Source organism: Pinus tabuliformis, chromosome 8 (genome assembly GCF_031772625.1).
Source record: "Pinus tabuliformis cultivar Carrire ecotype Pingquan chromosome 8, CPIR1, whole genome shotgun sequence".
NCBI classification, from domain to species: Eukaryota; Viridiplantae; Streptophyta; class Pinopsida; order Pinales; family Pinaceae; genus Pinus; species Pinus tabuliformis.
This window is the reverse complement of record NC_142294.1, coordinates 1,845,364,332-1,845,652,689: the sequence shown is the minus strand read 5'-3', so window position 1 is coordinate 1,845,652,689 and position 288,358 is coordinate 1,845,364,332. Positions and strand designations below refer to the sequence as shown.

General features: G+C 40.0%; 1 protein-coding gene across 3 annotated transcripts; it reads right to left on the bottom strand.

Moving 5' to 3' along the window:
* Positions 1-130,454: 130,454 nt before the first annotated feature.
* Positions 130,455-258,532, bottom strand: LOC149243640 (protein CLT2, chloroplastic-like). Of its 3 annotated transcripts, XM_089374595.1 has the most exons (11): positions 258,154-258,260; positions 257,494-257,679; positions 234,356-234,501; positions 233,841-233,878; positions 196,866-196,981; positions 133,109-133,208; positions 132,990-133,025; positions 132,722-132,772; positions 132,369-132,489; positions 130,995-131,120; positions 130,455-130,808 (listed from the first exon to the last, which is right to left on the bottom strand). In XM_089374595.1, exons 2-11 carry the CDS (start codon positions 257,592-257,594, stop codon positions 130,651-130,653), a joined length of 993 nt encoding a protein of 330 aa, XP_089230721.1. In that variant the 5' UTR covers positions 257,595-257,679; positions 258,154-258,260; the 3' UTR covers positions 130,455-130,650. The 3 variants fall into 3 exon arrangements, with proteins under 3 accessions (XP_089230721.1, XP_089230720.1, XP_089230719.1); XM_089374594.1 differs by lacking the exon at positions 257,494-257,679 and having other exon boundaries at positions 234,325-234,389; positions 258,154-258,532; XM_089374593.1 differs by lacking the exon at positions 257,494-257,679 and having other exon boundaries at positions 130,522-130,808; positions 258,154-258,532.
* Positions 258,533-288,358: the final 29,826 nt, after the last annotated feature.

The window sequence follows — 288,358 nt, the reverse complement described above, 5'->3', positions numbered from 1 at the left end:
GAGGATCCTTACTTGCTTCTATGAATGTTTTTGGTTCTATCATAATAAGAGGGCAATGGCTTTTCTCTTGGGTGAGGTTGTTATCCTTCTTCTGGTCTGCACACCTTCATCTTTATCGCCAATGATCTGTTCTTCTGGATGATATCTTTCTACATACTTCATCTTTGAAGGGGTATGAGGTGGTTCTCTTTCATCTTCTTCTTCTTCATCATCTATCTCTTCTTCTTTAGATTCTTCTTCTTCAATGAGAAAGTCATCTTCTTGTTCTTAAATTTCATTTTCTGGAAGATCTTCATCAACCTTTACATCGATGCTTTCCACTATTTTCTTCAGTCGAAAATTGTAGCACTTGTAAGCCTTGCTCCGTGGAGAATATCCAAGAAATATCCCCTCATCAACCCGAGAATCAAATTTTCCAGGTGAACCATCATTTATTTTTATGAAGCACTTGCTTCCAAATATTTTGAAATACTTCACTGAAGCAGGTCTCCCTTTCCATAGCTCATAAGGATTTTTGTCACAATTTGGTCTCAATTGAGTCTGATTCAATGTATAGACAGCTGTCCCTACTGCTTCCCTCCAGAATTTAGGTTGTAGGTTTGCTGCTAACAGCATGGTTCTTGCCATTTCTTGGACAGTTCGGTTTCGTCTTTCAACTACCCCATTTTGTTGAGTTGTTCTGGCAACCGAGTATTCTCTTCTAATTCCATGAATATTGCAGAACTCTCTGAACTCGTTTGATGTGAATTATCCTCCTCGATCTGTTCTGAGACACTTAATTTTTGAATCTTTTTCATTTTCTACAAGGACTTTTAGATTCTTAAAACACTCAAAAGTTTTAGATTTATACTTTATGAAATATATCCACATCATTCTAGTATAATCATCAACAAATAATACAAAGTACCTTTCTCCTTGGAGTGCTTGATTTCTAGTTGGCCCACACACATCAGCATGTATGATCTCCAAGGGCTTTGATGTATATTGTTCCTTTGTCTTGTGGCTGGTTCTGGTCTGTTTTCCATGTTGACATGGACCACACACTGCTTGATTTGGTTTGGACAACCTTGGGATGTCTTGTACAGCTTTGATCTTGCTGATATTGACCAGAGTTTTGAAGCTGGTATGTCCAAGTCTCTTGTGCCACAACCAACTCTCATCTGCCTGACTCAAGTAGCATTTGTTTTCCTAAATCTTGTTCAGAACGTAAATGTTGTCTGGTGTTCTCACTCCTTTTGCCACAAGTTCCCCAGAGGCAGAGTTCCTTATTTCACAGTCTTTGGTGCTGAAAACAACCTTATGTCCTTGATCACAAATTTGGCTGACACTCAGAAGGTTGTGTTTGAGTCCGTCAACCAGCAGAGCATTTTGAGCTTTTCCTTTTCCATTGATCAGAGTAATTGTTCCTCTTCCTGCAATTTTGCCAGTTCCGCTTCCAAAGGACACATTCCCTTCCTTTTTGCTCAGTGAGATAAATTTCCTTCTGTCTCTTGTCATGTGTCTGGAGCACCCACTATCCACAAACCACTGGTTTCCATTATTTTGTGCAAATAGAGCCAGGCCGCATATGTCCATTGCAAAGTTCTTGCTACTCGTCTTTCTTCCTTTGAGTGGGCAATCTTGTTCATAGTGTCCATTATTGTAGCAAAAAGAGCAAGTCAGATCAAATTTAGTCAAGGGATCGAATGAATTGAAGGTTTTGATTTGTCCCTGTCTTTTGGGAGCATATGAGTTGATTACTTTGTCCTTTTGCGTTGTCTTTTCTCTTCTGCGAGCCATACAGTGTCTAGCTTGGTGACCAAATTTTTTACAGTGAAAACAGTGTCCAAGAAATATGGTTTTGAAGTAACCACGGTTTAATTTGCTTTCCTTTCTGAGAATTACTCCTCCCTCGTCCTTTGGATTTTTGATGGCCCTTGGTGGGGTACAGATTTGTATTTGCTATAGTGTCCATGATTCGACTCCACATTCTTCTTTGGAGTAACTCTTCCTTTATTCTTGGAATCTGGGATGCACTTTCGATAAGATACTTTTTCATCTTTTGGGTTGCAGGAAAGTGCATCGGCATAGCTTTTCGCACCATTCTTAGTGCTTGAGGATTCTCCCTTGAAACCTATTCCAGACTTATCATGTTGAGGTTTTTGATTTTTCAGAATAGTATCAAGTATTTGAGAGCTTTTACAGCCCTTTTTAATTTTCTCCAACTCCTTTCTCAGAGATACTACTTCGGCCTCACGTTCTTCACAAGTCTCTTCTTTTTCCTTAAGCTTTGTTTCCAAGAGATCTTCTCTCCTTCTTATTTCCTCGTTTTCCACTTTGAGAGAGATAATTTTGTTCCGTAGTTTCTCGTTCTCTTCAATGGCACTTATTAATAGTTCATCCACATTTCCTTCTGGCCCCGAGTCATCATCATCTGTGAGTGCCATGAATAATGCTTCTTGGCTTTCATCATGATCACTTTCCTCATCTGATTTCTTTTTGATGACCATAAACTCATCCTCATCAGACTCACCTTGCTTGGAGAGAAGGTTTTTCTTATTGAACCCTTTCTTTTTATATGTCATTCTTTTAGAATTTCTTTCATCATCACTGTCTTGTTTATGAGGACATTTTGCTGCATAATGACCTATTTTACCACATTTAAAACAGATAAGAGGATACTTGCCTTTAAGCTTAGATCCTCTCTTCAGCTTTTGTACATATTGAGCCAATTCAGATTCCACATCTGACTCATCACTACAGTCATTCCTTTCTTTCCCTTTCTTTGACTTTGAGGCCTTGAATGCTGCATCTTTGGAGCTAGGTCCACCTTTCCTCATTTCATAGGCAGTGGGAATTCCATGGAGTTCATCCATTTTGAGGGTGTCAAGATCCTTTGATTCTTCTATAGCACTTATTTTGGAGTCAAATCTATCTGGAAGGGACCTTAATACCTTTTGTACAATAGTACTTTCTTCAACCTTTTCGTCCAATCCTTTCAGGGAATTTACCACTTCAGCTACTCGGAGGAGGTATGCTGCAATAGCTTCTTCCTCTTCCATCTTCAAACTTTCAAATTGTCTTTTGTGAGTTTGAAGCTTTGCCTTTTTGACTTTTGAGTCTCCATCGTACAAGCTAACTAGCTTCTCCCACATTTCTCTGGTAGAGTTACAGTGCATGATTTTTGTAAACTCGGAATCAGTGATTCCACTAGTGATAGAGTTCATAGCTTTTGCATTTGCAATGTAGGCTTTCCTCTCGTCTTGGTCTGTTGAAAGAGTGGAAGTCGCTCGGTATTCAGTTTGACAAAAATGCCAGACTTCAGGTCCAAGGGACATTAAATAGTAAGTCACTATTTTCTTCCAAATCCCAAAGTTAGTGCCATCAAACAGAGGAGGTTTTCCTGATGCTTCATGATTTCTCATCATGGTTTCTGATCCTTCTTCAAGCTGTTAGGCTAGGATGAAGAAGCCTGCTCTGATACCAATTGTTGGAAATACTGAGAGGGGGGTGAATCAGTATTTCTTTTTCTCACTATTGTTTTACTAGTTAAAACATATATGTTCAGAACACAAAATGAACAGCAGGAATAAATGCTTTTATTAATATAACTGTGCAGTAAAATAAATACAATAAATAGATTGTCACAATTGGTTGCCAAGCTCCAACTTGGACTTTGGTGAGGCTCCAACCTCCTGAGCACCAACTCTATTTTGCCAAGACACCAATCTTGGACTTAGGAGCACCAACTCCCAAGGACTTCAATCCTGTTCAATTCAGAGGCTCCAACCTCTTTGGTATACACTGGTGTGCTGCTGCACTCTTTTCAGCTTCCACTGCTTATGCTGCCCCCTTTTCTTCTGCTGCTTTCACTATCTCATGCTCAGGTTATACCGTTCACGAACAACCACAACAGTTCTCTGTTTTTGCTGCTTTTATATGCTCCATGCCCCTGTCCATTCGTTTCCTCTTACATGCTGGCTCTTTGGCTTCCTCCTCACTTGATCGCTTGACACTTCAGCTTCCATTTCTTTGCTTCTTCTGTCTTACAGGCTTTATCGGAAGCGTTCTTTAGGCCGAAAGCCTTTTATAACCATGGACTTACTAGGAATCGAAGCCACCTTTTATCGGTGCTTTATAATCAACCATCGGAAGCCACCAGCCGAGCCTTTAATCAACCATCACCGAGCACTTTAATCAACCCGCCACACTTATAGACATATATGGAATTACCATAAAACCCCTCATGGCCATATGTAAGCATATAATATCAATACACAGAACTAGCATAAAAACCGCTTAACTCAATGTACGCGGATCTCAAGGATTATATGGCTGCTCTCATAACTTCGGCGGGTCTGGATTTCGCAACCATAACAAAACTCTTAAGGCCTGACCTCCGATGAGAAGCGGACCCGATGCTCTTTTAGACTCCCTTCTATACTGGTTTTGGGTCCGATGTATATTGGCACTCGCTTGTAAACAATAGCTCTGTCTCCGACAAGGAACGCGGACCCGATACCTCCTTATACTCCTTCCTAACTTAATTCTTTATCGGACCCGATCTCCCTTTAGGCTGCTTTCTAATATGACTTCGGCTCCGGATATCGGGGCTCTCCACTTCGCAGTCCCGAAAGGCTCCACTCCTCCGATCTCCTGATCGCCGATTAGATCGGGACCGTCGATCCGGATTAGTGATCTGACGGTTCACAGCTCATCGTACTATTCCCATGTCTCCTGGACTGTTGATCTGGAAGGTCAAATGGCTCCTGTGTATGCTCTCGTCGTTCTGATGGAAAGTCTGGGCATGTATATATTAGTAGTTCATTTGATCGCCATCAAATGAATTCCTATATGCTCCGATAGCTCCTCCGATGGCTCCTCTTGCTCTGGCACTCCTCCGATATGGCTCCTCTTGCTCTGATATATGTGGCTCCTCCGATATGGTCTGCTCCTCTTGGCTCCTTTTGCTCCTCTTGGCTCCGATATGCTCTGTCTCGTCCTCTTGAATATTGCCATATTGACATCAATGACAATCTGTGTCCAACACATGAACCATTCTTCTTGACATTAACCTTTAATGACCTTCTCCTCCCTAATTGCATGTTGGATTTTGGGACTTCTACAAATATTATTCCACTAAAGGTCATGAATTAGCTCAATATGAGCATTAATCGCAAGTATAAGAATGTTTGTGGTTTTGATTCTAGATCTATCATTGTTGAAGGCATCATCAAAGATCTCAAGGTATCACTAACCAATAATAAGCACATATCATTACTTATGGATGTTGTAGTTATCAATATACTTGATGTGTGGTGGATGTTATTGTCTACGAAATGTGGTGCTACTATGGGAGGTCAACTCCAAATGGATTTATCATATGCCAATATCCCACAATTCGATGGAACCCCATTCATTCTTAACAAGGAGCCTTTATATCCAACTCATGCGTTAAAGCCTGGTCCTATTTCATATCATAATAAACTACCCAAGACTAAGGTTCCTACTCCCATCCTTCCTTCCCAAGAAATATGCATCCTTAAAAGGCCTCATCCAAACAACCGTAAGCAAAATAAGAAGTGGGTGTAGAAGGCTAGTAAGGAATTCAAAATTGGGGATGTAGTGTTGGTAGACAAAAATTGAGTGCTCGTCAAGATTCATGGTAAGGTTGGTGAGGGATATTACTATATTACTAGACTTGATGACAAACTCTGGCCAGACACGATCAAAGTTAACTGCATCACCCCTTTCCTTAATACTTGACCTTGTTTATTATATGCATGGTAGAGTAGGATGCATTCCATATTGATTTTGCATAGCTAACATCATCATAGTATTTTCTCATGCTAGATTAGATGTATTTATATTATATTTGTATTTAGAGTAAATTTTATTTCCTATTTGGTTTTATTATTAGATGAAAACATGGGTGATCAAAGTACATTGAGGACACATGCTTCCTTTATTTTCTTATCTGTGAAGTGTAGGTAACATGTCTGCGGTCCCAGAGGATTGTTGGTGCTCTCATGACCTCCTTGTTCGAGTATATGGTTCTTGCACTCTATTGAGATCTCATGTCCCAGTTGGAGCCAGATGTTATCCAACACGAGTGGGTGATCCCATAGGAGAAATTTTCTCCTAGATTGTCTTAATTCGACATCCAGCATCCCCTTGTCAACCACCTAATAGCTTTTATGTGTTACTTTTCTCTGCCACCTAAGCCAGCCATTTTGTACCCTTGCTCATCTATCATGATCATATGTTTGAAGGTGGGCCATCTAATACCAAAGGAATGATTTTTCATTATGTAATTGGGTGTTTATGTGTGTTTTTCTTGGGCACACTTGCGCATGTATTACTAGGAGACTTGTTGGAAGGAGGGGCTTTGACTATACTCTTGTTCCCTTACCTTACCTGAGGGGGTTAATCATGAATCCTAGTCTCATGGAATCTCCTTTATTGGCTATTATCTTTATGAATGGCACTACTTGGGAAACCCTAATTTTGGTTACATCGTCCCCCTTCCTCATACCATATATCTCATTCCCCTTCGCTCATTACAAGCCATTTTTCACAGTTTCCTATGTGGGTCCACAAGATGCTAGCTAATCCAAAATGGATCCTAAAAACCTCTAATTCTTCACATACATAACTATTGGAAACACTATCACATGGGAAAAACATTAAGAAATGGCAAAAAACAGAGTAAAGCGAAGGTTCAAACAGGATGCACAGGAGTCGTCGGACCGGACCAATCAACGATCCATATCAAATCGGGATATCGCAATCGGGAGAAGTCAACGGAGTACATCGGAGGCATCCCTATGGAAATCACGATAGCAATCGGCACGATTTAATAAGGACCGTTGATCGAGCGCACAGATCAACGGTTTATATTAACTTGCAATATCGCATCGCTAAAACACAAGGGAAGACTTACAGGAGGCCCGAAGACCATGCAATATGCGATTGCGATATATCACTTTCGTAGCGATACAAAGGAGCAGGGCTGATACAAACATGCGATTTGTGATAACCGGACCCGACGGGATTTATAAATGCGGCTTGATAAATTTTGAGTTTTGATAAAAAGGGATTTGTCAGGTTTTTCTATGTATTTATGCATTTTTGTTAAAAAACCGAAATAGAAAGGAAATGTGCCTGAAGCAATAAAACCGAACTCGAAAGGTTTATGAATGCAACTTTATATTATTTGAGTTCTGTGGTAAGCAGGATTTCGGGTGGGACTTAGGCAGTAAGTGGTATTGGACAGGCTCCCCCCGAACCCATCCACTGGCTGACACGTGGCTTGGTGTAGGAGAGAGAAAACTACCTTTTCAGGCAGGTAATCTCCATGCACATAAGCCACCCAAAATGGATATCAACCGTTGGATCGGAGATCACGCAGATCAACGGCGGGCTTGCAATAGTGACCAAAGGCGGACCCGATAGTATTATAGGGCGGATTCGATATTATTTGAAGTCTGATAGAATGCGTTTGTCGGATTTTTTAGTGTTTTAGTGTATTTCTCTGTGTAAACAGAGAAACATATTCCCAGGGATTTCAACCACGCCAGTGGTCCTTTCCATTTAAAAATAGGTGACCACCATACCTGAGGGCGTTCTACAATGATTGTTTAACACTCAAAAAGGGATTTGAACGGATAGCAGCCGGAAGCCAGAGAGCCCAAAAGGGGAGACGAAAAAACAAGCACTGATAGGCTTAAAAGCCATTCACTAGTAGAGATAGGGAGGGCAATTGCTGAGACAAAGAAAAATCAGAAGACAAAGAGAAAAGGGGAGATTCTGTGTACTCTTGTAGACTTGAGGATTTCAAGTAAATCCCTATTGTTTTGTCACTGTTGTGTTGAGACTCAGTTTTGAGCTCACACTTGTAATAATCTGCTCTTGAATACATAATATAGAGGTCAACACTGAAAGCTAGACCAGGAGACTTAGCCAGGAAGTCTGGTGAACTCCTTGATTATTTTGTTGTGTTAATGTGTGTGACTGTCATGTTTTCTAACTGCTCATTGTCTATATTATTCGCAATATTTTCGATCCATTGCACTAAGTAATATAGACATTCCTGCACATGAGTTTGTAATACCTTTATATTGATTTAAGATCTCATTTTCAGATCAAGTGGTATCAGAGCTTTAACTTTTGTTAAGGTTAGACAAGCTTGTGTTGGATTTGAATGCTAACTAGATTAAAGCTCAGATTAGGAGAAAAAGAACTTGTTGAGGCTAACCCAGAGATTGGAAGAGTCTATTCTCAGAGGAGAATGGTAGAAGAAACTCCATTGGGATCAGAATCTCAATTTATGGAAGGGTTTAAGGCACTCCAAGCCATGGTGGAAGAGATGTGTCTGGAATTTAAGAAGGGTAGAGGCGAAATCCCCTCAACACCTAAACCAGACAAAGGAGCAGAGAAACCTTTCCTACTGGCCTCTCTAGAAGACAAAGGAAAAGGAGAAATGCCTCCTCCACCATCACCTTCATCATCCTCATCATCTTCTTTGCATAAAACTAGCCCTGGAAAGAAAAAGAAGAAAACTTCTTTGATTAAATTAGATGTGAAGTTTGATTTGCCAATTTATGATGGAGAACTAAATGCAAAGAAGCTAGATAATTGGATAAGATAGATTGATGTATATTGCAGGGTGAAAAACATTGATTCGGAAAGGAGAAAGATTCAGCTGGCAAGCCTTCGACTTGGAGGAACTGCACTAGTATGGTGGGAAGGCAAGACACAAGTTGATATGAAAAAACATGGTAAAATCCTTTCTACCTAGAAAGACTTTATTTTTGCTATCAAAAAGAAATTCTATCCTCTAGCTTACATGCAGCAGGTAATGATGAGTTGGCAAACTCTTCGCCATTTGAAGGGTCAGAGTGTACAAAGTTATACTCAGGAATTCAGGAAAAGAGATTTAACTCTAGGAATATCATTAGACTCACCTGAGACTTTATTGAAGTATATAGGTGATCTTCATAGTTATTTAAGGCATACTATTCTCATGTTTAATCCCACTAGCTTAGATGATGTATCAGTTCAAGCAACACATCTAGAAGCTAGAGGTAAAAATGTAAACCCAGAGGTTAGGGGAACATCTAAATCTTCTATAAGCAAGAACAAGGAAAAGAAGAAACTGAAATGGAAGGAGAGGAAAGAAAACATTGTAAATAAGGATAAACCTTCATGCACTCATTGCAAGAAATAAGGACACGATGAGGCACACTGATGTTCTTTGCATCCAGAACTGAAACCCAAGAAGTTCAGTGGTAAGGAGAGAAAGAATGATGCAGATATTCAGCAGGACCTGGGATCAGATTCAGGGGATGAAACAACAGTTACAGCCACAGGTATTATAGGTAAAGATTCTGAAGCATCCACCAGTAATTTTGCACAATCTGTTAATAATGAAAGTAATGAGAGAGAAAGAAATTATATTTTTTCGTATTAGAGTAATTTCCAAGCATAATAAGATTGATACTTTATTTGATAGTGGATCACAAGTAAACTTGATTTCTGAAACAATTGTAAAGAAGTTGGGATTACAAAAAAAACCTCATGAGAAGCCATATCCATTAGGTTGAGTGTGTGATAAAACAAAGCTACAAGTAACGAGACAATATAAACTTAGGTTTGCTATTGGATCAACATTTGTAGATGAGGTTGAGTTAGATATAGTTCCATTGGATATATGTGGTATTGTTTTAGGAAGTCCATACTTGTATGATAGGAAAGCTATTTTGTATAGAGTTGAAAATAAGGATCAACTCACTAAAGATGGAATTGAATATATTGTAAGAGCTCATAAACTCAAAAATAACTATTCTCTCATAAACTCGAGACAGATGAAAAGAATTGTGAATTCAAGCAAGCAGTTTTTACTAATGGTTGTAAAGGCAAAGGATCCTGAAAAATCCAATGCATTTGAAGGTTGTGATTCTAAACAGAAAGCTGATTTAGTTAAAGTTGTTTTAGAGTATGATTTTCTATTCCAAAAACCAAAAGGTCTTGTTGGAAATAATACCAATAGGGGGGTGAATCAGTATTATCAAGTCAATAATTTTTCATTTCCATAATCAAATTTATATACGCTACTTTAGTTAGTGGAACACGTGTGTCTATGCAACTGTGATTAGAGAAACTAGCGTATATACTGCAAACTTAAGATTCAGTTAATTCATCATATGTTGATCTTTAATCAGTGCATAAGAACCATATAAACAGTAACCAAGTGCAATAAAACAAAACAGACAATCACACACAATAACACAAGATATAAGGTGGAAACCCATTGTGGGTGAAAACCACCTGGTGCAATCGTCTCTATCTTCTTTTTAATAATAAGAAACTTCTTTTTACAATTTTTGTACTGGTGCAGACTTATACTAGTACGCAGGCTTCTGCCTGCAGAAGGCTACAACCTTCTCTCGTTCTCCAGCTTCTCCTGGAAGGGAGCTACAACCCCCTTATCTCTTGTACTAGCTAATATGTTTACCAGTATGTAGGTGTCGGCCTACAGAAGGCTAAACCTTATCTTTTCTTCCAGTGACCACGTTTCATAAATTTTCAGACTGGATCCATCAATAACATCATTCAAACTTCAAATATATCTGCATCAACCAATCTCCTTTGCACCAACCACAACTAAATCAATCAATCACTTTTCATAACGTTGTAACTAGAACCCAGAATACTGCAACAACAAACAAAAGTAGCTAAAGCATATTTTATGAGGTATACGCTACTTCAATGTGTCGAACCTACATGCATACGTACTTTTCTCAATGCGAACCTGCATACAGATCTGCAAATCAAATTTAAGATGTATACGTCGTTTTGATATGCAGAAACAGCGTGTATACACGCCTTTTCTAAAGTGAACCTACATATAGATCTGTAAATGATGATTTAATCTTTACAACAATTCCATACTTCAGTTATACCTAGATCATCATATTTACAAACTAAAACATGCGCTAGTTAGTCAGATAAAAGATCAAAACCACACAAAGATACTTCACTTCAAGCCTTAAGATCTTGACCCATCATTAGATCTTATCCTTCATCAAGCGCTAAGGTTCGTCCTTGATTCAGATCCAGCTATGCACTATAACCCAATAACCTATATTCTAGATCTTGCTCTTCATTAGATATTCAATACTTGAGTGCCTTTGCCTAATGATCTTCCCCTTCTTTTATAATCTTAGGCCTTACTCAATACCATGGACCAAAACCACTTAGGACTAATACCTTGGACCAAATACCTGGGATCAATACTTCGGACCAGATACTTAGGAACAATACCATGGATGAAAATACCATGGACCAAATACCACGGACCAAATCTTAGATTTCCAACATGTACGTGCCTTTCCTTCTGTGAAACTGCATGTGCACGTTATACGCACCTTTTGATCTATTAACCCGCGTGTATATGTTACTTTGTCAAGGTGAACCTGCATATACTTCTCTTTCCTCATTCTGTGAAGTCTGATCTATAACTCTGAGCTGTTAACCTGCTGAACTGTGATCTGTCATTTGAGTGAGTTGCCATCAAGGACAACACATGTGTCAAATCTTAGTCATAATGCCAACAGGTCTACCACCCAAGCGAGAAATAGTACATGATATTTGTTTGCAGCAAGATGCTCAATTACCTAACATTGGAATGTACATGTTGTCAACTTTAGATAATGCAAAGATAAAGAAGCAGGTACATGAGTTTCTTGAAAAAGGGTTTGTACGACCAAGCACATCACCATGTGGATCTCCAATCGTGCTGGTGAGAAAGAAAGATGGATCATGGAGAAAGTTCATTGATTATAGAGCACTGAATAAAATAATGATCAAGAATCATTATCATCTTCCTCGTATTGATGATATATTGGATCAATTGAAAGAAGCGGCATGGAAGACTACTTTCAAGACAAAGCAAGGACTGTATGAATGGTTGGTTATGCCTTTTGGCTTAACTAATGCTCTTGCTATGTTTATAAGAGTCATGAATGATGTACTCATACCTTTTATTGATGATTTTGTAATTGTTTATTTAGATGACATTCTTGTGTTTAGTAAGACATGGGAATACCATGTAAAGCATGTAAACTAGACTTTAGATGTTTTGAAAAGAGAAAATCTCTATGTAAAATTGTCAAAATGTGAGTTTGGCAAAACATCTTTAAATTATTTGGGTCTTATTGTAGGGGATGGTGAATTGAAGATAGATCCCTCTAAGGTTGAAGTCATTGTGAACTGGCCTAAACCCAAATCTGCTACAGAGGTTAGAAGTTTCCTATGGGTAGCACAATACTGGAGGAAGTTTATTGCTAACTTTTCATTGATTGCAGCTCCATTACATGCTTTAACAGGATTAAACAGGTGTTTAAATGGGGAGGCAAACAACAGAAAGTATTCGACACCTTAAAAGAAAAAATTAGTACAACACTAGTACTAGCACTGCCAGATCTTCAACATCCATTTGAGATTGAGACAGATGCCAGTGACTATGCCATGGGAGCAGTGTTGATGCAACACGGTAAACCCATATGTTATCATTCTGAGACATTTACTTATGCAGTAGTCAATTATACCACATATGATAAAGAATTGTATGCATTAGTACAAAGTGTGAAAAAATGGAAACATTACCTAATGGGTAGGGAAACAATCATACATACAGATCATCAACCACTTCAATACTTGCACTCACAAACTAAATTGCAGCAATCAAGACATTATAGGTGGATGGGTTTTCTACAGAAATTTCATCTTGTCATTAGATATAAGAAGGGCATACACAATAAGTGTTGTTTGGAAAAGTATCCAATTCGGAATGCCCCTATCCCACTCTAAGGTGTGATAGTGCCTTAGCAACAAACAAGGTAAACTAATTGAGTATTCTCCTTTATGAAATGTAAATGAGGAGAAAGGATGTAACTAACCTGTGTCTTCCGCTAGTTTGTCGATCCAAATCACTCCTCTCTTCAGTAGCTCCCAGCTTCTTGCTCCTTCGCCGGCCCAGCTTCACCGAATTCCTGCAAGATCACAAGAGAGAGAAACTACACAAAGATACAGATATACATTCATAAAAAGCTCAAGATCAGATTAAGCTAAACATGTAAGCATAACAAAACATCATTGGTACACAGCATGTAGGAGAAACTCAAGTAGTTTATTGAGAGAATAAGGAAGTCCAATAGGAGATACAACCAAGTGAGTTCCGATCCAACATCTACCTCCCAGCAAAGGAATCCCTTCCTCTCCTCCAACAAAGCATAAATCACCCAATGTACTAATCTCAATCTCAAACCAACAATAATTCTCTGCAAAGTACAAAATTCCAACCTCCTGAACCTCTGGGTGGGAGATCCATATATAGATGTAAGCAGAGAGGATGATTCAACTTATGTTTTGACTTGTTTCTTCTCTCTGTCAGTTCTTGCTTCCACTTGGAGGTTGAGAGCCTCTTACTCATCACTAGTCGAATTCATTGAGGCAAGTGTTATTGGAGAAGATTCTGGAAGCTTCCAGGGTCTTTCCACCTCGTTGAATGAGATTGCCATTTGTCATTTCCCACTCAGCGCACCCTGGTAGTGCTTCCACCTGCGTTGCAGTGCACCTAGCCAGTGTAGTCTCTGCATTTCAACGCAGGCAGCTAGTGGAGCCTCTGAATTGATCTTGAATTGACTATTTCTGAGTGGTTTTTGGTGGAGAACTTCTGGGAGAAGCTGTCATTGGTTGACCTTATTCCTTTAGGAGCTGTAACAACATCTTTAGGGACTTTGGATCCCTTGAATTATGGACATTTCATGCTTATAGCTGTAAGGCACAAAAATGTCTATAACAGTTGCCCCCTAAAGTATGAGGCCGTTTATCGGGTGAAATGCTTTATTAGGAGGATCCGAAGTTCATTCGATGCTGGGAGGAGACTTGTAATAAGATACAATACAATACATTATTTTTCATACTGTTTTCATGATCTAGCTAAGGCGGGCATTCCCATGCTCAGCTTTATAAATTCATTTTTATGTACATAGGACAGACAATTGTCTGATGATAGACTGATGATCCTGCTGAAATCATCATCCTTTGGTAGGATGATTGTCTGTGCTGCAATGCTGTACATGTCAATGTCTTTATTTTTCCTGAATATATATCGCAGCCCGGATGGATGAAACTAGATCTGGGGTCTTCAAACTCGTTCGATCTTCACTCTAAGTACAAGTCGATCCATGTGAGAAATGTTCTGAAGTCGAACATGGAAAGACATCGCTTGATTACCAGTCAATGATGTAAACCGTTAACAAGCGCGAGAGGAATCACCGATAATGATAATGACCCTCAAGGTACTGCAAGACAATTCACGTGGTGTGAATAAAGGACTTGGCGTCGAACACCATGCAAAATCTTTCGGTCGAAGGTCATTGATGTATACCTGTCGCCGGAAGTGAGAAACTTGCCATTGAGGCATGCAAGCTTCAAAGTACTGAAGGGGGTGTCCCTAGATCAACTTCTTGGATAATGAGCTGATGTCGACAAGAAGCGATCCATCAAAGGAGGGCCTTAATGTATCCCACATCAGTGACACGGAACGGGGCAAATGATTTTGATGGAGGTGAAAACAATCTGACGATATATGGTTCAGGGTGGCGGTCATGAAAGAATGAAGGATAATGTATGGTAGTGGATGGGACACGGTTGACTTCTCTGGATGACTTCTCTTGAATATATTGGCGACACTGGTGTGATGGATTGGTAGCATTTACCCTAAAGGTGGATGGTATGGCGAGACCATGGTGATGTGACCAGTGAATGAAACAACCCAACCCGACTCAGGCACGGAGCGGAAGTGTCCTGTTCAAGAGCGACTTGCTACCAATAAAGTTCTTTGAGTTTCTTCCCAATTTTTCCCCAGTCATTGCTGACCAGTACCTCTTTATTTTTGTCAAGCTTGAGGAGGATAACATATGCTTGTTCTATAATTTGCCCTTCGGGCAAACCCATCGCTATGTTTTAACGAGACTAGCGATAGTGAAACTCGTTCTCGTCTAAAGACAAGTTTGTCGCTATTAATGTTTTTTAACGAGTTTAACGACAAAGATAACTCGGTCCCTTTCCATTTTTAGAGAGTTTAAAAAGGTACGTAAAGATAACTCCAAAGTTCCTTTTTCGTCATCTAATCCCTTAAGTCCGAAAAAGTATAAAACAATACAAAAGGGATGAGTTTTCGATAGTTTTAATGAGCCGAACAAAACAAGCGCTCGATCTTTTTGTGCAATAATCCCTCAGGTCCAAAAAGATTAAAATCTAGAGGAGGGATAGCACTTTCGGTCGCTTTAACGAGCTGGAAGGCCAAAACTCGGCAATCTTTTCATATTTTACGAGTCAGATGAAAAGAGCTTAAAGAAGACTCGTCTTTTGAGGAACGAGTGATAAAACGGGTTAGCAGCTGATTCCAGGTAAGGGTTGGAATTTTCCAATCACGGCAGTGTCACAAGGATGGCTAGTGAAATCACTCTTCGCAGCTATTCCTCAAAATGGGTAAACAATCAAATGGAGGTGAATGATCGGCCAATGGAAAAGTGGAGGTGACGGTGCAAACACGACCAAGGCTTTAATGGCTGATAATGTTACATTCACGATGGTTATTTACTGGAGGATAGTTCATTTTTTAACGAGCTTAAATGCGGGTTGAAACACTTGCTCGATCTTATGTTTATTTTTTAACAAGCATGAACTATGTGCTAAAACTGCTCGATGCGGGTTTATTTTTTAATGAGCTTGAACCCTGCAGTAACACTGCTCGTGATAAGTTTGCATGCCCCTAGCATAATAACGCAAATCGAGGTGCATGCCCCCCAAGCTTCATTTCATTCAACTTGGTGGTTGGAATGAAGGTTTACCTTTGAGATTTGGAAAGGGGATTGTTTCATTTTTTAATGAGGTTGACACAGTAAAAGAACTATCCTCATGACTCCTTGTTTCATTTTTTAACGAGGTTGACACGAGATAAGAACCTTCCTCGGGGCCCACTGTATTTACAGTATTTGATAGAAAATCGGAAACTGAAGGATGATAAAGGTCATCTTGAGTATCTTCTCCACAATCCAGGAGAAGGGAACGATGGTGGGAATCATTCCATGGCACCCTGTCAATTACCATTGATTGAATGATTCCTTCGTTTGTAGAATGTACAAGTGACGAAGGATTTGAAGAGGTGACATATTCCTTAGACCTATCTATCCAAACACTCGATGAGTGTTGATTTTGGTTTTCCCCCCAGGCCAAGAAAATTGATTGCTACAATATTTCTATTAGGGCGATGATCCATGCTGACAAAATGTTCAGGAATCTTTGGAATCCATTAGATATAGAAGATTTCATATTGTAGGTTTCCATTGTGGCCACTTCCGCCAGATTACTCGCAGGCGGTAGGGCAAAAGTACCCATTAGGGCAGGGTCTTTTAGGAGACCTACTCCAATATTTTGAAGCGAATGATTGCTTCCATGGATCATTGGAATGCTTCCCGTAACTTGTGAACTGTCGGGGAGGAAAGTTTGTTGGTCGACGACTGTAATTCCTCCTTGAAAGGGAAATGCAATCTTCCTAAAGTAGGTCGACACAATTGCGGCCATGACATATATCCAGGGCCTTCCCAGTAGGATGTTGTAATCGAGGTTTCCATCAATTACTTCAACATCAATTCCTATTGTTTTGACCCCTAGTTCAACTTGCAAGTTACTTAAAATCCCGTATGGAGTGTATGATTGTCCATCAAATGCTTTTAACGTCGTTGACGATCTCGACAAGGGTGGTGAGCCTAAATTTTTCCAGCAACTCATCGACATAATACACGTAGATGCCCCCTCATCAATAATTGTTTGATGAACAGTTTTGTTGAGGGCTTTCACTTGAATAAGGAAAGCTAGTTGAGCTGGTAACTAAGGGTCATATCCTTTATGATCAAAGGCCACAAGATTGGAATCCATTAGGCCAATCCCACCTATTGCTGATAATAAAGCTTGCTCTTGGGAGGGGCAATTTTGCGGTACCTCAAGTGTCAACATAGCGGACGACGATTAGGTCAGGTCCTCTATTATATTATAATTCTGTGCTATCTTTGCACGAGGATTAAATGTCGATTTGTGTACTATTCCCTTTGGCGACTTTATCATTTGTTCAGGAATGATGGGTGGTACAACTTCTGTCGAAGTTGTTGTCGAACTACTCGGTTGATCTTTACCTTTGTCGTTCGACAGCTGCGGATTCCCGTAATCTTTGTTCCTTGTTGAAATCAAAGCATCATTTTGTTGCTTCGAAATCGACAACATTAGCACTTGCGACGGGGAAGCATTTCCATTTTCAACCAGATTTTGTCCTGGATTTGGGAACGGATCAGTTAACACGGCTGAGGTTTTCGAACTCTTAAAGAATCTTTTAAGCTCAGCTCTGTACGGACATTCTGCAGTCCAATGATCCTCATCGCATATATAACATGGATTTTTTGGTTTCCTATTTCCAGGAGGGTTCGAAGAAGTTTTTTCAGGAGATGACTCATCCTGTTTCTTCTTCTTCCCTTTGCTTTGCTTCTTCTTACTTCCTGGTTGTTTGGTTTCTTTGCCCTTATCTGCTGATACGGCATTTACTTCCGAAGCAAGAATTTCGTCTTTTGCATTTTGATCTGAAATCTTACGGGCCTTCTTGGAGTTGGCCTTTGTCGATTTCGCGTTTGTCGTGCCAATCACGCCATCACCGGCATGAGAGTCATTGTTTGATTTAGGAGGAGGAGGAATTGAGAATTCCGGTCTAGGGGCGTCAGGTATTTTGTCGTAGAGCATGCCAGACTGAGTATAGACCAAGTCTAGATATTGCGCACGAGCGATAACTTGCTCTTCCGTTACGACTCCCCCCTTCGCCACATCTTCCGTTATGGCAGGAAGTAACGACTTGATAAACCATTCAGCTAATAGCTGATCGGGAACGTACGTTTTTACCATCCTACGACGACGTCGCCACTCATGTATATGATCAGATATGTGAGTGGCCGTTGTCTGTTTGAAGTTGGTTAAGATTTCCGTTCCTGTTTCATACCTTATAGGTAATTGAAAATAGGTTAAGAAAGTCGTGGCTAAGGTGTTGAAATTGTCGAACGAAGCTCTAGGCAATTCGATATACCATTTTGCCGCTGGACTCGTTAACGTCCTCTGAAAAAGGCGAAGCCTTATCGAATTATCGTTTAGGGTGTTTGATGAACACCATAGATGAAATGTCATCACGTGATTCGATGGGTCCTCACCTGGATTTCCATTAAATTTAGGAATATCTGAAGGAAGTTTGTGAGGAATCGTTGGCCACCAAGGGGCGTAAGCAATTGGATCGTTTGTTAACCGGTGTAAATCGGGTAACTCTAAAGTTGCCACGAATGGCAACTGTTGATTCAGGTTAGGTGAAGCATACCCAGGATACGATGGAATTGCCTGAGCAGTTGGCCTTTGCATACCAGCATAATGTAATTGATGCTGGTATGACTGATACGGTTGGTGGACATGACCACCGTAAAGTGGTTGATTTTGACCGTTTTGAATGTACGGTTGTCCACTGTTCGCAAAGATCTACTGCTCAGAACCTTGGTATACTTGTTGGAATTGTGGTTGTTGATATTGCACCAGCCACGGTTTCGAAGCCATGTTCTGTCGCACTATACTAACCGTTGGACCAAGGTGCGGGGTAATTGTACCCGTTTGGACCTGTGTCACCCCACCAGTAGGCGATTGTGGTTGAGTCACAGGGTCAAGGGGCTGTTGCATTACAACCTGAGAAATCTGAGGTTGACATACAACAGGCAATGTTTGAACTTGTGACACGGTCACAATAGCTGGTGTAGTCGGGATGTTTGACATAGGTACACATTATTGCATAGAATACACAACCCTTGGTTGTTGGGGTAGTATAGGTACCCAACCACTTGATGTAACTCCAGTATAACCTGAATACTGTTGTGAACTCCCGTATGGATATCCTCTCGGAGGGGGTAGTGAAAGGGCATACTGCCCCCCATACGGTGGCAATCCGGAACTCAAGGGGATTGTCTGCCCTTGGGGACTGGATTGCCCAAATTGACCTCCAAATGGATCAATTTGGCGAGTCTCAACATAAGAGTTGCCGGATATTATTCCGGAGGAACAAACAAGAACGGACCATACTGTCGAAATAGTCCCTGGATGGACTCCTTCTAGCGGTTGTGAGCTAGTCGGGACAGATGGTATGCCGGCAAACATTGTTGGAGTGACGGCAGGGAGTTCTGCTATCGTTGTGTCAGTCGACACAGTCCTAGATGTTGACGGTTGTTCAGACATTTTGAGTCTATCCAAAAGATTACCTAGCGATTCTACAGGAACTTCCACTGGTGGTAGACTAACTTCTGATGTCGAAGGAAATAGAGTGACCCCGACCCCAAAATGTGTTGGAGTACTTGCTTGCGGATCTTCTACAATTTCCTCTATCGCAATCAAACCAGGTGGAAGGGGAAGACCGTCAGGTCCGTAAAATATTTCTGGTGCCGAAGAAGGGGTTGAATCAACAGCGACAGATGTTTGAGGAACAAGACTCTCTGAACCGGTTACAGATGGAACTAGTTCAGTAACACAAGTGTTTGCTCTCAGACTAGGATCAGTATCACTGTCCCCTTGTGGCTGTTGAACTTCTTCTGCAGAGGCAGGGTTTCTAGAAATGTTTGGAGTAACCAGAATCTCGAATGTTGTTGGAACACTTGTTCTAACTTTAATGGGAGATTTCGAACCGGTTAAACGAGTTTGCTTTGTCCGTACTGTTTTCGATTCCGGAGACAAAGACGGTTGACTCGTAAGCCTCCGCGAACGACGGGGTTTCAATTGACTTTCTTCCACGATTGCGGATTACTCGAGCAACCAAAATACAAAAAGGGGAAAGTGTGTTTCCGAATTAAATGAATTTTTAGACGCTTTAGACACAACTTGCTTTTTCAATTTTAAAGAGTCGAGAAAAAGCTAAAGATGACTCTAGTCTCCTTCGATGTTTTAACGAGCCCGAAGTGACAAATGCTCGGATAGACATTTTCCATTATAGAGTCTGAAAAAGGCCAAAAGGAACTGCTCTGGATTTCTAGGTAGAGGGTGTGCCAAACTTTTCGCAAAACCGTAGAATACTTTTTAAGGTACGGGCGGTCAATCTTCCCGAATGTTGTGTTCAGTGCATTGCGATCAGTAGGGCGGCCGACACGGCTTCCTAAGGATAAAGGTTTTATGCCTATAGGGGTCTCCCAATATATACTCGATGGTACGTGGGAGCACAATCCGTACTGGCGCTATCGTCTCTCAGGAGGAATCACCCAACCATCAGCGAGATCGACAGTCACCAGGTTTTACGACGCCGGAACACGTCTCTAGCCTAGACCTCTATGTTGTGCGTTAAGTTACAATGCGTTGTTAAGTTCGTTCAATTTATTTTAGGTTGATCTTTCTTAGAAGTTTTCCTTTTTGGATCACCACGAGATGTATGATATAATTCCTAAATGCAGTCTAAAGATGATAAGCAAGCTTTTATATCTTTTCAACAATGAAAATCCTAGCTACAAGGGGAAAAGGAAGACACAAACTTTTCTCAAAGAGCATAGAGCACACTGTAATGCACTTTTCCCTAAATCAAAGCATGCAAACTATCAAAATGCAAATGCACATATGCATTTATTTGTTTTCGCTTTCTTAATATTGATGCCTAAAAAGAAAGCTGTTGTACAAATTTGAATTCGATTTCAAGTGAAAACATAAACAAGTTCCTTTTTCAAAATCAAAAAGACGATTACGACACTTTATGATTTACTTGTTTCGACACTAGAAATGAATAAATTCAAACCAAACGACAAAAGTAAAAGCTCAATCAACTGTGAACAGCAAACAAACTCACTCCTAAGATCAAAACGACACTTACGACAGGTCTAGATCTAAGGGCGACAGTACGACTAGTTTACTTTTGTAACGAGAAACTGCAAATGATGTAACAAATACACAAAGAACAAATACAGTTTCTTTATACAACTGAGGCGGAATTGAGGCAAAGAAAAGGGGTTTCAGATAGGTACACTGACTGATAATAGGCTGCAAAAAACAGAGATAAAACTGAGCAAAAGGAAGCAGGGAACCACAGCTGCACAAGGCAAGGGCTGATCAGCGCACCCTCAGCACAGAGAAACTGAACTTCAGCGCAGGTAGCCTTCACGGGACCTGCGTTGAAATGCAGAACCTCTTCACAGAGTCTGCGCTGAAGCAGAAACGAGAATTGTCTCTGGGTTTTGGGTCACGGTTTGCAGTTTAACCTACAGTTTTTGGCCGGATAAAAGCTATCAATTAGGTACAATTAGGAGGATGATTTAAAGGAGGACTAAGATCTATCACAAAGGGCTGTTAGAGCACTTGTGGATCAGTTTGTTCAGATCATAAAAACAGGCCCAGTGAGTGGACTAGAGTGGTAGATCTCTACTTTGCATTTGAAAATGGCAAATGCATTTCGATTCGGCACTCCTGAGTTTATGAGAAGAACAACAATAGAAACACAAATAAACTAACAAGATACTCTCCCCAGCAGAGTCGCCAATTTGTTGTTGGGAAAAGTATCCAATTCGGAATGCCCCTATCCCACTCTAAGGTGTGATAGTTCCTTAGCAACAAACAAGGTAAACTAATTGAGTATTCTTCTTTATGAAATGTAAATGAGGAGAAAGGATGTAACTAACCTGTGTCTTCCGCTAGTTTGTCGATCCAAATCACTCCTCTCTTCAGTAGCTCCCAGCTTCTTGCTCCTTCACCGGCCCAGCTTCACCGAATTCCTGCAAGATCACAAGAGAGAGAAACTACACAAAGATACAGATATACATTCATAAAAAGCTCAAGATCAGATTAAGCTAAACATGTAAGCATAACAAAACATCATTGGTACACAGCATGTAGGAGAAACTCAAGTAGTTTATTGATAGAATAAGAAAGTCCAAGAGGAGATACAACCAAGTGAGTTCTGATCCAGCATCTACCTCCCAGCAAAGGAATCCCTTCCTCTCCTCCAACAAAGCATAAATCACCCAATGTACTAATCTCAATCTCAAACCAACAGCAATTCTCTGCAAAGTACAAAATTCCAGCCTCCTGAACCTCTGGGTGAGAGATCCATATATAGATGTAAGCAGAGAGGATGAGTCAGCTTATGTTTTGACTTGTGGCTTCTCTCTGTCAGTTCTTGCTTCCACTTGGAGGTTGAGAGCCTCTTACTCATCACTAGTCGAATTCATTGAGGCAAGTGTCATTGGAGAAGATTCTGGAAGCTTCCAGGGTCTTTCCACCTCGTTGAATGAGATTGCCATTTGTCATTTCCCGCTCAGCGCACCCTGGTAGTGCTTCCACCTGCGTTGCAGTGCACCTAGCCAGTGTAGTCTCTGCATTTCAACGCAGGCAGCTAGTGGAGCCTCTGAATTGATCCTGAATTGACTATTTCTGAGTGGTTTTTGGTGGAGAACTTCTGGGAGAAGCTGTCATTGGTTGACCTTGTTCCTTTAGGAGCTGTAACAACATCTTTAGGGACTTTGGATCCCTTGAATTATTATAGCTGTAAGGCACAAAAATGTCTATAACAATAAGGTTGCAGATAGGTTGTCAAGACCAATCATAAATGCATCTACTACACTTAAGCATAACTCAGTAATGCATGAAAGTTACATTGAACAATATGCTCAAGATGTAGATTTTAAAGATGTATATGCAACTTTAAGTCATGGCAAACAAGTAGAAGAATTGGATTATTATGTAAAGGACCAAATCTTATATCATTTGGGAAAGTTATGCATTCCACAAACTGAAAGAGTTAACATGATTCGAGAAGCACATACTTCTCTAACATCGGGTCGTTTTGGTGTAAGTAAAATAGTTGCACAATTGCAAAGGTTCTGTTATTGGCTAAGAATGCATGAGACGATTTCTAGATATATGAAAGGGTGTACTATGTGTGCTACAAGCAAACCAAGTAATAGAAAATTAGGCTTGTACACTCCACTTCCAATTCCTTCTCGTCCTTGGGAAAGTGTTTCCATGGACTTTGTTGGGGGATTGCCAAAATCTAGAAAAGGTCATGATTATTTGTATGTTGTTGTGGATAGGTTCAGTAAAATGTGTATTTTGATACCTTCTAACAAGTATGTTACAACTAAACAAACAACAAAGTTGTTCTTTCAGAATGTATGGGTTCATTTTGGGTTATCCACTTCTATTGTATCTGATTGAGATTCTCGATTTCTTGGGAAGTTTTGATCAAATCTATGGGAGTTGATGGACACCAGGTTGAAGAAGAGCATAACATTTCATCCACAAATAGATGGTCAGATAGAGGTGGTCAACAGGACAGTGATCCAGTTGCTCAGAGGCTATTGCAGCAAGCATCCCAAGCTTTGGGATGAGCATTTGTGCTATGTGCAGCATGCTTACAACCGTTCCAAGCACTCTTCTACTTAGAGATCTCCTTTTGAGACTTGTTTTGGTTTTATACCAAAGTCTCCCTTGGATTTTGTCTTTGGTAAAGACATAGTAGTTGATGGACACAGTGATGTGGACAAAGCAACCAAGTTCATTGAACAAATCCAGGAAATTCACCAGGCAGTACAGGAACAGCTAGAAAGAAGTCAAGCCAAGTACAAGGCAAGACATGACAAGCATTGGGTTGAGCATAGTTTCCAAGTTGGTGATCAAGTCTGGCTGTACATCAGCAAAGACAGAATTCAAGGTGAAGATAAGAAGCTAAAACCAATAAGGTATGGACATTTCAAGATACTTAATAAAATTGGTGAAAATTATTTTCGCCTTGATTTTTTAGCTTATATGTAGATCTATTCAGTCGTTAATGCATAAAACTTGAGATTGTATGAACCTTCATTGATTGAAGATCCTGAAGAGCAAAGTCAGTTGCCTTCTATTGAGGATATGTTGCCCGAATATCTCAATGAGTTACAGGAAGATACAGTTCTGGACAAAAGGTGAGAACTATGGGTGGAGGGGATGTTGAGTATCTGAGAATAGGGCTCAAAGGTTCAAAACCAAGCAAAGCATGATGGATATAAGTTAAACAAGTGAGTGAGCTATATCCTCACTTGATCGATGCCTAAAAACCAACTTTTGGTGGTCCAAAAGCTTTTCAGTGAGAAGGCGTGATCCAAAATGGATCCTAAAAACCTCTAAGTCTTCACATACATAACTATCGAAAACATTATTGCATGGGAAAAACATTAAGAAATGGCGAAAAACAGAGTAGAGAAAAGGTTCAAACAGGATGCATAGGAGCTTTCAGATCGAACCGATCAACGATCCAAATCAAATCGGGATATCACAATTGGGATAAGTCAACGGAGTACATCGGAGGCATCCTTATGGAAATCGCGATAGCGATCGGCGCGATTTAACAAGGACCGTTGATCGAGCACGCAGATCAATGGCCCAGATTAACTTGCAATATTTCATCGCTAAAACATAAGGGAAGACTTACCGGAGGACTGAATACCATGCGATATATCGCATTGCAGCGATACAAAGGAGCAGGGCCGATACAAACATGCGATTTGTGATAACCGGACCCGACAGTATTTATAAATGCGGCTTGATAAATTTTGAGTTCCGATAAAAAGGGATTTGTCGGGTTTTTCTATGTATTTACGCATTTCCGTTAAAAAACCGAAATACAAAGGAAATGTGCCCAAAGCAATAAAACTGGACCCGAAAGGTTTATGAATGCAGCTTTATATTATTTGAGTTTCGTGGTAAGCGAGATTTCGAGCAGGCCTCAGGCGGTAAGTGGTATTAGACAGGCTTCACTGGAACCCATCCACTGGCCGACACGTGGCTTGGTGCAGGAGAGAGAAAACCACATTTTTGAGCGGGTAATATTTTGTGCACATAAGCCACCCAAAATGGATATCAACCGTTGGATCGGAGATCACACAGATCAACGGTGGGCTTGCAATAGCAACCAAAGGTGGACCCGATAGGATTATAGGGCGGATTCAATATTATTTGAAGTCTGATAGAACGTGTTTTGTCATATTTTTCAGTGTTTTAGTGTATTTCTCTGGGTAAACAAAGAAACATATTCATGGGGATTTCAATCGTGCCAGTGGTCCTTTCCGTTTAAAAATAGGTGTCCACCATACCTAAGGGCGTTCTACAATGATTGTTTAAATGCTCAGAAAGGGATTTGAATGAACAGTGGCCAAAAGCCAGAGAGCCCAAAAGGGGAGATGAACAGACAAGCACTGATAGGCTTAAAAGCCATTCACTGGCAGAGACAGGGAGGGTAGTTTCTGAGACAGAGAAAAAGCAGAAGACAGAGAGCAAAGGGGAGAGTCTGTGTACTCTTGTAGACTTGAGGATTTCAAGTAAATCCCTATTGTTTTGTCACTATTGTGTTGAGACTCATTTTTGAGCTTACACTTGTAATAATATGCTCTTGAAGACATAATATAGAGGTCAACACTAAAAGCTGGACCAGGATACGTAGCCAGGAAGTCTAGTGAACTTCTTGATTATTTTTCTGTATTAATGTGTGTGACTGTTATGTTTTCTAACTGCTCATTGTCTATATTGTTCGCAATCTTTTCGATCCATTGCACTAAGTAATATAGGCATTGACTGTTATGTTTTCTAACTACTCATTGTCTATATTGTTCGCAATCTTTTCGATCCATTACACTAAGTAATATAGGCATTCCTGAACATGAGTATGTAATACCTTTATATTGATTTAAGATCTCATTTTCAGATCACTAGCATCACTTTCCCCTTTTCCATACCTTGGGCCGAACCTTGAACGATGCCCCAGAGGTTGATGCAACTAAAAAATGGGATAAAAGCATAATATGGCCACATACAATAGGACATGTACCACAAAATGCAAAATATGGCCAAGACAATAAAATTTAGCACGTGGGCAAAATCCAAACATGAGCTCTACCCCCTATCATTATGGCCATCACCTTGGTTGCTAAGGCCCCTATGAGTGTCCATTTAAGGAACCCATGAATGTCCCAACCCCTTATGGGTGATAAACTGCCCCACCTTAAGGGGGTAGTCATTGTTATATCTTACACATCATGTGAAAATTTATGAATCTAACAATACGTTGTAGCCTACACCATTATACAAATCAAGTACTGAAAAATAAATAAGACAACCACACAAAGGACACACTTATTTTTGGACTAAACGTCCCCATAAAAAACCCAATGTAGGAAAACCGGTGCAGCAGATATGAAGGTTTTATTATTAAGCATATTTTTTAATACAACTTGGGTACCAAATCCGGCTCACCCAACAAATAATAAACTTGGCAGAAGTACCTCTATCCGGAGATAGATATTTTGGCAGATCCAACAACTGGATGAACAAACCCCATAGGTGACTGCGTTGTCCCCAGTGTTGTGCAGTAATGGATGCTCCTAGCTCTACGCTACAACTGGAATCACCTCCTCTAGGAGCTGCATCACCCTCCCAATGAGCCTTCCTGGCTCAGAAATCGATCTGCTGAATTAATGCCCGATCTATCTCACAGAAACCCCAACACTACCTCTAACTGATTGCATCATCCCTCCAACCTCTGCGTCACCCTCCTAGAGCTATGTTGTCTCTCCCTGGTGTTGTGATACCTCTCTGCTATGTATTCTTGGCCTTGGATGAAAGTCCCACTACTGAACTTCCCCTCTCTGCACTAGAAGCTCACTCTGAAATTCTCAGGAAACCACGCCCTAGAATTTTTATTTAGCTCAAGTGTTTCTCTCACTGTGTGTCTTCTCCAACTAACCCCAAGCCTTCCTTTATACTTTTCTTGTTGAGAAATCAACAGTCGTGATCTAATCTCTAATCAACGGCTAAGATTAAATTAGACTTGATCCTTGTCTCTTCGAAGCTTCTCACCCATATTTTCATTAATACCCATTAATATTTGGAACCCCATTAAAATTATTAATTATTTTTATAAAATACAATCTGGGTGGGATTTCACCAAACATTTGTTGGGTCTTGGAGATCTCATGTGTTCTAGCCCCTCCACAAAATTTTGGAGCTAGATCACATCCGAGGAGGCTACCCAAGAATCAATACTCCCTCTTAGCGAGGAATGTGCTCTAGTAATACTTCCCAACAGAAGTATCACACTGATCCACGCCATCGGTCCTCTGCATTGCTGATGCTCGGCTCGTTGCCCCTCATCCACTACGTTGCGACAATATGTATTGTTGCCCATGACAATGCCACTGCCACTGTTGCATTTGTACTACAGTTCCCTCTCAATATGGTGCATCATGCTTCCCATAGCACTGCCACTGCTAACTGTTGCACTGCAACTCAGTTACTGAGAAGTGAGCAACTGAAAAGCCACCCAAAAGCTGACATGTTGGTTAGTATGGATGCCCCTTGATGCTGAAGCTACCTCTACTGCTAATATGTGGTGACCCTCTAATGTTACTGTGATGGTGTTGCATCTGCTATGTGTCTGTCGCAGTGCTGCAACACTCCACTATGTTGCTTCAGACTTTGGCACTCTAGCTCTGCCATTGTTTCTCCATCGTCCCTCGCATCAATTAACTTTCATCATTCTATTACAGTCATTAAGGGCTCTCATAGCCGTATGTGATCCAAGAGTTTGGGCACCTCAAGGATCTTGCCCTTATATGTAGTCTTCCTGACTACAGCTCAATATTGTCCCACCTCTTCTCTAGACGTTCATGAGCACTCATGGCACAATCATCATCATCCTCTTTTTCAGCTTGCACTGGAGCAGCCTTTGAGTCTGACTTCTCTTCTTTTCCCTTCTTTCGAGGGAATTGTGTGGTGAAATGACCAATTTCTCCACATCTGAAGCATCTGACTTTGGATATATTCTTCTTCTTTCATTTTTGTTTCCCTTGTTGTCCCTCTGATGCAAGAGTCGCATCCTCCTCTTCCTCCTTCTTGATTCTGACCCCTTTGTTGTTGTTTCCCGCCTTGTTCAACCGTCTGATTGATAGAAAATTATATATTACAGAGCAATGGAACACATAAAATATTGCAGAAATATAAACACAGAAAATACATAAAACAAGAGAGACAAAGATATACGTGGTTCACCCAGTTTGGGCTACGTCCACGGAGAAACAACCGGTCCTTCTTTTTATATTATCCAGCAAACTGAAGAGATACAACCTACAATAGATCCATTGTAATTCCCTCTTCACTCCCAATCTCCTCTCTCTTCCTCATTCAAAATACAAATCTACATAGACGCAATACAATTCCCTCATATATAGTGAGGGGTTGCCTTCTAGGGCAAAAAACCCTAAATTAAACATAACTTCTACCGTTGTATCTCCCACTAATGAATGCCCCAAATTGACTACGAAATTACAACATTTTACAAGGAAATTTTACATCTATGTTTAGCTTTGGGGGCACTGCCCCCGATCTCACCGCTAGGGGGGGCTCCCAAAGGTCGCAACCGCCCCCCCTGGACCCCCCCCTACAGCGAATATTTTATGGGCGGTGTTTCCATCCTATTACGAACTGGGGTCCAATGTGGCGATACCTTTGAATACAGAAGATAATCAAGCTTCATACCTAACAATCTCCCACTTGGAGACTGATTATAGCAACAAAATTCTCAGCAAACCACACCCCAGAATTTTGATTTATCTCAAGTGTTGCTCTCACTGTGTGTGTTCGCCAATTGACCCCAAGCCTTCCTTTATACTTTTCCTGTTGAGAAATCAACGGTTGTGATCTAATCTCTAATCAATGGCTAAGATTAAATTAGACTTGATCATTGTCTCTTAGAAACTTCTCACCCATATTTTCTTTTAATACTCATTAATATTTTAATTTTCTTAAGTTTAGACTTAGGAACCCCATTAAAAATATTAATTATTTTAATAAAATACAATCTGGGTGTTGTTTCACCAAATGTTTTATGGGTTTTTGAGATCTCATGTGTTCTATCCCCTCCACAAAATTTTGGAGCTAGAGCACATCCAATGCTACGTAAAACTCAACACATCATAGTACTCTCATCCCCTTTAGCCCCAAGCAATAAAATGAAGGAAATTCAATAAAAGGACAAATGAAAATGAAGAAAGATGGAAACACAAGGGTTGGGGTAACTTATGTACCATGATTTCTCCCTCCTACATTCATATACCAAAGGTGTGGTCCTTCCTCATTATAGCTACCCTTGGACCATGACATGTGTCTTGGAGCTTTCCATTTATCCCCACTCCATTCCATCATTATTTCACATGACACTTGCCACTTGAAGGATGTACCATGTGCATGTCATTCCCTTAGAAATTGAAACCACCTAGTAAGGTTCTTCATTAACCACTCCTACCCAGGAAGGTAACACTAATACATGTTCAAAATACCAAATTTGGAAGGGAAACCCACTATGAAGTGTTTGTTTTTTCCCTTGATTAGCAAGCTTACTCACTCAATTGCATTAATGAATCATTGTATTTGAAGGTGAGGAGACACATCGTATCTTATATAGGATTGCAAGTGGGTTCTCATCTTGGACTTGGCCTCCCTATACGTGACCCAAGACCTCTAGAGGATCACAATGGAATTTGTAGGGTGAGCTTTGAGAGTCATGGGCCTTCATTCAAGTATAAAATTGATTACCGCTCCATGGGCTTCTTTAGCACCACCATTTGCTTGCTTATGCCCCAGTTATTCAAAGATGATAATGCACTTGGGCCAAGTTGCCCCAGCAAGCTACACATTGTACCCAGCACTTGGTAGTCGATCTAAGGCCCAGAGAAGGTTATGTCTCTCTTAGGGAGACATGGGAAGGCGTGTGTCATCGTCTAGCCCTCATTAATGGAGCATCGACTTAATTTTGAGCCACTTGGAGACCCATGAGACCCATTTGGAGCCCACAAAGCCCAAATAGAGGTTTAGAGATGTTTTGTAGCATAAGGAGGGTATCACCCTCTTCGTCATGATTTTTTAGGCCCTCTCCCACATTTCAAGCACAAGAGGCCTCAATGCTTACCCTATAGACCTCGATGCATGCATGACATCATCCTTGCATGGGCTTCAGAAGGAAATTTATTTTAATTTTGAAGCTATCATGGTTGGCTTATAACCATGAGTGGGTTACTTAGCATATTAGGAATATGGAGGGGCTTTGTCACTCAAAATTTTGAACTCATAACATTTGTATAAATAGATGAGAGTTACTCTCATCTCAATTCATCAACTCTTGGATTTTTTACTTTATTGGCAAATTCAAACCTACAATTTGTTGGATCTTGAAAATGTCATTCATTTCCATTACACTTGCACTATTATGTCCATTATATCACCTCCATTTCACTACTATGTCACCACATTCATCCCACTTTCATTATCATTGGGTCACATTTATGTTTTTCCAAACTTTATTAATTCTAAGCCTTTTTAAGTGAATTTTTTATTAAAAAATAGAAAATAATGTGCATATGCTTATACCTAACAAGTGGGTTGAGATTGTTGACATGTGTAGGTCAAAAAGAGGTTTCTAGAAGACCTTTATGTGGCACTCTAAGGCCAAATTGGAATTTGAGTGGAAAGAATCATGGAATCATGAGAATATGTGTCACATCTCCTAATTGTATTGAAACTCTAAGAAGACATGTGTCTCATCAGTTCCTATTTTGATTAGGACTCTAGAGGTAGAGGGAGAGATTCATGGACTCTCATTAATGAAATGGCTTCTCATCTTTTTGCATAAATAGGAGATCTCTCTCCTTCATTTATTATCTTGTTAGTCTAGCTTAGTTTGGAGTTTATAGTTCTTCCTTGATGGCTTTTGAAAGCTTTGGAAAGCTTTGTTGTACTTTGTAATTTTGAAGAATTTGAATAAAGCTTTGATGTTCTCAACATGGAAGGAGATGTGAAGTAGAAGTCATGGAGCATATTAGAATGTAAGGTAGAGTAGATTTTATTTTGTAATTTTGCTTTGATTTCGTTCATGTATGTCATTCTATTGCTTTCAAGTTTGATAGTTTAGATTTTTCATTCATGCAATTTTAATTCATGCAAGTGTGTTCAACCAGTTGATTGTAGATTAGTTTTTCTTTACATGTTTTTGCATCAAATAGTGGCATGAGATTTGCCTCTCTACTGAACTTTTTCTTAAGATTTTTAATTTCAGTTATGCTTTGATTTCAGTCTTATTTATTTGTTGTTGTTAGTTAATTTAGATATCAAATTCTTCATGTCATTTGACGTTATCTCCAGAGCCATGGCTTAACCCCGAAAAGCTATTTGGCAAGCTATCAGATTATGAGTGAAGTGATTTGATTTTACTTTCATCTCTGCAATTAGATATCAGGTTCTTCATGTTATTGACGTTATTTCCAGAGCCATGGCTTAACCCCAAAAAGCTACTTGGCAAGCTATCAAATTATAAGTGAAGTGACTTGATTTTACTTTCATTTGCAAGTAGGTAATTTAGATATCAGGTTCTTCATGTTATTGACATTATCTCTAGAGCCATGGCTTAACCCCGAAAAGCTACATGGCGAACTATCGGATTATAAGTGAAGTGACTTGATTTTACTTTCATTTGCAAGTAGGTAATTTAGATATCAATTCTTCATGTTATTGACGTTATCTCCGGAGCCATGGCTTAACCCGGAAAAGCTACTTGACGAGCTATCGGATTATAAGTGAAGTAAATTGATCTTGCTTTTGTTAGTCTGCAATTTTTTGTTTGTTTGAGTGCAATAGTGTAGATTTTATTTCTGTAATTAGATGGGCAGCAGAGACAGTGATTTCATGATCAGTATTTCATATTTTGTTTGATTTAAGTAGCTTCATATTTACATTCTTGTTCAAGTATTAATTCTATCAATATCATGTTTTGAGATCTTTTGAAGTGCTAAGTTTTGGAAGTTACCATAAGGGACATAAACTTTGTTTTGAAATCTACATCCATACTTGACCTTTAAAAGTATTCTTAAGACCTTAGAATAGGATTTCCATTTGCATTAAACACTTTAGGAAACCAACAAGAACAAAACCCCAAAAACAACATAAATTATAAAACAACGAAGTAAGAAAAAAAATGTTAACTAAGCACATATGGTGCACCACACTTCATCAGTTTACGATACTCGGATTGATAATTTATGTAGAGCAATTTAAGACGTTAAATTGACTAGACATTTTTGGCGCCGTTGTCGGGGAAGTGTAATTAGGAGACCTTATTTATTACATCTAAAAAAATTTAATAATTCTTGAGTATACTCTCCTCCTGCACTTTGTGTGATCTAGAGGATCAAAAAAATGATTGTTATGTGTAAAAAAAAAAAAGGAGAGTAAAAGGGAACAAAATAAACTTCATCATTTCATTTGATTCAGTAAAAAAAAAATGAAATCCAACTACTTTGATAGGTTCAGCTATCCAAGATTGACTGGTTATGGTTTGTAGTGGTCCTCAAAACACTGTGTCCTGTTTTAATAAGATTCTGCAAATTAGCTGCAGAATGCAGCCTGATTCCGCAGCTAACTGAGAATTCCGCAACTAATTTCAAGGTTTAATAGGTTACAGGCATCCAATGAAGAAACTAACCACATGGGCATCTCTGGAATTGTCCTGACATGGATCCTATCCTAGTCACCCAGCCTAGATTGATAAAAAATCAGCTTAATACCTCAGTCAAAGTCCTCTTTTCAATACATTTACCTTGAAGCCTTTGCTGCTTTCCAAAATGGACTTAAGCTCATCCTTCGTTTCCTAGGCTTCACTGGATAAGCTTGAGCATCTCCTAAATAAAGCATCTAGTTGGTTCTTTCAAAAAAAAAAAAAAATTGTTACAAATACAATGAATTCTCCCAGCCTTCGCGTTTTCTTTGAAAGACTTGACTAAAATACCCTCCTGATTGACAACTTTCCAGATTGTGTTCAGATTCATTCAATACGTAGCAAACTTGTGAAAATATCTTGTATTGCTGTCAGCTTTAACGATCCAGATTTAAGCGCTACATCACCTCTTCCTTTGTCAACAATTCTTGCCTTTGAACCATCAGAGACTTCAGAGTAACAGTGTCTTGCACAAAGAATATGCAAAGGACATTCTACTTGTATTCAGATCTGATTTTAAACTCCATTTCCTTGAGAATAGCTTGGGACGTTTGGTTGAATCACTATCATAAGAAAAATGGGTCTAGGCTGAAGAAACCAAGGATCTATAGTTTTCCTTCAACAATTTTTGTTCTCGTAGGATGCTCGGTGCTTTACTCGCTAAAATATGAGCGGCACAAGAATTGGCACAACCTGCCCAATCCATGGAGGCTATATCACCGAAATTCACTGGGTCGTATGCTATGATTACATCTGAAAACAATTTTTTCCCCCTCTGAGATCGATCTTATAGCCGAATTCAACAATTCATAAAAATGCAGAACAGTAAAAACGTTAATTCACAAAAACGTAAAATAGTAAAAACGTCAAACTTTGAATGCATGATTTGGCCAAATGGAGGCTAATTTGGAAAAAATAAAATATGGGTTTTTTCGGGAATAGGGTCAATTAGATAACCCAGAAACCTTTTTAACGAATTTGAAGCGGTTTGGAAGATCTACTTGGTTCTTTGAAGTCCATTTTTGCAGGCCGCGAGAGAGAAAAACAAAAATTGAAACATGAAAAAGCTGATTGATTTAATTCCACTGCTTGGAAAGGGGAATTCTAATTTGATTATGTGCTGGAATTTACTCCACCGCATCTCCTGCCTTTTATTGCCACTCGTCTATAACTCATTAACACCTGTTAACAGCAATCCCAATTGAATACGGCTCTGTTTAGTGATTAACTCCATTACATGAACCGGTTGGATACGACTCCTCGCAGCCGATTGATAGACGTGGCATGGAGCTTCTTGGAATTCAATCGTACTTCAGTTACGACTGATTATATGTATCCAAAAATCACACGACTCTTCTCTTTATTTCCACGTTGCAGAGTTTTAGATTTGGTGTGATCTTATGGGAGTTGGCTACTTTACGTATGCCACAGAGCGGAATGAATCCCATGCAGGTAGTTGGTGTTGTAGTTTTCAGAATCATCACCTTAATATTCCTGGGAGTTGTCTTAAACATGAGTTATGGCTCATTATATGCATGCCTGAACCAAAAACAGCTAAACTTTATTAAAGGAAATGTAGAAGACCATGGCTATCTCATTCAACAACTATGAAATTTTGGGAAATGGTTTCTTGAGAATTGTCAAATCCAAAACAAGTTCGAGTGTTGCAGTAGTTGGTCTGCAGAATAATCCTCTGTACATACAAAAAAAAAATCAAAACTGATGGTTGACTGTCTTTTAGCTATGGAATGCAGCCTGATTCTACAGCTAACTGGCAATTCCGCAGCCATTTTATTACTTCTATAGGTTATAGGTGTCAAGAGACGAAACAAACCATATGGGTAGCTGGGAAAATGTCAGTACATGGATGGTGTCTTATTCATTTGATCCAAGTCAATGAAAAAGATCCCAGTCAAAGGGAAGTCAAGGTGTGTGTTATCACTAAGTCGCCACACTAAGTCGCTGCATGTCAAAAAAAAATAATAATAATAATAATAATAATAATTTTGAATCAATGAAATGAATAAGTTATTTGCTCACTTTTCTAAAGGTATTGATTAATTTTGGACTGATGATGAAAGATGAATGGCTAACTTTTTATTCAAGATTTTTAGCTACAGAAATTGTGCACATTCCACAGCTAAAGTCCAATTCTGCAGCTATTCTCCAATTCCGCAGCTGAAAAAACCTCATTGTTCAAATCAGCCTAACTTTCTCATAGGAAATCAAATTTTGATGATTCAAGTATTGTTGGAAAGATCTCAACAAGATCTACACAATGAAAAATCCATCATTAGAGTTTTAAATGGTAAATAATGAAATAAATTGCTGAAAAGAAGCAACATTCAACTTGAGGCACTAATTCCAAAACAGGTATTAATTCTTTTGATTTTTACTTTGAGAACTTGTTTCATTAATAAAAATTCTTAGTTTTGCATGTAAATATCATAACTAGAGAGATTGATCACCTCTCTCCTTTGATAATCTTACATTCCATTGCAGAAGAAGTATTAGTTTTTTTTTGCAGGTTCCAGGAGGAAGGACAAATGACTACAAGAGAATGGTGTCTCTCTAAGAGACCAATTTGTTTCATAAGAGTATGATCAGCAACAAAGAGGAAATATGCTGATGTAAAATTAGATCCAAACACTTGAAAAACTTTCAGATACTATTGTCTCCATCACATCCATACTTCATAATAAACCACTCACCTCATTTCACTCCATATTTTCTATTTACATTCACATACACTTTCCATCTCTTTTTGTCCATTCATAACCCACAAATAAAAGCAAGAGGCTCATTCACATGCTTATTGCCCATTGCCATTTCTGCTTTCCATTGCCATCTTCCATTTTCATCTTTCATTTCCTGTCATTTTCATTTCGCAAATAAGCCATGCTTCAATGCAAATTATTGAGTCCATAGTCCTTTGAGTCTAAGTTCTTTGTATAAACACCTTGAGGCTTACATGCCTTAATGGCAAGTCCTCATGCTGACAAACAATGGGAATACATTAATGTCCCTTGTTCATCAGATCTTCTAGGTGACTCGACATCGGCAAATTCATTCGTACCTAGCAAGATGTGTTTGGGCATCTTGACTCTCATTGTCATCAATGGTGAGAGTTCTCGTGCTAACTAGTGGCATCCATTAATAGCCACTAAGTCAACAATTTCTTGCTATGTTCGACATCAGAAAAAAAATTTCACATAGTAGGAATTGTGCCAATGAGTTTTGAAGACATGAAGACTATTATTTTCAGCATTTTGGAGCAGATTCAGCAAGTTTTAGTAGAAGCAATAAAAATTCATCTTAACTCTTTATCCATGACTCCTCTTGTTCAGCCACTTGAAAAATAATATGATCATAATTTAGCAGTCACCACACATACAACTCATCCATTCCAAAGGGTGAGTTAAGGTACGTCATTTTCTAACTTTTGACCATAGAATTCCATAAAAAGCTAGAATGATAATTGTTGGAAAAACTTTTCTCTTCCTCATTTCATAAAATTGCCAATACCATCTGTTGGGGGGGGAAATACATTTATCTTCATATCTTTCCATGTTCATATCATACTCAGGAGCCCACATACTTCCAACATATATTAACTATTACATTGTTATTATGAGCATATAATGGCTTTTCAAAAAAAGTGCTTAAAGGATAAATTGGATACAAACAAAATCATGGTTGTCACACAAGAACCAACCATCATGCAATCCAATAAAGATATACTTTGCAACAATAATCAAAATATCATTATGCAAATTTCAAAGATCAAAATAGAATGCAACAACAAAAAAAATTGGTTGTAACACAAGAACCAACCATGTTGCAATTCAAGTAAAACACTTTGCAAAAATATGAAGTTATCAAATGATATTGTGCAAAGTTAAGTCAAAGCTCAAGGATCAAAAGAGTTAATGTAATATATATTGCATGAGGACATGCAATAACATCAGTTGAGGGGTATGTTGGGTCTTGAAAATGTCATTCATTTCCATTACACTTTCACTATTATGTCCATTATATCACCTCCATTTCACCTCTATTTCACTACTATGTCACCACATTCATCCCACTTTCATTATCATTGGGCCACATTTATGTTTTTCCAAAATTTATTAATTATAAGCCTTTTTAAATGAATTTGTGGTTAAAAATTAGAAAATAATGTGCATATGCTTATACCTAACAAGTGGGTTGAGATTGGTGACATGTGTAGGTCAAAAGGAGGCTTCTAGAAGACCTTTATGTGGCACTCTAAGACCAAATTCGAATTTGAGTGGAAAGAATCATGGGATCATGAGGATATGTGTCACATCTCCTAATTGTATTGAAACTCTAAGAAGACATGTGTCTCATCAGTTCCTATTTTGATTAGGACTCTAGAGGTAGAGGGAGAGATTCATGGACTCTTATTAATGAGATGGCTTCTCATCTTTTTGTATAAATAGGAGATCTCTCTCCTTCATTTGTTAGCTTGTTAACTTGTTAGTCTTAGCTTAGCTTAGAGTTTATAGTTCTTCCTTGATGGCTTTTGAAAGCTTTCGAAAGCTTTGTTGTACTTTGTAACTTTGAAAATTTTGAATAAAATTTTGATGTTCTCAACATGGAAGGAGATGTGAAGTAAATGTCATGGAGCATATTAGAATGTAAAGTAGAGTAGATTTTATTTTGTAATTTTTCTTTGATTTCATTCATATATGTCATTTTATTGCTTTCAAGTTTGATAGTTTAGATTTTTCATTCATGCAATTTTAATTCATGCAAGTGTGTCAACTGGTTGATTGTAGATTAGTTTTTCTTTACATGTTTTTGCATCAAATAGTGACATGAGATTTGCCTCTCTGCTGAACTTTCTCTTAAGCTTTTCAATTTCAGTTATGCTTTGATTTCAGTCTTATTTATTTGTTATTGTTAGTTAGTTTAGATATCAAATTCTTCATGTCATTTAACGTTATTTCCATAGCCATGGCTTAACCCTAAAAAGCTACTTGGCGAGCTATCGGATTATGAGTGAAGTGTTTGATTTTACTTTCATCTCTACAATTAGATATTAGGTTCTTCATGTTATTGATGTTATCTCCAGAGCTATGGCTTAACCCCAAAAAGCTACTTGGCGAGCTATCAGATTATAAGTGAAGTGACTTGATTTTACTTTCATTTGCAAGTAGGTAATTTAGATATCAGGTTCTTCATGTTATTGACGTGATCACCAGAGCCATGGCTTAACCCCGAAAAGCTATTTGGCGAGTTATCGGATTATAAGTGAAGTGACTTGATTTTACTTTCATTTGCAAGTAGGTAATTTAGATATCAGTTCTTCATGTTATTGACGTTATCTCCAGAGCCATGGCTTAACCCGGAAAAGCTACTTGGCGAGCTATCGGATTATAAGTGAAGTAAATTGATCTTGCTTTCGTTAGTCTGCAATTTTTGGTTTGTTTGAGTGCAATAGTTTAGATTTTATTTCTGTAATTAGATGGGCAGCAGAGACAGTGATTTCATGATCAGTATTTGAGCTTTTGTTTGATTTAAGTAGCTGCATATTTACATTCCTATTCAAGTATTAATTTTATCAATAGCATGTTTTGAGATCTTTTGAAGTGCTAAGTTTTGGAATTTACCATAAGGGACATAAACTTTGTTTTGAAATCTACATCCATACTTAACCTTTAAAAGTATTCTTAAGGCCTTAGAATAGGATTTCCATTTGCATTAAACACTTTAGGAAACCAACAAGAACAAAACCCCAAAAACAACATAAACTATAAAACAACGAAGTAATAAAAAAAGGTTAACTAAGCACATATGGTGCACCACACTTCATTAGTTTACGATACCTGGATTGATAATTTATGTAGAGCAATTTAAAACGTTAAATTGACTAGACACAATTTATGGGGAGTTTTGGTAATTCATGGATGAATTTTCATATTTGTATAATCCTGTCTCATTTTTGAAGCTTCTAATTGGTATTATTATGGATGGATATACTCGTCACTGTCTTGTAACTTCTCTTTATTGATGAATATTTTGAATTTCGCTAATGTCTAATGCATGGAATAATGTCTCATGGTTTTTAATGTGCTCCAGTTGTTGAATATTTGCTTGAATTTTTAACTATTGGGAATATTTGCATGTATTACTCATTTGATAGTGAATGAATGAATGTTCCTAGAGGATTATTGCATTTTATCCTTGAAACTCCATTAGCAAGTGTCAAATAAGTATAAATACCTCAAGGGGTGGCGGATTTTCTTCCATTAGTTCTCCTTTAAAGAGTGATTTGCCCATATCAAGACCATCCTTAACTCCAAACCTCCCAATAGTTAGGCATTCATCTTAAATCCTTGGTGATCTCTTACAACTTAAATTTATCTCTCTTTTCACCTTTATTTTTTGTCCCTTTAAGGATAGGGAGGCTCCCCTAGGGATTTGTGTGAAATATTTTGGAGGAAGGCATTTCTAATTTCGATTGGATAGAATTCTTCTTTGGTGTCTCCTCTAAGGATCCTCAAGTTTTGGTGGAATTCCCATGGTGGATTCTGCGTAAATTTGATGCCCTAGTTGTCACATCAAAAGGGAACCCTATAAGCTAATCCTTCAACTTGGGAAGTATTTGAAGGCATTTGCTTTAGTACTTATCTTTTCTTTGTCCTACCTTGATCTTGGATGTGCATATATATCATGTCAAAATTCAACCCTAGGTCTCAAGTATGTTATTTTCCAAGGGATTTTTCGTAGAAAGTCTTAATAGCTTCTCCCAAACCATGCACTTTCATTTAACATTTCCATTTAATGAGCTACCTTGCCTCATTTCAAAACCTATAAAAAAAACACCTCTGTCACAAGTGAGTAATGTTGGGACTCCTTCCATCGATGAAAATCTGAGAAGAGTAGGGACTTGGGTTGTGGTGACAATGGGCCTTTGTCCCTAGTGTTGTTGTGCCCTCTAGCTTTTGCTTATTTGCATTTCCTACTAATTTGTGTAGTAACAAGGCCCCCTAAGGAATATGAAATTTATTTCAAGTCACTTAAAGCCAATTTCAAGTGAAATATTTTACCTTTCATGCAAATAAACCTCCCTTTATGTTTGGTGTGACTTTCTTTATTGAGGATTTTATGACCCATATTAGAACCTGGAAAATCATTCCAATGCTTCATGGAAGTGTGTTAACTTGTGGTGTGGGCATGGGCCTTCATTTGAAGCATATTGTGAAGGTCAATAAGCAATTCTTTAAGTTTTATTGGATTTGTTTCGAAGATATCACCCCCTTTGGAATATTTTATCACCTCCTGAGGTTTTTCAAAAATGTAATCAAATTTTTTATGTAACGACTCTATCTCTAAGCCTTTTTTTGCATGACAATTCAATTTGTTTTGACGTTCCTTAGACATTTCTATGAAGCAAAAGGAGGAGAGATGTTGAGAGCCTCATTTATAAATTGGGAGCCCCTTCTCCTCCCAAATCATTGTGAATTGTTGAGACCATTATGCCACAATGTAATATTTTGATGAAGCTTTGGTGTCAACTATTGAAGTCTCTCTTTCATGATTACTCTACGTATTTTTTTGAAGGCATTATTGTGGTGATTCAAAATTATTACAAGGCTACATAGATTTATCCATTGAAGGGAAACTTTGTCACTTGGAAGGAAACATCAATGGTTTGTTCTCACTTATTTATTGGTGTTAGATAAGCATTAAATCTCCTTGTTAGGCCATACTCTCAAGGGTTTCTTAATAGGGGTTTTAATTTTATTTCATTCCATAGTTGATCTTGTGGTTGAAGGATAACAGCTAGAGGGATCTCTTTACGTAGGGCTTCGGTTTCATAACTTGTCTTGATTAGACAAGGGGCTAATTTAACTTCTAAGGTTCTAGCCTCTTTCCCTAATCCACGAGCATTAAACATCCAACTTGAAGAGGGAATTCATCTTAACCCTAATTTCACTAGTGGAGGTAGGGCACTTAATCCCTAATCTAACAAACAACCACTTATTTTAAAAAGACCAAAAGTTGTCTTATATTTTCTATAAATTCAAAAATACAAAAACAAAAAACAAAAAAATATAAAAACATAACCATCAAAAATAAAATATGAATTGTTGAAAAACAATTATTTATCTTCTACAATAAAACCCATGGATTGTACTTTTGAACTAGATGTTTTTTCTTAGAATTTATGTCACATTCCTTATCTAACAGTTGAAATGCAAAGTGACCGTCCTATTTTGTGTTTTCAACGTATGTTTAACATCATTTTGATGGTTTGAAGGTGTCCTTAGAATTTTGTAATTTTTTTGCAGCGATATCTTGCCAAAAATTGGTAAGACTCTATGCCTAGGGCTTAGTGAAAAGGATTATTTCTAACTCTCTTATACCCTAGTTCATTTATAAAGTATTTCAGTTGAATATTATTAACATTTAGAAGTGATTTAAGTTATCGTAAGTCCAGCGAAATGATCCAGATTGGATCATTATATTGTTTGTCATCCATCTTGATGCTTTCAGAGTGGAAAAAGTGGAGGAATCAACTCACAGGACCATTTTTACCAATGAGACCCAGTTTGGCAACTTAGGGTCTAAAACCTTCTGGGAGCATTTTTGAGGCATCAGATGGCATTTTTGGGGGTAAAAATCTATCTCTTTAGCATTGCACATTTTGTCCCTATCCTACACACAGAGACATTTCCAAGGGCACAAGAATCGCCTCAATTGGAGTTCGTATGCAGAAGTTATGTCACTTAAAACTTGACCTTCTTGTTTTTTCCACCATAATTCGAGACGATGCCATGTCAACCCAATTACTCATCAAAAAGGGTTTATCCATGTGATCATTGATGAGCCCCAAATTTGGTAACATTTTGAGCTCATTTGGCCTAATTATCCTTGTTTAATCCTTCATTTTTCATAACTTATGCATTATTTTTCAGTATGTTTATGTCATTTGTACGAATAAGGGTAGCCACTCTTACTAGGTGGCTAACACATGCTCATTTCAGATTTTCTGACACATGTTGGAGCAAAACCGAGCAGTCATGGGCTAGGAGACAGCCAAGCTTGGGTTGAGGATTAGTAGGGGGGTTGTCTATGGCATTAAATAGCCTCCCTCAGGATCTTCACCCCCAACTCCAAGCTCCAAAGGCCACCAAAACCAAATCTAGAAGGCAGCCAAACAGATTTTTGGAAGGAGCTATTCACTCACAGTTTGGGCAGCCCCATAGATTTAGGAGGCCAGCTAGGGCCTCGTGGTGTATAAATGTTAAGGCCTCAGCCTTCGTGAGGGACTTTTTGGAAACTCTTGCATACTTTGCACTACAGTGCTTCTAGCTCCATTTTGTTCTCTTGTAGCCATTTTTGGCATAACTCTTGACTTCTGATTATTTTTTGATAATGAGAAGCAGTCATATTTGATATCAGCTCTGAGTTTTCTATAGGAGCCATAGCTCTCGGGGTTGGGCCCAACCTGAGAGCCTAGGGCCTCCTTCTTTGTATTGTTATCTTTTCTTTATGCATTGTGATTTTCCTTTTATGCATTTGAAACGTGGTTTTGTTGAGCAAGATTTAGTTGTGTTGGTTAAATAGGTCACTGTTGAGGAATAGAATTGCTTCAGATGTGTAGAATAGAATGGTAGGATAATAATCGATAAAGCTCCAGGAAATGGGGTTGTCCACACTCTCAGTTTCACCTCTCCCTTATTGGATCAGGGGCTGGAATTGCAGAAATAGTGCTGCCCAACAAAAACACTAGTTTGCTTGACCATGCAATCTTTGGTGTAAAGTCTTCATTTGTAGAAGTTAGTAATGCGTTCAAACCTTTTGAGATGTTTCTTTTCTTAAGTGTTGTACATGGTTCTCTTTATAAATAAAGCTATTGTTCATTTTTTTCGTTGACAGTTAGGATAGATTAGCTAAGATTTCGATTATGTGCAGGACTTGGTTGATTCGGTTAAGTGTACACCGTGCAGGGCATCTCCATCACTCTCTCATCCACCTAAGCTTCTTCCAGGCCAGCTGCTCCATCTCCTAGTTAGGTTCCTCGTCTCACAATTGTTCTTCTACCCACGTAACCCTACCTTCTTGCTCTTCCATTGTCTTAGCCTTCTTTAAGTCAAGTCAGCTTCCCACACCCTCTCATCACTCCATCCATCAATCCCTGGGTCATTTCAGGCCCCTACCCTACCTCCCTATCCATTCATGCATCTTCTCTCACTCACCCATCCTCCAAAATCCAATTTTAAAACATCCTGTAGAAATTTCTGAACATCCTGTAGAAATCCCTGAAACATCATGTAGAACCCCTGCAGACTTCCTGTAGAAGCTCACAAATGAGGTTGCTGGATAGCCAAACTTTGTGAAACTCTCCAGAAGGGTGTTAGGGACTCCTTAGACCCTCTCTGAACCTTCCCAACCTTTTCCAAGCATTTCTCTTCCTTGATCCACCCCTGCACAGTAAAAATCCAGTTAAAACACATGCATGATAATTCTGATAACTTATTTGAAAATACAAAAAGATGTTTCCTTCAGATAGAGGTAGCCTAGACATGTGCATTTTACCTTCATAGAAGTAATGGCATCTCTTTTAATAGTTTGCATTCTCTCCTATGCATCAGTAGGACTAGCTGGTAGAATTAGGGTTTGCTAGGGTTTATGTTACTTTTTGGCTTTCAGATTCTTTCTTCAAGTAGATCAGCTTCCTTTCAGTTAGCTTCCATCCATCAATTAAAAAGCTTCTTCTAAGAGCTCATAGAAGTTGGCTTAAGCCCCTAGTGGACTTGTGCCAGCTGACCAAGTGACAGTTGCGGCAAGAGCTAGTACTTGTGCATACAGCACCGTCGCTTCCAAGTTTGTTACGAACTACCGGGTTGATAAAAGTAAAGAAGGGAGTCCCAGGAGTTGCAGCATTATTTCTGCAATACTGGAGCCCACCATCTTTTTAGCGCCGTTGCCGGGGAAGCGTCAAAGTATTGCTGATTGTTGCTTTTCTTCTATTTTCCTACACTCGCCTTCTGCTAAATAGTTTATTTCATTTCCATTCTGCAATTTCAATTCTGTAAGCGTAGCTTAGCATTTCAATTCTCCAATTTCAATTCTGCAAGCGTAGATTAGCATTTCAATTCTGCAAGCGTAGACTAGCATTTCATTCCTGCAATTTCATTTGAGCAACATAGCTTAGTCCTTTCCTGCTTTCATTTCAATTCCGCGTTTTCATTTCAGCAAGATAGCTAGTTGTAGTTCAATCTATTTCAGTTTTGCAGGTGCCAGAAACAAAGCAAAAAGCAATCAAAATCCTTTCCATTTCATGCCTCGTAGGAACAGAGATAAAACCAGCAAATTCTCACCCAACACCCCCACCACTTCACTGAGTCACCCTTCTCTCTTCTTTGGTGACAGTGATCCAGAAGAACCTATAGGTGAGCCTCCTAAGATATACGAAGATCCTATAACAGAAGAAGAGTTAGAGAACACTCCACCTGAAGCCATGGTTGAAAACCGAAACGGTAGAAGAGAAGATGAGAGAATAGAAGGTGCCTTTCCCATCCGAGAGACCAATGGAGACATGAAAATGAAAAACATAAGCCCCTCCGCTTTACCTCACTTCCATGGATTAACTACTGAAGACCCTGATACCTTCTTGTTTGAGTTTGTTGTCCTTTGTCGAACCTATGACTATACAGAAGATGAGCAAAAATTGAAACTCTTTCCCTCTACACTCAAGGATGCAGCATTACGTTGGTTCATGGGCTTACCTGGAAACAGTCTCACCACTTGGGCTCAGATGCAGCAAGCTTTCAATACCAAATACCGGGACTACTGTAGGTCCAAGGAAGCCAAGGGAGAAATCTTTCAGATGACCATGGGAAATGATGAGTCTTTAGAAGATTATGAGAAAAGGTTCCAACTTAGCTATAAACGGGCCAGGTGCACACTTGACCCTGAATCTCTCAAGTTGGTCCTGCTCCGAGGAGTCCCTGAAGACCTTCTAGATACCCTTCACATGCTAGCTGGAGGAGATATTTACCAACTACCTTATGAGGATATAAAGACTGTGTTTAGAAACCACTCTAGGGCAGCTCGGAAAAGAGGCAGGGGAAACCCCCTTTCAGCTAGTACTACTTTCTCAAGCATGAGTTTGTTAATCAGCTGGAGGACCTCAAAAATGAGGTGAGACAGACCATTGCCATGCAACTTGATACATTCTGAATCCAGCAAAAGAAAGAGGAATCTGAGAGGGCTTTGGCCATCTTCTATCCTAGGTGTACAAGGAAGCACCCTAAGAACGAGTGTCCATTACACTCGGTAGAGGTATGTTTCGTTTGTGAGGAGGACCACCCTACAAACCAATGCCCAACCTTACCTGGGTTTAAGGCCATATACCAAGGAACTGAGGCACCCACTGAACCTCTCTACTTCCTCAATCAAAGGAGGCTGCATGGACCTAGACCTTACCAGCAGGGGATGCAAGGGGCATCCCAAGCTTATTATAGCCCCAACCATCTGCTGCTATGCTTTCTTGGGGTCCCCCTGCTCATCCTTCCTGGTCTGTGCCTCCTCCATGGTCTTACCCACCTCAATACCATACTCAGCCCACTACTCATTCGTTTCACTCACATGTCCAGCCACGGCCTCAGTGGAATGCACCTCAACCGGGGTGGAGGCCCTAGTACAACACTCCTCCCGCCATTTTGCCTCCACCACCATCTCAACCACAACCATTACCTCCTACTCCTCCAAGACAACCCCAAATGCCTGCTCAACCGAACCTGAATCCCAACAACCGACAGGCCCAGCAGGTATATACTGGGGAAACAACATGCCCTACCTATGTTGTGGAGATCCAGGAGATCAACCTGGGATCCGAGAAGACTCTTCCGGATCACCAACCTCCTCCCCCAGAGGACGAGGAAGATAAACAGGAAAGTGAAGCCAAGGCCACTCCACCCTTTCCTAAGAGACTAACAGTAACCACACAACCCGACCCAGAGGAGAATGAGCTTCTGGGAGAACTCAAACAATTGTGTGTGAGAATACCACTTCTCCAAGCCATCAAAGATGTACCGATATACAATAAATTGGTTAAGGAAAAGTGTTTCAGGCACCCAGGCAGGCGAAAAAGAGATGCCTCAACCATCAATGTCATGGGACAATTGTCTGATCTTATGTTGGGGCAAGTAATCTGTCCAAAGTATTTGGATCCTGGGAGTCCTGTAGTTGATGTCCACATCAATGGCACCATCATACCCCACACTTTGATTGATTTATGGGCTACCATTAATGTGATGATCAGGGATACCATGCTCAAACTCAACCTTTAGGGTTCCTTAAGGAAGACCTCGACGGTCTTGCAGTTGGCAGATCGCTCCATCATGACTCCCGAAGGGATTGTGGAGGATGTCTTGGTCTCTGTTGACTCTCGGGAGTATCCTGCAGACTTCTTGGTTCTTCAACCAAAGGAAAAGCTTACTGGATACCCCCTTATTTTGGGAAGACCTTGGTTAGCCACTGTAGATGCTTACATAAGCTGCCAAGCAAGAAACATGACCATAAAAATGGTCCTATGTCCAAGTACCTAGTCCTATACCCTCCTGCCCAACCTCTATTAGAGCATGACTTACCACTTTGGTTGGAAGAAGGAGAAGAGGATGAGGTGTACTCTGCACCCTTGTGCACCTTAGAAACCACCAGGGGAGGTCCTCAAACCGAGGATGTTTTGATTGAAACCTTGATTCAGAATCTGCCTCCCAGTGCATTTTCCTTAGAGAAATTGGTGGAGGATACTCAAGCCAGCACCTTAGTGGACCTTTGTGTGACTAATCCAATCTCTCCCAGAGTTAAAAATGTGGAGTTTGGCCCTGAGAGAACGTTAACGATCAGCTCCTCCCTATCTCCTTCCCAGGAAAAGGAGTTGTATAGTCTGCTGGCCAGTCATCTAGATGCTTTTTCTTGGAGCTATAAGGAGATGAAAGGAGTCCATCCTTCAGTCTGTACCCATCACATCTACATTAAAGAAGATTGTAAACTGGTCAGGCAACCCCAGAGGAGAATGAATCCAACCCTTAAGGACATTGTCAAAGAAGAATTGCAAAAATTGTTGGATGCAGGATTCATCTACCCCATCTCGAATAGCGAGTGGGTGTCCCCTCTGGTGTTGGTACCCAAGAAAAATGGAAAGTGGAGAATCTGTGTGGACTACCGAGAACTGAACAAAGCCACCAAGAAAGATCACTTCCATCTGCCTTTCATAGATCAAGTGTTGGATGGACTGGCGGGAAAGAATTTTTTCTCTTTCCTAGATGGGTTCAGTGGGTATAACCAAATCCAAATCAGCCCAGAAGACCAAGATAAGACCACCTTCACTTGTCCTTTGGGTACCTTTGCTTACCGAGTCCTTCCCTTTGGGCTATGCAATGCTCCTGCCACTTTCCAAAGAGCACTATTGAGCATCTTTTCTGAGCTGGTCCATGATTCGATGGAAATCTATATGGATGACTTCACTCCTTATGGGTCCAACTTCCAGGAAGCATTGTCCAATCTGGGAAAAGTTCTAACCAAGTGCATTGAGATGAACCTATCCCTTAGTCCTGAAAAATGTGAATTCTTGATGACTGAAGGGACCGTGCTAGGACATACCATTTCTTGCCAAGGATTGTAGGTGGATCCTAATAAAATTGCTCTCATCAAAAAGGTTCCACCTCCTCAGAAGGTAAGAGATGTTCGGAGTTTCTTAGGTTTAGCAGGATATTATAGAAGATTTATTAAAGACTTCAGTAAGCTAGCCTCGCCACTGTTTGGCCTCTTAGCAAAAGATGTTGAGTTCAAATGGATGGGCGACTGTCAAAGGGCTCTGAATGAATTAAAGGATAATTTGGTGTCCGCCCCGATATTGAGAGGTCCAAACTGGGCCCTACCTTTCCACATCCACACTGATGCCTCGAACAAAGCCATAGGGGCAGCCTTAGGATAGGTTGAACAAAAACTCCCAAATGCCATATACTTTGTCAGCAAAAACTTATCCAAGGCATAAATGAATTATACTGTAACTGAGAAAGAATTCTTGGCCGTGGTCCATGCCCTGAACAAGTTCCGACACTACATCACTGGCTATCAAACATTTGTACATACTGATCATGCTGCAATTAGATATTTAATGAATAAACCAGATGTGAATGCTCGTATTATTAGGTGGTTACTTTTGTTGCAGCAGTTTGATTTGACTATCGTTGACAAACCAAGTAAAGAAAACGTTGTTGTTGACTTCTTGTCTAGATTGGATTTACCTACAGGTGAAGATGGAACAGTGGATGACCATATGCCAGATGAACATCTATTTGCTATCTCAGTACTCTCTCCATGGTTTTCTGATATAGCAAACTATCTAGTCTCAGCACAGTTCCCTCTGCATCTATCTTCAAAAGAGAAAAGCAGAATTGTGAGGAAAAGTGCCTCATTCACTTGGATCGGGGGAAACCTGTTCAAACTTGGCCCCGATCAGATCTTAAGGCGTTGTGTAAGGGAGGAGGAAGTCTTTGACATCCTCCTAACCTGTCATGATGGGCCTTGTGGAGGACATTTTGCAGCCAAGAGGAATGCCTTCAAAATTTTACAGGCGGGCTATTATTGGCCCACGCTTCATCAAGATGTCAAGAGATATATCAGCCAATGTGACCGATGCCAAAGGATGGGGAAGCCGACTCCAAGGGACGAAATGCCTCTCCAACCTCAAGTGACTTTTGAACCATTTGAGAAGTGGGGTATGGATTTTGTGGGTCCTATCAATCTTCCTTCAAGGCAAAGGTCTTACATCATTGTGTGCACAGACTATCTGACAAAGTGGGCGGAAACCAAGGCAATCAAAGCAGCGATAGAAGAAAAGGTGGCTAAGTTTTTAAGAGAAAACATCTTCTACAAATTTGGCTACCCAAGAGAGTTAGTCACCGATCAAGGAAGCCAGTTCACCTCCAACTTAATTGAATACTTGCTCGCTCATCACAAGATCAAGCATAGAACTTCCACCCCCTATCATCCTCAAGCAAATGGGCAGGTGGAAGTCACCAATAGAGCATTAGAAGGGATTTTGACTAAGGTGGTGAGCAGCAGCAGAAAGGATTGGGCAGATCGCCTGGTTGAGGCCACTTGGGCTTACAACACCACTTGGAAGACCACAACCAGCTTCACACCTTATGAGCTGGTCTATGGGAAGAGAGCTTTGCTGTCAATTGAGTTCGAGTACAACACATTGAGGATGGCAGCTCAGCTGGACCTAGATCTTAGCCATGCCCAACAAGAAAGGTTATTGCAGCTGAATGGGATAGATGAACACCGAATGCAGGCCCTTCTCCACGCAGAAGTGGTTCAACTTCAGAGGAAGATATGGCATGACCGGCACCTCAATGACAAACAATTCCAGCGGGAGATTAGGTGCTGCTGTATGATTCCAGACATAAGGATTTCAAGGGGAAGCTGAGGACAAGATGGCTAGGACCATATGCAGTGGAGAAGTGTAATGACAATGGTTCTGTTCTTATTCGGACCATTGATGAGGAAGCCATCCCCATGCTCGTCAATGGGCATCGATTAAAGATCTACAGGAAACCTCTTTCGAGGCAAGAGTTCATCAAAACTGTGGAAAAATCAGTGCTGGTCATAGAGAAGGGTTCTGCCTTTGTTTTGGGCATACCCTGAGCATCATAAATATATATATATATATATATATATATATAATAAAAAAGATCCTTGGGTGAAAACCTTTCTGAGGCACCCAACGCAGATGGTAGGGGTGAAAACCTCATTGAGGTGCCCAAGGCAGATAGTAGGGGTGAAAACCTCATTGAGGCACCCCTGTTGTCTCTTAAAAAAAAAAAAACAAAAAAAAAGAGAAAAAGAAGAAGAGAAAAAAGAAAAGAAAAAAGAAGGAGGCAGAAACAGAAAAACAGGCTTAATCTTTGGAAATTGATGCAGGTTGCAGGTATTCCATGCAAAAAGGAGGCCTCTCAACTCAAGGAAAAGGGCCCCTACCATGCTACCAGGCGACCTCACCAGCACTCCCTCCATAAACACTCATCTCTTCCAAGGTTTGGGCGCAATCTGGTCATAGTTTAGCCTTCTACAGGAAGCTACAGGACTTTCTACAGGAAGTTTTGTATTTCTACAGGAAACATCCTGTAGAATCTTTGGACGGGCCAGGACCGACTATGTAGAAGAATTTGAAGCTCGAAGTCCAATGAGGAGGCATGCAACCAATTTTTTTCTCCATCCCCCACTGCTGTCGCCTCCTTTCACCACCATTGCTGCCATATGATTGAAATACCTGCACAGTCATACCAGAACGTTGGACTCTCAGAAAAATATTTTTAAGTGGGAAATAAAGCATGCAGAGGCTCAACGCTTTACCTGTCAAGGCAATCTAAGGACCCTGCACCTGTGAATGTGACTCCACTATTTCGGCATGCACCCCAGGAGGAGAAACGGCTACAGGATGTCCTACAGGAATCCTGTAGCAGTTGATCCGGCTAGAGCACACACCATGAAGGAACCTGCAACTCATGAAGTCTGGCACATGCACCATCCACAGCCAGGAAACCGGTCTCGCAACCAGCAGCAGTCAATGAAGAGGAGCTCCCGTGCCTGTGCACGAAGCAGCAGCAAGCGGATCCATCATCCCTCGTCCTGAAGCATGAGAAAAATCACGTCCACGGCCGCACAGGTAAGTGCCTCACCCTGTTTCTTCAAATTACATAAGCTATACTCTAAAATGTGCATAACCATGGAAATGAATGTATTGAACAAGTCGGGTAGCCATTCAACTGGCCACCACAACCAGTTCGACGGCCTCGTCAGATCCGAAAGGCTTTGGTTATGTCGACAAGACAGGAAATGGACACGTGGGAAGCGTCCAGTCGGAGAGAAGCGGCGATCTAACAGGAATGGCAGCGGTAGATATACAGGGAAGGATTCAGCGGTCAAGCATACATGCAGCGGAATGATAGCAGGTGACGTCGGCCAACGGGCCGACGGGGACAGCTCACCCCCGCGCCACGAATTCCGCAGAAATTCAAATCCGTCGGCTGAATCACTTATGGTGCACTGCAGTCATTTATTCTCAACCGTTTTGCAGCCGAGTACGCATCCTAAATCCTCTGAAGGATATTAACCTGAGTTCTCGGCCTGTTCCAACGTCATGTTGCTGCACAGAAGGTCCAGAACCACTGAAGCGCTCCCCAGAATCCGTGCACGACTTCTACAGGAAGCCCAAAATTATGGAGGAATTCGGACTGTTCACGTCGAAGGTGGCAATTCTGGAATGAGGTAAGCCTGAACATAGTTCTCCCATGCAATTGGTTCGAAAGGTGGTGAAGTCGACGTGTTGAAGGGGTAGGAAAACGTGAATTAAAGTATGTGCATGAATTTACAAGCGTTTTCTTATCGCTGCATGAGAATTGTCGTCGTAGTATGTATGCGGGATTTTCTCTAGGGTTTGATTTATAATTGAGCCACTGTTAAGGCTCACTCATATAAAGTTGTGAATTTTATAAACTGTGTGCATAACAGAGACATAGCTCTGCGCTCTGTCTAAGAAAATCCCGAAGATCCACTTCTGTATACGAGTAGGCAAGCTCAGGACAACAAAGCAAGTTTTTACCATGTCGAGAGGGTTCATTAGAAAAGAGCCTACAGACTCAAAGAAGTTACGGGAAACCCCTGAGGTGGTGGACTTGTTTTCTTGTGCACAATGGATGTCATTCTGTGATAAGCTTCAAGGTCACGATGACGAGGTTGCAGAAGAATTCCTGCGATCCTTGAAGCCAAAGTCAAAGACATTGGCTATTGTCAACTTCAGAGGATTGACCCTCAGACTCACCCCACAGTTCATTAGCAGAGTAACTGATCTACCGATGGGGGTACCTTGGGATAAGGAGGAGAGAAAACTGGGTCAGAAAGCTAAGAAGGAGTTCTTCTTGCCAGAGGAACAATTCTCAGAGGACAAGAATGGAGTTCGAAAAACCAGCCTACAACCGTTCTGGAGTGAGGTCAGCCTCCAGATTATGAAATATATTACGTGCGAAGGGCGATTTAGCATCGTGTATGGATATCATTTCCGGTTTCTCACAAAACTCAGGCACCAAATGGACCTACCCTCAGAGAAAAAGTTGAGCATTCCTTACTTCCTCCTACAATCCATGACTGAGTGTGCCACCAAACTGAGAGAGGGAACGCCAGACCAGATAGCCCATCATGGGCTCATCAAGCTCCTAGTGGAAGATGCACTCCACACGTACACTGTCCCTCTCTCCTGTGAAACTTTTCGAAATTTAACTAAGGATGATGACATCCGAATTTTGGCTGAGGAGCTCACCTCCTCCAGCAGCGAGGAGAAGGAACACACTCAAGTAGAGAAGAAAGGTAAAGGCCAAGAAACCCTGGCCAAAACACCAAAGAAAGAATAGAAGGGAAAACAAGAGAAAAACCAAGCTGCCAAAACAGAGGGTGACAAAACCACACCAACACCCAGGGAGAAAAGACTACAGAGCAGGGTGGAAAGGACTAAAAAAGTCCACGTCAGTGAGGGCACCTCTAAGGCAGCCTCAGCAAAGTTAAAAGAAAAAGCACCCTCAACCAAGCAGGCTAAAACGGTGCCGTTTGTTTCTACAGGAAGGTTAAAAACGGCTTCTACAGGAAGCCAGAAATTAGCCACTACAGGGCTTTCTACAGGAAATCCTGAGAAAGGAAAACAGAAGGAGAAAACGGCCGAAATTATTTCTAGGGAGGCAGCAGCTGTGCTGACCACCCTAAGTACCTCTCCCAAGCCAAAGGAAAAATGAAAGAGGGAGACTCCTCTGTATTTCAAAGCAAGGAGGAGTGTAAGAATTAAAACCGGTAGGCCCCAACCTCCATCCAAAGACCCAATTACCATTGAAGACACCCCTACCTCGCCAAAGGAGAAGTCCCCCTCCAAAGTATCAGTCACTTATGAGCGGGGGAGCCTGAAGACAACTACCTAGAGGGAGAGAATGGAAAGGTTAGCTTCAAAAACCCCTCTATAGGATGCTGAAGCCGTTCTACAGGAAACATTGGCCAGGCTCAAGGAGACCGAAAGAATGGAGGGGGAGGCAGCCAAATCACCACAAAGGGAAGAAGAGGTAGAGCACATTATGGAACCTAGCCCCCAGCCCAGCTTGAGCTCTTATTTTTAACTTTTTGGAGGCCGAGAAAATCATTCCACAGAAATTCACAGTTCCGCTTTTCTTTGCACTGGAGGAAGAAAGAGTGAGGACCCACACATGGATGAGGATAGCTAAGTCCAAAGGAGTAGCAGATATAGGCCCCTTGGAGGAACAACTCAAGGAGGCAAGAAGAGAATTGGCTATGGCAAAACATGTGGGAAACTGCCAGCGAGTATTTCTACAGGAAGAGAATTAGAAGCTCAAACTGCAACTACAAGGACAGAGAAAAGAAAGGGGCACAGCATTAGAGGACACTACAGCAGAACCTCAAGACAAAGAAGGAATGCAAGTTGATCTTGAGGAACTAAACCAGCAACTACAGGAAAGAGAATTACAAGCAAACATAGAGATACAAGCTCTCAAACAGCAGGTGCAAGAAAAAGAGGCACAACTGGCCTGCATGGCCAGTTGGGCTATGGATGCTTTGCAATGTAGGCAGTCGGACAAATCTTATGGCCTATAGCTACGGGACCAGTGGCTACACTTCCAAATTAATGCATTGGCACAGAGGGGTATCTCCCAAATCCAAAACCCCCAGCAGTTCACATATTTATGCAACAACAGCTCAACAGAGGACAAGGCTAAGCTATCAGAGTTCTACCTCCATAATTAGGCCCTTCCAAATGTAACTTCATGGGACCCCAACACAGTCGTGGGAGATATGCAGCTGATTGATCCGGATTTAGACAGGAATGCAACAAATTACAGAGATAACCATAAACACAAAGATGCAGCGGAAATAATACTTCATTTCATTACTGTAAAATACTGAAATATGCTTACAATCAGAAATGGAAATAAACCAGCTAGGGCGATGGTAGCTTATCTCTGAGAAGAGATGTGTGGCTACATGCCTCTAAACTGTTCTAAAACTGTGTTACAATGAGGCTCGAAGGCCTATTTATTGTTGAGAAACAATGGAAAACCCTTAACATTCCGAAATCTAACCCCAGAAGATGAAACGCCAAATTGTGGGCCTCGTTTGGGTAAATTGGTACATCAATTTCCCGGGGTCGTAACTTTGGCATACGATATCCGTTTGACGCGTACAATAGCTCGTTAGAAAGATCTATCCCGAATTCCCAAAAAAATGTCGTTTAGGGCCTCAAAACGGCTCTGGAAGTTCAGGACCCGAAAAACTGCTAAAAATAGTAAACTGTGCTACAATTTAGGAAACTGAAAAGACTGAAAGAGACAGTTGTGGGGGTCCAAATGGGATAGGTGGGTGGCCACCAAAATCCACCTGGATCACTGATGGCACTAACCTCATGGTTAAACCACGAAGAAAAGAGAGCGACAGAGGTCAAAGATGTTATGAACCGAGAGTTACATGAACCACTGCTGATTAGAGCAGAGCCAGGGGACCCCACCGCATTGATATCAACCCACCAGCACCTAGCAACCAACTCTTAGGATTTATTAAAATACATGGATCAGTAGGCTCAAGCTATAGCACACTTTGAGGATATGGAGCGATTATTAGGGGACAATTGTGTTCATTCTTGCACCCGTAGGTGGAACACATTGTCCCACAGCCTCAAAATCAGGGAATATCACACTCCAACTAGAATGAGGGAGGCCCTAGCATGGGTGCCTCTCTACAAGAAGTCCATGCAGAACCTCCAGGCCAGCTGGATCGGCCTCAAGCTAAGCCCACCTTTGCTTTTGGGATTGGTAGAAGGAAGCACAGAAAAAGAAAAGCATAAGCAGTGGGAAGAGGTGGAAAAGAAGGCCAGGTTCCATGACAGTGAGGAGGATACTACTTCAGAAGCCTGGGATGTGAGAGTAGCGATTAAAGCAATGAAAGACGAGGAGCTGGACTAGTTGCTCAGGGATGAGCAATCATTTTAGCAGGGGGGTGATGATGAGCCCCAAATTTGGTAACATTTTGGGCTCATTTGGCCTAATTATCCTTGTTCAATCCTTCATTTTCATAACTTATGCATTATTTTTCAATATGTTTATGTCATTGTACGATTAAGAGTAGTCACTCTTCCTAGGTGGCTAACATGTGCTCATTTCAGGTTTTTTGACACATGTTGGAGCAAAACCGAGCAGTCATGGGCTAGGAGACAGCCAAGCTTGGGTTGAGGATTCGTAGGGGGGTTTTCTATGGCATTAAATAGCCTCCCTCAGGATCTTCACCCCCTACTCCGAGCTCCAAAGGCCACCAAAACCGGATCTGGAAGGCAGCCAAACAGATTTTTGGAAGGAGTTGTTCACTCACAGTTTGGGCAGCCAAGTCCCATAGATTTAGGAGGCCAGCTAGGGCCTCGTGGTGTATAAATGTTAAGGCCTCAGCCTTCGTGAGGGACTTTTTGGAAACTCTTGCATACTTTGCACTACAGTGTTGCTAGCTCCATTTTTTTCTCTTGTAGACATTGTTGGCATAACTCTTGACTTATGATCATTTTTGATAATGAGAAGCAGTCAGATTTGATATCAGCTCTGAGTTTTCTATAGGAGCCATAGCTCTCGGGGTTGGGCCCAACCTGAGAACCTAGGGCCTCCTTCTTTGTATTGTTATCTTTTCTTTATGCATTGTGATTTTCCTTTTATGCATTTGAAACATGGTTCTGTTGAGCAAGATTTAGTTGTGTTGGTTAAATAGGTCATTGTTGAGGAATAGAATTGCTTCAGATGTGTAGAATAGATTGGTAGGATAATAATCGATAAAGCTCCAGGAAAAGGGGTTGTCCACACTCTCAGTTTCACCTCTCCCTTATTGGATCAGTGGCTGGAATTGCAGAAACAGTGCTGCCCAACAAAAACACTAGTTTGCTTGACCATGGAATCTTTGGTGTAATGTCTTCACTTGTAGAAGTTAGTCATGCGTTCAGACCTTTTGAGATGTTTCTTTGCTTAAGTTTTGTACATGGTTCTCTTTATAAATAAAGGTGTTGTTCATTTGTTTCGTTGGCAGTTAGGATAGATTAGCTAAGATTTCGATTGTGTGCAGGACTTGGTTGATTCGGTTAAGTGTACATCGTGCAGGGCATCTCCATCATTCTCTCATCCACCTAAGCTTCATCCAGGCCAGCTGCTCCATCTCCTAGTTAGGTTCCTCATCTCACAACTATTCTTCTGCCCACGTAACCCTACCTTCTTGCTCTTCCATTGTCTTAGCCTTCTTTAAGCCAAGTCAGCTTCCCACATCCTCTCATCACTCCATCCATTAGTCCCTGGGTCATTTCAGGCCCCTACCCTACCTCCCTATCCATTCATGCATCTTCTCTCACTCACCGATCCTCCAAAATCCAATTTAAAAACATCTTGTAGAAATTTCTGAACATCCTGTAGAAATCCCTGAAACATCCTGTAGAACCCCTGCAGACTTCCTGTAGAAGCTCACAAATGAGGTTGCTGGATAGCCAAACTTTGCGAAACTCTCCGGAAGGGTGTTAGGGACTCCTTAGACCCTCTCTGAACCTTCCCAACCTTTTCCAAGCATTTCTCTTCCTTAATCCACCCCTGCACAGTAAAAAGCCAGTTAAAACACATGCATGATAATTCTGATAACTTATTTGAAAATACAAAAAGATATTTCCTTCAGATAGAGGTAGCCTAGACATGTGCATTTTACCTTTATAGAAGTAATGGCATCTCTTTTAATAGTTTGCATTCTCTCCTCTGCATTAGTAGGACTAGCTGGTAGAATTAGGGTTTGCTAGGGTTTATGTTACTTTTTGGCTTTCAGTTTCTTTCTACAAGTAGATCAGCTTCCTTTGAGTTAGCTTCCATCCTTAGTTAAAAAGCTTCTTCTAAGAGCTCATAGAAGTTGGCTTAAGCCCCTAGCGAACTTGTGCCAGCTGACCAAGTGACAGCTGCGGCAAGAGCTAGTACTTGTGCATACAGCACCGTCGCTTCCAAGTTTGTTACGAACTACCGGGTTGATAAAAGTAAAGAAGGGAGTCCCAGGATTTGCAGCATTATTGCTGCAATAGTGGAGCCCACCAATCATGATAAAGAAGACTCTAAAATAATCTATGTTGTAACCCTAGTTAAGACTTGAAGGAGTCAAACCTAACCACTGGGGAGAGAGCACATGAAGAAGATTTATACATTGCAGTAGCCCACTGGCCTTACTTCTTTATGCTCACAACCATTTTCTATTGAAAGAAAGAGAGCAGAGTAGCCTCAGCTTTCAACTGAGTTTTCTCCCGAAATGGTTTCCCAGGTTATATCTTGCGTCAAATCATGGTTTGTGAGTTTTTATTTTGTTGTTCTCCTCGTCAATCACAAACTCGTGCTTTGCCGTCGGTGATTTGCAAGTGGAGAGGTTCGAGGGGTTTCATCTGCGTTGTTTTCGTCAACCCGAAGGGCTTTAGAGCGAAATCTTGCTCTATTGTAGTTCGGTTTTTTTCGTTGAGATTATTGTTATACACTCAGAGAGTAGTAAAATGTCAGCATCGCCACCTTTGTTACATATCTAGGGTTCCCGCAGGGCACTCGGCTCTTATTCTTAATTGTACAAGGGTGTTCGCCTTTGTTATTAGCTTGCAGCTATGTGTAAGGATCTCTCTCGTCAAATTTACAGCTAGCCTTTCAGGGTTATCTTCCACAAGGTCCAGATGGCTCTCAGCTTCGCGAAGATAGTTGTTGGCTCAGTTCCATCCGCATCTAGAGGGCAAGCTACTGCCCATATCGTCAGTGAAGCCCCAGTTTCCGCTGTCCAGGTGGTCCAAGCCTCACTCGATGAGGCTTTGAAGTTTTTTGAAAATGCCCTAATCTACTGGTTCAATGGTTTCTAGCTATTTCTGACAGCTTTCCACAGTTGGATCTTGGAGGTATGGAAGCTTGTCATTTCTGATGAAATTAATATCTACCCCTGTGCTAGGGGTTTCTTTATAGTAGATTTTGAAAACCCTGAAAACAGACAATGCATTCTAGATTCGGGCCCTTGGTTTTGGGAAAACTCAGGCCTATTCATGAAGCCATGGAACCCATCATTCGATCCCTCAACAACAGTCATAACCTCAACACCAGTTTGGGTGATATTTCCAAACCTACCCTTGCATCTCTAGAATTTCTCCTCACTAAAAGCCATTGGAAATGCAATTGGGAAATTTTACTGCAGGTGCCTAGAAACAGAGGAATATGCCAGAATCACCTATGCATGCATCTTTGTGCAAATGTACTTCAGCACTGTAGCTGAAATAAACCTAACAAGTAAAGACTATGTGTGGAACCAGAAACTCGATTATGGAAGTGTCCTATTCAGATGTCAATCCTGCTTTAAGACAGGCCATCTAGCTAAAAATTTCCCAAAAGCCCCCCATAAAAATTATGCTAGAAAGAATCACCACAAATCTACATGGTGGGAAGGAGCACAAAAAGAACATTACACTGTCATCAAGGAAGAATACTCCCTAGAAAACTCTGAATCATGAGAAATCGAGAAAGAAAGAAACAACTCTCAAGACAAGTGGGGGGAAAGCCTCGCCCAACAGCAAAAAAGTGGACTCGGCAACCCCTCAAACATCAAACGTTATGAGGATTCAAATACCACACAAAATAAATCTTCATTTAACAGCAAAGCAGATCTCCCAAACCAAACTTCTTCTCTAACTATCTTCAAAAGGACGAACACAACAGATCGCAAAGCTAAGACACCAATGTCCCAAGAACCAGAAGAGATGAAGAAGATGCAAGATAGAGGAAGTTGGAAGACCATAGAGAAAAAAAGAAAGCTACAACACCATTCTTGCCAAGAAAGACAAGAAGCCAGACAATTAAGAACTAAGAAAATTATAGGTCTGATAGGCCAATTTGGTCTCAGTGGACGTTAACCACCACCATCATCATCAATATCATCATCATCATCATCATAATTTGCATGCATATGCAAATCCAAAGAGTAACTTATAGATCCATAAATCTAAAAAGAAATAAATCCTCATAGTGTAGACTTCGGATTTTTCAGCGTAATTTATCATATTTGTTGTGATGAACTGTTCAGTGGAATATCCACGGTAATTTACAGATCATACTATTATCAAATCAGGTTTCTTGGGTATATTGTGGAGATTTGCAAGGGATCTAGATAGGCAAAACTAAAAGTCATGAAACCCTAGTCATGGTCGACAAATTTGTGAATAACCCTCATGATTCTCCAAAGAAGAGGTTTTTGCAGTTGGAATCACAAGTTGCATATATAAATTGTAACGTGAATCACCTCATGACAACCTTGACCAATAAGCTCATACTACTAGGAGAAGATGGGCGTTCTAACTCAAAGTTTTGATTAGAGGGGAGATCAAGAGATCAGAGAGAAATGGAGAATAAGCTTAAGGACCTGAAAAAGATCAATCCATTTTGAGTGTCGTGAACCATTCACAGTCCCTATTCAAAATGGAAGTGAAGATTGATATCAAGTCATACCAATGTGAGATCGATGCTCTGAAGCTAAATCATTGGTTGCATCAATTAGAATTTTATTTTATTGTTCATCATATATAGGAAGAGCAAAAGATTTCATTTGTGCAACTGAAATTAAAGTGCCATTCTCTAACCTAGTGGGAAAGTCACAGAGAGACCTTATGGTTGGAGGGAGATCCTCCAGTGACTAAGTGGGAGGACTTTAAAACCCTCATAAAGCCACAATTTTACCCTATTGGGTATGTAGAGAACCAGTGGATCTAGTGGCACTACTTCAGGAAGAAGCAGGGGTAGAGTGTACAGGAGTGCACCATAAAGAGTTAGAAAAGATGGCCATAATGCTAGGTATCTGCCCAAAGAATCCATATATACTCAATTATCTTGGGGCTCTACACAACCATCTGCAAAATCAAGAAATATTGTTCAAGTCTTGATCGGTGGACAAGGTTTGTGTATATGCATAGTAATTGTAGAACATAGGCCAGAAGAGAGGGAAATCAAGTGCATCGAAGCAAAAGGAGCACCAAGATCCTTCTACAAAGGGGAAGAAGAATTGGAAGGGGCAAAAATTAGAAAGAAGACAACCACAGTACACCAATGCAAGGATCCCAAAAACCATTGTAATTATTGTAAGATTCATGGTCATACAGAGGAGAAGTGTCAAAAATTGCATCCGGAGCTTAACTCAAAGAACCAAAAGAGAGATAGTAAGAAGAAGAATCTCATTTCAACAACCAAGTTGAACATAGCTCGGACATGGATGAGAAGATCGTCTACACATCAGTCCAGAAGGAGTTGAATCTGACTAGCCTTCAGCAACAGGAAGAGAAAGAAATGGCTGAACTCTCCCACATAAAGATATAGGTAAAGAAGATAAAGATTGTTATAGACATTTTTGTGCCTTACAGCATAGAGCATGAAATGTCAATAAACTAAGGGATCCAAAGTCCCTAAACATGTTGTTCTTACCCTTAGAGGAACAAGGTCAGCAAACCACAGCACTGCAAATCAGTTCTCCACTGAAAAACACTCAAAAACAGGTTAGTTTTGGATCATTGCAGCTGCTCCACTAGGCATCTGCGCTGCATAGCAGGTACAACAAAGGATACCTGCGTTGCATAGTAGGTAGAACAAAGGCTACCTACGTTGGGCGTACTTGGACATGTGGAGGAATCTTTTTCTCAAAGTGCCAGTGTCCAGGAAGCTTCCAAAAAGACACTTGATCATAAGATTCGCCTAATGATGAGTTAAGAGCTTCTAAAAATCCAGGTGGAAGGCAGAAACTCTGAGTGAAGGACTGAAGAACAACTGGAGTTGAAGAGGACAACAAGTCACACATCAAGCTGACTTATCTTCACTCCAAAACTCTATATAAGGATCTCATCCCATGGGATCTAGAGGCCGGAATTTTGTGCAAAGAATTGCTGTTGGTTTATAGTTGTGAGTATTGGGTGATTGCTTGAGGGAGGTGAAGAAGAGATTTCTCTCCGTCGGGAAGGTGATGCTGGATTGGACCTCTCATGGTTGTATCACCGCCTGAACCTTACTTCCATATATTAATAAAGCATTTGAGGTTCTTCTATTCGCATGTGTTTCAATGGTGTATTGTCTTACTTGCGTCTTTGATTTATGCTAATCCTTGAATCGATTATGAATGCATGCCTCTTGTAGTTTCCTTTTCTTGTCTTATTTGCAGGATCTCGTGTAGCTGGGCCCGTGAAAAGACTTGGATCTGGGAGCAAGCGGCAAACGGAGGAGATTGGATCGACCATTTGCGCAAGACATCGGTAAGTGGATCTCTTCCTTCTATCTCTTGCATGTCATAAAGAAGAAATTTTAGATAGCTTTGCTTTCAGCTGTTGCTAAGGAACTGTCACCCTTAGAGTGGGTTAGGGTCATTCCGAGTTGGATACTTTCCCCCACAACAGACTGGTGACTCCGCTGGGGAGCGTGTCTTGTTGGTAGCTTGTGTTTCTTGCTATTCATTTATTGAACAAAGAGAGTACCGAATCGAACTGCATTCGAGTCCTTCGAATGCAAAGTAGAGGGCAGCTACTCTAGCCCAGTGCTGGGCATGTTTATGATTTGAAGAGCTGATCCACAAGGACTCTTTTTAGCTCTTTGTGATAGTGTTCATCTTCCTTTAATCATCCTCTAGTGTATACTTGACTGATAGCCTCTGATTTGGCCAAAAACCGTTCATTTTTGAGCAAACTGTGAGCCGGAATCTGAGAGAGACGAGAGTTGTCTCATCAGTGCAGCTGCAACAAAGGCTACCTGCACTGCAACGCAGGTCCCGAAGGGGCTACCTGCGCTGCATCTCAGATTGACAGTGCAGCACCTGCGCTGATCCAGTCTTGCCTTGTGCAGCTGGGATTCTCCACTGTCTGTTGCCCAGTTTTCAGTATTGTTTTTGCAGCCTGTTGTCAACCTGTATACCCAGCTGAAACCACTTCTCTTTGCCTTCATTCCCCCTCAGTTGTATGAAGAAACCGTGATTGTTCTTATTGTATTTCTTGCTGTCATTCACTGTTTCCCATAGCGAAAGCGAACTAGTCTTGCTATGACCTCTTGGATCTAGACCTGTGAGAAAGTGTCGTTGTGATTCTAAGAGCTAGTTTATTGCTGTTCATAGCTGCTTGAGCATTTGCTTTCGTTATATGGTTCGAATTTCATTATTTCTTGTGTTGAAACGAGTGAATCTTAAGGTGTTCTTTTGATTATTGGACAAAACTTGTTTGCTTACGCTTGAAATCGAATTCGAAATTATACAACAGCTTTCTTTTTGTATTCACCAACATTAAGAAAGAAGAAAAGAAATACTTGCATTGTGCATGTGCATTTTGACAGCTTGCATGTCGATTTAGGAAAAGTGCATCAGTGTGTGCTCTATGATCTATTTGAAAAGATGATGTCTTTCTTTTCCTTCAGTAGTTAAGGTTTTCATAAGTTGAAAGAATTGAAAAAGCTTGCTTATCATTCTTAGACTGCATTTAGGAGTTGTCTCATACATCACGTGGTGATCCATAAAGGCAAACTGCTAAGCAAGATCAACCTAAAAAGAACTGAATTTATCTAACAACGCTTTGAAACATAACGAAACACAGTAGAGGTCTAGGTAGAGACGTGAACCGGCGTCGTTAAACATAGTGACTGTCGATCTCTACGAAGGTGGGTGATTCCTCCTGAGGGACGAGAGCGCTAATATGGATTTGTGCCCCCGCGTACCGTCGCGTATATTGGGGGACCCCTATAGGAACAAAGCCTTTATCCATAGGAAACCGTGTCTGCCGCCCTACTGATCGCGATGCAGTGAACACAGCATTCACGAATATCGACCACTCGTACCGTAAAACATATTATGTGGTTTCGCGAAAGGTTTGGCACACCCTCTGCCTAGAACTCCAGAGTAGTTTCTTTTGGCCTTTTTCAAACTCTATAACTGAAAAAGTCTATCCGAGCATTTGTCACTTTGGGCTCGTTAATACATCGAAGGAGACTAGAGTCATCTTTAGCTTTTTCTCGACTCTTAAAAAGTGAAAAAGCAAGTTGTGTCTAAAGCGTCGTCATATAAAATTCATCTTAAACGGAACATAATTACCCCTGATTCCTGCGTTGATCTTAAGGTTGAGAACATGGAACACACCAACAAAGGGATTCCACATGATGGGACCCCTAGCCCTTTCTCCTCTTGGGGAGGAGTTGGTGCGCCCCACATGGCCACATTGTCGCTTCCAGGGCTGACAATTGGCCTGCCAGTTTGGCTATTCTCAACCGCTGTAGTTCAGACCACCACGGTTCCTGAACAGTCGAATCAACAGTTAGACCAGTCTAGAGCTACCCTCCAGCCTTCCACTTCTTATACGCCTTCCTCCGATCCCTCTTCTTCGAAAGGTCAAGCCGCCAAAAGCGCGGCTCCCATAGAAAAGAAGAAGGAAAAGAAGAAGAAAGAAAAGAAGCAGAAGGAGCCAAAGGCGCCTGGGGGCAAGCAAAAGGCATCTAACGAAAACCCACACACAGCACGGACCGGGCCCAAATCGCCATGTGTCATATGTAGAGGGAACCACCTCCACCGTGATTGTCCCAGTATTCCCCGGATACTAAGGGACTGGTCCCCTCGTTTGCACGGTTCGGAAGCGTCAACCTCTGACAACCAGGTTGAATGCTTACCGTCGACCAGCGAAAGTGAAGGTTCTAGACGACGAAGGGGAATGAGATTCCCCTGCGAACTGTGTGAAGGCAATCAAACCCTTCGCCGTTGTCCCTTTTTAGACGAAGCAAAGAGAGTTTTGGAAGATCAACCGGTTGCACCGTTGCTACTTCCTCCTGGATACCAAAAACTCGCGCCAAGTCCTTCGTTGGTCGAAAATACAGCTGCCCCGCTCATAGGGCCAGCTGAAGTGTCAGTCACTGAAAGTGAACCTACTGAATCCGGACCGGACGAAAGTCCAAAGGTCGAAACGGCAGTTGACCCGGTTCTCCCTTCAGAAGTTTCATCTTCAAATACCACAGTCACTGAGGATTCATCTTCAGCTGAAACCCTCACCGAAGAGAGTAAGGATGACACCGTCCAGGTTCTCTTCATCAACACTAATTCTGATGAACATCAGGGCAATGTGCCCACTCCTTTATCGCAGGAAGGAGCGTCGTCAGGATCATATCCGGCCATATATTCGGTCCCACCACCAAGCAACCTAGTTGTGTCCTTTGATTGGAACCAACTAGGCAGACCCCGGTTACCAGCCAGTATACCATTTAGAATTATAGTCCAAATATACAAAATGGTGATGGCTGGAACTATCATTGATGAAGGGGCATCTATGAGTATCCTGTCCTCTATTGCTTGGAAAGCACTGGGTTGCCCGGCGCTTTTGCCTGAGACAAGAAATCTCTCGGGTTTTGACAAAGGAACCAGTCGACCATTAGGGATTCTACCTAATGTGCCTATTACACTGAAAGGGAAGGCTGTCAAGATGAATTTGATGGTCGTCCAAGGACCCTTGGATTATAACCTACTCCTTGGACGAGACTACGTATATTGCATGGAAGCAATAGTCTCCTCGCTCTTTCGAATAATGTGTTTTCCATACGAAGGAAGGATGGTCAAGCTCGTAGACCAACTTTCACTTCCGGGATCACGCATCGCAAATAGTCACGTACCTATCCTCAATGGTCTATTTGATCAAGAAAGGTCTCTACCTCCGGTTCTTCTTCCTGATGAATGCGAGTAATTCGGGAAAGGAAGGCCGGAACCCAGGGGGCATGCATCCTGGTCTGCTCTGGAGGCAGAAAAAACCTTGGGTGTAGAGTAGAATTTCCGCGGGAGAATATGACTAGTCCGTACCCCGTCCCCTCCTTCTTCTTCGTAAAACAGAAGAGCCAAGAAGAGCTCTCATGCGGAAGAAGGGGCTGTTAGGACTGGGGTTGTTCTGGAAAAAGATTCTTTTGTTAAAGTTAAGTGTGTGGCGGAGCGTCGTCATTCACCTTTGTCTAAATAAGTAGGCTCTGCCAAAGAAGGGGATCCGTTTGCAGCAGCAAGTAGTAACCATCTTTGGATTAAAGGCAAGCCTCACCCATTAAAACAAATTTTTTAGAGGATAAGTAGGGGCAGCCTCCAAGGAAAGGGATTCAATTGCTGCAACAAATTGTAACCATCTTTGTGTAACCTAATGATAGACATCGCCGAAGAAAGTTTCTGTTTGAAAGAATTAGCAGAACAATCTTTGGGTAACCTGAAAGAGGTAAGCCTCACCTGTTGAAAACAAAGGTTTTTGACGGAAAAAGTAGGGGCAGCCTTGAAATTAGACTTACACCTGGGGGCATGCAAACCTCTTGGAATGCAAGCGCGGGCGGCTTTTTAGTTTTAGGTAGGACTAACCCCTCTAACCCGTAGGATAGGCCGATACCCAGCTTGCATGAAAAGAGGATATGGAGCAAAGCGTAGGAAGATGAAGCTCCTTAAAAAATAGGAATCTTCCATGAGACCTTACTACTTTATGACTGGTAAAAACGAGCAGTTTTGGCAAGGTTCATGCTCGTTAAAAAATAAACGCAAGATCCGAGCAGTTTTAACGCGGAAATTCATGCTCGTTAAAAAATAAAAGAAGCTTGTGAGCAGGCTTCCCCCAGAGTTCAAGCTCATTCAGAAAAAATGAACCGGTGAATAACCATTTGAGACCGTAAATTCATCAGCCATAAAAGCCTTGGTAGTGTTTGTGCACCGTCACCTCCACTTTTCATTTGGCCGATCATTCACATCCACTTGATTGTTTACCTATTTTAAGGAACAGCTACGAAGAGTGATCTCACCTAGCCATCCTTGTAATACTGCCGTGATTGGAAAATTCCAACCTGTACCTGGAATCTGCTGCTATCCCTGTTTATCACTCGTTCCTCAAAATACGAGTCTTCTTTGAGCTCTTTTCACTGACTCGTAAAAAATGAAAAGTTTGCCGAGTTTTGGCCTTCCAGCTCGTTAAAAGGACCGGAAGAGCTATCCCTCCTCTAGATTTTAATCTTTTTGGACCTGAGGGATTATTGCACAAAAAGATCGAGCGCTTGTCTAGTTCGGCTCGATAAAGATATCGAACATTCATCCCTTCTGTATTGTTTTATACTTTTTCGGACTTAAGGGATTAGATGACGAAAAAGGACCCCTGGAGTCCACTTTATGTACCCTTTTCAGACTCTCTAAAAATGAAAAGGACCGAGTTGTCTTTGTCGCTGGGCTCGTTAAAAATATTAGATAGCGACAAACTTGTCTTTAGACGAGAACGAGTTTCCCTATCGCTAGGCTCGTTAAAACATAGCGATGGGCTTGCCCAAAGGGCAGGTTATAGAACAAGCATATGTTATCCTCCTCAAGCTTGACAAAAATAAAGAGGTACTGGTCAGAAATGACTGGGGAAAAATTGGGAAGAACCTCAAAGCTTAATGGTAGCAAGTCGCCCTTGAACATGACACTTTTGCCTCCGTAAATATCGGGTTGGGTTATTATCATTCACCGGTCCCTTCACCATGGTCTCGCCATACCATCCATACATGGGGTAATTCTACCGATCCATCACATCAGTGTCGTTATATGTTCAAGAGATGTCATTCAGAAAGTGTCAACCGGGTCCCATCCACTACCGTACATCATCTTTCATCCTTCCATGACTGCCACCCTGAATCATATTTCACAGGTCGTTCTCACCATCATCACTAGCTCCGTTCCGTGTCACTGATGTGGGATTCATTAAGGCCCTCCTTTGACGGATCACTTCTTGTCGACATCAGCTCACTATCCAAGAAGTTGATCTAGGAACACCCCCTCAGTACTTTGAAGCTTGCATGCCTCAATGGCAAGTTTCTCACTTCCAGCGATAGGTATACATTAATGACCTTCGACCAGGAGACTTTGCGTGGTGTTCGACGTCAGATCCTATATTCACACCACGTGAATTGTGCTGCAGTACCTTGAGGGTCATCATCATTATCGGTGATTCCTCTCGTGCTTGTTAACAGTTTACATTATTGACTGGTAATCAAGCGATGTCTTTCCATGTTCGACTTCGAGAAATTCTCACATGGATCGACTTGTACTAAAGTGAAGATCGGACAAGTTTGAAGACCCCGGATCTAGTTTCATCCATCCGGGCTGCGATATATATTCAGGAGATAAAAACATAGACATGTGTAGCAGATGAGCATCCTACTAAAAGGATGATAATTAAAAGCAGAGAATTATCCGTCTCTTATCAGACGATCGTCTGTTTATGTACGGCAAATGTATTTATAAAGCTGATCATGGGAAATGCCCGCATCAGCTAGATCATGAAAAGAAAGTATGAAAAGATAATGTATTGTATTGTATTTTGTTACAGGTCACCTCCCGGCGATTGAATGAACTTCGGATCCTCCTAATAAAGCATTTCACCCGATAAACGACCTCATACTTTAGGGGGCAACTGTTATAGACATTTTTGTGCCTTACAGCATAGAGCATGAAATGTCAATAAACTAAGGGATCCAAAGTCCCTAAACATGTTGTTCTTACCCTTAGAGGAACAAGGTCAGCAAACCACAGCACTGCAAATCAGTTCTCCACTAAAAAACACTCAAAAACAGGTCAGTTTTGGATCATTGCAGCTGCTCCACTAGGCATCTGCGCTGCATAGCAGGTACAACAAAGGCTACCTGCGTTGCATAGCAGGTAGAACAAAGGCTACTTGCGTTGGGCATACTTGGACATGTGGAGGAATCTTTTTCTCAAAGTGCCAGTGTCCAGGAAGCTTCCAAAAAGACACTTGATCATAAGATTCGCCTAATGATGAGTTAAGAGCTTCTAAAAATCCAGGTGGAAGGCAGAAACTTTGAGTGAAGGACTGAAGAACAACTGGAGTTGAAGAGGACAACAAGTCACACATCAAGCTGACTTATCCTCACTCCAAAACTCTATATAAGGATCTCATCCCATGGGATCTAGAGGCCGGAATTTTGTGCAAAGAATTGTTGTTGGTTTACAGTTGTGAGTATTGGGTGATTGCTTGAGGGAGGTGAAGAAGAGATTTCTCTCCGTCGGGAAGGTGATGCTGGATTGGACCTCTCATGGTTGTATCACCGCCTGAACCTTACTTCCATATATTAATAAAGCATTTGAGGTTCTTCTATTCGCATGTGTTTCAATGGTGTATTGTCTTACTTGCGTCTTTGATTTATGCTAATCCTTGAATCAATTATGAATGCATGCCTCTTGTAGTTTCCTTTTCTTGTCTTATTTGCAGGATCTCGTGTAGCTGGGCCCGTGAAAAGACTTGGATCTGGGAGCAAGCGGCAAACGAAGGAGATTGGATCGACCATTTGCGCAAGACATCGGTAAGTGGATCTCTTCCTTCTATCTCTTACATGTCATAAAGAAGAAATTTTAGATAGCTTTGCTTTCAGCTGTTGCTAAGGAACTGTCACCCTTAGAGTGGGTTAGGGTCATTCCGAGTTGGATACTTTCCCCCACAACAAAGATTAATGCTATGTTTGACTCAGTGTCGCAGATGAATCTAATTGTAGCAAATTTGGTCAGCAAATTGGGATTGGAATTTCATGAACATCCAAGTTGTAATGTTCCAAATTGAACTTTATAGCTAATAATAGACACATGAACTAGGTTATAGCAAATAAAATCATAAACATGCATGCACCATCAAAAACACCAAGAAGCTGGGAAAATAAGTTGATCCATTTTATTAAATTATGAGATGTAAGGAGTACATATAGCAAGGAACAATTGCACCTGGGCTTGCATAAGCAAGCTAGAGAAAACCCAAGTGGAGGAAATGACCCCAAGAGCTAGAAAAATTTGGCCCAATAGCCTTCTGTGTAGACCCCAAAATTGGCAATTGTTGTTGCACTAGACATGCTGAGAATGACCCTCTATGATGCTCAAAATTGCCTGAAAATGTAGTTATAGCTTCTCCCAAAAATACGCATCCAAACCCATAAAGGAATATGCCCCAAACCAACCACCCAGAAAACCCACAAAATAGTACAATTATTGTCTAAATAATAAAAAGTACTGTTGAGCCCAAATGGGATTTTTGGCTTAAATGCTGCCCAGAAATTTTTTTTAATTTAACCCCATACTCCTCTCAACAAACCCACAAAAACCCAACAATAGTTTGGCCTAGCTTTGACACCATAAATTCGGCCTCCCAAGAGCCACGTCCTCCTCCAACTACTAAAAGGTACAGCATGCTTGTAACTCCAGAAAGAGCCCTCCAAAACACTCCAAAATAGCTAAGATAATATTCCCCGAACTACCCCTTATCTCTCCCAGTAAATACTCGCTCCACGAACTGAACCACAAATTTCCATATGTGCCCAGTGAGAAGCTTTTGTGTTGTCCTTGGGTGCTACAACTCACACTACTCTCAAACAGCAAGCTCATACTCCCAAAATCCCCCAAAAGACTAGCGTCTCCCTGTACTTCCTTCACCAAAAATTCCTCCTGCAATTACACCCCGGAAGACCCCCTGAAAAATATCATGTGTGTTCCTCTACTGCATCTTCCTGAAGTATGCATTTCCTGAGTGACAGCTAAGATTAATGCCCTGAATATGCTCCAACACTCCTCCAAAATGGTAGAATGGAACCTTACTAGGGTGACACTCATAGTTCACTGAAGAGAGGGTGAATTCTCCATTTGGAGAGCTCGTTGCTAAACAGCAAGTGACTCAGCTAAACAACTCGAGCAACTAAGATTGAGTTTAACAGGCAAAAGATAACATTTAATGAGGATGGGCCTCCTCTATTTATAACTTGCAAGCCTCTTTTCCCATATGCACCCCCTCCAACTAGCAATTCAACCCTCTCTCTCTAGCCATTTGAACTTCCCTCTAAATTGGTTTGTATTTCCTAATGTGGGTGGCCCCCACGTTTCGCCAACAAGATATAATGGCTCCCATTTTCCTTCGTGGGTCTCTCTCCAAAATTCCCATGGGTCCCATGCTTCCAAAATTATCAAAATGGTAAAATGGATAAACCTATAAAAATTTAATTTAGGAAGGGACATTATATTCCTCCCCTCCCAAATGTTTCTTGTCCCCAAGAAACCTCAGTGTTGGATGCTCACGTATGTGTTCACCCTCCCAGGTGGCATCCTCATCCGGCAAGTTCCTCCAATGCACCAAAAATTACTTGTCCTCAGGTAATACATGAACAAGCGCCCTCTCTGACTGTGGATACCCACTTTCACTGGAAACTTCACCAGGGTCCCAAACGTGCCATTAGATCGTCCCTCGTCGATGTACTATCCTATAGTGAAGGAGTCCCTTGATACCAGGATCCCAAGCCACCCTGACCAACGTGAAGAACCCCTTGCTTCACTCACTATCCTGCCAGGTATGGGCATTAGAACCCTCTGTCTACCACCAATGAGTAGAGCATCCTGACAATGTAAAACTCTGTCCAAATCCTCATGAAGTTTTCCTACCGAATAGTCCACCTCATTCACTCTGATTATGGGACCTTGAAGATACAACTCAATCCCTACACGAATGAAGTCTCTCCTGCATGAGCTCCTCCTGAAATACTCTTGTTGGCAAACCTGCCATGTTGATGAAGTCTCCCACGCCATCAGCAAATCACTGAAACCAAATCGAAGATCTGGATGACCTTCCCTTATAGAAACCAGCTTAACCCTACGGATAGTTGAATTGTTAAGTATTGTGATGCTAGGGTCTCATGCCCATCACAGCAAGAAACTGTCTTGCTGACCCCGCGACACCCTATTCATCACTAACTGTCTAGCATGCTCATACCAAAGCCTCCTCTCCCATAACTCTCAGCCATAATCTATGCGATGATCGAGGCTAGGTCCAACCTGCCAATGGGATCAACATTGTCACTGCCCATCACTCCATGGTTGGTCCCAATCCTAAGCAACAACCTACCTCTCCCTATGGTGAGGGCTTCGGTGGTCCCCCCATGTGTCTGCTTGTGAATGAATCAATTCACCTATTATCTTGACCATGCTCGCGGAGGAGAGGAGTACCTCACCAATCCATTAAATCCCTGGATCCCATAACCATATTGGAGGTCGACAACCCCCAATCCTCTCTATCTACTATTGTAATATGCTGCTAGTTGCTAGGACCCCTTTGTGCCCCATATTTGACTCCTACAGGTAGCTAATAGGTAGGCATCGAGTAGTAATAACCTGTGCCATGAGTAACCAACTGATTTGCACCTACCAAATCACACAGCAAGATCTATTATCTCAGCTCTTGATGATGTGCCTGAGTACTACCGGAAACCTAGGAATCATCTTTCCAACAAGGACTACCATCCCTCACACCTCATGCTCCCCTAACGCCTCAAGTTGTCCAACTAACAAAGAACCATGCAACTCCTTCTCGTCACCTCCCCAAGTGTGAGCCCAGGGGTGGAACATATGCTACCTCGACAATAAACTACGCCATCCCTAAGCCTGTATTCGCCAGCTCGTGCATATACCAAGTGCCTCAACTAGAGGATCTCCTCCCAGGCCATGACACGTGGTGTCTCATCCAACTTCCTAGGTTGAGCCTAACATGCCCTACTTCCTTAATGGATAGTGTCAAGGGGCAACAACCAAACACTTTCCGAGTGTAAGAAACACTGGAGGATGATGGGTGGGTGTGTCCCAAAGGGTATGATCAAGAATCTGTTGAAATACTCAAGAGTAATCTTGTGGATGACCCTCTCTCCACCTCGGATCTGTTGATAATCCCCTCAAAGCCATGTCTCCACTAAATATGGTGTCCTCAAATGCTCAACAATGTCCTCATCGATCCTAGGTGAGCTGCATCTAATGGTACACCTAATGCCCCTGTACATAAGCCTCCTTAGAGGCAACGCTCCAAGAGCTCGTTGTCCCGCACCATGCGTCACTATATACCAACAAGCAACACCACGCTCATCGACATGCCATTGTATGTCGCAACATGTCCCTATACACCACTAGATACCCCCAACTATGACTATACCATCACGTATCGTCATGTGTCCCCACCGGTGGCACTGCACCTATCACTCCCCACATGTACTCAATGCGATATGAGGCACTCCCACTCCAAAATGCAGTCCAAAATACTCTGACACACCCCCATGTGTCTCCATGGCCATATGTAGAACACTACTCCACGCTAGATTATCCTACCCATCCCTAAGTGTCATGGCCTAAATTTGTGTCCATATGCATCAGCCCGCATCCAACCGGTATCATCACCTCCACTGTCGCATCACCATGCTCTCCGATAAGGGGATCTCCTCTCCAAATCCTCCCTAAGGGGCCCAAGAAATGAATCTCTCTAGGTACTAGTAGTGATGCCACCACTGCTCCACTCCTTTGTGTCCTTTGTGCCTTACGCAAGTGTGAGGAAACCCCAGCTCCATACAAGGCACTATCTGGTGGCCTTCCAATGCCACCTCCTCTGACAAAATCTTGCCATAGTATATTCATCATCCTGTGATCCCATGCACAATCGTCATACCAAGACAACCTAAGGAGAATTCCCATAAGCTAGTTGGCCACTGGTGCTCACTAAAACTCCCCTAGCGAATGCACATGCTCAATGGTTAGGTCAACTATACCATCCAGGTTGTAGTCAACCAATATACCTGGGAAATGATAGGTGGTCCCTCCCGAATCCCAATGCCAGTTGGGTCTTTTGGCATCCCTAGTTCCTGGAAACTCCTGCTGAGCTCCACCTAGGTCCACTACCATCTCCATAGCCCAATCCATCGAAGACCAACTCAGAGTCTCTTGCCATCCAACCCCAAGGGAGGGATCGAATGCACGAACTCCCACAAATAGAAAAACCCCAACATGCGAATGTTGCACCCTGTGCAACTCAAGTCATCTCATCTCGCTATCCTGGTAAACACATGAAATATGACTAGGTAACTCTATATCTCTCTTTCCAATGGGAAAAGGTAATCTAACAGTGATGCCAGCCCCGTCGATGTATGCTTGAAGAGGGCTTCTCTTACGCTCTAACGTGCACTCTATTTGCACCAATAGGGAATCCAACCGCTCCCCAACGTGAGTCAATTTGATCGTGGACTCTGTAGTGCCTCATGAATGCTTCATTTTGACACTCTCCCTTACCAATTTTCCTCTCTTTGACCATCATCATCTACTTAAAAGGCATCAAATTATAAGGTTTTTGGCATGGTAAGGTATTTAATTGTCTTATCTTTCATATTTGATAATGTTCCTTATTATTGAAATAATTTTTATATTAGCTACCTAATTCATACAATTATGCAACTAATCTATGTTTTTGTAGCTGTTTCCAAGGTTTATCAAGATCTGAGGTGTCAGCTAAGAGGAGAAAGATACAAACAGGTGGAGATTGATCCCTTTAACGATTTCCTCCTAGTCATTCGAACCAGATCATCAAAGGATTGTTCAATTGTGTGGTCAAAGGGTAAAATTTGACATGTTGTTGAACAAGCGAGTGAGTCTGAAAACCTTGCGCTTCACGATTTTCTTTGTCAAATAGAAAATTGTGAGAAAACGATATTTTGATATATGTTAGAAGCTAAAATTAGAACTTTGTTAGCTAGGGTAGGGGTAAAATCCTCGAATAGTTATTGGCACAGTCTTTTATAAATATCGTGCAGCAAACATGAACAGAAGGTTAATTTTTATATGCGACAGTGTTGTTTTAAAACTTTGTTTTTACGTATTAATGAAGAATGAAGTTTTAATGCATAGCTGACTGTTCGATTAAAGTTATGTGACCACCTGTTTGTGGAGGGCCCCTGCAAATAGTGAAGGTTCTGCATTTTCATATCTTTTCTTTATCATTTGTTACAGTTATTTACACATTTTAGAATCGTTTTGCAGTGTTGATTTAAATTAGATAGCGATAGAAATATTTCATTAATCATTCTTTTCAAGTTGATTTATAATGATGCTAATTGTAGTGTAATCATTTTTCATAGATTTTGTTATAATTTCATTTCAGAGCATGAGTGATGTTGGCATTTTGGCACAGGTGTTATCCTTGATGGCAACTCTCTTTGATGACAGATCTCAGTCCAGACTACAAGAATGAAGAGAAATTTCATATACGCAGGTTCATTAAGCCCAAGTTGCGTATAGACGCTGGTACGCTATATACTAAGTCGCGGATACGCAGGCTCGCTATACACGAAGTCGCGTATACACGCAGTTTCATGAACAGAAAAGAGCATACATGTCGAGAAGCTTCCCTTTGGTCCGTGGTAGTTTGTCCTCGGTACTTGAGCCTATGTTTTTGACCAAGGTATCTCGACAGACGTGTTGATCCCTAGTTTTGAAGTTTATGGTATTGTGTTACTATGGTTTTGGACCGTGGTATTGTGAAGGGCCTAAGGCTATATAAGGAGAAGAAGATCATTAGGAAATGGCACTGAAAAAGTCTTGAATATCTGATAAAGAAAGAGATCTAGTATGCAGGTTCTGGGTTGCTTGATCTAAGCTAAGGAGAGATCACACCGGTTGATGGAAGACTAGATCTAAGGATAGATCGGGATCAAACGGTTTGAAATGAACTATCGGTATATGGTTGATTACGCATATTTTTAGATCTTCATACTGACGCAATGTTATGTTCTGAGTATGATTGATGTCTGGTACAGCTGCAAGTTATGAGAAATTATTTTTAGATCTGTACGCAGGTTGTCTTTGGTAAAAGCGCGTGTATACGCGGGTTGGTTTCATTGAAGTAGCGTATATCTTTTGAAGCTTAATTTTTGGGGTTGCAGTTGTGTCTGAATGTTATTGCAGAAGTTCTGTAGTCTGCTCTGTGTTCTGGTGACTGGGTGTTGACAGGGTTTCAGTGGTTCAGTGATTCAAAGATTGATGATTTGTTATGAAAATTGATGAATTGTGGTCTTCAGATTGTAATGTTGTGCTTCAGGAATATCCAGTCTGAAAATGTATGAAAAGTGGTTCCTGAAGGAAAGAAGATTGTAGGCCAGCACCTACGTACTAGTATCTTAGCTAGTACAAGAGCAAAGGGGGTTGGAGCTCCCTTCCAGGAGAGTCTGGAAAACGAGAGAAGGTTGTAGCCTTCTGCAGGTTGTAGCCTGCGTACTGGTATAAGGCTGCACCAGTACAAAAGATTGTAAACTGAAGTTTCTTATTAAATAAAGATAGAGACGACTTGCAGTAGGTGGTTTTCACCCACATTGGGTTTCCACCTTATATCATGGTGTTCATGTGTGTGGCTTTTGTGTGATGATCTGTTCTGTTATACTGCACCTGTTTACTTTTGGTTAATAATGTCCTGATGCATTTACTGAAGATAAACTAACTGAATCATAAGATTCTGGTTATACGCTGGTTGCTTTAGACACACTAGCGTGTACACGCTATTTCACTTAACTGAAGTAGCGTATATGTTTCTGAGTATGAAATTGAAAAATTTTTATTGATCTGATAATACTGATTCACCCCCCCCCCTCTCAGTATTATTTCCAACAATTGGTATCAGAGCAGGTCCTTCAGAGAAGCTTGATCGCTTGAAGGTAGATCGTTCATCATGAGCAACTATGAGAGAGAAGCATCAATCAGGCCACCGGTTTTTGATGGGACAAACTTCAATTATTGGAAGGTAAGAGTTACTGCCTATCTTCAATCTCTTGGTACAAAAGTTTGGGACATCGTAGAAACAGGCTACACTTTTCCTTCAGCTACTCCTACAGATTCAGCCGAGAAAAAGAAATATGAAACAAATGCGAAAGCAGTCAGTACTCTATTAGGATGTATATCCCAATCGGAATTCATTAAGGTAATGCACTATAAATCCGCAAAAGAAATATGGGACAAAATTGTCACGAGCTATGAAGGAGACGAACAGGTAAAGCGTGCTAAACTTCAAACTCTCAGGATTAAGTATGAGACTCTCAGAATGTATAATGATGAAAGTGTGGCTAACTATTTCCTTAGGGTAGATGAGATTGTTAATTGCATGAAAAACTTGGGTGAAGAAATAAAAGAGGCTATTGTGGTTGAAAAGGTTCTAAGATCATTGTCCCCCAAATTTGAATCTAAAGTGTCTGCAATAGAAGAAAAGGAAAATCTACGAACTCTTACTATGTCTCAGCTTCACGGAATTCTAACTGCTTATGAAATGAGAAAAGGAGGTCCATCAGACAGAAGAGAAGCTGCATTCAAGGCTTCAGGCAAAGAAGATTATTATGAAGCAAGTCACGGGCCAGAAGATGAAGAAGAAGAATCAAATTTTGTCAGAAATCTTCAAAGGGGTTCTGGAAGGTTCAGAGGTAAGTTACCTTTTAAATGCTTTGCTTGTGGAAGAGTAGGTCATTATGCTGCCAAATGTCCTCACAAAGATAAGAATGACAAGGGAAAGGAACCTGTTAAATGGAACAAGAAACAGAATGAAAAGAAGAAAAGCTATTACACTCATGAAGATAGTGATGGTCTTTCAAATAGTGACGAAGATGAACAGGGTAATAGATATAAACTTTTAATGGCTTTTGAAGATGATGACTACATGGATGCTATAGATGTAGAAGGCTTTTGTGAAGAAATGAATAATTTCAAAGTTTGCTTAGAAGAGAAAAGTGCTATTATTGATTCTCTACAATGTCAACTGGCGGAAAAGGAAAAACATCTTGAAAAATTGGAATGTGAGATTGTTTGTCTTAGAAAGGAGATTGAGAAAAGAAAAGCGATTAATCTTAAATTTGTTAAAGGATCTGAAACCTTGGATGAGATTATCAATGTGCAGCGTTCTCCTCTGATCAAGACAGGTCTGGGATATAATGGAGAAACATCTCAAGCTTCTACCTCTAAAAGTTATCTTGATGCAGCAAGGAGGAGCGAGCAAAGACCAAATAAAAGTCATCAGTTGAATCAAGGACAGTTTACCTCAAGAACAAATAAAGACTATCAAGAAATTCGGGGACAAGCTGCCTTAAGGACAAACAGAAGATACAATCAGCCACAGGTAAAATCTTCCCAATTTTCCCCAAGAATGGATGTCAATAGAAGCTATAATCGGTTGGATGATAGATCTGATTATCGCAGAAATTTCTTTAATGGCCAATGTTTTTCTTGCCATAACTTCGGTCACAAAGCAGCTCAATGTGTTGCCTACAAGACAATCATGACTAGAGAAGCTCAAAAGCAAAGAAGTATGACTGGAACCATGAAAAGGACTTATAACAACTTTTCGGTTCTTGAAAATGAAGTTGAATGCTCTATTTGTAATAACTTTGGTCATGAAGACTCTGAATGCAGGAGCAGGTTCTGGAAGACAACTCAGAAGGAACAAACCGCAAATGTCAGAACATGGAGAATAAAGGAACCGCAACCAGAAAGATGTGGAATACCCTTTTATGCAGAAGGTCAAGAAAGTCTATGGTACATTGACAGCGGATGTTCGAAGCATATGACAGGGGACAAAGAAAAACTTGAATCATATACCACATTAAAAAAGGGAAAGAAAGTTTCTTTTGGAAACGATATCTCTGCAGCCATAAAAGGAAAAGGCGTTGCTCCGTTGAAAGAGAAGGTCAAAGCTAGAAATGTTTTGTATGTTGATGGATTGAAGCATAATCTTCTGAGTGTCAGTCAGATGTGCGATCAAGGAACAAAGGTAATATTTAGATCAAATGGATGTTGTGTTCGTGATCTTGATACAGGTGAAACAGTGATCAAAGGAAGAAGGACTCCAAATAATCTATACATATTTGAAGAAAGACAACAACAATGTTATTTGAGCAAGGATGATGAACACTAGCTATGGCATCGGAGGTTGGGGCATCTAAGCTTTCCACAAATAAGGAAAGCATGCAAATATCAGGCAGTTCGTGATCTTCCAGATATCAAAATTCCAAACAACACCATATGCAAATCATGTCAGTTTGGAAAGCAAACCAGAACTAATTTTCCTGAGAAGGAAGGATCAGCTAGCATGCCTCTTGAGCTAGTACATACAGATACATGTGGTCCATTCAGAAAAAGAACACCTCGAGGAGAAGAATATTTGATATTATTCATTGACGATTTCTCCAGGTTTGTCTGGTTAGGACTTATGAAGCACAAAGATGAAGCATTCGAAAAATTCAAATCCTTCAAAGCCTTGGCTGAAAATGAATCAGGACACAAAATTAAGTGCCTCAGATTTGACAGAGGTGAGGAGTTTACCTCGAATGAATTTTTCGATTTCTGTGAAGAACATGGGATAAGAAGAGAATTCTCTACAGCTAGAACTCCTCAGAAAAATGGAGTTGTGGAAAGAATGAACAGAACAGTCCAACAAATGGCCCGTGCTATGCTTGATGAATCAGGTACTCTCGCAACTTTCTGGGGTGAAGTTGCACATGCTGCGGTTATTATTCTCAACAAAACAAATGTCCGAGTAAACAACACTCAAACTCCTCATGAGCTCTGGTGTGGTAAGACTCCTTTGGTGAAGCACTTCAAAATCTTTGGGAGCAAATGTTATATTAAGAATACTGATGAGTAACTTGGCAAACTTGAACCAAGAGTAGATGAAGGCATTCTTCTTGGTTATTCTCCACATAGCAAAGCATACAAGTGCTACAATAAAAGACTTGGCAGAATTGTTGACAGCATTGATGTTGTGGTTGATGAGAAGGGATACATTCCTAGGCAAGTTCAACATGAAGACATCGAAGAAGATGAAGGCTACCCTCAAAGACAGAATGATGAAGAAGAACCTCAAGAAGAACCAGAGGAGTAGACAAGAATAGAAGAGAAGACTCCATCCAGATATGTTCAGAAGAATCATCCAGAATCTCAGATTGTGGGGCAGAAAGAAGCAGGAGTACAAACAAGAAGAACAATTGCAGAAGCTTCAAGCTATTTGGCATTACTTTCTTCCACTGAACCAAAAAATGTGAAAGAGGCATGCAAAGATGAATGTTGGGTCAAAGCAATGGATGAAGAACTTGAGCAGATCGAAAAGAACAACACTTGGGAATTGGTTCCTAGACCAAAAGATAAGAATGTCATAGGGACAAAATGGGTCTTCAAAAATAAATTGAATGAAAATGGAGAAGTAATTAGAAACAAGGCCAAACTTGTTTGTAAAGGGTATGCGCAGCAAGAAGGAATAGATTTTGAAGAGACCTTTTCTCCTGTTGCAAGACTTGAGGCCATCCGAATGTTCCTTGCTCTCTCAAGCTTTCAAAACTTCAAGGTATTTCAAATGGACGTGAAATCAGCCTTTCTGAATGGAGACTTAGAAGAAGAAGTATATATTGAGCAGCCAGATGGTTTCATTCTTGGGAATGATCCAAACCTTGTATGCAGATTGAAAAAGGCTCTCTATGGTCTCAAACAAGCTCCAAGGGCTTGGTACTATCGTTTGGACAAATATCTTCACCAACAAGGTTTTTCAAAAGGATTAGCAGATAGCAATCTGTATATGAAAGTTGAAAATAACAAATTGCTAATACTTGTTGTGTATGTAGATGATATTATCTTTGGCAGCAATGAAGAGGCTATGAGTCAAAACTTTGCCTTGGTTATGCAGAAAGAATTTGAAATGTCATTACTTGGAGAATTGACATACTTTCTTGGATTGCAAATCCAACAAAATGAAGGAGGTATTTTCTTGTCTCAAACCAAGTACCTCAAGCAGATCTTGAAGAAGTATGGCATGGAAGATTCAAAGCCAGTATGTACCCCCATGGTTACAGGATGCGGCCTCAGTACAAATGATGAATCAGCAGCAGTTCATCAACCAACTTATAGATCCATGATTGGGAGTTTGCTTTATTTGACAGGTACCCGACCAGACATTATGCATGCAGTAGGAATTGTTGGAAGATTTCAAGCCAACCCAAAGGAAACTCATCTTCAGGCAGTCAAAAGAATCTTCAAGTATCTTCAAGGGACTGAAAACTATGGCTTATGGTATCCTAGAGATACAGATCTCACTCTTCATGCTTACACAGATGCAGATTGGACCGGAAGTGTGGATGACAGGAAAAGCACAAGTGGTGGTGCATTCTTCATGGGTTCAAGATTAGTATCTTGGTTCAGCAAGAAACAGAGTTCGATTGCTTTATCTACAGCTGAAGCAGAATATGTGGCTGTGGCATCTTGTTGCACACAACTTCTTTGGATGATGCAGACCTTGCAGGATTTTCAAATCACTTGCACTCCACCTGTCTCTATCTTATGTGATAATACAAGTGCAATCAGCATTTCAAAGAATCCAGTCATGCATTCAAAGACCAAGCACATACCAATCAAGTATCACTTCCTCCGGGAACAAGTGCTTGAACAAAAGGCCAAGTTGGAGTATGTTTCTTCTAAAGAACAAGTTGCTGATATTCTCACAAAACCACTGCCCAGGGAGACTTTTGAATATCTCAGACAAAAGCTGGGAGTAGTTGATGCTTCATCCTGTTGTTGAAGCTTGTCTGTTCTAAAGAAAAGTTGGTGTACGCGTGTTGTATAAGGGATATCCGCGTACATACATTGATTTATGCAGGTGAAGTCGTGTATATGGAGTTCTGAACAGCAAGGGCAGACTCTGGTTGGAGAAGGTCTGAGATGGGTATGCCAGAGTCCTTCAGGCACAGTTTCAGGGGGTGCAGCAAGCACAGTTTCAGGGGGAGCAGCTTAAAGTCTAATAAAGCATTGTTTGCATTTAGATGTTTTTAGTTCTAGTTCACAACTGTTGTTGGTTTCAGGAGAAGGAGCACAGAAGGAAATCTTGGTTGCTGATCTAAAAGATGATTATCAGATGCTGCTGGTGACTTTCATAAGTCTTGGTCTAGATCTTTCGTCTCTATGTCATGTATCTCTTTTGTGATATCTCTTTTATGATGTCAAGGTCATGTAACGGCCTATGTTGGTTTCCCCACTATGCCTGGGATGAATGATGTAATGTAATTGGTTGTTATATGTAAATTTCTGATGTATCCCCTCTTGGATGGGAGTATGGATGTATGTATTGAGTCTTTTGGTGATAGGAAGGTCCTTTATGATGTATAAGTCTTGGTTCTTTTTGAAGAACATCTTTTGCAGATCTTTCCTACAGTCAGGGGGAGCATGTTCAGCACAGCAGAGCAGAGATATCAGCATGTTCTCAGGGGGAGCACAGCCCTTTGCCCTTGATAACAAAGGGGGAGAATGATTCTAAGGATTTTGGGGTTGCCATCAAGTCCAAAGGGGGAGATTGTTGGCATTTTGGCACAGGTGTGGCGCTACGGTACAGGTGTTGTCCTTGATGGCAACTCTCTTTGATGACAGATCTCAGTCCAGACTACAAGAATGAAGAGAAATTTCATATACGCAGGTTCATTAAGCCCAAGTTGCGTATACACGCTGGTACGCTATATACTAAGTCGCGGATACGCAGGCTCGCTATATACGAAGTCGCGTATACACGCAGTTTCATGAACAGAAAAGAGCGTACATGTCGAGAAGCTTCCCTTTGGTCCGTGGTAGTTAGTCCTCGGTACTTGAGCCTATGTTTTTGACCAAGGTATCTCGACAGACGTGTTGATCCCTAGTTTTGAAGTTGATGGTATTGTGTTACTATGGTTTTGGACCGTGGTATTGTGAAGGGCCTAAGGCTATATAAGGAGAAGAAGATCATTAGGAAATGGCACTGAAAAAGTCTTGAATATCTGATAAAGAAAGAGATCTAGTATGCAGGTTCTGGGTTGCTTGATCTAAGCTAAGGAGAGATCACACCAGTTGATGGAAGACTAGATCTAAGGATAGATCAGGATCAAACGGTTTGAAATGAACTATCGGTATATGGTTGATTACGCATATTTTTAGATCTGCATACTGACGCAATGTTATGTTCTGAGTATGACTAATGTCTGGTACAGCTGCAAGTTATGAGAAATTATTTTTAGATCTGTAAGCAGGTTGTCTTTGGTAAAAGCGCGTGTATACGCGGGTTGGTTTCATTGAAGTAGCGTATATCTTTTGAAGCTTAATTTTTGGGGTTGCAGTTGGGTCTGACTGTTATTGCAGAAGTTCTATACTCTGCTCTGTGTTCTGGTGACTGGGTGTTGACAGGGTTTCAGTGGTTCAGTGATTCAAAGATTGATGATCTATTATGAAAATTGATGAATTGTGGTATTCAGATTGTAATGTTGTGCTTCAGGAATATCCAGTCTGAAAATGTATGAAAAGTGGTTCCTGAAGGAAAGAAGATTGTAGGCCAGCACCTACGTACTAGTATCTTAGCTAGTACAAGAGCAAAAGGGGTTGGAGCTCCCTTCCAGGAGAGTCTGGAAAACGAGAGAAGGTTGTAGCCTTCTGCAGGTTGTAGCCTGTGTACTGGTATAAGGCTGCACCAGTACAAAAGATTGTAAACTGAAGTTTCTTATTAAATAAAGATAGAGACGACTTGCAGCAGGTGGTTTTCACCCACATTGGGTTTCCACCTTATATCATGGTGTTCATGTGTGTGGCTTTTGTGTGATGATCTGTTCTGTTATACTGCACCTGTTTACTTTTAATGTCCTGATGCATTTACTGAAGATAAACTAACTGAATCATAAGATTTCTGGTTATACGCTGGTTGCTTTAGACACAGTAGCGTGTACACGCTGGTTCACTTAACTGAAGTAGCGTATATGTTTCTGAGTATGAAATTGAAAAAGTTTTATTGATCTGATAATACTGATTCACCCCCCCCTCTCAGTATTATTTCCAACAAGTGAATTCTTTATAGTATTTCATTTCAGAGCATGAGTGATTTCTTTACAGTATTTCATTTCAAAGCATGAGTGATTTCTTTACAGTTTTTATTTCAAAGCATGAGTGATTGCTAATGAGAAAATGTGTAGTTTTCGTTTTAATTAGAAGTCAAATTCATTTTGGCTTTTATGCAAAGCATTGCTAGGACATTAGATGAATAATTTGTTGGAAATAATACTTGGGGGGGGGGTGAATCAGTGTTAGAAAGTCAATAATATTTCATTTTAGATTTATATACGCTACTTCAGTTAATCAAACTTGCGTGTATACGCAACTGTATTTAAGGAAACTAGTGTATACCCTTCAAACTTATAACGTAGTTAATTCATCATATGTTGATCTTTAATTTGTGCATCATAACCATATAAACAGTAACAAAGTGCAGTAAAAACAGAACAGACAATCACACACATGAACACAAGATATAAGGTGGAAACCCAATATGGGTGAAAACCACCTGCTGCAATCGTCTCTATCTTCTTTTAATAAGAAACTTATTTTTACAATTTTTTGTACTGGTGCAGTCTTATACCAGTACGTAGGCTTCTACCTGCAGAATGCTACAACCTTCTCTCGTTCTCTAGCTTCTCCTAGAAGGGAGCTACAACCCCCTAGATCTTGTACAAGCTGATGTGTTTACTAGTACATAGGTGCTGGCCTACAAAAGGCTACAACCTTCTCTTTTCTTCCAGGGACCACGTTTCATAAATTTTTTAGACTGGATCCATCAATAATATCAATCAAACATCAAATATATCTACATAAATCAATCTCCTTTGCACCAACCAAAAATAAATCAATCAATCACTTCTTAGAATGTTGTAACCAAAATACAGTAACAGTAATCATAACCCAAGCTAGAACCCAGAACACTGCAACAACAAACAGAAGTAGCTAAAGCATATTTTATTAGGTATATGCTACTTCAATGTGTCGAACCTGCGTACATACGCCATTTTCTCAAGGCGAACCTGTGTATATGCTATTTTGATATGCAGAACCAGCGTGTATACGCGCCTCTGCTAAAGTGAACCTGCGTACAGATCTGTAAATGATGATTTAAACTTTACAACAATTCCAGACATCAGTTATACCCAGATCATCATATTTACATATTACAACATGCGCTAGTTATTCAGATAAAAGATCAAAACCACACAAAGATACTTCTCTTCAAGCCTTAAGATCTTGACCCATCAATAGAACTTATCCTTCATCAAGCACTCAGGTTCATCCTTGATTCAGATCTAGCTGTGCACCATAACCCAATAACCTGTATTCTAGATCTTGCTCTTCATTAGATATTCAATTCATGAGTGACTTGGCCTAATGATCTTCTCCTCCTTTTATAGTCTTAGGCCTTACTCAATACCATGGACCAAAACCACTTCGAACCAATACCTTGGACCAAATACCTGAGGTCAACACTTCGGACATGATACCTTGGACCAATACCATGGATCAAAATACCATGGACCAAATACCACGGACCAAAACTAAGTTTTCCAAAATGTACGCGCCTTTCCTTCCGTGAAAGTGCGTGTGTACACTATGCGCGCCTTTTGGTTTGCGAACTCGCGTGTAAACGCGGCTTAGTCAATGGGGAACCTGCATATACCTCTTTTTCTTCATTCTGTGAGTTTGAACTATGATCTGTCATCTGAGTGAGTTGCCATCAAGGACAACACCGGTGTCATAGTGCCAAATCTGTGTCATAATGCCAACAATCTCCCCCTTTGGACTTGATGGCAACCCCAAGTCACTCTCCCCCTTTGTCATCAAGGCCAAAGGGTTATGCTCCCCCTGAGTACATGTGGAATTCTCCGATATGCTGAAGTGTGTTGATTGAGCTCCATGCTTAAGTCCATGCTCCTCCTGAATATAAGCAAAATCTGAAAAAAGATGTTCTAAAAGAAGAACATGACTCTATACATACATCATAAATGACCTTCCTATCACTAATGACTCATACATACATCCATCTCCCAACCAAGTGGGGATATACCAAGTTTGACTCATCCACCCAACCAAGTGGGGATATACCAAGTTTGACTCATCCACCCAACCAAGTGGGGATATACCAATTGTTTATACATGTCAAAACAAGAACATTACATCATCCATCCCATGCATAGTGGGGAAAAAAAATAGGTCGTTTCATGACCTTGACATTAAAAGATATACATGACATAGGGACCAAATATCTGAAACAAGACTATGATAGTTATCAACAACTATCATCAGCAGCATCTGTCAATCACCATCCAAACCAGCAACCATGATCTCCCCCTGAACATGTTCCACCTGAATCAAAAACAACTGTAAATTTGTACCAAGATCTTCTAAGATAATGCCAACAATGCATTACTATAAGTATATGCTCCCCCTGAACCTGTGCCAGATGATCACTGTCAAACGCATATCAGAGTCCTTTCATCCACTATTTTTCTTCAAACCAACATATACGAGATTGTATCCACAGCAACTGGCGTATGTACTCGGATACGCTTCATGAAACTCACGTACAACCACTTTTCTCTAAAATAGATAAGTTTTAACAGCAAGATGATGCATCAACTACTCCGAGCTTCTGTTTAAGATATTCAAATGTCTCTTTGGGCAATGGTTTGATGAATATATCAGCAACATGTTCTTTGGAGGGAACATACTCCAATTTGACCTTTTGTTCATGCACTTGTTCACGTAGAAAATGATATTTGATGGGTATGTGCTTGGTCTTGGAATGCATGAATGGATTCTTTGAAATACTGATTGCACTTGTATTACCACATAGAATGGAGATGGGTGGAGTACATGTGATCTAAATGTCTTGCAATGTTTGCATCATCCAAAGGAGTTGTGTGCAGCAAGATGCAGTAGCCACAGGTTTTGATTCAGCTGTAGATAATGCAATTGAACTTTGTTTCTTGCTGAACCAAGACACTAATATGGAACCCATATAGAATGCACCACCACTAGTGCTTTTTCTGTGATCCACGCTTCCTGCCCAATCTGCATCTGTATATGCATGAAATGTAAGATCTGTATCCCTAGGATACCATAAACCAAAATTCTGAGTTCCTTGAAGATATTTGAAGATCCTTTTGATTGCCTGAAGGTGTGATTCCTTTGGATTTGCTTGGAATCTTCCAACTATTCCCACTGCATGCATGATGTCTGGTCAGGTACCTATTAGATAAAGCAAACTACCAATCATGGATCTATAGGTTGGTTGATGTACTGCTGCTGATTCATCATTTGAGCTGAGACTGCATCCTGTTACCATGGGGGTACATACTGGTTTAGAATCTTCCATGCCATAATTTTTCAAGATCTGCTTGGGATACTTGGTTTTTGATAGAAAAATACCATCTTTATTTTGTTGAACTTGTAGGCCGAGAAAATATGTGAGCTCACCAAGCAAGGACATTTCAAATTCTTGTTGCATTACCAAAGCAAAGTTTTGACTCATGGCTTCTTCATTGCTACCAAAACTGATATCATCAACATACACTACAAGTATTAGCAATTTATCATTATCAATCTTTGTATATAGATTTCTATCAGCAGATCCTTTTGAAAAACCTTGTTGATGGAGGTATTTGTCAAGACGGTAATACCAGGGCCTTGGAGCTTGTTTTAGACCATAGAGAGCCTTTCTGAGTCGGAATACAAGTTTTGGATCATTTCCAAAGATGAATCTGTCTGGTTGCTCAATATATACTTCTTCTTCTAAGTCTCCATTAAGAAAGGCAGATTTTACATCCATTTGGTATACTTTGAATTTCTGAAAGCTAGAAAGAGCAAGGAACATTCTTATGGCTTCAAGTTTAGCAACAGGTGCAAAAGTTTCTTCAAAATCTATACCTTCTTGTTGAGCATATCCTTTATAAACAAGTCTGGCCTTGTTTCTGATAACTTCACCATTTTCATTTAGCTTGTTTTTAAATATCCATTTGGTTCCTATGATATTCTTATCATGAGGTCTAGGAACTAATTCCCAAGTATTATTCTTTTCAATTTGCTCAAGTTCTTCATTCATGGCCTTGACCCAACATTCATCTTTGCATGCTTCATTTACATTTTTAGGTTCGATGGAGGAAAGTAATGGTAGATAGCTTGAAGCTTCTGTAATAGTTCTTCTTGTCTGCACACCTGCCTCTTTCTGTCCTAAAATTTGAGTCTCCGGATTATTTTTCTGAACATACTTGGATGGAGTCTTTTCTTTTGTCGTTATCTATTCTTCTGGTGCTTCATTGGTTTCTTCTTCTTTAGAATTAGTCTAATTTGATGTGGAATGATAATCCTCATCTTCTTCACACTCTTCAGTTTTTACCTGCTTTGGATTTTTGCCTACTTCATCAACCACAACATCAATACTTTCAATAATTTTCCCAAGTCTTTTATTATAACACTTATATCCTTTACTTCAGGAAGAGTAACCAAGGAGAATGCCTTCATCTGCTCTAGGTTCAAACTTTCCAAGTTTTTCATCAGTCCTTTTGATGTAACATTTGCTTCCAAAAACTTTGAAGTATTTTACAGTAGGAGTCTTACCATACCAAAGTTCATGTGGAGTTTGAGTGTTGTTTACCCGAACGTTTGCTTTGTTGAGGATAGTGACGGCAGCAAATGCAGCTTCACCTGAGAAGGTTGCAAGAGTTCCAAACTCATCTAGCATGGTCCGAGCCATTTGTTGAATAGTTCTATTCATCCTTTCTACCACTCCATTTTGCTAAGGAGTCCTTGCGGTGGAGAATTCTCTTTTTATTCCATGTTCTTCACAAAAGTCGAAGAATTCATCCGAGGTAAATTCCCCTCCTCGATCAGATCTGAGGCATTTGATTTTGTGATCTGATTCATTTTCAACCAAAGCTTTGAAGGCTTTGAACTTTTCAAATGCTTCATCTTTATGCTTTAGAAGTCCTATCCAACACATTCTGGAAAAATCGTCAATGAACAATATAAAGTATTCTTCTCCACGAGGTGACTTTTTCCTTCATGGACCACATAAATCAGTATGAACAAGTTCAAGAGGCTTACAAGCTGATTCTTCCTTCTCACGGAAATGTGCTCTGGTTTTCTTACCAAATTGACATGATTTGCATATTTCATTTTCTGGAATGCTGATATCAGGAAGATCACGAACAACATGGAATTTGCATGCTTTCCTTATTTGTGCGAAGCTTAGATGCCCCAATCTTCTGTGCCATAGCTAGTGTTCATCATTTTTGCTTAGATACCATTATTGTTGTCCTCCCTTGAGTATGTATAAGTTGTTTGGAGTTCTTATGCCTTTGATCACGGTTTCTCCTGTATCAAGCTCACGAACAACACATCCATTTGATCAAAATACTACTTCATTTTCTTGATCACACATTTGACTGACACTCAATAGGTTACGCTTTAGACCATCAACATACATAACGTTCCTAGATTTAACCTTTTCTTTTAAGATAACAGAACCTTTACCTTTTATGACAGCAAGAGTGTCATTTCCAAATGAGACCTTCTTTTCTTTTTCTAAGGCATTGTATGACTGAATTTTTTCTTTATCACTTGTCATGTGTTTCGAGCATCCACTGTCGATGTACCACTGATTTTCTTGTCCTTCTGCATACAAGGATATACCACATCTTTCTGTTTGTGGTTCTTTCTTTCTCCATATTTTTGGACTCAGTGAAGTTTGCTCCTTCTGAGATGTTTTCCGAAATTTACTCCTGCATTCAGAATCTTCATGACCGAAGTTGTTACAGATAGAGCATTCTATTTAATTTTCAAGAAGCGAAAAGTTATTGTAGGTCCTTTTCATGATCCCTCTCACATTCCTTTGGTTTCGTGCTTCTCTAGTCATGATGGTCTTGTAGGCAACACATTGAGTAGCTTTGCGTCCAAAGTTATGACATGAAAAACATTGGCCATTAAAGAAGTTACTGCGATTATCGAATCCACTGACCTAGTGATTGTAGTTTCCATTGACATTCATTCTTGAAGAAAATTAAGTATGATTTACTTGAGGTTGGTTGTAACTTCTATTCATCCTTGAAGTATATTGAACCCGATTTACTTGGTGAACTGCATTATGACTTTGCTGACGATTGTCAAACTGTTCACTGCTCTTTGTTGCATCAAGATAGCTTTTAGTGGAGATTGACAGCGTCTGTGCTTGAGATGCTTCTTCAGTATATCCAAGACCTGTCTTTATCAGAGGAGAATGCTGCACTTTGATAATTTCATCTAAAGTTTCTGATTCTTTAGCAAATCTGAGATTGAGATCTTTTGTTTTCTCAATATCTTTCCTTAGACCCACAATTTCACATTCTAGTTTTTCATTGTGTTTTTTCTTTCAGCAAGTTGGAATGTCAAAGTATCTATAATCATATTCTTTTCTTCTAAACAGATTTTGAGTTTAGAGATTTCTTCATAAAGATTATCTTCATCTAAAGCATCCAATAAATCATCATCTTCAAAAGCCATTAGAATTCTATAATCATTATTATTTTCATCACCATTTGATAAACCATCGCTATCTTCATGTGTATAGTAGCTCTTCTAACTTACACTTTGTTTTCTATTCCATTTTGTTGATTTCTTACGTTTATCAAGCTTATCTTTATGAGGACATTTGGTAGCATAGTGACCGACTCTTCCACAAGAAAAACATTTGAAAGGTAGTTTACCTCTGAATCTTCCAGAACCCCGTTGAAGGTTTTTCACAAAGTTTGCTTCTTCCTCTTCTTCTGAAATATGTCCTAATTCATTGAGTTCTTCTCTTCCTGAAGCTTTGAATGCAGCTTCTCTCATGTCTGATGGACCTCCTTTTCTCATTTCGAAAGCAGTTAAGATTTTGTGCAGCTGTGTCATAGTGATACTCTGAAGATCCTGCTTTTCTTCTATGGCAGAAACTTTTGATTCAAACTTAGTAGACAAGGATCTTAAAACCTTTTCAACTAAAGTAACTTCTTTTATCTCTTCACGCAGTTTCTTCATGCAATTAACAATCTCATCTATATGTAAGAAGTAATTAGCTATACTTTCATCATTGTGCATTTTGAGAGTTTCATATTGAATTCTGAGAGATTGCAGTTTTGCACGTTTTACCTGATTGTCTCCTTCATAGCTTAGAATGATCTTATCCCATATTTCTTTGGCGGTTTTGAGCTGCATAACTTTGACAAATTCTGATTGTGACAGACTCCCCAATAATGTATTGACAGCCTTGGCATTGGTTTCATATTGCTTTTTACCTGTTGTATCTGTAGGAATTGCTGATGGAATTGTATATCCTCCTTCCACGATTTCCCAGACATATGTTCCAAGAGATTGAAGATAGGTTGTGGTTCTTACCTTCCAATAAACGAAGTTTCTCCCATCAAAGATTGGTGGTATAATGGATCCCTCTCTTTCGTAGTTACTCATGATGATAGGTCTTCCTTCAAGCGATCAAGCTTCTTCTGAAGGACCTACTCCGATACCAATTGTTCGAAATAACACTGAGGGGGGGTTGAATCAGTATTAGCAAGTCAATAATATTTCATTTCAAATTTATATACGCTACTTCGGTTAATCAAACTTGTGTGTATATGCAACTGTATTTAAGGCAACTAGCGTATACCCTTCAAACTTATAACTTAGTTAATTCATCATATGTTGATCTTTAATCTGTGCATCAGAACCATATAAACAGTAACCAGGTGCAATAAAAATAGAACAGACAATCACACACATGAACACAAGATATAAGGTGGAAACCCAATGTGGGTGAAAACCACCTGCTGCAATTGTCTATGTCTTCTTTTAATAAGAAAATTCTTTTTACAATTTTTTGTACTGGTGCATTCTTGTACCAGTACGCAGGCTTCTACCTGCAGAAGGCTACAACCTTCTCTCATTCTCCAGCTTCTCCTAGAAGGGAGCTACAACCCCCTAGCTCTTGTACTAGCTGATATGTTTACTAGTACATAGGTGGTGGCCTACAAAAGGCTACAACCTTCTCTTTTCTTCGAAGGACCACATTTCATAAGTTTTTCAGACTGTATCCATCAATAACATCAATCAAACATCAAATATATCTGCATCAATCAATCTCCTTTGCACCAACCAAAACTGAATCAATCAATCACTTCTCAGAATGTTGTAACCAGAATACAGTAACAGTAACCAGAACCCAAGCTAGAACCCAGAACACTGCAACAGCAAACAGAAGTAGCTAAAGCCTATTTTATCAGGTATATGCTACTTCAATGTGTCAAACCTGTATACATACACCGTTTTCTCAAGGCGAACCTGCGTATACATTGTTTTCTCATGCAGAACTAGCATGTATACGCGTCTCTGCTAAGATGAACCTGTGTACAGATCTGTAAATGATGATTTAAACTTTACAACAATTCCAGACATCAGTTATACCCAGATCATCATATTTACAGATTACAACATGCACCAGTTATTCACATAAAAGATCAAAACCACACAAAGATACTTCTCTTCAAGCCTTAAGATCTTGAACCATCAATAGAACTTATCCTTCATCAAGCGCTCAGGTTCATCCTTGATTTAGATCCAGCTGTGCACCATAACCCAATAACCTGTATTCTAGATCTTGCTCTTCATTAGATATTCAATTCATGAGTGACTTGGCCTAATGATCTTCTCCTCCTTTTATAGTCTTAGGCCTTACTCAATACCATGGACCAAATACCTGGGATCAACACTTCGAACACGATACCTTGGACCAATACCATGGATCAAAATACCATGGACCAAATACCACGGACCAAAACTAAGTTTTCCAACATGTACGCGCCTTTCCTTCTGTGAAAGTGCGTGTGTATGCTATACGCACCTTTTGGTCTGCGAACCCGCGTGTACACGCGGCTTGGTCAATGGGGAACCTGCATATACCTCTTTTTCTTCATTCTGTGAGTCTGAACTGTGATCTATCATCTGAGTGAGTTGCCATCAAGGACAACACCTATGTCATAGTGCCAAATCTATGTCATAATGCCAACATAATTATGCTTTTATAGATTAAATTTGTGTTGCAATAGATTGGTTAAGTTCTCTTAATTTATTGAAATCGTATGAGTTTGCTTCAGTTTCATTTTGGAAGTGTGAAGAGCATTTTTTATTTCATTAGAAAGGAGTGAGCAGGAATGTAATTGAGATTGAATATGTTAATTTTATTTTCTTTAAAGAGTAAAATAGGAACACAAAACATCCTTAGACATAATTTTTCAATAGCTCAATCATACACATTAATAATCTGAAGGCTTCTAACATATATAGTGCACTTGCACTTCACAAGTTTACCATCTTCGATCGATAATTTATGTAGCAATTTAAGACAATTAAATTGACAAACATTTTGGCGTCGTTGTCGAGAAAGTGTAAATAGAATTCTTTATCTCTTTTTTTCATTTTGATAAAAAAAATAAACAAAAGAAAAAACATGATATGCATAGGGAAAGAGACTCTAGGGGTATATTTCTGGGTAGAGACAAGAGTTTAATTCCAACAACATCACTCACCCCACCACAACCTCCTAGTGCCACACCACCCTCACAAACTCGAATTCCATCCATAGCAGGCAAACACAAACTCCTTGGGGTATTAAGATCTGAAATCCAACCTAGATATTCACCAACTTCATCAACAGAAACCATTGATAGAAGAATCAAAGGAACTAGAGTAGGTTGAAAACCCAATTTGGAACCATAACCCTATATTAGTTCTGAAGAATCTATAATGGCTAGAGAAGGGGAAGGAGAGGTACATAATGTGAATGGTGAACAACCTAGGATTGGAGGAGGAAATAGGGGAGGTGGAAGAGGTGGAGAAAGAGGGAGAGGGAGAGAAGAAGATATAAATCTAGAACCCTTTGGATTTCCTATCCTCGATGAAGATACAACTGTGACAATGAAAAATATCTCACCCTCTATCCTTCCAAACTTTCATGGACTAAGGAGTGAAGATCCTGAAACATTTCTCTTTGAATTTGAAGTCTTGTGTAGATCATATGATTATTTGCATGATGCTCAAAAGTTGAAATTATTCCCTACAACCCTTAAAGATGCAACATTAAAATGGTTTATGGGTTTAGGAATAAATTCCATAAGAACATGGGAACAAATGAAAACTACATTCTTAGATAAATATAAGGACTATTGTATGCCCCATAATATTAAGGATGAAGTCTTTAAAATGGTACAGAAAGAAGATGAAAATCTTGAAGACTTCGTTGAAAGATTTGCTTATAATGTTAAAAGGGAAAAAATGAATAATCTAGATGAGGAAACTTTGAAAGCTCTCTTATTGAAATCCATTAGAGATGAGTGGATTGATCTTCTCAATCTAATGGGTAAGGGAGACATTTCTCAGTTTTCACTTGGAGAAATTTGTGAGTTATGCATACACATTTCAAGAGGCAAAGCAAGAACTGGGAAAAGTCGAAGAGATCCTCTTTTATAAAGGATTAATAATATGTAGCTGAGACAGTAAGTAGAGCAAAATGAGGTAATTTGCTTGATAGTTTTAAAATGAATATTTTAGGGAGTCTTAGTAAACAAATTGACACCCTTAAAATACAAAACAAGCAAAAAGTTGAAAGTGTTGCATTGTCCATTTTTTCCCTAAGTGCAGAAAGAAACATGCCTTGAGATAATTTCCTCTTGATTTAAAGAGTGTAGAAACTTGTGTTATATGTGCAGAAAACCATGATACAAAAGAATGTCCCTCAATACTAGGTCTTAAATTTTTCTATCAAGAAGAAGGAGTATCAAATCATGTAGACCTTATTTGTTTTATTGTTAAAAGACCATGGCAAAATCCACAACCAAATACAACTCAAGGTTTTAACAATCAACCATTTGCACAATCATCACAAAGTAATTGGACTGCCCCAATGCCTTGGAAATCTTGGCCACAAACTTGGTCACAAGGATGGAAAAATCCTTATGGAAAGTACCCTCAATATCCTCATTATCCTCAATTTCCACAATTTCAACAATCATATCCTAATTTTCCTCCACAATAATATCCTCAGCTTATTCAACAAACTCAACCCCATAATTTGAATCCACAAATGTCATTACCATTTCTTCAAATACCAAACCAATTGCTTGCCCAATCACTTCCAAATCCAAATAATAATAAAAATTCACAAGCTCTTTACAATATGGAAGGACAAAATTTCCAAACTTACATGATAACTCCATTTGATCTAAACAATGTTCAACTTACATCTCATAAAATATTAGAGAAAAGGTCTCCATCAGTTGTTATTGAAAAAGAAAATATCTTTGAAGAAGAGAAGTATCTTAATGAAAAAGAAAAAACTCAAAAAGATATTACTCCAACACATTCAAATAACTCAACTCCTATTATGGAACAACCTTCAGTATCTGTTTTAAAAAATAAATGAAGGGGTAGAAAAACAATTTTTTTTTCCTGGTTATGACATATTAGATGAACTGAAGAATGTTTGCATAAAAATCCCTTTGCTACAAGCCATTAAGGAAATACCAATTTTTTCAAAGACAATTATGGAATTGAGCATAAAAAGACTAGGAAGAAAAAGAAAAGAAGTCAAAAGAATCCAACTAGTTGGAAAAATTGCAGATATCATGATGGGTAAAACAACAATTCAGAAATATCTTGATCCAGGAAGTTCCATTGTAAAAACACATATCAATGAAGTAGAGATCCCAAATACATTAACTGATCTAAGAGCAGTTATAAAAATCATGAGTAAACAAACTATGAATGATCTTCAATATACACCTACACTGTTACAATTAGCAGATAGATTTGTAATCAAACCCGATGGTGTATTAGAAGATATATGTATCCTTAGATTCTTGGGAATACCTTGTCGATTTTATGATTTTAACACCAATAATAACTTAGGAGGACATCCATTGATTCTACGAAGACCATGGATAGCTACAGTCGATGCTTTTACAAGTTGTAGATATGGTAATATGTTTATTTCTTATGGGAGCTCAACAAAGAAATTCACACTGTATCCACCTGCAAAAACATCAATAGAAGTTGAAAATGAAGAATGGATAGATGATGATATTGATATAAGACCAATCTTTGCTACTTCACAAATAGATGAATAATATCAAATTTTGAATTTAATGGAAAATAATGAATCTTCATAATATTGTAAATCTAGTCAGAGTTTTCAAGAAAAATGCAATATTGAATATTTATCATCTCGTCAACTATCCTTGCATTCTATGGAAAAATTTGGCAGTTCCACAATTGAAATCTTTCCGGGAAAAACTTTGAATATCAATAATAATTTGGAAGAATTTCAGAAGAAATAACTAATAAAGATGTTACAAGAACATTCCTTTGCTTATGCATGGGAATATACTGACATGAAGGGAATTGATCCTGGTACTTGTATACATCATATTTACATTGAAGAAAATGTCAGACCAATTTGACAACCTCAAAGGAGAATGAATCCAAATCTAAGGGAAATTGTTAAAGATGAACTACAAAAAACTCCTGAATGTAAATTTCATTTATCCAATATCAAACAATCAGTGGGTTTCACCTTTAGTAATTGTTCCTAAGAAGAATGGAGAATGGAGAGTATGCATTAACTATAGGGAATTGAATAAATCCACTTTAAAAGGTCATTTTCCACTTCCTTTTATAGATCAAGTTTTAGATACATTGGCAGGAAAGAAATATTTTTCATTATTGGATGGTTTTAGCAGGTATAATCAAATCCAAGTAGCCCTAGAAGACCAAGATAAAACTACCTTTACTTTCCCATGGGGAACTTATGCTTACCGAGTACTCCCTTTTGGATTATGTAATGCACTTGCAACATTCCACAGAGTAGTATTAGGCCTTTTTTCTGATCTAATTCATGATTGTCTAGAAGTATATATAGACAATTTTACAGTTTATGGAAATTTTTTTGAAGCTCTTAAAAATTTGGAAAAAAAAAATCTTATTAGATGTAAAGAAGCAAATCTCTCATTAAGCCATGACAAATATTTTATGATGTTTACTGAGGGAATTGTTTTAGGACACCATATTTCAGAAAATGGAATTAGAGTGGACACATCTAAAGTAGAAGTTATTTCTAAATTATCATTTCCAACTTGTCAACAAGATGTTAGAAGTTTTTTTGGTTTCACTAGTTACTATAGAAGATTCATAGAAAACTTTGCAAAATTACATCCACACTTTTCAAATTGCTCAGAAAAGATTGTAAATTCAATTGGAATTATGATTTCCAAAAGGCCTTTGAAACATTAAAGGAGAAAATCTCTTAAGCACCCATTCTTAGAGGACCAAACTAGAAACTACCTTTTCACATTTCAACTGATGCTTCAAACACAGCTTTAGGATTTGTACTAGGACAAAAGGATTTAACTCCTTATGCCATTTATTACACTAGGAAAAATTTGACTCCTGCAGAGTTAAATTACACTGTAACAGAAAAGAAGTTTTTAGTTGTTGTCCATGCCATCAATAAATTCATACATTACATTACTATCTGCGAAACTTTTGTACATACAGATCATTCTGCAATTAGATACTTAATAAATAAATCTCTCATTAATGGCAGAATTACAAGATGGTCGTTGTTGTTGCAAGAGTTTAACATCACTATTTTGGATCGACCTAGGAAACAAAATAAAGTTGTTGAACTTTTGTCTAGGATTCAAAATGATAATAATTATGTACCTGTAGAAGACAATTTCCCTGATGAATATCTTTTTGCAGTATCTATTAAATATCCATGGTTTACAGATATTGCTAACTATTTGGCTACAAGGAAGTTACCATCATATTTGTCTCCTCGAGAAAAAAGAAAGGTAATTCAAATTAATGCATCTTACTAATGGATGAATGAAAAATTATATAAAACAGGACCAGATCTAATCATTCGAAGGTGTGTAAGAGAGGATGAAGTACCAAAAATATTGAAAGCTTGTCATGATGAGCCATGTGGAAGACACTTTGTTGATAAAAAGAATTGTTTATGAAGTCCTCTTAGGATATTATTGGTCTTCCCTTTTTAAGGATGCCAAAGAATATGTTAAGAGATTTGATAGTTGTCAAAGAATGGGGAAACTTGTTCCATCTGATGAAATGCCTCTATAGTCTCAGGTACTTATTGAGCCTTTTGAAAAATGGGCTCTGTATTTTGTTGGTCCAATCAATCCACCATCAAGACAGAAAAGGTACATTCTTGTTTGCACTAATTATGTTATAAAATGGGTAGAAGCTAAAGCACTTCCTTTTGCTACTGAAAATGTTGTAGTTTCATTTCTTTTCGAGGATATTTTTAGTCGTTTTGGTGTTCCAGGGGAAATTGTAATAGATCAGGGTACTCAATTCACATCCAAGTTGGTACAAAAGATAATGGAGGAATACAAAATCAAACATCAGAAGTCCACTCCATACCATCCACAAGAAAATGGACAAGTGCATTCCACCAATAAAGTAATTGAAGCAATTCTCACCAAAATTGTGCATCTGCATAGAAGAGATTGGGCAGAAAAGATTCCAGAAGCTTTATGGGCATATCGTACCACATGGAGAAACACTACAAGGCATACTCCCTATGAACTTGTTTATGGGAAGCAATTCCTTTTTCCTATTGAATTTCAAATGAAAACTTTCAAGACAGCAGTTAAATTGGATCTTGGTCATTCAGAGGCACAAAAACAAAGAATGGAGCAGCGAAATGAACTCGATGAGATAAGACAAGATGATATCCAAAGAACCAGCTTGGGCCCTATGAGATTGAAACAGTGTTTGATAATGGTGCAGTTAGGATCAGAACTATTAATGAAGAAAGGATCATCTTTCTTATGAATGGTCATCGATTGAGAATCTATCATAAGTCATTGACAAAGGTATAGTTTATCAAACATTTGCAAGACAACACTGATTTCCAGTTGGTTAAGAAAGATTTTCTTTCTCCTCCAACTTGACTTGCAAACAATTTCCTTTTCTAAAAAATATATAATAGTAAAAAATAAATAAATAAATAAATATATATATATATATATATATATATATATATATAATTTGTATAAACATGAAAACCAACATTGTTGGCATGTTTATACAGAAAATTCAGGGTGAAAACCAAGTAATTTTGGCATCCTAAATTTTCTTTCCCATTCCTATTTTCTTTTTATCCCTCTTCTTCTTTTTAGAATAATTAGCTACAAAATTAATGAGATTATGCAGCTTTGACATAATTTTGTAGTTGATGTTTGACAGGAACCACTAATTGGATCAATTGAAGAAATGATCAAATCCACCCTTGGAAGCACCTCAAGACAATGCAAAAAGGAGCAATCAAATGTTAGAATCATCAATTCAAAAGGTAGGAGAATATTTAATTTAATAATAAGGGTCAAAACATTAGTATATGAATTATATGGACGATATACCGTCGGTTCAAAAACCATCATTGCCGAAAGTGAGATGAAAATATCTTGTCATATCAAATAAAAGTCGTAAACCGCCCATTCAGCCCTCATCATTACACAACACTTGTCTCAAATTCTGAATTCATTGTTGAAATCGCCCAACCCACATTCATTCATACCCTAACGGTCACTTCACTTTTTTTTCCTCTCGCTCTCGTTCATACTCTCACCTAAGCCATTATCCCGAAACCCTGACTCATACCCTGTCAAGAAGCGAATTTTGAGGTAAAACTTCTCAACCATGGGTGTCATAGTGAGAAAAGAACCAAATGGAAGAAAATTCATGGAAGGATATCCGCAGGTGAAGGAAATGCTACAGAAAACACAGTGGCTAGAGTTCATGGAAAAGTTTGATGGTTTTAACAAAGAAGTAACCAAATCATTTGCCAGAGCTTTTGATGGCGTAGAGGTTGAAATTGGAGACATCAAGTTTACAGTGACAAAATCTCTTATTACCGAAGCCACCAGACTGTTAAAAATTGGAGAGAGATGGTTTAAGAACAGTGGCATTGAAGGAGAAGAATGGAAGACTTTCTTGAAAACCCCAAGTATGGATATCACTATTTTTAAGAAAGGAATTCTCGGTACAACACTTAAGGGTAAATGGAGGAATTTGATGCTAATAATTCAAAAGTTTGTCACCTAAGAAGGAAGATTTTGTTGTATGTTCTTTTACCACATTCGTTTGATGATGCATTTTCTCGAAGGGAATGAAATCAATCATTTTTATTTTTTTTAAATATCTTAAGGAAAATGTCTGGAAATGTTCAAAAAAGGATCAAATTCATAGAAAACACCATGTATCACCGCAGCCTTATAAAAATACTCATTGAATTTCATCTTGAAAGACTAGGAGATAATTGGGATCGCTTCCTAGTTAGGAATATTTTTAAGGAGGAGGATCAAGAGCCACCTAGTAGCAGCAAAGAAAAAAGAGGAAGGAAGAGAATATTTGAGAATCTTATTAAAAACTTACCTCAACAACAACTACAAGAATAGTCAGAAGATGAAACTTCTATTGCATAAATTTTAGGAAGCATTAAAAGGAAATCTATTAGAAGAAAGAAATTCAACAAAAAGGAAGAAAGCACATCCAATAAAATAGAGGAAGCTAAAACAGAGAAGAAAAGAGCTAAAACTAAAAACCCTCTTCCATCAAATGTAATAAGAAGCACCAAGCTTAATCAAAAACCATCTCAACAGTCTACAGATGTTGTTAATTTGGAGAAAGAAGAGAAAATGAAAGTTCCATCACCTACTGTCATCTCACCTATTCATAGCCCAGGCCGAAAAACACCAAAAATAGATCCAGTACAGTAAGAAATCTATGACTACATTGAGTCTTTAGAGAAGAGAGCTGCAGAAAAGGCATCTTGTTCTACAATCCATGAAAAAGAAATCCATTCTAACAGTCCACAAGAACCTCCACTCGTGAAAACTCTGAAACAAGAAGCCTTTGAGTTGGAGACACTGAATAGACATCTGAAGAAGGAATGTGAGACATTAAAGATGCAGAATGAGATACAAATGAATGAGAATGATTACAATCTTCTACATATGGGTCTTTGGTATGAAAAGAACAAGAAGTTAAAGAAAAAGAATGAATCTCTAAAGAGGAAGGTCATGAATCTAAAATGCATGATTTTGATGAAGAAACTGAGAATGGCAGTTGCAAGGAAAAAGGTAAGAAGGACAAACTTGGATGTTCTAGCCCAAGTTTTTGAGAGAGGTTGGTGACAGAGGAAGACTTCCAGTTTTGAATTTTTGCATGAGGACATGCAATGACCTCCATGTGGGGGAATGTAGAGCCTTATGAATGCTTCATTTTGACACTCTCCTTTACCAATTTTTCCTCTCTTTGACCATCATCATCAACTTAAAAGGCATCAAACTACAAGTTTTTTGGCATGGTAAGGTATTTAATTGTCTTATCTTTCATATTTAATAATGTTCCTTATTATTGAATTAATGTTTGTATTAGCTACTGAATTCATGCAATTTTGCAGCTAATCTATGTTTCTGTAGTCGATTCCAAGGTTTATTAGGATCTAAGGTGCCAGCTAAGAGGAGAAAGGTAAAAACAAGTGGAGATTGATCGCTTTAACGATTTCCTCCTATTCATCCAAACCAGATCATCAAAATATTATTCAATTGTGTGGTCAAAGGGTAAAAGTCAACATGTTGCTTAACAAGCGAGCGAGAGTCTGAAAACCTTGTGTTTCATGATTTGTTTTGCCAAATAGAAAATCGTGAGAAAATGATATTTTGATATCTATTAGAAGCTAAAATTAGAACTCTGTTAGCTAGGGTAGGCGTAAAAGCCTTGAACAGTTATTGACACGGGCTTTTATAAATATCATTTAGAAAGCATGAACAAAATGTTAATTTTATATGCGACGACGTTGTTTTAAAACTCTGTTTTTACCTGTTAATGAAGAATGAAGTTTTGATGTGTAGCTGACTGTTCGATTAAAGTTCTGTGACCACCAACTGTTTGTGGAGGTCCCTTGCAAACATTGAAGGTTCTGCATTTTCATATCTTTTCTTTATCATTTGTTACAATTAGTTACATGTTTTAGAATTGTTTTGCAGCGTTGATTTCAATTAGATAGCGATAGCAAGATTTCATTAATCATTCTTTTCAAGTTGATTTATAATTATGTTAATTGTAGTGTAATCGCTTTTCATAGATTTCGTTATAATTTCATTTCAGAGCATGAGTGATTTCTTTTCAGTATTTCATTTCAGAGCATGAGTGATTGATAATGAGAAAATGTGTAGTTTTCGTTTTAACAAGAAGTCAAATTCATTTTGGTTTTTATGCAAAGGATTGTTATAACATTAGATGAATAATTTTATTTTTAGATATTAAATTTGTGTTGCAATATGTTGGTTAAGTTCTCTTAATTTAATGAGGTAGTAAGAGTTTTCTTTAGTTTCATTTTGCAAGTGTGAAGAGCATTTTTTATTTCATTAGAAAGGAGTGATCAGGAATGTAATTGAGATTGAATATGTTAATTCTTTTTTTTTTAAGAGTAAAATAGGAACACAAAACATCCTTAGACATACTTTTTCAATAACTCAATCATACACATTAATAATCTAAAGGCTTCTAGCATATTTAGTGCACTTGCACTTAACAAGTTTACCAACTCCGGTTGATAACTTATGTACCAATTTAAGACAATTAAATTGACAAACAGACTTGACACAAACCACTCTCATGTCCTCCAGCTCCTCGTTTTGTTGCAGAATAGCCTCTCGCACTGACACGACCTTCCTTTTTAATGCTAGAAGGTCGGCCTAAAACTAATGGAACGGTCTTGGGCATCTATCACCTATAAACTTAGTCACAACTCTGAATACCTCAGAAATTGTCGGCATCTCATCCATGGGTGGCACCTCTTCAACAGATGGCTCTATGGGTGTAGGCTCTCTCCTCTCCACCAAGGTGTCAATTGGGGCTATCAAAGAGGTCTCTAATAACGGTGACTCTTGCGCCCCACCGGTTATAGCGATGTGCTCCTCACCATCCTGTGGGCCTTGAACATCGTGCTCAACCTCCTCCTCCTTGAGCTCCTGATATCTAAAGCCAGGTCCCCACCAACAAAATTGCCTCCTGGTCTCACCCTCTAACTATCCTTGGCTTGTTTTCTCCTCTTGAGGAGAGTTGGTGCCTTGAGTCTGTCGACTTACCCCACATGGTGTAGATGGTTGCACCCCCACGGTTTTTGTACCTCTAGTGTCTCTACTGAATGCATGAATATGGGTCTAGCCTATCACCTTCCTCAACTGGGTCAACCTCTCATCATTCCAACGAATTCCACCCGAGAATTCTTGCATGCTGAATTTCCCTAGATCCATGGGTTTGTCTACAGTTTCACTAGTCATTATGCCCACATACCCGAATCCTCCATGATCTTACTGGTTTCCCATAGTTGGGCCAAGATCATGCTTTGATACCACTATAATGTTCCAAATTGAATTTTACAACTAATAACAGAGACATGAACTAGGTTATACCAAATAAAATTATAAACATGCATGCACCATAAAAAACACCAAGAAGCTAGGAAAATAAGCTGAGCCATTTTATTAAATTATGAGTTGTAAGTACATATAGCAAGGAACAAGTGCACCTAGGCCTGCATAAGCGAGCCGGAGCAAACCCAAGTGGAGGAAATGACCCCAAGAGCTAGAAAACTTTGGTCCAATATCCTTCTACTATAACAGCACAAAATAAATATGTAATTAATTAGATTAATCAAGTAATTTATAATCAACATGCAATTATCAACTAATTAACATCAAGTTCAAAACTATGAGTAGAAACACTTACCTGTGATTTCAGTTGAAGTCTGCTAACTGCAACAAGGTTTTGGGGACGACTCTCCACCCAACTGTAGGCTCAATTGCACAAAATCTTGCTACAACTAGCCACCCTTGAGCCCTCAATCAACGTACTACTGCTAGGGAATCCTTTGTCTTAGAACACTATTCTCCCAAGAGAATGAATGATAGAATCTTGGAATGATGGAATGCCTCCCATCTTCCTCACCATCTAATAAATAGAGCAAACATTGGAAGGGGAACCACATGCACACACTCCATGTGTCCACATGCAACTTTATTGCTTTCTTGTTTTATTTCTTTTTGATAACTTTACTGATTTTTTCATTGCTTTCTTGTTTTATTTCTATTTATATTTATTTAGAGCTTTAGTATGGTTATTTATTATTTATTACTATTTTTATTTTTATTATTTTTTTATTCATTGTTTATTATTTATTTTCTTGTATTTTTTTAATATTATTTATTATTATTTATTATTTATTATTTATTATTTATCCTTAAGGGATTTATTATTTATTATTTATTATTTTTATTATTTATTATTATTATTTATTATTTATATTATTTATTATTTATTATGTAACAGCCCAAAATAAACATGTAATTAATTAAATCAATCAAGTAATTTATACTCAAGATGAAATTATCAACTAATTAACATCGAGTCAAGGCCTATGCCTCGTTCGCCTAACTAATTTATAGCGTCTTTAGGTAAATAATAAGCTGCGGGTTAAAACTATGAGTAGAAACACTTACTTGTGACTTCAGTTGAAGTCTGCTAACTGCAACAAGGTTTTGGGGACGACTCTCCACTCAATCGTAGGCTCAATTGCACAAAATCTTGCTACAACTAGCCACCCCCGAGCCCTCAATCAACATACCACTGCCAGGGAATCCTTTGTCTTAGAACAATATTCTCCCAAGAGGATGAATGATAGAATCTTGGAATGATGGAATGCCTTCCATCTTCCTCACCATCTAATAAATAGAGCAAACATTGAAAGGGGAACCACATGCACACACTCCATGTGTTCACATACAACTTTATTGCTTTCTTGTTTTATCTCTTTTTGATAGCTTTACTGATTTTTTTATTGCTTTTTTGTTTTATTTCTATTTATATTTATTTAGAGCTTTAGTATGGTTATTTATTATTTATTACTATTTTTATTTTTATTATTTTTTATTCATTGTTTATTATTTATTTTCTTGTATTTTTTTAGTATTATTTATTATTTATTATTTTTATTATTCTTATTATTATTTATTATTTATTATTAAGGGATTTATTATTTATTATTACTATTTATTATTTATTATTAAGGGACATTATATCTACGCAAACCTTGAAATTAGCAACTATTTCCGCACTAGAAATGTTGAGAATGACCCTCTATGATGCCCGGAATCGCCTGAAAATGTGGTTGTAGCTTCTCCCAAAAATACTCATCCAAACCCATAAAAGAATCTGCCCCAAACCAACCAGAAAACCCACAAAATGGTGCAATTACCGACCAAATAATAAAATGTACTGTTGAACCAAAATGGGATTGTTGGCCTAAATATTGACTAGAAAATTCTGCAAATTTAACCCCACACTCCTCTCAACAAACCCACAAAAACCTAGAAAGGGTTTTCCCTAGTTTTGACCCTAGAAATTCAGCCTCCCAAGAGCCACGTCCTCCCCTCCAACTATTGAAAGGTATGGCCTACCTGTAACTCCAGAAAGAGCCCTCCAAAACACTCCAAGATAGTTTATATAATCTTCCCCGAACTACCCCTTATCTCTCCTAGCAAATACTTGCTCCACGAACTGACCCACAAATTCCCACGTGTGCCCAATGAGAGGCTTTTGCGCTAACCCTGAGTGTTGACACTGCTCTCAAACAGCAAGCTCCTACTCCCAAAATCCCCTAAAAGACTAGTGTCTCTGTGTACTTCCTTCACCAAAAATTCCTCCGACACTTACACCCCGGAAGACCCCCCAAAAAGCTTTTGTGTGTTCCTCTGTTGCGTCCTCCTGAAGTACACACTGGTTGAGTGATGGTTGAGATTAATGCTCTGCATATGCTCCATCACTCCTCAGGAATGGTAGAATGGAACCTCACTAGGGTGGCACTCGTAATCCACTGAAGGGAGGGTGAGTTCTCTACTTGGAGAGCTCGTTGCTAAACAACAAGTGACTCAACTAAACAGCTCAAGCAACTAAGATTGAGTTCAATAATCAAAAGATACCAAATGAGGTTGGGCGTCCTCTATTTATAACGTGTGAGCCTCTTTTCCCATGTGGGCCCCCTCCAACTATCAATTCGGCCCTCTCTAGTCATTCGAACTTCCCTCTAAAGTGGTGTGTATTTCCTCATGTGGGTGGCCCCCACGCTTGGCCAAAAAAACATTTTGGCCCCCATTTTCCTTCGTGGGTCTCTCTCCAAAATTCCCATGGGTCCCATGCTTCCAAAATTGTCAAAATGGTAGAATATATAAACTTGTAACAATTTAATTTAAGAAGGGACATTACACAAGCCCATATCCATTGGGATGGGTAAATAAGGATGCAAAGTTAAAGGTGACAAAACAATGCAAAATTAGATTTTTTATCAGTGATTTTAATTATTAAGTAGAGCTAGATGTAGTCCCCTTTATGTATGTGGAGTGGTGTTTGGAAGTCCCTACATGTACATGTGATCATGCGGAGGGCCAACCAATGTCAGCTCGTCAAGGATCGAAAATAGTTCACCATCAACTTGTACAAAGGAAAGTCAAAAATTTTGTTGGTAAGTGCCAACTAGGCCAAGAAACTGATCAGTTCCAACGAGCAGTTTTTTTTATTGGTTTTAATAGAGAATTAGTCTGTAGAAGAACTAATATGAGAAAAGGCATTCCTAGAGTGCTGTACTAAGAAACAGAAACATCAACTAGAAGAGTTACTACTATTGAGAAATCTAGGGGCAATGAGTGTAGGTGATTTCTCTTACTTTGATAATTTCTTGTGATGTATTTTAACTTTACTTGATTAACTTATGATTTCCTTTATTATTATTAGTGTTTTCTATCATCAAACATCTACCAAATCATAAAGAACAACGAGACAATAAGACACAAGATATAGGCGATCAACCAAGGCCAAACCTCTCCAACTGAAAGGAAAACCCACCATAATTATTCTCTTCTTATAGAACTTCAATTGTCGATTTCCAAGACCTATGACCCTTGACCAAGACACCCCTAGACCAAGTCATCCTTCCTTTTTGATGAGTTTCCTTCCACAGCTTCTAGCAACAAATTTCGACCTTCCAGCAACTTCGACCCCAACAACAAGTTATGCAACTTCGACCTAGCAGCTTCAGCAACTTTGACCTAGCAACGTCACAGCTTCGACCTTGATGCAGCTTCAACAGCTTTGACCAAGTAGCTTCACAGCTTTGATCTAGAGGCATATTCACAGCGTCGACCTTGCAGTTTCACAACTTCGACCTTGCAAATTCACAACTTTGACCTTACAGCTTTAATGCAGCTTCAAAACTTCGTCTAGCCTAGAAATAGTAGAAACCCTAACGAAAGAGAGAGAGAGAGAGAAGCCCAAAAATTTTGATCTTGATCTTCTTCTTCTTCTTCTTCTTCTTCATCCTTTTCCAGCTTCTATCTTGAGGAGATCGAACTTTCTTGAGTGAGTGTCCAAATGAGGTCAAATTCCTTCTTATTTATAGGCTTGTGACAGGTACAAACTGCCATCTTGAGTTCGACTTGTCCCTTCATGTAGGTCAATTTCATCTTTGTGTCATGACGAGGTCTTGGAGGGTCTTTTCACTCTATTTTGACTCAATACGATTTTCTTTACAATATGTGGCATGCCCAAATGGGACTTCAATACATGACAATTACTCAATTGACTTTATGACAAACCCAGAAGCACTCAATGGGTGCTTGACCTAAAAATAAATTTCCCTTGAGCATGAAACCCATGCCTAAAGAATAAAAATAATAAAATTATTTTTCTCTTTTCATTAAATACATAAAATCACGATTACATATGTCATTATGAAGACTAAACCTAGTTACATATTTCAACAGCTACAAGCATACAAGGATGTGTTCTTGGAACCTAAAGGGTTACCACCCAAGAGGGAAGTGGAGCATGAGATCCAGCTACTGTCTGACTCTCCATTGCCAAACATTGGTTTGTATGAGAAATTTGTTATAGAAGTAAATGAGGTGAAGAAACAGTGGCAGCAACCACTGGAACAGGGTGTCATTCGACCACATACAGCACCATTTCGGTCACCCATCATCATATTGCCAAAAAAGGATGGGATTGTGTATTGACTATAGAGCATTGAACAGAATCACGCTCAAGAAGAGGTACCCCCTACCTAGGATTGATGATTCATTCAATCAGTTGTAACAAGCGAAATACTTCACCAACCTTGACTTAAAATATGGATATCACCAAGTTCGAGTTAGAGAATAAGATACCTGGAAGACCGCCTTCAAGACCATGCAAGGTTTGTATGAGTGGTTAGTCATACCATTTGGCCTATGCAATGAACCAACTACATTTATGAGATTAATGAATGATATATTGAGCTCTTTTATAGATTGATTTGTTAGTGTATTTGGATGATCTACTAGTATATAATGCTACCTAGGAGGAGCACATCTCACATACAATGCAGGTGTTGGAGACATTAAAGAAGCACCAACTACTAGCAGATATCAATAAGTGGAATGTGCATAATAGTCTTTGGTGTATCTAGAATATGTGATAGGTGGAGGAGAGTTGAAGATGTTGGAAACACTAAGAGGGGGGTGAATCAATATTTCACTTAAAATTAGTTATTTTCTTTCACAAAGCATTCATTACCATTAGCAACAGATAAATATAGACATTAACTAATATCACATGAATAGTAAGAAACACCATTGAACAATGCACAATAATCAAGATAGTAGACATAAAGATTTTTAAGTGGAAAACCCCTCTGAGTCAAAAACCACCGAACACTTCTTAACATTTGTCTTCAAAAACAATTACATCAAGTTTTCAGCTCCAACCGAAGGAGGCTCCAACCTGTAGAATGCTCCAACACCTTGTTTACCAACTGCAACTGGGAGGACGCTCCAATGCCCTGGTTTACAAGCTCTAACCTGAAGGTGCCCCAACACCCTGTGGAGGCTCCAACCTACCCTAGCACCACCCTGTTGCCCTGAAGTATTCTCAGACTCCAACCTGAAGGTGAATCCAACCACTTTCCTTGCAACGCACTGCCCCCTAATCAACTGGCAGACCACGTTTCACAATTTTCAGACTAAATCCACCTGTGCCCTGAATCAATATAAAGAAATCCAAGATAAAATAACAATAAAACCAAATTTCTGATGTGAAGCCCTAGAAGAACCGAGACTTTAATTTTGAGACCGCAGAGGTTAATGAGATATAGTGATAGATATACCCTAGAGGGTTGATGTTATGTTTACAATACCGCGCAGAGTACTCTTCAAAAGGCCGCAGAAGAAGACCTTAAATTTGATGTCCTAAACCTTTACCAAGACACAGATAGTACGCTTCAAGCCTGAGGAAACTAACTTAAACAAAGGCCTGAAAGGTTTTTTTAGAGTGCAACTAGGTCTTATATAAAAGGATGGCTTAAATAGCGAGATCTTCAAATATGTATTGAACGCAGAGTGAATAATTCCTAAAGAAAGACCGCTTCAGATTGCCCTAACATGAACTAGAAACACCAAGAGACCGCAGCCTATATAGGCATAAAAGGAGCACGGAATATGTAATTTCTTAAGTAGAGAACTAGATCGAATTACAAGAAACACTCATCAAAAGGGCTCGGTCTACCTACAATGGAGATCTACCCCAACAAATCCCAACCAATCAAAACAAAAGAACCAAAACCCTCAAAAATTATACTCCCTTCCTGCAATAGAACGAATCCCAACTCAAACAAAACAAAAAACCCTTCTTCAAATAGTGTATTTTCTCCACATGGGCTGAGAAAGTTTAGAATGATATTTGTCAGGAATTGATATTCATTTTTGCACACTTATGAAGGTATATTGGATGCTCCATTTATAGACAAAGGAGGGCTTTTATGAGGATCGAATGCATAGATTTTAGGGAAACGAATGTCATAGGTTAGAGAGACATTTGTGTTTATTAAATTTAATTTAAAATAGGATTGATATCTTTTATTCCTTTGATAACATCATATATATATATATATATATATATAGATAGATAGATAGATAGATAGATATATATACTTCAATTAAAATTTGAAAACCTTTTATATTTAAAAATAATGGTTTTATATTTAAAAATAATGTTAAACCATTATTTTTAATAATGTTTCTTTTTAAAGAATTTATACTTTAATAATTAATATAATTAATTTTGGTTTTGATTTTAATTAAAATCAAAAATCTTCATTTGATTTCCCTTGACCTTTGACATGGCATTGGGGTTTTAGCCCACAATATGTGTCCTTCATCTTCAAGTAGGCATAACTCACAAACCGCGAGGTGTTTTGTGGCGTGCCACATACCACCAAAAACATCCAACAATGAGAATCCATCAAGGATGATTTCTAAGGCAAATACATTGATCTGCTTCTTAAAAAACCCTCAACAAGAGTGGGGTATGGCTTTAGTCCAGGGAATCCAAACCCTAGAGTTAGGGTTTCCAACCATCCTTCAGAGGAGCTTCCAACTTGATGCAATTCAAAAAAAAAATTAAAAGTGTTCATTAACGAATGTTGACATCAATGACAACACCATTCAATCGAAAATAGATCTTGCCAAGATGGAGGCCAACATGAAATGGTTAGTGCCTACTAATGTTTTTGAGGTTAGGAGTTTTGTTGGGGCAACACAGTACCTAAGGAAATTCATAACCTTGTTTTTCAGCAGTAGCAACACCACTCCATGCGATAAAAACAAGTGGCAGTAGTTTCTAGTGAGGGAAGGGTCAGCGTAGGACCTTTGAGGAGTTAAAGAAGAAGATCAATCAAGCACCAATTCTAGCATTACTTAACTTGTTGTAGCCCTTCAAAGTGGAGACAAATGCGAGAGTCATGCTATGGGAGTGGTCTTTGATGCAGAGAGGAAGGCATGTATGCTACCATTCTGAAGTATTTCATGGGGTAGTTCTTAATTACCCTACCTACAACAAGGAGCTCTATGCCCCGACACAAGTCGTGAAGAAGTGGAAGCACAATCTGATGGGAAAGGAAATAGTAATCCACACATATAATTATAATTTATCAGATCTCTTGTGACAAATTGTTCAGTGGAATATCCACGACAGTTTATAGATCATAAAAGGTTTCATCTTGTTGAAGGTGTTTTCAAATTTTGTTTCAGTGCCTAAGCTTAAGCACCCAACAATCTATCATCCTAGTGTGTTTCCACATTTTTGAGTTACTTGAAAGACACTATAAATATGGAATTTCTGCAATTTTGCAACTCTAGAAGTGTAACACAACAACAAGCTAATCCAAATCATGTTACAAAATCAAGTGGCAAACAAAGGTAAATCGTCTAACTTGATGTATGAATACGCTCCTCTCACTCTTGAGCATCAAAAGTTAGCATTTACTACAAAATTTGAGAGAGCTTTTGCATGTTGGTTTGTATTTTCTGTGTTTCTTATTCATATAATAGACCTAGCATTTTCTTCCAATTAACTCCGTACCTTCCTCATACATAGGCACTGGTCTCTAGAAGTGTTTAAGTGTGCAAATTTGGATGCCTCCCATGGTTTTTTAGGAGTCAACCTAAAGTGAGAAGAGATCATGTTGAGTTAACAATGGACATATCACATGTGTGCTTACTCCTAGCACCTTGACCGTGACCTTGCCAAGACTACTAACTTGGCTGGTAATAGGTCCCTTGGCCCATAATTGTTTTCTTTGTGATGACTCCTAAATCTAGGCTTATTAAAACTATAGAGGCATATCCCATTTTGAAAATCCATTTTGCATTTCAGACACCCTTGTACTTCGTATCTTTGTGATATATCTTAAATGCAAGCATATTAATATAATAGAGGCATATCCTTGGTTGGAAATTTGGACCTACCACCCACCCATCACGAGATTCAAGTTGTACATATGTGCACTTCAGCGCATAATTTATATAACCATAGTGAAACTAATGTGTTCAAATGCACACCTTTTCCCCCGTACATGTACAAATGCACACCCTCACACCTCCCCACCAACCACCCCCTTGGGTGTTGGAAGGTTTGCAATTGTATGCACCAAAGGTTGCACATGTTGAAGAATGTGTAACTAGGTTCGGTCTTCATAAATGTAATTTTGATCTTTGTACTTATAAAAGAAAAAGAATTATTATTTTTGTCATTATCAAAAATGAGTTTTTTGCTCATTACATAGGTCAAGCACATGTTTGAGTGCTTCTAGGAAATTCAAAGAGTCAATGTAATTATTGAAGACCCATGTGGGCATGTTATACTTTGTAAATCTATGTATTAAAATCAAAGAATGACCTCCAAGCAAAGTCATAAGCCTCCTCCATATGTCAGCCTCAACAAAAGGAAGCAATTTGAAATCTAAAGGACAAGTATGCCTCAATTGATCAAGTCGCCCAATAGGAGGGACAAACTCTTATATATAGGGTCATTCAACCTCACCATAGATGCATAAGCGAATTATGAAATCAGCGAAGAGGAAAGGGCTAGAAGAGGTGCGAAAAAGGCAAGAGAAGGTGTCTCTACTTCAACGAAGAAGGAAGGATAGAAGGTTTAGTTTGGAAGGTTGATTTCAGTCACACGTGAAAAGAAGAAGAGGTTCATTCTACTGCAATTTCAGACCTACTATTACAGTCATGCGAAGAGGCTTGTTTGGGCTAGCAAAGAGTACTAAGTAGGCCTCTCACTCCAGCGAAGGAAGAGACTACTCAAGTGAAGGAAAGAGAGCATGCAAAGCTGCAATTATTTAAGGTATCCTCCACATGTGCGAAGAAAAGGGAGACATATTGTTATTGTTCCAGATCTGCAACCACAGTAAAGAAAAGAGAGCTCAGTTGGGTTAGTAACAAGGTCTTCTCCTTGATTAAGGAAGCCTCCATTTCAAGTGAAGGAAGAGAAGAAGAATGTCTCTTCTAGGGTACGCATGACTAGGGTTGTTGCAGTAAAGTCTTTAGTGCGAGAAGGACGAAGAGGTTGTAGTGTTGCAAGAAGAAATAATCTTGGATCAAAGGGGAAAGCTTGACTTGTGATTGGAGGATCTTCTTGTCAAGGGTCTAGGGTTTGGCATTTGTCAATTAAAGCTTCAATAAGAGAAATTTGCAGAAGGGTTTTCCTCTCTACAAGAGAGAGGTTTTTCCCTTGCTGAGCCAACATCTTATGTTCTTGTCTCTTTTGTTTTGGTAACTATTTAATGAAGTACGAAGAACACACTCTAATAATAATAAGAGAATGTTGTGCTAATAAGAAAAAGTAAAAAGTACCTCACAAATAGTTATCATCATCAAAAGAATCTCACTATAACCCAGAAGCCCTAGATTCTTCAACATGGTATTAGAGCTAAGGTGACACATCAAGGAAGGGCATCTCAAGAACACATAAGCATCATGATCTGAATTTAAACAGAAACGCAACAAATTACAGATTTAACCATAAATACAAAGATGTAGCAGAAAAAACACTTCATTTCATTAATACCAAATACTTGAAATATGCTTACAAACATAATGGAAATAAGACTACCTCGGGCTATGGTAGCTTTATCTCTGAGAATAGATGTAGCAGCTACATCCTCTGAACTATGTTACAATGAGGCTGAAGGGCCTATTTATGATTGAAAAACATGAGAAAACCCTAAACACCAAAACCCTAACCCAAGGAGATGTAACACCAAGAGTTGTTGGGCCCCGTTGGGGTTAGTTGGGCAGCCAACTTCCCGGGGTCATAACTTGGTCATATTATCTCAGTTTGGCGTGTACAATACCTTGTTGGAAAGGTCTCTCCAAATACTACATGTTTTGCCACATGTCGCTACCTACAACTACAGGCTTGCAGTGAACTTCAAAAAAACATCATTTAGGGGGTCAAAACTGCTTCGGAAGTTCGGAACCCAAAAAACTGCTAAAAATAATAAATGTTGAAATAAACAAGGAAACAAATGAAACCAACTGGAGGTATAGGTGGAATAGTTGGGTGGCCACCAATATCCACCTAGATCATTCCTCCCCTCTTTTTGAAGCAATGATCTCCATTGCATGCACAGCCTCCATGAGGTGAGAAAAATTTTGCTAAACTTGGTCCCTGGTGAGCCACTTGCCTTGGTGCAGGAGTTGGCCAGCTTTGACAACCCGATATAGTTGGATCTTCTGTTAGCGAGTGTTCTTGACATGTGTGTCCATAATCTGATCATTTGTGGCATGTTCCATGCAGTCTGGGTTTAACCGTGTTGGTGTGAGTTGTTTTGCAATGTCTGATGTGTCCAGCAATGGTGGGAAGTATGGCCGAAGGCGATCCACATTGAACACTGGGTGCAGACCAAGGAATGGGGGAATGCTAAACTCAAAAGCATTGTCTCCCACGGCCTTAGTAATGGTGTAAGGACCATATCGGAGTGCTTTGAGCTTCTAATGGGCTCTGGTAAGGTGTTCTTTCTGCAAATGCAACCAAACTTTGTCGCCCACCTAAAACTTGTGTGGCCCCCAATGTTGATCATGTCGTTGCTTGTACTTGGCATTTGACTTCTCCAAGATGTCATGAACCTGCTGGCAGATGTGTTGGATGCGTTCAATAAATCTAGTCGCTTTATCAACCTCGAACAATATATGTGTGGATTATGTCTGTGTAGTCGTGTGAGGCATGGCAACATCAATCAAACACAATGGTTGAAATCCTAGACCCACTTGAAAGGGACTGCGACCAGTTGAGCTATGGAGATCTCTATTATAATTGTGTTGCACATATGGAAGACTCTCATCCCAGGTTCGAGGATGCTTGGAGTTGTACATGCAGAGTATGTGCACTATCATCCTATTGACGACCTCTGTCTAGCCATCAGTCTAGGGATGGAAGGCAGTCGACTTGGTGAGCTTGGTGTCCAATAGTGTCCAGAGGCTTGACCAGAATGTGCTCAAGAACCTGCTATCCCGATCTGATATAATGGTCTGCGGGATCCCAAAATGTACCCATACTCGTTCAAAGAAGAGTTTGGCAGTGTCCTCTACGGTGATACTCTTCTTACAGGCCATCAATATAGTCATCTTAGAAAATCTATCCACGACCATGAATACACAGTGATTACCATGCTTGGTAGAAGGGAGGCCAAACATATAGTCCATGGAGATGGATTCCCGCAATTGGTTGGGAATAGGCAAAGAATTGTACAGACCTTGCTTCTTTAATGTTGGCTTGGCGATGGCGCAGGAAGTGCAGGACCTTATATATTTCCCAACATCTAGTCGGAGTTTGGGCAAATAAAAGTACTTGTGTAGCACAGCCACAATTTTCTCCACACCAAAGTGTCCTGCGACCCGACTGTAGTGCGCCTCCCAAATCAACTTGGCACGCTCGCTTGAAGGAACACAAAGGTGGCCCAGGTAGCATAATAATGTGTCCTGGAGGTGGAAATCAAGAACTTGCTTTCCATCTACTAGCATCTGGTATGTGGAGGCGAACTCTAGATCATTTTTGTATATTTGCGGCCATCCATAGGTCTCATGACCACAAGAGTTGAGAACAGTAATCAGTGCTGCAACTGGGGGTCAGCTGAGGTAGTCTGCAACATGATTGGTGTTGCCCTTTTCGTATATAATTTTCAAGTGGAATTGTTGCAGATATGTACACCACTTCTGATGGCGATCGTTCTGCAACTTCCCCAGTGTCGGTATAAACTGCAGAGGTCGGTGATCGGTGTGGATGACCGTCTCCTTCCCTAGAATGTAGTGCTTCCACTGTCGACAAGTCTGCACAATAGAATACATCTCTTTATCATAGGTGGGGTACTTTCGAACTGTATCGAAATGAGTCTCACTATGATAGGCCACTAGATGCGCATGTTGGGTGAGGATTGCACCAATAGCATAGTCTGAGGCGTCTATGTCGATTTCAAATGGATGTTGTAGGTCTGGCAAGGTGAGTACCGGTGCATAGCAGAGGCGGTGCTTCAACTCAACGAACGCCTTATGTTGGGACTCACACTAAGAAAACTTTGCTTTCCCCCGCCCTTAGTAATCTAACTCAAAGGCCAAGTAATATGGGAGAATCCCAACATGAACCTTTGATAAAAATTTGCAAGGCCCAAAAAGCTGCGAAGCTCCATTAGAGTGGTCGGGGCTGGCCAATCCCAAATGACTTGGATCTTAGTCGGGTCCACATGCATACCACGCTCATCTATGATGTAACCCAAGTATTGGACCTGACTCATGCCAAAGGTGCATTTCTCCAAGTTGGCACACAATTTGTGTTGTCGAAGGGTTTGAAGGACCTGTCGAATGTGTTGCAAGTGTTCTTCCCAACTCTTGCTGAAGATGAGGATGTCGTCCAGATAAACCACCACGAACGAGTTGGTGAAGGGCTGCAAGATGTCATCCATTAGCCTCATAAAAGTAGCAGGGGCATTTGTCAACCCGAAGGGCATAACCAACCATTTGAAAGGCCTTCCTTGGATTTAAAGGCAGTCTTCCATACATTTGTGGGCTCTATTGGAACCTGGTGATAACCAAACTTCATATCGATCTTGGTGAAATACTTGGCCCCCTTGAGTTGGTCCAGCAGGTCATCAATCTGTGGGATTGGATACCTATTCCTGACAGTGATTTTGTTTAATGCCCAATAATCAATGCAGAGCCTCCAAGTCCCATCCTTATTCTATACAAGTACAATCGATCTCCCACAAGGCGAGGAACTTGGTCGGATGTGCCTTTTTTGCAACGACTCCTGGATTTTCCGCTTGATCTCTTCATTTTCTAGAATGGAGCGACAATATATCGGCCTGTTGGGTAGAGGTGCTCCAGGAGTCAAATCGATTAAATGCTTGACCTGACAATGCAAGGGTACCCATGTGGGTGAGGAGAAGATGCCCCTGTATTCTTCCACGACCATATCCACTTGCTTCTGCTACTTGGAGGAACCCTTCCGGGGGCCATGGATGTGGCCATGACCTTCCCCTTACTTTGAGAGCGAAAAGAAAGAAAACAAATTTCCCAGTGTGGGAGATGACCTTACCGCATTGCTTAGCAGAGATCAAAGAGACGGTGGTAGGTGGGGCTACCTTCGGTATCCTGTATAACTTAGTACCCAAAGAAATAATAACAGAGTGAGGTCTAGACTCATATATAGCATGTCGCTTCCATAAGTATGGTTATCCTAACAATACATCACAAACTTCAAGAGGAGCGACATCACACAGTACCTCATCCGTGAAGGGTTTAATGTTATAGGGAAGGTGGCACTGCTAGCTGACGCGGAGATCTCGTCCTTGGTGAAGCTACTCGATGGTGTACAGTTGCGGATGTGTTGTAGTCGGTAGGCCCAGCCGCTTCACGACCTCTACTGAAATGAGGTTCTTTTGGCTCTCGCTGTCGATAATGAACTACAGCGGAGAACCCTTCACCCACATTTGTGAGTGGAATAGGTGCTCCCCCTCTTCCGAACCTTCAGCCTCAATCTTCTGGATCTTAGTGGTGGCCATAGTGGCACTGGGCTCCGCATCAATGATCTGCTTCCCTTTTTCATTCCCCTTGTTGGGTTCTAACTCAGAGTCGAAACATGTGTTGGACTTAGAAGCCTTCAGCTCAGCCACCAGTCACTGTTTGGCCCGACACTCACTTGTGTTGTGAGTGGAGCTCTTATGGAACTCACACCACTTTCCTGTGTCATTCTTTGTCTTCGTACTGTTCTTTTGCTTGCGGCTTCGGGGGTTATCCTGGGTCGCCCCGCCTTGGCTTTGCCCTTTGCTCTGCGATTTGGGGGCGCCTTCCCTTGCCTTGGATTCGCAAATTCAAAGTCTCACTTTTTCTATTTAAGCTTCTGCTCAATCTTGACAGCGTATCAGTATGTCGTGCCGAGCGAGGAGATGTCCAAGAACTCATCCTGGATGTACCTATGTCGATAACCGCGGTGCTTGAGTACCAAATGTTTCTCAAAATCCTTGATACCCAACTTCGTGCGAAGGGTATGAATAACATTAGTAAATTTTGGCACGTCTTGTTCCATTCCTTGTCGCAGTGTGGTCCACTTCATGTATTTATCCACATAGCTCCCGACAGGGCAGTACTACTCCTCGCTGGTGTCCCAAAACGAATCCCAAGTGGGTGCGACAAAAAATATTGAGGGCGTACTTTCATCCTTATGCTCACAGTAGGCTTCCCACCAGTGCTTGACATGGGGGGCGACTTTGAGAAGAGAAAAAAGTAATCTTTTCCCAGTTGGAAAAATCATGAACAGAAAAATATCCTTCTAGCATATTTAACCATTTATCTATTGTGTCTACATCTATCTGACCCTCAAATATGGGAATGTCAAAGTTAACTTGTACCTTAAAGGGTGTGGCACTTCCAGAGTAGCTGCTGAAAGTAGATGTGTCGCCCTTGGGTAGCCGCTGAAAAATCTGGGCAAAGTTGTCCATCATCGCGTTCCTCTGTAGCTCGAGGGCTTCTTCGAGCAAGATTTTGAAAGGATCTCCTGCCCCCTCGTCTTTCTTTTCTTCCGCCATGGGAGGCCATCTAATCCGAATTGGATCCATGAAGATTATCAAAGTACCATGACTGTATCAAATCAGGACAAAGACTTCGAATTTAAGAGCACAGAGCGATTAGGAAGACCTTTGGACAATGGCCGTTTGCAGCCAGCGGGGAACGACGAGGACCTCGGTCAAAGCGCGCTGACCAAGGCCCATGGAGACCACACAGGAGGCGAAACTAGCACCTGTGAAGCCCGGATCGGGAAAAGGAGGCCATTTCTGATGCGCGATTAGCGCTAATCGCGCATCGCTGGGCAAAACCCCTCGAGAAGGAAAGGCCGTGAGCGCTCGGTCACATGGAAGCCAGGAAACCGTGGCGAAAGCGCTAAGGCGAAAGGCAGGCCCACGCTCCAAAACCGACAGTATATCGGGGGCACCCTTGGGCAGTAAGCGGAATTGGAGAACAACGAGCGATTCCATTCAGCGCCCGACACGTGGCAGGCAGAGGAGAGAGAAAACCGCCGCTCATCTCGCGCTAATGGTTGAACAAGTCAACCATGCGAAATGATCGAATGTCGTAGGATCTGGGGGCTCCAGATCTGACGGCTAAGATTGCGCCCGAAAAAGAAACCGGATTTGACAAGGGATTAAGCCGCGGCATGGAGAAGTTTGACGTCTGGTTTGACCGCTGAGATGGCGGATGGGTCATTCCACAGTGCAACTGAAAAACCGAACCGACGAGGAAGAGCTGGCGCAGTTCGCGAGAGGACAAGTGGCCACTCCCTGTGAGCCGTTGACGATGACGCAGAGACAGGGAATTCCAAGTGAACAGCAGCAGGCAATCCGACGGAGGCGAAAGGGGAATCGAACAGTCATGAGACAAATTGACTTTAAGCCATGAACAGACAAAACAGAGGACACAGAGAGGAAGCCAAAGGAAGAAGACAGAGAGAACAAAGAAAAGACAGTAAAGAAGAAGCAGAAAGATAGAGAGTCGAGCTGACCTAAGGCAGCAACGAGCAGACAACAAGCTTGAGAGGTTCAAGCAAATCCCTGAGAGGATCTGTCGGGAATTGAGCACCACATTGGGCTCCTTCCATTGTAGACCAGAGAGGTCAAGAGTTGGTAAGGAAAAGAGTCTGTGCATTGTAGTGGCTTGGGGAATCCAAGAACCACCCTGCCAAGCAATCCTGTTTCATGAGACTCAGATTGAGCTCCTCGTTGTAATTCTCTGCTTTAAAGACACAATAAAAAAATGCCACCACTGAAATCTGGACCGGAGACGTAGCCCTAGAGGATAGGGTGAACTCCTTATTAATTGTTGTGTTCTTGAATTTGCTTACTGTATATCTCTTACTGTTTTCCATTTTCTAGTGTCTGTGTATTTTGCAATCTGATCGATCCATTGTCTAAAATGACATAGACACACACCAACACATGAGTCTATAATACCTTCATTCATTAATAACTTAACTGAGGTCACTCAAGAGTGATTTTCAGATCAAGTGGTATCAAAGCACTAGGCTGTAAGGTTAGACAAGCTTGTGTTGGTTTAGCTATTGAATGCTCACCAAATCAAAGCTCAAATTAGGAGAAGGAGAGTTGGTCGAAACTAATCCTGAAATTGGGAGAGTCTATCCTCAGAAGACAATGTCAGAGGAAGGTTCTATGGGGTCAGACCCTCAATTCATAGAAAGTTTCCTAGCCATAAAGTCCATGGTAGAAGAAATGTATAGGGACTTTACAAAACACAAGGATGAAGATTCATCAGGCTCTAAACAAGACAAAGGAGAAGATGAGTCTCATTTCCATGACCACTCAAAAGGAAAAGGGAAAGAGGAAAGCTTTCTCACACCTCCTAATAGCCCTGAAAACAAAAAGAAAACATCTTTGATCAAACTAGATGTTAAATTTGATCTACCTATATATGATGGAGAGTTGAATGCAGAAAAGTTGGACAATTGGATTAGACAAATTGATGTGTATTGCAGAGTGCAGAATATCGACTCAAACAGGAGCAATATTCAGCGGGCAAGCCCACGCCTTGGAGGCACTGTCTTAGTTTGGTGGGAAGGCAGAACCCAAGCTGACATGAAAAGACATGGTAAGACTATCTCTGTCTAGAGTGACTTTGTTTCTGCAATCAAAAAACAGTTTTATCCATTGGCCTACATGCAACAAGCCATGATGAGTTGGCAGACTCTTTGATAGTTGAAAGGGCAAAGTGTGCAAGGGTACACTCAAGAATTTAGAAAGAAAGCATTGATTCTAGGAATCTCATTAGATTCACCAGAGACTGTTGAAGTACATTGGTGGTCTACACAACTACATGAGGCACACCGTCCTCATGTTTAATCCCACTAGCATAAATGAGGTATCTGTACAAGCTACTCATCTAGAAGCTAGAGGAAAGAATGGAAATCCAGAAGTTGAGGGACCATCCCAACCTACTGTAAGCAAGAGCAAGGAGAAAAGGAAGCAGAAGTGGAAAGCAAGAAAGGCTAACACTGCACAGAAGAGCAAAGCTTCATGCACTCGCTGTAAAAAGGATGGGCATGATGATGAGCATTGTTGGATTCTGCATCCAGAGCTGAGACCTAAGAAGTTCAAGGGCAAGAAGAAGAAGACTGCTGCAGCTATTCAGAAAGATTTGGGGTCAGACTCGGGAGATGAAACAACCATTGCAACCACAGGTATAAAAGGTAAGAATTCTGAAGCATCTACTAGTAATTCTGCACAATCTACCATTGATGAAGAAAATGAGAGAAAAATGCATGAGCTTTTCCATATTCGAGTTATTTCCAAACATCAAAAGATTGATACTTTGTTTGATAGTGGCTCACAAGTAAATTTAATTTCTGAAACAATTGTAAAGAAGTTGGGATTAACAACTACACCTCACAAGAAACCATACCCATTAGGATGGTTGAATGATAAAGCACAACTACAAGTGACTAGACAGTGCAAACTCAAGTTTTCTTTTGGGTCAGCATTTGTAGATGAGGTTGAGTTAGACATAGTTCCTTTGGATATATGTGGAATTGTTTTAGGAAGTCCTTACTTGTATGATAGAAAAGCTATTTTCTATAGAGCTGAGAACAAGTATCTACTTGTTAAAGATGGAATCGAATACTTTGTAAGAGCTCATAAGTTCAAGAATAATTATACTCTCATAAACTCACGGCAGATGAAAAGAATGATAAATTTATACTAATGGTTGTAAAGGAAAATAAACCTGATAAAACCAATGTATTTGAGGGCTGTAATGCTAAACAGCAAGCTGATTTAGAAAAGGTTGTTTCAGAGTATGATATCTTGTTTCAAGAACCTAAAGGTCTGCCACCCAAAAAAGAAATAGTACATGATATTATTTTGCAGCAAGATGCTCCTTTGCCTAACATTGGAATGTACAGGTTGTCTGCTTTAGAGAATGGTGAAATCAAGATGCAGGCGCAGGGGTTGCTCAAGAAAGGGTTCATCAGACCTAGCACATCACCATGTAGGTCACCAATCGTTTTGGTGAGAAAGAAAGATGGCTCGTGGATAATGTGCATTGATTACCGAGTACTGAATAAGATAACAATCAAAAATCGTTATCCCCTTCCTCGCATAGATGATCTTTTAGATCAATTGAAGGACGTTGTTTATTTCTCCAAGCTAGACTTGCACAGTGGATACCATCAGGTCAGAGTTGCAGAACAAGATGCATGGAAGACTGCTTTCAAAACGAAATAGGGATTGTATGAGTGGCTGGTTATGCCTTTTGGCTTAACTAATGCTCCTGCTACTTTCATGAGATTAATTAATGATGTACTCAGACCTTTTCTTGATGATTTTGTTATTGTGTATTTAGATGACATTCTGATTTTTTGCAAAACATGAGAAGAACACTTAAAGCATGTTAAGCAGACATTAGATGTTTTGAAAAGAGAAAAACTTTATGTTAAACTCTCAAAATGTGAATTTGACAAAACATCTCTAAATTATTTGGGTCATATAGTAGGGGGTGGTGAATTGAAAATAGATCCCTCTAAGGTGGCAGTCATTGTAAACTGGCCTAAACCCAAATCTGCTACAGAAGTTAGAAGCTTCTTAGGAGCAGCACAACATTGGAGGAAGTTCATTTCTAACTTTTCCTCAATTGCAGCTCTCTTACATGCTTTAACAGGATTGAACAAGGTGTTTCAGTGGGGAGGCAAACAGCAGAAAGCCTTCGACACCTTGAAAGAAAATATTAGTACAGCACCTGTACTAGCACTACCTGATCTTCAAAGACCATTTGAGATCCAAACAGATGCCAGTGACTATGCCATGGGAGGAGTGTTGACACAGCACGGAAAACCCATATGTTATCATTCTGAGACTTTTAATACTGCAGTAATTAACTATCCTACATATGATAAAGAATTGTATGCATTAGTACAGAGTGTGAAAAAGTGGAAACATTACTTGATGGGCAAAGAGACAGTAATACATACTGATCATCAACCACTTCAATATCTACACTCCCAAACTAAATTGCAGCAATCAAGACACTATAGATGGATGGGTTTTCTACAACAATTTCATTTAGTCATTAGATATAAAAAGGGCATACACAATAAAGTTGCAGATATGTTATCTAGACCCATTATAAATGCATCTACTAAAGCATAATTATGTGCTACATGAAAGCTACATTGAACAATATGCTCAAGATATAGACTTTAAAGATGTATATGCAACTTTAAGTCAAGGCAAACGAGTAGAAGAATTGGATTATCATGTAAAGAACCGACTCTTATATCATTGTGGGAAGCTATGCATTCCACAAACTGAGAGAGTAAAGATAATTAGAGAAGCACACACTTCTCTGATATCAGGTCACTTTGGGGTAAGTAAAACAGTTGCACAGCTACAAAGATTTTGTTATTAGCCAAAAATGAATGAGACATTTTCTAGATATGTAAGAGGGTGTACTATGTGTGCTAAAAGCAAGCCCAACAATAGAAAACTAGGCTTGTACACTCCATTACAAGTTCCTTCTCACTCTTGGGAAAGTGTTTCCATGGATTTTGTTGGAGGACTGCCTAAATCTAGGAAAGGTCATGATTATCTGTATGTTGTTGTGGATAGGTTCAGCAAAATGTGTATTTTGATATCTTGTAATAAACAGATTACAACTGAACAAACTGCAAAACTGTTCTTTGAACATGTATGGGTTCATTTTGGATTACCCACTTCCATTGTATCTGATCGAGACACCCGATTTGTGGGGAAGTTTTGGTCAAGTCTGTAAGAACTAATGGATACCAAACTAAAGAAAAGCACAGTTTTTCATCCACAAACTAATGGCCAGACAGAAGTAGTTAACAGGACAGTGATCCAGTTACTAATGGGATATTGCAGCAAACATCCTAAGCTTTGGGATGAACATTTGTGTTATGTGCAGCGTGCTTACAACAGAGCAAAACATTCTTCTACACAGAGATCTCCTTTTGAGCCCTGTTTTGGTTTCACCCCAAGGTCTCCTTTGGATTTTGTCTTTGGTAAAGATACCACAGTTGAGGGACATAGTGATGTGGACAGGGAAACTAGGTTCATTGAACAAATCCAAGAGATCCACCAGGCAGTACAAGAACAGTTGGAAAAGAGCCAAGCCAAATACAAGGCAAGGCATAACAAGCCTCGGATGGAGCATAGTTTCCAGGTTGGTGACCAAGTCTGGCTGTATATCAGCAAGGACACGATGCAAGGTGAAGGTAAAAAGCTAAAGCTTATCAGGTATGGACCCTTCAAGATACTTGAGAAGATTGGTGAAAATGCTTTTCGCCTTGATCTACCAGCTTACATGCACATCTACTCAGTCGTAAATGCAGATTGCTTGAGATTGTTTGAACCTTCACTAATTGAGGATCCCGAAGAGCAGAGTCAATTGTCTTCTATTGATGACCTGCTACCTGAATATCTTAATGAATTGCAGGAGGACAGAGTTCTGGACAGGAAGGTGAGGACGACGCGCAGAGGAGATGTTGAGTACTGTAGAATTGGGCTTAAGGGTTCAAAGCCAAGCAGTACAAAGTGGATAGAGATTAGACAAGTGAGACAATTGTACCCTCACTTAGTCGATGCTTGAAAACCAACTTTTGGTGGTCCAAAAGCTTTTTCAGTGGGAAGGTCGTGATCCGAATTGGATCCATGAAGATTATCAAAGTACCATGACTGTATCAAATCAGGACAAAGATTTCGAATTTAAGAGCACAGAGCGATCAGGAAGACCTCTGGACAGTGGCAGTTTGCAGCCAACGAGGAACGACGAGGACCTCGGTCAAAGCGCATTGACCGAGGCCCATGGAGACCGCGTAGGAGGCGAAACTGGCACCTGGGAAGCCCGGATCAGGAAAAGGAGGCCATTTCTGATGCGCAATTAGCGCTAATCGCGCATCGCTGGGCAAAACCCCTCGAGAAGGAAAGGCCCCGAGCGCTCGGTCGCATGGAAGCCGGGAAATCGTGGGGAAAGCGCTAAGGCGAAAGGCGGGTCCCGCGCTCCAAAATCGGCAGTATATCGGGGGCACCCTTGGGCGGTAAGCGGATTTGGAGAAAAACGAGCGATTCCATTCAGCGCTCGACGCGTGGCAGGCAGAGGAGAGAGAAAACCGCCGCTCATCACGCGCTAATGGTCAAGCAAGTCAACCACGCGAAATGAGCGAATGTCGCAGGATCTAGAGGCTCCAGATCTGATGGCTGAGATTGCGCCCAACGAAGAAACTGGATTTGGCAGGGGATTAAGCCGCGGCATGGAGAAGTTTGATGTCTGGTTTGACTGCTGAGATGGCGGATGGGTCATTCCATAGTGCAACTGGAAAACCGAACCGACGAGGAAGCGCTGGCACAGTTCGCGAGAGGACAAGTGGCCACTCCCTGTGAGCCATTGACGATGACGCAGTGACAGGGAATTCCAAGTGAACAGCAACAGGCGATCCAACGGAGGCGGAAGGGGAATCGAACAGTCGTGAGACAAATTGGCTTTAAGCCATGAACAAACAGAACAGAGGACACGGAGAGGAAGACAAAGGAAGAACACAGAGAGAACAAAGAAAAGACAGTAAAGCAAGAAGAAGAAAGATAGAGAGCCGAGCTGACCTAAGGCAGCAACAAGCAGACAGCAAGCTTGAGAGGTTCAAGCAAATCCCTGAGAGGATCTGTCGGGAATTGAGCACCACATTGGGCTCCTTCCATTGTAGACCAGAGAGGTCAAGAGCTGGTAAGGAAAAGAGTCTGTGCACTCTAGTGGCTTAGGGAATCCAAGAACCACCCTGCCAAGTAATCCTGTTTCAGGAGACTCAGATTGAGCTCCTCGTTGTAATTCTCTACTTTAAAGACACAATAGAAAAAGGCCACCACTGAAAGCTAGACCAGAGACGTAGCCCTGGAGGATAGGGTGAACTCCTTATTAACTGTTGTGTTCTTGCATTTGTTTACTGTGTATCTCTTACTGTTTTCCATTTTCCAGTGTCTGTGTATTTTGCAATCTGATCGATCCGTTGCCTAAAATGACATAGACACACACCAACACATGAGTCTGTAATACCTTCATTCATTAATAACTTAAATGAGGTCACTCAAGAGTGATTTTCAGATCACCATCGGGATTTGCGAGGTTGGTCTTACAAAGGTTTGACCAATTCAAGCCCTAACCCTTTATATCCCAACCTCGTTGGGGACATGTAAAGAAAAATAGATAAAGAGTGGATCGCTCTGATACCACTGATCCGAATTTAAACAGGAAGGCAACAAATTACAGATATAACCATAAATACAAATATCCAACAGAAATAACACTTCATTTCATTAATACCAAATATTAAAATATGCTTACAAACAAAATGGAAATAAGACTAGCTCTAGCAATGGTAGCTTATCTCTAAGAAGAGATGTGGCGGCTACATCCTCTAAACTATGTTACAATGAGGCTCAAGGGCCTAATTATTATTGAAAAACATAAGAAAACCCTAAACAACCAAAACCCTAACCCCAAGAGATGTAACGCCAAGAGTTTGTGGGCCTCGTTGGGGTTAGTTGCGCAGCCAACTTCCCAGGGTCATAACTTGGTTAGTTTGTCGCGTACGATACCTTGTTGGAAAGATCTCTCTGAGTACTACTGGTTTTTATGGGCATGCAGCGGACCTTAAAAAAACGTCATTTAGACGGTCAAAACTACTCCGAAAGTTCGAGACCTAAAAAACTACTAAAAATAGTAAATGCTGAAATAAACAAAGAAACAAATGAAACCGACTGGAGGTCTAAGTGGAATAGGTGGGTGGCCATCACTATCCACCTGGATCACATCAAGATCAAGATGCAAGGGCACACAAAGGTTGAAGCATTATATCTACAAGCAAGGGTTCCATATCCATCAAAGTCAAGGAGAATTACCATCTCCTATCCTAGATCCATCAATCTAGAGGCTTCTCCAAGAAGGTACATTCAAGAAGAGTCTCCATCAAAGGTCCTTCATCTTCAAAGAAGAGGCACTCAAGATCAAGGCCCATCAATGAAGATCTCCATATCTACACATTTAGAAGTTTTCATCAACAAGCAAATCTCTCACAAAGCACCTCGAGGGAAGCATCTTAAAGAACTCCAAGATCCAAGAAGTTGAGACTTCATTCATCAAGGAAGCAACGAGATCTTCTCATCACCAACACTCTAAAGTAAGTATTTTTATGTCCTCTCTCGAAAATATCAAAATGTCTTTTTGCAAGGAAAGCAACAAATTAGTTGGGATTGTTAATTTCCTTGCATGGAAAAAGAGGATTGACATACTTCTCAAAGAAAATGAACTTTTGGATTACATCAAAGGGAATGTCATTGTTCCTGCTAAGGAACAAACTCAAGCCCTAGAAAAGTATAATAAGGATGAAACAAGAGTTGAAAAGATTCTGATAGAATCCATGAAGGACCCTCTCATTCCCTATGTTTCCAAACTTGAAACATCTAAAGAAATCTATGATAAGCTAGTGGAGCTATTCTCAGTGAGTACGATTAGAGAAGTGATATCGTTGCGTAATGAACTATTTAAAATGAAGATATCCAAGGACGAAGGAATAGCTCCTTACTTCATGAAGGTCTCTAAGATGAGATACCAACTGCAATAATTGGGAGAATTTATGTCAGACAAAGAGATGACAATTGTGGTGCTCAATGCGTTACTTGAGGAATGGGGCAACTTCACATCAAGTATATATGCCAAGAAGGAAGCTACCCCGTTGAATGAACTTTGGTCTTTATGCAAAATTGAGGAAACTAGACTCAAAGCCAAAGATGATGTGGGATCGAAGGAGCAAACGTTTGCTACTATGGCCAAGAGAAAAGGGAAATTTGGCAAGTTTGGTCCACAGAGAAAGGGTAAAAGAGATATGTCTAAAGTCCAATGCTTTGGCTTCCAAGAGTATGGACACTATAAGAGGGATTGTACTAAGTTCAAGAAGGACAACAATAAGAGGAAACAAGAAGAAGCACACATTACCCAAGAAGTGAAAGAAGAAGATAAGAAGCAGAAGGAGGACCCTCCGGATCTATACAATGACTAAGAACAACTTCTTCACATAAGTCTTCTTTAGAGTTTAGGGTATCATAGTAACATGTAGCAGTAGGATAGAATGCATGGTTTATGGGAATGGCATCTTCAGGAATATAGGAGCATTATGTAGAGATAGCTCAAATAAAGATATTCATGTAGGAAGGATGAAGCCATTAGTTAACCTCATTAATGCATAAAGAAATGATCATGCTCAAGAAGAATCATCTTAGAAGGCCACTATCATTAGTAGAAAGGAGCATTTGTAGAATGAGGACTACAAGGATCCTCCGGTGGAATCTTCAATAGAGGGTTCATGACTTTCTAGAAAAACAGATGCCTTGATAGGAATTCCACTTATGGGGATTCAAGAAAGGATGATATGTCGGCAAGGAAAGATGTAGCAAAGTAAAGGAGGTTGAGGTAATCTCAATCTAGGAAGTTATCAAAGGAAGATGAGATGATCAAGGAAAGAACTAAGATGAGGTATGCATGCATCTATGTTTTCAGTTAGAGTCATGTCATCATTTGCAAGCATGGGGAATTGCTCTGGTAGCATGGTCACAGATAGGGTAGATCTCTTTCTTTGAAGAAAATGCACGAAGGCATGGTTCACTCACTAATAAAGGTCAACATGAGAAATGTCCTCACATGGAGTATGAGGTGGTTGACAAAGAAAAATCTATAAAGAAGTATATGAGATAAAGAGATTAGGGATAAAAGGACACCATGTACACTAGGAATCAACATCTAACAGATTTGTTGAAGGCATCTCCCGAAAGAAGGCACGAGAATTCTGACATAGGAAGGAAAAGATCAAAGGACCCTTGACACCTAGAAAGGCCTTGGAGATGTGAAAATGCAAGATGTTGATGATTCAAGCCAACAAGATGTCATGATGGAAAGCCATCTCGTAAGGTACTATTTGATTTAATGCTATGCTTTGATTTCTTGAATAATATATGGATAGGTTCATGCATGGCTGCTGAAACAAGGGTTGTAAGTACAAGTACAACTAGCACTCATGTAGTGGATGGAAATTCCTAAAAAATTATGATGAAGAAGTAGCCAGATGACAAAGGTTCCAGATATGTATCAAGAAGGCCACTTTCCATGGAGAAAGGAATGACATGACGAACCAAGAAGGAAAGTGCTCGATGGCTGATGCCCTACAAAGAAGAAGCTCGACTGAATTTCATGACGTCAAGGAAAGAAAGTGATCAAGCAGCTGAAGGACCCACAAAGAAGAAGTCACTGATGAAAAAGGAGAGTCCCTAGTTAAAAGGGAGCTCTGACAAGTCCCTGATTAAGAGGGAGCTTGGGAAAGTCCTTGGTCAGAGGGAGCTTGGGTACATTCCTTTATAGGAATGGGCATATCTTCCCTAGTTGAGAGGGAGAGATAGACACAACATTCTTGTCTTCACTTGGGAAGAAAGAATGAAGGATTGTGTAATCATCTGGCATCCGATGCTCTTTGAGGATGCGTAGGGAATCCAAGATAAGGGTAGGCAAGAGGACCAATATTCTTTGAGGGCTAGGAACCAAAGATGAGAATAGTCCTAGAAGGTCATACTCAGTGAACACCCAGGTGGGTATGTACCTTGAGAGACAATGATGAAGATGTCTATAGTCATTGGTCTCACCAACATTGCACCCTGATCCATTTAGAGATGGAGTTGTAATTCAAGGCCTTGCTGTGGAAACAATGTTGGTTACTATGATGCTACAATAGATGGATTGTCAATCCGATTTCTCTTATGTGAATTCTTCAGATTGAAAATGTCCAAACACCTTGTAATGATTTATGAATACCTTCCTAGTTAAAAGGGAGTGTTGAAGAAAGTGTAACTAGGTTCGATCTTCATAAATGTAATTTTGATCTTTGTACTTGTAAAAGAAAAAGAATTCTTATTTTTGTCATTATCAAAAACGAGTTTCTTGCTCATTGCATAGGTCAAGCACATGTTTGAGTGCTTCTAGGAAAGTCAAAGAGTCAATGTAATTATTGAAGACCCATGTAGGCATGTTACACTTTGTAAATCTATGTATTAGAATCAAAGAATGACCTCCAAGAACAGTCATAAGCCTCCTCCATATGTCGGCCTCAACAAAAGGAAGTAATTCAGAATCTAAAGGACAAGTCGGCCCAATAGGAGGGACAAAGGGCCATTCGACCTCACCATAGATGCATAAGTGATCTCTAAAATGAGCGAAGAGGAAAGGCAAGAGAAGGTGTCTCTACTTCAGTGAAGAAGGAAGGATAGAAGGCCGAGTTTGGAAGGTTGATTTCAGTCACACGTGCGAGGAAGAAGAGGTTCATTCTGCTGCAATTTCAGACCTGCTATTACAGTCATGCGAAGAGGCTTGTTTGGGCTAGCAAAAAGTACTAAGTAGGCCTCTCACTCCAGCGAAGGAAGAGACTACTCAAGTGAAAGAAAGAGAGCATGCAAAACTGCAATTCTTGAAGGTATCCTCCACATGTGCGAAGAAAAGGGAGACATACTGTTGTTGTTCCAGATCTGCAACCATAGTAAGGAAAAGAGAGCTCGGTTGGGTTAGTAACAAGGTCTTCTCCTTGATTAATGAAGCCTCCATTTCAAGTGAAGGAAGAGAAGAAGAATGTCTCTTCTAGGGTATGCATGAATAGGGTTGCTGCAGTAAAGTCTTTAGTGCAAGAAGGATGAAGAAGGAGATTGAAGTGCTGCAAGAAGAAATAATCTTGGATCAAAGGGAAAGGCTTGACTTGTGCTTGGAGGATCTTCTTGTCAAGGGTCTAGGGTTTGGCATTTGTCAATTAAAGCTTCAATAAGAGAAATTTGCAGAAGAGTTTTCCTCTCTAGGAGAGACGTTTTCCCCTCGCTGAGAGCCAACATCTTGTGTTCTTGTCTCCTTTTTTTTGGTAATTGTTTGATGAAGTAAGAAAAACATACTCTAATAATAATAAGAGAAGATTGTGCTAATAAGAAAAAGTAAAAAGTACCTCACAAATAGTTATCATCGTCATAAGAATCTCACTATAACCCAGATGCCCTAGATTCTTCAACAGCACATGGACATGTTCAATCCCCCAAGAGAGTGGGGGGTGCATGGTTGAAGGCATGCATTCGTACATGTTAATTTCACTATGGTTTAGATAAATCGTGAGCTGGCATGAATTCTCACCTGCAAATTACTTAAACTTCTCATAAGGCCATAGTCCCATAAATTGAAATTCCATTTATTTCCCCATTTGTAAAAATGCAGAAGGGTTTTCCTCTCTAGGAGAGAGGTTTTGCCCTGGCTGAGAGCCAACATCTTGTGTTCTTGCCTCTTTTGTTTTGGTAATTGTTTGATGAAGTAAGAAGAACATACTCTAATAATAATAAGAGAAGATTGTGCTAATAAGAAAAAGTAAAAAGTACCTCACAAATAGTTATCATCGTCAGAAGAATCTCACTATAACCTAGGTGCCCTAAATTCTTCAACAGCACATGGACACGTTCAATCGCCCAAGAGAGTGGGGGGTGCATGGTTGAAGGCATGCATTTGTACATGTTAATTTCACTATGGTTTAGATAAATCATGAGCTGGCATGAATTCTCACCAGCAAATTACTTAAACTTTTCATAAGGCCATAGTCCCATGAATTGAAATTCCATTTATTTCCAAATTTGTAAAAATGCATTTTATCAACTGCAATTTTCATATATTAAATGAAGACTCCAAATCATCTGCAATTGACAGACTGCAAATGGAACTAAACCGGCAGCAACTCATTTAGTATCTAGAGGATACCAATTCCTGCAGTCAGCTCGGTTATGGAAGAAAGGAGAAATTCTTGTAGCCTCTTACTCTTTGGTGCCATTATCATGCATCTTGTACGGCACTCTCAAACCCCAATCTACAGGATTGTTATGCCAATTTCTTTGCTTTGATATTGAAAAATGCATGGAGATTATGGACACAAAATTAGAAATCTAAAAGTACTATTACAGATTTAAACTCGTATAGAAATATATAATATGATTTCATGTGAGAGCTTAAACTTTGAACAAGCAGAACAAACTGAAAAGTGGCCAAATAATTTGTCATAGTCTTTCATAGCTTTTTAAAAGCATCTCTAGTATTTTTAGGAAAATTATATATAACTAATCCTAGCACGAGAATTGTAGCACCCAAAATGAATGTTGGGGTCAATCTGGACTCTGCAGCAAGATAAGGAAGAGGAAGTTTGAACACAAAAATTGATAGAGGCACTGCAAACACGCCAAAACAAACACAATGTTAGGTAAAATTGTTGTCTAGAACCTATGAATGGCACTATGGTTTTAGAACCTACGAAAAGCCTTATGCATAACATAAATTAGACATAAAAGGAAACCATTGTCTAGTTTCCTTAAGAATCTGAGATGAAATAGTGGGATATGCTGCACAAGTTTTACCTGCAAGTGTTATCGAAAGAGAAGCGACCACTGCTGAGGACATCTTGACTAGGCGAAGTAGAGAAATGTTGAAACACATGTTCATTATGATAAAAAGCAATGGCAACAGAGGAGCTCCTGCACATTCTGAAAGGCATGTGCAAATCGTTCAAGTTAATGATGTTGCACCAATATTAAAAAAATGTTATAAGTATGCTACCAATCAACAAAAAGCACTAAGAATGCTAAAAGAAATCCCCACTCCACAGTTGTAAATTTCATTTCAATTGCTGGTTACTTTGTAAAATCCTAGTTCGATAGACTAGTCCCGATATTAGAGAAAATGGAAATTAAAACAGTTATCAGGACTTGTATCAACAATGAAAAGAAAAATTATCCAAACAATGCAAACACTCATTCATCAGACCATCAAAAAGCTAGGCACTCTTTAAAACAATAGAGCAGATTAAATCCTGAATGCAGGGGGGTAACTATTTGGAAAGAAAAAAAGAATAAATAAAAAGATGCAAAAGTCTAAAATGTTACATATCAAATAACAAACAGAAGTACCTCGATTCCATTCGTACATAGGGGTACTCAGTGAATGGCATAGGGTGGTAAATGATACACAAGTTCTTCTCGTAACGAACAAATAAGGAACCATCCGACACATAATCCCTTGGGTATTTAGAACCCTATTCAGTGATGATGTTAACAATAATATGGAGTCCGTTGTTTGGTTCTTGTTACCATCCTCAAGCAAGGATCCTCTTAATTAGATGAGCTCAGTGACAGAAAAATCATTCTTGGATTTCACAAAAATATTCTATGTGCAATAGCACGTTTCTACCTTCCTTTTGGCTAGTTGTTTCCACGGAGCCAAAACACCATATTAGAATGATTAATGATGTTCGTACCAACAATGGGTTTGAAACCCAATATTACATTATGAATAGAATTCAGAAACCTTTTAAGCACTGTGATGGAATACTCTTTTATAACAAAGAACGGTATCGAGTTCCTTCTGCTTTCCGTGTATATTAATCTGTGGATAAATATGATTGTGAAGTATTACAAATTTAATAGATTTGTGTTGTTGAAATACAATTTTTCTATAGCAACATGAAAACAAAAAAGATGTGAGCACATAATAAAAATATCATTTCGGGACTTCGATATTATACCGGCAGCTTATACTGAGGTAGGTCTTTTAGGTCTATACAAGGTTTGGACAAAACTTTATAATCTGCTTGTTATTGTCCTTTGTGCATGCTAGGTAGGTTCCTTGATATTGCAGATTCAAAAGGGAAAGAAAATGTCGGCAGCAACTCAATGATAAAGATTTATCGACGAGTAATAATAAGACAAAAGAACAACCAAAAGACCATAGCTCACCTGAGACAGATCCCATATTTATGAAACAAGCTGCTCCATCTCTAAAATAGCTTGGAAGCTGACTGAATGGAATTCCCTTTAATTTTGATAGAAAAGGAAGTAGCAGCAGTACAAATAGAGCCTACAAGAAGGAAATAACACTCAACCAAAAGAACAGTCTTGATTTAATAGACTTTCAACTTATAATGGAAATCTCTAGACAGGAAACAATCAAGGAGTTTAAAGTCTTATCCAATTACTACAATTTAATACATCTATGTTATGGCTGATTGTGTATAGCACTAAGTGTATATAGAATTTAAGTGCAACCAAACATGACTTTAAAGTTTAAATCATTAATTAATGCGGATTACCTGGAAGCCCGATCCAAAAGAATTAACAACAAATAGGTCCACTGATCCTGCCTGCAATAAGTTTACAACGTTGCTATTAAAAACTAGCCAATAGATTCCTGAATAACTTTTGCAACATCTTTGTGCTAGAGAATGCAATGGGGCAACAGTAAGTTAACTAAGGACATTTGTAATGGCACCCATAGATGATAGTTATAAAACTAATATCTCAAACAATAAAACATGGCAACACTAGCAGCATCCATTACCAGGCCAGCAGCATACATACTTTTAGACGCTTGGCTGCATCAAGGAAAACTGACTCCTGTGAGAAATGCAATCAAGACTGTTAGAATTGCTTTCTTTAATCCTTGGACTATATCAGAAGATATTTGGAAAGACAGTAACCTTCAAAATTGAGGCGCCAGCTTGAAATGAGGATGAAGCTATCATCAAAAGTGGCCAAAATATTCCTGCATTCTCCAATAATTGACCTGTACTAGCTCCACTGGGGAGAACAAGAAAAATGTCAACTTTTTAGAGAATCAGAATTCACAAAAAAAAATATTTTGATTGATCAAATGATTTCAGAATACAAAACAAATACTAACAAGCAAGTTGGTTATAACACAAGCATAACTGCAGTTACCCTTTCCCAAGGCTCTCAAAAAATCCAAGAGCGATACACACCTCATATCAAAACCTACGTAACATTCGGGCATCATCCTACAGATTCAGGATGTAAGATTTTGGAATACCAGATTGAGAATGTTGAGATGATTTTATTAATGGCAGCTTTGACTGATGTCAGTACAGTGCCTGACAACTCTCACTTTCATTACCACCATCTCATTTAGTTATATTAACTTTTGAGTTTTCTACTAATCATTTCACAAAGACTATAACTTATAATCTCCTAGATGATTCTGACAAGATCATTGGACAGTTGATCTTCTACTTGTATTTTCTTCTTAGATATATTATTATGCTGTAGATCTTGAACATTCTCTAATGGTTGGCACAATTGGGTGGTGCCGCTGTTACCAGGATGTTGCTGGTAATCCAATGCACTGTGCAGTTCCCTAGTTCAATTCCTACAGGATCACACACTGAGTCTATGCCACTGGATTTACAATGGGTACCATCCTCAGATCTGGGGTAAGTGCCCAGGAGTTCAATCCAAGGTTATATATCCTTTAATGCCAGATAACGTGAAAATTTAATACAGCTGTGAATCAAACATAGATAAAGTAGACTTTTGCATGATAATGGAATAACAATTTTTCAAAATAACAGATTTATTCACAGCAATAACAAGCATCAATTCAAGAAATAGTAAACTATGGTCACATGGCACAAAATAGAATGTAGATATGTGCTTTGGATACATCATACAATAACAACAAACTTCAGAACAATGAAGCAAGTAAAACAAGGATTCAAAATGAACCTGTTCAAGAGCAGTTTTACAACTCAGACTCGGACTTTGACTCGGCCACCTATCAACTCGGGTTTTGACTCAGACTCAGATCGACTCAGATTCAATGGCTTGGTTTTCAAAAAAACACATAAAATAATTAAATTTTAATGCAAAGAATTATTGTTGAGATTCCAAACCATTCGAGACAAAAATATGCACACTTTTGTTCATCTATATACCTTGTAAGGATCAATATATCAAAATGGCACCAAGTGTAATACATATCGACAACAAAATACATAATCAATGAGGCTCTAAATGGCCTCTAGAGTTCAAAAGCCATGTTACAAGCTACTGGCCTACTACAAATCACTGATCAACATGATCACTAATCACACTCATCACCACTGCCAGAAATGGGATCATCAGAAAGAGCTACAAAAACATCATCTGGCTCAGACTCCTAAGACTCCTCTAGGACACCTGCAACCTCAGCAGTAGTAGTAGTACTAGCAGAAGCATGAGTTAACTAAGTTACACGACTAGTGCTTGTATGTGCCATGCTTGGTGCTTCACTTACCTCAGCTCCTAGTCTAACTACTGGATGTGCAATGGGATCAGTCACCCCACCCCCCAACTCCATCGCATCAATATCAATATCAACCTCAAACTCTGCAGGGTGAGATTCCTTTACCTATTCTGGAGTTGGATCAATATCATCCAACACATGGGAATCTTAGTCACAGGTTGTATTGTGCTAAGATGAGATCATTTAACCATTTTTGTTCCAAATGATCTATCTTCATGTGAATCTGTTAAAAGATAGACCAATTGCGCTCACACCCAAAAGCACTACAAATTTGACTTAGGACTCTAACTGCAAACTTTTGCAATGGAGGACATTGGTTGCCAAATGACTCCCACCAATGCACTGTAAAGACAGTTAGTTCAACAAATTAGATTGTGAGTTTAACTAAAAAATCAAGTATTTATATTTTGAATTTTAACCAAATGAACTTCAACAAAAATTTGGAATTGCTTACTTGGTTGGTCTACATCTCTTGCAATCTTTGCTAGGTTTTTCCGTTTTTGTCAAATGTATTTGTGCCTAGACTGAAATTTATCGACGTGTTTCCAGCTACTTTGACTCATTAAGGACCATGCGCTTCTTTTTGGTGTCTTTGTCATCTTGTTTGCGAGCCTATAATGTCCCCCACCTAACCAGTGGAATCCTCTAGCCTATCAGCTAGTTCCTGTGGGCTATTGGGTTAGAGTTAGGGAACCTTGGAGGCAATTAATCCACCAGTTTGGCAGTCTTTGATGGTCAGTTGAGATCTCATCAGGATTATGAGCAAGATGCATTTTTTTTGGAATGATTTTGGGATAGTTTTCCAATACTTACTGTTTTTAGTAAGTCAGTTTTGAGCACTGACTGAGTCAGTTGGCAGGGTTACTAATTTTAGTATTGTCGATGGGTTCAGTTTTGATGACTACCTGAGCATTTTATATAGTCCAGTGGTTTTAAATAAAATAATGATAAGTTACTAATTAAAAAAGTTAAATCAAAGATTTAACTTTATCGTTATTTTAATATTTTTAATGAAGGGTCTATAGGGTCCAGTTATAAAGTGAAAGATGTTTTATTTAAATTTTAAAAAAGGCCATTAATACGGAGACAAAGTAATTTTATTTAGTCCCACATGGCTTGATGAAGAGGGTCGAACTTCTTGGGAGAGTTATAAAAGAAAATTTGTGCAATTCATTCGATAGTTTGGTTTTGATATTTGATATTGCAATTTTCTGGAGGAGATTACTTCTTGGTTTGTAAGGACAAAATCCCTTGCAAGGGACATTCTCTACATTATTAAGAGATATAATATGGAGAATATCTTGGTGATTTCACACAGAGATCACAGTTTGGCTTCATTGTTGGTTTGATATCTATAGTCTAGAGCATATTTGAGGATGTTTTTAGCATCAAAAAGGATTTTAGAGCTCATTACAATACTACTGCTACAGTGATTTTGCATATTTCAATTCAGAATCAGACATTGCATTTCCAAATTTAATGGGTATGTTTGAATTGTGTTTTTAAAGCATTTTGGTTATCTGGGTATTGTTCATTTTGATCATATATTGTAATCCCAACTCTAAAAATAAATCTGAGTTATATCAATTTGGGGATTTTCCTAAATATTGTTATTTTCTGAGTTATTTCATTGCTGCAAGTACTATCATTCCCAAACAAATCTTCTACATATATCTCTCTTCTAAAAACACATTCAAACAGAAAACCTAAAAAAACACAGGTTTTTGTTACAATGGTATCAGAGCATTGTATCTTACCATCCTGAAGTGTTCAATATGATAGTACAGTGATATGTCAAGGTTTGACCAGCAACCTTACATGCACCATTACAATACTCGTAGAAACAGGTCTACTACAAATTTGGCTTAGTAAAACAGAGGGCGGTTGAGAGACAATACAAGTAATATGGGTGATAGATGTTGATTTTTCGTATGCCTTCTACTGGTAATTACTTCTAATGATATATGTTACTGCACAAACTAGCACGCCTTGTAAATAGGCAAACGTTAGAGAGCACAACAACACCTAGGACAGAGGCCCACTGTCACCACACCCTAAGTCCCCTACTCTTCTCGGATTTTCACCGACGGGAGAAGTCCCGATAGCAATCACTTGTGATAGATGAATATCTATGTAAGGTTTGAAGTGAGGGAAAGAGGCTCATTCGATGGAAGGGTTCAACAAAATTATGAGCTTTGGGAGAAGCTAGTAAGACCTTCCACGAAAAACCCCTTTGAAAGATGGCTACCCGAGACCTAGGGTTGAGATATATGACGAGATATGAGTGCATCCAAGGTCAGGGGAGACAAGACAAAAGGCAATATAAGATTTACTTCAACAAGTACTAAAACAGATGCCTTCAAAGAATCCTCAAGTTGAAGGAGTAGCTTCTAGGGTTCCCTCTTGATGTGAAAGCTAAGGCATCAAATTTCTGGAGATTCCATCGTAGGAAATTCACCAAAACTTGAGGATCACTAGGGAGACGCTAAGGAAGAGTTCTATCCGAAAGGAATTCAACTCGTCCTCCTCTAATGGATTTCGCACCAAGCCCTAGAGAGGCCTCCTTATCCTTAAAGGGACGAGGAAAAGAGGTGAAAGAAAGATGATTTACAAGTTTAGGGTGATCACCAAGGATTTAAGAATAGTGCCTAGCAATTGGGAGAATCGGAGTCAAAGATAATCTTGATAAGCAACTCACTTTTCAAGGAGACCTAGAAGCAGCTTCGCTAGCCCTAATGAAGCAGCTACACAACACTTTTAGATATTTATACCTTGATGGCAATTGTTAATAAAGTTTCAAGGATACATATGCAAAGAATCCCCTAGGAATATTCATTCATTCATCATCTATGAGTAACACATTCAAAATTTCCCAATAGCTTTAATGTTTAGACAATATTTCATCAATTAGAGCACATCAACAACAATGAGACAATATTACATGCATTAGACATTAACCAAAATCAGAAATATAGCATTAAATAGCACTTACAAGACAATGAAGAATATATCCATCCATCACAATGGCAAAAAGAAGCTCCATGAGAGATGGCGAAATTTTCCAAACATCAAGATGCATCTAAATCATCCAAATCCATCCACAAATTGGAGGTCTGAAATTCTCAAGAAGAGATATCGAAAATCCAATTGATGATGATAGGAGACCAACTCTCTCCTATTTATACAAGTACTAAGAGTTTAAAATACGAAAAATGAAGCCTCTCCAATGCCTAAAATGTCAAGTAACCCACCCATGGTTACAAGCCAACCACGATAGCTCAAAAAGAAAGTCGAATTAGCCCTCTTAAGCCCACACAAGGCTGATGTGGAGGCCTAGAGTAGCAGCATTGAGGCCTCATGTGCTAAGGATGAGAGTGAGGACCTCAAAAATGATGAAGAAGAGGTGGGTGCCCTCCATATGCTGCAAAACATCTCCAAACCCCTATTTGGGCTCTGTGAGCTCAAATGGGTCTCATGGGTCTCCAAGTGGCTCAAGATCAAGTTGATGCTCCATCATTGTGGGCTAGAAAAAGACACATGCCCTCCCATGTCTCCCTAGGAAAGACACAACCTTCTTTGGGCCCTAGATCAGCTGCCAAGTGTTGGGTGCAATGTGTAACCGGTTGGCCAACGTGGTCCAAGTGCATCATCATCTCTGTAAAATTGGGGCACGAACAAGCAAGTAGTGGTGTTGAAGAAGCCCATGGCATGGCAATCAATGCTCTGCATGGATGGAGGCCCATGGCTCTCAACATTCACCCTACAAATGCTAATGTGATCCTCTGGAGGGCTTGGATCCCGTATAGGGAGGCCAAGTCCAAGATGAAAACCCACCTACAACCCTGTATAAGATACAATGCGTCTCCTCACCTTCCAATACAATGATTCATTAGTGCAATTGAGTAAATAATATTGCTAATCAGGGGAAGAAGTGGACACTTCATAGTGGGTTTCCCTTCCAAATTTGGGGCTTTAGACATGCACAGGTGTTACTTTCCTTGGGATAAGAGGTTAATGAAGGACCCTATTAGGTGGTTTCAACCTCTAAGGAAATGACAAGTCCAAGGTATACCCATCAAGAGGCAGGTGTCATGTGAAATGATGATGGAACAAAGTGGGAAGAAAGGGAAGGCTCTAAGACCCATGCCATGGTACAAGGGTAGCTATGATAAAGGAGGCCTACAACTTGGGTGTATGAATGTAAGGAAGGAGCAATCGTGGTACATGAGTTACCCCAGCCCTTGTTTTTCCACCCTTCTTCATTTTCCATTTGCCTTTTATTGATTTTTCTTCATTTTACTGCTCGGGGCTCAAGGGGATGAGAGCATGATGTGTAAGATATAGTAGTGATTACCTCCTTAAGATGGGGAAACTCATGGCTCACTAGGGGTTGGGACATTCATGGGTTCCTTAATGATGCAAGGGGCCCTAGGAACTAGGGAGATGGCCATAATAATAGGGGGTAGAGCTCATGTTTGGCTTTTTCCCACATGCTAAATTTTATTGTCCCGACCATGTTTTTCCTTTGTGGTACATTTCCTGTTGTATGAGGCCATATTATGCTTTTATCTTTCTTTTTAGCTGCATCAACCTCTAGGGCATTGTTCCAGGCCCAACCCAAGGTGTGGACAAGGGGAAGGGGAGGCTAACACCTTGTGGACCCAATGGACAAATGTGGACCCGGATTGGGAAAATGTGAAAAGGGTTTGCAATAAGCACAGGGGAGTGAGGTATATGGTATCAGGAAGTGTGACCACGCAACCAAAATCAGGGTTTCCCATGTAGTGCCACTCCTAAAGCTAAGAGCCAATAAAGGAGATCCCACAGGATTAACCCCCTAGTTGAGGTAAAGGAATAAGAGTACAAGCAAAGCCCTTTCTTCTTCCAAATTGCCCAACACTCCATGCCCAAGTGCGCCCAAGAAAAACAAGTATAAACACCAAATTACATAATGAAAAATCATACCTTTGGGATCAGATGGCCCACATTTAAACATACGATCATGACAGATGAGCGAGGGTACATAATGGTTGGCTCACGTGGCAAAGAAAATTAGCACATCAAAGCTATCAAGTGGCTACAAGGGGTTGTTGGCTGTCTGTTAAAGGCAAATCTAGGAGAACATTTCTCCTATAGGGGTCACCCACTGGTGGTGGGTAACATCTGGCTCCAACTGGGACATGAGCTCTCAGTAGAGTGCACAAACCATATACTCAAACGAGGAGGTCATGAGAACACCAGCAATCCTTTGGAACCACAGAGCTATTACATGCACATCACAGACGAACAAACAAAGGAAGAATGTGTCCAGGGCATACTTTGATCGCCTATGCTTTCATCAAATAATAATAAACCAAACAGGATATAAAATATACTCTAAAGACTAAAATGCAAGTCTAATCTAAATGCATCTAATTTAGCATGAGAACATGACATGATATTAAATGTTAATGCAAAAGGCAATATGTAATGCATCCTACTCTACTATGCATGGTCATAGTATGCAAATGCTAAGTATAGTCATACAGCCAATGCAACCAACATATTAGTAGATCAATATGAGAACACTTGCCCCTATGATTACTCATGCAATAAATCCCAAAGCAAAGATAGAAAGAGTCATATGTAGGATCACAAGGGTGGGAGGCGAGAGAATAAAATGGCCAAGTGATAGGGATCATGGATGAGGAGAGAAAAGGGGAATGCAACTTAAACCATTGGATCCTCTCTTCCATCGAAAAGATAGAGATATCCATAATCAAGTCCATAAACCTCTGATGAAGGGCCACCTCAGGCATATCATCCTCCATGTTGGGTTGTGTTATATTCTTTCCACGACTAGCCTCCCTATATTAGGTGAGACGAACCTACCTATGGTTTTGTGCATGGTTTAAACACATTGTTTTGGGCGTGATGGTTTTTCAGTCCATGGTATTGGATGCTTCGGCATGTCTATATATGTATTGTAACATTGAAAGGAACAAAATGAAAAATCAAGCTGGTAGTCCCAGTTTTTGGATCCAGGGTAAAATCTCTGTGTATATGTGTTTTATTTGTTATGCTCTCGCATTGTTTATTTTCTGTTCTTAGAATTCGTATGCAGGTAATTTTTGTACGAGGTTAAAACCTACACTCCTCGTCCTTCGTAAAGGTGTCATGCTTCATGGTTACCATAAGATTATGGTGAGAAGGAAAAGGGAGCAATTGGAAAGGAAGATTACAATGACTATGATACCCATCATGAGGATTATATCGAAAAGGGAACACAATCGTAGGTCCACCATTCCCAACGTATGGCTAGGAAATGGTTACCTCGTTTTGATGATATGAGGAATACAGGAAGACAAATGTCCTATCAGTATCATCATCATTATCATAAATAGGGTCTTTGTCAAAGTGATGATTATCAATCTCCCACTTCCCTTCCTTAATATGCAAGTAATCACTAATGTCAATTTCCGAGGGGAAAGTGGGGTCAGCTTTCCCAAGATCTTCCTTATGCTCAATGAAGGCTTCCTCTTGAATATCTAATGCTTGGCAAGCATGTTCCTTAGCTTGGAAATGCTCGAGAAAGTTATCAAAGAAGGCTTCAAATGATGAGATGCTCCTAGGCTTGCAAGTATATAACCATAAATGATGACCATGGAGGGATCTCATGAACAACATTATAAGGACATCATGATGAACCACCTCAGCATTTGAGGCATATGTAGCAAATGTTGCCACATGATTAATTGCACAAAGCGAATCACCATCAAATTTGGCCACCCCACATATGGTAGTCCAGGTGACATGATTAGGGTGTCCATGGATGCCAACGATGTCAAAGGCAGGGATTTCATCAAGGAAAGATAACTACTAGTTTACACATGTCAATTATGTAGGAGTCGCTAGGGTGAATTCAAAAGTACCTTGATAGATGTTTGTTTCACCCTACAAGAATTCTTCGAAGTTCAATGAAGAACTAGGGCTTTATTCTTCCAATGGAGTCGCCAAAATGATATATCAATGATGTCATATAGGAAGAAGACACACATCTCATGTCCATTACAATGGCACCAAAAATGTTGTTGCACAAACTAGCAAACCTTGTAAATAGGCAAAAGCTAGAAGAGGCCCACTATCACCACTCTTCTCAAATTTTCACCGACAGGAGGAGTCCCGGTAGCACTCACTTGTGATAGATGAATATCTATGGTAGGTTTAAAGTGAGGGAAAGTGGCTCATTCAATGGAAGGGTTCAACAAAAGTATGAGCTTTGGGAGAAGCTAGTAAGACCTTCCACGAAAAACCCCTTTGAAAGATGGCTACTTGAGAATTAGGGCTGAGATATATGACAAGATATGAGTGCATCCAAGGTCAAGGGAGACAAGAGAAGGCAATGTAAGGTTTACTTCAACAAGTACTATAGCACATGCCTTCAAAGAATCCCCAAGTTGAAGGATTAGCTTCTAGGGTTCCCTATTGGTGTGAAAGCTAGGGCATCACATTTCCCGAGATTCCACCATAGAAAAATTGCCAAAACTTGAAGATCACTAGAGGAGACACTAAGGAAGAGTTCTATCCAGATGGAATTCAAAACGTCCTCCTCTAATGGATTTCACACTATTGGAAATACTAAAAGGGGGGTGAATCAGTATTTCCTTTAATTTTCAATTGGTTATGTTGGACACAGATTGTCATTGATGTCAATATGGCAATATTCAAGAGGAGGAGACAGAGCATATCGGAGCCAAGAGGAGCAAAAGGAGCCAAGAGGAGCGGACCAAGCCAGAGGAGCCACATATATCGGAGGAGTGCCAGAGCAAGAGGAGCCATATAGAAGGAGTGTCAGAGCAAGAGGAGCCATCGGAGGAGCTACAGGAGCAAGAGGAGCCATCGGAGGAGCAAGTGAAGCAAACAGAGCCATATATGCCTCAGACAACATTATCGGGAGCTGTTGAGCCATATATGCTTTCATTAATACTATCGGGCGATTGTTCGGGCAATGAAAACCCACATATGCATGTATTAACGATTATCGGGAGTGGAGGCAAATAGCAGCGATATCGTATCGGAACCCTTAGGGGTGAGAGTGGACGCGATATGCGATTTAGCGCTGACCGTCCGATCTGAAGGAATAATGGACGGCGGAGATCTAATCGGCAATCGGCATATCAGAGCGATCGTGTCGGAAGGATCGGGGGATGCGATATGTGACATCGCCGATAACCTGGAGCCGAAATATTATAAAACAGAGCCTAAAGGAGCATCGGGTCCGAAGACCCATTACATTGCAAATTTGCCGATAGGGAACTGCCGATAGGCCGGACCCGAAATCTCTTTAGAAGGGAGCTTAAAGGAGTATCGGGTCCGCAGACCCATTACATTGCAAATCTGCCGATAGGGAACTGTCGATAGGCCGGACCCGAAATCTCTTTAGAAGGGAGCTTAAAGGAGTGTCGGGTCCGCAGACCCTTTGTATTACAAAGTCGCTGAGGTGAACTCGCCGAATTGACGGAGCCGAAATTTGAATAGGCTGGATCATAAAAGGGTGTCGGGTCCGTCGCATCGGAAGAGGCTGTTCTATTGTTTACGGCGAACGTCGATGTTCATCGGACCGGAAACAATATTAAAGGGAGTCTAAAGCCATATCGGGTCCGCACCTCATCGGAGGTCAGGCCTTAACAGTTTTGTTATGGTTGCGAAATCCGGACCCGCCGAATTTATGAAAGCAGCCATATAATCCTTGAGATCCGCGTACATTGAGTTAAGTGGTTTTTATGCTAGTTCTGTGTATTGATATTATATGGTTACATATGGCCATGAGGGGTTTTATGGTAATTCCATATATGTCTATAAGTGTGGCGGGTTGATTAAAGCGCTCGGTGATGGTTGATTAGAGGCTCGGTTAATGGCTTCCAATGGTTGATTATAAAGCACCGATAAAAGGTGGCTTCGATTCCTAGTAAGTCCATGGTTATAAAAGGCTTTCGGCCTAAAGAACGCTTCCGATAAAGCCTGTAAGACAGAAGAAGCAAAGGAATGGAAGCCGAAGTGTCAAGCGATCAAGTGCGAAGGAAGCCAAAGAGTCAGCATGTAAGAGGAAACGAATGGACAGGGGGATGGAGCATATAAAAACAGCAAAAACAGAGAACTGAATGAGTCGTTTGGTGGATGGCATAACTTGAGCATGAGATAGTGGAAGCAGCAGAAGAAAAGGGGGCAGCAGAAGCAGTGGAAGCTGAAAAGAGCACAACAGCACACCAGTGTATACCAAAGAGGTTGGAGCCTCAGAATAGAACAGGATTGAAGTCCTTGGGAGTTGGTGCTCCTAAGTCCAAGATTGGTGTCTTGGCAAAATAGAGTTGGTGCTCAGGAGGTTGGAGCCTCACCAAAGTCCAAGTTGGAGCTTGGCAACCAATTGTGACAATCTATTTATTGTATTTATTTTACTGCACAGTTATATTAATAAAAGCATTTATTCCTGTTGTTCATTTTGTGTTCTGAACATATATGTTTTAACTAGTAAAACAATAGTGAGAAAAATAACTACTGATTCACCCCCCTCTCAGTATTTCCAACAATTGGTATCAGAGCAGGCTTCTTCATTCTAGCCTAACAGCTTGAAGAAGGATCAGCAACCATGATGAGAAATCATGAAGCATCAAGAAAATCTCCTCTGTTTGATGGAACTAACTTTGGGTTTTGGAAGAAAAGAATGACTTACTATTTAATGTCCCTTGGACCTGAAGTCTGGCATTTTTGTCAAACTGAATACCGAGCGACTTCCACTCTTCCAACAGACCAAGACGAGAGGAAAGCCTACATTGCAAATGCAAAAGCCATGAACTCTATCACTAGTGGAATCACTGATTCCGAGTTTACAAAAATCATGCACTGTAACTCTGCCAGAGAAATGTGGGAGAAGCTAGTTAGCTTGTACGATGGAGATTCAAAAGTCAAAAAGGCAAAGCTTCAAACTCACAGAAGACAATTTGAAAGTTTGAAGATGGAAGAGGAAGAAGATATTGCAGCATACCTCCTCCGAGTAGCTGAAGTGGTAAATTCCCTGAAAGGATTGGACGAAAAGGTTGAAGAAAGTACTATTGTACAAAAGGTATTAAGGTCCCTTCCAGACAGATTTGACTCCAAAATAAGTGCTATAGAAGAATCAAAGGATCTTGACACCCTCAAAATGGATGAACTCCATGGAATTCTCACTGCCTATGAAATGAGGAAAGGTGGACCTAGCTCCAAAGATGCAGCATTCAAGGCCTCAAAGTCAAAGAAAGGGAAAGAAAGGAATGATTGTAGTGATGAGTCAGATGTGGAATCCGAATTGGTTCAATATGTACGAAAGATGAAGAGAGGATCTAAGCTTAAAGGCAAGTATCCTCTTATCTGTTTTAAATGTGGTAAAATAGGTCATTATGCAGCAAAATGTCCTCATAAACAAGACAGTGATGATGAAAGAAATTCTAAAAGAATGACATACAAAAAGAAAGGGTTCACTAAGAAAAACCTTCTCTCCAAGCAAGGTGAGTCTGATGAGGATGAGTTTATGGTCATCAAAAAGAAATCAGATGAGGAAAGCGATCATGATGAAAGCCAAGAAGCATTATTCATGGCACTCACAGATGATGATGACTCGGGGCCAGAAGGAAATGTGGATGAACTGTTAATAAGTGCCATTGAAGAGAACGAGAAACTGCGGAACAAAATTATCTCTCTCAAAGTGGAAAACGAGGAAATAAGAAGGAGAGAAGAACTCTTGGAAACAAAGCTTAAGGAAAAAGAAGAGACTTGTGAAGAACGTGAGGCCGAAGTAGTATCTCTGAGAAAGGAGTTGGAGCAAATTAAAAAGGGTTGTAAAAGCTCTCAAATACTTGATACTATTCTGAAAAATCAAAAACCTCAACATGATAAGTCTGGAATAGGTTTCAAGGGAGAATCCTCAAGCACTAAGAATAGTGCAAAAAGCTATGCCGATGCACTTTCCTGCAACCCAAAAGATGAAAAAGTATCTTATCAAAAGTGCATCCCAGATTCCAAGAATAAAGAAAGAGTTACTCCAAAGAAGAATGTGGAGTCGAATCATGGACACTACAGCAAATACAAATATGTACCCCACCAAGGGCCCATCAAAAATCCAAAGGACGAGGGAGAAGTAATTCTCAGAAAGGAAAGCGAATTAAACCGTGGTTACTTCAAAACCATATTTCTTGGACACCGTTTTCACTGTAAAAACTTCGGTCACCAAGCTAGACACTGTATGGCTCGCAGAAATGAGAAGACAACACAAAAGGACCGAGTAATCAACTCATATGCTCCCAAAAGACAGGGACAAATCAAAACCTTCAATTCATTCGATCCCTTGACTAAATTTGATCTGACTTGCTCTTTTTGCTACAATAATGGACACTATGAACAAAACTGCCCACTCAAAGGAAGAAAGACGAGCAGCAAGATCTCTACAATGGACAAATGCGGCCTGGCTCTATTTGCGCAAAATAATGGAAACCAGTGGTTTGTGGATAGTGGGTGCTCCAGACACATGACAGGAGACAGAAGGAAATTTATCTCACTGAGCAAAAAGGAAGGGAATGTGTCCTTTGGAAGCGGAACTGGCAAAATTGCAGGAAGAGGAACAGTTACTTTGATCAATGGAAAAGGAAAAGCTCAAGATGCTCTGCTGGTTGACGCACTCAAACACAACCTTCTGAGTGTCAGCCAAATTTGTGATCAAGGACATAAGGTTGTTTTCAGCACCAAAGACTGTGAAATAAGGAACTCTGCCTTAGGGAAACTTGTGGCAAAAGGAGTGAGAACACCAGACAACATTTACGTTCTGAACAAGATTCAGGAAAACAAATGCTACTTGAGTCAGGCAGATGAGAGTTGGTTGTGGCACAAGAGACTTGGACATACCAGCTTCGAAAATCTGGTCAATATCAGCAAAATCAAAGCTGTACAAGACATCCCAAGGTTGTCCAAACCAAAGCAAGCAGTGTGTGGTCCATGTCAACATGGAAAACAGACCAGAACCAGCCACAAGACAAAGGAACACTGTACATCAAAGCCCTTGGAGATCATCCATGCTGATGTGTGTGGGCCAACTAGAAATCAAGCACTCCAAGGAGAAAGGTACTTTGTGTTATTTGTTGATGATTATACTAGAATGATGTGGATATATTTCATAAAGTATAAATCTGAAACTTTTGAGTGTTTTAAGAATCTAAAAGCCCTTATAGAAAACGAAAAAGATTCAAAAATTAAGTGTCTCAGAACAGACAGAGGAGGAGAATTCACATCAAATGAGTTCAGTGAGTTCTGCAATATTCATGGAATTAAAAGGGAATTCTCGGCTGCCAGAACACCTCAGCAAAATGGGGTAGTTGAAAGACGAAACTGAACTATCCAAGAAATGGCAAGAACCATGCTGTTAGCAGCAGACCTACAACCTAAATTCTGGAGGGAAGCAGTAGGGACAACTGTTTTTACATTGAATCGGACTCAATGTAAAAATATTTGGAAGCAAGTGCTTCATAAAAATAAATGATGGTTCACCTGGAAAATTTGATTCTCGGGTTGATGAGGGGATATTTCTTGGATACTCTCCACGGAGCAAGGCTTACAAGTGCTACAATTATCGACTGAAGAAAATAGTGGAAAGCATCGATGTAAAGGTTGATGAAGATCTTCCAGAAAAGGAAACTGAAGAACAAGCAGATGACTTCCTCATTGAAGAAGAAGAATCTAAAGAAGAAGAGATAGATGATGAAGAAGAAGAAGAGGAAAGAGAACCATCCCATACCCCATCAAAGATGAAGTATGTAGAAAGATACCATCCAGAAGAACAAATCATTGGCGATAAAGATGAAGGTGTGCAGACCAGAAGAAGGATAACCACCTCACCCAAGAGAAAAGCCATTGCCCTCCTATCTATGATAGAACCAGAAACATTCACAGAAGCAAGTAAGGATCCTCATTGGGTAAAAGCAATGGAAGAAGAAATGTCCCAAATTGAGAAGAACAAGACATGGGAGCTGGTACCTCGTCCAAAGGACAAAAACATAATAGGAACCAAATGGGTGTTCAAAAATAAAATGAATGAGGAAGGACAGGTTATCAGAAACAAGGCAAGACTTGTCTGCAAAGGCTATTCACAAATTGAAGGAGTTGACTTTGAAGAGACATTTGCACCAGTGGCCCGTATGGAAGCTATCAGGATGTTCTTAGCATTTGCTTGCTCGAAAGGATTCAAAATCTATCAAATGGACGTGAAATCAGCATTTCTAAATGGGGAACTCAAGGAGGAAGTCTACATGGAGCAGCCAGAAGGCTTTGATCTGACAGTAGGAAAGGACCTAGTCTGTAAGTTGAAAAAGGCTTTGTATGGGCTGAAACAAGCTCCTAGAGCTTGGTATGCAAGACTGGATAACTATCTCCAACAACAAGGCTTCAAAAAGGGAGTGGCTGGAAGCAATCTATACATAAAGACAGATCAAGGTAAGTTACTAGTTGCTCTTGTTTATGTCGATGATTTGATTTTTGCTAGTAATAATGATGAAATGAGCCATGAATTTTCTCAAAGCATGGCAAAAGAATTTGAGATGTCAATGATAGGTGAACTATCCCACTTCCTTGGACTTCAAGTATCTCAAACCAGAGCAGGATTGTATATATCTCAAGCCAAATATCTAAAAGACATGCTCAAAAATATGGAATGGAGGACTGTGCACCCATGAGCACCCCCATGACCACAAACTGCAAACTGAGCAAAGATGATGACTCCCCTCTAGTAGATGCAACTCATTACAGGTCAATGATTGGAGCCCTCCTATACTTAACAGCTACACGACCTGACATAATGCAAGCAGTAGGAATGGTGGGAAGATTTCAATCAGCTCCCAAACAATCTCATTTATTAGCTGTAAAAAGAATTCTCAGATATTTGAAGGGAACTTCTGATTTTGGTCTCTGGTACCCAAAGAGTTCAACATTGACTGTAACTGCATACACTAATGCTGATTGGGCTGGAAATATAGATGATCGGAAAAGTACTAGTGGAAATGCATTCTTCCTAGGAGACTGTTTGGTATCCTGGCTCAGCAAAAAACAGTCATCCATATCATTATCCACAACTGAAGCCGAGTATATTGCTGCAGCAGACTGTTGTACTCAGATACTATGGATGAAGGAAGCGCTAAAGGATGTAAACATATGTACAGATCAACCAATTACTGTTTATTGTGACAACACTAGTGCTATCAGTCTCAGTAAAAATCAGTGATGCACTCAAAAACCAAACATATACCAATCAAGTATCATTTCCTCCGTGAGCAAGTAGCTGAACAAAACATCGCTCTGGAATATATAAGTACTAAGGAGCAGATAGCTGATATTTTCACTAAACCTCTTCCTCAAGAAGCATTCGAACACCTACGACAAAAGATGGGGGTTATTTCTTTATCATCACTCAAGTCTATTCATAAAGATGCAGCAGGACAGGGAGAGCAACTTGACAGGGGGAGTTCGTATGCATTCCCTCGCCATTGATGTCAAAGGGGGAGAAAGCAAAAGAATATTGCCATCAATAACAAAGGGGGAGATTGTTGGACACAGATTGTCATTGATGTCAATATGGCAATATTCAAGAGGAGGAGACAGAGCATATCGGAGCCAAGAGGAGCAAAAGAAGCCAAGAGGAGCGGACCAAGCCAGAGGAGCCACATATATCGGAGGAGGCCAGAGCAAGAGGAGCCATATAGAAGGAGTGTCAGAGCAAGAGGAGCCATCGGAGGAGCTACAGGAGCAAGAGGAGCCATCAGAGGAGCAAGTGAAGCAAACAGAGCCATATATGCCTCAGACAACATTATCGGGAGCTGTTGAGCCATATATGCTTTCATTAATACTATCGGGCGATTGTTCGGGCAATGAAAACCCACATATGCATGTATTAACGATTATCGGGAGTGGAGGCAAATAGCAGCGATATCGTATCGGAACCCTTAGGGGTGAGAGTGGACGCGATATGCGATTTAGCGCTGACCGTCCGATCTGAAGGAATAATGGACGGCGGAGATCTAATCGGCAATCGGCATATCGGAGCGATCGCGTCGGAAGGATCGGGGGATGCGATATGTGACATCGTCGATAACCTGGAGCCGAAATATTATAAAACAGAGCCTAAAGGAGCATCGGGTCCGCAGACCCATTACATTGCAAATCTGCCGATAGGGAACTGCCGATAGGCCGGACCCGAAATCTCTTTAGAAGGGAGCTTAAAGGAGTATCGGGTCCGCAGACCCATTACATTGCAAATCTGCCGATAGGACGGACCCGAAATCTCTTTAGAAGGGAGCTTAAAGGAGTGTCGGGTCCGCAGACCCTTTGTATTGCAAAATCGCTGAGGTGAACTCGCCGAATTGACGGAGCCGAAATTTGAATAGGCTGGATCATAAAAGGGTGTCGGGTCCGTCGCATCGGAAGAGGCTGTTCTATTGTTTACAGCGAACGTCGATGTTCATCAGACCCGAAACAATATTAAAGGGAGTCTAAAGCCATAACGGGTCCGCACCTCATCGGAGGTCAGGGCTTAAGAGTTTTGTTATGGTTGCGAAATCCGGACCCGCCGAATTTATGAAAGCAGCCATATAATCCTTGAGATCCGCGTACATTGAGTTAAGTGGTTTTTATGCTAGTTCTGTGAATTGATATTATATGGTTACATATGGCCATGAGGGGTTTTATGGTAATTCCATATATGTCTATAAGTGTGGCGGGTTGATTAAAGCGCTCGGTGATGGTTGATTAGAGGCTCAGTTGGTGGCTTCCGATGGTTGATTATAAAGCACCGATAAAAAGTGGCTTCGATTCCTAGTAAGTCCATGGTTATAAAAGGCTTTCGGCCTAAAGAACGCTTCCGATAAAGCCTGTAAGACAGAAGAAGCAAAGGAATGGAAGCCGAAGTGTCAAGCGATGAAGTGAGGAGGAAGCCAAAGAGTCAGCATGTAAGAGGAAACGAATGGACAGGGGGATGGAGCATATAAAAACAGCAAAAACAGAGAACTAAATGAGTCGTTTAGTGGATGGCATAACTTGAGCATGAGATAGTGGAAGCAGCAGAAGCAGTGAAAGCTGAAAAGAGCACAGCAGCACACCAGTGTATACCAAAGAGGTTGGAGCCTCAGAATAGAACAGGATTGAAGTCCTTGGGAGTTGGTGCTCCTAAGTCCAAGATTCGTATCTTGGCAAAATAGAGTTGGTGCTCAGGAGGTTGGAGCCTCACCAAAGTCCAAGTTGGAGCTTGGCAACCAATTGTGACAATCTATTTATTGTATTTATTCTACTGCACAGTTATATTAATAAAAGCATTTATTCCTGCTGTTCATTTTGTGTTCTGAACATATATGTTTTAACTAGTAAAACAATAGTGAGAAAAAGAAATACTGATTCACCCCCCTCTCAGTATTTCCAACAGGTTAGTTTACTTAATCAAATATTCTAAGCATTACACTAACATAAACATCATCACCACATTAATGAACAGTACACAGGAAATTGTCTTCAACAAGCGCTTTACATTATGTATGGTTTACATACAACTTTACCAGCTGAGCTGGAAGGAAGTAGATTACTACCTATGTCTGAAGATGTTTGCAGACAAGGCCTGCAGGATTCTTTAGCCTCCTTTAAAACAACCAATTCACCAACTGCTACTGTTGTCCACTACTTCCACCACTACTGATGCCATTTACAGCCATTGTTGTCTAATCTGTCCCTTGTTGCCCACTGCCCTACTACTACCATTGTCCATTCATTTGCTACTACAGCTGCCACTGCTCCACTGTCCACTGTCACTGGTGCTACTTCTTCCTATCCTCATCACCATGCAAAAGGTATTGTTATCAAGGAGTGTCATCACAGTCATGAGGTTATTGCCATTGTCATAGATGTCCTGTCATGTACAATCCAATCATCACTATCATACAATCACTTGCTGCCATTCATACAATGTCTTATGTCACTGTCACAAAAGTCATCAGGGTTGTCATACAAGTATTCTGCCATATAGAATTGCATTCATGTTCAGGTTGCTACATCCATGTCATAGTATCATTGTCATACAATCATCACCATACACTGTTGTTACATCATGCTACATCTACTTAGGGTTACAAGGTTAGAGTTGTTATCAAGCAAGGATTAGTACACACTACACATCATTGTCACACTGCCTGGCTAGTTAATCATAGAGATGAGCCATGCATGTCACTGTCACACATCTAGGCTTATATCCAATGTCATAATCAAAGGCACAATCTTGTCCAGAAAGTTAAGCTTGCTTTGCAACTCATATATGATGACAGTCTCATCACTGTAGAGCATGTATTTGTGTCAGCATATATATGAGTCATATATCACTGTCAGCTCGTTAATGTAAGATCAAGGTCACAATCTTTGACAACAAGATAAGTGTATCCCTGTCTTGTCTCTCTCTGTCAAACATCTCAGAGTCACTGTCACAGTCAAAAGATTCACTATCCAAATCATAATCAGTGTTAAGTAAGGTGTCTTACTGCCATCCTCCAAGTTACTGTTGTATGTTTCTCAGTCTCACTGACTATCACTGTCAGAGAGAGCTTTACTGTCAAGAAGACTTTGTCAATCAGTGCTAAGGTTCATTCTGCAACAACACTCCTGATGCTGCTCCTTTATCTTTGTTTCCAACCTTCTGAAGATCCCCTCATAATCTCAAAACCCTTGCTTCAGGGCCATTAAAGACAAGACCCTTCAGTGTCAAACAACTCTTCCTTTGCAATCTGTTTTTACTGTTCAACAATTATCAGTTTGATCTCATTGGTATATGCAAACAAGCCCAACCATCAAAACTTTATGCCATCTGCATTTGCTCTGCGTTCAGAATCCTTCCTCAGTAAAGATCCGGTGAAGTGATGATGTTCTGCAAGATAAGATTATGGAGAGCGTTTCAGAAATTACTACAGGTTGAGACTTCAACTTGCATTTCCAGTGTCAACACATATTCCAGGCTTCTGCAGTTAGAAAAGAAATTGTCAACCCCCTCTGTAATTTCAGAAAGCTGTTGTGTTGCCTCACAGGACCAAGTTAGTTTGGAGAATATTTATCCTTTTTGCTGCACAGAAAATATGTCTCATTGAAGGCTGGAATGACCTCAGTTATCTTTTTAGATATGCCTCAAGATACGCATGAACTGGCAGTTTGAAGATCACAGAAATCATGTGTTGGATTACAACTAATTAGGGCTCGGCCCTCCTGAGGTATGCACAGAGACCTCTAATGCCTTAAACATATGAAGAATACACCACCATATGCCCAGAATTCGTCTTGCAAACTTGTCTAGCATTACAGAATTAGAACTTCAGAAATTTGCATTTTGTGTGCCTCAAAAGCTCACATCTTAGGTTAGATCAAGCCGAGACAATGAGGCCGCAGGTGCTAGTATCCCAGCTTCAAGATTTTTTCTTCAGAGAAGGAACTCGCAGAGATTTAAGTCAACAATCAGAGAACCAAGATCCTTTTCGACTGCTCCACAACCACAGATAACCAAACGAATCTCCTTAAAAGGCCGCATTCAGTTTTAGATGAATTAGCGGACCTGTAGAACATTACATCAAATCCCAAACTATTCAATAGAAAACATAAAATAATGTGAAAAATAACATTCCTTGGTGACAAGCCCACCAAGATAGCTCCATAATACAAAAATAAGCCTCCCAAGAGGGCAAAATAATAGATACAGTAGTTCAAAGGGCCATTGAGAAGGCTAGAGGCGTCCAATGTGTGCCAAGATGAATGAACGAGCTCCAAACATAGTGACAAGGGTGTGGCCCCTTGATATCCAAGCAAATGACCTGCAGTGCCTTGAAGCTACAAAACTGTAGCTTGTTGACTTTAAATGTAAAATACACAAATGTATTTGTAAGTAATATTTTATTGATATATATATATCTATATATATATATATATACAAGTGATGAGAAATGTTACAATGAGGCCTTGCTTATATGCCTAGACAGGTGTCCTTTCATGACTGGGCATGTCTTTTGGACATGTCTTTTCTATTTAACATAACCATTATTTTGATTATTTATTATTTACATTATTTATATTTATTTTATTTTATATATAATTTATATTCGTAACATTGCCCCTTCCTTCAAAAGCTTTGTCTTCAAAGCTTTATTTTCAACAATTTTCTTCACTTTGCTCACATCATTCTGATCAATGTGACTGGTCAATGGTACCAATTTTCTTCATGTTGCTTAAGTCATTTTTTTTAACTGTTGGTATTATTTTGGAAATAGTTAGTATTTTTTTTATTTTTTTAATAAATAAATGAATTAAATTAATCAAATTATATAAATTAATTAATTAAATTAATCAAATTATATAAAATAATTAATTAAATTAATCAATTTATATAAATTAATTAATAAAATTTAATTAAGTTATATAGTTGTAAAGAAGACAACTAGGGTTTGTTGTGAAACCCTGATCCTTGCAACATCATCCTTTTTCTTGCTCCTGCTACTACCGTCGTCCCCTGACGTCAGCTCCAGGCTGAGCAAGCTCCAGATGGGTCCTCCCAAGGGAGGGGGATCCGCCCCCTCCTTCAAGTCAGTTCTCACCGATGCAGATCCTCCACCTACTGCTCCCTCGACTAGTTCTGGTCCACACAGAGGAAAACAACCTGAGTCACCGGCTCTTGGTGCTCAATGGCAAGCGTGTATGAAGGGTCGATGCCTCCCAAAGGCAAGCAAAAACCCCAAGGTGGTGATCCCCGGCAACCATCTTGAACAATCCCACCAATTTATGTAGGATCATGCAATTATTTGCATATTCATGGGTATCTGGCCTAGGGAAGTTGATATCCTGCAATGGATCCAGCTCAAGTGGCAGCCAAAAGCTCCCTTTGATCTTTGCCTATAGGCCAAGGGTTTCTTCACAGTATTTTTTGAAGATCTGGAAGACCGGAAGAGAATCCTAGACAATGGCCCTTATTTCATGAACAGTGATGGCTTATTTATGAGGCACTGGGAACATTGTTATAACCCCGACAAGGAGCAATTCCTAGCTGCCCCGATTTGGGTCCATCTGTACTCCCTCTCGTAGGATTCCTGGGAGCTGGACATACTGGAACTCATTGGTAACTCCGTAGGAAACTTTGTCCAAGTTTTGGAGATCACACGACACAAAAGATTTTCTTCATATGCTCGAATCTGTGTATATGAACATTTCCCAGCCTCTTCCGGAGTCGATGGAAATAGAATACCAGGACGAGACCTGGTCTCAATCGCGGGACTATGAGCATGTGCCGTTTAAGTGCAGACTATGCCATGAATATGGCCATCTCTTCTGAGACTGCCCTCAACAAGCCCTGACCCCTGTAGCGGCTCCTACGTCGGATGGTTTCCAAGAAGTTTAGTGACGGCATCCTCCTTCAAGCAAAGTTCCCCCTCCTCCAGCCCAGGCAAATGTCATGCATGAAACTTCCAGCCAATCGGCAAAACCCTCTCAAGAGACCTCAGGGCGCCCCCCTAGTAGTTCTCAAAAGGCCCCTAATATCCCTCAAGGGAACAGTTTCGCCATCTTCGCTGAATAGTCCAAGCCGAAACCGGCAGCAGCATTAGGGGTTGAGCCTCAAGCCCGAGCAGCGATAGAAGTAGAGCAGGGACTAGAAAATGTGAAGAGTAAACAGCCAAGCAAACGTAAGACCTCGAAGGCCCAAACCAATAGTAAAGAAATCCTCCAAGTTCTCACCCAACTATGCCAAGCGTTAGAACAAGACATGAAGTTGGATCAACTCAACTCTGACGAGAGGGTCATGGTAGCCTACCTCCGAAGCTAGGCAAAGAATGGATCAGTGGATATTCCTCAAGATCAGCTGGACCAGTTCCACCAAATTTTTAAATACAGGAGAAATGACAAGCCTCCGCGAAATCCCATCATCAGCTGGCTTTAGTTCCTCGGAAAGAAGACACCCACACGCAGCAAACAGATCCTAGCTTGGGCTCCAGGAAGAGGGGAAGAAGACCAACCCGTGAAGTGATCCGAGAAGCAGGGCCAATTTTGGTCAATTCAGGGCAAACCAATGTCTTGATGGAGTATTACCAGCAATCTCTCCCTCCCCCCCCAATGAAGTTGTTATCATGGAATATACGAGGCCTCAACTCCAAGGGAAAGATGAGGTACCTGAAGAAAAGAATTCAAATAGAGAATTCGGACATAGTTGTCCTGCGGGAAACTAAAGTGGCGCAGGAAAGACTTAAAAGACATTGCTAGCAAGAGTTGGCCATTGACGGAATGTATGGCTCTAGACGCAAGAGATAGTGCGGAGGGGCTGGGAATCCTCTGGGACCCCATATCTATTGCCTTCGATCAATGGATTTCCAAACCTCACTCTATCTCAGGCCAATTTGAGTGTATCGGATCTTCAGAGAAGGTCTGGCTAACAGGGGTTTACAGCCCCACTTTGCCTGGGATGAAAGCAAGTTTTCTCCTTAGCCTGCGGTACATTAAGGAGCTTTTGGGGGAAACCAATTGGATTGTGGTTGGGGACTTCAACCTCATAAAGGATCTCAGCGAGAAAAAAGGAGGCATTCAGCGATTCAATCCGATATCTTTGGCTTTCCTCGAGACTATTCAAGATCTAGGAACCGAAGATCTTGACTTCAAGAATGGGGCCTTCACCTGGAACAATAAGCGGGGATGTAAGTATCAAATAACCTCAAAATTGGACCGCTTTCTCCTCTCCGATAATATCCCCCAGTAGGATGTGTATTTCTAAGCAGAGATTCTGGGAAATTAGGAATGGTCGCAAAGCAAAATTCTAGAACGAACAATGGATGCAACACACCAGATTAGAGCAAGATCCGGCTTTTGCAGAGCTCCAGACATTCACCTCCCAGCTGGGCACAGACAGTGTTAAAGCTTTTTCGCTTGAAACCCCCCCGGGATCAGAATGGAGGGAATGAAAATCCTCTGGGAAGTAGCCATCTCAAGATCCCCCTTTGGGCTGGGATGCCCTTCTTACAATTCTTCGTCAACGCCCTATTCTCAACAATGGGGAACCGAACAAATTGCGATGGGGACATCGCCCGCAAGGCATGTTCTCCCTCAAGGAGGCATATTCAATCATATCATCTACGGGGGACTTGGAGCCGAACCCATTGTGGAGCAAAATCTAGTACTCCCGACTTTGGCCAAAAGTCTCGTTCTTCTTATGGTTAACATATCATGGAAAATTTCTCACATGGGATAAAATTCGAAAAAAGGGCTTCCTTGGGCCGTCCTGGTGTCCTCTGTGTCGCAATGAGGAGGAAACGGCCGACCACCTCCTAAACTTCTGCCCAAAGGCGTTGGAAGTTTGGGGGTGTCATACGGAGGTATTTGGAGTATCTGACCGATCAGCCAATAGCTTGAGGGAATCATTAGACACGAGGAGATGGTCCCTCTTCAAAAACCCCATTGTTAATAGAGCATGGTGCCTCTCGCAAGGATTTGTCCTATGGAACATATGGAAAGCCAGAAACAAGGCAGTCTTCCACTCAAAAGCTTTCCGCTCCACGAGTATCTGGAAAACTGCCCTTCGTAACATCAAGGAGACTTTGTCTATCCCGCAATGGTCAGATGAGGATTGGAAAGAGGAGGGGTGTGAACGCGCCATCTTGACTGCACTAGATCTTCCCCGAGAGCCCTTTGACCCTGGCCCATCTCCTCGCCCCATGTCAAGAGGAGTCTCCTCTAACTCATTCCCCTGTCCCCCTCAAGGCTTCCTTAAGCTAAATTTCGATGCGGCCTCTAAGGGAAACCCCGAGCCAGCTGGTCTTGGGGGGATTATCTGAAACGACAAGGGGCAAGTGGCAAAATTTTACGCAGGTTCAAGTGGTAACACCACAAATAATGTGGTTGAATACCTAGCCCTGGAAAGAGGATTTCATGTAGTAAGGGAAATGGGGGTATCCAAGTTGCAGGTCACAGATGATTCTCAGAAAGCTATAACCATGCTTCAGCAACTTATAAACAGATCTCCTCCAGAAAAAGTAATAAAAAGCTGGCGTTTGGAACTGATAGGGTAACATATTCATTCCAGACTCTCCTCTTTTGATTATGTAATCACTGAACATGTAGATCGAGAAGGCAACAAGGTTGCGGATAAACTAGCAAATTAGGGAAGTGAGCTCCAGGGTCAGGATATTATGCAATATTGGCCCCCCTCTTCTCAAAATAATCACCTGGTGGATCTACATCAGATAGTGGAGGAGGAAGAGGCTTCCCCGATGGGGGTGAGAATCTCGGAGCACGTAGCCACCAAGTCCCATGATCGTTAACAGTTGGCGTGTCGGCGGAAGACCGGCCTCCCGGTCCTTTCATCTGAACTGGTGTAATTGCAATTGTAAATGCGATCATGTGAAACGTGGTCTTGTCTTGGCGAATGTGGCAGGGGAAGTTTAATGAGCGGGATGGCTCAGCAAGATGGCATTTGCATTTGTGTTTCATTCCTGTCTTGGGCTCCTGGTCGGTATTTGGCAAGCAAGTGCAAGAGTCGACGGTGGGCTTTCAGCGCCGGGTGGCGGCATCCGATCTTCCCCTACGACTCTTGGCTATGTGAATTCATTATCATTTTGCTCCAAGGGCACCCCGGGTTTTATTGTGGTTGCGGGTAATTGGGGGAACTTGGTATTTCTATCTTCAATGGATTTTGGAAGGTGCGAGTAGTTGGTCTGTTGGAGGCGTCTGGAGGAAAAAACATACAACATATGAGCTCTAGAGGTGGTGTTGTTGGGGGTGGCAGTGGTTGTGCGAGGGATTCTTCATTTCTAGTGCTTGGTCCGAAAATTGGCGTGCCTGGTGGTTTCGTGGGCATTTCTCTGTGTGCGGTGGAGATAGAGGAGCCACCTTTCTGGAGTATTCGTCATTGGCATTTTGGTGTGGGCTACGCAAGGCTTCTTGGGGAGCATCAGCCTAGGGTGAGATTCACCCGCCTTCTCCTTCTCAAGTAGCTCACGTTCCCACCGGGGTGCTCAATTGGTGGTGAGGTGGTAGCTGAATTGTAGGGTGTGGTTGTCTACAGAGAATTGTGGGTGAAGGGAGATCTAGTCTTTAGGTGTGGAGGTCTGGGCAAGTTTTAGTGGGTCAGACTCTGAAGACTGTTGGGGGATTTGACTCTCCTGGACTATTCAATATGCGACCTTCCTCACATTGTGGGCGCTCCTCCCCCATGCCAAACCAGCCTCTGCAAGTCACAGGCACCAGGCGAGGCTAGCTCCTTTAGAAGATTTGGCAATGGAAGTCATATACCAATATAGGTACCCTATAGGGTTATGAAATCAAGGAGTTGAGAATAAATAGATGATCAGTCGGGACGCGTCAGAGGGCGAGGTTAGCTCCTTTAGAAGATTTGGCAATGGTGGCAGTCGAGACGCGTCAGAGATTTCTGGAGTTTTCTCTTGGGTTCTTGGGCCACCATTTTGCTGATTGGTTTGCTGCCTGGTTTCTTTTGGGTTCATTGTGCATTTTAAAAGTTTATTTTTATGTTCTTCTCTGCAGAACCCCTAGCTGCCATACCCTGTGATCTGTCATCCTCTAGCATCAAATCCACGGATGCCATTCTGCCTGAAATCCGAGTGTCCAGTCCCCCTGCTTCCATTTGTCTGTCGCTGCTCCAAAACCTTGGATCTCTTTTCCTCCATCGAGCCCTTTTTTTAGCATGCTGCTCTCAGCAGTTTCCCTCAACCATCGAAGCTTCAACCGGCAAATCTGCTCAATCCAGCTTTGTCCATCAACGTTGCTCCTTCCTCATCTCCAAACCCTCAAAATCTGTCCTTGCTCTCGCTGCTCTTCAAATCTCCCTCCGTCAAGCCTTTTCAACCTGCAAAACCAAGCAAATCCTAAAACGCAGTTTCCTTCATTGCCTGTGTACTCCCTTTCTCTTCACACTCGAAACGCTTCACACGTTTTTCGTTGCAGCACCCTGCACATTTCCTTCCTCATCCGCTTTGGTTTTCTCTTTGCGCAGTCTCCATCCCTATCTTCTTTATCGCTGCCCAAATCACAAACTCCTCCTTGCTCAATGTGAACCCTTGCTTCTCTGTGATTTCTTCAACCTGTCATCAAACCTTCACTTATCCCCTCGTTGCTCCGTCTACTACTCACTTCCTAAACCTGCTATCCATCTTCCCTTCCACGCATATCCGCATCCTTTTCACGTTGCTCTTCAAACCCACCTCCGTCCAGCCCTATCCGCGTCCCAGCATTCTCCTCATCGCTCCTCGACCATTCCATCCCTGCCATCGAACTGCTCTTCCGCCATCGAGTTTCGCAGCCCTGCACACAATAAAGAAACACTTTGATTTTCTTTTCATTCAGTTTTGTATCTTCTTTAGGGTCTTGGTTAGTTTAGTTAGCATGTTCGATTTTCATTTTTTTTTTTTTTTTTTAGAGTTAGGGTTAGCGTAGGTCCCTTTTTTTAAATTTTCAAATTCGATTCTATATTTTTTTAGTTTGATTCCTTAAAAAAAAAAAAACAAACAAACAAACAAATTTTTTGTTTTCTTTTGATTTCATTTTATTTCATTTTTATTTTTATTTTTTTCAACCTTGATTTTGATTAAAAAAAATATAAAAGTCTTAAAAAACATTAAATGAGTTTAAAATAATCCAAAAACATTTAAAAAATATAAAATTAGAAAAAATTTAAAACATTAAAAATTTCTAAAAGATTAAGAAAATCTCAAAATATTTTGTGACTGAGAATAAAATAAACTAAGGGGATTTGCGCTTTTACATTTAATATTTTAATGTGGCCTATGGCCCATTAAAATCTTAAAATTTTTAACCCTTTGATTCATTTTAGCTTTGGTTCATTTTTTTGTCACATTAAAAGATTTTGATTTCTTCATTCAACTAATTGCCTAAGGAATAATTAAAATTCTAATTTAAAGTTCCTTGGTGTTATTTGGTGATTAAATGCAATTTTCATGATTTTTCTATGGTCAAGGCACGATAAATCATATTGACTGTTCTAGATCTTGGTCATTAACGATAATCATTTTAAATCTAGAATATCTTGTGTGATGCGGTGTTCGTCATTTATATGTATTATTTATGATTGTCACTTTTCGTTACATGTTGAAAATCGTTATGGATAACTTGTTTTATTGATAGTTAATTCAAATATTGAAGGCACTGGTCTATAATTGTTTTTATCTTGTGGTCGTGTCTTGTTTACATTGGCGTTTAATCTATCAACCTGAGTTAATCAAGATTCATTCATCAAGTTGTCCATCATTAAAATCTCCTAGAGACCGTGTTCCGCAGGCTTTCTCATCCATTTACCTTAGGGACTACCCCCCTTGACTTGCCTAGGAAAGAGTCTAAACCGAGTGAGTAAGGGTTGAGAGTGACAGCCCTTACTCTAAGCGTTGTCGCAGTGCCTAGACACTTTGCGCGACAACACACCTCTTTAATGCATAAGTTACCCTTCTCTCCTAAATGCATAAGTTACACTCCTCTCCTTTATGGCACAAGTTACACTCCTATTTTGGCATATGTAACTCCTCATCAAGGCATAGGAGTTACTCCCTCATGAATTCAACATCCTTGCTCTTCCTATATATTTGTGCCTCTCATCCTCACTTGACACACTTGTGCTTGTGAAAAGAGAATTTGAACTTGAAAAAGAGAGAGTTGGAGAGTCTAGAGGAAGATTGAGACAGAGAGAAAGAGATTCTTGAAGAGCAAGAGCAGATCTTGGAGAGGCAAAATGATTCAGTGTTTGCATTAGCCACTGTTATCAAAGATCTTCTTCAGATTTGGATGAATTTCTTCATTCTCTCATTGTACTTTGTATCTTTGCTGAACAATTGATTTCTAATAGAAGAAGAATCTGGTTGGGTTTTGCCCTGGTCATTGACCTAACTTCTCTATGTCTCATTGAGTTCTTGGTTGTCTTCCATTGTGCATATGGTTTATATGGTTTATGTACTATCTACAATTAATTAACTTATTCTGCAGCGTAAAGAAGTTCTGGATTTAAATGATTGTAACAGCATAGAACATCAAAATTTCAACATAAAGTCTAAGGTGAAAAGAAATGAGTGGGGAGGGGACCCACTTCACTTCATTACCCATTGTGTACGCTCAGCAAGGGGATAAAAAAGCACATGATGTATTAGAGATCCACGCAAGCAGCAGAGATCTTTGTAGGCAACAGTTAATGGTCAATGGAAATAATCAAAGCACGTTTTATTTGTTGAGAAAACCTTGGAGCGTGTCTCCACTTACTCCAACAAAATCTACACCTGTACGCAGTTGTTGGCTCCATGCTTATATGCAGTCCCTTATCAACACCTATGCATAGCCAATACCCATGGTTGATTGGAGAATTTTGAGAGGTGGGAGTTCATGGTTATTCTTGTTGAGGATTCGTTGGAGTTTTGCTCCCCTTTCACCCACCCAAATCCACACTTGGCAGCCACCAAAAATGTGCACATGGGAAATGGATCTATGGTCAGCCAGAGAAGCTTGTACGCTGGCCAGAACAGGGAGGAATGCACAGTTAAGTGAAGATACTTACCAGCAGTTCATGCCACCTATAGCAGTACTTCAAGCCACTTGTGATTCGATCTCCCTCATTGGGATGGTCAACTTCTCCACTTGTCATTGGTTCTCACATTGAGATCTCCATTTTGCCTATTTAAATGAGCCATTGGCTCTCATTATGTAGTCTCAATACGAGCTCTTGTGCTTGGGGAGGTTCTACCACTTTGTATACTCATCTTTCAATGAAATAACAAGATTTTGGGGTTCATATGTGGTCTCTTGCCTACACTTTGATGGTATGATTTTGTGATTATATGCTTATGTTATACTTGCTCTAATTTCCATTAGTTATTTTTCCTTAGCTTCATTGATTTACTAGTGATGAGATACCTTTCACTAGTATTTGGATTAGAGAGTTAATCTAGAATGGGACATCTTAATTAATTTTTGGTGGAATTGCTAGGATTTCCTTCCCATTTTATGATCTAATCCCTTGTATTACCATGCTAGGTCATCTCTAAAGTTTTGCGAAATTTGAATATGTCTAAGTAGGATTTTTTAATAATTAAAAATTTCTCGCAAAACAAGATTTTTTAATTATTTCTATGTAATGATGTAAATAAGTGGTGCTAGGAAATGTCTTGGCATGTGACTACTCGAAATTCATACTCAGAGGCCCAGCGATATCCGAAGAGCTACTTTAAGGGTCAAAAAACGACTTATAGTCCCTCAAAAGCCATTTGTTCTAATGTTAGTGGCAAAAATGGGAGAAAATTCAAAAAAATGAATAATTGGAAAAAATTTTAAATTTTTCCAAAGTCAAAATAGGTCAAATTTTGATATGGAAATTACGTGGAGAAGCAAAAGATGATATGGCAGCCATGTGGGGCCCACCACACAAGGTACAACAAGTCAAAGTCAAAATGCCATGTAACCAAGTCAAATGGTCCCACGATGAGTTCATGAAGCAACAAAAAGTTCAAATTATGATTTAATTTAAATCAAATGTTATAAAGTCTAAGTTGAAAAGAAATGAGTGGGGAGGGGACCCACTTCACTTCATTACCAATTGTGTACGCATAACTCAACAAGGGGATAAAAACGCACATGATGAATTAGAGATCCATGCACACAGCAGAGATCCTCGTAGGTAGTAGTTAATGGTGAATGCAAATAATCAATGCATGTTTTATTTGTTGAGAAAATCTTGGAGCGTGGTCTCCACTTACTCCAACAAAATCTACACCTCTACGCAGTTGTTGGCTCCATGCTTATATGCAGTCCCTTATCAACACCTACGCACAGCCAATACACGTAGTTGATTGGATAAGTTTGAGAGGTGGCAGTTCATGGTTATTCTTGTTAAGGATTGGTTGGAGTTTTTCTCCCCATTCACCCACCCAAATCCACATTGATATCAATACTTTTCTTTGTAAGCAATAACATTCACTCAAGCATCTCATGTAGGCATTTTAGTACTAATTTGCATCTCTAAAACTTAACTCCAAGCATAAGTTTGATTGTATAGACAACATAGGACCAAATTGTTTTGAAAGCTTCTTCCATTTGGTACGAAGTAAGGTAAAGTACGTGACCCTGCAGTTATGAAGGTGGCTTTGTTCCCTTGTAGGATCGACGGCACGTATGATTTGTAAGGATTAGGGGAAGAGTATCGTTAATGAAGGACTAGAGCCTCCTCAACCTCTCTTCCTTGCAAGTCACCCCAATCTTTACCCATTTGCAAGAACTTTGAAAGGAGAATTTCTCAGTTTAGGATAGGCATAGATATTAAAATTAACCAAGATAATTGCATTTCAGATTAGGTAGTTTGCACATCATCTTAATCAATTCATCTTGTGAGCATTTTAAGTTTTACTTGCAATATTGTTATCCTATGCACCTGTCATTTTGATGATGAATTGGCTCATTATTATTTGATGTCATTATCTCTTGTTACTTGAAAATTTATTTTACAAGTACAATTCCCATCTATACTTGCAAGTGATACTTTATTTATTCATTTTGATCTAACTTTCGTTTTGCAGGATTTCTTATCATTGTACTTTGAACATTCATTTGAGCAAGCACTTGTCATTTACTTTGAGCAATTATTTGTTTAAGCACTAGTTTATGCTCTTTATCATTTGAATGAATCATTGAATATTGCTCATATATTTACTTGCTTGTTTACATTTCGAAATCACATTATCTTTGATGTTGAAATTTGGTACCGGAGGACAGGTGGTTCCCTTAGGCTTTGATCTTTGGCCTAGGGAAAACTGTCCAAAAGAATTTAATTTTTCTCCTAAAGTGACTTTATAATTTTATAAAGTTAAATCTAATTTAAAAGTGACTTTAAGTGATAAAGTTACTAAGTCTAATTTTAAAGTGACTTTTATAAAGTCAATGAAAAATTAGAAAGGAAAAGTGACTTTGGAAATAAATGACTAAGTGGGTCTTTATTAAAGTGGGGTGAATTAAAAAATAAAAAGTGATATTTAAATGAGCATTTAATCTCAGCCTTAGATCTCAATCTATTTCAGCCATTGGATTTAGGGATCACCCAAAAGTCACTTGGATCACCCAAAAGTCACTTGGGGTTAGATTAAAGGAGGAAAAGGAGGAAAAGGTCATTCATTCTTTCATGCGCAGATTGAGATAAGGAGAGCAAGAGAGCAAGGGAGATTTCTGGACAGTGAGCAGCGGAGTTTCAGCAGGGCGGAATTTCAGCAAGTCTGTACAGCGGAGTTTCAGCAAGGCTGAGATAAGTTGTAAAAGTTTGCTTGCTGATTTTTGCTGACTATTTCTCTTACTGTAAAAAGGCATTTTCCAGAAATAAAGAAGAGCTCTCAAACTGGTTTTCCCCAAGAGTTGTAGGGGGTTTTTCCAGGGTCACATTGACCAAAAATCTCAGTGTTTAAATGTGTTTTAATGGCTGTTTATTACTGCTGATTTTTATTTCTGCAATTTCCAGCATTCTGTAAAATTTCCAGAATTTGTGTTTTCAGAAAATTTATTTTTTTCAGCTTGTTAAATGTATGGTTATGGGAAAGGGCATTTAACTATATGGGAGAAATAAGGAGAAACTGAAAACCGAGGTGGGAAATGAGAAATTTCTACATGGTATCAGAGCTTGAGTGCTGAAGGACAGTTTGGGACAGCAAAAGGAAAAATTACAGTTTCTGATTTTTCACTCAAAAAATTCCAGCGAGCTGATTTTTTTCATAAACAGCAGTTTTATCTTTACTACAGCAGTGCTATTTTTCAGTTTTAGGACAGCAAGATGTCATTGGGATTGAGGGTGGAGGATAGGCTGGATGGGCATACAAATTACAGCGTTTGGAAGGAGAGAATGCAGAGTATCTTTGAAGAGGCAGAAGTCTGGGATATCATGGTGCATACCACACAGAACCCTATTGTTGTGCCTACTGATGCTACTCAGTTGACAGCTTATAATGAAAAGAACAACAAGGGTAAGAGGATGATTCTAGATGGAATCAAAGACCATTGCATTCCTCATGTGAGAGGAAAGAGCAATGCCCATGAGATGTGGACAACATTGTCCAATCTCTACCAGAGTACCAATGAGAACTGGAAGATGGTCCTGAAGGAGAAGCTGAAGAACATTAAGATGGGTAATGATAGTGCAACTGGATATCTCACAAAGATTCCTAATGTGAGAGATGAGTTGGCAGCGATTGGAGAGGCCATTCCACCCACTGAGTTGGTGCGGATTGCAGTGAATGGCCTCCCCCATTCATGGTTGAACTTTGCTGATGGTGTTTGTGCATGTGAGACCCTTCCCACATGGGAGAGGTTTTGAGATGATTGCATTCAGACAGAGATCAGGAAAGGTCAGCTTGGGGCAGCCAAGCCAGTTGAGCAGGATGAGGATGTAGCACTGGTGGCAGGAGGCAAGAAAGTCAAAGGGAAGAAGCAGGCTTCCACAAGCAGTGGTGGGGGCAAAGGCAAAGGTAAAGGTAAACAGGGGAACACACAGAAGGACTATTCCAAAGTGAAGTGTTGGAATTGTCAAAAGATGGGACACTATGCAGTTGTGTGTCCGGAGAAGAAGAAGAAGAAGGGGAAGAACCAGGACGTGGCAGCTTCAGCAGAGATTGAGGACTTTGCAGGTCGTTTTGACTGGGAGTTTGCGTTCACTACGTGTGAGTCCTCTAGTGTAGGATCACCTGCCACACAGGTTCAGAGGGAGCATGCTTTTCCCTCGATTAGCGGAGCATCTTCAGGTATCTGGTATGTGGACAGTGGGGCTTCACGTCACATGACAGGAGTCCGTGAGTACTTCGCAGAGCTTTCAGGGAGTGGCACTGATATAGAGGTAGTACTCGGTGATGACAGAGTTGTTAGAGCAGTCGGGGTGGGGACACTGACATTTCAGAGGGAGTCCAAACCTCCCTTGAAAGTGTCAGATGTTCTTTATGTGCCAGGGATGAGGAAGAACCTCATATCTGTCTCAGCTTTGGAGGACAGAGGATATGAGGTACTGTTCAGGGGAGGACAAGTGTTGATGTATCCTAGGGGCACTCCAGCTGATTCAGCTAGAGTGATAGGTGTACGCCATGCAAAGGTGTACAAATTTGCATTCCAGCCCCTTTTGGCATTGAGCAGTAGTACCGACAGCAGAGCTAGCAATTCTGAGCTGTGTGAGATTTGGCACCGCAGGATGGGACATATGTATCATGGAGCCTTGAGGACATTGCGGGAGATCACGACAGGTGTGCCAGATTTCAGTACTGATCACTTTGATACTTGCAGAGGTTGTGCGATGGGCAAGTTTGCCAAATCCCCTTTTCCCAGCAGTGACAGCAAAGCGACTGGGATACTTGATTTGATTCATTCCGATGTGAGCAATCGGATGTCTCATGTTTCCTTGAGTGGATATGAGTACTATGTTTTATTCATTGATGATCACTCCAGGAGGACCTGGATTTATTTTTTGAAGACCAAGAGTGAGGTCTTCAAGTGGTTTCAGGAGTTCAGAGCTCTTGTGGAGACACAGACAGGTCGAAAGATCAAGTCCCTGAGGTCAGACAATGGAGGAGAGTACACCCTTGGAGAGTTTGTTGACTATTGTGCGGAGGCAGGCATTAGGAGGGAGTTCACTGTTCCTTACAACCCCCAGCAGAACGGGGTTGCAAAGAGGAAGAACAGATCCATCATAGGGGCTGCCAAAGCCATGTTACATGATCAGGGGTTGCCATTGTTCTTGTGGGCAGAGGCCTGCAACACAGCTGTTTACTTGCAGAACAGGAGTCTGCATCGTGCCTTGGGGCACATGACTCCGGAGGAGGCTTTCTCTGGGAAGAAGCCTGATATTGGTCATCTTCATATCTTTAGATGCATTACATACTCCTATATACCCAAGGAGAAGAGGACCATACTAGAGCCCACCGCAGAGAAGGGTATCTTTGTGGGCTACAGTGAGACCTCAAAGGCCTTTCGGATTTACATTCCTGCACAGAGGAGAGTTGTTGTCAGACGGGATGTGAAGTTCGAGGAGGACAGGGCCTTTAGGAGGTCACGGGAGTTAGAGTATCTAGATCAACCAGACCCTTAGCAGCAGTTGAGTCAGTCGCAGGGATCCAGTGGGCAAGGATCAGGTGGATCAGGAGGATTAGGAGGTACATCTATGAGGATGTCAGGTCCGTCAATGAGCAGTGGCTCACCGAGCCAGAGGGGTGGTGCTCCGAGTAGCATGCAAAGCAGTTCACAGAGCAGTTCACTAGGGAGTCCACTGATGGACAGTTCACACAGTACCTCAGCTTCTACAGGTTCAGGTGCAGGCAGGAGGACAGCAGACAGACAGTCAGGAGTTCAGGCTCCTGATGATGATGAGGAGGAGGAGTTTCATTCTCAAGTGGGAGAAGTGCGCTCAGGGAAGAGGAAGCCCAAGTGGATTCAGGACACCTTGAGAGATGCCTCATCTGTTGCTGAGCCAAAGAGGCCGGTCAGAGAGAGTAGACCACCTGAGAGGTTTTGTAGCTATATGGCGATGGTTACCAGCATCTTTGACTCTGAGCCTTCTAGCTATGAGGAGGCAGCTAGCCAGCAGGTCTGGAGAGAGGCCATTCAAGAGGAGTATTATCATGAAGAATGATGTTTGGGAGGTGGTGCCGAGGCCTGAGGGCAAATCTGTGGTTACTTCTAGATGGCTTTACAAGGTAAAGCATGCTGCAGATGGCAGCATTGAGAAATTCAAAGCAAGGTTTGTGGCTAGAGGGTTCTCCCAGGTAGATGGAGTTGATTATGAGGAGACCTTCCCTCCCGTGGCTCGATATACTTCGATCCGCTCCATTATATCGATAGCAGCAGAGATGGGTTGGAAGATCCACCAGATGGATGTGAAGACTGCATTTCTCAATGGCTTCATACAGGAGGAGGTGTACATTGAGCAGCCACAGGGCTTTGAGGTGCATGGGAAGGAGTCTCATGTGTGCAGACTGAAGAAGGCCCTTTATGGCCTGAAGCAAGCTCCCAGAGCTTGGTACTCCAGGATAGATACATATTTGCAGGGGATGGGTTTCACAAAGAGTGAGGCAAATCCGAACCTTTACTTTATTGTGATTGGTGAGGAGCCTCTCATTTTGGCGCTGTATGTGGATGACTTGGTCATTACAGGTGCAGAGAGACTCATAGAGCACTGCAAGAGAGATCTTGCGACGAAGTTTGAGATGAAGGACATCGGCTTGATGCATTACTTTTTGGGCTTGGAGGTGTGGCAGGAGGAGGGGTATTTCTTCCTGGGGCAGGGGAAGTATATTGTGGACATCCTTAGCAGATTCCACATGGAGGATTGTAGACCCATGTCGACACCGATGATCACCAACTGGAAGAAGCTTCATGCTTCGGATTTCGAGTTGGTGGATCCCACATTGTACAGGCAGCTGATTGGTTCCTTGATGTATTTGGTCAACACTAGACCAGATATCTGTTTTGCAGTCAACACGATGAGTTAGTTTATGTGTGAGCCTAGGAAGGTTCACTGGGTGGCTGCAAAACACATTTTGCGGTACTTGCATGGGATAGTGGATTATGGTCTGGACTACAGGCAGGGAGATGGAGTGAGATTGGCAGGATACACTGATTCTGATTGGGCAGGTTGTGCTTCTGATAGGAAGAGCACTTCAGGGTGTTGTTTTGGGTTGGGTTCAGCAGTAGTGTCATGGTTCAGTCGGAAGCAGCAGTCAGTAGCACTGAGTTCAGCGGAAGCAGAGTATATGGCAGCCAGTCTAGCTAGTTGTGAGGCTATCTGGCTTCGCAAGATGTTGTTTGGCTTATTTGGTCAGCCGTTGAGACCTTCAGTGATCTACTGTGATAATCAGAGTTGCATTAAACTCACGGAGAATCCAGTATTTCATGACAGGTCAAAGCATATCGGGATCAGATATCATTTCATCAGAAACTATGTTCAGAAGGGAGCTGTGAAGCTTGAGTATATTTCCACTGATGAGCAGGTTGCAGATATTCTTACCAAAGCCTTACCACGGGGCAAGCATGTCTACTTCAGAGACAAGATGGGTGTGGTGAGGAACACCTTTCTCGGTAAGAGGGAGTGTTGAAATTTGGTACCGGAGGACAAGTGGTACCCTTAGGCTTTGATCTTTGGCCTAGGGAAAAGTGTCCAAAAAAATTTAATTTTTCTCCTAAAGTGACTTTATAATTTTATAAATTTAAATCTAATTTAAAAGTGACTTTAAGTGATAAAGTTACTAAGTCTAATTTTAAAGTGACTTTTATAAAGTCAATGAAAAATTAGAAAGGAAAAGTGACTTTGGAAATAAATGACTAAGTGGGTCTTTATTAAAGTGGGGTGAATTAAAAAATAAAAAGTGAGATTTAAATGAGCATTTAATCTCAGTCTTAGATCTCAATCTATTTCAGCCATTGGATTTAGGGATCACCCAAAAGTCACTTGGATCACCCAAAAGTCACTTGGGGTTAGATTAAAGGAGGAAAAGGAGGAAAAGGTCATTCATTCTTTCATGAGGAGATTGAGAGAAGGAGAGCAAGAGAGCAAGGGAGATTTTTGGACAGTGAGCTGCGGAGTTTCAGCAGCGGAGTTTCAGCAGAGCGGAGTTTCAGTAGAGCGGAGTTTCAACAGCGGAGTTTCAGCAGGGCGGAGTTTCAGCAAGTCTGTACAGCGAAGTTTCAACATGGCGGAGTTTCAGCAAGGCGGAGTTTCAGCAAGGCTGAGTTTCAGCAAGGCTGAGATAAGTTGTAAAAGTTTGCTTGCTGATTTTTGCTGAATATTTCTCTTACTGTAAAAAGGCATTTTCCAGAAATAAATAAGAGCTCTCAAACTGGTTTTCCCCAAGAGTTGTAGGGGGTTTTTCCAGGGTCACATTGACCAAAAATCTCAGTGTTTAAATGTGTTTTAATGGCTGTTTATTACTGCTGATTTTTATTTCTGCAATTTCCAGCATTCTATAAAATTTCCAGAATTTGTGTTTTCAGCAAATTTATTTTTTTCAGCCTGTTAAATGTATGGTTATGGGAAAGGGCATTTAACTATATGGGAGAAATAAGGAGAAACTGAAAACCGGGGTGGGAAATGAGAAATTTCTACATTTGATAAGCTTTCCATTAACCTTAGTCTCCTAGGACCTCACATTTCATTTTATTAACCTTCTTAGGGACCACCCCCCTTAGTTTAACTAGGAGAGAGTTGGGATTAGGTGATAGCCCCTTCTCTTAGTTTGCCACCAACATCACACCTTGTGGAGTTGAGGATTTTTCCCACACTGACCTAGGTGTGCAAGCAAGGCAGTAACACACCTCAAGAGTGAACTCTATAAGGTACAATCCTCCTCGTCCACCTAAACTGACCGTGGCCTCCTCCTGCCGATCACACTTCCAAACTAGCAAAGCGCTCCATAAGATTAGCGAGTCGCCTAGAAGTGAAACACTCTCCATGAACTAAGGTCCAATGGAAGCTTTAAGTGGTCTTCCCCTATACAAACTAGCTCATCCCTACTAGTAGATGCGTTGCCAAGCCTTGTAATGGTGGGGTCAGATACTAATCTCAAAAAGAAACCACCATGTTGACGTTGTACCACTCTAATTATGACTGACTACCCACTGTGCTCATAAAAAATCCTCCTCTCCTGGAACCTAATGGCAAAATATCTACAAGGGCCGAACATACCCTACAAAGGCATCTCCACGATGTCAGAGCCTACCCATCGATGGCTAGTCCCAATCCTGAGCAGCATCAAGGAAAACCTGCCTCGCCATACGGTGAAGGCCTCGGCGATCCCCCACACATCATCCCAAGAATGAACTAGATCACCCACTATCATAAACCTACTCACCAAGAAGTGAAGTGACCAACCAATCAACTAGATCCTTGGACCCCCTAGCCAAATCGGGAGTTCAAAACTCTCAATCCCTACTAGTTGTTGATGTGTAGTACGAAGAGATGTTGGGACCCATATGTGCCATATAGCTACTACCTGAATGTCGCCAATAGACGAATATCATATACCCACAATCGACTCAGTGCATGCGAATCTGCCCTGCTCCTACCAACCATCACCATTAAGTCGGCGATCCCCACTCTCGACAATGTACCAATACAGTGTTTGGCATCTGGACACCCATTAGAAAACTACCTCAGTCATACATGGTACCCTTTGCTCATGCAAGATCCCTACATATCCTACGGAAGGAGTAGCATGTGTCTCCCCCATGATCAACTCCCTAAGTGTGGACTCAGGGATGGAATGTATACCACCTCTGTTGAAGATCATCTCATCCCCCAACTTGTGGTTGCCAACTCATGCACCGACCCTGCTCCTCCACTGGAAAATCTTTATCGTGTCCTTGATGCACGAAATCTCAAAGATTTGTCCTAAGCAAATCTCCCAAGTCCTGCTACCCACAATGAGGAACCCGTATGGATGCTCTCGAATAGCCCTATGACCGACCCGCTCTCCAAACCTGGGCATGCCCATCCCAATGGCATGCTTGGCATCCTCAAGGGCACAACACATCGAGACTCCTGTCGAGTTGTTCACAGCTCCACTTGTGAACAACTCTCAACTGCCCACTATTGCTCCTCAGCTACTCAAGGACTTCAACCCACTGTGGTCTTCCTGCACTGCTCCAATGAAGACCAACATAGGGCACAGAGGATTGCCACCTATCACTGCAAGATGTCCATCTCCCATAATGAACACGGGCTAGCAAGACTACCCAACATTTGCTATAGAAGTCTTTCTCCACATACAAGTCTAGGGCTGCTCAAATGCTCCTCTGGTTCATCAACCCTTGAGCTCAACAACTATCACTCTAGCAACCATCTAGGTCCATGAAAATGGTGCACACCAAGCTCCAACTTAGGCACTAACACGCTGTCCTCCAACAAACCATAAATGCCCAATCCACATCCACACTTGGTCCACTCTCATGCTGCCCTCCAACAGACGACGAGTGACCAATCCTCATTGTAGCATCTGCTCCTTGTTAGGGCATCCAAACATCTAGGAGACCCTTACACATGGTTGTTGACAGACTCCTCAACTTGTCCTCTCCTAGGACACTACATCCTCTAGCATCCGATCATCAATCAAGATGACATCTACAACTCCTTGTTGCTGCCACCTTGCCTTGGGATTTGTGCATACTGTTGTAGCTTCCTGTCACTGGTTAGGGCATCCATCATTCTATTATGCCCCTCCAAAATTGCTACAACATACCTCAAATCATTGTGTTTCCCTTGTACAATCACTTGTCACACTTCGCTGCACTTCAAGCCCTTCCTTGACACTGTTATAGGCCTTGGAACACTACACAAGGCACTCTACAACAGTATGCTTGCTACAGCAAGGAGAACGAGTTCCTTTCCAAGGGTTACACCCTCTGTCCACCTGGGTTGACTTCTTTAGAGGTTGCGGTTGGTTTAGAGACCCTTACTAGGTCTCTGGGCCCTCTTAAAAGACCTCCACACATAGTTGTACCTCCAGCTATTCCTGCTGCCCAGAACATAGTACAAACGTACCAAAAAACAACACAAAACATACCCCAAACTCACCTTAATCAAGTGGTTGCCTCTTGCTCAAAATTCGGACCTGTACAGACACAATATACCACACAAACCTAGCCCAAATTTGTCCCTAAGACAACAGTTGTCCTCTTGAAGCTTTCGGCCATGTTGTTGATGTGAAACTCACCCAAAAACAATCCCTCACAACTTCGTCCTCCTCCTAGAGCTCGGTTGCCTCAGACAAGTATTCCACATGAAAGGATGCACTTGAATGAGTGAAAATGACCTCTCCACTCACTTCTATTTATACAAAACTCATGTGGCGTCAACACATAACTTGTGGCACTCTAACTCATCAAGCCGACCTCCATTAGGTGCCACATTAACCCACAATTACATTATAAAATTCATATCTCAAGTTTTAGACCTCGGATTTGAGTGATTTTCGATGCTCCCGGTTACTCTCGGGATCCTCTATCACCTCAAATCATCACATGTCCAAAACTCATCACAAATTCACACCCACCAGCTTGGGTGCAAAGCCCACAGGCTTGGGTTTTATGCCCACAAGTGCTTTTGTGGTGCTCCAACCTCCAAACCCTCGATCCTCAAGGCTTGGAGTACCTCCCAAGCTACAAAAATCAACAACAGGTACATGGTGAAGGCTACCAAGGCTTTGGAAATAGATGGAAGAAATGGAAGAATGAAGCAAAGCATGTGACAAGAGGACTTTCCCTAAATCATGAGTCGAGTTGAGAGATATTGTGTTCGATGAATCAACAAGTTTGAAGTATGGCGGCATACACAAGTACAAAGCAAGAGTTGAATAGAAGGCTTTGTTGAAAATGTAACTAGTGTCGGTCTTCATAATGTAAAGTAAAACAATCATTGATATATTTATTATAGTCATTATTATATTTTATTTTTGGTCAAAGCATGTTCTTCATGCTCATAAAGTCAAAGAGTCAAAGAAATTATTTTGAGTCAAAGAGAATGTACTTGAGTCATGTCCCATTTGGACATTTGTAAGAAAAAGCATTTTGAATTTATATTGAGTCAAAGTCCACCAAAATTGTCAAGTTGAACCGGACCTTCAAGAGCCACCTATTCGACCTCTTGGACAAATATATATAGAAGAGTTTGATCACTTTGAGAGACACTCACCCATCATCATTATATACATCTTTTGCACCCAACGAAGGAATAATAGACCAAGAAGAGGAAGAGAAATAGCTCGCACATCTGGAGGAATTTTAGTGAAAGGATAAATTTCAAAGCTAGTTGCAAGGATGAATTTCAGAGCTTGTTGCAGGCCTAAAATTTCAGGGACTGAAATTTCAGGGGCGAAATTTCAAGAAAGTGACCAGTTTGACCTATGTTGACTTTTACTTTGGAGGTGACTTGGAGGAGGGTTGGACTTGGAATTTTGGTGGCAATTCTGGTCTTGGTCTTGGTCTTGGATATCTCATTTTTGATCTGATTCTATAAGAGAAGGATTGTTGTTGGGTTTTCCCCTTGTGGGGTTTTTCCCTGGCTTGGAGCCTAATTTTTTTGTGTCTCTTGCTTCTTTGTGATCTCTATATTTTCCTGGAAGACTGAATTATTGTATAATTGCTTGATGAAGAAGACATAAGCAATAATAAGAAGATTCCTAACATTCACAAGTAATTACCAAGATAGAGCAATCAAGCATAATCTTCTAGCAATTGGTTTCTCAACAAGTTCTCCCAAAAAGAGGGAGAGGATCATGATAAGACATTTGCTCCAAGATTAATAGGTACACTTCTATTAGAACTATTATCGTGGCTCTGAAATTGCACCAAGTGGATGCAGAGATTGATTCCCTCAATGAAGTAATTGAAGAGCAAGAAGTGTACATAGAGCTACCACGGGATTTTGAGGGGCATGAGAAGAATTCTCATGATTGAAGAAGGCTTTATACGATCGCAAGCAGACATGTTAGGCTTGATTGATAAATATCTGATGAGTCTTCAAATTATATGATCTATCTCTGACAAAAGCGGAAAGACTCATGTCAAAAGGAGTAGCAATGGCAGAGGGAGCAACCAGAATCACCACAGCGGGATATGTTTCAGTGTGAAAGGGAGTATCCAGTCAGGATGATAGGAAAGCAGTTGTGATGATGGACCCAATGAAAAGAAGTTGATCTATTTTATGAGCCAAGGCATGTTGCTCAACATGGGTTGGAATACTAGTATGGTACAGTTGGTCATAGCAAAGTCAGTTATGATTTGAGATTTGTCTCAAACAATGAAGTATAGTTACAGATTCAGATTGGGCAAAGAGTGATGAAGACGCATCTTTCGCACTCAGTATTACAATGGAAGAGTATATTGCAAGTGGATTGGCAAGTTGAGAAGCAATATGGCTTCAGACGCTACTTGCAAGATTGTCTTGATAAGGTGCAGGTGACGACCATGATGACATGTCGAACCATAGGAAGAAGTATGGCTTCAATATTTTTCTGCAGTATAGTAGTGTGTTCGCAAAGCCTTTGTCCCTGGATGAAGTTTGTATACTTCAGGGACAAGCTTGGACTTGTTGAAAATGCCTCTCATGAAGAGAGAGTGATGATGAGATAGCATCGTGCACTGGCATTCTCTCTGTGTCAAGTATATTGACCTGAATTATGAAGAATGGTCCGATAAAGGACCGAAATTCTCTCTTTGTCAAGTATATCGACTTGAATTAGAGAGAATGGTCTAGCAGAGGACAATTATTCTTCCTCTGTCATCCAGAATTAGGAAGACTAGTCCTTGGGGCCCAAAATTACTTAGATAGAATGTGGCCTTTCAACATCAAGATCATTAGCATCAGGCCCAGAATTACTCAGTTTGAGTGTGGCCTTTGGGGATTCACCATGTGTCAGGTACTGACCAGAATGATGGTGAACCAAGACTAGTCTATATACCATGTGTTAGATAGACCAAAATTATGGTGACTAGTTGATGCTAATGATGTGCCATGTGTTAGGAGTACCAACCAGAATTATGGTGAGGATACACCATGTGTCAGAGGTACCAACCAGAATTATGGTTGATCTACCATGTGTCAGGAGTACCGACCAAAATTATGGTGAGAATACACCATGTGTCAGAGGTACCAACTAGAATTATGGTGGCCTGTTGATGTTGATGACTTACCATGTGTCAAAGATGTTTGACCAAATTATGGTAATTGGTTGATGTTATCAATATACCATGTGTCACAATTGTTGACCCGATTATGGTAACTTGTTTTACCATGTGTCACAATTGTTGACCCGATTATGGTACTTGGATTTGTTATAACCTTTTCTTAGATGTCAACATGAGAGCATCTAATAGTCATTATGAATACCTCCCTAGCTAAGAGGGAGTGTTGAACTTTTGTAGCTATGGTCGGTCTTCATAATTATTATTTTGGTCATTGATGTATTTGTAAAGCATGTTCTTCATGCTATTGTCAAAAGAGAAAAATATTTGACATGTTCTTCATGCTAGTTTTTAAAAGAAGAAAATTTGAATTTTTGGATCCAAGAAGCCAAGTCGGCCCTCCTCCTAATCAAGTTGGCTCAGCCTCAAATGAAAGCTCGACCTCCTCTTCTGGCAATTCAGATTTGTTCTGTGGAAGATAAAATTCAGATGATCCGTGGCAGAAAGAAAGGGATGAATCTAAGGTTTGAAGGACAAACTTGAAGCTTGACCAAATCTCTATTTAAGGACCGAAACTTTGAGGCACTCTAGGGCTGTAGGACCAGATTTCTCAAGTATAGGAGTAGGTCGAATTTCTTCCCTCGATTTTTGGAGCTACTGTTTGACTTGACTAGGAGGCAGATGGACCAGGTGTGACCTATCTATATTGTTGGTATGTTTGACCTTGGATTTGGCTGATGTATCTCTGTTGATACTTGATGATTTCTCTAACAAAAAGGTTGTTGGGATTTCCCCCATGTGGGTTTTCCTAGGCAAAATACTTGTGTTATTGTGTGGCTCTCTCTTTATAATTCTTATGGTTTTTTTTGTTTTACTGTTGAGTTGCTCTTTGTAATTGCTTTATGATGAAAAGATCACAAGAAAAAACTTAACCTAATGAAAATCATAAGAAGTAATTATCAATTTAGAGGATGCCCTAAAAATCAACACCCGTCATCTAACATGCTTCTTGAAAGGTGGGTCATCTATGAAAAGTTACACTAACCATTTATGTAATCATGTGCTTTCATTTAATGTTTTGGCACAAACTAATATAGATCACAAGCCAAGTTGGATGATCGACCACTCTTGATTGTACCCTCATTCCCATGCTTCACCTAGGAGGTTATCTGTTGCCCTTAGTCCAATGTGACTTCTCTTGATGTCCTTCCTTAAGGAGGGGCACTAATAGGAGGTATCAATTAAAGTAGCATGCCCAAGTAATCCATAATTGACACCTTCCATGTTTTCCTTATTATCCACATCCATTTTTCAAGTCGATTATCATTTGTCATTAGGACTAAGACCCTATATCCTCATCTTTGAGTCAAGGCCCGAAAATTTTCCCTAAGAGGTTGACGCTGTTAGAAAATCAGAAAGGCAAAAAGATTTTCTTTATATAGATAATTACTTGTGATTTTCTTATCTTTATGTTCTTATATCTTTTAGTTCATCAAGCAATTACCAAAACAATAGCACAAAGAGATCATAGACACCAGATATAGGCCAACAGCCAGGGAAAAACCCCTATCTAGGGGAAAACCCAGTCAACAATTCTTCCTTCAATAGTTTCATGAGATAATCCAAGACTCTTGTCCTAGACAAAGACTTCATCCGCACCAAGTCGGCCCTTTCTTCCTTATGCAGATGACAATCCTCCAACAGCAACTTGCAGTGGCAGCTTCGACCCAGCAACTGGTAGCAGCAACAGCAGAAGAAAACAAGAAAGATTCGATCTCCTAGAGGAATCCACGAGAGAGAGAGAGAGATAGCCCAAAATTTCGATTTTCCCTTTTTCTTCCTCTTTTTCCAACTTCGCACATATTTCCCTTGCTCTTTCTTATGGATATCGAACTTGCTTGAGAAAGTGAATTTTATCCAAATGAATTCGAACTGATCCAATATATAGGCTTCTGGTGAGGTCAAATTACCCAGTTTGAGGCCGACTTGATCTCCTTGAGGTCGACTTGGTGTGGAGGGGACAAATAGCCTACTTGACTCAATATTAATTCCTTTTACATGATTCAAAAGCCCAAGAAGGGCCTCTTCAAATGGACAATGACTCTAATGTCTCAGAATAAATCCTAGAAGTCCTCAATGGGGACTTTGACCTAAAACATGATGGCCCAAGCATGAAACCCATGCTTTAATAAGTCATAATAATAATAATAAAATTATTTTCTTCATTCTTTTGATAAATACATTTCATTGTGACTCAAATACATTAATGAAGACCGAACCTAGTTACATATTTCAACACTCCCTCTTAACTAGGGAGGTATTCATAATAACAAGTACAAGGAAGATCTCAAAAACACATGAACCATGAAGAGTTTAGGTACCGCAATGCCATAGACTAGATTCCTGACTAGGGCAAACTATCCAAGGTCCTTCAATAGTTTAGGCACTCATGGTGTCACGGACTAGATTCCTGACCAGGGCAATCTATCTGGGTGCGACTAAGATGGACTAAAGCTTTCAGCCTTTCTAGGTACCATCAGGTTTACTTGCTAACCATCAACCCAGGGATCCAGATGTGCATCCAAGGTCAGAGCTCTATGACCAATGCCACCTTCCCTACTTCGGGATCAAGACATCAACACAAAGTGTCGGCCAGATGTCCTCCTAGGCAATGTGTCTCACACACAAAAGCCTCAACACTCCCAAATATTTCAATCAGTAGCAAGTCCTCCCCGATCAAATAGATCAGTAAGAAATCTCTCGTGTAACTAGCATGCTTATCAAATCTCTTGAGAGATTTACCTATACAAACACAACCCTAATCAATAACAAACTTTCAAATGTACACAAGTAAACAGAAACCTTCGGGGTCTTTCAGACAACTAGATATTGCTTCTCAATTTATCACAGTAGGACTTTCAAATGAATCTTGACAGAAGATTCCTCAATCATGATCTTCCTTTCCTACTTCACATGTAGCAACATATTCTATAATCAGATCCTGCTTTTCATATCCTAGTAGTCCCTCAAAATGCTTTCTCCAATTTCTTCTTTCAAGGTGTCCATCATGACTATGATATGCCCGCCCTCTCAACTATGGAGATTACGCTCATCCAAGCTCCCTCTTGACTTAGGGAACTCAACTTCTTTTCTATGACATCGAAGAATCTTTCATGGCTTCCATCCTTCTTATGACCATCATCATTGATATAACTTTCTCCATCATGCGTATCATATGAACTTTACATACTAACATCTTCACCATCTTGAAGATTATGTACTTGCACAACTTAGATAGCAAGTACAACCAAAACTATAAAAGCATGAAGTTTAACTATTTTAGAATCATACAATAATGGAAGCATTAGACTTTATACAGCAAATACCTAAACTTAGTTAGGTTCACAAACAACAAGAAACACATTCTTTTATACTTCAACTACATGCCAGGTCTTTGTCATAAACCCTACATTTCATCATCAAGATTTAAGACTTTGAGCACCTCAATCAAGAGAACCTTCATTATATCTAGGGCTTCAATATCTCTTCCAGAAATATGGCATATCCTACTACAAAATATTGCAAACCCTAGAAGCAATTTATACAAATATTGCTTTACAATACATCTAACACTTTTAGAACTCATATGTTAGACTTCTACTAGGATTAGTGTTTAAATAGGAGGAATGACCTGTTGTAGAGTTTTAGTGAACCCAACGTTTTGGACTACCAAGTGAGTCCATCATCAGGGGATGCGTCAATAGATATTCTTCAGATCTTAATGATGTATCCAGGAGCTAGATTTAGGTTATATATATAGGAAATTGAAGAAAGGATGTAAGAAAATAGGTCGGCTAGATTTTCATTTAATTAATTATTATTCTTTAATTTATTTATTATGATTTTTTTTTTTTAATTAACCAATTAATAGGTTTATAAATTAATTGATTTTATTATTTACTTACTATGTTTATTAATTTTTTAAATATATGGTTTAATTGATTTATTAACTAATTTATTAATTTGATTGATTAATTAATTAATTTATTAATTTGATAGATTAATTAATTAATTAAATTAATTAGTTAATTAATTAATTAAGGGTTGATTAATTAATTAAAAGGGTTGATTAATTAATTAATTTTATTAATTATTCTTTATTAATATGTTTATTAATTTATTGTATTATTCACTTGTTAGTTTGATTAATTAATTGATTTTTAGTTTGTTGATTAATTGTTATGTTTATTTCTTTAATGTAAAATTAGTTGATTAATTTATTATATATATATATATATATATATATATATATTATTAATAATTAGATTAATTACTTTTATTAATGTTTTTAACTACTAATCTAATTTGTCTGATTAATTAGAATTAATTTATTAGTTTTAATTATTTATTATTTGTTAATATGTCTCTAATTTTATGTATTTATTTCGTGTTTGATTATTTATTGATTTTATTTACTTGATAAATTTATTTAATTTTTAATTAATAAATCCTAATAGGTTTGGTGAGTTAATGCTATAATATTATCTGTCAATCCTAGATGTAATTTTCATTGATTAATGTTATCAATTGATTATGGGTGAATTAATCACTACTAATTTATGTTTATGATATGAGAATTGATGTTTTTTTTTTTGGAGATTATTATATTGATATTTTTAAGAGAGGGAATATGTTAATTTAAGCGATAAGGGTTAATTATTGATTTTTAAGATTTTCAAGTAAAGGTTTCCATGTGTTACTTAGTTTTAGTCCATCGTCCCAGTTCAAATTGTTCTTCCTTTTTTCTATTTCTATGGCTTCTTTGATTTTCCTTCTAAGATAGTGGTCCTCTTTTCTAACCAGTTTGACATCTTCCATGCAGATGTAATGAGAGGAAGAGTGAACATGTTCTGCTAAGGCTGATTTAGAGGTCCTATCTCTTCTTAGGTCGGCTGCATGTTCTTTAATCCTAATATTAAGAGACCTACCAGTTTCACCTATATATTCCTTACCGCATGAGCAAGGAATCACATAAACACCTTTTTGTAGATTAGGGTTTATGGGATCCTTGACTGAGCTGATTAATTGACTAATGGTGTTAGTAGGGGTGAATGCTACATTGATGTTATGTTTATTAAGAATTTTAGTAATTTTATCAGTGGTGCCTTTTATGTAAGGCAGGGAGACCTTAGGAGTTGATAAATTTTGATTTTTCATGTCCTTGTTATTCTTGATTAGAGATAGGTGCATGGCTTTCTTAATGGTATTTCTATTGTAGCCATTTAGTTCAAACACTTTGTGTAGATGGTTGAGTTCATCATTTAAATGGTCATGATCAGATATTCTGGCAGCCCTAGTGGTTAGGGTCCTAATGATGCCAATCTTCTGTTTAGGGTGGTGATGGGAATTTGCATGAAGATATCTTTCTGTATGGGTTTTCTTTCTATAAACTTGGAAACCAAGAGACCCATTTCTTTTTGTTAGAAGGATATCAAGAAAGGGAAGCTGGTTGTTCTTTTCAATTTCAATAGTGAATTTTATATGGTCAGATAGGCTATTTAGATGATCAAGGAACAGGTCAAGTTTTTCTTTTCCATGACTCCACTTGGCAAATATGTCATCTACAAACCTTTTCCATTCAGCAGGGGTGTATGGAAATGACCTAAGAGCCTTTTGTTCGAAGTGCTCCATAAAGATGTTGGCAATTATGGGGGATAGAGGAGAGCCCATAGCCACACCATGTGTTTGTTCATAAATTTTTCCTTTGAAACTGAAGTAAGAAGATTTCAAGCACAACTCCAATAGGTCCACAGTTTCTTTATCAGTGATGTTTCTCATGATCTCAATAGCTTCGTCAATAGGAATCATGGTATAAAGGGATACAATGTCAAAGCTAACCATAAGATCTTCGTCTTTCATTTCTATGTTATTAATCCATTGAACAAAAGAATAGGAGTCTTTAATATAAGAAGGGGTATTACCAGACAGGGGTCTAAGTTTTTTTGCTAGGTATTTGGCGAGAAGGTAAGTGGGGGAACCTATGGTATTCACTATAGGTCTGAGGGGTATGTTAGGTTTATGGACTTTAGGCGCCCCATAAATTCTAGGAGTAATGGAACTATTAGGGATGATTTTCTTTTTTGTGACATCATCCAAAGATGATTCTTTAATTCTCTTAATAACTTCGCGCATTATTTTTTCACTAGGATCCTTCTTAATAATTTTATAGCATCCACTATTGTTTAGATGTTCTTCCATTTTAATGTCATAATCGATTCTATTCATAATTACAGTTGCGTTGCCCTTATCAGCCTTTAGGATGACTATGCTTTTATTTTTTCTGAGGTTGTTTAGAGCTCTTTTTTCTTCTACTGAAATGTTAGATGCAGGAGGTTTAGAAGTTCTTAGAATTTTAGCAATATCTTGTCTGATTTCTTCACTTTCTGCTATATTTAGGTTTTTAATAGCTACTTCAACATTACTGATGACTTCTTCCACAGGTATTTTGTTTGGGGTTATGGCAAAATTTAGACCTTTTTTCAAGATGGATTCAGTTGCATAATCAAGGGTTATATCTGATAAGTTAATGACCTGAGCTTTTTCTGCTATCTTACTTTGATTGGGATGAGTGGTTAGAGTTTTTAAGTTGGTAGATGGTCTGTTTGGCAAGCTCTTTATATTATCCATGCTTATATTTATGTCAGCGCTGTTTTCTTTTAGAGTTGTATGCCCTTGAACTATTGCTGCGTTGTTTATAGGCCCCATGTTTGCTGTCACATCAGGCGGAATTGTGATGACATGAGATGAGGAGCTGGAGCTGGAATGAGTTGGATTCGACTGCGTTCTGGAGAGATTCGAAGATCTGGCGATTCTGTTCATGCTGCTTACATTTTGTGTCATCACCACATATTTTTTTTTTAGCATCAATGTAGCATTCACCCCTACTAACACCATTAGTCAATTAATCAGCTCAGTCAAGGATCCCATAAACCCTAATCTACAAAAAGGTGTTTATGTGATTCCTTGCTCATGCGGTAAGGAATATATAGGTGAAACTGGTAGGTCTCTTAATATTAGGATTAAAGAACATGCGGCCGACCTAAGAAGAGATAGGACCTCTAAATCAGCCTTAGCAGAACATGTTCACTCTTCCTCTCATTACATCTGCATGGAAGAGGTCAAACTGGTTAGAAAAGAGGACCACTATCTTAGAAGGAAAATCAAAGAAGCCATAGAAATAGAAAAAAGGAAGAACAATTTGAACCGGGACGATGGACTAAAACTAAGTAACACATGGAAACCTTTACTTGAAAATCTTAAAAATCAATAATTAACCCTTATCGCAATAATTAACCCTTATCTCTTAAAAATATCAATTTAATAATCTCCAAAAAAAAAAAACGTCAATTCTCATATCATAAGCATAAATTAGTAGTGATTAATTCACCCATAATCAATTGATAACATTAATCAATGAAAATTACATCTAGGATTGACAAATAATATTATAGCATTAACTCACCAAACCTATTAGGATTTATTAATTAAAAATTAAATAAATTTATCAAGTAAATAAAATCAATAAATAATCAAACACAAAATAAATACATAAAATTAGAGACATATTAACAAATAATAAATAATTACCACTAATAAATTAATTCTAATTAATCAGACAAATTAGATTAGTAGTTAAAAACATTAATAAAAGTAATTAATCTAATTATTAATAATATATATATATATATATAATAAATTAATTAATCAACTAATTTTACATTAAAGAAATAAACATAACAATTAATCAACAAACTAAAAATTAATTAATTAATCAAACTAACAAGTGAATAATACAATAAATTAATAAACATATTAATAAAGAATAATTAATAAAATTAATTAATTAATCAACCCTTTTAATTAATTAATCAACCCTTAATTAATTAATTAATCAATCAAATTAATAAATTAGTTAATAAATCAATTAAACCATATATTTAAAAAAAATTAATAAACATAGTAAGTAAATAATAAAATCAATTAATTTATAAACCTATTAATTGGTTAATTAAAAAAAAAATCATAATAAATAAATTAAAGAATAATAATTAATTAATTAATTAATTAAATGAAAATCTAGCCGACCTATTTTCTTACATCCTTTCTTCAATTTCCTATATATATAACCTAAATCTAGCTCCTGGATACATCATTAAGATCTGAAGAATATCTATTGACGCATCCCCTGATGATGGACTCACTTGGTAGTCCGAAACGTTGGGTTCACTAAAACTCTACAACAGGTCATTCCTCCTATTTAAAAACTATCCTCACCTGTATGGATTCATTATTTAACAGGATTAGTGTTGTTAGTTTTTGTAGCATCAGATGTGTTCTAGCCTTGAAATTTTGTGGAGAGGCTAGAATGCATGAGATCTCCAAAACCCAGGAATCGTTTCTAGAAATTCTACCTAGAAATGACTTAATTAGATTATTAGTTGGTTTTTAAATATTTCCTAAGTCTAAACTTAGGGAATATGACTAATTAATCATAATTAATTAAGTTATGGTGAGAATGTTCTAGAAACTCACACGGATCGACTTCAAGTTAATCCTAGCCATCGATTAAGATCTAATATTGGTCGTCGAAGTCTCAACAGTGGATTATAAGAAGAAGTCGATGAGGCTTGTAGAGGCTACATTGGAGAATTTTGATTTCATGAGAAGATGGATTTCCTGAGTAGCAGCGTTCAGTTGCCAGAGAGAGAGACAGAGAAATCGAAGTAGTGAGAGAGGGGTAGGGTCAGTGAAGCCAGAGGAAGGATTCCAGATCTAGTGAGTGCATTTGCAGAGAGGCAAAAAACCACAGAAAGGTTGACGCAGAGCAACGCAGTAGCCTCTAGAGGCAATTTCAAAATTGCTAGGGAGAAGCAGAGTTTCAGTGCCAAAAGTTGGGCAACGGTTCCAGAGACCAGGAAAGACATTTTCCCAGATAGCAGTTGACCAGACGGCTTGAGGAGAAGTTGTTTTGAGCTGAGCGCAGAAATGACTGCACTAGGGTGACACGATGAGTGCACAGAGCCAGTTTGGACGGCTCAATTTGAGCTGAGGTCAGTGCCCAAATTTGCTTCTGGAGTGAGGAAATTTCTCACTAGATTTTTCTTGCCAATTTTCCACTATAGGATTGCCAATTTCGACATCTAGTTGTACTCAGATTATTTCACTACTGCATAATAATAAAACCCTCAGCTGTTGCACCGGTTTTCCCAAGTTGGGATTTTTCAGGGACATTGGTCCAAAAATAGCTATGTCATTTTTATATGGTATCAGAGCACAGATAATTAGCCAAAGAGCTCAGTAGCGAAGGAAAAGGGAGTTTCATTGTTCATTGAAGGGCAGTAGGTCGAAACCCCAGAGGCAGCGCAGTCACCCTGGCCAATAGGTCGAATTTCTTAAGGAGAAACGATTTTTTTGAGAAAGGGACAGAAAAAATCGATATCTCCAGACCGAGGGATTCCAAAGGCAGAGGGAGCAACCAGTATTTTTTCGCAAAGCAGATCTTTAGCTGGATGCAGTAGTTTTGCAGCAATTTGCTAGAGCAGTCGGGTGGAAGAAGAGCACACACTAAGGGAAAATTTTCCTTAGGGGACTTCTAGTCTCAAGAAGTTTGATTTCCCTTGCAGATGAGCAGTCATTGTGTGCAGAGTTTCTCACTCCATAAGGGAGTGTGAATAGCTGAGCAGCAGCTGAGCAGAAGGGAAGAGGAGACTTTCGACGTTGTTTGAGATGGCCACTACTAGACTTCAAGATCATAACAGGTTGGATGGAGCTTCCAACTATGTCATCTGGAAGGCAAGGATGTCCTTCCTTCTGGATGAATATGGCCTGAAACCATTCATAGATGCAGTGGTAGCTACCCCACAGACGCAGATTAGCTAAAAGAGTACAGAAAGGAGATGGTGCGGACAAAGAGGTTGATCCTTGATGGTGTTCGGGATTACATTATTTCTCACATAGCTGGCAAAGGTACTGCCAAGGAGATGTGGGATACACTTTCCACACTGTACGAAGGCACTTCCAAGCAATGGAAAATGTACTTAGAGGAGAACCTAAGATGCACCGAGATGCAGAAAGGGAACACATTGATCCCTTCCTCACCAGGATTCAGAAGATTTGGGATCAGCGTGCAGTTGTTGGGGCAACGCCTCAACCCAAAGAGCTAGTGAGATTGGCACTCAACAGTGTCTTAGAGGAGTGGCAAGTGTTTGTCCAAAGTATCTTAGGCAGAGACACCTTGCCAAGGTGGGACAGGATGTGGGCCAATTTGCAGCAGGAGGAGTTGATATGAGACCTAATGAAGAGCTCCATCAGTAGCAACAATAGTGGATCGAAGCAGGTGAAGGAGGAGGAGAATGTGGCCCTCTCATCGAAGGGTCACAGTCAGGGACAGGGGGAGCAGCGAAAGAAGGACTCATTGAAGGTCAAGTGCTTCAGATGTGGTGAGCTTGGCCACTATAGCACGTAGTGTCCTCTCAGAAAGAAGGACAAGGAGGAGAAGTGGGACCAACAACCAGCATTAGCAAAGATCGATAGGCTATCCTCCAGGCTGGAGGAAGACTTCGTCGTGTTTGTTGACATACCCCCAAGAGTGAAATGGGGTGATTTAGTGTTGTAGCCCCAGAGTGCTACAGATGGGCAGGATTCTTGAGGAGGTCCACCTCTTGAATCAGTACCTTGCTACGGGAGCCCACAATATTTCAGTAGCAGGATGGATCAATGGCAGTAGATGCAGTCAGATGCCAGAGTGACAGATGCAGAGTCTAGTTGCAGTCAAATGTTGGGGAGCGTAAAGCAGAATTGGCAGCAGTCCAGTTGGCACAGTGAAGAGTCAGTAGCAGCACAGATACTAGCAGCAATCAAAGATTCGGGTGACAGATGCATCATACTGATCACAGTTGATTCACTATTTAGGATGTTTTTCAGTTGCAGATGTTGCAGTTGCGACAGCAACAGATGGAGAGGGAGTTGCAGTGAAGATGCAGTGTTGGCAACAGTTCAACAGGGTCAGCAGCAGCACATATGCAACATATATCATAGTTGCACAGTGGTTGGTGGGTAGCAACAGCCAGACATCAGCAGCGTGACAGGAGATGATGCAGAGACAGGGTGTTGCTACAGGGAGCAGCAACTCTAGAATACATTCCTCGCTAAGAGGGAGTGTTAGTTTTTGTAGCATTGGATGTGTTCTAGCCTTGAAATTTTGTGGAGAGGCTAGAATGCATGAGATCTCCAAAACCCAGAAATCGTTTCTGGAAATTCCACTAGAAATGACTTAATTAGATTATTGGTCAGTTTTTAAATATTTCCTAAGTCTAAACTTAGGGAATATTACTAATTAATCATAATTAATTAAGTTATGGTGAGAATGTTCAAGAAACTCACACGGATCGACTTCAAGTTAATCCTAGCCATCGATTAAGATCTAATCTTGGTCGTTGAAGTCTCAACAGAGGATTATAAGAAGAAGTCGATGGGGTTTAGAGAGGATACATTGGAAAATTTCGATTTCATGAGCAGATCGATTTCTTGAGTAGCAGCATTCAGTTGCCACAGAGAGAGCCAGAGAAATCGAAGCAGTGAGGGAGGGGCAGGGACAGTGAAGCTGGAGGAATGATTCCAAATCTGGTGAGTGCATTTGCAAAGAGGCAGAAAAGCCACAGAGAGGCTGACGCAGTGCAGCGCAGTTGCCTCTAGAGGCAATTTCGAAATTATTGGGGAGAAGCAGAGTTTCAGTGCCAAAAGCTGGGCAGAGGTTCCAAAGGCCAGGAGAGACATTTTCCCAAACAGCAGCTGACCAAACAGCTTGAGGAGAAGTTCTTCCGAGCTGAGTGTAGAAGTGACTGCGCTAGGGTGACACAGTGACTGCGTAGAGCCAGTTTGGACGGCTCAATTTGAGCTGAGGTCAGAGCCCGGATTTGCTTGTGGAGTGAGGAAATTCCTCACTAGAATTTTCTTGCCAATTTTCCTCTGTAGGATTGCCAGTTTCGGCATCCAGTTGTACTCAGATTATTTCACTGTTGCATAATAATAAAACCCTCAGTTGTTGCACTGATTTTCCCAAGTTGGGTTTTTCCAAGAATATTGGTCCAAAAATAATTGTCATTTATGTGTGTGTGCTAGTATTTCTTTCAGCATTTATTTCTTCCGTAGTTTATTTTTGTAGGTTGCAGTGTGATTGATTCAGTATTTACTGTAGCAAACACTAAATAAATTGTTAAAATTAATTTAACAATTAGGAGAATTATTTCCAGTTGTTGCAATAGGATTTGGATTTCCAAATTTTTACAAGTGCAAGATCCTAGATTTCATACATGAGCCATTAAGCTTCACCAATCACAACTCACTTTCAAGTTTCAACAATCTTTCATAGATCTCAGATTATCACACTTGTTATCATATATTAGAAAATTTGAAATTCTACTAAGGTTTAGTTACAAAACCCTAGAATTCACAAACATTATCATCTTAGAGAATCAAACTTCGACTAGGGCTTAGTTCCAAACCCTAGGACTTATGACCATCAACAATTATGTCAACACACATTTCTAGAATTTCATCATTATGCACAAGTATATCATGTGTTAGTCAAACCCAATGACACAAATATCAATATTTTAAAGTTAGACATATAACAAACTTGATCAGACTAGGGTTTCGATCGGAAAACTACACATATAACTAGGATTTCATTTCTAGAACACTATACGGGTCTTGCTTATACAACCTACCAAACCTTAATGATCTAGGGTTATAACACATCAAACCCTAATTTATCAATACTTCAAAGGTTTGGGATTTCAGACATCACCATTCAATCCTAACAAGTTAAGGTTTTCATAACGATACCAAAACCCCAAACATGACATTATCAAAGCATCAAACATTTTCTTTAGACTTCAACAATAACCCTAAGTAGGCTAGGGTTTTACACATTATCATCAACATACCCTTAAGTTAGGGTTTTTTTACAAAGAACATTTCTAGGGTTCTACAAGAATAATTAAAGATATGAGGAGGGTAGATTTATTTAATGATGAATCACCCAATTAAGAATCTTTATGATTCAAGAGAGCTAGACACAATAATGTTAGTAATCAAAAATGAATATACCTTTATCATGAAGAGAGCAAAACTTATAGTCTAAGGCATACCTTTTGTTTCTTAACAAACCTTGTAACTCTAATGTTTTGTCTTGTGAGACCTTCCATAATTCTTGAGTCTTTAGCAAGTTTTTCCTAAACAAGGAAAATATGAATAGAAATGTGATTAGTATTTAATGCAAGCAAAACTAGATAAGTAAGGAAAACTAAAAGTGAAAAGGCAATAAGATACTTATCTTTGGAAGTTGGTGAGGGCTCCCTCCAAGCTTGAGGAATACCTATAATAACCTTATTAAAACAAATCAAAAAAAAAATTCCAAAATATGTTAAATCTATAAATACTAGAAATCAAAAATGAAATAACTAAAGCTTAGAGCAAAGGACTTAGTAGTGTAAGTCCCTTGTATCTAATTCTTTGGCTTTATTCTTCTTTGGAGATCCTTCTTTAGTAATATTAGCTTGGTCCCTGTTCCTTTTCTTGTTCTTTAGATTGTCAAGATAGTCACTTTTATAGTGACCCATTTTACGACATTGATAGTATTCTATTTTCGACATGTCTACCTTCCTTCTTGGCCCTTTCGATTTCTTGAAGTTTCCTTTCTTGTGATAAGCAGAGTATGCATTTGAAACTTTCTCTTATTCATTGTTGGATACTAATGAGATTCTCATCTCTTCTTGGCTGCAGACATTCCATAATTGTTCAAATGATGGAGTTTCTTTCTAGTTGTTGAGTCCTGAAGCAAAAACACTCCATGTAGGTGGCAATCCCAATAATGCAATAATCACTAGCTCTTTTTCCGGTACAATCTCATCTATGGCTTGAAGGTCATCTCTAATTCTAGCTATCCTTACAAAGAAGGAAGCCACAGTGTCATCTTTTGTCATTTTTGTGGTCCTTAATTCATTCTTCAGACTTGCTACTTGACCGATGTTCTTGATAGTGAACAATTTTGATAAGGCTTCATACATTTCTTGAGCATGGTCTATGTTGGAAATGTATGGGACAAGATTGTCCTTTATACCTTCTACCATCAGTGTCATAGCCAATATTTCTGATTCTCTATACTTCACTTTATCTGCATCACTAGATCCTTCGGTAGGTTTCTTCACTTTTCCTCTGACCAAATCCAGGACTTTGTTCTTTTCAAGAATGAGATCAATTATTTTCTTCCATGCCCTATAATTTGATGCTCCTTCTAATTTGTTCTCTCCCTTTATTGTGTTAGACATTGTCCTTAAAGGTAGTAAGCTTCTTTCCTTATAAGATATCCTTATATGATCCCTTGCTCAATCCTTTTGAGGTTTCTTAGACTCCTTTCAGTAGATCCTCAAACTGCGTTTTTCCTTCTTCACCTTAACTCTGATACCATGTTAGAAAATCAGAAAGGCAGAAAGATTTTCTTTATATAGATAATTACTTGTGATTTTCTTATCTTTATGTTCTTCTTATATCTTTTAGTTCATCAAACAATTACCAAAACAATAGCACAAAGATCATAGACACCAGATATAGGCGGACAGCCAGGGCAAAACCCCTATCTAGGGGAAAACCCAGTCAACAATTCTTCCTTCAATAGTTTCACGAGATAATCCAAGACTCTTGACCTAGACAAAGACTTCCTCCACACCAAGTCAGCCCTTTCTTCCTTCTACAGATGACAATCCTCCAACAGCAACCTCGACCTAGCAGCAGCAACTTGCAGGAGTAGCTTCGCCCTAGCAACTGGTAGCAGCAGCAGCAGAAAACAAGAAAGACTTTGATCTCCTAGAGGAATCCACAAGAGAGAGATAGATAGCCCAAAAATTCGATTTTCCCTTTTTCTTCCTCTTTTTCCAACTTCGCACTTCTTTTCCCTTCCTTTCTTCCTTTGCACTTTTCAGCTCTTTCTTCTGGATATCGAACTTGCTTGAGAAAGTGAATTTTCTCCAAATGAATTCAAACTGCTCCAATATATAGGCTTCTGGTGAGGCCGAATTACCCAGTTTGAGGTCGACTTGATCTCCTTGAGGCCGACTTGGTGTGGAGGGGACAAATAGCATATTTGACTCAATATTAATTATTTTTTCATGATTCAAAAGCCCAAGAAGGGTCTCTTTAAATGGACAATAACTCTAATGACTCAGAATAAATCCTAGAGTCCTTAATGGGGACTTTGACCTAAAACATGATGACCCAAGCATGAAACGCATGCTTTAATAAGTCATAATAATAATAATAATAATGTTTTCTTCATTCTTTTGATAAATACATTTCATTGTGGCTGAAATACATTTATGAAGACCGAACCTAGTTACATATTTCAACAGATGCAACTAAAAGAAAGATAAAAGCATATGAAGCCATAAATAAAGAAAAAAAGAATGCAAAAGATGGTTGGGACATAATAAGCACATGGGAAAAATCCTAGCATGAGCTCTAACCCCTCCATTAGCCATCACTCAATTCCTCGTCATTTCATGCTCTACTAAAAGGAACTCTTGAATGTCCCAACCCCAATGAGTGATAAATTGCTACATCTTTAAGCCGTATTGGAAAAGCATAAAACAAGTTGGATCTCCTAAATTATACAAGAAAGAAAGATAAATCATTTAAGTAAAAGGCGCAACAAGGGGATGGAACAAGCAAGTCGAGAAAAGGGGTAACTCATGCCTCCACGATTGCTCCCTGTTCTCATTATAGCACTTAGAGATGTTGGACCTCCTTCAGCTAGTACAATGGCTATGGCCATCTTCCTTGAAGTCTTTCCAATTCCATTACCAACTTTAACATATGCACCTATCGATTGATGTGTCTAACTATGAAATGTCCTTCACCCTGGGAGTTGGAAGCACCTAATATGGCTAATGGCATAATAATCCCTAACATAAGTGTGGTAACCTCCTTACAAATTTTGAGCTAGAAAGAGTTTGGAAGGCAAGGTTTGTGTGAACTATTTTTGTGCCCTTAACATTGAATATGGTCCACAATGATACTTTAATGGTTTTTGTCCCTAAAGATGTTGGTCTCACTTGATCTAGAGGGTATGTTTCAAGTGGTTCATTACACATGTAGTAGAGATCCTTTAAGGGATGGCTTTACACCTCTCTAGCTTAGAGGACGTCTTGCCCATTCTTGAGAGAAGATATGACTTTGCAACCCCAACGTCACCCTCCTGAGATGAATGTTGGGTTTTGAGGAGCCCCCACATATTTGTATGCCCCTTGCTACACCTCCAAATGTTGAAACGCTAGAAACCAAGGTATTAGCTCATTTGATGATGTGCCCGGATGGACCTATGACACCCCCAAGCTGGCCTTCAACCTGTTTGACAAATGTTGCCTTATTCCAGAGCCTAGATGATGATGGAGATCACTGAGGAGTCTAAGAGGGCTAGCACACTATGCCTAGATGTCAATGCTTGCTCCAAAGGTTGCCACGTCATTCCTGCATGCCCTAGGATGGTAACATGAGCCTCCTTGACGATGATGTCATGATGAAGAAGATGTTACTTGGAGACGTACCCATGCACTTGATGATGTACCTTGGAGTGAGGAGCACTCATGGACCCACTTTGTCACTTGCTTGATAGAGATTGCCCACTCTAGAACGATGATGTCATGTTAGAGAGCATTTATTCCCACATGTGGGAGATTTTAATGTATTGTTTATGTTTTAAAGCTATCTTAAGGTTGGCTTGTGACCTTTAGGCCCAATTGAATGCTCCAAGCAAACTTTCAGGGCTTTTGTTGTAAAATTATGAAAAGTGACTTGGAATTATGAAAGTGACTTGGATGTCCTCATATAAATAGAGGGAAGTCACTTTCATTCTCTCATCATCACATTCCATTCATCCTTCTCTCTCTAAAGGAGTGTGCACTAGTCCTCTTGTATTTTTCTCTTGGCACAATGGACATTTCGTGGAGCAAATTGTCTCGATGCAAATTTTTGCATGGAGAGACTTGTTTGGGATTAATGAAGTGATTCTTGTTGGAATTTTGTAAATTTATTGTCATTTTCTTCCATTTTGGATATTTTTCTAAAATTAGGCTTTCTATTTGTGCCATATTAAAAATTGCAATATCTTTCTTGAAATCTTGATTCTTTATGGTATGTAAAATTTGTCTTTCAAGAATCGATCAAAGGAACTTGGTGCATGCATCATTTGACCTTAAATCTCCCATATAAAGAAGTCACTAGGGTTTCTAAGAGAAGAATTTTGATATTCCACCTTCTTCATCCAAGGCCCTATATCATAGACTTTGCCTAATTGACTCTATTTCCCAATTGAGAAAAGGCACTAGTCTAGTAGTGGTGATCATCTAAAAATCTTGTTTCTTTTCCTAACTTCTTGGTAGCCAGGTTTGGGTTTGGTTTTATTTTGCATCTTATGGTAATTTTTGCAACTATATGTCATTGTTTTATTGATAAAAATTGTATTTAATAAATCGAAAAGGAAAAATCTAGCATTAATTACATTTTTGTCCCCAAATTAGGGTTGACGTCTAGGATGCTACTGGTATTTTACGCGTATAAAACCCTTAAAGACCATAAAAATTTGCTTTTCCTTGGCTTGTCTCTTCATAGCCTTTGATACTTTATTCAATATATCCCTTAGAAGTTATTTCTTGGTTGTTATATGATATTGCATGCTTTAAGCCTATATATTATAAAAACGCTACTTTAGAACAACCCTCTTCTAGTCCATTGGGGTTGGCAGAAAGTGTGTTTGATTGCTTCTACCTCTTATCACATCGATCAAAACCTTGTTGGTACTTTCCTCCCTAACCATTAGACCTTTAGCACCCTTAAGCCCTTATTTATTGAAGATCTTGTTAAATGATATCGTTCGGCAAGCCTCCCTTGTGGAGATAACATCCACCACTAAATAGCTAGAAAGGGGCCACTGATGTGATAGTCTTGGCTAATCTCTTCGTTGTTGTAAGACTTAGGTTGCCTAGTGTGGATTTGCACTAGGCCTACTAGATGTTGCAATAACAAGACCCAACTAGAAGCAGCCCCTAGCGTGGCATTCTCCAGCCTTCGATTCAAGTATGCAGTGAACTGCAAGCTCCCTTTCCAATTGAAGCTCCCTCTTGGAATAGTTCAATCCTCGTTAGAACGACCCACCTACACTAAAAAGACAAAGAGGGATTTCTCCCTATTTTCCCCCCTCCATGTGGCTATGTAGCCCCTCAATGGCTCAATCTTCTAGATTTTGTGTGATCTTACTAATTGGAAAATTTATTAGATTAAACTGAATACTACAATAGAAAAAGAAAAGAAAAGATAGTAAGAGCCAACCAAGACATGCAAATGAAGTTCTTTTATTAATGGAATTGATCTCACAAGACAACAACAACAACAACAACTCTAAAGGGGAGGCTAACCTTTTATAAAACTTTTCTAACAGCTAGATAACAGCTCATCGGACTCTCTAAAATAATCTTTACTAGTCATCCACATGTTGGAGACTCAATAATTTTTATTAAAACATTACAATACATTCATGAGTTTGCCCACTAAGGGGTCGAATTTACTTAAGATTCCTGTGGAGGTCCAACGTTCCCTTCGTTTATGGTCCAAAAGTTGGAGAATGGTCCAATTATGCCCCAACATTCCATTGATGACCATAACGACTAGTTTGAATCTCTAGCTGTAGCAGCTACCTCTTGACTTAAACAACTAGTAGTAAATCGACTTCACCACCCATGCTTGAGATCTCTAATGCCTTGATGAATTTGCTAATTTTTCCACTGGGTTTGTCGTAACTCATCCTGATTTCATCTGGGTCTTGCTTCATTTGACCAAATTATGCCCTGTGTTGCTACATCATCACTAACTCTGCCACATCATCATACCCCCTTGATGGATGTCTAATGCATTTGAGAATTTGGAAAAATTAAAATGTAGGTTTTGTTCCCCTTCTTCTGTAGACCAATTTTGACATACTGTATGTCAAATTTTGTCAAGATCTACCCCTGTTATGCCATCTGCACACCTACTGTACCTGTTGACCAGCTTTAACAAACTGTAACTTGCTACTACCTTCATTGATTAGAAAAATTTTATGTAGCATATCATCCTCTCATCAAGCTTAACAATATGGGAGCAAGCTAACTTTTTGACTTACGAGACCACTTGCATTGGGAAGCATATACTACTTTAGGAAACGTGAAAAGTTGACTTTGTGAGACTGCCATGTATGACAATTGTTTGAAGGATACTGCACCAAGGCCAAGGCCACATACAGACACAATAAACACATAACCATGTGGTAAGACATAGGTGCACCTTGACACAGGATGGACTGGCCCATACATTAGTGATCTTCCTACAAAAAGCAAGCTCCCCTAGAACCAATGAGTCCAAGGCCCTCCAATCCTATCCGGAACGAAAGGAGCTAGAGATAAACCCAAAGGGACCAGCCATTGTCCAACCAAACAAGGTCTAGGACACCTAATACAGGGCCTCATATGGTTGTTACAAGGCTTTTGACTTGTGACCTTGGGTTTACAATGGTGGTGAAATATGCTGCAAGAATCTGTATGTGCCCCTGCTGACATGAGGAGTAACAACACCTTACCTGGAACCCTTTTCCCTTTATGTAAGTATGTTTTTCCATTTCTAATTTAAAGGAAGCCCCAAACTTATTTACAACCAAAAAAAAAAATCAAAGAGAAGAGGCTCAACCTTCTCCTGGTTTACCCAACCAATCTTCATTAATCAATGCAAGTCTTCCTCCTTTATAAATAGTCAAAATCTACCATGTACCAGTTCTTAATTCCTTCTCTGAACATGCTGGTCACATGTGTTCAACAGAAAAGTTCAATTCGGAACATTACTTTTGTCAATCCACGCACAAACAAGTAGATTTGTTTAACTACTTGTCCTACCCTAATATGTCCTAGAAGATCACCTAAACAGAATGGATTTCTATTATTATCAGATTTAGTATATGCTTCTGAAAATGCAAGTCCCTTTGGATAATGCTTTTACTTTTTGCTCAACGTCTCTCTTTGTCCTATGATCTTCCCTCAAAAAAGCAACATTAAGATGACTATTTGACTTCATATTAATAAAGATCAAACAGAAGATGACATGAACAATGGAATGCATCTTTATAAAGGAAAAATACCAACAGTATGGACTATTAAAAAACCTTGCAATGATGACCAAGGCGGTCACAAACGGTATGTAAATAACCATAAATTCTACTACATAAAACAAGGTGAGATCAGATATATTAGCGGTTTCAGTTGAAGATAAACAATAAATGAAGATGGTACCTTGAAATAGCCATGACAATGCCTGCAGCTACAAGTAAGCAGCCAAATATCTGATTCACAGCGTAGCGTCTTCCTAAAATCAGGATTGATAAAATGAGTTGCCACACCAAAAATGTCTGCAGAGAAATGCTTGAACTCAGGAAGGGGTAATCAAAGTAGCAATGAGCAGTAGCTGAAGAAAAAAAGGTCAGTTTTTTAGTTGTTTTCTAATTACAATGTAAGTAGATTATGTTTTTTAAAATGCATGACTAAGTCTTGACGCTTATTAGATTTTAAGCAATATCTGGTAAACATTAATTATGCCTTTTACATTAAAAATTAAATGAATTATTATGTTATTGGCAAGATTTCTCACTGCACAGCCAGTCCCATTTTAAGTCACCCTTGGATTGTTTCACTTAGGTGAGAAAACCTTTTACATACTTTCTACATTTGAATCAATTTACCAGTTTCTAACATTAGCTTCTGTGATCAAATTTACTTTACAGACCAAGTTTTTAAGTATCTACGTGGTATTCATGAGGTAACAAAATAAATAGAAAAAACTATGTTCCAATTTGTTTTAAGGTAATAAAAAAAAAATCAACTTGTTGATACTAGATAGTCCTACGATTGAAATGCTAGGGTCAAAATTTGCATTTGCAGGGCTTCCTTTCAGCAAGATCATACCCATTTAGCAGAGTTTTGACATCAAGATCAGCATGAACCAGCATCTAATCATTATCTTTACCCACCCAAACTGCAGGAATATTTAAGATAAGTTTCACAGAACCATAACCAGCATTAAGTAGGCCCTTTGTCTGTGCATTTTCAGACCTGATTTGTGTTGATTTTTCCACGGCACTCAAGAATCTGGTTTGAGTATAAAATTTCGAACACAAACACACCCAAATGCCACAACACTTCTACTTTGCACAGTGGAATAACAAACATCAGTGAATCAACTAGTGCACATGACAATTTTAAATTTTTTAACCCACTACATGTTATATTACTATCTTTAATACAACAGTCCGAGGGCTCTTGTACCAGGATCATGGCCCTTACATACAACCCTGATACAAGGGCACAACTAAGGCTTGGTGTCAACAACTATAATCTGCCCTGAACAAAGCACACTTCACCTACTTGCTGATGGTGGCCACGCACAGCCCTTTCAGTCCATGTACCTTGAACACGTCTAGTGATCCATTGCCTTCCAATCTGCAGCTCAACAATCTGCCACTATCAATGAACACTGCTCCTTTAGGTCACAGAACTTTGGCCCAATACAATCTGCCCTGAACAAAGCACACTTCACCTACTTGCTGATGGTGGCCACACACAGCCCTTTCAGTCCACGTACATTGAACACATCTAGTGATCCGTTGCCTTCCAATCTGCAGCTCAACAATCTGCCCTATAGCTGCACTTTTTTCCTTCAAAGATACCAGCACATAGGGACTTTGACACACTACCCACTTCTGCCACACTGTTGCTCCAAAGATGACAGATCTTAGGGCATTGGAGGCTGCCATCTTATCACTAAAGATGATCTCTGCAACTCAATGAACTAGGGCTTATCAACTAGCCCACTTGATTTCTCCTTTGCTCCTTCAAAGAGCCAATCCTTAGGATTTTCAGATCTGCCTACACACAGTGACAAATCTGCCTTTTGTCCAATGTTCTAGGGATCACCAAACCAGCCACTAACACCCCTCCAAGTCACTGTTCTTAGGCTGATTCAAACTGTTGTTCAGTACACTAAAGAACAGCCCCCAACCATTACTTCCATCCCTTGCAAAATCAGCCCTACACTTTGTCCTTCTCCTACTGCTGTTGCGGCCTCTTGTACTACCTGTACACCTGCACAATACCAGACTTAAGGGACAGATATTTAGGGTGATTTTGTGCACAGGAAGCAGCCCTAACTAGGGCATTCGATCTGCTGTCCTAAACCCTAGGACAGACCTTCCTTTCTCATCCACTTTGGCACTCTCTTCCACTTGGAAACCCTCTTCTTGTTCTCTTGTCATAACCCTCCTCTCTGCCCAATCACTTCGCTCTTCTGCTCAGCAACCTGAGGCGAGCTCTGCGGTCACACTATAGGTCTGCTAATTTGAATTTAAAATTCAAATCCTTTTAGAGCCAAAAACCTAGATAACCTTAGGCCACCTTTTGAAATCTAAATCTCAACATTAGTTTAATAATTTTCTTCTAAGCCCATGAACCAATAATAAGGTGCCATGTAACCTAATTTGGGGTTCTTGACCACATAATGGGTGCTTCATCTTTGAGCATGCATATCTCTCAAGAGTCAAACCATGAGGATCCTTGAGGAATTTATTTTCCAGCTTTCGGTGTTGGTTGACTTGTGAAAAACTTTGACTTTGAGGCTTTGAGCTTCTCTTCATCTTTGGAATGAGGCTTCTCTCCATCACCGTCACGTGACTTCTCTTCATCTTTGGAGTTTTCATCCTTGCAGCATGAGGACTCACCAACATACCCAAGACCTGTCTTGATAAGTGGTGATCTTTGGCAATTGAGAATGTCATCCAAGACCTGCGAACTCCTCAATCTTTGGTTGAGCTTGTCTACTTCTGCTCTCAGAGTGACAATTTTCTGTTCACATTTCATGCAATCTTCTTCCTTTTGCTTCATATGACTTCTTAAGACTTCCTTAATCCTTTTGGCTTCTTCAAGTTCCCTCTTCAAGGAGGTGATTTGCTTGCCAAGTTCTTTATCATGCTTGTTCCATTTATTTGGTCTTTCCTTGAGTTGGCTTGTCAAGGTGCTTTCTTTATTGTTTGCCTCTTGCAACATGCTTTTGAGATGATCCACTTCCTTCTTTGCTTCATCAAGTTCACGATCCTTTTCTAGTGTTTTCATCTGCTCCTTTTGCATTTCAATTTCACTTCTTAACCTGTTTATTTCATCAAGAGCCCATTCATATTTAGCATCCTTCTGCTCATTGTATTTCTTTAGATCTTTGAATTCTGAACTAAGACTGTTATACAAACTCCTCATCATCTCTCCATTTTCAGCCTTCTAAATTTGGAGTTTGAGAGATGCAACTTCTTCATAACTGCTAGCATTCTCCTTTGACTTCCCCATCTCAGATGCCACGGATTTGCCTTCAAGCAGTTAAACTTCCAAAAAAGGACCTACTCTGATACCAATTGTTGGAAACACTGAGAGGGGGGAGTGAATCAATATTTTACCCTTTTTACACAATTGGTTAGATTCTTTTAAACATTCAGAGCATCAAAACAAAACATGAAACATCATCAAATCACATAAACAGTGCACAGAAGATTTTCTCTCAACAAAGCTTTGTTATGTATGGTTACATACAAGTTTACCAGCAATCAACTGGAATGAAGTAAAACACTCCTAAGTCTAAAGATGTTTACAGACACAGGTTTATAGGAGTCTTCAGTCTCCCTTACAATCAACCAATCAACCACTGCTACTTCAATACACTTCACTATTGTCACTCCACAATTGGATGCTGCCACTGCTGTTGCAATACACTTCACTGTTGCCACAGCTGCTGCAATACACTTCACTGTTGCCACAGCTACTGCAATACACTTCACTGTTGTCACTCCACAATTGTCTGCTACCACTTTTGCTGCACTTCACTGCTACCACTCACTCCACAACTGCCTGCAATCAAACGCTGATGTGATGCCTCTGCCCAACCTCTGACTGTTAGTACAAAAGCTGCAGTTGAAACACTAGCTCAACAAAATCAACACTCTCAATGTTCAACCCTGGCATTATACATCAAACATATAGGCCTGTGCATGAACAGAATAACTGGCAACAACAATGATCTCTATCTCTGCAATGCAATTCTGTAGTATATTGTTACAACATTCTTCACTAACAAAACCCTAGCTCCTTTTCATAGTAGCCATACAGTCTACCAAGTCATGCACACAGGTTGGTGTCTAATGCACCATAGTTTGCTTGGTGTTCTGCTCCACATACACTGGTACCTTCTTGCTGATGAGAACCCTTTCTTCCAAACTCCTTTAACTGCTGTAGACTGATAAGGATAATGCATTGCACTGTAATCTCAGAATCACTCAACTGCGACAATAGTCATGTGACAATATCACTCTTACTGCTAAAGCCAGATTTCTTAACATGCACATTAATATGACAGTGATACCCTTATAATGAACATATTCAACTGGAAATGATTTAATGTATTTGCCTTACATGTTGATGATGACTTTGAACAGTCTTCAAGCACAGTGAATACTCACAAACAATCTGAGCTTCAGTACTTGCATTAAGATGTGAACCCTGTATCAACTTAAGGTTTTTCCTTTGAAGATTAGCCTCTGTCTCTAGGATCTGGAAGAGTCAACTTCTATTATGATTGCACCCGCCATATGTGATACATCTTTTGCAAAACAGCTACACAAGCCTCAAGGTCTGCAAACTTCTTAGTTGTTGATGTCCTGAAATGCTGCTCCTAGATCACTGTATTATATCTTCTGCAAAAACCTAGGTATTTGCAAGTTCTGGAACTGTGTAGAGTTTACTGCTCTTGTTTAGGGCACAGATTTGTCATCAAGAGGAAGATGGACCTAGTGAATTTCAAGATGTATTTCAGAAGTGCCTCGAAACCTTTAGACTAGTGATCAAACCCTTTCTCAACCTTAGCATACTTGTATTTCAAGTATGATGGAACAACTTCTGGAGCACAAGTGTTATAGGCTTCAAGACCTTAACAATTGAGTTTCCTTCAGTATAGACGCACAATGTAATACAAGGTCACAATCACTGAATTATGCAAATATGCCAGACAATGTTACAAATGAGCATATGGGCAGTGCTGACATAGAATAGGTCTGTAGCTTTATATCACTGCTTTGAAGGCCGAAATTAACTGGAGCTAGATCGCCATTTCAGATCAAACAAAATTTGGCCTATACACCATATGAAAATGCAGTTCTCAAATGAAACTAAAAGGATTCGCACAAACACACTTAGGCTTTGCTTGAAGGTCCAGTTTCATGGCGCGGAATGAGGCTTAAAGTGATATATGTCAGTCCTGGAGCTGCTCGAATGTATTCTTCAAGATCTGCTGGTCCAAGAGTCTGCTCCTAGTTTCTGCAAAGAACTTTGTGTCTCCTCAAGAATAGGCAGATCTGAGTTGTTGTCCACACACTGGTTTGTCTCCTCATACAAGTCCGAACTTGTCACAGTTCAGAGCTTCTCTGCCACGGGTCTGAACTGCTATCCTTATGCCACAATCTGATATATGCCACAGTTCACAGATCTGAAATACTTAAGCACAGGTCTGAGCTAAGTCATAGGTCTGAAATACTTAGGCACATATCCGAGCTAAGTCATAGATCTGGAATATGTAGGCACAGATCGAGCTAAGTTATCGGTCATAAATATATTGCAACAGGTCTGAAAATCTCTGCACAGGTCAAAGGTCCAACCGCATATAAATGAATGCCAGGATCTTGCCTAAAGGGAGCTGCATCATTAATAAAGATTAGTTTTTTAGATAAATCGGATGGATCCAAGAGCTGCAAAAAATCCAGCAAAATCTTATAACCCAAGTGGCCCTGGATATAGATCGAATTACTCAGAATATGCTCAGGCCAAAACTGTTCTGATCACGTTCAGAAGCTTGCCCTAGCAGGGGGCTAAAAATTACATTTGGAGCGAAGCTCTTGGGCACAATTCACTGCTCCAGATTTGCGGATTTTTCAAGGAAGAATTAACCCCTGTACAGTATGCGGACCTCCTGCAAAAAGAACTTTAAAAAAAAAAACCAAGGAATTCCTTTTTGGGACCATAACCCAAGCGAATACCCTTTAGATAAAATAATTAACCCAACATACCTTCTTCAGATCATGCCCCTTCGTTTCTCCACAAGACCACAGAAGATATATCATTTTTGAGCTTGATCTTCAATGTAAAATGAAGGCTAAAAGTCTCCCTTATATAGAGGTTGAGGAGGGGTTCCATGGAGCCGACATGAATAAATTGGAAGGAAAATAAGATTTTAATTTTAATTTTATTGGAGCCAAAAATCATGAGGCCAACATGAATTCGGAGGGCTAACTTGAATTTAAAATTCAAGTCTTTTTAAAGCCCAAAACCTATATAACCTTAGGCCGTCTTTTGAAATTTAAATCTCAACAATTGTTTAATAATTTTCTTCTAAGCCCATGAACCAATAATAAGTTGCCATGTCACATAATTTGGGGTTTTTGACCACATGATGGGTGCTTCATCTTTGAGCATGCATATCTCTCAAACTGTGAGAATCCTCATGACGAGCCACATGCCATCAGAATCAGCATGACGAGGAGAATCTAACAAAGAGCATTCATTGGTTTGCTTCTTCAAAATCTTCGACAAGTGCGGGGAATGATCATCTTCCAAGGGATCCAAACCCTATACCTAGGGTTTCATCAATGCATCATCACATCCATGCATAACAGCGTACCGAGGACATCAATGACGATATCATGCACCCACTTTGACATCAATGACAACATACTCAACAGATTTAGCTCAATATGAAATTATAAAATAAGCCTAAGGGAGAGGTGAAGACACATTGTGATTGAGGAAGCGATTTTCTCAAGGAGTGAGAGGCTCGGTAACTGAAAAGAAGAATAAAGTGTGTGGTAAGGGTTTTTCAAGAGGAGAAATTGTGGAGGCCAAGAATGCTAAGAGAGGGGAACAAGACTTGCAAAGTGAGGTCGAGATTTTGAGCGGGCAGACAGTGTGAGAGGGATGCTAAGTTCTAGCTAGTCGCGTGAGGAGCGGTCGAGTTTTCTAGTGGGATGAGACTTGGAGGCCAAGTTTTGATAGAGGGGTCGAGAATTCCACAGCACAACTATGCAACTGAGAGGAGGCCGAGACTTGCAAGTACAAGTTGAGGCTTTTCCAAGGCCAAGTAATTCTCCAAGCAGTCGATTTCCAGAGGCCAATTTTCCTTGGACTAAAAATACAATGGGTCATTTCCAAGTTCAATCAATTGTTGTAAATCCTGTGTATTTCTATGTGGATCATGGCCCTAATTTTCCATATTAATAAAAGTGAAGGAAGATTTGTTGGGAAAAACAAATTTTTTGTTCTTGTGTTGATTTTCCTATTTATTTCCACTGCATAATTTTTAATTGTGAAGTTAAAATACCACTGTGTTTTGTGAAAATTTCGAAGACCCAAATTTCCACTGCAACAACTGATTAAGTTTCTTCTATTTGTTAATTACTGAACAAATTATTTACTACATCCTACAGCAAATACCGAAACTAATACACCGCAGCCTTCACCAATTAAAATTATATGCGGAAACAAGAAACTGAGAAAGAAAGAAATACACGACACATGACACTATTATTTTTAGACAAATGCCCCCGGAAAAACCCAATGCGGGAAAATTGGTGCAGCAACTAAGGGTTTGTATTATTAAGCAGTAGTTTTCTGAATACAATCTTTGGATGCCTTGTTGGCTATCCAATACAGAGAATCTGACTGACAGAGAGATGAATGAGATATACCTCACACTATCACTGGTGATCCACGACTGAGCTAGGCCCTGGATTGTTGGCCCCACGCTGGCTTTGCACAGCGACTGTGTCAGCCTCTCTGGGGATCTACGTCACCTCTTCCCGGATCTCTTGTTGTCTGGAGATTTGAACTTCAAGCCTTCCAGTCTCACACCCCGACTTCTTGCACTGAAACTCATCTCTCTTAGCTAGAATTTGAACTCCCTCTGAAACTTTGCACTGCCTCTACTTGGCCTTACACTGCCCAGCGTGGCCTCTGCACTGCCTCTACTTGGTCTTATACTACCCAGCGTGGCCTCTGCGCTACCTCTACTTGGCCTTATACTGCCCACTGTGTGGCCTCTACGCTGCCTCTTCTGGATCTCTCTCTGCCTCCTCTATGATGTATTCCCGGATCAGGAAAACTCTCCAACCGAAACTATCCCTGCCCCTCACTGCAAGAAATCACTTCAATCTTCTCTCTAACAACTGCTACGCTACCCTCTCTGAGAAATTCGATCTCTTGATCTCTCTCCAATGCGTCTTCCAAATGCCCATCGAAGTCCTTCTTATAATCCTCCAGTTGAGCAATCAACGACCCATATTAGATTCTAATCAATCGCTCAAATCATTTGGACTCGATCTCCATCTTCTTCTAGATGTTTCACCCTCAGTTTGATTAATACCCTTTAATTATTTTAATTTCCTAAGTTTAGACTTAAGCACCCATTAAAAATAATTAATTATTTTTTAATAAAACTGTATCCGGGTGGAATTTCCCAAAACAATTTCTAGGTGTTGTGGAATACATGTGTCCTAGCCTCCCTGCAAATTATGAGGCTAAGAGTACATCCGATGCTACCAGAAATCAACACTTCCCCTTAGCGAGGAATGTGCTCTAGTAATGCAACCTGCTGAAGCATCACCTTGCTCTATAACATCTCCCTCTGTGTTGTTGATCTCTGAAATCATTGCCCGCCAACTACTGCGCAAATGTTGCATATGTACTGTTGTTGACCCTGCCACTGCCAACATTGCATCTGTACTGCAACCCTCATAAGTTCTGCATCTGTGCTGCTGCTGGCACTGCCACTGCCAATACTGCATCTGCACTGCAACCTTCTCCAATTGTTGCTACTACTGCATCAGCAACGGAAAAGCATCCAAAATTACTAAACAGGTGTTCAGCATGATGCATCTGTTGCTGGAGTTCTGACTGCTGCTAGTCTTTGCGCTGACCCTCTGAAGCCTCTGCGCAGTTGCTGACTCTGCACTGCTACCAAATCTGCTCTGGGCTGCGCAGTTTCTAGCACTCCTAGCTACTGCAATTGTCACTCCTCTGCACAAACTGACACTGGTCCATCCTGCTACTTCTGATCTGGGCTCCCATAGCAAGGTATTGATCCAAGAGGTGGACTCCTCAAGGATCTTGCCCATGTGTAGTTTTTTCAAACTACAGTTCTAGATCACCCCACCTCTCCCCTGGAGGTATCTGGGTACCCATGGCAAACTCCTCCTCTTCGATCTTTGTAGATGCAGCCTTCAGATCATGCTTCTCGTCCTTGTCCTTCTTCTTGAGAGGACACTACGTAGCGTAGTGACCAAGTTCACCACACCGGAATCAGTTGATCTTCGAAACATCTTTCTTCTTCTTTCGTTGCTCCTGTTGTCCCTTAGATGCAAGGGCCGCATTCTCTTCCTCCTCTTTTGGCTTCGTCCCACTGCTGATGTTGCTATCAAGTTTGCACTTGACAAAGTCTCTCCTCATCTCTTCCTGTTGAAGAGCGGCCCACATTCCTTCCCAATCCAGCAATCTCTCTCTGCCCAGGATACTCTGGACAAACACTTTCCATTCTTTTGAGATTGAATTCAGGGCCAGCCTCACCATCTCGCTAGGCTAAGGTGTTGACCCCATAGTTGCCAACGAGTCTCAGATTTCCTGAAGCTTTGTTAGGAACGGGTCAATGTGTTCCCTCTTCTGCATCTGCGTGGATCTCATCTTCTGCTCCAAGTACATCTTTCGTTGCTCGGAAGATCCTTCGTATAGCGTGGCCAATGCTTCCCACATCTGTCGGGCAGTATCTTTGCTAGCAATGTGACATACTATGTGATCTCTCACTCCGTCGAGGATCAATCATTTGGCCATTGTCATTTCAGCCTTGTACTTTTTGAGCGGATCTGAATCCACGGGTATAGCTACCACACTGTCGACATAGATTTTGAGATCATGTTCATCCAAAAGACATGAGATCCTTGCCTTCCAGATCACATAATTGGATGCACCTTCCAACCAATCCTGATCTCGCAACCCAATAACTACCATCTTTGCCATCGAAATGTTGAACTGCCTCCTCTCTCCTCTGCGCTGCTGTTGGGCTGGCCTACGCACTCCCTGCTGGAGTTAGTAGATCTGTTGCTCCTTGTTGCTGCTCAGCAAATGAGAATTCAGACTTCTTGGCTGGAAGTCCTCTGAGGAAGAATTCCCTCAAGGTAGTGTCTCCTTCTCTCTTCTGACATTTTTCTACCCCAGCAACTACTACAGAAAACTGTCTCACTAGAAACTGCTTTGTGTTGAAGCTTCTACTGCTCCCTCTGTCACGGACAAATCTCAATCTGGAAATCTTACCTCTCTGTCGACTCACTCAGAGAGAGATCTTCCACGAAAATTCTTGCCCTCCTGGCTTGGACTGCGCAATCCCTTTGGGGATTCGATTTGCTGCCTATGCAGCACTTCGACTTCCCTCCTCCTATTCAGCTTTGGGATTTTCTGGCTCTGCTCTCTGTGAAAATTCCTAGATCTAACAATCTCAGAAATCCTACTGCAACCAACTGAATCTACTTCACTTAGATCTTAAATTACATTACAAACTTATTTCAGATTTCTTCTTGAAACATTGAAGTAAATTACTGAAGAAGCCTACACCAAATTAAATATGATTATGAAACATAGAAACTAAGCAAGGAAATACAAACACATAGGACACCGTTATTGTTGGACAAATGTCCCCGGAAAAACCCAAATTGGGAAAACCGGTGCAACAGTAAGGGCTTTATTTTATTATGCAGCAGTGAAATTTGAGTACATCTATGGATGCCCAATTGGCAATCCAAACAGCAAGAAAATCTGGCAGAGATATTCCCTAAGCAACCCTGGCACTCGTGTTGAATGCACTCGCGTTCCTGCACTTGCGCGTTCCTGCACTCACGTTCCTACACTCGCGAATTCCTGAACTAGGAATAACTCAGCCTCTTGCTATTGCCTCTCCGGATCTAGATATCTTCCTCCTGATCACTGTCCTTGCCCCTCTACTATAAAAGATCTCTTCGGTCAGAAATTTCCTCTTGAGAACTTCTCACTTCAGAAATTCGATCTCTTAATCTCTCGGTGTATTTTCCAAATGACCCTCAAGCCCCTTCTTATATCTTCTTATTGGACAACCAACGGCCTAGATTAACTCCTAATCAAAGGCTTAGATCATTTTGACTTGATCTCCGTCTTTATCTAGAAGATTCACCCACAATTAGATTAATACCCATTAATATTTTAATTTTCCTAAGTTTAGACTTAGGAACTCCATTAAAAATATTAATTATTTTAATATAATCATCTCTGGGTGGAATTTCCCAAAACGGTTTTTGGGTTCTTTGGAATGCATGTGCCCAAGCCTCCCTGCAAAATTTGAGGCTTAGAGCACATCCGATGCTACCCCAAATCAACACTCCCTCTTAGCGAGGAATGTGCTCTAGCAATATACTGCTACTGCATACTGCTTTGACTCTAAAGCATCGTCCTCTGCATTGTTGATGTCTAACATGATGTCCACCAACTAGTGCGTTGTTGCTACTGTACTGCTGCCTTTGGCACTGCCACTGCCAATGCTACATATGTACTACAGCTCCCTCTCAAATGTTGCATCTGCTATGCTGGTAGAACTGCCACTGCTAACACTGCATCCGTACTGCAACTCAGTTGCAGGGCGAAGCAATTGAAAACACCCAAAACTAGATAAGTATCCCGTGGATACACCTCAATGCTGAAATCCTGACTGCTACTAGTCCCATGTTGTCTTTTGAAGCCACTGCGCTGCTGAAGCTCTGCACTATGCCTCCATGCACTGCTGCCTCTCTGCTCTATGTTGCTCAAGTTCTGGCGCTGCTAACTACTACATCTGTCACTCCAACACTCCATGGCACCAACTGAAAACTCCTCCATCCCGCTACTACTGATCATGGGCTCCCATAGCAAGGTGATGATCCAAGAGGTGGGCTCCTCAAGGATCCTGCCCATCTGTAGCTCTATCGAACTACAGTTCTATATCAGCCCACCTCCCTCCTGGAGGTATCTTGGCTATCATGGCGAACTCCTCCTCCTGTTCGATCTTTGCAGCTACAACCTTAGGATCGTGCTTCTCATCCTTGTCCTTTTTCTTCAAGGGACACTGGGATGCATAGTGGCCCATCTCGCCACATCTGAAACACTTCACCTTGGAGACGTCCTTCTTTCGTCTTTGTTGCCCCTGCTACCCCTTCGATGCAAGGGTTGCATTATCCTCCTCCTCTACTTTGGGCTTCAACCCACTGTTGTTGTTGCTTCCGTCAAGTTTGACCTTGACCAGGTCTCTCCTCAGCTCTTCTTGTTTTAAAGTTGCCCACATCTCATCCTAATTAGGCAATGCTCCTCTCCCCAGGATACTCTGGACAAAGACTTGCCACTCATCTGACACAGAATTTAGGGCCAGTCTCACCAACTCCGAATCCTGAGGTGTATGTCCCATAGCCGACAACTTATCACGGGTCTCTTTCAGCTTCGTGAGGAATGGATCCACAAGTTCTCCCTTCTGCATCTGCGCACATCTCAACTTTTGTTCCAAGTACAACTTCCGCTGCTCAGAAGATCCCTGATACAATGTGGCCAAAGCTTCCCACATCTCCTTCATAGTTGCTCTGCTAGCAAACATGGCACACCATGTGATCCTTGACTCCATCCAAGATCATCCTCTTGGCCTTTGCCATTTCAGCTCTGTACTTTTTCAGCGGATCTGCATCCGCAGGGACAGCTACCACACTATCAACATACGTCTTGTGGGCATGCTCATCTAGAAGGACATTCTAGCCTTCCAGATGACGTAGTTGGAAGCTCTGTCCAACATGTCCTGATCCCTCAAGCCACTGATTGCCATATCCTCCGAAAATTGTCGAACAGCTCTGTCTTTCTCCTTACTGCATAGCTTCTAGGTTGGCTTACGCACTCCCTGATGGAGTTGGTAAGTCTGTTTCTCCTCTGTTGCTCAACAAATGAGAAATATTGATTTCCTCGCCAAGAAATCAATGAGGAAGTATTCCCTCACTATGCGATCTGCTTCCTTCCTCCGACAGCTTTTCTGCCCAGTACTCAGCTTGCAAAAAACTACGTCCCTCTAGCTCTGCGTTGATGCTCTACGTGGTTCCCTCTGCCTTGGCAAATTCTCGATCCGATAGTCTTACCTCTCTATCAGCTCACTCAGAGAGAGACACCCACAAAAATATAGCCCTCCTGACTAGAACTGCGCAATTCCTCAAGGGATTCAAACTGTTGCTTGCTGCAGCAAGGTGGCCCTTGCTTAAGTGCTAGATTTTCTCTTCCTGTTTCACATCAACAGCTCTGATACCATGTGAAAAATCCTAGATCTAACAATCTCAGGAATCCTACTGCAACCAACTGAATCTACTTCACCTAGATCGTAAATTACATTACAAACTTATTTCAGATTTCTTCTTGAAACATTGAAGTAAATTACTGAAGAAACCTACACCAAATTAAATATGATTATGAAACATAGAAATTGAGCAAGGAAATACAAACACATAGGACACCGTTATTTTTGGACAAATGTCTCCGAAAAAACCCAACTTGGGAAAGTCAGTGCAGCAATGAGGGTTTTATTTTATTATGCAGCAGTGAAATCTAAGTACATCTATGGATGTCTAACTGGCAATCCAAACAACAAGAAAATCTGGCAGAGATATTCCCTAAGCAACCCCAGCACTCATGTTGCCTGCACTTGCGCGTTCTTGCACTCGCGAGTTCCTGCATTCTCGCGTTCCTGCACTCGCAAGTTCCTGCACTCGCGAGTTCCTGCATTGGGAATAACTCAACCTCTTGCTACTACCTCTCCGGATCTAGAAATCTTCCTCCGGATCACTGTCCCTGCCCCTCTACTACAAAAGATCTCTTTGATCAGAATTTCCTCATGAGAACTTCTCACTTCAGAAATTCGATCTCTTGATCTCTCGGTGTATTTTCCAAATGACCCTCAAGCCCCTTCTTATATCTTCCTGTTGGACAACCAATGGCCTAGATTAACTCCTAATCAAAGGCTCAAATCATTTTGACTTGATCTTCGTCTTTATTTAGAAGATTCACCCACAATTAGATTAATACCCATTAATATTTTAATTTTCCAAAGTTTAGACTTAGGAACTCCATCAAAAATATTAATTATTTTAATATAATCGTCTCTAAGTGGAATTTCCCAAAACGGTTTTTGGGTTCTTTGGAATGCATGTGCCCAAGCCTCCCTGCAAAATTTGAGGCTTAGAGCACATCCGATGCTACCACAAATCAACACTGTCTTGCTTCATCCACAACTCTGATACCATGTGAAAATTTGGAAGACCCAAATTTCTATTGTAGCAACTGATTAAGTTTCTTCTATTTGTTAATTATTGAACAAATTATTTACTGCATCTTACAGCAAATATCGAAACTAATACACTGCAGCCTTCACCAATTAAAATTATATGCAAAAACAAGAAACTGAGCAAGAAAGAAATACACAACACATGACACTGTTATTTTTGGACAAATGTCCCGGAAAAACCCAATGCGGGAAAACTGGTGCAGCAGTTCAGGGTTTGTATTATTAAGCAGTAGTTTTCTGAATACAATCTTTGGATGCCTTGTTGGCTATCCAATACAGAGAATATGAATGACAGAGAGATGAATGAGATATACTGGTGCATAAATCATTACGCAAATAGAATGTTTGTTTGTAGATTTTGTGTTGTAGAGTAGGTAAGTAATTGTATTGATATAATAATATAAATGGGGGTTTACATTCCCTCAGACGGTGTGCCTAAATAGGCATTGAGTGGTCACAAGAGTTGATTGGTCATGCCTTTTGACCTTTCACTTACATAATTAATATTAATTCCTGCCAAGCCAGGAGGTAACTCCTCCAAAACGAATTGTGTTTATTTATTAAGATTACTCATGGTTATATACATGAGGGAGTGACTCTTTGGCTTCATCTCCTGTGGCTCTTTATTTTCCATTATTTACTATTTACATTATTTACAAGTCTTCACCCAATCCCAATGATTAGGTGTCAACATTCCCCCCCTTAATCTGAAGGGATGTTAGTCAGTCCAAGCATCGTTCTGAATCTTTCAAACTTTTCTCTTCCAAGCGCTTTGGTGAAGATATCTGCAATCTAGTCATTAGTGGAACAATAGCGTAGATGGATTGTCTTGGCCTCAACATGATGTCGGATGAGATGGTATTTTGTATTGATGTGCTTCGTTTGATCATGGAACTTTGGATTCTTGGCCAAATTTATTGCAGAGGTGTTATCAATCATGAGTGGAGTTGAATGTACTTGTTTTACCTGCAAATCTTCCAGAATATTCCTGAACCACACAATTTCTTTTGTTGCCTCAGCTGCTGCCACATATTCTGCTTCTGTTGTGGAATCTGCTTGAGCTGATTGTTTGCGTGATCCCCAGGAGACAACTCCTGATCCAAGACTCATAACATAACCTGAAGTAGATACCCCACTGTCTGTGTCTCCATCGAAGTCTGAATCAGAGTATCCAATCAAGCTGAAGTCGCCCACCTATGTATACTTGAGTCCAAATTCTTGGGTTCCCTTCAAGTACTTTAGAACTCTTTTTGCAGCAGACCAATGTCCCTCACAAGGCTTTTGCATAAACCTAGAGAGGATTCCAACAGCAAACGAAATGTCTGGTCTGGTAGTAGTCAGGTAGTTGAGACTTCCTACAAGTTGTCTATACTTTGTTGCATCCTCAAATTCTTTTCCTTCAATGGATGTGAGCTTTAAGTTTTGTTCCATTGGAGTAGTCAGAGGATTGCACTCAGCCATGCCAAACCTATTCAACAGATCTCCAATGTACTTCTTTTGAGAAAGGAATATAGACTTTGGATGTTGAGTTACTTCAATACCAAAATAGTAGTGAACATAGCCCAAGTCAGTCATTTCAAAACCTTTCCTCAGTTCCTTCTTTATGGATGCAATGTAGCTCTCATTGTTCCCTGTAATCAAAAGATCATCTACATATACCACAAGATATACAATTGTTTTGCCAACTTTCTTGACAAACAAAGTTGCATCATCAAGATCATAATGTTTGAAGTTGAGTTTCAGAAAATGCTCAGTTAACTTTTCATACCAGGCTCGCGGTGCTTGCTTGAGGCCATACAAGGATTTCACAAGTTTGCATACTTTATGTTCATGTCCCTTCACAGAAAATCCTTCAGGCTGGGACATAAAAACATTCTCTTTCAGATCTCCATTCAAGAAAGCAGATTTTACATCCATTTGATGGACTTTCCAACAGTTCTGAGCTACTAGGGCGAGTGTCCGGATGGTAGCCCATTTTGCTGTGGGGGCAAAAGTTTCATCATAATCGACCCCTTCCTTCTGTGCAAAACCTTTTTCCACAAGCCTGGCTTTGTGCTTGTCAAGTGAGCCATCAGCTTTATACTTGTTCTTGTAGACCCCAATTGGTTTGGTTCCCAATGGTGGATCAACGAGCTTCCAAGTGCCATTCTTTATCAAAGCATTATACTCCTTTTGTATCGCTTCTTTCCATTCATCATGAGAAGCGGCTTCTTTGAAGGAAGTTGGTTCAAAATCTGTAGACAAATTCAGTTCACAATCATAAGAAACATCCATATCAACAGGTGAATCAAAATCATCTACATCACCTCCATTTTGCCTGGTTGAATTTCTTGTTCCTGTCTTTCCAACCTCATCAGGATGAACACTTTCAAGTGTCTTTGTCAGCCACTTTTGGAGACCTTTCTAAGATGGTCCAGGTTGCTCAGTTGATTGAGTTGGGACTGAATCAAGATTGAGTCTCCCAATTCTATCAATCACATCACTCAAAGTATCATCAGTGGTTGGAGTTTCATGTGGGGGAGAGAGTGCTTCAAAAGAAGATTCCACAGATTGATCCAGTATAGGAATCCCCCCTTCAAGATGTGGAATTTGATTATCAAATTCTTGAAATGATTTTGCATGTCTGAATCTATCCAAGCGATCAAGTTGCCGCTCAACAACATTGTCAGCTTTGGAAGATTCAAGAAAGATTACATCTCTAGATACAACAAACTTTTTATTAACTTCATCATAGAGACGGTATGCTTTGGAGGTATTTGAATACCCCAAGAAGATACACTTACGACTCCTTGCACCAAGTTTGTTTCTATGTACCTTTGGTATCAAGGCATAACAGGTGGAACCAAAGACCCTGAGATGCTTTACCGAAGGAATGTGGCCATACCACATTTCATAAGGAGTTTTGTTTCTAATAGCATTATATGGACAGTTATTCTTTACATATACAACATTGTTGGGATAGGGCCCCTAGTGTTAGTTTTGGGGTTAGTTAACCCAAGTTTTGTATAAGATTTTGTAAAAGATGTAAAGTCTCCGCGAGATGTGGATGCGAAGAGCGCATGTAGATAGGAGTCAAAAGGGTCTTAGCCCCTTGTTTGGGTAAGTAAATAAGTCAGTTTGGAGACTCACCCATGGTCTGCGGACCATGGTATTGTATTGAGAATGCTATATATTTGAGTCATAGCGAGTCTAGAAGAGAGAAGTAAGTAGGCTAAGTCAAGATAGAGACTGTTTTGGCAAGTGCTAAGGCAGGAAGGCTTTGCTTCTTGTACTTAAGCGAAAGGTGAAGGCTCCTGCAGCTGAGTACGCAGGAGACCTTGATAAGTTCACAGTTGAGTGCACGGACCCCTGCGGCTGAGTGCGCAAGGTGAAAGAGTCTGTAATATGAATGTCGAAGATCAATAAAGACTGATTTTGAAGAATTATCTTGCAATCTTAGCATTACTGTTGATTCTGTTTATGTTATGATTTGTCGCTTTATGATGTGCTTTCTATGGAATAATGAATAAATGTTGCGTGAAACCACTGAATCTATCTTATTTATGCATGACTTAAGTAATTATACATTTCTTTGAAAATAAGGGTTATTTATGTTACCATTTCTAATGAATTGGATAGATCTGCGCGAAGTCAGACTTTAGGGTTATTAATGAATGCGCGAAAGTGGACAATTTCCCTGTTTAGGGTCCGAAAAGACTAATCGTAGACCTTCGTGAAGGTCTAGAAGCCGGTTTCTTAGAGTTGCAGTGACGAGTCATAGCAGACTACCGATCTGCGCAAAGGCAGATCTGAGCTATGGGAGCTTAAGAACCACTTATCACATGTCCTTGAATGCAGAAACCTGGTTCTAGCATCCCCCAATACTGCTTTGGGTGAGACTACAGGTTGTTGCCGAAAGGGCCAGCAGTTAAGGTTTTGTTGGTTGGCGCGAACAACTCTGAACCTGGGTCAGGCCCCCTTAAGCCAACAAGCACATAGAACTACATCAGCCCAAAACACCAATTTTACATTCTTGAAAAACATCATGGAACGTACCATATTTAAGATTGTCCTATTCATTCTTTCAGCTACTTCGTTCTGTTGGGGATTATAAGGCCCAGTTGTCTGATGTTTGATCCCATGTTGGTGAAAATAGTTTTCAAATTCATTTGAAGTGTATTCTTTTCAATTATCAGTGCGAATAGAGCCAATATGGGATTGTGCATCATTTTCAATTCATGTATGAAAGTTCTTGAATGTTTGAAAAGAATCAGATTTGTTCTTCAATAAATAAACCCAACACATTCTGGTGTAGTCATCAATAAATGTCATCATATATTTGTTTCCATTTGCAGAAGGAACAGGCATTGGACCGCATAAATCTGAATGAATGAGTTCAAGTTTTCTATGTGCTCTGGAATGTGAATCATAAAAAGATTGTTTGTTATGTTTTACTAGAATGCAAGCATCACATCGCTTAAGTTTCCTAGGAATTGTAAGCAAACCAGTAACACCATTTGTCTTCAACAAGCGAAGGTTGTCATAGTTCAAGTGTCCAAATCTAGCATGCCATAATAGATTTGATGGAAATGTACCTTCATCATTTTGTGCACGAGCAAAGGTACCTCGTAGCTTGAGAAGTTTTTCTTCTTCTATCCCCATCATGACAAGTGAGTGATTTGATGCTTTTCTCACCTCAACCTTGCCATCAAACATATGAACGGAGTGTCCTTGCTAGTGGATGTGGACCAAGGATAGCAAGTTTTTGCTCAGCTGTGGGAGATATAAAACATCATGCAGAAGAAAGTCTAGAAGACTACGCAATTTGAGCCTGATTGTGCCAAGCCCTGATGGCTTGAGTTTTGATTTGTCTGCAAAGTATACTACTCCATCAACACTGTCAGTAAATTCTTCAAAAAAATATTTTCTAAAAGTCATGTGGCAAGTTGCTCCTGAATCAAGCAACCAATCATTTTTCCAAGAAGCAAGTGAAGCATTAAACAAGTCTTCATTTACTCCAATATTACAATGTGCCACAACATAGTGAGCGGATTCAGGTGCTTTACCTTTCTCTTTGTCATTGGTTTTACCTTTGGGTTGATTTCTTTCTTGCTCAATTCTGTCCCAAGGCAACTTGCATGTGGATGCATCATGTGATCCATCTCTATTGCAACGTATGCAATGAAGATCAGACTTTTCTCCTTGAGAGTGTCTGCCCCCCCTGCCTCTGAAATTTCTTCTTCCTCTTCCTCTTCAACCACCTCTTCCTCTAGAAGAATCTTGAGCATGATTCTTCTCTCTATGTGCAAGACATACAGCTTCTTCAGAAAACTGAGGAGTTGTCTTCTTCCCAAAAGCTTTCTCTCTCTCAGCAAATTTATTTACAAGGGAGTCAAAGGTAATTTCTTTGAGGTTTCCATTTGTTTGCAATGACTCAAGATAATTTGAATAAGTGGGATAAAGTGCCTTGACAAAAGCTATCAGAGGAATGTCTAGTTCAACATTAGTGACTTTGATATCATGCATAATAAATTTTACTTCTGATGCAAGAGCAAGAGGATCATCATTTTGTAATTCAAGACTGAACAATTTAATCATCAATTGGACAACTTCAAGCACAGAGTGTCAATCATAGAGTTCCTTCAACTTCTGTAGGGCTTCAAAAGCATTTGAAAATGGTGAAATATAGCAACTCACCTCTTCATTTACAGATGCTGCAATCAAGGCATAGGCCTTGTTGTTCTTGTTTTCCCAAATGGTGAATTCCTTGTCTGAGGTAGGATTTGCAAGTTCATTATCTCCTTCTCCTACACAAAATCCTTTCCACAACTCACTGAAAATGAGAGTATGTTTGATCTTCCGAGACCACTCAGGATAGTTCTCCTTCCCGGTGGGAACCACTCCCACAATAGATATCAATGAATGCATTTTAAAATATGTGTACTATAAAAAAATACTTCTGCTGGTAATATATTGTGAAAAAAAAATCACTTCTATTCTGATGTATATTTTTTTTTGGACGGAGGTATTATGTGGGGGAGGGTTATATGGGAAAGGGAATATATGGGGAGGTATTAATGGGGAGAGGGTGTATTTGGCGAAAGGTTGAATGTGTAGGTATTAAAGCATTCAACATAGGGAGCGAGGAGGGAGTGTTGAAGTCGAGTGGGCCGACTACGTATGGGAGCCGACTATGAGCAGCGTTTGGGATATGGTGGAGGGGCCAATTATATGGAGGCCAGCGGAATGGTATGCCACACCATCGCGCAGTGGGAGATACCAGGAGCACGCAAATCAGTGAGGAGCGTATGCAGCATTTGGAATCCAAGTGGGAGGGTCGCGTATGGGAGCGGCAACGTAGTGGGGAGATTTGAACAGTCAAACCTCGAGTAGGAATAATACGGATGCCCAATCACTTAATGAATCTGTCCACAGGGATGTTTTCAGAGAATTTAGAGCTTGGTGCAGATAAATCCTTGACAAAGACCAAAAACAAAAATACCCTGCAAGAACACCACGCACCCGCACCCACAATGAATCAATCTATCAATCCTCCTTGTGGGTTTTCCAACCGCGACAACACAGGCAATGATAACCGGGGCCTTTCGACTCACACAAATGCATTGGGAGCGAATTATTAAAAATTGGGTGTGCAGAGCGTCAAGGGTGTTGTGGGAGCACAGTCAAGGGACCGGAGAATGTGAGGAGTATGGAGCAAAAACAATAAAAAAAATAAATTGCAGGACGCAGCAACCAAAGGAGAGGCCTACATGCCAACACAGTCACGATTTCAATAAACATTAGCATCTCGACTCCCACTGTGATTGGTTTTCCTATAGCAGTCTCGGCGATAGCCCATTCAATGCACAACAAGCAGAAAATAAATCGTTCAACATTCAATCACTGCGCCTTCTTTATTTAGTACTCAAGGCACCGAGCGCACAGGGACAGAGGATGGCAGGCATTATGCATGGCAGAACAGATTTTCTGTCAAAAGAGAGGGGCATAGGATAGACTGCAAAGAAAAAATGGCAAAAAGGAGTTACAGGGGCAGACTGGAATGCCAAAAATGGAGTTGGCTCTGATACCATGTCAGGCCAGGAGGTAACTCCTCCAAAATGAATTGTGTTTATTTATTAAGATTACTCATGGTTATATACATGAGGGAGTGACTCTTGGGCTTCACCTCCTGTGGCTCTTTATTTTCCATTACTATTTACATTATTTACAAGTCTTCACCCAATCCCAATGATTAGGTGTCAACAATTCCTAATTTAATTAATTCATTATTATATTATGAATTATTTATTCATAACATTGTCACCCCCTTTAGAGATGCTTTGTCCTCAAAGCACAACCAAAAGGGTTTTCTCTAGTTGAACATTGTTGCGATGGATTGGCATCCTTTCATTGACTGGTGCATTCTTCACGAGTACTTGTACCTTCCTTGGAGCTAGAAGCATTAATACCATTTAATTTATAATTTCGTCCTTGCCAATTAAACTCCATCAATTGTTCTTCAAGGTTTGTAGTATAACTCCCTAGTTGTATTAACCATTTTGCACCTAGAACTACATCCATTTCTTTGAGTGGTAGGGCAAATAGATCTGTTTGTGGCTTTAGCTCTTGTATTTGGATCGAAACTTTTTGACATTCTCCTATTTCCTTGATTTTCTTTCCAGTGCAACAGACATGGACAGGCCTTGATTGGTGTTAATTTTGGGTATGTTCTATGCTTAGAGCAATTTATTTCAATTTTCATAGTTAGCTCAATATCTTTTCCAGATTAGCAATCACATCAGCGTTAAAGTAAACTGCAAATAGAACATAAACATAAATCGCAAAAGACAAACCAAGACAAGAGGACACAAGATGTGGTGCTAGCCAGGGACAAACCCCAATGTGGGGAAACCCTTGATCAATTATTCTTCTATGTTCTTCAATAGTTCAGCAGAGAGAGAGAGATAGTACATTTACATCAGAAGTCAACAGTTTGACTTTCTATATCTACATGAGATCAGTTGAAGACATGCTGCTTCAACTGATTCTCCAAGGTGACTTCTTCACCTATCATAGTGTTGCATCTCATCCACTTGTTGCACCTCACCGTGCTGCACCATGCTGCACTTATCATCACAGTGTTGGACCTAATGACCATGCTATGCACTTCATGTTGTTGCTCCTGTCATTGTGCTGCTCCAATCATTGAGCTGCTCTTATCACAGATTTGCACCTAATGTTGTACTCATCCCTGATCTGCACTCAATGCTGCACCATCATTGATCTGTACTCAATGACTGCTATGCTACACTTCATGAGTTGCACAACTGTCTTGCTGTCACCTACACGCTGCATACGGCAATACTGTAGCTCTATCATGGAACAGCCTTAGTTGCTTGCTATGGCTTGCAGCCTAGCAAAGTCGATCGCTGTAGCAAGAGATTTTTCCAACAGATCTCATGAACCCTTTATACATACCCAGACATAATCTTGTTACAACGTTGTTTGCTGTCAGCACTTTTATTCACCAACCAAGTAAATAGTCCTAGGAACAAATCATGTCCAAACATATATGCTGCCACCTATAGCATCTTACTGTAATACAATAACTCTTGCTACAGTTTTAGATCCACTTTCCTTGCTGTGTCTAAGGGTCCTTTCATACATAGATAAGGGCTCCTTCAATTAAGGTTTTCCTCCTATATTTGCTGCAGCCAGGATGTCCTCCATTAGGACTATGACAAAGGGCAACACTAGCCTTCATTTGACAGCGGATGAGGGCATACCGAAACGCATCTTAAACTTCTGTTTGGACAGCAGTTTAATGGACAATTTGACAACTGCTAAGAACCTTGTTAGCAGTGGCTTGAACCTCCTTCTTGGACTGTTGTTAGGGCAGATAGGAGCCTCATCAAACTGCGAATTAGAGCTCCTAGATTGGGCCTCTTGACTGCGTTAAAATTGCGGATTAAATCCCTTCCTTGGACAGCATATAACTCTCTTCCTTGATTGTGTGTGCATCTCTCCCTTGACTGCGTCTAGGGCACCAGAATGTGACACTTGATTGGACTGTGGTTAGAGCTTGTCAAGCCTTTCTCTTTACAGCGAATACATGCCTCCTTTTGGTGCCTATGAAACCCTCATTGACTGCAGCCTAGGAGTCTTTTTTCTCTGCAGATATGACCCCTTCAGGAAAACGTTAGGTTGCTTAGCATATAGGCCTCTCCTTGAAGCGTAATGGAATCATCCTTCACCTTCTTGACAACGTTATAGAGTATCTCCTTCCATGGTTGTGATTTGATCTTCCTTAGGGCATTAGGGCATCATGAGGCTTCTTCCTTTTACTGCTAATTAGGGCATCATTAGGCCAGCATATATCCTAGGGCACTCCCTCTAGATCTCATCTTCATCAAACCCAAAAAAAGGATAAAGAGAGATCACAAGAGTGAGTGTGTATCAAATGACTTAAAGTCCTCTTCTATTTATACTAAAACATAGGGCACAAGAGGGGGTTATTTGGTTGCTAGCCGACCTTGACGAATTGTCCCATAACACAAATAAATTCATATCTCCATGAATACTTATCAGAATCGGATGATCTTTGGATCAATCCTACACCTCTCGATGAGAGGGATCCAAGAAAAATATCAACTTCCATTAATAAGATGACCCACATGGAGTTTGGCCCTAGTTGCCAATTTTAACAATTGGGCATATACAAAGACCAAGTTGTTTAGCAAGATCAATGTATATACAATTGTGAGTACTACCAGAAAATATAAGTATATCGACATTTCTATCTTTTATGAGTCCTTTGAGCCTTAGGGTTTTAGGACATAGATTCCTTCTCATGTTTGTTGATGGAGTAGTAAGTTTCATGTTCTTTTTTGGGAATTGGCTCTTCTTCCGAAGATGTGGTGGAACGTATTTTGTAGTTGCTTGTTGTTCTTGATCTGTGAAAGAGTTACTATTTTCATCAATGTTTTTCCAATCACATGAAATTACAGCTAATGATGGTTCCTCGGAATCTGAATCTCCACTGTGTGTGACAACGATTCCTTCATCATGTTCTTGTATCTCAATTTGCTTCCCATCTACTATTTTATAGTAGTGCAGGGATGCGTCTTCACATTTATGGCATGGTGTCCAATTTTCTCCACATTTGCGACAACTACTTTTCCTTTTTATTTTTTTTCCTAGATCGTTACTTGAAGTGTTTGATTCCTTCTCGACTTCATAAGTATACAGTTTCTTATTAAGGCATTTGTGTCATGATGTCCATTTGTCTCCACAATACCTACATTTGTTAGTTTCTTTTCTTCCCGAGTGTTGTTGTTGATCTTCGTCTTCCCTGAATGATGACATTCTGAGCTTATATTTTCTCTCAATAATTATGGCTGCGTGTTTGGCATCTTCAATGGTTTGGGGTTTATATAATTTTAATTCTTCCCGAATGTAATCCTTAAGGCCACAATGATACATTTTTAATAGCTCTTCATCTGAGAATCCCCTTTGCCTTATCGCTAACACTTCCCATTCATGCGTGTATTCACTTACCAATCCCTTCTGTTTGAGGTGAACGAATCTTTCATAAACATCATCCTCTTCTTCATCATGAAATCGTTTTAACAAGGCGTTTTTAAAATTTTGCCAATTGAACGAGCGAGTTGCACATTTGTTAGACCACCATAGGAACCAATCATATGCTTCTACTTCTAGGTAGTTGGATGCGGTCATGACCTTTTCTTGTTCACCTATTGGTGGATTTGCTCCGAAAATGGTGTCCATCTTATTTACCCATACAATGGCACCTTTATGGTCCTTACCATCATATTTTGGTAATTCTCTTTTAATTTTGAGGTAATCCTTGTCGGAGAACTTCGTATGGTACTAAATCCTTCCCTTATGGTACTAAAATTTCGCCTTCTAGAGTTTTTGGACTTTGCATCTCTAAGGGATTAAAAGGTGGGTTGGCTCCTCCCATAAACTGGCTCATCATGTTCTTCATCACTATGATATCCCCTGCCATTTCGTTTTGACGAACCCCGAAATCGTCTTGCTTTCTTTCGACCTCGTCAAGGCGTCTGCGCACTCTATCGAGATCTTCTTGGAATTTCTTCGAATTATCGTCATTATTACTATTTGCCATTTTGTTCCTCTTTTTCCTTGTAGACCCTATTTTTTTTAATTTTAATTAATTAATATATATTTATATATAATTTTTTTTATATAATTCAATTAATTTAATTCAATTTTATTAAATTAATTAATTTAATTCAATTAATTTAAATTAATCAATTTAATTTAATTGACTTAAATTAAAACGACGGCAATGTATATACGATGGGACGGAGGGACATGACGATTGGGGTTCGCTGAAATTGCAGGTCGTCTAACAGTCAACGGGCAGCGGATGACACAACGAGGGTGCAAACAGAACGGCCAAACAGGACACGGTGCAGCAAGCACAACCAGAGCCGGGGCAGCAGGCACGAAAGCGAATATGGCACGGTTTAACGATAGAATGGTGATAGGGCCAAGCGGTACAGGTACGAACAGCGAGGAAACAAAACGAAAGCTGAGGCAGCGGGCACGACGGCGGAAATGAAGGATGATGGCCGAAATGAAGGATGACGGTGGTGAGAAGAATGATGCATCCGAGGTAGCAAAACGGGGGAAATGACGGATGACGCAGCGGAGATGAAGATCGGTGATTGCCAGGCAAGAAGATCGTTCGCTTCGATACCACTGGTGAATAAAATCATTATGCAACTGGAATGTTTGTTTGTAGATTTTGTGTTCTAAAGTAGGTAAGTAATTGTATTGATATAATAATATAAATGGTGGTTTACTTTCCCTCGAACTGTGTGCCTAAATAAGCATTGATTAGTCACGAGGGTTGATTGGTCATTGCTTTTGACCTTTTACTTACATAATTAATATTAATTCCTAATTTAATTAATTAATTATTAATTTATTACTATATTATGAATTATTTACTCATAACATATACCTCACACTATCACTGGTGATCCACGACTGATCCAGGCCCTAGATTGCTAGCCCCACATTGGCTCTGTGCAGCTACAGTGTCAGCCTACACAATTTTGTGTCAGCCCCTCTCGGGATCTGTGTCACCTCTTCCTGGATCTCCTGCTGTCTAGAGATTCGAACTTTAGGCCTTCCGGTCTCACACCCTGGCATCCTCCACTGAAACTCGTCTCTCTTGGCTGGAATTCGAACTCCCTCTGAAGCTCTGCGCTGCCTCTGCTTCGCCTTACGCTGCCCAGCATGGCCTCTGCGCTGCCTCTTCTAGATCTCTCTCTGCCTCCTCTGCGATATATTCCTGAATCAGGAAAACAATCCAACCGGAACTATCCATGCCCCTCATTGCAAGAAATCACTTCAATCTTCTCTCTAGCAACTGTTGCGCTACCCTCTCTGAGAAATTTGATCTCTTGATCTCTCTCCAATGTGTCTTCCAAATGCCCATCGAAGTCCTTATAATCCTCCAGTTGAGTAATCAACGACCCAGATTAGATTCTAATCAATGGCTCAGATCATTTGGACTCGATCTCTGTCTTCTTCTAGAAGTTTCACCCTCAGTTTGATTAATACCCTTTAATTATTTTAATTTCCTAAGTTTAGACTTAGGCACCCATTAAAAATAATTAATTATTTCAATAAAACCATCTCTAGGTAGAATTTCCCAGAACAATTTATGGGTATTGTGGAATAAATGTGTCCTAGCCTCCCTGCAAATTTTGAGGCTAAGAGTACATCCGATGCTACCAGAAATCAACATGTTTATGTCCAGCAATTTCAGAATTTATTTGAGTATAAATACTTTTCTAAGTATAAAAGAATTGTAGAGAAAATAAATCATACATGGTAACAAAATCTAACACTCTGCCTCCGACAAAGTAAAGAACCTGCTAGAAATAGCAACTATCTCCAATCTAAGTAAAATTGTGTCCGAATCATCACTGAATTAACCCCTTAAACTATTCTCCCTGGGAACCAAATCCCAACCTATATCTGTATGTCTTTGAACCTCCAGCCTAATGAAATGTGTTGGTCCCTAACCCTTTATTAATTTTCTTGAAACTTTGTGCACTACTTAGATGAATTAATGAAAACATGGCAAATGAAAACTGAAACCAAATTTACTTTCACCAAGATACAGAGTTTCTTAACAATCAATAAGTAGCGAAAGAAAAATACCAGAGATAAAAACACACGCACACAAAATTAACATGCTTGTTTTACCCAAGAAACCCAAAAGGGAAAACTTGCTTTCTTTGTTGTGTTATTTTATTGATTGTTCTTTGATCAAATGGATCTATTACAATTCATGTTGCTACTGCAACTGGCTATCTATCTCTGAGAAAGTGCTAGGCTTCTCCTCACTATTCTCAACTCTACAATTGTTCTTGGCCCTGCAAAATTGATCTCTACTTAAGATAGTCTCAACCTGCTCTATGAATCCTGATCCCCTACTCCACAATCGTTGCGCATTCTGGCTCCTAAATCCTTATGCACTTTTGGCACCTAAATACTTGCACACTTTTGGCTCCTAAATCCTTGCGTACTTAGGCTCCTAAATCTATTCGCACTATTGATCCTCAACTAAAGCGCATTCCACAATAAAGAATGATCTATGATCTTGTGCCTTCATCCTTCACTTTATAGATAGAATTCGATGCATTCAAGGAAGCCTAGTGGAGTATCAGTGCACACTAGTGTCATGACTTTCCTTTAGTTGTGATTGCGAGTTAACTGAGAACTTAACTCGTTCTCTCTCGAATCAACACTGAAATCTTAACTTGTTCTCTCTCCAATCAACACTGAAGTCTTAACTCGTTCTCTCTCCAATCAACACTAAAGTTATAGCATGTTCTCTCTCCAATCAACACTAGAGTCTTAAGTCGTTCTCTCTCCAATCAACATTGAATTCTTAACTCCTTCTAATTGAACTTGACACTGCCACTTCATCCTGTAGTGACAATCTACCTGAAGAAGACTCCAACGAACTAAAACTCTAACACTCCGCATGCAAACTTGATGACCATTCCAGTAAATTGGAAATCAAACCATCATAATTGAAGTCTATCTCATGAATTCGCACTCATGTAAGGGAAAGACTAATTCATGGTCTTCACTGGTTAAGGCACAAGCCAAAAGACCTTCCATCGCTATATTTTCAACACTCCCTCTTAGCAAGGAAGGATTCTGTATAACTCCCTACTTATCTTTGAAAAACAGGAACTTGCCTTTAACTAAGGCCTTCATCAACATATCTGCAACCTACTCATCTGTTGGAATGTACAGTAGCTTCGCTATCCCTTTCTGCAAACAATCCCTGAGATGATGATACCTGATCTCGATATGCTTGGGGCAATCAAGAAACACTGAATTCTCAAAGAGCTTAATGCAACCCTTATTTTCACAATGGATCATAGTGGGTTCCATCCTCTGCTTGAAAATTCCCACAAGAAACTTCCTCATCCAGATAATTTCACAAGCTGCCAAACTGGCATCCATGTACTCAGCCTCTGCTAAACTGATGCAATTGATCTCTGCTTCTCATTGTACCAAGAAACAATTGTTGACCCAATGCTAAAGACGCAACCTGAAGTACTCTTCCGATCTGTGGAGCTCCATACCCAATTTGCATCTATGAAGCCCTCAAGCCTCACTCTATCAACCTATTTGTACCATAATTCATAATCTATCGTGCCTCTGAGATAGCTCAAAACATGCTTCGCAACAACCCAATGAACTCTGGTAGGATCCATCATAAATTAGCTCAATTGGTTCACTTCAAAACATATGCCAGGCCCGTGTGTTGACTAAGAACATAAACGACCCAACAAGTTGCCTATATAATGTAGCATCTACTTGCTCTGCTTTGCTAACGTCCACCTTCCTCCAATTTGTGACTAGAGGCATGGTCATGGGCCTGTAACCTTGCATATGAAGCCACCTGAGGATCTTTGTAGTGTACCTTCACTGCCCCACGAAAAATCTTCCCATCACCCCGCCAAACCTCCAACCAAAGGAAATAGTGCATAAGCCCCATGTTCTTCATCTCAAACTATTGAGTTATGGTATGTTCTATGCTTATAACAGTTTACTTCTTTTTCTTATTATATTCCACATATTAGCAATCACATGTACATAAAGTAAAGTGCAGATAGAACATTAAACAATCGACAGAAAACAAGCCAAGACAAGAGACACAAGATGTGGCGGCTAGCCAGGGACAAACCCCACAATGTGTGGGGAAACCCTTTGATCAAATCTTCTTTCATCTTCAATAATTCAGCAGAGAGAAATAGTACAAAAAATCTGATTCATATCAACAGTAGCAAACCCTAGATTAGCAGCATCAGTATTAGCGGCTTCATTATCAAACTAGGGCAGACGATATCTCATAAACCGACCGTCGGATTGACTTCATTCCACCACCAAAAGTTGCGGCTTCCAGAGGAGGTTCAGATGAACCTACAGCGCAGTTCAGATGAGGAGATCTTCTAGGCCACGCAGGTCAATCTTTACTTCTGCAGTTGCAGCTTCAGTTTCAGCAGTTTTCGGCTTCAAACTAGGGCAGTCGATATCTTGCAAACCGTTCGTTGGATTGACTTCATTCCACCACCAAAAGTTGCAGCTTTCAGAGGAGGTTCAGATGAACCTACAGCGTAGTTCATATGAGGAGATCTTCTAGGCCACGCAGGTCAATCTTTACTTCTGCGGTTGCAGCTTCAGTTTCAGCAGTTTCCGGCTTCAAACTAGGGCAGTCAATATCTTGCAAACCGTTCGTCGAATTGACTTCATTCCACCACCAAAAGTTGTGGCTTTCAGAGGAGGTTCAGATGAACCTATAGTGCAGTTCCAAAGAGGAGATCTTCTAGGCCATGCAGGTCAATCTTTACTTTTGCAATTGCAACTTCAGGTTCAACAACTTCCGGCTTCACATGTGTGTGAGAGAGACCCATTTCTGCGCAGTAGAGAAGAGACTCATTTCTGCGCAGTAGAGAGAGAGATGTGATGAGAAGTGTGAGTGCAAATGAGGAAAAGTCCTCTTATATTTATACACAACGTTGGTGGGTGAATAGATGCGACTGTTGGGCTTCTGAGCCTACATGAGTTGTAGGTCGGCTTGATAATAATTCCATAATCAAAATAAATTCATATCTTCATGAATACTTATCGGAATCGGATGATCTTTATATCAATCCTACACTTCTCGATGAGAGGAATCTAATAAAAATATTATTAGCCATGAATAAGATGACCCACATGAAGTTTTGCCCTGGTTGCCAATTTTAACACAAACTCCCTTACAATGTCTACCTTGCAATCCTGAATCAAGTTGTCTACTACAGTCAAAATAAGATTGTCAACATAAAGCACTAGAATGAGTGGAAACCCTCCAACTGTGACATAATACAGGTTGGCATCCGCCTCACTTTTAGTGAGGCTTAATCATCAAAGGTAGTTATCAATGCGAGTGTACCATGCTCTCGGTGCCTACTTGAGCCCATAAAGAGATCTCTTCAGCAAACATAGATGAGTGTCTTTGATGAAAGCCTCAAACTCCTCTGGTTGCTCCAGATATATCTCCTCCTCAACCACTCCGTTGAAGAATGATATCTTCACATCCATCTGGTTGATTTTCCACCCCATTTGTGTTGCAAGTGCCAGAATAGTTTTGATGGATGAATAACGTGCCACTAGAGTGAATGTCTACTCATAATCAATGGCTTCAACTTGCAAGAAGCCCTTGGCCACATACCCAACATTGTACTTCTCCACACTCCCATCTGTTCCATGCTTCACCTTGTACACCCAGCGTGAGCCTAATACTAATTTGCCTTCTGTCTGTGGCACAATCTCCTAGACATCGTTCTTCATGATGGAGGAATATTCCTCCACCATGGCATTTCACCAAACCTACTGAGAGGTTGCCTCCTCATTAGTCATAACAAGAAGTCTTTGTGTCCAATAACTCAGTCATCAATGTCATATATCTGGTGTACCTTTGTGGTTGCTTGCCCTGCCTGAAAGAGCTAGGAGTCTCAACTCGCTCCTAGGCCCACTGAATCAACCTCTCAACCCACTTGGCTCTCTTCCTCCCTATGCTGGGAGTCATTGACTAAGTGGTTGCCTCCACTCGTCCTGGTCTCTCCTCCTCGTGATGTAATGACTCCTTGTCATCTAGCTGAGACTCAATCTGTGATACTAGTTGAGGCTCCTGCTTGGGAGCGAGTAGCTCCTCCTCGGGTACTCCAACCTACTCTCACTCCAAGGACTCCCTCAAAGCTCTGTCCTCCTCAAACCTCATGTCCTTCCTGATAACTATCTTCTTGAGTGATGGTATATACACCCTGTACGCTTGAGATGTCTTCACTGTAACCCATAAAAATTCCCTTTTCAATTGTGGACTCCAGCTTCTTCCTACTCCCTTTGGACACATGGCAATAAACTTTGGTGCCAAAAATGTCAAAGTGTAACATCAAGTTTCTTTCCTATGAAAGCATCCTCCGATGTAACTCATCCAAGCACCCTGTGTGAACTCTTATTCTGTGGAAATACTGCAATGTTGCATGCCTCTACCCACCAGAACATGGGTAGCCCCTGGTCATGCAACATGGCCTTGGCTATTCCAACTATGTTGCGATTCTTCCTCTCAACTACCCCATTCGATTGAGGGTTGTGGGGTGATGTAAGCTCTCTCTTAATGCCCTCTTTGGCACACACGTCCCTGAAAGCATTAGAGACAGTTTCCCCGCCATTATCACTCCTTAATGCTTTGATCTTCTTCCCAGTCTGGTTTTCAACCAAGGCCTTAAACTCCAAGAACTTAGAGAAGACCTCTTCCTTCTTCATAAAGAAGATCCATGTTTTCTGAGAATAGTCATCTATGAAAGTGACATAGTACATGTGTCTCATGAGCGATGGAGAAGAGAGGGCCCACATACATCTGAATGTACCAGCTCCAAAATCCCTTTGGCTTTCATGTCTCGGCCCTGAAAACATGACTTGGCATACTTGCCAAGTGTGCACCCCTTGCACACATCCTGTTGGTCAAATGCGCACTGTGTTAGTCCTGTGGCTATCTACTAAAGGATTTGCAGTGCCCCGTGATGCAAATGCCCCATGCATCTGCGCCAAATCTACCCCACGTCTCTGTTATGCGCACTTCTTCCCTTGCTGCTCAAGGCTGCGCACGTCTCATCTCAACCTGCAGCCTAGGAAGATTCTTCATCCTCACATCAACCTGCTTCATGGATCCAGAAACTAAGTGCTTGAGGTAAGCCTTACCTCTGCTAATAATGACATCATAACCCTTATCTTCTAGGGTAGCAACATAAACAAGGTTCTTCTTAAGGCCTAGAACATAGAGGGCATCCCTCACATGGAGAGAGCTACCAAACTCCCTCTCAAAACTGACAATACCTACTCCCCTAGTCAAGTACTTGCCATCATCTCCTTGCTCAATGTGAAATTTCATGTCCTTCTCCTTCAACATATTCCTTGTTGCCAGTCATGTGGAAGGATGCTCCAAAATCAATGAACCATACGCTCCTGCCTACTGAGCTTTCCATGCAAGCTATCGGTGGAGAGTCTTTCTCGAACTGAGAAGAAAACACATCTACCTCAGCTGATGTGGCTACATGGTCCTTAATGGACCCCTTCTTCTAGTTAGGACACTTAGTGGCATAGTGCCCAAACAGGTGACAATGGAAGCATTTGATCTTGCTCAGATCTTTCTTCTTCATGTCGCCCTTCTAACTGGACTCGACGTCTCCTTGGCCCTTCTTTCCCTTGGCTTTGCTACCTTTGCCTACCAAGGCAAACTTCTCCTCATCCTTTGTCTTTGTTGAAATTCCAGTTATCGTCCCCCTCCGGATTTCTTCTTGGACACAGCCTCCCCACATCCTTTCCCAGTTGGGAAGATTCTCTCTGCCATTAACTGCGTCCTGGGAATTTTCCCAAGACTTATGAAGTCCTAGTAGTGCAAGACTCACAAGGTCTTTGTATACTATAGTCTCAACCACTCCAACTAGCTCATCTCAAACTTGGGTGAATTTGGAAAGATACGTAATGATGGGCCCTCCTTCGCTCATCTTGATATGTCTCAATTTGTCCTTCAAGGCTAGCTTCCCGGCATCACTGGATCCTTGATACAAAGTTAAGATGGCTGACCACATCTCATATGTTGTCTTCTTCCCATGGAGATGAGGGATAAGATGGTCTTTGACCCCCTCAAGAATGATCCTCTTGGCCTTGGTTTCATTCTTGTTATGCTAGATCAACTGTTGGGCATCTTGAGGTGGAACTATTTGATTCTGCGCAAATTCTAGCACCCCATTATCTTCCAACATCACTGACATTTGCTCCTTCCATGAGCAGAAATTTGAAGCTCCCTCTAAACCGTGATCAGGCCTTAATCCTTGAAACAACATGTTGCTCTTGACAATACTGCTCTTCACTGACTGAACAATTTTGGTGCTAGTCTTTATGCGAAACTTTGCTCTGATACCATGTTAATTTTCTTGAAACTCTGTGCACTACTTAGATGAATTACTGAAAACAAGGAAACTAAAAACTGAAATCGAATTTACTTTCACCAAGATACAGAGTTTCTTAACAATCAATAAGCAGTGGAAGAAAAACACCAAAGATAAAAACAGATGCACGCAAAATTGACATGCTTGCTTTACCTAGGAAACCCAAAAGGGAAAACTTGTTTTCTTTGTTGTGGTAATTTACTGACTGTTCTTTGAGCACTAGGCTTCTCCTCACTATTCTCAACTCTACAATTGTTACAATTGTTCTCGGCCCTGCTCTTGAGCTCGGCCCTGCACAATTGATCTCTGTTGAAGATAGTCTTGACTTGCTCTATGAATCCTGATCCCCTGCTCCACAATCTTTGCACACTCTGGCTCCTAAATCCTTGCGCACTTAGGCTCCTAAATCCTTGCGCACTTAGGCTCCTAAATCTATGCGCACTCTTGATCCCCAATTGATGTGCATTCCACAATAAAGAATGATCTATGATCTTGTGCCTTCATCCTTCTCTTTATAGATAGAATTCGATGCATGCAACGAGGCCTAGTCGAGTATCAGTTCACACTAGTGTCACGAGTTTCCTTTAGTTGTGATCGCGAGTTAACTGAGAACTTAATTCATTCTCTCTCCAATCAACACTGGATTCTCAACTCATTCTAACTGAACTTGTCACTACTACCTCATCCTGTAGTCTAAGTTCTAACTGAAGAAGACTCCAACGAACTGAAGCTCCAACACTATGCATGCAAACTTGATGACCATTCCAGTGTTACTTGGGAGCGGGAACGAAAGCAGGGAGCGGGAGCGACATTTTCAGAAGCTCCCGTTTGGGAGCGAATCCCGGAGCGTTTTTATATAATACATATATTTTTTATATTTTTTATATTTTGATACATATATGTCAACAAAAACATGTAGAATAATGAATTAGATATAAAAAACATAAAAAAAACATAGATTGAACCATACAACAACAATCATCTAGAAGTTATAATCTTCATCAACCACGTCCACAAGTCAGTAACATAGTAACATACAACATATTGAGTCTCATGATTCATCAATCTTAAAGTTTCAAGCTTTCAAAATTCAATATATAACATTTATCATCATTGATCACCAAAGTTGTACTGGTAAGCTAAGTGTAACCATTACAACAAATAATATCTAACATGAAATGAAATGAAACAACTTTCAACTTTCATGAAGCATCATATTCATAATTCATTACTAATGAGTTATAATTGCCAACTTCAAACTTAAATTGTCATATATTGTTTAAAAAAATATCATAATAAATATGAAAGAGTCAATAGTTATAAAAGCTACTAGAAACTAGAAAAGAGAAGTAAATCTATTATCTATTTCTTATGCTTGGGCCTCTTGCCACCACGAGAAATGTCTAATTTTTTAGTCTTGTTGGAAAATCAAGATCTTTGTCATTAATATCACCCTCTAAGCATTAATATCCAGAGGTATCTTTGTCATTACCTCAGTATTTGTATAGGGATCTTTGTCATTAATATCACCCTCTAAGCATTAACATAAGATAGAACAAGCATGGCATGTCAAGTCAAGATTTTGTTTGAGTGATGCGTACATTTTTAGGAGGGTCATGATAGAGGAGTTCGACAACCAATGTCACTAACATCAAGGTACATAGAGGGATTGGTGCTCTTGATTAAATACGAGTTCCATACCCTAATACATGACAAAATTCAATGGAAACATTGCAATCCCCCAATCCTGAAATCCTGAAAAACTGATAAGTCTGCTGGATTTTGAATGAAATATAAAATTATACTTTCTCCATATGAAATCCAATGAGGCCGGAACCACTCTCAAACATCCTGAGTAATTTCATGGTAATGTTAAAATTTAAGTAAAAGGATGAAAATGAATATTAAGTAAAAGGAAGAAAATGAATATTAAGAAGTAGAAGGATGAAAATGAATATTAAGGAGAATGTCACTTTTACTTTAAGAATTTAACATTACCATGAATAGCATATCAATACTAGGGCCCAGACTTGATCATTAAGCTGCCCCACTCAAGAATTATTTGTTTCTTTCAAAAAAAATTGCATTTCAAACATTACTATAAATAAATAAATAAATTTGCAAAAAATGCAAAACGCTCCCGAAAAGGCAGGGAGCGAAAAAAATTTTAGGGATCGCGCTCCCGAGTCGCTCCCGCCCGAAGCGCGGATTGGGAGCGGGATCGAGGGAGGGGGGGCGCTCCCCCGCAATATAGGACCATTCCAATAAACTGGAAATCAACTCATCGTAACTGAAGTCTATCTCATGAATTCGCACCCATGTAAGAGAAAGACTAATTCGTGGTCTTCACTGGTTAAGTCACAAGCCAGAAGACCTTCAATCACTACATTTCAACACCCTCCAAAATTTGCAAGCGGCAAATTGAGGGGTTAACAGGTCCCTCTTAGTTACACAGGGTCTTGCACTCAAGCTTTGTGACTTTATCTCAAGAAGTGTAAGATTTTGCAGTAACATACCTATCTCACAAAGTGGAAAGTGAAATAGATTTCCAGAACAAATTTCATCATGCAGACCAGAACTGCACCATCAAACATTATGACTTTTATGCACACTTTCTAGACCATTTGACTTTTATGCAACAAATAGGCCCAAGTAAACAGTTATCAAGAATGCAACTATCTCACAAAGTGGAAAGTGAAATAGATTTCCACAGCAAATTTCATCATGTATACCAAATTGTACTCATGATTTTTATCAAGTGGACTTGAGACCGCAGAACACCAGTTTGGCCTTTTGGTTAAGAACCCATATCCATGAGTACAAGGTTCAGTTTTGTATTCTTCAAAGAACTTGATTTGATCCTTTTGTCAGGGAACCATATCCACAGACCACAAGTACAAGGTTCTTGTTCTATTCTCACAGGCAGGCTTATGAGCACATTCCTTTCGCATTCTTACACCATACAGGAAACCAACAGAAAGCAAGTACCTCACTGAAACCCCTATTTAAGTCTCCTGGTTAAGGATCGATATCCACAAGGTTCAATGTTTTCATAATGCAGGAAATTTCTGTTCACTCATGCATGTTAATTTTCTACCATAATTAAACAAATCGTCATAAATAACATAAAAAGGACTTCAAAAGAGAATATTTAACTTCTATTTGTCTCTGGTTTTCTACACAACAATGAAGACAACAATTTAATCAGAACAAAAGCATTACCTGGGACAGTATTGGAATTGATGCCCCCGAAAGATTAACTGCTTATGGCAACCAAAACAAAACCCCAAACCACAGTTAGCATCATTGATTGAAATTTTATTCTCCAAACATGAATGCTTTCTTCTTATTAAGAAATATCTCAGTAAATGAAAACTATATAAACTGCTCAAATGTGAGTGTGCATAACCAATATGGAGTTCAATATAAAAATCTTGAGAACATAAAGGCGAGAGCGATAAATGACGATCTCTGCCTATCCTTTACAGAATGATCAATTTAGATCCTCTTGAGATTTTGTAAATCTTTCAATTATCCAATTGTAAAAATAAAGAGGACACATAGCACTCTTTGAAAGTTGAAATGAAAAAGGTTATCACACTCGTGACTTTCTACAACACCATGGAGCAATCAATGCTTTAAGATGTCCTCTCAATATTATTATGATCCAAAATAATATAAAAGTAGCAGTTGTCATATGGCATACCATATGTTGCTACAGAGCAATGCGTATATACCTGCTGCTGCCATTCCTGAAGCAACTCCAATGGCCTCCAGAGAACCAATCACAACAAAACGTAATTTAGGGAAGGCCAGCATTTCATCTGTCACAATGCCGGCATGATACCGAAAATATAGAATGGAAAAGTAAACGACCACATACCTGTAATCCACAAGTGCGAACTATAGAGTAAACTAGCAACACAATGTGAATAGCAGATATGAAAACAAACTGATTTTTAATTGCTTAATCTCATAAACAGTAAACATACCAAAAACAAACATATACCAAGCAGCAACTATAAACAGTACAATGATAAAATAAAATAGCTTAACTTCATGCTCTGACTTGCAATATAGAGAGATTGGCAAGCTCTTTAAACCAATGTTCAAAAGAAAAATGTTTTCTAAACGTGGATCCAAAGTTCAAACACATAAGTGCAGTCCATTGTTATATCACCAAGGGTCCACAAATAAACTTATCAGAAATATCAAGGAAAATATTGGAAAACAAAAAGAAACTTAGACCTAAAGAATTCTGAAAATATCAGATAAATCGACAACCTGAAAAACTGGGGAGAAATTGAAAATGCAGAGGGAAATCAGAGATATTTGCAACAATGGTGCAATCCTAATCTTTTTTTCGAAATCCAATATGGTTCATTAAATTTCTATCATGTCCCTTGAAACAGACCCCCATTAATATAATTCTAAACAGTTTCCAGGCAATATTTTAGCATAGATTTGTTTGAGAATTGACAATGCAAATATAAAAATGGATTTCAAAAATCGCAAGATAATTGTGAATACTACAATATTTTCCATTTTATGATATTGAACCTGTTTCCCACTCAATGATAAGCAATTTTAGAGCCACCCTCTCATTGGTGTGGTGTTGTTGGTTGCATGAACTCTCTTGCTCATATCCTCCAACTCAGACTTGTTCTTCCAATTTCTTCTTCAAATATATGATGATCTTGCCTCACATCACTCAGTTTTATCAGATGCCTCAACTATGGTGTACAACTCCTTTTTCTAACAACTCAAATGATACATGCACGAGCAGATGGTATACTATGCCTCATTGCACATGGTCATGGTACTTTTGTTTACAGTACTCACTTCAGCTACTGTGTTGTGTTCTTGTGTATGTGTTTCTTACTTAGACATACTATGCCTCATTGCACATGGTCATCGTACTTTTGTTTACAGTACTCACTTCAGCTACTGTGTTGTGTTCTTGTGTATGTGTTTCTTACTTAGACATGGTGTTATAACTTCTAGGCTGGTTGTGGAAGTGGTAAACACTAAAGTGTGATCTTTATTCTTAACACTTCATAACAATAATGATTTGATTATTTTGCCTCATCAAACCATGGGAGACATAATATTCCCTTAAGTACTATCAAATCTTTGGTCAAGTCATACTACTAGGGATTTGGTTGAGGTAGAGTACTTCATATCCTAAACATACTTAACACTTTCCATTTTTCCCCTTTTTATTTCCATTCCATTCATAAAAAATCATTCCTACTCATGGTTGACTTGTCAAATGTCATTTAATGAAATCTAGCTAAACAAATGAAGACACATGTAAAAGCCCAAGTCAAATAAAGCCAAAAAGGCTAGAGGTGAAAAGCAAATAAAACTTAAAACTTAAAAATAAGTAACACTAGAGCTATGTCGCCTCATTAAAAGGCCCCTACCTATAAGTCCTATGCTAAATAAAGCATATCTAAAAGAGGACTAAGAAATCAAAGAAAGAAACTACAAAATGTAGTAGTAGAACAAAATGTTGAGGTGAAAGGCTTACGTGTGTAAATAATGAAGACTCCTAACTCTTGAAAGCTAGTCGAACAAGATAAAAGACATTTACATCATCGCATATGGCTTTGAGGGTCAACACATGATGTTTCTCCTTCCCTTTCCACAAGTTATCCATCATATTTACCTACCTCTAACTTAGTGATCTAGGAAACGCCTCTAGTCTTAGGATTTGGCACATGTAATAAGGGTAAAGGTTGTCCTCCTATGGTAAATTTAAGCAAATATTAAAATTAGCTTATGTTATAATGTTGCTAGAGGGAATTACACATGTGCATCACCAAATGACCTATAAAGGGATTAGACACACCATTATAAGTTGGTGCCTTGCATTGGGATCCATGTACATGTATTAGGGATGGCATCTACACCTTGGGATCCATGTACCATGCCTTAAGATTCGTGCACTTGCTCGAGGATCCTTAACATTGCATTGGGATCCACGATGCTACAATGGGGTCCATGTACATACATAAAGAAAAATTAATCGGCATTGGGATTTGTGCCATTGTTCTTGGGACCTTTGACATTGCATTGAGATCCATGTCACTGCATTGGGATCCGAGACAGTGTATTGGACGATGATAGGGACTCCACATCATCATCATGTGCCACATGGACCATTTTTTGAGGTTAATGAGGTGGTTCAAGCACATTTTTTTAGGAAGGCCAACTTCAGGCGCAGTTATCTTTTGACAAAGTTTGCAAATTTCTGCTAGATAAATGCCATTAGATGCAAAATGGCCAAAGGATTTCCAAAATGGGGTTATAATAGAAAACCGGGCAAAAGTTGACCTAGTTATGATAGTACTGAAATCTATCACGTGAAAATTATTGCTACATTTTGACCACTCGACATCCACATGTGTTGGTTGTTAGAGCATTCATTGGAGCACATTGTAAATCCACATGTGTTGGTTGTTATAGCATTCATTGGAGCACATTGTAATATCCCCATTGGAAGCGGATATGCAGAAGCGTCATTTCCTAAAAATCTCGGAAGCGAAGCGTCTCAGAAGCGTCTACTATATATATATTGTATTTTTTTGCATAAAAAACATCCAAAATACCAAATTAGTTGTAGAAGATATGAAAACACACATATTATAAATCAAGATAGATATGGCATCCATTGTATATCAATGATTAATTATTCGAGCATCAACCATCTAGAATCTAGATCCTTCTCCTCCTGTCTCGCCCTTGCCTCTACCTCGATTGCTTAGGGATATTAGTCAACATTGCCAATTTTGATCAAACTACCTAATCCAAGCCTTAAAATATGGTGGAAAAGGCTTAACATGCTTGATCAACGATTTTGACTTGATTGAAAGGTAATTTTTGGCTAAGGCCGTGATAAAGGAGTTCAACAATTAACACCACCAACACTAGGGTACATGAGCACATATAGGGCTTGGTGCTCTTGATTAAATGCCAATCACATACCCTCATACATGATATAATCTAATGAAATGCCACAATCTCTTTGATCCTGAAATTCTGAAAACTGTTAAGATTGTTGAATTTTAATTAGGATATGAAACTCTATTTTCTCCATATGAAATCTGTTGAGGCTGGAACCACTCTCAAACATCCTTAAGTAGTTTAAGTAAAAAGATGAAAATGAAAGATAAAGGAGAATGTCCCTTTTACTTTAAGAATTTAACATTACCATGAGGGAGCATCTAGGAAGCATCCAAGGAGCATCAAGGGAGCACCTTGGGAGTGTCGAAGACTCAAGCCAACTTAAGTCAAAGAAAAAAATTAAAAAAAAATAGAACCCCATGGAACTACCCATCTCCCTCTGGATCCGCGCGGATCCATGCCCGAACCTCCACGAATCTGAATTTCAGATCCGCTATTCCGCCGGAGGATCGGCCAAGGATTCGTATAAGACACAGTTCTGACCTTGGATCCTTGGGGGGCGAAAGGATTGTGCAACATTGCTCCAGAGGCAAGATCGATTTGCTGGGAGGGAGACCTGTCTTCAGTTCCAAAGGCAGGGAAGGAGTCCCAAAGTGTCGGAGAAGCATCTTTCCAGTCAGCAGAAGGTAGAATGACTTCATCAGAGACCAGTCTGAGGCTAGACATCCAACAGGTTGCATAGAGCAACGCAGAGGCTGATGCAGAGGCTTAGAGGGCCGAATTTCTGAAGGCAAGTCGTGCCAGGAGTTTGCCTGTGGGGTGAGGAAAATCCCTCACTAGATTTTTGCCAGTATTTTTCTTTGTAGTATTTCTAGATTTCGACATCCAGTTGTACTCAGATTTCTCACTGCTACATAATAATAAAATCCTCAGCTGTTGCACCGGTTTTCCCAAGTTGGGTTTTCCCGGGGACTTTTGTCCAAAAATAATTGTGTTATTTTTATGTGTGAGCTAGCATTTCTCAGCTTTCAACGTTTTATTTTCTTCCGCAATATTTTATTTGTGAAAGTTGCAGTGTGATTTATTCAATATTTGCCGTAGCAAACAGCAAATAAATTGTTAAATAAAATTAACAATTAGGAGAATAATTTCCAGTTGCTGCATTAGGGTTTCGTAGTGGAATTTTCACATGGTATCAAAGTGCAGTTCATCAGTCGGAGAGCTCAGAGGCGAAAAGAAGGAATTTCGTTGCTCAATGTGGCCAGCGGGCCGAAATTCACAAGGGCAGTGTAGTCTTTTGCCAAAGAGGCTGAATTGCTTGAGGAAGACCGATTTTTTTGAGAGGGGCAAAAAGATTTGATCCTTCCAGATCGAGTGATCCAGGTGGATATTGGTGGCCACCTGCCAAGTCCACTTGGACCCCCACCATTGTTTCTTTCAGCTTTTCAGTTTCCTTAATTGTAGCATAGTTTACTATTTTTAGCAGTTTTTCGGGTCTTGAACTTCCGGAGCCGTTTTGAGGCCCTAAATGACGTTTTTTGGGAAAACTGGGAGCAACATGGGTCCATGGACCGATGTTGCTCTTCCCAAAGTTGTAGTTCTCGGATAAATCTTTCTAACGAGATATTGTGCACATCAAACGGAGATCATACGCCAAAGTTACAACCCCGGGAAGTTGATGTACCAATTTACCCAAACAGGGCCCACAGTTTGGCGTTTCATCTTCTAGAGTTAGGTTTTTGGATGTTTAGAGTTTTTCATTGTTTCTCAACAATAAATAAGCCTTCGAGCCTCATTGTAACACAGTTCAGAGGCATGTACCCGCCACATCTCTTCTCAGAGATAAGCTACCATCGCCCTAGCTGGTTTATTTCCATTGTTGTTTGTAAACATATTTCAGTATTTTACATTAATGAAATGAAGTATTATTTCTGCTGCATCTCTGTGTTTATGGTTATCTCTGTAATTTGTTGCGTTCCTGTTTAAATCCGGAGCAGTGGTATCAGAGCGGTCTGTTTTTTCTCTGTTTTTCTTTGCATGTCCCCAACAAGGTCGGGATATAAGGAGTTAGGGCTTGAACTGGTTGAACCTTTGCAAGACCAGCCTCGCAAATCCCGACAGCCTCCCATGGCGAATGAAAAGAAAGATCAGGGGGCAGGAGATTCTATCAAAATCTTGCTCGAAGAAGCCCTCGAGCAACAAAGGAATGCGATGATGGACAGCTTTGCCCAGATCCTTCAGCGGCTACCCAGGGGCGACGCATCGGCTTCCAATAGCTACTCTGGAAACGCCACACCGCTTAAGGTACAAGTTAATTTTGAAATCCCCATATTCGAGGGTCAAATAAACGCAGATGCCATCGATAAATGGTTAAATCTGCTAGAGGGTTATTTTTTTGTTCATGATTTTTCCAGTCGGGAAAAGATTATTTTCGCTCTTCTCAAAGCAGCCCCCCACGTCAAGGACTGGTGGGAAACCTACTGCGAGCAGAAGGATGAAATTACAGGCTCACTATTTTCAGCCACACCCACTTGGGATTCATTCAAGGATGCCATCAAGAAGTAGTATTACCCTGTCGGAAGCTATGAGGATCAATACATAAAGTGGACCACACTGCGGCAGGGGAGGGACCAAGACATGCCGGAGTTTACCAATATTTTCCATACCCTTCGCACAAAGTTTGGATATCAAGGATTCGGAGTAGCATTTGGTACTCAAATACCACGGTTGCCTGCACAAGTACATCCAGGAAGAAATAGAATTCCTAAACATCCCCTCGCTCGGCACGGCATACCGATATGCCGTCAAGGTCGAGCAAAAGTTTAAACAGAAGAAGCGGTACTTTGAATCTACGAATCCAAAGCAAGGGAAAGATGCCCCCAAACCGCAGAACAAAGGGCAAAGACAAGGCAAGACAGCCCAAGACAACCTGCCAAAGCTGCAAGCAAAGAACTGCGCCATGAAGCCGAAAAAGGACACGGGAAAGTGGTGTGAGTTCCATAAAAGCTCCACTCACAACACAAGTGAGTGTCGGGCCAAGCAATCATTGGTGGCCGAGCTAAAGGTTTCAAAATCAAGTGCATGTTCCGACTCTAAGTCAGAACCCGACAAGGAGAATGACAAAGGGAAGCAGATTATTGATGCAGAGCCCAACGACACCGGTGCCACCACGAAGATACAGAAGGAGGAACCCGAAGATCCAAAGGAGGAGGAGCGTCTCTTCCACTCCCAGATGTGGGTAAAGGACTCCCTGCTACAGTTCATTGTCGACAGCAGGAGCCAAAAGAACCTCATTTCGGCAGAGGTCGTGAAGCGGTTGGGCTTACCGACCACAGCACATCCACAACCGTACACCATCGGGTGGCTTCACCAAGGACGGAATGTTCGCGTGAGCCAGCAGTGTCGCCTTCCATACAACATCAAGCCCTTCACGGATGAGGTATTGTGTGACATTGCTCCCCTTGAAGTTTGTGATGTATTACTAGGACAACCATACTTATGGAAGCGACATGTTGTGTATGAATCAAGGCCCCGTGGTGTTATTGTTACTTTGGGAAATAAGTTGTACAGGATAGCAGAGGTAGCACCACCTACCGCCATCTTTTTGGTTACTACAAAACAATGCAGTAAGCTCATTTCCAAAACCGGGAAATTTGTTTTCCTGATGATACGCCCTCAAGGAAAGAAGAAGACGGTGGCCACAACCTCCAGAAAAGGCCCCTCCGCATGACAACTACAAATGGACAAGGTCGTGGAGGAGTACGAGGACATCTTCACCACCCCCGCAGGGGTTCCTCTGCACTGTCAGGTCAAGCACTCCATCGATCTGACCCAAGGTACGCCGCTACCCAATGGACCAATCTATCAGCGCTCCGTTCTGGAGAACAATGAAATCAAGAGGCAGATTCAGGAGTTCCTGCAGAAAGGTCACATCCGTCCAAGTTCATCGCCCTGTGGGAGCCCGATCGTGTTGGTACAGAAGAAGGATGGGACTTGGAGACTCTGTATTGACTATCGGGCTCTGAACAAGATCACTTTCTGTAATAGGTACGTGATCCCGCGGATAGATGATCTCTTGGACCAACTGAAGGGGGCAAAATATTTCAGCAAGATCGATCTGAAGTCAGGATAACACCAGGTACCAATCGAACCCTCCGATGTGTGGAAGACCGCCTTCAAAGCCAAGGAGGGCCTTTTCGAATGGTTGGTTATGCTTTTCGGATTGACAAATGCTCCTGCAACCTTCATGAGGCTAGTGGATGACATCTTGTGCCCATTCACCAACTCATTTGTAGTGGTATACTTGGATGACATCCTGATCTTCAACCAGAGTTGGGAAGAGCACCTCCACCACATCCGACAGGTTCTCCAAACACTGTGGCAACACAAGTTATGTGCCAATTTGGAGAAATGCACTTTTGGCATGACCCAAGTTCAATATCTGGGATACATTATTGATGAACAAGGGGTGCACGTGGATCCAGCCAAGATCCAAGTCATTCGGGATTGGCCATCTCCAACCACTCTGACAGAGTTCCGCAGCTTTCCAGGTCTTGCCAACTTCTACCGCAGGTTTGTGTTGGGATTTTCTCATATCACTTGGCCCTTGAGTCAAGTCACCAAGGGAGGAGCAAAAGCAAAATTCTTTTGGTCTGAATCTCAACAGAAGGCATTCACAGAGTTGAAAGATCCCCTCTGCACGGCACCAGTGCTCGCATTACCAGACTTGCAATAACCATTTGAGGTCGAGACAGATGCCTCTGACTATGCTATTGGGGCAGTCCTTACTCAACACGGGCATCCAGTGGCATATCACAGTGAGACACAGTCCGGAAGTATCCCACTTATGACAAAAAGATGTATTCCATTATGCAGGCCTGCCGACAATGGAAGCATTACATTTTGGGGAAGGAAACGGTCATCCACACAGACCACGAACCCCAGAGTTCATACAGACCCAAGGGAAATTGCAGAATGATCGCCATCAGAAGTGGTCCACATACCTGCAACAGTTCCATTTGAATATCAAGTATAAAAAGGGCAACACCAACAATGTTGCAGATTGCCTCAGTCAACCACCGATCATGGCGTTAACCACCGTGCTCAACTCTTGTGGGCACGAGACTTCTAATTGGCCACTTCTCTACAAAAGCAACCCAGAATTCGGCCGCACATACCAGACACTCTTGGAGGGTCAGCATGTTCCAGATTTTCACCTCCAGGATGCCCTGTTATGCCACTTGGGTCACCTTTGTGTTCCTTCAAGTGAGCGTGCCAAGATGATTTGGGAAGCACACTACAATCGGGCTGCTGGGCATTTCGGGGTCGAGAAAACAGTGGCAGTGCTGCAGAAGTATTTCTATTGGCCAAATCTTTGACAGGATGTCGGAAAGTACATCAGATCATGCACTGCCTACGCCATTGCCAAACCGACCATCAAGAACCAAGGCCTCTATACCCCGCTGCATACCCCTAATCGACCTTGGGAATCCATCTCCATGGATTACATGTCAAGCCTTCCTTCCACTAAGCATGGAAACGACTGTGTTTTTGTGGTCGTCAATAGGTTCTCGAAGATGGCCATTATGGCAACCTACAAGAAGAATATCACAACAGAAGCCACTGCTAAACTCTTCTTTGAACAAGTGTGGGTACACTTTGGGATCCCACAGTCTATCATCTCAGATCGGGACAGCAGGTTCCTCAGTACATTTTGGTCCAATCTCTGGTCAATGCTAGACACCAAACTCACTAAGTCCACAACCTTCCATCCTCATACTGATGGCTAGACAGAGGTTGTCAACAGGATGATCGTACACATTCTGCGCATGTACAACTCAAAGCATCCATGCACATGGGACGAGAGCCTCCCCTATGTTCAGCACAGCTACAACCGAGCTCTTCACAGCTCAACTGGCCATAGCCCTTTCCAGGTGGGCTTGGGATTCCAACCACTATCTCCCATTGATGTGGCCATGCCATTTGCAGCTACTCAGGCAAATTCGGCTCATGTCCAGTCCGAAACAGATAAGGGAACCAGCTTCATTGAGCACATCCAACATATTCGCCAGCAGGTCCATGACATTCTGGAGAAATCAAATGCCAAGCACAAGCAGCGACATGATCAACATCGGGTGCCACACAAGTTTCAGGTGGGCGACAAAGTCTGGTTGCATTTGCAAAAGGAACGCCTTACCGGAGCCTATCGGAAACTGCGACCACTTCGATATAGTCATTACACCATTACCAAGGTTGTGGGAGACAATGCATTTGAGCTCAGCGTTCCCCCATTCCTTGGCCTGCACCCAGTGTTCAATGTGGATCGCCTTCGGCCATACTTTCCACCATTACTAGACACACCCGACATTGCAAAACAGCTCACACCCACAAAGTTAAATCCAGATTGATGGAACAAGCTGCAACTAATCGGATCATGGACACACAGATCAAGCACACTCGCCAACAGAATATCCAACTGTATCGAGTTGTCAAAGCAGGCCAACTCCTTCACCAGGGCCAGTGGCTCACCAGGGACCAAGTTCAGCAGAAGTTTCCTCATCTCATGGAGGAACTCAACGCAATGGGGACCATTGCTTCCTAAGGGGGGAGGAATGATCCAGGTGCATATTGGTGGCCACTTGCCAAGTCCACTTAGACCCCCACCATTGTTTCTTTCAGCTTTTCAGTTTCCTTAATTGTAGCACAGTTTACTATTTTTAGCAGTTTTTCGGGTCCTGAACTTCCAAAGCTGTTTTGAGGCCCTAAACGATGTTTTTTGGGAAAACATGGGTCCATGGACCCATGTTGTTCTTCCCAAAGTTGTAGTTCTCGGATAGATCTTTCTAACAAGATATTGTGCGCGTCAAACGGAGATCATATGCCAAAGTTACGACCCTAGGAAGTTGATGTGCCAATTTACCCAAACGGGGCCCACAGTTTGGCATTTCATCTTTCTAGGGTTAGGTTTTTGGATGTTTAGGGTTTTCCATTGTTTCTCGACAATAAATAGGCCTTCGAGCCTCATTGTAACACAGTTCAGAGGCATGTAGCCGCCACATCTCTTCTCAGAGATAAGCTACCATCGCCCTAGCTGGTTTATTTCCATTATTGTTTGTAAGCATATTTCAGTATTTTGCATTAATGAAATGAAGTATTATTTCCCCTACATCTTTGTGTTTATGGTTATCTTTGTAATTTGTTGCGTTCTTGTTTAAATCCGGATCGTCGAGTCATTCCAGATGCAGAGAGAGCAGCTCATATTTTTTCGTTGAGCAAATCTCTAGCTGGATGCAGTGGTTTTTACAGCAGTTGGCTAGAGCAGGGCCAGCGTTGGGGTGGAAGAGAGAACACACACAGAGGAAAAATTTTCCTCGAGAAACTTCTAGTCTCAAGAAGTTTGATTTTTCCTTGCAGATCGGCAGTCATTGTGAGCAGATCTTCTCACTCCAGAAGGGAGTGCTAATAGTAGAGCAGCGACTGAGCAAAAGGAAAGAGGAAGTTTTTGACAGTTCGTTGAGATGGCCACTACTGGGCTTCATGATCAAGACAGGTTGGATGGAGCTTACAACTACATCATCTGGAAGGCAAGGATGTCCTTCCTTCTAGATGAATATGGCCTGAAAGCCTATATTGATGCAATGGTGGCAATTTCCATGGATGCAGATCAGTTGAAAGAGTACAAGAAGGAGATGGCGCGGGCGAAGCGGTTGATCCTAGACAGAGTCGGGATCATATAGTCTTGCATATAGCTAGCAAAGATACTGCCAAGCAAATGTGGGATGATCTCGCCACGCTATATCAAGGTACTTTTGAGTAGCGAAGATGTACCTCAAGGAGAAGTTGAGGCTCATCCGGATGCATAAGGGGGAAGGCATAGACCCCTTCCTCACCAGGATTCAGGAGGTATGGGACCAATTGTCAGTTGTTGGGGCAGTGCCTCAACCTACAGAGCTTGTTAGATTAGCACTCAATAGTGTCTCCGAGGACTGGCAAGTCTTTGTCCAAAGCATATTGGGCAGAGACAAGTTACCAGAGTGGGACAAGATGTGGGTTGACTTGCAACAGGAGGAATTAAGGCGAGCTCTTCTAAAGAGCTCCATCAATGGCAGCAGCAGGCAGACGGAAGCAGGTGAAGGAGGAGGAGAATGTGGCCCTCGCATCAAAGGGTCCCAGTCAGGGACAAATGGAGCAGAGAAAGAAGAAGAAGGACCTGTCAAAGGTCAAGTGCTTCAAGTGTGGTGAGCTCGATCACTACAGTACCCAGTGTCCTCTCAAAAAGGACAAGGTGGAGAAGCAGGACCAGCAGGCAGCTTCAGAAGAGATAGATAAGATTTCCTCCAGGCTGGAGGAAGACTTAGCTATGTTTGTCGATATACCTCCAGGAGTGAGGTGGGGTGACTTGGTGTTGTAGCCCCAACGTGCTACAGATGGGCAGGATCCTTGAGGAGCCCACCTCATCGATCATTACCAAGCTACGGGGGCCCACAGTATTCAGTAGCAGAATAAATCAGTGTCAGTTGATGCAGTCAGTACCAGAGTGACATTTGCAGACTAGTAGCAGCCAGATTCTAGGAAGCGCAGTGCAGAGTTGGCAGCAGTGTAGATGGCACAGTGTAGAGTTAGCAGCAGTGTAGATTCTTCAGTGACAGTGCATATGCCAGTAGCAGTCAAAGACTCGGGAGACAGACGCATCATACTGATCACAATTGATTCAGTATTTTGGATGCTTTTCAGTTGCAGATGTTCCAGTTGCAGCAGCAACGGATGAGAGGGAGTTGCAGTACAGATGCAGTGTTGCCAACAGTACAGCAGGGTCAATAGCAGCACAAATGCAGTGTATATCAAAGTTGCACAGTAGTTGATGGGCAGCAGCAGCCAAACATCAACAGCGTGACAGGAGATGATGCAAAGACAGTGTTGTCGCAGGGTGTGTAGCACTAGAACACATTCCTTGCTAAGAGGGAGTGTTAGTGTTTGTAGCATCGTTTCTGGAAATTCGGCCTAGAAATGACTTAATTAGATTATTAACTAGTTTTTAAATATTTCCTAAGTCTAAACTTAGGGAATATGGTTAATTAATCAGTATTAATTAGGTCAAGGCGAGAATCATCTAGAAACTCACATGGATCGACCATAGATGATCCTAGCCATCGATTATGTTTTAATATTGGTCGGTGGTGCTCCAACAGACGAATATAAGAGGAGATCGATGTGGTGATGGACAAATCACTTGAGACACTTGAGAAGTTCGATTTCTTGGTAGATCAATTTCCAGAGTAGCAGCAATCAGTTGCCAGAGAGACAGCTAGAGATCAAAGCAGTGTGAGAAAGGCAGAGACAGTGAGGCTAGAGGAGGCATTCCAAATCCAGCGAGTGCATTTGCAAAGAGGCAGAAGAGCCACAGAGAGGCTGACGCTGGGGTAGCGCAGCAGCCTCCAAAGGCAAGATCGATTTGCTGAGAAGGAGAGACGTCTTCAGTTCCAGAGGCCGGGAAGGAGTCCCAGAATGTCGGAGAAGCATCATTCCAGTCGGCAGAAGGCAGAACGACTTCATCAAACACCAATCTAAGGCTAGATATCCAACAGGCTGCGCAGAGGTTGACACAAAGGGTCAGAGGGCCGAATTTCTGAAGGCAAGTCATGCCAAGAATTTGCCTGTGAGGTGAGGAAAATTCCTCACTAGATTTTTGCCAGTATTTTACTCTGTAGGATTGCCAAATTTAGGCATCCAGTTGTACTCAGATTTCTCACTGCTAGAGATCGAAGAAGTGTGAGAGAGGCAAAGACAGTGAGGCTTGAGGAGGCATTCCAGATCCAGCGAGTGCATTTGCAGAGAGGCAGAAGAGCCACAGAGAGGCTGACACTGGGGTATCGCAGCAACTTCCAAAGGCAAGATCGATTTGCTGAGAGTGAGAGACATCTTTAGTTCCAGAGGCCAGGAAGGAGTCCCAGAATGCCGAAGAAGCATCTTTCCAATCAATAGAAGGCAAAACGACTTCATCGAAGACCAATCTGAGGCTAGACATCTAGCAGGCTGCGCAGAGGTTGACCCAGAGGGTCAAAGGGCCGAATTTCTGAAGGCAAAGTCATACCAAGAGTTTGCCTGTGGGGTGAGGAAAATTCCTCACTAGATTTTTTCCAGTATTTTACTCTGTATGATTGCCAAATTTCAGGGAAATTCCTCACTAGATCTTTTTCCAGTATTTTACTCTATATGATTGCCAAATTTCGGCATCCAGTTGTACTCAGATTTCTCACTGCTGCATAATAATAAAACCCTCAGTTGTTGCACCAGTTTTCCCAAGTTGGGTTTTTCTGGGGACTTTTGTCTAAAAATAATTGTGTTATTTTAATGTGTGCTAGCATTTCTCAGCTTCCAGCATTTTATTTTCTTCTGCAATATTTTATTTGTGAAGGTTGCAGTGTGATTTATTCAGTATTTGCCATAGCAAACAGCAAATAAATTGTTAAATAAAATTAACAATTAGGATAATAATTTCCAATTGCTGCAATAGGGTTCCGTATTGGAATTTTCACAACAGAGAGTCAAAAAGAAAAGGTCGAAATTTATCTCCAGGAGGCTGCACAGAGCCTCAAGAAAGAAGTTCGATTTGGCTGAAGGGAAGGATATTTTCAGTTCCAATTGCCGAGAAGATTTTCCAAAGTACCAAAGAAGCATTTTCCCAGTCAGCAACTCACAGAACGACTTGATTGGCAGCAATGTTGGGTTGAGCATCTGAGGGTCTGCGCAAGGGTGACGTAGGGCCTATGCAGAGGGTTTGGACGGCTAGCTTTTCAGAGGCATTCAAGTGTCGGAATTGCTTGGAGTGAGGGTAAAATCCCTCAGTATATTTTTGCCATATTTCTCTGGATAGAATCACCAGTTTGGCGACATTTTATTGTACTCACAATTTTTGCTACAGATAATAATATAAACCCTCAACTACTGCAACCGGTTTTACCACATTGGGTTTTTTTCCAAGGACTCTTTGTCCAAAATAACGGTGTCATAATTTTTTTGTGTGTGCTAGCATTTCCTAGTTCTTGTTTTTGCTTTCGCAGTATTTAAATTGGTGAAGAAATTGTAGTGTGAATATTTCCTTATTTTCTCGTAAACAAAATAAACTGCATAATTAAATTTACAGTTAGGAGAAATATTTCCAATTGTTGCATTTCAAAGAATTTTCACATAAAGTACTTTTTATGAGTCGTGTACCTTCTATTTTAATTTATTAAAGTCAAGTGTATTAAAGTGACTTTATGTGTAAAGTACTAAGCTCACTTTATGTTATTAAAATGACTTTGATACTTTAAAAGTCACTTTATGAGAGAAAAAATGACCATGTTATTAAGACATTAAAAGGTACTAGGAAGTGTTTTAAGTGAGGGGGGTCAACATGAGAAAGGGGTCAAGTAGGGGACTTGATCTCAACCATTGTTCTCATGGGCTGAGTTTTAATCTCATCCCTTGATCATTAGGTTTAGGGTTCTCCTCACTAAACGAAGACAAAAGGAAAAAGGAAAAGATAATTCCTCATTATTCTTCTCAAGGGAAAAGAGGAGAGCGTATGAGACAAGAGGAGGACAAGTTTCAGAGGTAGGAGGTTGTAGTGTTCTAGGGCAATTTTGTTGTACTACGGTTTTCACAAGAGACTTTTAATACACAGTTAATTCAAAAAGTTAACCAGTGGTGCACAAAACAGAGAAATATGTCACAGTATCTTCAAACTGTTAATATAACCAAAATAATGTATTTGTCCTTGCTAACAACAATTCACAAATTAAACCAACACAATTTGTTCAATACTCCACAATGTCGCATGCTCATACCATAATTCTTGTTAATTCTAATACCATTCTACACAAGTAAAAGCACTGATCTCTGTTACAGCTACGAACTAACAAATAATTGTTTACTCCACTATTGTTTTAGAACACGAACTGTCTCTAGCAATTTTGAATTGTCTGCTACAGGTTTGGATCCATTGTCGGGGAGACTAGGAAGGCGTTGACATGGTGGCAAAAAATTCTACACCTACCGCACTTGTTATCAAGCTCTGTTGGTACCAGAAAACCCTAACGCACTGTAAATTTGAGCCTTTGATTGCCTTGATGACTACAGAGATGTCGTCCTTGAAACGATCAAATCACAAAATACATGTTCGGATTGGATGGCTTTTGGAACTCAGCCTGGTCTGATTCAATAATTCAATGGCTTTCAAAACCGCACTGAAGCCAGGTCCTGTCTTTAGGTCTTCCACAATCTCGACTACTTCAGAGACCACTTTTCTAGCTGTATTCCTTAACCCTACCCAGATCAAGAGTTTAGGACCTTCGTTGACTGTAATTCAGATCCTATACCCAAATCAGAATGTTGAGTCCTTGGAAAGATTCGCTGACTATCGTGCCCGAACAAGACATTGACCCAATAAACTCGTTGTCTTCAAAAGATAACCTCGTGCCCAAAACAGAGAGCGGAAGAGGTCTCCACTACCCTTTTTCAAAGGGTTTCCTGAGTTAAAACGTACCACAGTATTTCGCTGCCCAAAAATAGAGATCAATCTATAAAGAATTCGCTATCCTTAGCCAAGAATCAAGAACCATCCAGATTCCATTCCTTTCCCAAAATCGAACTACTGTGCCCAGTGCAAAATGAAGAAAATAGAAAATTGTCAACTAGGGTGGAATCTTTCACCACTGAAATTGACAAAGAAAAACAGGGGTCTTAAAACCCTCAAAGCCTCAGACGCAAAGAAAAACAGAGATAATAATCCAATCCAATGATGATCCCTAATAAATTCACCCCTCTATTTATAGTTTTCCTAGAGGGGTCTCTTCTTCTAAAGTGATTGAGTAAACGTTACTCCAAGCCCCAATTTTGGGTTTCTTCGCCCAGCTGCCCCAAAACTTGCCCAATAGTGGGAATTTTGGGGGTTTTTCCTTTTATGAAGGACTATAGCCTACGGGGATCAATAGACTACTTCGTCCTTGGTTGACTAATTTCTCAGGAACATTACAGTCCCCCTCCTGACATTGCTTGTCCTCAAGCAATGACAAATCCTGTTGTTGCCCACTTCATTTCCCTTCTTTGATGTACTAGAGGCATTTTCTGATATCTTCCATATATTGGTATTTTGACTTCTACAATTTGATGACTTTTTGATGATTATTAATTCCTTCTCTAATGGATAAAGAAGGGGATTTCCTTCTTGCCCCTACTGCCTTTATTTTTGCAACTTCAGTTTCATCTTTATTCATGGGAAGAGCATGAATCAAGGGTGGCAGAAAGGAATCAATAAAACTCTTTTATCCCTCTACTAGTGTTTTTATAACAGAAACTGCAAAGCTTGCCATTGAATTAGTTGTGCTAGTCTCAACTGAAATCTGATGAGCAGTAACCATTGTAAGATGTTTCTGAAACAGTTCCACTTGTCCCCTATCATACCTTTGAGTTTTATGGCTATCTAATCCATCACTAATATCTTAAACCAATGTAGTCAATGCTTTTAGTATTCTCAAAATCGCTTCTCCAGCCGTGGAGTGTGAACTTAATCCCAACATCTCAGTGTTTGTTAGAGTTATTAGTTCACACACAGCAGCATCACTTAAACCACCAGCGAATTTTATTGGTTCAGAAATCAAGTGTTTACTATGAAGAGATGTCATACTGGCCAGCTTCTTCAGAATTTCTGCTGCAAGTGGATACACCTTATCTGACAATCCCTCTTTTGCTAGAAGTTTACATATGTTTTGTAACTCTGGCTCAGAAAGATGTGAAAAGATGTCATGTGGATGTGTAGCCTTGTTGACACCATAAATAGAAGCCTCAGAAACACCATTTGTTTAAGTTTCCTCATCACTCTGGTGCATCTCAGTCTCAGGTCTGGTTGTAGAACATTCATCCCTTTCAGTATTTAAAGCCACGTTAGACATCATTTCAGGCATAGCTTGAGTTTCTTTCCCCATATTCAAAACATCCTCTCCATATGAAGATTGCGATTCAGCCTTGAGTTCAATATTCTTGAGAACCACATTGAGAAGATCCATAACCTGCTCCAAGTGACTACTGCTACGTAAGACACGTGGCTCATTAAGAAGTTTTAGAAGCACAACCAGAGGTATTTTCTCCTTTCCGTGAGAAGCTCTTTTTTTCAAGTAACTTTTCTTTCCCTTTAGCTTTCTTCAACTCTAAAATTGTCCTACATGATGACTCCAGTGTTGAACATGGTTCCATATAAACTAGAAGATTTGCAACAGATTAACGATTTGTCGCAACTCGCTAAGTATGTCAAAATTTCCAGTACTTGACGAGAAACAAGAGGTGGAAATCCATTTGATAATCGTGACCAAGTATAAACTACATTCCATTGACAACCATAGAGCCTCTGAGATGTAGCCTCATCTGAATATTCTACTAATACCTCAGTTCTGGCCTCACCATATCTAGCAAAAGTTGAATTAGACATGTTTGTGTAGCACTGTGTCCACAAAGATTTAAAAGGACCTTCTGTAAAAATTATTTATCTAATGGCTCCACATGATCATTAAGGAGATACTTGAGCAAGAGCATTGCTAGCTGTAAAAACTCTGCCCTTAAGGGCTCACTGTATTATGTGCTTACCTTTTCAGATGGATCAAGCATCTTTTCAACAGTAGTTTTTATAATTTACGGATCAACAACATGCCCATTTTGACCATTTTGAGAGGCATGGATCAACATAGGAAGAACCAAAATTTGCATAGCAATGACTACTTCATCATGAGTCAATTTCTTGAACCAAAATAAATTCGGAAAGTGCACCAGAAGTGCCTTCTTTATTTGAGGATTGTATCCTTCTTTATCATGCCTTAGATACTTGACAAGCCTCTGGCTTTCTTTCACCTGTTCCAAGCTGAGTTTTTGTGCATGACATCATAGTTTTATAGTATATATAATTATCAATATTTAATTTTATTAAATAAATAAATTACCTTTTTAAACTAGCCTTACTTTTTTTTTAATTATTTTTTTAAATTATATATATATTCGATTATTAATAAATAAATTATTAAAAAATAATAATAATAATAATAAAATAAAAAATAAAAAATTAATTAATTAATATCTTTCTCTACCTATGATTAATATATATATATATAATTTTAATAATAATTATTAAATTAATTTAAATAAATAAATAAATTGTCTTTTTAATCTAACCATTAAAATTATTTGACTTATTATCCTAACTTTTACCTTAATAACCTAATTTTATAACATTTATTATATAATATATATATATATATATATATATATATATATATATATATATATATAATTGTTAATAAATAATTTAAATAAATAAATAATTACATCTTTAACCTTAAAATTATTTTATTTTTATTTTAATTAATTTCCATAAAAATAAACTAACCATTATTGAATAAAAATACTCGTCAACCTAATATTATGATTTTAATTAAAATATATATATATATATGTATATGTATAATACCAATATTAATTATTAAATAATTTGAATAAATAAATAAATTTTCTTTTTAAAACCAACCATTGAAATTATTAATCCTAACTTTTAATAACCTAATATTATAATTTTATTATATATTAATTTTTATAAATAAATTCTTTTTTAAAACCAACCATTTTAACTAATTTAACTTATTTCCATAGAAAAATAATAATAATATTAAATTAATAAATAATAATTTGACCTGGCTCCTAAGGTCAATATTAGCTGTTAGTCAATCTAGCTGTTGGAGACTCTGCTCAGAGTATTTATCATGCTAAGCTGGATCTGTTTCTTGAACTTGTCCTCACGATGACGATGAAGCACACTAGTTGGTTCGAAACGCGTCGACAAATGTATGTCTACATGTGATTTACGCCGAAGTTTTTCTTGCAAATATGCGGTCTTGTACAGGACAATTATTGTACAGCCAATCTGGTATTAAATTAACGGTAACCAAAGTTGACACCGGTGAAATTCTTTGGAAATAGGCATCTGGCGTCTGGCTCACGGTAGATTGTACTCGAACAAAATTATTCGTTATTGTTGAGACTGAAGTATCACCGCTGCTTGTTACAGATGGTATCCCAGCTGAATTCCTAGCATCATCAGGCTTCTGCGGAAATGCATGAGCCATTATCTTATCTAGTGACCTGGCAAGTTCCTTTCTTATGGGTTGCCCAGCTTCTGACCTGATAATATCCATGAATCTTGTAAAATGTTCTGGCTCATTTACTCCCGTATCTTCAGAAATAAATTTTACCTCTGCTTGTCGTTTCACCCCTGTAGGACCAGTGTATGCATCCTCTATGGACAGATCCTCAATGATGTCACTCTCATCATCACCAACTCCTGAATCTTCTGTAGTTATGTCATGACTTTCATAATTTTTATCTTGTGTCCCTGCTTCATCATTGTTTGCACCCTACTTTGCTTTGAGCTCCATTGTATCCTGGACAGATGCCCCAGTGCCATATGTTTCTTTTGGAATTTCAGGTTGACAATCCCGATCAACCACATCTTCACCCTCGCCTGTCTTCCCCATGGCTGACTCAATATTTGCCTCTTGATCATTATCACCATTCTCATTACCTTGTGTAAAAGCATCTCTTCTACAAGGTTGCGATAATACGTCTGGTGTTGTACCCACATTATTAGAAATGCCTTTCATTTCCTTTACACTGTTGTTGTTTACTGGGTGACATGGCATTGCATCCTTTGTAAGCAGTTTATTTTCTGAGGGCATCCCATCATCAATTTTAATGCCCCTTATACTAAGCTCATCACCTATTGACCGATTATCTGATTCAAATGCTTCAGTCACAAGGCCTATTGTCCTAAGATTGTCCATCTTTTTAGGGGGAGACAGCCATGTCCACGTTTTTCCTTTCGATTCAGTTTTTCTTATACTTTGTTTAGCAAGCTGAAGCCTCTGATCAGCATTGAAAGTCATGGTTGTGGCAGTCATTATATTTTGCTGACTCGGTTGCCCAAGGGTATCCTGCCCAAAAACTGGAATTGATACGTCGTCTAAACCACCAAAACCAGCTGGTTGTGCCTGACCAAAATTTACAAAAGAAAATACACCGTGTGTCTGGGCAGGATTTGGTGATCGAAGGCCATTGAACAGGGAAGGAGTTGATTGCGCAAGGCTTGCTGGCTTACTCTCTGATAACAGTGTTGGTGTGCTGCTAGAGAACAGGTTGCTTTCAAAAACAACAGTGTTTTGGCCAAATTTTGGTGTTGAAGATTGAATCATCCCAAGCGACTGAGTGCTTCTAAGGAGCATGCTCTTATCACTAGGTTTGGAGAATTGATCCCTTTTATTCTTTGCCTCCAACTTCTCCAATTCCTCAAAAACCCTTCTGCTCCAATATTGCAAATCTTTCATCGTTTCTGCTTGCTGCTCTTGTAGTTTCCTCCAAGACTCTGCATCCTCCTCGCCCGAAATTGTTCCCAATTGTTCCATCTTCCAACACCATCCAGGCTAGCAGGATTTCTGCTCTGATAGCACTGTAGTGTTCTAGAGTAAATTTTTTGTACTAGGATTTTCACAAGAGACTTTTAATACACAGTTAATTCAAACAGTTAACCAGTGGTGCACAAAACAGAGCAACATGTCACAGTATCTTCAAACTGTTAATACAATTCACCTATTAAACTAGAGCAACAATTCACCTATTAAACTAACACAATTTGTTCAATACTCCACAATGCGACATGCTCATACCATAACTCTTGTTAATTCTATTACAATTCTACACAAGTAAAAACACCGATCTCTGTTACAGCTACGAACTAACAAAACTAGTTTACTCTGCTACTGTTTTAGAACCCCAACTGTCTCTAGCACTTTTGAACTATCTACTACAGGTTTGGATCCGCTAACAGAGAGACTAGGAAGATGTTGATGTGGTGGCCAAATTTCTACAGCTACAGCCTACCGCACTTGTTATCAAGCTCTGTTGATAACAGAAAACCATAACGGACTGTAAATTTGAGACTTCGGCTGCCTTGATGACTGCAGAGATGTCGTCCTTGAAATGATCTGATCACAAAAGAAATGTTCGAATTGGATGGCTTCTGGAACTCGGCCCAATTTGATTCAATATTTCGATGGCTTTCAGAACCAATCTGAACCAGGTCCTATCTTTCGGTCTTCCACAGTCTCGGCTATTTCAGAGACCACTTTTCCAGTTGTATTCCTTAGCCCTACCCAGATCAAGAGTTTAGGACCTCCGTTGTCTGTAATTCAGATCCTGTGCCCAAATCAGAACGTTGAGTCCTTGCAAAGATTCGATGATTATCGTGCTCGGACAAGACGTTGACCCAATAAACTCACTGTCTTCAAAAGATAACCTCGTGCCCAAAACAGAGAGCAGAAGAGGTTTCCGTTACCTTTTTTCAAAGGGTTTCCTAAGTCAAAACGTACCACAGTATTTTGCTGCCCAAAAATAGAGATCGATCTATAAAGAATTCATTGTCCTCAGCCAAGAATCAAGAACCATCCAGATTTCATTCCTTTCCCAAAATCGAACTCTTGTGCCCAGTGTAGAATGAATAAAATAAAAAATTGTCAACTAGGGTGGAATCTTTCACCACCGAAATTGACAAAGAAAAACAGGGGTTTTTAAAACCTCACAGCCTCAGGCTCAAAGAAAAACAGAGATAATAATCCAATCCAATGATGATCCCAAATGAATTCATCCCTCTCATATTTATAGATTTCCTAGAGGGGTCTCTTCATCTAAAGTGGTTGAGTAAACTTTACTCCAAGACCCAATTTTGGGTTTCTTCACCCAGCTACCCCAAAACTTGCCCAATAGTGGGAATTTTGGGGTTTTTTCCCTTTTATGGAGGACTATAGCCTACGGGGAGAGATAGGCTACTTCGTCCTTGGTTGACTAATTTCTCAGGAACATTACAGAGGCAGGCTGTGTTTTGCATGGATAGCTTGATGGAAGCTAGAGTATGCAAGAGGAGAGCAGCACGTATTCTTCTCTAAAGGAAATGAGGAGAGCGTAGGGCAGAGAAGCAGCAAGGGAAGCTTAAGCCAGCCAAGGAAGCTTGAGGCTGCCAAAAGAGGAGGAAGAGAGATTTGTGTTTAACCTTACAGCAAAGAGCAAGGCCTAAGACCAGCAGTTCCAATCTCCTTGAGGGTCGAGTTTAAGCCAAGGAGAAGGGTTCGAAAATTTAGGAGACAGTGTGCCATCTTCAGCACATGAATCGAGGGCTTCTAGAGGGTTGAACAAGCAAGTTCCAAGTCTGAAATTCAGCGTACAGGCAGCAGAAAAAATACTCCTTCAGTCAGCCAAACGTAAGCCTAGAATTTCGGGTCTGTACAGTGAATTTCTAAGGTCTGTTTCTAGGGCCTGTTCTGTGTGTATTTTGGGTTTGTTCTGAGTGTAATCAGCAAGTTTCATGGGCCTGTGTTTTAACAGTGCTTTAGTGCATGGTTTAAGGGAGGAGTAAGTTGCTTCAGAAGTGTGTATTTCCAGCTGAAGTTGGTAACTGTTCTGTGGGTCATTTCCAGCTTTGAATGAGCAGTGAAAGAGGCTGAAAATTTAACTGAAGGAGAGCACACTGTGGGAGTAAAATATCAGTCCAAAACTCAGTTAAAGGAGACCTCTGAAAATTCAAGGGAAGAGATAAGTTGTATCTCGTGTATTTTCTGTTGTAAGAAATTTCTCTAGAAGCTAAATAAAATCCTCCTTCAGTACTGGTATTCCCCTTCTGGGTTTTTCCAGGGTCTAGTTGACCAAAAACAATTGTGTACTTGTGTCTATTTAATGTGTGTGTGCTTGCTCATAAAATTTCCTTCATCAGTTGTGCGAAAGACTAAATGGTAGAGGCAGCCAATGTTTCAAATAAATTGTATTTAAAAGTTTTATATCAGACCTGGGAGTTTGGGACTGTGGGTACTTAAGCAATAAAATTTGAAGCTGTGAGGGCTGTCACCTTGTCAAATTTTTTCTACACAATTGAGGGCAATGCTCCAAAATCTGGAGATCATACGGCAAGTTGCAGCACAAACAATTTGCATGGTGTACCTCCTCCATAAGCTGGGATTCGGGAAGGTGTCAGGCACTGGTAATGGGAAGCTTCCCGAGAAGCGGACAAAATTCCAGCAGTTCCACCGTCCACCTTCATTTCATATCATGGTTATAAAATAAGAAATTTGATTTATGTTTGTCCAGAAACTATCACTATGTAGAGTCTATGGTCTCTTCTACTGTTTTTCATAGAAGAAAATGTCTGTATGAATAACAACTTTAAGTTTAATAGCAGATATACATTTTGCAGAACTCTAAAGCACGGCAAAGGGCTAAAGACTGTTAATCAGGGCCGAAATCAGAAATACAATGCGGATACAAAATCAGAAAATATGCATGTACACCTTTTTGGCAAATTCAATCTCAGGGCAGTGCCAGATTTTCAAACCCATAAATGTTTAATTGTGCATGTATTCATATATATATTAGGATCTACATACCTTTATAAAGAAAAAGAAAAAAATTGGATTCAAAAACTGAATAGAGCTATTGAGTATATCATTACCAACTAGATGTGAAAATTGAACATTCCAAATTTTAAAAATAAATCAAAAATTGAGCATACCCAAAAGTAGTGAGCTGTGCAAGGAAGAATGGGTACTCCTTTAATGGCACGAGGGCCAATTTGTACAGCACTGTGTTGGCCACAGCCAAACCCACTGTAAGGGCAGCTGCAATGACGGTTTTCAAATTCTTCCGTGAATATGATAAAGAACCATCATCAATCCTGGCACTGCTGGCTCTGGTAACCACCACAATTTGTCCTACTCCGAGGCTTCCACCTTCTCTTCTTTGCCATCTGTAGTTAGGACACTGTACAGGAGACCTACAACCCTCAGGTTTAATGAAGTTGTGGGATGTTGCCGTATCATGATGCATCAATGTAGAACTTCTGAGAGAAGCAACTGGAGATATTCTGTAATTATAATTGTAATTGTGATGGTAGAGTGCAACCCTCAGGTTTAATGAAGTTGTGGGATGTTGCCGTATCATGATGCATCAATGTAGAACTTCTGAGAGAAGCAACTGGAGATATTCTGTAATTATAATTGTAATTGTGATGGTTGAGTGTTGGAACTGAAGGGAGCCCAACTTTTATTGAGAGTGCCATCACTGTATCCACTTACGGGCGCTATCCAAACACCATGGTTTTATATAGACTAACGATATTTGAGGAAACCACTGGTAATACTGCCTGATAGAAGGAAACCGTGATAATGAAAAAAGAACGTAAATTAATAAAAAGTCAACCATCATAAAGGTGGTGATGATGGTGGTGAGGATGATGAAGAAGAAATTAATAAAAAGTCAACCATCATAAAGGTGGTGGTGGTGGTGGTGATGATGATGATGATGATGGAAATCGTGATAATGAAAAATTGGGCAAATATTGAACGTAAATTAATAAAAAATCAACAATCATAAAGGTGGTGATCATGATGATGATGATGGGGTCCACTGAGACCAAATTGGTCTATCGGGCCTATAATTTTCTTAGTTTTTAATTATCTGGCTCCTCATCTTTCTTGGCGAGATTGGTGTTGTAGCTTTCTTTTTTTTCTCTACGGTCTTCCAACTTCCTTTATCTTGCATCTCCTTCATCTCTTCTCGTTCTTGGGACATTGGTGTCTTCCCTTCGCGATCTATTGTGTTCGTCTTTTTGAAGATAGTCGAAGAAGAAGTTTGGTTTAGGAGATCTGCTTCACTGTTAAATGAAGATTTATTTTGTGCGGTATTCAAATCCTCATAAGTGTTGATTTGTTGGGTGGGACTTTCTCCCTGCTTGTCTTGAGAGTTGTTTCTTTCTTGCCCGATTTCTTGTGATTTAGAGTTTTCTCTAGAGTATTCTTCTTTGATCACAGAGTAGTGTTTTTTTGTGCTCCTTCCCACCATGTAGATCTGTGGTGGTTTTTTCTAGCAGAATTTTTCTGAGAGGCTTTTGGGCAATTTTTGGCTAGATGGCATGTTTCAAAGCAGGATCGACATCTGAAAATGACACTTTCATAATCGAGTTTCTGGTTCCACACATAGTCTTTACTTGTTAGATTTATTTCTGCTGGGAATCCGGTATAAAATTATTTTTAAATATTAAAAAAAAAATAATAATGATAACTCATATTATTCAAGTTTAATTTAACTTATCAATTTATATAATGATAAAATTAAAATTATTTTTAAATATAAAAAAAATAATAATAATGATAACTCATATTATTCAAGTTTAATTTAACTTATCAATTTATATAATGATAAAATTAATGTAATTATATGTAAGTGTAAAATCGTACAAATTTATTTCTCTGGAAAAAATAAAAATTATGATTATAAGTGAGTATAAAATTATTTTTAAATATGGAATAGTATAAATATAGAAAAAGATGATATAATTATTAATATTTATATATATAATTTATTTTAATTTTTAATTAAAAATAAATTTATTTTTATGAATATTTTATTATTTTAGTAATTTTAATTGTGATGAGTTATAGGTAATAGTTAATTATAATTATTATTATAGAAATAAAATATTAAAAATTTTAAATTATTCCTTATTTTTATTATAAATTAATCATTATTTTTATTGTAAATTAATAATTATATTATAATAATTTTTTTACTTAAAATATTATGAAATATTAAAAAATAATATTATATTATAAATAAAATATATATTAAAATATATATAATTTATTTTAATTTTTAATTAAAAATAAATTTATTTTTATGAATATTTTATTATTTTAGTAATTTTAATTGTGATGAGTTATAGGTAATAGTTAATTATAATTATTATCATAGAAATAAAATATTAAAAATTTTAAATTATTCCTTATTTTTATTATAAATTAATCATTATTTTTATTGTAAATTAATAATTATATTATAATAATTTTTTTACTTAAAATATTATGAAATATTAAAAAATAATATTATATTATAAATAAAATATATATTAAATATATAATATTTATATAAAAAAAATGAAAATCAAAAATAATATATATATATATATATATATATATATATATATATATATTACAATTAAGGAAAAATATAAAATTAAAATAACTGAAATGAAATAAGTAAAAACCAAAGTATTTTTTTTAATAAGATCGGTTATCATATTTCATTCCAAAAAACCAAGCTAGCGATCGAGGTATAATGCTTCACATAAACAAGAGTTTACCTCTGAACTATAGCCTCACTGCATACTATTGCTTCCTATTACATATTGAGGTCAAAAGCCAACATAACCCACTACTCTAATTCCATAAACTTTTACAAATTGGGATAATAGCAATCTAAATTTGCATTTCATGTGTTTTTCTGCAGTGATGGTGAGTTGTTGGAGGCCACCCTTATTAACCCTTGTTAATTGAATGTTTTTTCTGCGTGCATGGAGGCATCGATGCGACTGTTGGAGCTTGAGGACTTCGTTGTCTTCTTCTCCTGGAGACAGAGTCGATTTTCCAGAACTCTGACTTTTTGTTCGATGTGGGCGCAACGTTGGTATGTTTTTGTGAGCGCATCTCTGAGTGATGCTATCACTGCAAACAAGTACACATGCTCTGCTTTTTTTCTTTCATTCCATTTGATCCGGATTTAAACATGAACGCAACAAATTACAAATATAACCATAAATACAAAGATGTGGCAGAAACAACACTTCATTTCATTAATCTCAAATACTGAAATATGCTTACAAACATAATGGAAATAAGACTAGCTTGGGCGATGGTAGCTTATCTCTATGAAGAGATGTGGCAACTACATGCCTCTAAACTATGTTACAATGAGGCTTGAAGACCTATTTATTATTGAGAAACAATGGAAAACCCTAAACATCCAAAAACCTAACCTTGGGAAATGAAATGTCAAACTATGGGCCCCATTGGGGTAAGTTGATACATCAACTTCCCGGGGTCGTAACTTTGGCATATGATCTTTGTTTGACGCACACAGTACCTTGTTAGAAAGAACTATGGGAGGATTACAACTGCTGATAGTGAATACCGAGTTGAAAACTCGTATTTGCCACTAGTGGTTTTCTCAAAAAACAGTGGTTTTCCCAAAAAACGTCGTTTAGGTCTTCAAAACGGCTCCGAAAGTTCACGACCCGAAAAACTTCCAAAAATAGTAAATTATGCTACAATTAAGGAAATTGAAAAACTGAAAGAAACAATGGTGAGGGTCTAAGTGGAATAGGCAAGTGGCCACCAATATCCACCTAGATCATTCCTCCCCTCTTAAGAAGCAATGGTCCCCATTGCATTGAGTGTTGGAAATAATACTAAGAGGGGGGGGTGAATCAGTATTATTAATTTATTTCCAATAAACCATCCAGACTTATGCTTTAAAGTATTCTTCTGATATTGATAATTAACTTGTATATCAGAACCATATAATAATGAATCAAGAACAGTAAAAACAGATAGTCACACAAAGGAACACCAGATATAAGGTGGAAACCCAATGTGGGTGAAAACCACCTACTGCAATATGTCTCTATCTTCTTTCAAATAGAATTTCTTTTACAATGATTTTGTACTGGTGCAGTCCGTTACTAGTACGCAGGCTGCAACCTGCAGAGAGCTACAACTCTCTCTCGTTCTCCAGTCTCTCCTGGAAGGGAGCTACAACCCCCTACTTCGTTCAAGGACCACGTTTCATTAATTTTCAGACTGGATCCAAGAAGATAAAATGGTCATCAAGTACAAACAAATCTTCAGAATTACCCAAACAGCAGATCTATCAGAATCACTCAAGGGCCAACCCAAGCACCAGATCCATATACATGACAGTTATCACCCGATATAGACAACAGAGGCTGATATCAAGACCCAAACAGAGGATTTACATACTGCTGCACACCCGAAGGCTAAACAAGAAAAAACTTAATATTGTGCACTTAGAACCCTTTAGTAAACAGCAGAAGCGGCTAGAGCATATATAAGAAATGATTGCAGCTTTGTTAAAAAGAACCTATGGGTGACCGCTCCCACATCACCTCCTGAATAGCGATTCTCCACACCCGAAGAGACTTCTGTCTTTTGCGTGTCTGCGGCTGCACAGTTTCCTTAAGCGGATCCCCTTTTTCTTTATATAATCATGCTTTTGATAATACCATGAATCAAAACCAGAGGATCCGAAAACCTGAGGCGCCACTGTTTTGACCAATCTCTTAAGAATAGGCTTAAGCGGGAAAAACCATGAAAATGGTCCCAAAACCACAAATGCGGACTTTTAACATAATGCATCCACACTAATAATATATCGGGTCCGCTCTCATCGCTAACAATACATGCCCGACGTCTGATCCGATGGATCGGATGCGATATGCCCCATTAACTAGCCTTTATTAATATATTGGGTCCGCTCTCATCGCTATCGGCGATTTGAAGTGGGAGGCTTATGGGCGAACACCGCGGATGCGATTTAATATGAAATGCTTTTAATTCCTTCATCGGGTCCGACCCCTCTTATCGCAATCGGAGGATTCACCAAAGTCACATAGCCGGATGCGATATTATTATAAGCCATGTTTGATGCCACCATCGGGTCCGACCGCAATCGGAGGTTTCAACGAAGTCCGACGCGCATATATGCCGAATTGCGGATGCGATATTATTATAAGCCAGAGTTAATGCCACCATCGGGTCCATTGCAATATGCTTCCAGGTTACACAGCCGAAACCCCAATGCGTCGATATGCCGAAACATATATATAATTGTTATGCGATATGCCGAAACTTCGATGCCGCAATGATATTATTCATGTAACCGCCGAAAAGGGGATATAATGCATATATATGGGTTTTACGCACCCAACCAACTCCCGACAATATAAATGCATGCATATATGGGTTTTAATAAGCCCGATAGCTCCCGATAGTGATAATGCATACATATATGGGTTTTAAGCGCCCAAACATCTCCCGATAACACTAATACATGCATATGAGGCCTGATCACTCCCGATAAGCTCTTTATATATGAGAAAGAGCCTCTATTGCTCTGATAAGCTCTCAATGGCTCAAAAGTTCCAATAAGCATATGTAAATGGCCCCTCTTCTCTCCTTTTGGCTCTTCTTGTCCCCATCAAGAGAAATGTCTGTCTGTGAGAGGGTTGCCATCAAGTTCAACACATGTCCATAATGCCATAATGCCAACAATCTCCCCCTTTGGACTTGATGGCAACAACACCGACCAAAAAGCACAAAAAGCACTCTCCCCCTTTGACATCAAGGGCAAAGGGCGGATATCTGCATCTCCTGACTATTTCTCCCCCTGAGAGCTTGCTCCTCCTGATTTCTCCCCCTGAGGACCTGTTCCGCCTGATTATGAACCGGATGCTGAAAGCGATATCAACTTCAGATTTTTCGGGTAACCATTCCACTCCACAGCTACTGGCTACTTATAATACAGAGACCGCCCTGTTTTCCCTTCTGCTCGTGCCGCTGATCGAACTCGGCACCTTTAATCAAGAACTTACCGAGGACCGCCATCCACCCTGTTTGCTCCTACTGAGATCAAATATGGTGCAATACTATAATGCCAACAATGGATTAGATATGCTCCCCCTGAGCCTTGTACGCGTATACCCCATATGAACCTTGCGTACAAGCATCAATCTGAGAATTAACAACAGGATGATGCGTCGACAACCCCCAGCTTTTGCCTGAGGTATTCAAAAGTCTCCCTGGGCAATGGTTTGGTAAATATATCAGCCACTTGTTCCTTAGAAGAAACATATTCCAACTTGACCTTTTGTTCAAGCACTTGTTCCCTGAGAAAATGATACTTGATCGGTATGTGCTTGGTTTTTGAATGCATGACTGGGTTCTTTGAAATGCTGATTGCACTTGTATTATCACATAAGATGGAGATAGGTGGAGTACAAGTGATTTGAAAATCCTGTAAGGTCTACATCATCCAAAGAAGTTGGGTGCAACAAGATGCAGCAGCTACATATTCTGCTTCAGCTGTAGATAAGGCAATTGAACTCTGTTTCTTGCTGAACCATGATACTAATCTGGAACCCATAAAGAAAGCACCACCACTTGTGCTTTTCCTGTCATCCACACTTCCAGCCCAATCTGCATCTGTGTAAGCATGAAGTGTGAGATCTGTGTCTCTAGGATACCATAAACCATAGTTTTGAGTTCCTTGAAGATATTTGAAGATTCTCTTTACTGCCTGAAGATGAGTTTCCTTTGGATTTGCCTGAAATCTTCCAACTATTCCAACTGCATGCATGATGTCTGGTCGGGTACCTGTCAAATAAAGAAGACTTCCAATCATAGATCTGTATGTTGGTTGATGAACTGCAGCTGATTCATCATTCGCACTAAGACTGCATCCTGTAACCATGGGGGTACATACTGGCTTTGAATCTTCCATGCCATACTTCTTCAAAATCTGCTTGAGGTACTTGGTTTGTGACAAGAAGATACCGTCTTTATTTTGTTGGATTTGCAATCCAAGAAAGTATGTCAGTTCACCTAGTAGGGACATTTCGAATTCTTTCTGCATTACCGAGGCAAAGTTTTGACTCATAGCTTCTTCATTGCTGCCAAAGATAATATCATCTACATACACAACAAGTATTAGCAACTTGTCATTTTCAATTTTTATATAAATATTGCTATATGTTGATCCTTTTGAAAAACCTTGTTGATGAAGATATTTGTCCAAACGGTAGTACCAAGCCCTTGGAGCCTGTTTAAGACCATAGAGAGCCTTTTTTAATCTGCATACAAGATTTGGATCATTCCCAAGAATGAAACCATCTGGCTGCTCAATGTATACTTCTTCTTCTAAGTCTCCATTCAGAAAAGCTGATTTCACATCCATTTGAAATACTTTGAACTTTTGAAAGCTTGAGAGAGCAAGGAACATTCGGATGGCCTCAAGTCTTGCAACAGGAGCAAATGTTTCTTCAAAATCTATTCCTTCTTGTTGGGCATACCCTTTACACACCAGTCTTGCCTTGTTTCTAATTACCTCCCCATTTTCGTTCAACTTATTTTTGAAGATCCATTTTGTTCCTATGACATTCTTATCCTTTGGTCTAGGAACCAACTCCCAAGTGTTGTTCTTTTCGATCTGTTCAAGTTCTTCATCCATTGCCTTGACCCAACATTCATCCTTGCATGCCTCTCTTACATTTTGTGGTTCAGTGGAGGAGAGTAATGCCAAATAGCTTGAAGCTTCTGCAGTTGTTCTTCTAGTTTGTACGCCTGCCTCTTTTTGTCCCAAAATCTGAGATTCTGGATGATTCTTCTGTACATACCTGGATGGAGTCTTTTCTTCTATCCTTATCTGTTCCTCTGGTGCTTCTTGAGGTTCTTCTTCTTCATCATTCTGTCTTTGAGGGTAGTCTTCATCTTCGATATTTTCATGATTTACTTGCCTAGGAATTTATCCTTTTTCATCAACCACTACATCAATGCTGTCAACAATTCTTCCAAGTCTTTTATTGTAACACTTATATGCTTTACTATAAGGCGAATAACCAAGGAGAATGCCTTCATCTGCTCTAGGCTCAAGTTTGCCAAGCTGTTCATCAGTATTCTTAATATAGCATTTGCTTCCAAAAATTTTAAAATGCTTTACCGAAGGAGTCTTACCATACCAGAGCTCATGAGGAGTTTGAGTGTTGTTCACTCGGACATTTGTTTTGTTGAGAATAACAACCGCGACATATGCAGCTTCACCCCAGAAGGTTGCGGGAGTTCTAGACTCATCAAGCATGGCACGAGCCATTTGTTGGATTGTTCTGTTCATCCTTTCCACCACTCCATTTTGCTGAGGAGTCCTTGCTGTAGAGAATTCCCTTTTTATTCCATGCTCTTCACAGAAATCGAAAAAATCATTTGAGGTAAATTCCCCACCTCTGTCAGACCTGAGACACTTAATTTTGTGATCTGATTCATTTTCGACCAAGGCTTTGAAGGATTTGAATTTTTCAAATGCTTCATCTTTGTGCTCCATAAGTCCTAACCAAACAAACCTGGAGAAATCGTCAATGAATAATATAAGGTATTCCTCTGCTCGAGGTGTCCTTGTCCTAAATGGACCACATACATCTGTATGAATAAGTTCGAGAGGTTTGCTGGCTGATCCTTCCTTCTCAGGGAAGTTAGTCCTGGTTTGTTTACCAAACTGACATGATTTGCATATTGTGTTGTCTGGAATTTTGATATCTGGAAGATCATGAACTGCCTGATACTTTCATGCTTTCCTTATTTGTGAAAAACTTAGATGCCCCAACCTTCGGTGCCATAACCAGTGCTCATCATCCTTGCTCATATAGCATTGTTGTTGTCCTTCTTCAAATATGTAGAGATTGTTTGGAGTTCTTTTGCCTTTGATCACTGTTTCACCTGTATCAAGATCACGAACACGACATCCATTTGATCTAAATATTACCTCGGTTCCTTGATCGCACATCTGACTGACACTTAGAAGATTATATTTCAATCCATCAACGTACAAAACATTTCCAGCCTTGACCTTTTCTTTCAACTGAGCAGTGCCTTGTCCTTTTATGGCCGCAGGAGTATCATTTCCAAAAGAAACCTTCTTTCCCTTTTCTAGAGTAGTATATGATTCAAGTTTTTCTTTATCACCTGTCATATGCTTCGAACATCCGCTGTCGATAAACCATAAATTTTCTTGTCCTTCTACGTAAAAGGCTATTCCACATCTTTCTGGTCGTGGTTCCTTCATTCTCCATGTTCTGGCTTTCGGGCTTTGTTCCTTCTGAGTTGTCTTCCGAAACCTGCTCCTGCATTCAGATTCTTCATGACCGAAGTTATTACAAATGGAACATTCAATTTCACTTTCTAGGGCGGAAAAATTGTTATAGGTCCTTTTCTTGATTCCAGACATACTTCTTTGTTTTTGAGCTTCTCTAGTCATGATTGTCTTATAGGCAACACATTGAGCTGCTTTGTGACCAAAATTATGGCAAGAGAAACATTGCCCATTGAAGAAACTTCTGCAATTATCAAATCTGTCATCCAACCGATTGTAGTTTCTACCAACATCCATTCTTGAGGCAAATTGGGAAGATTTTACCTGTGGCTGGTCGTAGCTTCTGTTTGTAGCTTGCCTCCGATTTTCTTGATAATTTTTGTTCGTTCTTGAGATAAATTGTCCCTGATTCACTTGATGATTTCTATTGGGCCTTTGATCGCTCCTTCTTGCTGCATCAAGATAACTTTTAGAGGTGGATGCTTGAGATGCTTCTCCATTATATCCTAGACCTATCTTGATTAATGGAGAACGCTGCACATTGATGATCTCATCCAGAGTTTCAGATCCTTTAACAAATTTAAGATTGAGAGCCTTTGTTTTCTCAATTTCTTTTCGAAGCCCAACAATTTCATATTCTAATTTTTCAAGAGATTGTTCCTTTTCATCAAGTTGGATTTGCAGAGTCTCAATGATCACATTCTTTTCTTCTAAGCATGTCTTGAGTCTAGACATCTCCTCATAATAGTTATCTATATCTAGAGCATCCATGTAATCATCATCTTCAAAATCCATTAAAAGTTTATAGGGATTACCTCGTTCATCTTCGTCGCTATTTGATAGACCATCACTGTCTTAATGGGTGTAATAGCTCTTCTTATTTGCATTATGTTTCTTGTTCCATCCAACAAGTTCCTTTCCCTTGTCAATCTTATCCTTATGAGGACATTTGGCAGCATAGTGACCTACTCTTCCACAAGCAAAACATTTGAAGGGTAACTTACCTCTGAATCTACCAGCACCTCGTTGAAGATTTCTGACAAAATTTGATTCTTCTTCTTCTTCTGACACATGATTTGATTCAAAGTACTCTCCTTTGCCTGAAGCCTTGAAGGCAGCTTCTCTCCTGTCTGAAGGACCTCCTTTTCTCATTTCATAAGCAGTTAGAATTTCGTGCAGCTGTGACATGGTGAGAGTTCGTAGATTCTCCTTTTCTTCTATGGCAGACACTTTAGATTCAAACTTGGGGGACAAGGATCTTAGAACTTTTTCAACCACAATAGCCTCTTTTATTTCTTCACCCAAGTTTTTCATGCAATTAACAATCTCATCCACCATAAGGAAATAGTTAGCCACACTTTCATCATTATACATTCTGAGATTCTCATACTGAATCCTGAGGGTTTGAAGTTTAGCACACTTTACCTGTTCATCTCCTTCATAGCTCAAGACAATCTTGTCCCATATTTCTTTTGCGGATTTATATTGCATAACCTTCACGAATTCTGATTGAGATAAGCATCCCAACAGAGTATTGACTGCTTTAGCATTTGTTTCATATTTCTTCTTCTCGGCCGGATCTGTAGGAGTAGCTGAAGGAAAAGTGTAGCCTGTCTCTATGATATCCCAAACTTCTGTACCAAGTGATTGAAGATAGGCAGTAACTCTTACCTTCCAATAATTGAAGTTTGTCCCATCAAAAATCGGTGGCCTGATTGATGCTTCCCTCTCGTAGTTGCTCATGATGAACGGTCTTCCTTCAAGCGATCAAGCTTCTCTGAAGGACCCGCTCTGATACCAATTGTTGGAAATAATACTGAGAGGGGGGGGGGTGAATCAGTATTATTAATTTCTTTTCAATAAACCATCCAGACTTATGCTTTAAAGTATTCTTCTGATATTGATAATTAACTTGTATATCAGAACCATATAATAATGAATCAAGAACAGTAAAAACAGATAGTCACACAAAGGAACACCAGATATAAGGTGGAAACCCAATGTGGGTGAAAACCACCTGCTGCAATATGTCTCTATCTTCTTTCAAATAGAATTTCTTTTACAATGATTTTGTACTGGTGCAGTCCTTTACCAGTACGCAGGCTGCAACCTGCAGAGAGCTACAACTCTCTCTCGTTCTCCAGTCTCTCCTGGAAGGGAGCTACAACCCCCTACTTCGTTCAAGGACCACATTTCATTAATTTTCAGACTGGATCCAAGAAGATAAAATGGTCATCAAGTACAAACAAATCTTCAGAATTACCCAAACAGCAGATCTATCAGAATCACTCAAGGGCCAACCCAAGCACCAGATCCATATACATGACAGTTATCACCCGATATAGACAACAGAGGCTGATATCAAGACCCAAACAGAGGATTTACATACTGCTGCACACCCGAAGGCTAAACAAGAAAAAACTTAATATTGCGCACTTAGAACCCTTTAGTAAACAGCAGAAGCGGCTAGAGCATATATAAGAAATGATTGCAGCTTTGTTAAAAAGAACCTGTGGGTGACCGCTCCCACATCACCTCCTGAATAGCGATTCTCCACACCCGAAGAGACTTCTGTCTTTTGCGTGTCTGCGGCTGCACAGTTTCCTTAAGATCTTCAATTCATAATTGATACCTTGCCACCGGATCCCCTTTTTCTTTATATAATCATGCTTTTGATAATACCATGAATCGAAACCAGAGGATCCGAAAACCTGAGGCGCAATTGTTTTGACCAATCTCTTAAGAATAGGCTTAAGCGGGAAAAACTATGAAAATGGTCCCAAAACCACAAATGCGGACTTTTAACATAATGCATCCACACTAATAATATATCGGGTCCGCTCTCATCGCTAACAATACATGCCCGATGTCCGATCCGATGGATCGGATGCGATATGCCCCATTAACCAGCCTTCATTAATATATCGGGTCCGCTGTCATCGCTATCGGCGATTTGAAGTGGGAGGCTTATGGGCGAACACCGCGGATGCGATTTAATATGAAATGCTTTTAATTCCTTCATCGGGTCCAACCCCTCTTATCGCAATCGAAGGATTTCACCAAAGTCACATAGGCGGATGCGATATTATTATAAGCCATGTTTGATGCCACCATCGGGTCCGACCGCAATCGGAGGTTTCAACGAAGTCCGACGCGCATATATGCCGAACTGTGGATGCGATATTATTATAAGCCAGAGTTAATGCCACCATCAGGTCCATTGCAATATGCTTCCGGGTTACACAGCCGAAACCCCAATGCGTCAATATGCCGAAACATATATATATATATATATATATATATATAATTGTTATGCGATATGCCGAAACTTCGATGCCACAATGATATTATTCATGTAACCGCCGAAAAGGGGATATAATGCATATATATGGGTTTTACGCACCCAACCAACTCCCGACAATATAAATGCATGCATATATGGGTTTTAAGCGCCTAAACATCTCCCGATAACACTAATACATGCATATGAGGCCTGATCACTCCCGATAAGCTCTTTATATATGAGAAAGAGCCTCTATTGCTCCGATAAGCTCTCAATGGCTCAAAAGTTCCAATAAGCATATGTAAATGGCCCCTCTTCTCTCCTTTTGGCTCTTCTTGTCCCCATCAAGATAAATGTCTGTTTGTGAGAGGGTTGCCATCAAGTTCAACACATGTCCATAATGCCATAATGCCAACATTGAGTTCCTCCATGAGATGAGGAAACTTCTATTGAACTTGGTCCCTGGTGAGCCACTTTCCCTGGTGAAGGAGTTGGCTTGCTTTGACAACTCAATATAGTTGGATCCTTTATTGTCGAGTCTTCCTGATTTGCGTATCCATGATCCGATCAGTTGTGGCTTTTTCCATGCAATCTAGGTTTAAATCTGTTGGTGTGAGTTGTTCTGCAATGTCGGATGTGTCCAACAGTGGTGCAAAGTAGGGCCAAAGGCAGTCCACATTGAACACTAGGTGCAAACCAAGGAATGGTGGAATACTAAGCTCGAGGTTGTTAGGATATTCTGACACATAGGAAATAATTAAGTATAACTTGGTCTAGTGTATAATTAGGTAAAGTGTGTTTCTTTAGTATGTACTTTATGTAACTTACAATTTGATGGTCACAATATGTTCTAGACATGAAGTGATCTGACGGTTCATTCTGTCATCAGTATTACCGACACTTGATCTGTGGCTTAATAGTTGACTGGTCCATGATCTCTAATTAAAGAGCATGGAGGGTCATTTGTTAGGTGACCATTCATGAGAGAAGCTTATGTAAATTTTCTTTCTTTTACATTAATAAATTGTCTGAAGTGGCCGCGTTGGCTCAAGCCGTGGACTGTTTCCCTCTTTGAGGATTTTAACCACGTCAAGAATATTGGTGTACTGATTTGTGATCTGTTTGTGAGCGGTGTCCTTTGGTGTTATGCCTAAGGGACTTATCCTGTAAATACCTACATGATATCTAAGCTATTTGAGGGTCGCATCCGTTATTGATCCAAATCCGAAGCCGATACAACTGCATCCTGCTGTCGTTTCCTAGATCTGTTATTTTTTATCACTTTCGGGTCGAGAGGAATGCTCTATTATGTTAGGAGCATCTGTTCTAGTGAGGAACCCCTTTCGTTTCACGCGAAAACGTTTTTGGTAGCCCTAGTTACGTCATTTTTAAGATTTGGAGGTATACAGTCTTTATTTGTAGTTATAGTTATTTATCTCTTTGTTTATTTCGGTTTATAGTCCTCTATAAAAAAAATTATTTACCATATCTATACCTTTCATTTACATGTATACTCTTTGCCCCGTGACTTTATGTGATATGGGCAAACCAGAAACAGAAAGAAAGGATTTTTCTCATGCGTATGCTCTTTTCCGTCGCGCCTTAGTGTGATTTAACATTGAGAGAAATACTTAGTTTTCCATCAAATCTAACTTTAAGCCACAAGGCTTAGATTACTTTTGCTTGTTCGTTTTGGATTGTGTGGTTTTTTTGTTTTGTAGGCAAAAAAAGGGGTTTTTGAAGTAAGCACACACTCCAAAACTTAAAAAAAAAAAACAAAAACAAAACCTTCTTCATTTCCAAAAATTACTAACATTTTAAACTAGCTCACTTAAAGTTTCTTTATCTTATATTTAAGTTACAATTTAGTGGATAATTCATAAAATACCATTGTAAAAGTGACTTCACTTATTTAAAAAATGGGTCACATAAAGTAATCTTTTTTTAAAGTGAGCTAATTAGATTAAGTTTGGAAAGGGGAGATTTTTTTTTAAATATAACATTATAATTCACTTCCCAACATTCACATAGTTCGTCGACATCTTCAACATTTTTTCTTCAAAAAGCCATAACTTCTTCACCCGGAAGCCGTTTTTTTTAATCGGCCTAATTTTTCGAGATCTTTCCATTGAAACACTTAGTTTCAATATCTATAGCTTCAATTTATTTTAAAATGAAAATTACATGCTTAGTTATTCTTGACAACACCAACTACTTCCAATGGCTATCCTACATTGTGGATTTATTTAGAAGTAAAGGTCTTTATAGAATAGCCTCAGGCCAAGAGTCTAAACCTAGAGAGGAAGATAAGCAATCCAAATGGTAAAATAAGCAAGATCAAGCACATGAGTTGATAGGGATGTCTATTTCTCTAGACCTTAGATTCCATATCACAAAAATTGGTACCCCCGATGAAGCAATGAAACGACTCAATAAAGTTTTTGGAATTAAAAATGAAATTAGAGCCCATCAACTTGAAAATGAGTTACTTACGTTGGACCCCAATATTTTTTCTTCCATTGAATATCTTTTGTCCAAGTTCAAGACCCTTAGACTTCTCTTGAAGGTGTTAACGTTAAGAAAGAAGATGGTAGCCTTATCTATTCGATTCTTACTAAGTTAGGACCAACGTACTATGTGTTTGTTTCCACCTTCCATTCTGTTAGAGAAGCCTTTATTTCTTAAGGACAAGCCTAGATGTCCCCCTCTTTTGATGCCTTTTGTCATTCTTTATTAAGAGAACAAGAAAAACTCTTACATCTTGGTCTTCTTAATACTAGAAATTCTTTTAAGAAAGCCTTAGTAGCCCAGCAGCAACCAAATTCAAAGAATCCTAAGAAGCAACTTCCTAAAAAGAATGGTCCTAAGCAATTTCAGTCTCAAAATGAAAAATCAATTCAACAAAATGATAAGTCAAAATAAAAACAAAGGGAAGAACACTAATAGACATTGCAACTTTTGTAATCGTGATGGCCACTTAGAATCCAAATGCTTTAAGAATATGGAAGCCTTAGAAGAAGCCATGAAGAAGCATAACATCCATTTGGAGCACTCTTCAACTTCAACTTCATCTTTAGGAATAACACTTTCTACATGTGGTTGTCAAGCATCTTGGTCTGGTTATGCACTAAACGTATCTTCTTCTTCTCATTCTCATGAGTGACTCATTTATTATGGAATTTCTTATCACATGGCCAAAAACAAAGCCATGTTTTCTTCTTTAAATGATTGTAACACCAACAAATATTTATGTTGGTGATGATAGATCTCTTAGTGTTGTAAGGACTGGAACTATTTATCTAGACAATGGTCAATTTAATGATGTATTATGTGTTCCTACCTTATCATGCAACCTTCTATCTGTATGTTAGGTAACTCATTTAGGTGAAGGTAAAGCCATTGAATTGTCACCTCATGATGTTGTAATTAAGGACCTAAGAGATCCTAGACATATTTTAGCTACTGGCATTACTGATGATTCTACAAGATTTTATAAGTTTAACAACTTTGGGTCTTCAAATCTTCCCTCAGTGTTTGTTGCTCATAATGATGAAGTGAGAAAACTTTGGCATGATCAATTTGGTCACTTAAAACTATCACTCCCTTCAAAATCTATGTAAAAAAAATATGGTGACATGCCTTCCTATGGTATCTTGCAGAGATGTTGTTTGTTCCATATGTGTATTCGGAAAACATCATGGGGATAGTTTTGAAAAACGTGCCTCTTGGCATGCCTCAGCCCCTTTACAGCTTGTGCATAGTGATTTATGTGGTCCATTTACAGTGGTTTCATTCTCTTGCTACAAGTATTTCTTAACTTTCATTAATGATTTATCCACACGCACTTGGGTATACTTCTTAAAACTCAAGAGTGAAGTCTTTAACATGTTCTTGGCCTTTATGGCCTTTGTTGAGAAACAATTTGGACATCAAATTCTTAAGCTAAGATTTGATAATGGCGGAGAATATGTTAACAACAAATTCATCAACTTTTGCACTGAACGTGGAATTCAATTGCGACATATTGTTCCATATACTCCACAACAAAATGGTGTAGCTGAAAGGAAGAATCGCACCTTCAAGGAAATGGTTAATTGTATGCTTCAATCTAAATGACTTAGTCTTAATTTTTGGGCAGAAGCAATTAACTATGCAAATTACATAGTAAATCACAATCTTACTAAGGTTTTAAAGAATATCACTCTAGAAGAAGCATGGTGCTCAATTAAATCAGATGTAAGTCACTTTCGTGTTTTTGGAAGTGAAGCATGGGCCCATCTTACATATGAGAAGCATAAAGCCTTACAACTTAAGAGTGAAAAATGTATTTTTGTTGGATATTCTTAAGATGTCAAAGAATATAGACTTCTTCAACCTAAATCCAAAAATGTTATCATTAGAAGAGATGTAAAGTTTGTTGAAAATATATCGGCCTACGAGCCTTGTTCGACGGATGTGCCACCTCTCTCTATCCCTTCTACTTCTGAAAATATTCCTTATTCAGATGATGACAACAAGGATGACAATCCTCCCCCACCTTCTCAAGATCCTCCTTCAGCTCCTCAGCTTCCAAAATGGATCCGCACTACTCAAGATGCAGCAGGTGCTCTTGCAGGTGATCCTACAGATCAGCGTCGTACATGTTCCCAGTTCGATAGAGCCTCTTCTTTACTGGCTCAAGCTTCAACGAATTATGATCCTGACACCTTTGCAGAAGCTTCAGGCCATCCAGATTGGGACGCAACTATGAATGAAGAATATTGTTCATTATTGGCAAATGATACACGGGACCTTGTTCCTCTTCCAAAGGGACAAAAACTTGTTAGATGCAAATGGGTTTACAAAACCAAGTTTGGACAAGATGGGAAAGTTGATAAACATAAAGCTCGTCTTGTTGCTAAGGTTTTTTCACAAGTTGAAGGCATTGACTACACTAAAACCTTCTCCCCTATTTCCAAAATGAACTCTATCCACCTTGTTCTTTCCCTTGTTGCCTCTTTCAAATGGGAAGTCCATCAAATGGATGTTAAAGCTGCCTTCTTGCATGGGGACTTGCATGAATAAATCTATATGGAACAACCTCCTGGCTTTATACAAACAAACTCCTGCCTTGTATGTCGGCTTAAGAAATCCCTTTATGGTCTCAAGCAAGCCCCTTGGGCTTGGTATGCCAAAATGGATAGCTTTCTTTTAGATACTGGCTTTTCGAGGTGTCATTATGACAATACTGCCTACACCAAGAAAGTGGGTAAGTCTCTTATCATTCTTGTTCTTTATGTTGATGATCTTATCTTTACTGGTAGTGATCCCAACCTTATAAACCATTAGAAGTCCAGCCTTAAAAATCATTTTGAAATGACAGACTTAGGACACTTGCATTATTTTCTTGGTCTTCAAGTCTTGCAATCCAAAGAAGGTATTTCCATTTCCCAGTCCAAGTATGCATGTGATCTTCTACGCCACTTTCACATGGAAGACTGTAAGGCATCCCCTTCTCCTTTTCAGTCTAGAGCCAAACTTTCAGTCACTTGTACTTCCCCTAAAGTTGATGCAACCTTATACAGTTAGTTTGTTGGAAAACTTTTATATCTTACCCATACCTGTCCTGACCTTTCCTTTGATGTTGGCCTTGTTGCTCGGTTTATGCAAAACCCACATGAAAGTCATTGGAAAGCAACTAAAAGAATACTTCGTTATGTTCGAGGTACAGTTCAGTTTGGGATTCATTACAGTGTAGAAGCATTTCCTCTGTTGGTTGGTTTCACTGATTCTAATTATGCTGGTGACCCTGATGATCGGAAGTCTACTGCAGGTTATATCTTCACTCTTGGTTCTGGACCTATTACATGGGCTTCCAAGAAACAAAGTGTCATTTCTCTTTCTTCAGCAAAAGCAGAGTATTGTGGCGTCATTGAAGCTAGTAAGGATGCCTTGTGGCTTGTCATATCCTATCAGAGTTTGGTTTTCAACAGCAACATCCGACTACACTTTGTTGTGATAATAAAAGTGTCATTCTACTATGCAAAGATCCAGTCCAACATCATCACAACAAACACATTGAACTACACATGCACTTCATCAGAAAGCTAATTCATGACCATGTTCTTGAAGTGCACTATTGTGCAATCGATGATCAAGTTGCATACATCTTTACAAAGGCTCTCACAGAGGCGAAGTTTACTAAACTTTGACTTATGGTTGGAGTTCAAGAAGTTGCCACTAAGGGGGGATAGGCTCTAATGCCTCCTTCCTCCTCCTATTGTGTCATCTTTGTACATCCTTCAATCTTATCCCAAGTTGTTCTTAAGGGGGGATGTTAGGATATTCCGACACATAAGAAATAATTAAGTATAACTTGGTCTAGTGTATAGTTAGGCAAAGTGTATTTTTTTAGTATGTACTTTTTGTAACTTACAATCCGATGGTCATGATCTGTTCTAGACATGAAGTGATCTGACGGTTCATTCTCTTCTCACTATTACCGACACTTGATCTGTGGCTTAGCAGTCAATTGGTCCATGATCTCTATTTAAAGAGCATGGAGGGTCATTTGTTAGGCGATCGTTCATGAGAGAAGCTTATGTAATTTTTTTGTCTTTTACATTAATAAATTTCCTGAAGTGGTCGTGTTGGCTCAGGTTGTGGACTGTTTACCCCTTTGAGGGTTTTAACCACCTCAAGAATACTAGTGCACTGATCTGTTATCTGTTTGTGAACGGTGTCTTTTGGTGTTTTGTCTAAGGGACTTACCCTATAAATTCCTACAAAGGCATTGTCCCCTACTTCCTTTTTGATGGTATATGGCCCATATCAAAGTGGGCGAAGCTTGTGGTGGGGTCCAGTGAGGCGCTCCTTCTGCAAATGTAGCCAAACTTTGTCACCCACCTAGAACTTATGTATCACCCGATGTTGATCATGTCCCTGCTTGTACTTATCATTGGCTCTGTCCAAGATATCATGGACCTGTTGGCGGATGTGTTAAATGTGCTCAATGAAGTTGTTTACCTTGTTGACTTCGAACTGGACATGAGTTGAATTTGCATAAGTGGTTGCAAATGGTATGGCCACACCAATGGGACATAATGGCTGGAATCCCAGGCCCACATGAAAAGGGTTGTAGCTAGTCAAGCTGTGGAGAGCCCAGTTATAGTCATGTTGGACATAAGGGAGGATCTCATCCTGTAGTGTCCTATCTAGGGTGCTAGATTAGGCTATATTTATCATCGACCAGGATCAGTAAACTTCGAGGCATGCGTCTACAATCTATAGACATAAAGGATTCCTAACTAAGCGTTCGTGATGGTAGGTTACAGAACTTCTTTACGGAAGGTTGAGGTATGCTCCCTATCACCTGGACACTCAGGTCACTCAATTCATCTACCTATTCTAAAAACACTGTGTATTACTTAAACCAAGATTTCAATCCCCTTACGAGGATGCTGTGCATAAAACCTCTGTTCAGTGAACACTCAGCATTCAATGTTTATCATTCATGAAAGATTGAAATATACTAAAATCATATGCACACTTAAAATTCAAATATATGAGAAACAGGGTTCATGAAGATGCTCTTAAGAATAACGAAAGATCAGATCCCTTACAGGATACAATTCAACGATCTCAGCGATAAATCCTTCAAGCTACCATCATAAACATTACTCATACGAATTTCTAATTAAATCAACGAAAGCATAAACTAAACTCTAATCACTGTGCATACTATTGAATATTCAGAAGTTGCAAATGAAATGAAATGACAGTATACCCGTTCCACGCAGGGCCCGTCCGCGTTTCAAAGGTATATTGGACTGTGCTCAAGCAACTATAGAATCAACGCAACAATGAAATCGTGACTGCAACCGTGTTTTTGGTATTAAGTTCAAAAGCTCTATTTTCAAAACGATACAATGATAACCACTAACTGACAACACATAACTGTGTTTACATATGTTTTTACAACGTTTACATTTCGGAATGAATGTACATTCGTGATGCGGCTGTTGCCGCTTTTGCTATGGCATAGTTTTTAAGTTGTTTCCATTCTGAACCGATTTCAAAAAGGAACAAAACTAAATCGGTTTAGAACCCTATGTTGTTGCTGCTTTTGTCGCCAACATGCTGTGCTTTGACCGTCATTGACCGTGCCTTCAGGAGCGTTGGTTCTGCTGTAGGATAGGTGTTCGTCCATGCTTGTACATTCTATTTTTCATCCCTACCCTTTGCTTTAGCTTAGTTGTCATGCCATATGTCAAACAATAAACCAATTACAGGATGTTGCAACTTCCTGTAGTCTTTTTATCAAAAATCCCTAATTCTTTAACATAAAACTCATAAATCAATTCTAATGTATTTAACAACTATAATACTGTTAACTAATCAATTTCAAGGGGTCTAAGAGATGTATGAAGGAAAAAGGTAGGCAAACGATGTGTTTGAAGAGGAAAAAGGAGGTCAAGGAATGGTACCAACACATCCCATGTGCATGGATGTTTTGCATTATACATGCACAAAATGTGTACGATCATCTTGTTGACGAACTCTGTCTTGCCATCAGTTTGGGGATGGAAAGTTGTGGACTTAGTGAGCTCGGTGTCCAACATTGACTAGAGACTGGACCAAAATGTAATGAGGAACCTATTGTCCCGATCTGAGATGATAGACTGTGGGATCCCAAAGTGTACCCACACTCGTTCAAAGAAGAGTTTAGCAGTGGCTTCTACTGTGATATTCTTCTTACAGGCCTCCATAATGGCCATATTCGAGAATCTATCGACGACCACAAAAACAGTCATTTCCATGCTTGGTAAAAGGAAGGCCCGACATGTAATCCATGCAGATGGATTCCCAAGGTCGACGAGGAGTAGGCAGAAGAGTATAGAGGCCTTGCTTCTTGATAGTTGATTTGGAAATGGCACAGGAAGTGCAAAATTTGATGTACTTCCCGACATCCTGTCGAAGATTCAACCAATAGAAATACTTCTACAGTACTGCCACTGTTTTCTCAACCCCTAAATGTCCAGCGACCCAACTGTAGTGCACTTTTCAAATCATCTTGGCACGCTCGCTTGAAGGAACACAAAGGTGTCCGAGGTGGCATAATAGTGCAATGTCTTGGAGGTGAAAATTTAGCACTTGCTGACCCTCCAAGGGCATCTAGTATGTGTGGTCAAATTCTAGGTCGCTTTTGTAGAAAAGTGACCAATTAGAAGTCTCGTGCCCACAGGAGTTGAGCATGGTGGTTAACGCCATGATCGGGAGTTGGCTGAGGTAGTCTGCAACATTATTGGTGTTTCGCTTATTGTACTTGATATTCAAATGGAATTATTGCAGGTATGTGGACCACTTCTGATGGTGATCCTTTTGCAACTTCCCTTGCATCTGTATGAACTGCAGGGGTCGGTGGTTTGTGTGGATGTCCATTTCCTTCACTAAAATGTAATGCTTCCATTGTCGACAGGCCTGCATAATGGAATACATCTCTTTGTCATAAGTGGGATACTTCCGGATCGTGTCTGAAAGTGTGTCACTATGATATGCCACTGGATGCCCCTGTTGAATAAGGACTGCCCCAATAACATAGTGAGAGGCATCTATCTCGATCTCAAATGGTTGTTGCAAGTCTGGTAATGTGAGCACTAGTGCAGAGCAGAGGTGATGTTTCAACTATGTGAACACCTTCCTGTTGAGATTCAGACCAAAATAATTTTTCTTTCGCTCCTCCCTTGGTGACTTGACTCAAGGGCCAAGTGATATGAGAGAACCCCAACATGAACCTGTGGTAAAAATTGGCAAGACCCAGAAAGTTGTGGAGCTCTGTCAAAGTGGTTGGGGTTGGCCAATCCTGAATGACTTGGATCTTGGTTGGATCCACATTCACCCCTCTTTCATCAATAATGTATCCTAGATACTGAACTCGGGTCACGCTAAAAGTGCATTTCTCCAAATTGGCACACAGCTTGTGTTGCCACATTGTTTAGAGAACTTGTCGGATATGGTGGAGGTACTCTTCCTAGCTCTGGTTGAATACCAGGATGCCATCTAAGTATAACACAAAAAATGAATTGGTGAATGGCCCCAAGATGTCATCCATCAACCTCATGAAGGTTACAGGATTATTCGTCAACCCGAAAGGCATGACTAAGCACTCGAAAAGGCCCTCCTTGGCTTTGAAGGCAGTATTCCACACATCAGAGGGTTCGATTGGTACCTGGTGATATCCAGACTTCAAGTCGATCTTGTTGAAATATTTTTCCTCCTTGAGTTGGTCTAGAAAGTCATCAATCCATGGGATCGGGTACCTATTCTGGACAGTGATCTTGTTCAGTGCCCAATAGTCAATACAGAGTCTCCAAGTCCCATCCTTCTTCTGTACAAACACGATCGGGCTCCCATAGGGCAATGAACTCGTCTGGATGTGACCTTTCTGCAACAACTCCTGAATCTGCCTCTTGATTTTGTCATTCTCAAAAATAGAGCACTGATAGATGGGTCCATTTGGCAACGACGCACCTGGGTTTAGATCAATGGAGTGCTTGACCTGACAGTGCAGAGGCACCCCTGTGGGAGAGGTGAAGATGTCCTCATACTCCTCCATGACCTTGTCCATCTGTTGTTGTCATGCGGAGGGGCCCTGTTTGGAGGTCATGGCCACTGTCTTCTTCTTTCCCTGAGGGCGTATCATCAGGAAGAAAAAAAAATCTCAGTTTTAGAAATGAGCTTACCTCATTTTTTTGTAGTAACCAAACAGATGGCTGTAGGCAGAGCTACCTCTGGTATCCTATACAACTTATTTCCCAAGGTAACAATAACAACGCGAGGCCTTGACTCATACACAGCATGTTGCTTCCACAAGTATGGTTGGCCTAATAATACATCACAAACATCAAGAGGAGAAATGTCACATAATACATCATCTGTGAAGGGCTTGATGCTGTATGGAACGTGACATTGTTGGCTCACACGAAGATCCCATCCTTGGTGAAGCCACTTGATGGTGTATGGTTGTGGGTGTGTTGTGGTTGGTAAGCCCAACCGCTTCACGACCTCTGCTGAAATGAGGTTCTTTAGCTCCCGTTGTTGATAATGAATTATAGCGGGGAACCCTTTACCCACATTTGGGAGTGGAAGAGGTGCTCCTCCTCCTCTGGATCTTCAGGTTCCTCCTTCTGGATCTTCATGGTGGAAATAGTGGCGTTGGGCTCCGCATCAATAATCTGCTTCCCTTTGTCATTCCCCTTGTTAGGTTTTGACTCAAAGTCAGAACATACATCTAATTCATAAGCCTTCATCTTGGCCACCAATGATTGCTTGGCCTGACACTCACTTGTGTTGTGAGTGGAGCTCTTATGGAACTCATACCACTTTCTCGTGTCCTTCTTTGGCTTTGCGGTGTTGTTCTTTGCTTGTGGCTTTGGCAGATTTACCTGGGCTGCCCCACCTTGGCTTTGTCCTTTGTTCTGTGGTTTGGGGGCACCTTTACCTTGCTTCAGATTCGCAGATTCAAAGTCTCGCTTTTTATGTTTAAGCTTCTGCTAGATCTTGACAGTGTATCAGTATTTCATGCTAAGCGAGGAGATTTCCATGAACTCCAACTCATCCTGGATGTACCTGTGTAGGCAGTTGCGGTATTTGAGTACCAAATGTTTCTCAGAATCCTTGATACCCAACTTCGTGTGAAGGGTATGAAAAACATTGGTAAACTTCGGCACGTCTTGGTCCCTTCCCTGCCGCAGCGTGGTCCACTTTATGTATTTATCCTCATAGCTCCCGACAGGGTAGTACTACTCCTTGATGGTGTCCCAGAACAAATTCCAAGTGGGTGTGGCTAAAAATAGTGAGGCATACTTTCATCCTTCTGCTCACGGTAGGTTTCCCACCAGTCCTTAACGTGGGGGGCGACTTTGAGAAGAGAAAAAGTAATCTTTTCTTGGCTGGAAAAATCATGAACATAAAAATATCATTTTAGTGGAGTTAACCATTTATCTACGATGTCTGCATCTATTTGGCCCTCAAATATGGGAATGACAAAGTTTAGTTGCACCTTAAAAGTAGTTGTGCCTCTAGAGTGGCTGTTGGATATGGATGCGTCGCCGATGGGAAACCGTTGAAGGATTTGAGAAAAGTTATCCATCATCGCATTCCTTTGTTTCTTGAGGGCCTCCTCGAGCAATATGTTAATAGGATCTCCTACTCCCTCATCTTTCTTTTCTTCCCCCATGGGCGATCATTGGGGTTTGTGAGGTTGATCTTGCAAAAGTTCAGCAATATCAAGCCCTAACTCCTTATACCCTGATCTCGTTGGGGACATGCAAAGAAAAACAGAGAAAGAGCAGACCACTCTGATACCACTGATCCAGATTTAAATAGGAATGCAACAAATTACATATACCATCATAAATACAGAGATGCAGCAGAAATAACACTTCATTTCATTAATCTCAAATACTGAAATATGCTTACAAACAGAATGGAAATAAGACTAGCTCAGGTGATGGTAGCTTATCTCTGAGAAGAGATGTGGCAGCTACATGCCTCTGAACTGTGTTACAATGAGGCTTGAAGGCCTATTTACTATCGAGAAACAATGGAAAACCCTAAACATCCAAAAACCTAACCCTAGGAGATGAAACACCAAACTATGGGCCCCGTTGGGGTAAGTTGGTACATCAATTTCTCGGGGTCGTAACTTTGGCATACAATCTCCGTTTGACGCACACAATACCTCATTAGAAATATCTATCCAAGGATTATAAGTGGTTTGGATTTGGATCATGATTTGACTGAGATAGACATTCTGGGGCCTGGTACCCTTAATCAGATGTTGCATGAGAAGAGTTGAGTCACCTATTATGATGGGGGACATAAGACTAAGATCACAGAGAATTTTGACATCGATGAGGAGTCCATATGTTTCGACCATGTTGTTCGAGTCCTTTCCCAGTCCCCATTTATAGGATGCGAATTCTTTCCCTTCAGGATCAAGAATTATTCCCCCAACACCTACTCTTCTTGGGTTGTGTTTGGAGGCCCCATCGAAAAAGAGGCAGAGGCGTCTTTGTTCCTTTAACCAAACTTAGAACTCCTTATACTTGAGCCTGATTTTCCAATTGGGAAGGAAGGATCGGTAACTCTGCGAGTCAGGGGTGTTTGATGGATAATTCTCTTTTTGTGGATAGAAGTAAACTCCCTAGATATAGTGGCTCAATCTAGAAACAATAGAGACAAAAATACTTATACTTTCACTAAAGAAATTATAACATGGAGGAAAGACCTACTTGGAATCCAACGCAAGTTCTCCTCTTCTCCTTGCTTGTAATCTCTAGCTCCAAATGCTCTATATATAGGACCTGGAAGACAACTAAAACAAACAAGAGCACTACAACATAAAAATAGCATGTACTAACATCTCTAAACAATGAGTCAAGAAGGAATTGTAATACATATGCATAAATGAGACATGAGTAGAGGAAAACAAAGCACTTTTCGTATTGATAAAAGTAGGAGAAGTTACAACCCTTTACAGTACTTGACCTTACAGATGCTTCCCAACTATCTTGTCCTTCCTTTTCCACAAAGAAATCCTTTAATCACAACTCAATTGCATGGAAAGATAATGGATCCTTAGGCACAAAGCAACAACATGAGGGCATAACTAAGAGTCTCCAAAAGCCAACCCAAACTTTATGGGAGGCAATAAATTTATAGGGTAAATGGGGTGGTTTTGGATTTACCAATCTAAGATTTAGATCCACATATGAGGGCGCATAAGTTGTAGGGATAAGAGATAAGACTCCAAGTATAGAAGTTCGAGATCTTGATCTAATAGTAAATAGTTAAAAAAACTCAGGAAGCTTATGGAAAGAGAAGATTCAAAATTATCTTTTATTTTTACCGAAATTCAAGAGCCATCGCACTTACCATGAAGTCAACATGTGATGTCTAGTGCAGATGCTCTGTGTACAACTTGCAACAATGCAGGTTGCATAAAGGGAAAGTGCGATGGGGCCAAAATTTAGGTTCTAAAGTCGTTTAACCCAGAATTATTGGAATCTTTGGAGAGAGGATGCTCTTGGCTTTGCAAGGGATGAATGAAAAGTGTCAATGGATGTTTATTGATTTGGTTTCAAGGCCATTTGATTAGATGTGACAAAATGATTTGTAATAGGGAGTGCTATGAGGAATTTTGTCCGTGACAAATTTGAACCATATCGCTTCTTCCACTTGAAATCTTTGTTGATCAAGCCTATTGTTACCTTTGGAGAAGATCATTTTAATTAAGAGGCTCAAGGCTTTGGTTGTGATCTTCCTTTGTATAGGTTTTTTGTTTTGGAAGATATATTTATTTTGAGCAAGCCAAATTTGCCAACATTGGTATGCAGGAAGATTAGTCCAAAAGCACTTGATAAGGTTCTTCTATTTAAGGGAGTAGGGGTAGCTCAAGTTCCATTGGGTGAAATAATCGAATATGCTCCTCTCAAAGTCTACTTGGATAGGTAGAGGTTGGTACATATATTTCCAACAACTTTGAGAGAAAGGGCATGAAGGAAATAGATGTTGGATGGTCTCCTCTGTTTTAAGACACAGTGGGAAGATGGATGGCCTCTGAACGTTGCACTTTTTAAGGTTTTCAACTATTAGGATCTTACCTCTGAGGAGGGTCCAAATAAAGAACTTAATTTTGTTGGGTTGTGTTATATTCTTTCCACGATTAGCCCACGTAGTTAACTGAGGGGTTAGGGGGGGGATGAAGCCCCCTTCGTTGCCCCAATTAGGGGGGGGGGGGGCGGTCACAGGGGGTTTGAGGCATACCCATAACCCCACTTTATGGGGAATTTTGGTTTTGGACCCTATGTTAGGTTGGGCGGACCCACCTATGGTTTTGTGCATGATTTTCACACATGTTTTTGGACGCGATGGTTTTCGGTCCATGGTATTGGATGCGATGGTTTTCGCTCCATGGTATTGGATGCTTCGGCATGTATAAATATGTATTATAACATTGAAAGGAATATAATGAAAAATAAAGCTGGTAGTCTCGGTTTTGGGATCCAGGGGAAAATCTCTGTGTATATGTGTTTTATGTGTTATGCTCTTACATTTTTTATTTTCTGTGTTTTAGAATCCATATGCAGGTAATTTATGTACGGGGTTAAAACCTACATTTGGTATCAGAGCAGTTTTGGCTTCAAGGGGACGCCTTTGTTGCTGAGGGGTTTCGCTTGGGCCTGAGGTAGACCCTGTTCAATGGGAAATATGCAAGATCAATTCTGGTGGTGAAAGAAGATGGTGAGCAGTGGAAAGATATAGATCGAGAAATTTAATGGTCAGAGTTTTGAGTTGTGGAAACTCAAGATGGAGGATTTGTTGGTGGATAAAGATCAATGGATTGTGGTAGATCCGGGTACTAAACCAACGGGAGTGTCTGATGAAGAATGGAAGAGGTTGGATCGGAAGGCAAAGAGCACAATACGATTGTGTATCTCAGATTTAGTATTGTTGAATGTATCAGGGGAAGCTACAACGAAGGCTTTGTGGGACAAGTTAGGGACTTTGTACCAATCTAAGTCTCTGGTGAATAAACTGTTCCCGCGGAAAAAGCTGTATAACCTGAGGATGAAAGATGGAGACTAGATGACAGAGCATCTGAACGCATTTAATACTGTGGTAAGTCAGTTAGCATCTGTTGATATTAAAATTTCAGATGAAGATAAGTGCATCAGTTTATTGTGTTCTCTACCAGATTCGTGGGATAGTCTGGTTATTGCAATAGGTAGCAATGAAACTGCCTCCCAGTTTGATGAAATAGTCTCATCCTTGCTGACGGAGGAGATGAGACGGAAAAATATTGAGAGCCAGAATGGTGATGCCTTGTCTGTACGAGGATGGTCCCACAACAGAAACAAAAATAAGTCATCAAGTGGGAGATCTAAATCTAGAGGGAGATCTAAATCTCCAGGAAAATATGTAAAGGTGGTGTGCTGGAAACGCAGAAAGGAAGGGCACTACAAAAGGGACTGTAAATCTAAAGCTCCTGATAAAGGAAAGGGATCTGATGATGCTCCTTCTGTAGAGGCAAAAACCACCTCAGATGAAGGTGGGGATGTGTACTTGGCTTCTTCAAGTACACATGTAGATCATGAGGCATGGTTCATTGACTCAGGTGCATCCTTTCACTTCACTCCGCATAGAGAGTGGTTCTGCAAGTATGAGAAATACGATGGTGGTGATGTCTTCTTAGGGGATGATAAGAAGGCTAGAATCATTGGTCGTGGAAAAGTAAAGTTGAAGTTGCAAGGTGGAAGGGTTAGAACACTTCCAGGTGTTCTGCATATTCCTGCATTGGCCAGAAATCTGATTTCTGTAAGCAAGCTGGATGATGCAGGTGTAAAAACAATGTTCGAGAAGGATACCTGCAAAATGGTTTGGGGAGAACTGGTATTGATGCAGGGAATTCGAATTGGAACTCTGTACAAGCTGCAAGGTAGCACTATTATCGATGGGTGCAACAGTTATGTGGTTCCTGAAAGTGGAGCAGAAAATCTAGTGGTATCTGGAGAGAAGACCATGTTGTGGCATCAGAGGCTTGGACATATTGGAGAGAAGGGCCTTCGAATACTTCATGGTAAAGGTATGGTAGAAGGTATGAGTAATAGCTCTCTGGATTTTGATTTCTGTGAAAAATGTGTATATGGGAAGCAGAATCGGGTGAGTTTCCCCTCTGGTAGTAAGAGGGCGAAACAGATATTAGAACTTGTGCATAGTGATGTGTTTGGACCTGTGAAGGTTCCATCACTGGGTAAGTCTGTGTACTATGTATCATTTATAGATTACTTCTTAAGGAATACATGGATATATTTTCTTAAGAAGAAATCTGAAGCCTTTGATAGGTTTAAAGAATTTAAGGCTCTCGTGGAAAATCAGACAGAGAAGAAGATAAAAGTGTTGAGGACAAATAATGGTGGAGAGTTTTGCAGCAAGGAATTTGAAGAATTCTGTAAGAAGTGTGGTATAGCACGACAGAAGACTACTCCATATACCCCTCAATAAAATGGAGCTACAGAAAGAATGAATAAAACGTTGATGGAAAGGGCAAGAAGCATGCTCAGTGGTGCCAGGTTAGGACAGGAATTCTGGGCAAAGGCGGTGGATACTGCATGTTACTTGGTCAACAAATCACTTTCATCAGCGTTGGAGGATAAGACTCCATAAGAGGTATGGACTGGTAAGAAACCCTCTCTTTGACATCTGAGGGTATTTGGATGTGATGCATATGTACATTTTCCAAAGGAGAAACGAACCAAGTTGGATAGTAAATCTGAAAAGTGCATCTTTATTGGGTATAAGGATGGTTTAAAGGGTTATAAGCTTTGGAACCCAGTCACACGGAAGGTTGTGTATAGTCGAGATGTTGTGCTTAGAGAGGTAAAATATGTTATTAAACATGAAATCCAACCAAAGGAACTTGAGAAGATAGAGTTTGAGCTCAAGGAGGAAGAATCAAACTCTACAGCAGAGGAGGAATCAGAAGATGAAGAGCCACAAACTCCAGGTGTGAGAAGATCAGTTCGAGAAAGAAGGCAACCAAAAAGGTATAGTCCATATGCTTTTTGTTCAAATTTTGCTTTATCTATTACTGACGATGATCCCAGAACTGTGAAGGAAGCAGTAGATTCAGAGGATGGCAAACTCTGGAAAGAGGCCATGGTTGATGAAATGGCATCTTTGC

Bases quoted from the DNA above. Each gene is read 5' to 3' on its own strand.
- LOC149243640 (XM_089374593.1), bottom strand. From the start codon at position 258,467: ATGCATCATGATACGGCAACATCCCACAACTTCATTAAACCTGAGGGT. The intron at 132,773-132,989 runs GTATGTATGCTG...AACTTATTGCAG, and splicing joins ATGCAGCCAAGCGTCTAAAA to GCAGGATCAGTGGACCTATT. The intron at 132,490-132,721 runs GTAATCCGCATT...TCCTTCTTGTAG, and splicing joins CTTTTGGATCGGGCTTCCAG to GCTCTATTTGTACTGCTGCT.